The 288,358-nt window shown below is 40.6% G+C and overlaps 1 protein-coding gene across 3 annotated transcripts; it reads right to left on the bottom strand.

The window, feature by feature from the left end:
• Positions 1-58,253: 58,253 nt before the first annotated feature.
• PDGFD (platelet derived growth factor D) lies at positions 58,254-206,008 on the bottom strand. Of its 3 annotated transcripts, none has more exons than XM_005230558.3 (7): positions 205,735-206,008; positions 119,684-119,888; positions 115,385-115,565; positions 90,633-90,692; positions 85,777-85,978; positions 74,150-74,364; positions 58,254-61,774 (listed from the first exon to the last, which is right to left on the bottom strand). In XM_005230558.3, the coding sequence occupies exons 1-7, from the start codon at positions 205,862-205,864 to the stop codon at positions 61,640-61,642; spliced, it is 1,128 nt and encodes a 375-aa protein (XP_005230615.1). In that variant the 5' UTR covers positions 205,865-206,008; the 3' UTR covers positions 58,254-61,639. The 3 variants fall into 3 exon arrangements, with proteins under 3 accessions (XP_005230615.1, XP_027632854.1, XP_027632855.1); XM_027777053.2 differs by having other exon boundaries at positions 119,684-119,870; XM_027777054.2 differs by lacking the exon at positions 90,633-90,692.
• Between the last annotated feature and the right edge of the window lie 82,350 nt (positions 206,009-288,358).

Below are 288,358 nucleotides of genomic sequence, written 5' to 3'. Positions count from 1 at the left end.
TGTGTGGCTTCTGCTCACTACCTGGGTTTTGCAGGTTATTTTTCTGAGGTATTCTCTCCGTAATAACTGTGACCTTTAGGTTTTCCATTAATACTAGTCACCTGAAAGCCTTGTCTTATGATATCAGCAAATCTATGCTGATGTTGGCTCTGAGGTCTATGTCTCTCCCCCAGTCTAAGTGAGCCTGTACAGTAACAAAAAATGGGCTGGAGACCCTCCTCTTCAGTGGGAAAAAAACAATGTTAGAATTATGGCAGAATCTGTACTATCTCTAAGCCCCTTAACAATTAAAAATACCATTTAGGCTAATTAAGTGCTTACTTCTGAGACAGTCTATCACTTTTTCTTATATTCACGTGATGGCTTGACTTCAGGCTGATGGCTGAGGTCAGAAAGCCTGAAGAGATGATACCAGAATGGCTGGCTGGCTCACTCTTCAGTAGGTCTTTCAGGATGACTGAACAACTTGTCAAGTGGATAATGAAACTTTTGAACAGCTCTTGTTATTAGAAAATGTGAGGATAAATTTAAAACTGAGAATGAAAAAATGCCCCTTAACTAACTAGAGCTGCCCCACTTAAATTTCCTCCACACTGGAGGTTGGAAAATGCCCAAAGAGTTAATATAGCTTTTCCAAAGCAGCTTTTGCAGACAACATTTTAACACTTTTTTTCTCATTCATTCTGCTAAGATATTCACCTGGAACTCATTCTTCCAGTGAGTTATACCCCCTGCCCTGCAGATTGTTCAGAACTTTTTTCTCTGCTCATTTTGTATTGTCCCTTTTTGCTGAAATGTGAAAGAGACCTATCAGGAGAAATAATTATTGTAGCTTTTTTCTCTGACTTCAGAACACAATTATTACTCTTTTGTTTTGTTTGGATACTGTGGAAACTGTTAATTGACTTTTAATTAATAGCCAAGCTAGCTACAACTGAATATTCTTTAACTGGCATATATACCTTTAGGATTTACACAGCACCACTAACCCACTTTAAACTGTGCCTGAGCATGCTAAGATTATGCAGAGTTATTTACAGCAAGGAAAGCTAAGAAGGGCAAAAGTTGCAGCCATATGCTTCCTGGGAACTTATCAAACAGAAACAAAGTCTATTAAAAAAATAACAAGGTTATTCCTTTGCCCAGGCTAATCTGTTGTGCTCTGACAGCTCAAAACTTGAAGGTACAAACACAATTTTGCAACAGAGAACTGCCGTAAGCCATGAATCTGCAAAAGTGGAGCTGGCAAAGCAGGGGAGGTGAGCTGGTTGGGCTTAGCTTTAAATGTGCGTTTTTAGACAATTCCTCACCTTCAGTTGCTTATTTAAAAATGTATTTGTAACCATGGAATTTTTGCATGAAAGGACATTACTTCAGGCTTTGAATAATTTGTGTTCCTCTGCCTCTGATCTTTGTGTTGGCTGCTTACAAAGGAAGCCATAATAAATTATCACTGGGCTAATCAGGAAAGAGCAAGAATGCTAATGCTACATTTTGACATTTATAGTCTCTCTTATATATTTCATACTTATATCTAGTGGTCTCAAATAATTTCAAACATTTTAATAGAGAGCACCCACAAAACTGTACCCACAAAGCCATTGTTGAAAAATTTATTGCGTAGAGGAGCTGTCAACCTTTGTTTAGGATACTGGATCCAGCCTTCCAGAAAAAATTGTCTGCATAAGCATGTTCCCTCATGCCCTTTTTCTTCAGAAGCCCTCAGACATGGGTAAAATGTGAACTCTCATACTTTGGCCATGTGATGAACACTCCACCTGTTATTTAATGGGTTTGAGTTGAAGTACCCAACTAGCTTGATAGAAAGAGCTTAGTCAGCTGTCCTTGCTGCCTCTCTGCATGTTCTGACAACATTCCTCTACTCCTCCCAAGCGGCCTGTCACTTTTTCCATATCCTGTAAATTTTCTTCTTTGGTTTGAGGTTTGCCAGAAGCTTCTTGCTCATCCATGCAGGTCCTCTTCCCTCTTTGCTGGATTTCCCATAGGATCCCATAGAGATGCACCTATTGATCTTGGAGGGAGTGATGCTTGAATATTAACCAGCTTTCCAGGACCACCCTACCTGCTAGAGCTCTAACACATGGGCTTTCTTCAAGTAGGTCCTTCAAGAGGCCAAAGTTAGCTCTGCTGAAGTCCAGGGTTGCAATCCTACTCACTGCCCTGCTTCCTCCACGCAGGATCATGAGCTCCACCAACTCATGGTCACTGCAGTCAAAACTGCCCCCAACCTTCACATCCCCAACCAGTCCTTCTTTGTTTGTGAGTACAAGGTCCAGCAGTGCACTGCACCTCATTCCTTTCTCCACCACCTGTGTCAAAAAGTTATCATCAGTGCTCTGCAGGAACCTCCTGGACTGTATGACTTGCCATGTTGTTCTTCCAGCAGATATCAGGATGGTTGAAGTCCCTCATGAAAACCTGGGCCTGTGACTGGCACGCTACCTCCAGTTGTCTGCAGAAGGTCTCATTGACTTTCTCTTCCTGATCAGGTGGCCTTAATAAACACCCACAACAGTGTCACCCATGTTGGCCCATCCCTTAATCCTTACTCATAAGCTCTGGACTCATTCTGCATCCACCCTTAGGCAGAGCTCGATACACATAAAGAGCTCCCTCACAGAAAGAGCAATTCCACCACCTCACCTTGCTGGCCTGTCTTTCCTAAAAAGAACACAGGCATCCATGACAGCCTTCCAGTCATGCGAGCTGTCCCACCATCTCTCTCTAACTGCCATGAGATCACAGCCCTGTGACCACACACAGCTCTGATTCTTCCTGTTCCCCACGCTGGGTGTGTTGGTGTACGGGCATTTCAGAGAGGTAGTTGAGTGCGCAGGTTTCCCAGGAGGGATGCAAGAGGATCCACAATAGCCACACACCCCGCTGAGGTGGCTGGCCTTCTGGTTCTCATCTTGGGAGGCAGCTAAGGAACACGTATCGCTGCTCTGGTTGGCCTGGCTTATCCCCCAGTTAGATGTGATGGTGTGAGTGTGGTCACTGTGGACCCCAGCCCCCAAGTCCTTCAGTTTAAAGCAGACCTTACAAAACCAGCCAGCCTGCTGCCAAAGATTCCCCTGTGTTTCTGGAGAGTTGGATCCCATCCCTCCCTAACAAGCTACAGTCAATATCCTGTTGCCACAGAAGTCAAAGCTCTTATGGCAGCATAAGTCACAAAGCCAGAAGTTGATGTGCATTTTATGGCTACTTCTGGCTGCACCCTTTCCTTTTACTGGTAAAACTGAAGAAAAAGTAACCTGGACACCAAATTTTTCCCTTGCATCCTCAGGGCTTTATAGTCTTCCTTGATTCTGCCCAGGTTCTGGTTTGTGGTGTCATTTATGCCCACATGAAATAAAACCAGAGGATAACAGTCCATGTTCTTGACAAACTGTGGCACCCTCTCAGCAACGTCTTGGACCTTAGCTCCCAGAAGGAGCATATCTCATGTGCTTCTTACCAGAGTCACCCACTACGAGTACTCAAAGTTTGTTTTTACAGTAACCATAACGTGCTGGTAGTGTTGTTCCTCCATTCAGACCTTGCTCATGGGTGTCTACAGCTGCTAAAGCTTGATATCTGTTTCAGTATTAAACTGACAGTGAATGATTATTATGTTTATTTATTATTATTGACATTGTCTTTTAGGGTATGAATTTTGGGTTTTTGGTATGATGATTTCACTGGTACTACTCTCAGTTTAAACTGGTAAGAAAGGAAATTCAGAATGACCCCAAAGTTTTTATGAACCAAGGAGATTTTCTTTGATTTTGGTAGGATGTGCTTATATATTCATAGGCAGCATTTGCTGTGCAGCAATCATCTGGCATTTTGCAGCCTTCACACTACCTGAATACAGAAAATGAGAAAGAAATTTCTGCAACTGAAATAGGTCTCATTACTAAGTTATGCATGAATACTCTCATGTGCACAGTGTGCAGCACCTAGGAGATATGAAAAATTAAGAATGGCATAAAATTAACACAGAGCTTGCTGTTCCTGTATCTCTTTGGATGTAATTTAATGTTTAATACTCCTGAGAATAGACTGTGTCAACTGATCAATGCAAATGAAAACTGTTGACTGGCTAATACCTGCAGTGATGTTTCAAAAGGAGGCTGTAGCTAGAAAGTCTTAAGCATCAGAAGTTAAACTTGCATTCCATTAACACAGACCCTTCTTTATCCTTCACCCAAAGGAAGTCTAATGTGCCTGCAGAAACTAGGAAACATGCTGCTTACAGGCATCTTCTACAACCCAGGTTAAGTCAATAAGGCTTGCTGGAACATCAACCTATGTTGAGCATGCCCCTATATATTCTGTAAACAGTCTCATCCATTATCTCTTATGTGAGATTATAATTTTCTGTACCTGTCCCAATATATCTTTTCTCTACCTTGTATCTGAGAGCCTGGAAGTATCAAATTGGACTTAAAGCAGGAATTTTGGTATCTAAACCTCTTTCGCTGATATGTTGAGAAACGTGTAGAAAGTGACAGCTTTCTCGCCTGAAAATATGTGCATGTTGTTTTGTTTGTACCGCACACTGCTGTTTCCAGAATTTCTGCATCAGTAAACCTTCATAATCAATGTCATCATTATGCAAATTAACTTGAAATCCTTAAAAATGAAGCATATTATTGAACCTTATTTATATTTAAAAAAAAAAAAAAAACAAAAAACAAAAACAACAAAAAAATGCAAGCCACAAACCCCCCCAAAAGAAGGGAAGGTTCAGACTTGACATTAGGAAGCATTTCTTTACAGAGAGTGTGATCAAACACTGGGACAGGCTTCCTAGAGAGGTGATCGGTGCCCCAAGCCTGTCAGTGTTGTCAGTGTTTAGGAGGCATTTGGACAATGCCCTTGGTAACATACTTTAGCTTGTGGCCAGGCAGTTGTGCTAAATGATCGTTGTAGGACCCTTCCAACTGAAATTATTCTATTCTATTCTATTCTATTCTATTCTATTCTATTCTATTCTATTCTATTCTATTCTATTCTATTCTATTCTATTCTATTCTATTCTATTCTACTGTTCTGTCCTGTCCTATTTTTACTTTAACTCTATTCCATTTCATTCTAAAAATGTCATGCAAGGTCAGCTACTGACCCTTTGCCCTGCACTACTGATTTTAAGTTCATCTGAGAGCTCTTGGTGAAACTTCATTTGGAAATTTTCTTGATTAACATTCCATTATTGGTCACTACTACTCTTCTTTATTAGTTTGTCTCTATCAGTTGATGCTGCTCTGAATCTCCAGCTGTTTATTTCTCATTCCACTGTTTTCCGTTTTTCTTCGGTGATCTTTGTAGTCTTAAATTTCACTGATACACATCTTGCAATTTTCCTTTTCTTTCACTATGTTTATTTCATGGATTATTCCTTGCAAAAAAAAAATCACATGACTTTATGGATAAAATATATCTTGGTTGAAGACTGCAGTAAGCCATACTCATTCAAAAAGTCTTCTCAAATATCATGAACTTATATACATCCCATTTTTTAAAAAAAAGCTTCCTTGCTTATAGACCTTTAATAAAAAACCTGCATTCCTTCTTTTTTTATGAGTAGGAGAATGAAGGATAATTTAAAATGTGCTGTAAAGACGGAATAGAATTGGGAGCAGAAAAAATAAAAGAACTTTTGACAGACTATATACTCAAAAGGACAAAAAGTTGAGTACAGTATAGTGTGGTGTAGTGTACTGTGGTATATAACTATCTCATGAATAATCTGTTCTGCTGAAAATGGCATCCAGTAGTTGTTAGCTTTGTCATACATACTGAGATTCCTGCTAAACTGGGTGACCTACCGAGAAGCAGAAATAATTGCTTGATGTGTGTGTCTCCTTCTTTCTACAAGAACATTGTGAAATCATCATAAGCATTTAGATGTCATCTGTGATTGACCTCTCAGAGGAAATGGAAAGCTACTACTACCCTAAGCTCAGTGACCTCATCAGCTGTTTCCTGCAATCTTGTTATACTTCTATATTTGGATGCACGTATAAATCAGGATACAACTCCCTGACCTCATGGGATGGACAGTACCAACAGCAGCACTATATGGTCCTTTGTGAACTTGATTATGTTTTCCAACAGTTGAACACTAAAAAAGGATCTTCAATGCATCTAAGTTTTTTTCAAAGCTACCTTAGCAACATAAGCTACATTAGAAAAACCTCTGGCATGTGTGATTGTTACTGTTAGATGAGTCACTGCAGGACTTAACACAAAGCTGCATCCAAAAAGTCAACCCAACTATTGCCTAACAGCTGCAAAGCAAATGTTGAGGCTAGTTTTGGAAAAAGTTACATGGCAGGAAATCATAAAGAGCTGGTCTGAAGCTGACAGCTGCTGCCTCTGCTTCTGAAACTCTTTCCAAGAATGATTATATTAGGAAGAACAGCAAACATTATATGATAATCTCCCCTTGCCCTGCTCAAATTCCTAGTTTAAGTGATACAAAAGTTGTTTTGGTCAACAGATGCTTAAATAAGAAGCATAGGTTGTGTTAAGTATCATAGACTCAATCAGTGGCAAGATGGCTCTTACAGAAGTTTGTTGTTGAGCCTGAATCGGGTTACTTTGTATGAAATGTAGTTTTGTGTCAAGGCTGATGAATAGTATGTATAGCCTGACAACCATAAAGCACAGGTGGAGGCAGTTTCTGGAAAAGCACTGGTTATAAGGAACTAGTCAAGACCATGGTCAAGACTAGTCAAGATCAAAGACCATGAAGGCATAAGTCAATTCTTAGATTTACATGTCCAGTATCTTTGTGTTGATGTGATTGCAAAACAAGTGCATGATTTGAGGAGTTTGGTGCTAGACAAGCTAGGGCAAATGGGGTTCAGCATCTTCATGATAACCTGGAAAGATGGCTGGATATTTGATTCAGGCAGCAACCTCCCAACTATGTGGCTGCATTGACTTCTCTAGCTATTTGATCTTGGTGAATGCCATGTCTGACTTCATAAGCTGTAAGTCGCATCAAAAACTTTAAGGGAAAGGAGAACCTGACAGTAGCTGCCTTGGTCCTCTCTTAGAAGTCTTGGGCTGAGTGGTGTTCTTGTGGAAAAGAAACTTCTAGAATCATAATGTCACACTGGATAAAGTGCAGAAAAACAAGCACCATTTTATGGTTTGAAAACTCCTGGAAGTGTACCCAAGGCAATGTCTAAAGATCTGAGCATTTTTTATGGATTTCATTATAACATTTGACACAGTGAGCCAACCTGAATTTCAGAGCATCATGGTAAGACTATCCTAGTCAAGAAAACTTTGTTCAGTCGTGAGATAGACAGCTCTGTGGTTATATATATGAAACAGATCTTTTGCAGTATACTAATAACTCAACAGTAATTAAAATTAAAATTCAGTTCATTATGTGAAGATATACAAATTATTGTGGATTGTTTTCTAGTACTAAAATCCAGTTTGAGAGTGCTCAAAATCCTTTCTCTATTTTCTTGTTTTTTGTTACAATTGTTTTGAGTCCGCATTGGCTCTTACACAACACTGACAGCTTTTTTGATGTTTAGCTCAGGAGATAGTTTTGATTATTTCAGCAAGCCACATCAGGCACTCTAATTAAAGCCTGTAAACCACACTGAGTTTTGAAATTCTGTTGCTACCTTTGTTTCAGTCACTACCAGTAAGTAAAATCTGTACATCTAAGGATTTTTTCAAGGAAGGCCTCCTTAGAATAAATATAGATTACTTGCTTGGGAATCAATTGTGTAAGCTTCATACACATTATTGGATAACATATTCCAAAACTTTGCCTCCAGCATAGATATTGACAAGACCTTACCAGTTTATTATATAAGAAGATTTTCATCTGCATTATGTTTATTTATATCATATTGCTAAATATGTCAAGATCCTGCTGTAGTCATAACAAGGTAAAGGCTAGTTTTTGAGATGTCTTCAGGGTCGGCGGAATGTTCTTATATTGCCATTGCCTGTCAATTCATTGACTAAGTTTCCCGCCAGCTTGAAAATAATCAGAAGTGGTTCTCATATTGCAGAAAGGTTGTGGTTACCAAAAAATAATGTTTATATGAATATAATAAAAAAGGTTCCTACAAAAAATATCTTACAAATTTCCTGACTTGGCTGCTCTCTTGGTGTTGCAATGTTACATTTATGATCTTATAGCACCAAAAAGTGTATCAGGTGCTTTCCAAAATGCCTGAGTTCATGGTCTTTCTGATTCCAAGGCAAAAGAAGTTGTTCAGCTATTTAGACCTGAGGATTCAAAATAATTCTGCATTGTTGTAAAAAGAACCAGCTGATGGAATCAAGTGATTGCATATTAATTTAATTTTTCATTTTAAATTTAACTTAGATTTTGTTACTACAAAGATATAAATGCAAAAGTCAAATGTAGTCTCAAATACTCAAGAGATACATTTATTTCTTCAAAGAGTTCCGTCAGAGCATGTAGGCTTAAGTTATGCTTTTTAAACACCAGGGTGTTTGAGACTATTAGAAAGGATCATACAAAACATTTAGCTGACTTGCAGTTCCCAGACTACTTAACGCAGGAACTCCTGTGTTAACCCATTTTCATCCTCATTGTACATATTTTGTGATTAAGGGTGATTGTATTGAGTAAGAGGTAGATTACTTAGTCAAGTGTGTCTGTGATGATCATCATAATTTTCAATAAAGCCTGCACTACTACCCAAAATATGTGCTGCTGATAGTCTTCCTATTTTGCAGTGCTTCAGCATATTCTTGCATATATTTATAACTTTGCCATACATAAAGTCTTCTGCCTTCTTTTATCTGAATATTCACTATATATTAAAAGGCAGAAGATCAAAGAAGCTCCTTCTTAGACAACTTGAGTTCCCTCTTGCAAAGCTTCGATTCATTCTAGTAGGGTTGCCTGAGCTTTTCTACATCATTCATCAGAAGTACAGGAGGGATTCATCTTACCTAGCTGTAGACTTCTCTACTATTAACAGCTATAGCTGAGTTAGTCCCTCTAGTGTGTTCATAATGACTGGAGGGAAATGGTAATCTGTGGTGTGCATCAGCTGGTCCATTCTAGACATCCACTCAGGATGAAATCCATCACAGAAACACTAGAGATGCTAATTTCTTCACTGATTACGAGAAGAGTCTAAGGCCATTACATATCTGAATTCAAGATATTGGCATTTACTCAGATGACTTATTAGTCCCTTGGTATATATTGTCAGCAGAGAATTTGTTCTACTGCTTAGAGTAGAGAAAAGTCATATTCAGTATGAATATGTCCAGCAGACACACAAGCCTCCTACACAGCGTATAACACTGGTCTTTCAGAGTGATAGATGGATTGGGTTTGACTGACAAGGTTGTGAGAAGGACTGTCTGGAAGAGCCGTTAAGGAAAAGATGCAAATGTAATTTTTAGCTATATGTTTGAGAAAACTGTCAGCTAACTATACTATTTGCTTGTCTTTGGATATTGCTTAGTAACTGAAAATAAGGATAACCATATTTTTCAGTGATGTGAGTTTCAATTATCTAGTCTGAAGTATCTAATTAGTATTTAGGTAAAAGCAGCGTGACATTTTGAAATATGCCAAGCACCTAAAGCTCCTTTACCATGCAATGGGACTTGTTAGCCAAAGTCTCTAATAGTCAAACAAAGGAGAGGTTTAAGAAGTAATTTTGGGCACTGAAGACAGAGTCTGGGTGACAAGAATATGTAGCATTTCTAAAACAAATATAGCTATCTGGGATGAGAGAAATTAAGTGGTCATATTTAGAACTGATGCAGGAATCCAGGGCTTTCAGAAAGACTTGGGCAGCTTACTGGCCTTTTGACAATGGAAACTCTTATTCGGCTGTTTTGGCCTGTGTGTGTCTAAAAGCAGAACTAAGAATCCATCAAAGCTGTAACCATGGAACTACAAAGGATACAGTGCCTGTAGTATCCTATTGTAACATACTTCCAAAAAATGTGAATAAATAATATTAACCTGAAGTTCGACAAAAATAAAAATAAGAGCTTACCTGGACTAATACAAAACTTTAAAAAAAGCACATTATTTACATCTGTCTCTCACTTGCATTTTGCAGACCCATTGTCTTGCACAGAATCTAGAATAGAATCTTGTACAGGTCTAGAGTACAGGTTTACTTAATATCTCAATGCATCAGAAACATTGCTATAATAAAGACTGAATCATAAACATGCATTTTATGACCTTTTTTTAAAAGCTTATCTGAAAATTTTTGAATCCCCGTCTGACCAGTGTCCTATTCACAATGAGTACAACGTGCTTTAACATGTCCTCAGGGAGGTATTTATTTATGGTTCGTTAATAGGGGCTGTTTTCCAAAAAGCTATCTGTTATATAATTATAAAGAACACTAAAAAAATGACCTCCCAGTTTCTGTGACGGGGTTCTTCAGTGTTTCTTGATGGCATGAGAACAGATGAAAACATCTGCACAGCCCTAGCTCCTTGCCTAATTAGGCAGTTCTTGCATATTTGCTTTTTCTTAAAACATGCAAAAGTATTTTTAAATTACATTATCTTATATGTAGCCTGTTGGGTGTAGGGGTGAAATGTAAATTATAGTAGTTAGCTGTCTGTCTATCTGCAGACACGTAGCATTTCTCCCTCTTCTGTGTGGCTGTGAGTGGCATGCCGGCTGTTGTCTGGGGACCTCAAGATGTAACTGTGCCTGACATTATTAAGGGGAATAATATACAGCAGGAGCAGCAGCTGAGAGATGAAACTGCTTTCTTTTGACATCTGCATCACATCTGAGAAAAGAAGGAGGCATAACAGTCCTGAGGCTGGGCAGGAGCCTGCTTGGTAGGCTCAGCGAGTAGGGGTGCATCTTTACCCATCTTCATTTGCATGAAGCACTTTGGCAGCTGAAGCATCTGCTGAAGCTTTGCTCTGAATCTGTGCTCAGAATACCTGGGGAGGCCCTTCTCTGTGACTTTGAGCAAGGTGCTAGTTTTCTTTGCCAGCCTGTGAACTAGTAATGTCAATATATAATCATCCAGCCTACTGTGAAAGGGTAGTTCTGTTTGTAACGGGCTTTGAGCTTCTGGAATAAAAGGTACCTAGCAAACAGAAATTATTATGATGGCTCTAAAGTTGAATGGTATGTCAAAACATGTAAGGGAAAGAACCCTGCTGGAGACTGCATAGTGTCTCCAAATAGACATTTCTATTTGTGATTTCCCGGAGTATTTATTGCTTTAAAGTTCCTTGTACAAGTGTGAGGAACAACGAGGTGACCAGACCTTGTGTTATTTCTGCTAGTGGGTGATAGAATTGCCCATGAAGGACAAAGTCTGTCTTTTCTACTTGCTAGTTTTCCTCCAGTTTCACGGTGTAGTTCTTAGTAAGGAAAAATCAACACGAAAACCACCATATTGTGTTTTCCTTTTCAGCTCTTCAATAGAAATACTTATTATTATATTCTTTCCAGATCATCTCATAACATGTACTACATTGCTCCATAGTAAATGTTATTAAATAGCATTGTAAACTATGTTCTGAGTCGTTACTGCTTGAGTAGGAAAGGAGGCATTTTTTCATCCTTTTTATTAAACCTTCATATATAGTGTATAAGGCCTTAAAGGAAGATTAATAGATATTTCAATAAATAAAAAAATATTCTAGACCTCATCAGGTCAACAGTTTGCCCATTATCATAGTACTTACGTACATGATGTACTTAAAACCTTCTGGTACAATTCAGCTTACACCTGTAGCATGCTCTCAACACTATAAATAATTCTAAATCATATATAAATGTAATATTTGAAAGATGTGTGTATTTTAGCATAAGAAAAATAAAGATTTCAGGTTTCTTAAAAGAAAAGAACCATTTGGTTCTTGGTTGTGTGTTCAATATGCTCAGCACCTAACTTGATTTGTAGCTTCTCTTGGTTTATGACAATGTGATATTTCCCTGACAGCTTTCCTTTGACAGTGCCAATACTTGCAATTGCTTGTTCATGTGTGAATACTATTTGATAAGTCTCTATATTCATACGCTGTCATTCTGCAGCAGTAAAATAAACCACTATCTTTTTCAGACATGGGTAGAATCAGATCAGAGCTTTTCTTGTTACAGGAAGATAAAGTAAAATGCTGAAGGATACTATTGCTGTGTTTTTGGAGCACTGTGAACTGAGCTGATGAGGAAGTAATTAAAGACAGGAAAAAACAATCCCACTGCATGAATCTCATACAAATTACAGGAACCAGGAAAGCTTTTCCTATGTAGAAGCCTAATTTAAAGGCTCTGAGGGGAGAGGGGTAAAAAGAGGCTTTATTTGTGAGAAATGCACAAAACAGTGGATTAGTCTGCACAGGCTCCTGGAGCCTGGAAACTGTTTCACCTCTATTGTGTAGCAAGTGTTTTGGGGAGTTAGATCCTCAGGTCCTTCCAGATTTGTTCACAGAATCTCAACAATAAAGAAAAGTCTTATTATGATTGCAAAATGTTAAATATTGCCTATTTATGTTTCCTTCAGGGATTAAAGACCAGCAGTGCACCCTTCCAGACTGAAACAGAAGGCAAAAAGGTGAGACTGACACAGATAAGAAAGAAAGTCTCATTCCCTGCACACTAGAGGTAAATAGAAAGGGATAATGCTCATTATTATGGACTATACATAATTCTTCAACATGATTTTTAGGGACACACATGATTTGCTGTGAGTCAAAGTCAGGCAGCTGCCTCTAAAAATGAATATTGCCAAACCTGTTCCTAGGCACAGGCAGACCCACACCACCAGAGCTTACTGTTGCTGGGAATGTCATGTCTCATACATGGGTTTGCAGTCTCCTCCACAGACACAGGGAGGATTAATGCAGTACTGGCTAACACATTTATGATTTAACTCACGGTATGATTTAACTCAGAGGACTAAGAGAAGGAGCAGGTGGGGACGGAAACGGCTTTCAGCATTTTTCAGTGTAGCTAAGCTGTGTGTAGGCGTTCCCCTCTCCTTAACAGCTTTCACAGGGAAATATCTGTTGCAAAGACACTGCAAGGCTTGCTGCTGCCAGGGTAAAGATAAAGGAAGCTTCAGTGCAATGGGAAGTGCAAAAATTTAGCAGATGCCTCTTCCTTCGCCACAGTTGACTGTGAATTAAACAGAGATGAAAAAGTGTTTGTGGCCACAGGATCTTAATTCACTTGTTAGTAGGGACCCTGATACGCTTTTCATTTGTGCCAGTTTACCCTCACTCATGCTGTTCCTGGATATGGCACAAGGGTTATTTCAAAGGATCTGCCTGGGTACAGCCAACTGACGTTGGAAGCTCTGAGAGGTTGCTCTATAGATCCAAGCTAGTCCAGGTGTCTTGGTCTCAAGGCCAAAGAAAGACCCTGGGCACGTGTAATTCACTGATACATGTGCACCATGTGTGCTAACCTGGTGCATTAATGAGTCAGGTCCCTCCATAACCTTCAGGCTGGAGTAGACTGTCACCCTGGCTCACCCAGCTCCAGGTGGCTTTGGCAATAAGGAGTGCTATCCACAGCTGCATAGCTGGGATCTGCACATGCCTCTTCACACTCTCATTAGGGACTGTTGTTCTTGTCAGTCCTACTGTCAAAATGTGATTATGTAAGAGTAATGAAAGCAAAGGAGAGAACAAAGTTCCTGACCATCTAAGTCAATGAAAGGCTGGTAAGCAAAATTTTTGTGAAAGATGATTTTGAGTGCATTATTTTTGTTAAAGGGGCAATAAGATACAAATTTTTGGAAAGCATTGCTAAGTCAGGCATACATGAGGTGATTCTAGCTGAGGGATACCCATATCGCATTGAAATTACATAGCTGGGGAAGTGCAGCGTGAATGCAGTTGTGACATTGATGGGGCACTGCATGACAGCACTGCACCACGCTGCGAGCATGGAGGTGGGCAACACTGCAGCAGCTACTTTTGTCGCCTCTAGCAGAGCCACAGTGTGGGTAGCAGAGGCAGCCCGCCATGGGAGGAACAGATTACTTCAGGTCACAGCTTCATCAGGGTCTCAGTGTATGGACAGGCCCCATGGCATCTCCAGTTCCAAGATCTGTAAAAGCACAAAGGTATAAAGCAAATTAATGTCTGGAGGTGAGCAGCACTAAGCATTCTTACAGTAATTAGTGGGACGATCTCAATACCAGGGAAACTTGTCACTATTCAGAAACAGCAAGATGGTATTTTTATAATCAGATTTTTTCTTGAATGACCAAATAGCAAAATCTAAGACCCATTAACTCAGTACATCATAAATAAGTACCTATTTATAATCTTAGTCCAACAAGTCACTTTCCTGCTTGTTTTAAAGTTTCCATTCTGCCTGTACATGTGACATTTGGCAAATAAACTTGGTAAGAGAATGTTGTGAAATCAAATTTATTTAACACAGGATACCTTATACATGTTAAACTGTGTTAATTACAAACTATCTGCACTTTACAAGATCATCTACAAGCATGATTTTCCTTTGCAACTTGTGCATTTGGACCCCCATAGATCCCTGATCTGGGGATGATCTGGGAACCTTGTAGTATTGTGGAACAACCCGTTAAGTAAGTCAATATCAAGTCTGGTGATAGTTCATTTAAAGGATGAAGTTCTTCCTGTCTCTTACAGGGGTCCTAGGTCATTAACTTACATTAGATTCTAAATTCACAGATACCTAAAAACAAGTGATGTACTCCTAGAACATTTAAAAAAAAAAAAAAAAAAAGAGGGCTTCTTCTTGATGAAGGTTACATATAGTTAGAAAATTTCTTGCTACTTTTGCTGTAAGCAGGAAGGAAAGCAGGCAGCCGTTGTTCCTTTTTGTCCTGCAAGAGGGGCAGGAGAAATTGTGTGGTAAAAGTGTTTATTGATATAGTCCATGGAGAAAGGACTGACTTGTAGTCTACCACGACCACCAGAAGTAGGCACTCAGTCCATGAAGTCTAACATACCATTGCTATTGTAATTCCTGTTACTGCAGTAACTTCAGAGAATACCTGCCGTACATCAACATGCTGCAGTGCCAGGGTCTGTACTAACACAGGCAAAAGCATGATCCAAAAGTTTTACCATTTAAAAGCAGAATAAAATATTCTTTATGCTAACACTTGCTGATCCGTGCTGACCTAAATTGTAATATGTGAGTGCACCTAAGACAAGCCAATCTCTTCAGCAATGTGAATGCTAGCTGAATCCTATTTTTTCATTTATCTTTGCTGGCTGCTCTTCCAGCTCATGTGGCCATCAGTGAATTGCAAGACCATTTCTGCATGCTGCTGCTGGACCTATGCATTCTCAGTCATTTGCACTTTCTTTCATTTTGTTTGTCTTTTTAATGTGTCCTCCTGATCACTCCCCATTCCTCCCAGAGGGGGGTCATTCTCTCCATTGAAACTGTTTCTTCAGCATCTGGATGTTTCTGGCATCTGAAAATTAGCAAAACAGGAAAGCTTATAAAAATGCCATGTAGTTGCCTCTTACATTATAAGCGATTGCCAGCTCTGAAGGCCTTTTTTCAATATAATCAGTGTTGAGGGAATTTATACTGCATGTAATTAACTAGGTATGTTTTATGGAGGAACTAAGGCTGGGCACTTGAAAAAAGTGCATTAAAAGTGATTCTGCTTCCATTCAAACGGGCACATCCAGCACTCAGAATTGTATTTACCTAGGGAAAGAACAGGTATGTAGAAGGACCTGAAATACCAGTGATGTAAAAATGGAGAAAAATATTTTGAGGTTGGTTAAGAGGTAACATAGCAGTAAACAAAATCAGGTAAACAGAATAGTTTCTGCATACAAAGTATATTGCTTCAAATTAATAGCTTAGTGCAGACACAGCCAACTATGAGCACAGCCATGTATTTGTCTTTGTCATAACTGTACATCGAATAGTAAATTAACTCAAACCCCAAAACAGGCTGGGGATGTAGAAAGCTTGTATCTAAGTCATCAGCACAGGACTGGTGGCGTAGAGCCAGAGTAACACCGTAAGAAGCAAGAGCTGTGATTAAATCAGTTGTCCTTGTTATAAATTCCGAGTCAATTTTCAGTTTTATATGATTTAATAAAAGGGAAGTAAACAGCTCTGGGTGCGTGAGGAGTCCAGGCTCCTCTAACACGCGTTACATTGGACGGCTGTTTTTTTATGTTCCTAAGGTAATACATATTCATCACTACTTCTAAGAAAGGCAGGGTTATTACAATTAGTTTCCGGAATTCGACCCCTTTCACTGGCGCATGCGTATCAGTTCTCGGTGGTCTCTATGGGGGTCTTTGGGCTGAAGGCTCGCAGTCTTCCTCCCAGGCTTTGTCCTCCAGTCGTCCTTCAGTTTCCTTTTCTTCCTTTGGTAATCTCTTGGCTGGATCTCAGAGACTTGTGTAGCATCCCGTGCAATAGTTAACAGTCATTTTGGAACTCCTTTGTTCTTCTGTCCCCTAGATCCAGGTCCCAAAGTTTACCTTTTAAACACTCTATTGACACGTAATGCTGGACCATTGACACGAATTGCTGGACCATTTCTTACATCCTGAGCTGCTGTAGTTCTCAGAGATAGAATAATTTATTACTTTTGGGTGGGTGTCTAAGTAAACAAAGAAATGCAGTGCAGTAAGTGAAGAAGCATTGATACAGCAAAATTATAGCTTGGTCCGATAGTGTTAATTAGAAAAAAGAATTGTAAACTCTCCCAAGTATTAAAAGATACCACAAGAAACAATATTTGATTCCCCTGTTCAGTTTCCCTCTTCAGTTCTGATCATATTCATGTTTATTTACACAGAAGCAGGGATAAGGTCAAGATAGCTCAGATCACAGACCATTTATGTAAGCAGAATCTGGGCATTTAATGGCAGTGAGGAAGAAAATGGCTGGGGAGGAACAATAATACACAAAGACTGTGATTTTCCCAAAGTAGAGCTAGACTTCACCTGTGAAGAGCTGTGCTCTTGACATAGTGTGGTCACCTGCTATCATCTGGGGAATAATTTAACTAGAGGTCAGGTGACAGAGATGAGGATTTGGAATGCTAATAGTTAAATAAATTAATTTTCTCCCTCATCATTTTGGAATGAACTGGAACACCTTCAAAAACCTAACCAGAGTGGGCAAGATCCTGCCTGGATCAAATGCAGTAAGCAAGCTTCAGCTTGCGTGGTTGTTGGGCAATGAACCAAACATGGTACAGGAACCAAGTGCCCCTCCTGTTGTTCAGAAATATTTGAAGTTTTGAGGGTTTGCTCTGGAAAAGAAAAATAAGCTGGGAAATGTAAGGAGCTTTCTCAGCCTAGATCTGGTAACAAGCAAAGAACTGGGCAGGTATGAACAGACTGTTGGCAGTCAGCTAGGTGGGTGGAATTCAGATCCTTTAACTCCAGGTGTCCAAAGCATCTTGTTTCAGGTTATCTTAGTTTCTTTTGGAGTCACTGTAGAGATAGAGATGGAAGACCATTCCAAAGACTACAAATTGCTCCATGGATGTACTTACATTCTTCCACTGACTATAAAGGAGCTCAGACAACCAGCTTTGACTAGACACCCAATTCAGATTCATTAAATTAGCCAAGTCCTGTCTTTAGTAACACAAAGCACGCCAGAAGCTTGCCAGTCAAAGAGGTACCAAAATTTGTCATCAAAATACAAATATGGGCAGAATGGGCTTTTTTGATTGTATGTTGTTTGTAGAAATGATTCCACCCATAGTTACACAGAGACATACCCCAGGGTGAGCCAGGCAGGTAAACAGAAATGTAGTTTGCAAAGTACTGGGAGTGTCCTGTACTTAACCCTGACTAGTCTAAATTGATTCTGTAGGAGATATAACAGGGAAAAAAAAGCAACCCTGAATGTGAGGTAGATCTTGGACTCAACACAGAGAACAATATTAGGCCAGGATGTGCAGTATGCCTGAAGATGAAATGTGGTGTATTCATTCACAGAAAGGTTCCATTTAAAAACCGTACTTTAAGACATGCATTAGCCTCGCCCAGGCAGAACTGTTCAAGCTTGCAAGCCACACACCACTCAAACTCTTCTCAATTGCCTTCATGCTTGCACTCTTCTCACAATGCCAGTTGCTAGGACTTCTGTGCTGGGGCATGCTGCAGAGTCCTCAGGTGTGCCCTTCAGTGAATTGTCCTGCTTTGAATCACAAAAGCTTTCACAAGCCCTAAGCAGGAGAGGTCTCAAAGCACTCAAAGACACAAATGTTTTTTTCACCACTGTTTCCATCACAACCGACAGCACATCCAGGTAGCAGCAGCAAGTCAAAGCACATACCAGTAGCAGAATTTAATTCGGAGTTTATAATGAAGTGAGCGGAGTGTTGACAGCAACTCACCATCCTCAAATTTTGCAGTGTATCCAGCTACATGTAACCTGCCATTTTCATGTATGAGGTGCCTGGCTGAAGTTATGATGATTGTGGATTCCCCTGTGCTCACCAGAAGGTTGGGGTCACAGAGCAGTGGGGCTACACCAGGCTTGCAGCTGTCATCGGGACCTCCAGGATTCCTGTGTGATAGTGGATGCGGAACAGGCTTTTGCTTTGAACGTCAGCTTGTAGTGAGACAGGTCTAACAGCTCAGAAGCAGGTTTCCACAGCCACCTGGAAGCTGATAAGTCCGGACTCCTACAAGCTGGCTGATGCTCAAAATTAGTGAGTCAATGCTGTCTTGAGTGGGAATGGTAAAGCCATTTTGCTCATAGTTTACTAGAGCTGGTGGAAATTGCTGATTTCTAGAAAAGGAGATCTGAAAAATAGATCCTAAATATAAAACCTGTTTTCACATGAGCAACTTTTCCACAAGGGCCCACAGTATACCTTTTTCACATCACATCACAGAAGAGTCTATACATTTGTTTCTCCATTTTAAATTGTGAGCTTCTGATACCTCCTTTATAAAACTCTAAGCTCTATGGATGAAATATGCTAGCTAAGATCCAGGCATGATTATTCTCACTGTTATTCTTTAATCACCCAAGAGGTTTGCTGAAATTACTCTGTAGATTACTTTTGAATGTTTTTGACTTAATTTTCCTGTGTGCACATGTGAATAGGCAGGTGCTAGATGTTGACTACAATATTTGTATGATCACAATTAGCAATTATTGTGCATTATTTGATTCATCCCCCCCTTGAATGTAGAAATCAAAAGCTGAGTGATGAGCACTGGCTGCCATGATCCCAGATGTGGGAAGAGTAAGTGTAGCAAAGATTTACTTAGAAGTCCAACATCTAATTAAATGAGGGTCTGGAGAGAGGAAGAATAAAACAGCTATTGGGGATGAAAATAAAGACAGGGTTTTACAAGTTTGCCCATACTTCAAGGAATAGCTCTAGTTAAAAACATAAAAGGGGTGCTTTGGCTTACAAGTATATGGAATGCTTGTTCAACATAGAGGCATTAAATCTGCAAAAATTAAGCAAATATTCTGGCAGCTTTATCAAGTGTTTTGCTTCCTTTAAAAATGCGTGCTCAGGATTGTACTCAGTTCAGAGACAGGTTTTCAGGCTTTACCAAACGCACAAAATGCAGTAGCTATATTACTTGATTGATGGAGCTGCCATCACTGCCATCACTTCCCCTGGGAGGCTTTTCACAGTCCGGTAGACCTCACTACAAAGAAAATCACACTAAAGCATCAAGTTGAGATTCAGTCTGTTTTCCCCCTTTTTTTCTCTTCGTACCCCTCCAAATTAATGCAAAGTATTCTTACAATTATCAGCACTGTTGCTCTTGCACTTCTGAGACTTAGTTGTCTTTTTCTTGACTTTTGAGCCTTTTGGGTTAAATTAATTTCTAGTGTATTTCCTTTGACAGAATCAATTGGGACCTTAGCTGCTGCAGTGACCACTTATTACTGACAGCCATGAAAACCCTCTACCTTCAGTACAACTTGCTGACTCCTCTGTGTAATGCAAGGAGGTATACAGGCATATAAGGTGGGAATTTTCAGAGACAACGAGTTAAACATGATATGTGTAATAGGAGAGGACTCCTCAGGAATCCCTGCCATTTAAAAGTAGTAGATACCCAGCTGCACTTGACATTCCTAGTCAATGCATCCTCTTTGGCTGCAGGAGTTTGATGCAGTCAACATTTTACCATAAAGGACCTCAAAGGCTATTGCCAATGTGGCTGATAGATGAGGTCTGTACTCTCTCTCCTTTCCCATCCTCTCTGCTGGGGCATACTTGAATAATCTACACCTTGCTTTTTGCCTGTGCTCCCATATTTCCTTCCAGAGAGAAGGAAAGCAGAGGTACATTCCTACTATGATATTGCCTCAAGTTGCTGAGATCTTGGATTGAACCTGCTCCAAGGGATTTACTTGGCTGCATTTTGTGAGGGCAGGAAGGGCACTGGCAATGTTTAGCCTCAAATAGGGTCAGCAACAGGCAATTGAGCCTGTGATGTGAACTCTGAGCAGCTCAGCAGGGACACATCACTGGTGGGTTGGAACAACTGCACAGGCATGTCCATAAGCACCTGATGGGTGTTGCTGTCTGTTTAGGCTCTAAGCTACTGTAAATTAGGCTTTTAAAGTTAGTTAGTAGCTGGGAGGAGGACTTGAGGACTGAAATAGTGCTTAGGCAGTCCAATATGTCTCCAGAGAGACCTGAAACCTGTCTGCCATGGTACGAGTGTGTGGTTTCCCAGAACTGAGCCAAAATTTTCTAGAGCAAAAAGAAATCTGTATCATTTGAGGAAGAAGGAGGATTTACATTGATGCAAGAAGTTGAAATGACCTCTTTTTTTTTTTTTTCTTTTCTTTTTTTAAAGCACTGGAAGACAGTAGCTAAGTAGGTCTTACAAAGAACTTTGTTGGTGGTGTGAAGGTTGCACGAATCTACATGTTACAGGTTTATTCTTGGACCTGAGGGGGGTTTTGTAGCAAAGCAGCACTGTCTGTGGTCTGTGGTGATTCCTGGCTGCTGTAGAACCAGTGGGAAAACGCCAGTGACCCCAGTGGGCGAGCAGCCTCAAATATGGGAACCAGTGAGTGGGATCAGGTCTACTGGTTGTCCTCTCTGCTGATGAATCTCTGGCAGTGCTGAGTTACAGGTACTTTGGAAGAATATGCAAAGTGTAAAATACTCAATTCCTAGGGCAGTGTCTAGTACCCAAGATATTGTCATTGCTTTTTGTCCTTTACCATGGTTTTAGATTCTTTATATATATATATATATATGTGCTTATTTCATTACATGGATTTTTACATGGATTCTTCAGATATAGAAAAGCCATGTTCTCAGCCTTGGAGACAAAACAATTTTACATTTCAGTCTCTTTTTCACTGGGATTCAGGTGATACATTGTGCTCTCTTTGCAGGGGAATACATTTTTTCATGATTGAAACTACCATATGCCTTCTGAGCTAAAGTTTTTTGCCTTCTAAACCCCAATGACTCGTCACCAAAACTCACAGGATACGCAGAGTGCTATGAAGTTTGCTTCTTTCCATTTAGCATTTAGCATGTGAGTTGGAATGGGAAATACAAAGGATGTGGAGACCCAAGCCAGCCTGGCATGGGTGCTGAAATACATGTCAAGTGCATCAGTGCATGCTGACCTGCATCAGGTTTTGCACAGGTCCTGGGAAGTAACGCAGCCTTGGTCCCAGTCACTACCTCCCTCCTAGGGGAATTCAGTGCATGCTTGTGAAACGCCACCGAAGGGATGTCGCTGCCTGGGAGGGTGTGAGAACACAGCGATGGACACAGCTGTTTTCCTCATTCCATGCACAGAATGTTTGCCTTTCTTGTTTACAGCCCAATAAATTGTTTTGTAGTTGGGCCTTTGTTCTGGGCACAGTTCAGCCTTGAGCTGGGTTTGCTTGTTTGTTTCTGTTCCTGCTTCATTTCCTCTGCCTGCCTCCCAGCATGACTAACACTGTCTGTGCTGCTTCCCTTGTCTCCGCAGCTTCCCCTCCGTGCTCTGCCACTGACGTGGGCCACTGTCCTGCTGCAGAGCCACCTGCTCAGCATGGAGCAGCATGAGAAAGTGTACCAGCAGCAACTGAAGGGTGAGCGCTTCCTAAGATCACAGAAAGGTGGATTGGAAAAGGGTTGGAAAAGACCCTTAAGACCATCAAGTCCAATATTAACCTACCACTGCCAAATCCACCACTAAGTCACATCCCTGAGCACCACATCTACTTGTCTTTTAAATACCCCCAGGGACGGTGACTCAACCACTCCCCTGGTTAACAGACCTTTATTTTTAGTTAAGCAAATGAAAACTTTACTAGGCTTTCCTTTTTTCTCTTTCACACTTCTATGAGCAAAGCAAGATGCATGTGTGATGAAGAGAAAGAGATCTTGTTAACTGTGTTGCCTGATGTTATGGTTTAACCCCAGCTAGCAACCAAGCCCCACACAGCTGCTCTCTCTCTGTCACACACACCCACAGACACACACACACACACACACCAGTGGGATGGGGAAGAGAATCAGAAGGGTAAAAGTGTTTCAACTTGTGGGCTGAAATAAAGATGGTTTAATAAGTAAAACAAAAGCCGAACACACAAGCAAAAGAAAACAAGGCATTAATTCACCACCTCCCACGGGCAGGCAGGTGCTCAGCCATCCCCAGGGCAGCAGGGCTCCATCACGGGTAACGGTGACTTGGGAAGATAAAATGCCATCACTCCAAACATCCCCCCTTCCTCCTTCTTCCCCCAGCTTTTGTTGTTGGGCGTGACATCATATAGTATGGAATATTCCCTCCATCAGTCAGCATCAGCTGTCCCAGACATGTCACCTCCCAGCTCCTTGTGCCCCCCCAGCCCACTCGCTGGTGGGATGATGTGAGAGGCAGAAAAGGCCTTGGCTCTGTGCAAGCACTGCTCAGCAATAATGAATATATCCCTGTGTTATCAACACTGTTTCCAGCACAAATCCAAAACATAACCCCATACTGTAAAGAAAATTAACTATCCCAGTCAAAACCAGAACACCTGAGTTAATTTCTGATGGATTAGTATGAGTCTGGGAGATGTAAAGTGGCAGCTGTCTTTATTGGGTCATTCATATTTCTTTGAACCAGATATGTGTTTTTCTTCCTTCACTTCTGGGCCAAGCTTTTTGCTCTACTATAATTGATATGATACATCTTCTTAAATGACAGGTCACTTTGTCATTCCAAGCCCCTTAAGCCTCCTGGTAGCCTGGCTGAGCTCACAGACCTCTGCCACAGCGCTCCAGACTCTGCAGCACCTTTGCTGCCTCTGCAGCTGCTGGCAGTCCCTGAACTTAACTTCTGGTCCATGAGTTTTCACGACTTCTCAGAGAGCGGGGACTCCCCCCTTAGCACAGGAGTGGCTCCATGGAGTAATGGATATCCATCCACTGCAAGTATGGACCTTCTGAGCTGACTGGCTTGAGCAAAAAAGGTTGAACTATTTCCCTTGTTTACTACTGCTTGTATTTCATGTCTTTTGCAAGTTAAAGTGAAAACGAACTTGAAGCAAATTCCACTGCAGTCAGTGAATGGATTCTTGCCAATTTCAGTGGATGCTGGAGGGTGATCCTGAAACCTACAACTCCTCAAGGTATTCACCTTGACCAGCTTTGCACCTCAAGTTATCCCACTGACTTCAGGCAAGTATTTAAAAGCTTTGCTGAATCCATTCTGGGTTCACAGAGGCCATGCTTCAAAGCTTGTGTGGCAGCGGAGTGATGACAGCTCAAAATGCAGGCAAGCAATGAAAAAAGCAAGATTTGTTCCTTAAAAAGAACGAGTCAACAGAATCAAAATAAATCAATATAAATTTGAGAGTGGATTTAAGGCAAATTTTGCCAAGCCTAGTGCATGTTCTGACATGTACAGTTTTTGCCAAAAGAGAACACTTTACCTCTGTTTTGCTTATTGCTCTGATACAAATTAAAATGCTGATAGCAGTATTTTTCACTCTAGGCTGTTCCCTGTATCCTCACAAGGGTGGACAACGTAGGGCTGGTGGAGTGAGCGTTTTCAGGGCCTGGGATGCAAGCTGGGACTCAGAGGACCTGCATCATTTTACAGCTTCATTATGGACATCCTAAGTGGCCTGTGTCAGCTACTGCATCACATTTCCTCATTTATAAAATATGGATAACAGTGCCTCACTGTTTTAAAGAATGCCGTCAAGTTACAGTCTTTTAATGATTATGAGACACCATAGGCATGATAGTTATTGAAAGCACATACATAGATGCATGTAACCTGTTGGAAGACTCAGATTGAGAATTGGTCTTGACAAAAATATATGGGGATAACCTAAATACAGAGAATGGTTTTCTACTGCATTAGACTGTAACAAATCTGATATCACATACATTACCTCGGCACACAGATGCATCTGTGGTGTACAACCTTTGTAGGAAATCACTCTGAATGTACACATCTTCATGACAAACAAGAGAAAGTAGTGCAGGATACTCTCCCTGAACCATCTCAGTCACTACTCATTGGTGCAAAGTGAGCAAGTCAGCATTTCCCCAGACCGACGGCTTTCTGGGAGGCTGAAGCTAGGCCAGGTCGCGGGCAGGGCTGGCAGGTGCAGGCTGCTGCCCGGGACGGCTTTCGGATGGCACCCATCACAGCATGCTCCTGCTGTGCCCCAGCTCTGGGAACCCCTGTGCAGCTATGTCTTGTGTGCAGGATGGTGGGAGGAGGACAGAAGTAATGTTGGCATGCTGGGGATGGGGGAGACACAGAAGGGGGGCATGAAAAGGCTGGCATGTGTGTGGGTCTGGACTGACTGTATCTACTAGCAATACATATTATGTGGAACAGAATCATGAAATAATGTTTTCAACTATGTTAAGTGGTTAAAGTCTACTATTTATTTAAATAAAAGAGGGATCAAACTCTCTGGCTGTCTTTATGCTACTGAATGAAATGGGCCAGGGACTGTTCTTTGACCACAGGACATAGGACATGGCGTGGTTCATCTCCGCATAGCTAAACTCTCTCCCCTGTCAGAACAGGGTGGCCTCATCCATCCATCCATCCATCCATCCATCCATCCATCCATCCATCCATCCATCCATCCATCCACCCATTGAGAAACACTTCCTGGCACTTACCACCTCCAAAATGTGCCTGAACATTGCCAGGCAGGGGACTAGCAGGTCTGAGCCAAAACTGTTCCAGGGAACATGCTTGTGATCAAATCCTGGCTGGCTGCAGAGCAGGGCTTAGGCCTGTGCCTCTTTTTTTTTTTTCAGCAGAAGAGATATATTGGGTAGGTGATTGGTGGGAGTGGTTGCTCCATTCTGTGTTTGTAGCATGCTTCATATAGAAAGGTTGTGGTCACCACATAACTAGTGGCAAATCTTCATATCAGTGTAAAATAATAAGCAAGGAGAAAGATGGCAGGTGCTTGCCCCCTCCATGGTGGTGTTATCTTTACAAACATATTAACTGTCTGAGATGCAAGATGGATGAAATTCAGTCCTATGGTAACAACCAGAGTATAAAAAAATTGTGATGTAAAGGTCCTGCAGTTCCCATTTTTATGCAGCTAAACCCAGAAATTTCATGAAATGGTAGGAGTGATTCCCACTTTTCTATGAGATATACACGTGCTTTATTTCTAGCCTAAGTATCAGGGCACTAAAAGATGACATTTTGTGGAACCAAAGGTATTTCATATCATTTACAGCAAGTTTTATAGCTCCCTCTGAGTCTGGCTTTATTGTACTTGTGATGAGGACACATGACATTAATACCAGAAGGATGTGAAGGCCAGTCGAAATAAATTTTAAACATCCTTAAACTTTCATAACATAAATATCTGCAGCTTCTTTGGCATGTGCAAAATTCATGAAATGACACTGTACTAGATGACGTGGTGTATTTTGCAGCCATGTTAGTTAGCCAGGAATCATGTTTCCACTGCATAGACATGATGTAAAACAAACTCTGACCCAGACACCTTCCAGTTAAGCCAAGATTGTGTAGCCTGCTGACCATATACAATGGATGTCTGATTACCTATTTTACTCCTGTACAGACCTGTTAAAATGTTCTAGCATGGAGGCACAGGTGCTTAAATAGATACTAGAATGCAAATGAAAAGGCTGGGTAACAATTACTTTTGTTTTAAACAATGAGGGCACTGTACTGTAGAGCTCTTTATGTATCCTTCAACAACACAGAAAAGGTACATTTATCCTTATTGATTTAAAATCAACTGCAACTTTAAATTTAAAAATAATATTAAAATTTAAGTATACTTAAAAGCAATGGCTGTTACCCTTCCTGCCCCAACCCTCATATCTTGCTTCTATGAAGTGTGGTTGCCAATTGCAAATTGTATAGTGCATTGCAAGTTCCTAGTACTGGAACATTGCATTGCCCAAGTGTTTTATTCAGTGTCAAACAACATGATAATAATTTACTTAAATTCATGTACATCCAGTAGTTTAATGAGACTATGGTTTAATTTATTCTCTGATTAAATTAAGAAAACTGAGGCGGGGAAAGGAAAAGGGCAGAGGACGTGAGATCTGAACGTAAATGTAACAGCTCCAGTGATGATTTGGGGCTGGAAAGAAAGCACACATCCCCCATTCCATACTCTTTCACAAAGGTAAGTGTAAAGGTTTACCCTAGTGTAAATGTATGTGGTTTATCTAAAAAAGGTAACATCTGGACAATTTATCCTATGGACAACACGAAGTGAGGAAAAATTCTGGCTTGCTCTAATGGTCTTGTTCAGGAAAAAGTAGTTTTTGAGGTCACAAAGAGAACATAAAAAACCTAAATACTTGGAATTAATTAAGAGAAAAGGATAAGAAAATATATAAAAATAACCCCATGTGGATCCCAAGACAATCAAGATAACTGTTCAGCCTTTCCTGGAGAAGAGGAGGAAGAGACATCTCTGCTCCCAGCCCTCCTCCATGCAAAGCTCCCAGGATACTGACACCCCCCAGATAGTGGCTGTCAGCGTTCACACCCAGAACAGCACTGGCAGGGAGAGCATAACACCAAGGAAAAGGAAGACACACTAAGAAGGTTTTTCTGTATAAAATCTTGAACAGATATTGAGGGTTTTCTGTGTTAATTTGGGTTGTTAGCGTACAGTGGTGTTATTAAGCTAATACATGGGATTATTAGCCTGTTAAAACATTAACTCTACTAACTATGTAATTCTTGTCTTCACATGTAAGGTGTTCTCTCCTTTCTGCCCATAGTGAAGTTCTGAACATAGCAGAAGGTAAGAGGATCATCTTCCCATAAGCTGTGTGGAGTAATTTCAGAAATGTTAAGAAAGGTGAAAGAAAAATATGATAGTGACAGGAAAAATTCAAGGCACAGGGCAGAACAGAGGAGATAGCGCTTAATAACTGAGGGTCTTCTTGGAGCTTGTAATAGTTCTTTGCCTAAATATTACAACAGTCTAACTTTGTGTAATTATAGAAACTGCCAGGATCAAAGCATAGGGTAAAAGAACTTCCAATGGAAAAAAAAAAAAAAAAAAAAAAAAAAGAAACAACCCCCCAAAAAAGAAAAAGAACAAGTGAAGTATGTGAAAGTAATGTTCCTTTTTTATGCCTGAGCTATGGACATTTCATTAGCTAAACAAACTCCGAAGACCAAGTGTTTTTTACAGTCATACTGCCTTACCAAGTTGTGATTTCTTGTCTCTGACTTAGATCTAAGTCTTGGACCCGTAACTGTTCAGAATTATTCTTTACATTATAAATAATGTATCTTAGTTTCTAAAAATAGCCTAGCTGTTCTGCAAAGCAACTGAAGTTCCTCAGACCATAGGGAGCCTATCACTTTTTAAATGACCAATTCACACATTGTAATCATTCTTCTTTGCAAAGCTAAGATGCGTTTAATTTCTCTCTGGTAGCATTATGTACTATGATATGAGCTCTGGAGCACAGCATTTAAGTTTAAATAAAAAGCTTTCCTTACTGGATCATTGCAGTAAAGCTTTTTCTGTAACTAAATTATGATTCTGCTAGCAGCTCCCTGTTCTATTTTATTATTACAAAAAGAATAGCTTCCTATTAAAATGAGCTTAAAAGAATATAAAGATATGGTGTACTTAGGAGTTCAGTTACATCAGAATGGATTCACTTTTGCCAACTTGTTCTCAGTTAGTTTGGCTTTTTAGAGGGCTCATGCACAGGTGAAGTTTACAGTCAACTAGGTACTTTGTATCAGTCCTGTAGGTAGAAATGCCATATCACAGGAAACATACTTCCTCTGGAGTAGCATTTTTCCAAAGAAACCCACTTAAACTCGAGAATACATTTTAGGAAATTACTTTCTTCAGATAAGTATTTTCAAATATAGAATTTTTTTTTCTTTCAATCAAGATTTCAGTAAGTAAAAATGGGGTAAGTCTTCAAAAACGCCTAAACCTCATAAAACTTCCAGTGAAGTAATTGATCCACTGTAAATGTGTGGCCTTAGGCAAATCATGTAATGCTTTTTGTGTTAGGTTATGTGGTAAGAAGCTTGTCCCCATGCACTGAGGAACAACTAGGATCAGTGTGGGGGACTTGACTTACACCCCCATTGGATGCTCTCGGGCTATTAAAGGATAGCAACCAGCCCCCCAGAGTCTCATACCCCACCATGAAGGACGCTGAGGCACAAGGATGGGGAGACCCCCAATGACCCCATCACAGACACAACCTCCAGCTCACCCCCATGGGCCAGAGGACAGCCATCATGAGCCAGCAGGGGAGGGTCCCCATCACCCCACAGACTGACAGGTGGTCACTGCCAGCAGTATGGGGACCACTGTGGGAGGGCAGGGGAAGGGTGTTTCAAGATTGCACAGGACTTATCATGGGATGTTCCAGGGAGGATGTGGAAAGGGAGGATGAAGGTGTTTTGGGGAGGGGAGAGATGGAACACAACAGGAGAAAGGGGCAAAAAGGGTCGGTGATGTGCAAGCGGGGGCTGGTCAGTGCACCTGCCTGGCCATGCCCTGGTGTGTGACCAGCGCAGTCTGTCCTGGCCTCTCACTAAACCCCATTTGTAGCCATTTTCCCGGGTGAGGGGCTCTGTCCTGTGTGCAGGGTTATGTGAGGGGGGGACCAGGGCCTGGAGACCCGTGTGTCCATGGTGCCAGAGACTGGAGAGACTGGAGGAACCAGAGGCTCCAGGCTAACTGCCTGAGAGACTGTGGGATCTGGGGGTCCTCTGAGACCCACCTGCACATGCGTGTGTGTGTGTATGGTTCCTCACCAAAGAGACATTGTACCAACAACTGAAGCAGGGTTGCAGCCCTGGGGGCTAGGATGTCCAGGTGCCAGCAGATGGGGAGACTGGGATCCAGGGGAAGCTACTGGGCAGATTGATTGTCTGAGCCCAGCTGCTGGAGGGATCCAGCTTGCATGATTGTGTTGTGTCTTTTGGAGTGCTGTGTTTTTTAACTGTGCTGATCTGTGTGGCGAGGTAGGTATATGTGTGCTTTGTGCATGTGTGCCTTCTACAAATACTGGTTTAGCCTCACTGCTGGCTGGACCTGGGGATATGGAGATGTGGTAGATGTGTCTCTGTTGGGCTGCAGGATTTAGCAACCCCCCTAACATCACGTGTGGCTTCACCTGCCTGTAAATGCTAATAACAAGGCAGCACTCTGCTCCCCTCACATAAAATCAAAGTTTAAATTGAAGAAGTTGTCCTTAAACATTTTTTTACTGAGACGAGAAATCTGGTATTCAGTGGACTCAAACTGGTGTATGGTCTGAGTTGAGATGTGAGGCCCAGCAGCTTAGGTGAATAAGGAAATGCCTGGTTTCCATGCGTGGGAGCACAGAGCCATTCCCAGTGAAGTCACTGGGAACCCCATATAGATAAGGTGCATCTGCAGGAGGTTGTGCTAGCAGTCCTCACCCTGATTTGACTCTAGTCTTTAGTATACAAATCAAAAACCCAAGTCATGGTAATTTCCTTATCTGTGTTTTCTGCTTTGTTTCCTGAGTCAGTGCAAATAATTGTCTTGAGAATGACAGTAATTGCTAGAAAACAAAGCTGAAATCCTAGAGGGTGACACTCGGGTCAAACCCTTTATGCAGCTTTGACATTTATCAAAGGTTTTTTTTCTATCCTGTACCTTAGATGTACAGATGTGACATTTCCTCTGCACCAGACAATAGTGAATGATTCCTGGAACTGAGAACAACAGACTTGCACAATGACCAATTTTCAGTTTCCTTTTTCCTCGAGAGAAGAGGGTCATTTTATATTTCATATTTCTACTTATGTCATGCTGCCTGAATGGCAACAGCATTAATGACATGCAAGATGGATAGCTGTGACAGATTGCTTCAGTGACAGAGAATATGAACAATCTACACAGAGAGAAATAACAAGCAGAGCAGGAACCAGCAGACAGCTGGGTTGCACCTCTGTAGGAAACCTTTGTCCAGCACCAAACAGAAGCTCAAGAAGGTCATTTTATAGACATAGTTTATGCGTTGTTTGGTGCTTGTTCAAAGACCCACCATATCTTTTCCAGTGAGGCCGATTGCAGGAAAAGCTAGCAGGCAGTTACATGTGAGATCTGGCCCATGGATACTGGTTTAATTTAGTAACTGGTGTCTAATGGGCAGTGGAAATTCAGTGATGTGAGAATAAATATTAAAAATAAAGGTCAAATGGTTTCCTGTTTCTCTGGGTCTCACGGTGCTGTGGGTTGTAATGCCCTATATTCACATTCCTCAGATTTCCAGTAGAACACAATGATAATTTCTGCCCCCTACAGTAAGAAAATCCTGATCATACAACATCTCTTTGACATTCCATATTCACAATTATTGCTCTGTATCTCTCCTGAGCACTATTTTTCAAATTTGTAACAATATCCTTAGACATGATGTCTGATTATTCTGTTGTGGTTTACCTCGTTTAATTACAAAGCCTGGAGGAAACCCATGTCTTGAAACCTTTGTTCTTCAGTCTAACTATGAACTAAAGCAGGCTGAAGGGGCTGACTGATATATTCTCCTGAAGACAAATGCAGCAAGGGCCAAGCAGTAATACGTTCAGCTTATTGGTAAGTAGAATATTGCACCTGGGAGAGGCACTTCAGCTTTCTGTGCAGCACAGGAAAAATGGGACTGTCTTTCCTGCCTCAGGAAGAAGCCACATGTTGCTTAGACAAAAAAAGAAATACAAAAGGTGTGGGGGGTGCAGGTCTTTTTATGCATTTGGTGACTTTATCGTATCATATAGTGATGCAATACTGCAGTACTCAGACAGTTATGTGCATAGAGGCAAGGAAATGCTCGGGAGCCAAGTATCCTCATGTAGTCATTACACCTTATAAGATAGACCTTAACATTTACAAGTTAGAGTAATTTATTACCACCCTGCCGATTTTGCTGCAATGTCCTTAAGAATGAATGCTTTGTTGCAAAGTACAGTCCAGCTGCAACCCTTGCCCTGACTTCCCAAGATATGCACATCCCATAGGACTGGCTCACCAAAGCTTTCTCTGTTCTGGCAGCATGATGTCTGTTTTCTCTCCTTGCATCAGCTACTCATCAAGTTTCAGAACAATATACAGATTACAGCATCTAAAGTATGGGCCTTGGGCATTTGCACTCACACAGAATTGTGTTACGTGATAAAGGTTTGGGTTCAAAATGTCACTCAAAAAATGTGATAGGATATGTCACTCTCAGGGTCTTTGGGCACTTTTTTTTCCCTCTTCTTTTTCAAAGGGGAATGTGAACTGAATTTCAGCAGTTTCTTTCGTCGTGATGAATGCTCATATCTACCAGATGTTTGAGAGTTTAGAAGGTTAGAATGTGTTAGCAAAAGTGACCCAAGGTTAATCTCCTGATCCTCATCCTGCAGCAGACTAATGGGCACTAACTGCGCTGAAGCACTGCTGACTGCTGCAACTTGCGCGGGTCTGTGTGCGTGTCTGCAGTTTTTTATGCCCGGTGTGTGCAGTTTGGCCAGGGCATGGTGATTTGTTAATTCTGCAGCTTTGTTAATTTGGGGAGTTTCCATGATGATCTCAGTATTTCAGACTAGGAGGGCTCTCCTTTGTGGCCCCCAGCCAGCCCATCCAGCCACTGCCGCGCTGCCCCCAGCCCCATGGCTTGGCCACCTGCTCCCAGCAGCCAGGGCAGTGCGCACTGCTGGCACAGATGAGGGCCTCTGCTGATGAGCTTGCACTGGCACAACCAAACTCACGGCTGGTTAAAAGAAGGGCAAGCTGAGCAAGTGCAAATTGTGACATTCTTGGGTTTTGCTCATCTTTTATGGAGAGGCAGGGGCTGCTTCACACAAGTGGGCTGACAGGGACGAAGCTTATGTAGTCAGAAAATCTTAGCCCATGGTACTGACATTATCGTGATGGGCACGATCAGATTCATTACTAGACGATGGTATATGACCCTTACAGACAGACAATTAAACAGTGACAGTGATTTAGTGTCTTGGTGTCCAGATGCACAGTGCTCATTGAAATTGATACTTGTTAATACCTGAGCACCTCTGAAGATCTGGGCCAATGTACTCTAATGCTTCATCAGCTCAGCAAGTGGAGCTTTCCCCCTGAAAAACAAGGACAGAGTCTCCCACTGAGTGTCTAATAACGCCTCATTATGCCTGCTGATTTTACATAAAAGGTGCTCAGACCATCTGCAGGTGGACAGCAGCACAAATCTTGCAGGAGCTGCATAGAAAATGTAGTATTGGTTTTCAGCGTGTTGGATGCTGCTGTTTTACATAGACACTGCTTTTGTTTCTCCTTATTACAGCGGTGATAAACGGTCAGGGTTATCAGCAAGTCCTCCTCGAAGGTGTGACTTTGCATCTGTATTTAAAAATCTCTGTTTTCAGTCCTACCCTGAAGTTATCTATCAGCATAAATTTTAATCATTGTTATCTCGAGAGGAAAAGCTATACTCCAATTAATGGCTCAAATAATTGTGCTCAGTATGCAATTTGGCTGACAGTCACAGCTTTTGTTAACTATATGATCGCAGTTGTGGCTTGTACTGGAAAATCATGTTATTACCATTCCAAGATAATCAACATTTCCTCTGCAAATTCATAGTCTGAGCAGGGCAGACTCACATACACCAGTGTAACTCTGTGTAACATACTGCATTGCAGCAAGACAGCTAATAACTGCAGCAAAGCACATTAGCTGTCAAGCAATACACTATGCTGTGGAGAATAGACTGATACTGTGTCATATTTTGTAATCTTGCATACCTTGGGGGATTTTTTAAGAGCTGAGGCATATTTCTAACAAGGATGCTGATATAATGAGCAGTCAAACACATTTCTTCCATTCTGGTTATTTGTAAAATATTATCACTCTGCTGTTTGTAGATGTTGGTGAGACAAATCTCTATCTGTTAGAGTGCAGTGTTTGTCTGATGGCACATCCCATAGGGGACAGAGAATAATGTCACAAGCCTGTTGTAGTAACTATAGCTTGGTTTAAAACAAACACCAGCAGCAAGAGTTACAATACAGCCACAATATTTTGGGACCATAATACCTTTTCTGTGAGGATATTTTCAGTCACACAAACCAGAATTAGGCATTTTTTCCAAGTGAATTTCAGAAGAAGCTTGGCACTTAAGTATCAGTTGTACCTTTGGAATAAACAGCAATTTCACTGGATAGTTGTCATCGTTGCAACGGTTGTCACTGTTTTGCCTCATAATGGAGGATGCAAGCAGCATAGAAAGTATCAGAGCTAGATCTAGTCCTATGAATAAAAACCTGAAGGCTGCTCTACACTTTCCTGTGTCTTTGCAGGTGATTCAGGAACTCCCTGTTAACTTGGCTTCACTTGAGCTGTCCTGGACTTTCCTAGGGGCCAGTGCATAATGAGGGGGCGGCAGGAAGAAAAGTGAAGTCTGATGGATGCTCAAGCACCTGTGCAGACCTATGCACAGTAATCACTGTGCGCAGCACTCTCCAGACTCTGAGTTGATCTGCACCTGCGCCTTTTGCTTTACACCATTTCCTTACCCAGCAATGTGTGCCAGTCCCAAGAAGTGGAGGTTTTCCCTCCCTAGGACTAATATGTTGGTGTCGGCCAAAAAAGTCCTTAGCCTGTCCTTAAAAACCTGTCCTGAACAACTGTCCTTCCACTTTCTACACACAAGCATCCAAATCATCTAGGAATGCACTGCCAGATAAAATGAAAGGCTGAACATTGCTTGACTATATAGCTGTACATGTGCTTGGTATTACTTGGGAGAAAAGTCAGCTAGTTTTCTATATAACTGCATGGAGGAAAATGTTCAAAATACCTTCAGAAATATTAATAGAAGATGCCATTTTTTTAATGGGAAGTGAATCAGGTTGCAGATTTTTGCAGATTTGATTTTATTATGATGGATAGATAAAATAGCTTTTAGAATCACACTGAAAACTTAGAAACTGCTTTTAAAGAGCTCACATAAACTACGCAGTGATACAAGGGAAGAGAATGAGAAAATTTTAGCAGGAACAGTGAGGCCAAGGATTAGTGGATTCACAAGGACATAGATAATAAAACCTCCCTCATTTATTGTACACAAGAATAACTAACTAAGAAAACCTAGAAAGGAGAGCATCTTGTTGTATTATATATACCAATATATTGTTACATTATATATACAAATTATGTGTGTGTATATATATTCAGTGGAAGTGTAGGAAAGAGACAATATCTGCCTGGTGGGCTTCTGAATTTACTGCTGACTCAAGAGGTTATTATCACGGCTGTAAATTTAACCTGACTATAGCTTTTAAACTTTTACCATGAAACAAATGGAAACATCATGCATAGAAAGTTTTATCTCTTTAAAAGTGGGTCTATATGAATGGAAAATGTTAATATTTAACAAAACAAAGAACAACCACAAACCACAAAGCCTTTATTTTACCATTTAATGACCTTGAAGGGGTTTAGCTCAAATTCTCCCCAAGTTTACCTCTTGTCAGAAATAAACATGGTAAACTCCAGGTTCAAAGACAACTTTTTGAGAAAAATTAGGAGTATATGATAATCATTTGCCCAAGTTCATAACCTTAAATGCAGCATGTTTTTTTTCCAAGAAAAGGATTATTTTTGTTTCAGGAATTCAGATTTGACTTTGCATTCATAACTTCTATGAACATAATAATATTTTTTATTAAGGTGTTTCCTTAAATTTATTATTTTTTTCAAGCAGATTTTAGGTTATGGGTCATTTGCATGTGGTTCTTTTCTTCAGCTGTGTGACACTTACAAGCCAACATGATACTTGCTGCATAATGCATGACACAAGCCTTATGAGGAACAGCTGAAGGAACTGGGGTTGTTTAATCTGGATAGGAGGAGACTCCGGGGGGGATCTTACTGGTCTCTACAACTACCTGAAAGGGGGCTGTAGGGAGGTGGGGTCCTATCTCTGTTCCCAGATAACAAGTGACAGGACAAGAAGAAAAGGCCTCAAGTTGCTCCAGGGAAAGTTTAGATTGGATATTATCACTGAAAGGGTGATGAAGCATCGGAACGGGCCTGCCTAGGAAGGTGGTGGAATCACCATTCCTGGCGGTGTTTAAAAAAAGGCATAGATGTGGTGCTTAGGGACATGGTTTATTGGTGGCCTTAGCAGCGCTGGGTTAAGACTTGGACTCAATGATCCCAGAGGTCTTTTCCACCCAAAATGTTTCTATGATTGGTTTGCTACTGAAGAAGACAGAACTTGAAATTAATTCTATGCAAAAAAGACGTGCAAATTATTTATACCTGCCATGAATAAATTGAGCATGATTTCCCCAGTGGTATATCTCAAAGCATGATCAAGGAAAAGTTTAAACTTGCTTTTTATTCTACTGCTGCTATTTGCTTTTTTCCCATGGGGCTTCTGTATCATCTACGAATATCTTGTCTCTAATTCTTTCATTTTGTTAACATGTCAACATGTTAGTCTAAATATATTCTGCTCCATGTTCAGGAAGTTAATCTTCAGGATCCTAATTGCTGACCAGTTCAAAACCTACTGTAAAGTATATTTGTGAGGAAATACTAACATAGCTAAAAAATCTGGAGGTGAACAAACTACTCTTTGTTTAATATTACTGATTTCCTGCAGGGTTGAGCTGTAGAGATCTGTACTCCTTATTTTAGCCTCATAGTGAGCTGTTTGGGTCTTGGGTTTGTTTTTTGCGTTGTTGGGTTTTTTTTGTTTTGCGTTGTTTGGTTTTTTTTTTTCTTTTAATTAATTTTAGGATTTTGGTTTGGAGAGTAAACAATATAGCTTACTTAGGAAACACCACTTTCCCACCAGTAGCCTTGAACATTTTTTCACCAAGCAAACTAACAAATGAAAAATACTGAGATGTTTACCTCCCTTCAAAGCAATTTGGACAAAGAAATGGCATTAAAGAAACATTTTCTGCAGAGGATGACAGGTTTCTGGTCTGGCTAGTTGCTATCAGAGCTTTTTTTACTGTTTGGGGGTCAGTTTGGGCTCAGGCTCAACCAGCTAATGTCTATGTGCAGCATGAAATATCATCCAGGTCTGAGAATAGCCTGGCTCCACCTTCCCTATACCTCACATCAGGTAACTGTAGAGAGCAAATAAGGTCCCCTGCTCTCCAATCTCCTCTCCAGGCTGAAGTCACGCTCACTCTTCCTCTCCTTATATAACAGATACTCCAAGCTGTAAAACAGCTTTGTGGCCATTTGCTGGACTCACTCTGTTATGTCCATGTCTCTTTTACTAAGGAAAACCCTTGTAACAGTAATCCTTAATATCACAGCAGTATTCCCTTCCCTTCCCTTCCCTTCCCTTCCCTTCCCTTCCCTTCCCTTCCTTCCCTTCCCTTCCCTTCCTTCCCTTCCCTTCCCTTCCCTTCCCTTCCCTTCCCTTCCCTTCCCTTCCCTTCCCTTCCCTTCCCTTCCCTTCCTTCCCTTCCCTTCCCTTCCCTTCCCTTCCCTTCCCTTCCCCTTCCCTTCCCTTCCCTTCCCTTCCCTTCCCTTCCCCATAGACTGAGGCCACTTGTGATCTTTGGGAACTGAAATCAGCTGAGAACTTTTATTTTTTGTATTTCCCCTCACTTTCAAGAGTTGCACTCTGCAAAGCTTAGTCGAAAAAATTACACCAATGGGTCACACCTAAACACTGGCTGAAGAAGTGAAGGATTTGTGTGTTCAGCATCAATTGATCTCTGCTGTCATTGGCCTGAACAGTAAGATTTTCAGCAAATTCCAAATAATTAGCATCACTGTTTTACAAAAAAAAAAAAAAAAAAAAAAAGCTCGTAAATATTTTTGGAAATGTTTCTGGCTTTTACTCTTTTGGCCATAGAGAAAGTAAGTATGGTTTTGATTCACTTGGCCATTCTTGTGAATTATTAATTTATTGTATTCTTGTTTACACAGGGCCTTGACAAAGTTCACTTTCTACCTGCTCTGGTTTGAAACTGATGCTGAATAGTCATCCCACAACAGAAACAATGTATGTGCCCTAACTGCTTCTCTAAGTTGCTTTTCTGGGTGCAGGTATAACAAAGCGTCCACAGATTAATTTGTTCCATGCTCAGTAAAAGAGTGTTAATCATGATGAACTAATGTGATTTTAATGGGAATGTCATAAGTACCCCTATGCAAATTTTATTTTAATGTAGCAATTAATTATACAGCGATTTCACAAAATGGAATAGCTTGCGGTACAACATTACAGCTGGTGCACCAAAATATTGCAGACCTGTGCTATTGACGGGATCTGCCTACATAAACCTTGGAAGTAGAGTGGGGGCCCGGCAGCTGGGAGGAGGAATGTACAGACCAAACTTGATTCTTTACTCCTGTTGTCTACATGGACATTTATCCAACTGAAGGAATCAAAAGCAAGTAATTAGAGTATGACTGGTCAATATTTGTGGTGGGGAAACCTAGTTTATAAATCATTCAAGACAAAAATTCCTATTTCACACAAGGAAAAGGACCTCTGCCTCTGCTGACCAGCATGATTTCTTCACACTCACTTATCTCTACTTGCACCTTTTCCCCATTACTTGTAGTATTTCCAAAAGGCACAGATAGAAGAATACATTTACCAAAAAATTTAGAAATCCCCCCTGTAGTACTAATGAACAATTGGCTGTCTTTCCAGACAGCTAGGACAGGAACGAGGGTACCCCTTAGTACCTGCATGAACAGCAGAGAAATATGTGTTTGGAGAGGTGTTTGAGGCTGATAGGCTCATCTGCACACTGCTACTGACACACCTCTGCTGAGGTGGTCTGCTCGCACCTCCCAAACACGTGGGACATCAGCTGTAGCACTGCACTGGCCTTCAAAGAGAAGAGAGAGAGGGCAGAGGGGTCTTAACTCTTTACAACTACTGTTAAACACAGGCGATTGTCCTACACTTGTGCCAAAGTCTCCTTTGTCAAGGTGGAAGGGAAAGGCTGGTGTTCAAGTCACTGGACACGAGCACAAGCAGCAGTCGGGCTCCCGCCTGGACAACTTCTGTCCTGTCAGTAGGAATCTGAGTTGCCTTCTTGCAGGATCCCCACAGTTCTGCTAGTGCTGTGGCTCTTGTTGTGAACTTGGAGAACGTTCTGGGAAGGGAAGGGAAGGGAAGGGAAGGGAAGGGAAGGGAAGGGAAGGGAAGGGAAGGGAAGGGAAGGGAAGGGAAGGGAAGGGAAGGGAAGGGAAGGGAAGGGAAGGGAAGGGAAGGGAAGGGAAGGGAAGGGAAGGGAAGGGAAGGGAAGGGAAGGGAAGGGAAGGGAAGGGAAGGGAAGGGAAGGGAAGGGAAGGGAAGGGAAGGGAAGGGAAGGGAAGGGAAGGGAAGGGAAAGGAGGAGAGACTCAAGAACTCAGGATTAAACCCCCAAAGCCTAAGGAGAAGGAAAGGAAAAAAGCTCCCCTTTTTTCTGGTCAGCAATATGATTGATAAGTACTCTTCCAAAGCAGACCTCTTCTGACAAGATTTTGAAGGGCCAAAGGTGCTGCTGTGCTGCCCAGGATCAGTTGCCGGCTTAAACATATCTTTTCTGGATAGAAGACTCTTCAGCCATCGAGATTGTCCTCGTGAACTTTTAATAGTTCTGCAGCATCCTTTTGGGGCTGTAGGAACCTTAGCTGCATCCGGCAGTCTAGATATGGTTGAAACAGTTTTATTCAAAGGTATAATGTGTTTTGTGTTGCTTTTCAAGTAATTCTGAACATTTTCTTTTTATCTGCTTTTCTGAAGTGCAGGTTCCCACTTACTTACGTATGTTAGGACAAACTCAACAGAATTTGAGGTCTCAGGACAGACACACTACCTTGGTCTCTACTAGCTAGAATTTCCTACACGCTGAAAGTTCATGCTCATATTTTGCTGTTGTTTAGCAAGGAAGTAACATGGGAATAAATAATGAAAACAAACTCACTGCTCATCTGAGTGAGACAGAGTCTTCTAATGAGTTCAAGATGGGTAACATCTTGATGGGTAGATGCAGTGATGCGCAAACCTACCAGTAATAAGTCAAAGATCAGTTCTCAGCCTGGCTAGCTGGAAGCTTCACTTCTGCTCCATTGGTATGAAGGGCTTTTTGGTGCAGATGTATTCATTCAGAAGTTGGCGTTCTCCATTATCCAAGCAAGGGTTGTAATGGTTTGATTGTACTTAATGAAGGATAGGTAGTGTGAGTGATCTGCATATTTCTAGCATCTAATATGTTTGATCAGTCTAGTACATAATTTCATCACTAGTTCACAAAATGTTTATTTCTAGTTTCTGAAAAGGACAAGCTCTTATGACTTTGGATATCCATAAGTAACAGGCTTACCTTAAGGGCAGGCCTTTTTCTCTCACTGTAACTTGTCTCAGCCATGCAGAGCACTGTGGAGAGGGAGAGGAAGGGTATAACAAATATGTCTTCTCTACCACTGATGTCTGATAGAGCCACTGACTTTTTTGCATATTCCCATCCTTCCTGAATACAGATCATCATACCTAAAGTATTAGATTCAGTAACACAAACTGACAGCTGTCTTACTTGGAAATGAGATTGACAGCAGAAATATATTCAGAAGATACCCAGAAGAGACTCCTTTGTAAAGGGTTGGGACTTTGAAGAAGGATATAAAAAATCCTCTCCAATTACTTCACCGGTGTGTGCAGTGTATAGAAAAGGAAATCTCTGCTTGTGATAAACTTCAATAAGTCAGAATGATGGTTTATAGGTAGGTTGCAAACAAACAGGACTGATGTGGGCTTGTGTAAAAACATGGGGTGATATTTCTCCAAGGTGGGTAAGAGTCCTTTGAACTCTAAGACTTTTCTGGCAGGAAAACAAATTGGTATAAGTCAGTCATAACTAAAAATAGGCCAGAATTTAGAAGACATTTTTCTGAACATCTGAAGACTGAAGCTTTGGTAGAGCTTTCCAAAGTTCCTCCACCTAGGGAGAGAGAGCCAACTCTGTTTAAGGTAGTTTGTCAAAGATAATAAGAAGACACTTATAACTTGGCTGAATGTAACAGCAAGAAACTGCACTGAGTGATTTAGGAAGGCTTTTTTTGGTTTATATCCTTACAGACATAATCTTAGTAAGTGCCTTTGGGGCAAGATTTGGCAGCCTATGTGGAAAGATTATGAGGGAATCACTCTTTCATCCAGTCTATTTTACCTTGTTTCTGCCATTTCATTTCCCCTTCTCATCCAAAGTGATACCTGTGATCAGGTTTTGTTGTTCTTGTTTTCAATCAGGATGAACATAGGCATTAAACACCTGAGATAATCCCACAGCTGTTAGCATTTGGATTTTTTTTTTCTTCAGGAAAGCCTTACAGCTATTGAATTGGAATCAAAAATGCATTTGGAAGTCAAACAGGTTCCTGACTGATGCACTAAACGAGACTCCCTTCCCCCAGAGCAACAAGAACTGCATGCCACCCATATAAAACTTGAGCCTTCACTTGTGGCTGTTCCCTGCATAATGTTTTCAGAGCAAATTCACTCTGCAGCATAGATCTCGACTACACATTTATTCCAATTGTTAGATGCATTGTCAGAAGGATAATAGGAATAGTGGGGATGGGGAAGATTTATCTGGCTTGGAAAATCACATTGTGTTCAGACTCCCTGTAGAACTTTTATTGACTGCTGCCAGCAGAGATTAGCACAATGCAAAACTGTTAAATACGCAACCCAGCATTTCCCACTATTTAAATGGTTCAAATAATTAGCAGTTCTCAGCCTCTCCATTTACATCTTTTTTTTCCAGCTGGCAGACTAATTTTTAAAAATACATCTACATGGATTTGTGTGCTACTTTAACACTTTTGAATTCAAAGGCTTCTACTGGGCTATTGATCACTTTGGATAAGCATCTTACCCAGTGCAACATCTTCAGGAGACTACTAAAGGTTTTAAGTTAGAGCCTCTTCAGAAAATTACAAAAGCCATGTTTCACATGTAAATTAATTTATTAATTTATATTAATTCACATAACTGCTGCATCTACAGCAGTTTACATTGTGTGGTAGAATGAATACAATAAATCACTTTCCAGTCCTCTTCCAATATAATTTCTTTCCACTGACAACAGAGAGACCCTGAAGATATTTAGTCTTACCTTGACTTCAGCCCAGAAAAAGTATATAGAAAGGTCTCAATGTTTGCTATCAGGTATGAGAGACAATGTACCCCCTCAGATCGTCTGGTTTGCAGCACAGGATGGAAAGCAGGTGAAGGAAAGATGGGGCTAAATTTCCAAACTCTATTACAGTAGTCACATTATCAGCTTTATATCAGGCTCAAAGGGTTATGCTTCAGGACAGGGATGTTACTGGACTAAACTGCTTCTGTGTGTTCTTGTGTGTTTCATTATGTTGTGTATAAGTAGTCCTTCCTCTGCTTTGGTTTGTACAGTGCAACGTAAGATTTTTCTTCTGCTATCTTCTTCCTGTCTGGCTGAATGATACTCTAGTTTCACAGTAGAATAGCTCAGAATTTTAAAGATATGTGGGAAACGTGGTGGTGGAGAGGAAGGATGTGGTATGTTTACACTGTCTACCTAAGGGCAAGAATTGCTTCAGTGTGGGACCATGAGTTAAAAAAAAAAAAAAAAAAAAAAAAAAAAAAAAAAAGAGAGAGAGTGAAAGAAAGAGGGAGAGAAAGAAATGAGACTAAATAATTCTTAAAAAAAGGAAATACAACTGGGCCTCCTCTGAAAGCCCATCCATCAGCCAATTCAACTTATTTTCCTCCTTTGCATAAGCCCACTTTCCCCAAAAGCATCAGTGTTAGGAGCAAAGAGAACAGCACATACTTTGGCTGCACCATGCAAAGACTTCAAATCCAGCACTAAGTGCACTGGTAATTCATTATTAGCTTTGATTTATGTATTGCGCCCTGCCAGACTCTTTTGACTCAGATACTTCAGTTGAGAGAATTGCCCCCATGAGCTTGAGGGGACCACTTTGCTTAATCTGTTTTGAAACTGCAGGTGACTCCAGGGCGTAAAACAGCAGACATTAATTGGTAGCTGTAAACACCACACAGCTGAAGTCTAACCCTGTAAAAGTTGCTGCCTTCAAATCCTCTGACCTTGGTATCATTGTATGCTCCCAGGGAAAAGGTCTTTACACTGGTAGCTGTGGAAAATCAATCTCAATTCCCTAAAGATGGGAGTGCTGTCACTAAAGGTCACTGAAAGTTAGCAGCTGTTTTTTACTGCTGCAGTTTCAAAGAGAAGTTTTAAAAAGCAAACACTGGTTTGGTGATTGTACGCAGCCACAAGTGTTTGTGTTGCTGTTTAAAATGTGATGTTTAATTTTTGGTATCCCCATCTGAGGAGATCTCTTCTCTTTGTACACTGCTGTCTTTACCTTTCCTAACTTTTTAATGTATTTTGGCTGTCATTCATAGTAGTGCATTCTGTGGTTTCTCATTCCAGAGTCCAGGCAATGAAACTGAGCAGGCCCGATGCTCACATTATTTTGGTCCAATAAAATACTCTGTGAAGATTTAGTCAAACCAAAGATACGAGTTCATGAAAATATCTTCTTTTATTGAATTGAACCAAATCAGACTCAGAAACAGAACAGCCTGGGAAGAAAAAAAAAGGATAAATAAGCACAACTGACAACTAGGTAGTGCATATGTGTACCAGCGTATCTGCATTTGTGCTTCCTGCTGGGTATAATAAGCAGTGATTGAGTTACATCTTCATGTCTTTCTTGATCTCTGGATGACTCATATTTTAGAAAAATAAATAAAAAAACTCACCACCCACAACCAAAGGAAGAAAAAAGGGCACAGGTGTTTAAACACGGAATTAATTATGAAAAATTCCAGCAGTGCCTACATTTTAGCTAAATCCCTATATTTCCTCTGTTTCTTTGGCAACTCTCAAATCTTTTTTCCCTCTGGAATGTGGGCATACTACCAGCTATTTCTCTAATTCATTACGAATTTGAGGTTTTCATAATAAATATTTTCTTTATGTCTTAACTGTTGCAACTCCAGTCTTAACAGTCAAAACTGCTGAAGCATACTGTCAACACAATATCCTGAAAATAAAGATCTATGCTTGTCTTCTGGTTTTCTTTGGCTGTTTAATTTCTCTTTCAAATTCTGAGTTGTACACCAGCAAATTATAGCCCTGCTCAGATAATACTCTCTTCCTCTTCCTCCCAAATCTGTAGTATTACAATTATTAATTTGGGTGACTGATATTTATAATCACTGATTTCAGTCTTCAATGCACAGATTACAGGGTTAAAGGAAAATAGTGGTTAAAATGTAGTAGTGCTCTCCAGGATATTCATAAATCCTTTTTAGTCTGTGTTCGATGACAAACACCTCAAGGAAATGTCATAAGACCCTGCAAATAGTTTTAAATGAGATATTACAGTTTTATGCTGTAATGAGCATTAGCAAATTATTGGTAGCATTAAATGTTTGTCACAACTGAAACACTTAAACAAAAATGTTTGACCAAAATTTTATTCTAGCCATTCTGGCACTGTGCTTTCTCAGATCTACAATAAATTATTTGACTAACAGGGTGGGATGCAGTCTTCTAAATATAGGTTTCAAGCTGTCCCCCCTGTAGGGCCTGGGACTCTGCAGGCCCCATTTCACATCTGCTGGTCCCAGCTGGGTGTCTCGGATACCACAGAGCATGTGAGAAATGTGGGCCTGAACACCAGTGTTCAGGCAACTGAACTCTACTCATTATGTTTTACGGATCAGTTGATCTGTCCTAGGGGAGGGAAGGTAGAAAAAGATGGAAAGGGTACAAATCATTTACCATTTTTATAACTGATCAGTTTTTAAAAGGTTTTGAAATTACTTAACGATCTCCTGAAAATTAAGTCCTCAGTCATTCCTATTTTTCCTATGTACCAGGACTACATGGAAGTCTTAGAGACTCACTTAAATGGTTGGGAGGAATTTCTGGAGTCTTCTGGTCTAACCTTTTGCTCAAAGTAGGACTGTTGCTGACACTATATGATGGCTGCATGGCTTTACTGAGCTGAGTCTAGAAAGCCTCCAAGGATGGAGATCTGACCGCATTTGTGGGCAGCCTGTGCCAGGGCCACACTGCCGTAATAGTGAAACAGATTTTCCTCATCTCCAGGCAGAATGTCTCAAGCCAGGAACTGTGACTGTTGCTCCTTGTTATACCATCTGTGTTACCAAGAAGAGTTTTGCTCTGCTGCTTCTATAAGTCTCCTTCAAGCAGCAGCTGACAACCATTAGATTCTCCCTCAGTCTCCTCTTCACCAGACTAAACAAGGCCATTTTCCTCAGTCTCTCCCTACAGGCCATGAGCTCTAGGTCTCTCACCATCTTGGTAGTCCTCCACTGGACTTTCTCCAGTTTCTCAACGTTTTTCTTGAGCTGGGGGTGCTAAAACTGGACACAGGATTCCTGGTGTTGCCTCATCAGTGGTAAATATGGGGGGACACCACCTTCTCTTCTGCTGATGACAGTCACCCTAAGGTATCTCAGGATGCAGTTTGTGCTATTTGCTCTGAGAGCACATAGTTGGGTGACGTTCATCCTGGTGCCAATAGTAACTCTCTGTCCTTTTAGGTACAGCTGCTATCCAGCCAGTCATTTCTCAGCTTGTACTGGTGGATGGGGTTAGAGATTTACATTTCCCATTTCTGAACTCCACGTGATTTCTGCTGACCCAGTTCTCAGCTTGTCAGGGTCCTTCTGGACTGAGATTAATGCACTTACACAGTCCCTTACTTTTTTCCACCTCCTATTCAGTATCATTCACAGATTTGCTAAGGTTTTACTTTTTCTCTGCATACAGGTCAATGATGAAGACACTAAACAAGACTGCCTTAGTACTGACCTCTGGGTTAGGTGCCATGTTTACAGTCTTACAGAGAATTCACTGCCATATCTGGTTTACATTATTTCCTTTTCAATAGTTTGTTCACATGTATCAGATTACATAAGCACTGTGTACTTTTAACCTCAACAGGCCTCTTAAAAACAAAATAAAGGCAGTTTAGGCATAAGTTCTGGGAATATATGCTTTCCACAGAAAAATGTTCACAGATGGGTAAACTCAGTAACTTTGAAAGAATAGAAAAAAGAATAATTTAAATATAGACTTGTGCTAATTTTTTGCGATTAAATGTTATATTATTTATTAAATTTATGGCTTGTACAGTCTCCAGATAATGCACTAATTTCTAAAGTCACATACTTGGTGTAGGTGTTTAAGGCAAAAGCGGTATTTTACTAGTAAATTCAGCAAAGGAAGACACGAACAGAGAAATATACTTCCAGTCACACACCCCTTTCTCCAGCAGGTATTTCATCCCACCTTAGTGGCACCTTTGACTCTTACAGTAGGATTCATCTCATCTGTTGTTAGAGGTCTACAGTGCATATACTAAGAATCCTGCTAAAACTGATGTAGGGAAATAGGCGTTTTTGAGGCATAAATCTTCTGAGTAAATGTAGAAATCCACTTCTGTTTGCTTGTTTCTCTCCTTTGGTTATGTATGGGACATTCTTATAATTGATATGATTATGGATGCTTATGTCACAGACATCTACACCTGATCAACTGAATCTCACCCTTGTTGACTACAGAGGGATCCTGTGGTTTACACAGATTCTGAACTTCCATGCCTAAATTTAATTTGAATAAATATGTTCCTTCTTTGTGCTCTGCAATGGAATGCAGAAATGGAAACTGTCCTTTACTGATTTCCTTGACTGCAGATCAAGGTGCATCCGTTGCTATCAAACTTCTCATCTAATGCTCTGTAGCGATTTAGAAGATCCATCTTTGCTGTACTCATCTCTGTTTTTCATTTTGGCCATTGTAAGAATGAGAGTGCCTGCAAACATCAGAGCTATCCCTCCTCCTGTACAGCCCTGATGAGAGGACACCTCAGGAGATTATCAAAATGCAACCTAGAAATACATGCAGTGCTGTTATACAAAATATAAAATAGAGAGCTAATAGCAGCTGAAACTGCAGGTGACAAAAAGAACTCTTTGATAGACTCAGAAAGGAAAGGAGTCAGGAGGAATCTTTAGAGGGATGGCAAAACTCAATAAAATGCAGCATCCATATAGAAAATTAAATGAACTTGGCTTCTACTCATCTGGGCAAGGCTGACTCCATCACAGTAAATAAGTCACATAGCTGTCATTTTAGTATTAGAACATAAGCACAGTATTTTAATTTCTTATAATGCTACAGAACTGAATAGAGAGCCTAAATCACTGATATTAACAGGATTTACCTAGATATCTACTGATATTGCATCAAATACACCATATGGGAAGAATAATGGGGCGCATATAAAAACAATACAGTGCAATACCATTAACAGCATTATCTAACTACAGCCTCTTACTTTTTTCACAGGGAGTATGAGCAGAAAAGATATTTCCTGTTACTTGGGATCTCCTAACCTGAAAACTTCCCTTCCGCTTGACATAGAACTTCTTTTGCAATCCCCAGCATTGTTCTTGAGTGGAAGAGCCCTGAGACACTCCTGAGAGCACTCAGAGGCCTTTCTGGGCTATGGAACTGTCACTTTGAACTTCAGTGGGAAAACAGGATCCTTCCCAAGGCAATGCCAGACGCTAGCTAGAAATCAAAATTTGCTTGAAATACAACTATTTTCTGCTATTTCATATTCTGTTTGTTACAGAGAATCCCAAGTCTGGGAGTTGGACACTTGCCCGATTGATCTCAATGGGGATTTGTGCAGTGAGAAAAAGATCATTTATGTAATGTTGTATACGATAAAGTTTCTTAATGAAATCACATCAATAAAACGCACCCTCCTGTGTGCAGTAAATTCCTGTAGGTTCTATGGAGGGCTCTGGCACGAGTTGTTCAGATAGTATTTCTTCTTTGGCAAGCTTTTCAGAGTCCTGCCTCAAAATCCAAAGTGGTAATGTATGCTTTTGGCAACTAATAAGGTGGTTAAGGTTTCTACCTCTTTTAAAGACTGTGGGAAACTCACAGCATATTTCTTCTGACTGCAGAGCTTTAAGAATCATTTGCTGACTGCAGCACAGCATTAGTCAAAGAAAATTTATTGAGATATTGGCACTATTTACAGAGCAGCCAGCAGGGGTGGCAGGTAACATTTAATTACATATTCAAATGCCTATGTGTTTTGCTATGAACACTCAAACAATAAAAATTATCACATCTTATTAATAACACTAATGCCCAGTCTGGCAATTGTTCCTCATGGTAGGTGGTATTGCTCGGATCACAAAGCTGTAATCAAAAGGGTATTAAGGCCAGACTGATCATTTTCTGAACACTTACTTTTTTCAACTTGCTGGATTTTTACAGTTGTTCAAAATCATCTCACTTTGTGCCATTTCACTTCCATGAATTTGAATAATTTCATGCAGTTGCAGCTCTTTTCTGAGGCATTGATTTTTTTTTTGTGTCCCTCTAATTTTCTTCCCTCCTTCCCTCCCTCCTTCCTTCTGTAAACAGTAAACAATAACCTTCAGCTTAGTTAGCTAAAACAATTGATTATTAAAATAAAAAAAAAAGTGATAAAGATTTTACTTCCAAATGCAAGAATATAAAACTGAACACACATAGCACTCTGCTGTCAGGGAACAGAGTGGTACTGTATTCCCTCAGCCAGCTTTTCCTACCAGTTCAAAGAGCTGATTGTGATTTGTTTTCTTTTTGGTTAATTTTCATCCTGATACTTCCAGAATCTAGCTCACAGCATGACTGTGGAAGTGTTAACAACAGTGGAGGTGAAGCAGAAGAAACTAATGTCCACTAGAGTGATATCAAAGATACCAGAACTTAGCATTTTGGATGGAGCACAGACTGTCTTGAGTCAAAGTGACAACATTACCAAACCTCATTACCTTCAAGAAATTAAATTATACACAAGCTTTGCTGAATTTCAGTTATAAACAAGTCTATTTGAGATTCAGAGACTGAAGCTGTAGCCTCTAGACATGCTCAGCTCTGTGAAACCAAACCAGAATGAACAGCACCCAAATTAACCTCTTTTCTATTTTATGATGAATTTTCTTCTCATCTTCCAGCTTTTGGACTCTTCTAACCCTGCAGCACTTCTCTTTTACTTTAAAGCTATATCTTAAACCCAAAATCTTTTTAACTGCAGAACCCTGATGCTTTACATATTCTGTATATTAAAAGCATGTTGCTATTTTTATCTAATTGTGGAACAGTTCTTGCAAGTGGGCTTTCTGGCTAATGTTGTTTACCATCTCAAAATTTGCACAGGTAATATTTTTAAGCTCACCTATGATACTTACGTATAATTAAAAAAAAAGTTTAAAGAAATAAACCATAGCACAAACTGTTTTTAGGGTTTAGAAATTGTCTCTGTTTACTGGATCAAAACAAAATTAATCCAGTTTCTCTACAGTTTGAAAGCAGCACTAAATTCAATGCTATCTTCTCTATCACGCTGCCAGTGCTGCTAAGAAATACAGCACTAGAAATAAGTTGCCACAGTAACTCTTTAATTCCCGCAAGGCTTCTAGCATTTGTTTCTCTGCAATCTAGAATTTCTTTAGCACAGTAAGAAGCACAGAGGAGATTTTTGAGAAGGCAAAACAATAATTTATAACATGCTACTTGACTCATTCCTCAACTAATAAGATCAGTTCTACCCTCTGTGATACCTGAATGTCATGGGGAGTCATTTATCACAGCTTTGGTCTTTCAGGCTTACTGCACCGTGGATTCCCTCAACCTAAAATATCTTCTCAAATTCAAATCACCTATCCTCTCCATGCTATCCCACTGAATTATTTTTTGGGGGGTTGTAGTGATGCATCACACACTCCAGTGGGCCCAACATTAAGTAAATAAAGATATTAGGAGTCTACAGGAATTTAGATTTTCAAAGGTGATTTTCAATATCCACTTTATCTTTTAATGTGACTGGGAATTTGTAATCAGCTAGACTAGATAGCTTCCAGATAAACAAATACATAAATAAATATATGCTTAAAATTTTCTGAAACCAGCATCAGAACTTCTATGTCACATAAAAAAAAAACAAAACAAAAACCAACAAACTTTGTGAGTGCTAGCTTTCTGTCGTTACACTGCAATACCTACAGCTTCCCTGAGTGCTCTGAAGTTTAGCCTTTTTCAGCAGTTTTTATTGGTCTTATTGGCACCCATTGCTCATGAGTGAGCATTGGCCAAGGCCAATGAGTTTTGACCGAGCAAGGTCACTGCAGGGACAGTAGGTGTGATCAGGGCTTGAAGTCCCTTGCTGTACACAGGTTGGAAATGAATCCGTTTAAAATTCAGCTGGTTTTCTTAGACAAATGATTTGGGGTAAGATCTTATCTTCAACCTCTTAGGAAAACCTCTACAGAATATAAATATTTGTGGGGAGGGTATCACAACGGTTTCTAAGTTTCATTATTTTTCCAACTAATATCACACATCAGGAAAGCTGGGAAAACTGAAACACTGATTTGTATTCATTTTTGGATACAGGTACTTAGAATGCTTTTCTAGCTCGTGATGATATCACATTGATGTATATAAATAAATACTCAGCACAAGCTAAAAACTTCGGTTTAGGTGAAGCATGGCTGTTCTGAATTGCACAGAGAGGTTTGCCCTGTCATTTAATCAAAATATCTTTCTTGTATTCAAGTTCTAATGTAAAATAATCAGCAGGACTACAACAGAAAGAATAACTGTTTCTTTGTGGACCAGAATCAGTTAACTTTTGAATCCAATGGGGTAAAAAAAATTATGGAGATGGGAGTGAAATGAAATCATGCTTCTGAACGCTGCCTGATATGGAAGGACCTGAAAAAGTGGAGCAAAACAGTTGTGCTGGATTAGAAATAACAGTTAGAAATATCAAGCTGTGAGTTGAGTGTGTACCCAAACTAAGCTTGGGAGTTGAGATTTTGCTATAGAATGATCTCTAGAAACAATTGTGATGATCCATGCTACAAATGACATGATATATGACATTGCATGCCTGAAAATAATTAATACTCTACAAGCATGATAAATCCATCTGCCGTCCATTCCGAAGGAAAGATGAGCTGGTATAGTTTTCTCTGCATCACTCCATCCATTTCAGCTAAATTCCAAACAATGTTGGGTAGGTTTCCCAGCCACTTGTATATTCTCTTGTAATAATTTTTTTACGGGAGCTTAGTCTTCCTGTTATTAGTTGGAATGTACTTTGTAACTACCCATTGCTTCAGCTTGTCCTAACAGTTTGGAATTCATAGACGGGAAGTTTACATTTTCTGCATTTTTCATTACTTTTTGTTATATTGCATCCTCCCATTCAGTCATCACTGGGAAGTGAACAGAAAGTATTGTTTGCCAATAGACAGGGGAGAGGGCTTTGCAGTGATCTATCATTTATTTTTGGTTTCACCAGATTTTAGCATGAGGCCACGGGTGATGTAATCATCGTAGTCAATATAGGTGAAAAATGCAGTCTTGGAATAGGCAGTGTGAATAAATAGCATTGTATCTCTCATTTTCTTCAATGAGGAAAATTATTTATGTGCAATGCAATAGTGTGCTTGTGCTTAAATTTACCTTACCATTTACAAAGCATTGTAGTATATCTGCATTCTGGTCTTATAAATGCTATATCCACAACATATTTAACATATATATCTGTATTTAATATCAGATTTCAGTTCAAACCTGTGTAACTATAGCATGTTAAACCACTGTGTTAGAAGGAAGAGGTGGTTAAACTTTACATAATCAAGTAGGAACAGTAAATCTAGATGACCTTTCTCCAAACCCCAGGGAGTGGTGTGTTTTGTTACTGGTGACTCCTCAGTCTAATTATTCAACTTTCCGACTACAAATATATCTACTGGCACCAGCCTTCAATCTTCAACAAAAGCAATATTTAAACTATCCCTTCTGTATTACCTTGTATGAGCTGCTCTTTCTGTGTACCACCAGTCCCTACTCCTTGTGGTACTACTTGCTAATTAGCTGTATGTATTAGGAACTGAACCTGGAATGGCTCAGCCATGGCACTTGCACTGAACTGGGCTGTTGGATGATCTTGCCAAAGGATCGCTTGTTCGTCTCTGTTATCCTTTCTTGACCTAGTTTAGATGCTTATGTGTCAGGGAAGATGCCCTGCATGGCCTTGTGTCCCTCCTGTATCTCTTGGGGGATATAAGCTGGGCCAGAGATGTGCACGTAGTCAAAGGAATCCCCTGTTTTATCAGGCATCTCAACATTGTAGGTTTCCAGGCCAAAAACACCACTTAATTTTCCAATGTTAATAACCGATAAGTAAGGCACAATTACAATATCGAACTGAAGTTAAGATTTTTGAGGCCTGAGTAACCTTCTTGCTGCTTTTAGAGGAAAGAAGGTTCATATTAGTAATTCATCCTTTGTGTGTCTTTTCCCATTCTATGAAGTGAAGGCTGATGTTGTATATATCAGATAACTGTTCTGCGTAGGTTGTGGCCCTATGAACCCAACACTAGTTATCACATGAGGTGAAAATGATAGTACTAGAAAGTTTTCAAGGAGTTACAGCTCAAGGTATTGCTCCCTGCAAGTGAAATGAGGTAAGGAGGATGTTCAGGCTTTCTTGCAGTTTACCATTTCCCTAAGATCTTCAGGCTTTGCTAGTATCTTGAGACAGTAAGACTTCTGGGTTCTCCTAACAGATGTCTGAGATCAACAGCAATGCCTAATTCAAAGACCTTGGCAGAGGTATGTGTAACATTTCCTCTTGCCTTATGCACTGAATTTCTCCATCAAAGGCACATTTCTTTGATGTCTTGTAGATTTAAATACCCCAAAGACAAAGTGTGGCTATTAGCAATCTTTCAAGACTTGTGCAGGAGAAGCAAAACTGCAGAATTCATAAAAAAGAAATTCAGCTGAAGAGTTTCAGTGAACTGTAACTAACAACCTTCATTAACCACTCAGCGCTAGTGCACTGAGCAGGCTTCTCAGAATTTCCTGTGTGAGCAATGGAAGCCTGGAGGAGGAAGACTGGAGAAAAATGAGAGGGTCTTTGCCTAGTACTTACATTAAAAGCCTTCAGTGATTTTCAAAGAAAGACAGAAAATTTAGCTGTAATGTAAGGATAATATTTCTCCTTGCCTGCTGATGAATTTTATCTCTATGGCATAGGATTTAAACTTTTTTCCTTTGCTTTTTAACTTGGAGTTAAGTAAAAGTTTATATACATGTATATGAAAAAATATATATGTATAATTTTATTTTTATATATGCACACATGACTGTATTTATACACACACATATATCAGCAAGATGCATTTGATCAGAGGATTGTTCCATTTTGGATTAAATGGAGGAGAAGCAACTGCTTGGTACTAAATGCAGGTAAAGAAATTAGCCAGAAAACTTTTAGAGACTAGAAAAAAATCCCACAACTTCGATGTGATATATTATACACTATTGTATGGCAAATTTCTCAGTTATTCAGTACTGTAACAGGTGCTCTGCACTGAGGAATGTTCATAAAGTCCTTGGCAGTTTTCAAGGACTACCCAGATAATTTGGTTTTCCTGGAGTGTTCGGTCTCCATGAGTTTTCTCCAAGCAAAAGGCCTTAGCATGGCCTTTTTAAATTCCTAGCATTTATTTATAGACATGCTGCACCCACATAATCATATAGCTTACACAGGTTTTACAGAGAGCAAATAACAATATTGTGTGTCAAGTCCTCGCTTTGATAAGCTAATGAAATGCCAGGATGCTGCTTTGGTCAAACCAGTTGCAGAATGTCTACTTGTATGTCACTGAGGGCCAGTGTCACTGGATATCAGACACTGTAATTTAGAGTGTCATAATGCAGTGGAAAAACCAGGAGGTGTCAATGAGTGTTACAATTCACTTAGCAGATGCCTCGCAAACATAATAGGTGGGTTACCAATTTGCCAACTTTTAGCCACTGTTGATTATTCAGTAGGGTCCCACATAAATATACAACATTGTATTTTGGAGTCTGACAACAAATTGTTGTCTTTAAACACATGCCAGGAACAAGAGAATTCCCTCAGCACATATACAAATAATTATAAACATTTTATTCTTTTTTTAAATGCAAACATTTGCATGTCCATCTGCGCTCTGCTTTATGCAAGGAGTACTCTTTGGTCTCTGTTTTTCAGTAAGCACTGTTATGGAGGGCAAAGAACAGCAGTTAAGTATTTGATGAACGTTGCACAGCTTGTTAAAATGCTTGTCAGACAAAAGAACTTACAAACTCAGATAAAAAGCACTTGATGCTGGCCAGAGCTCAGTGCAATCAGCTAGTGATACTAAAATGCAAGGACTACTTTTCATTTGCTTCTTGAATTACCTTTATGTAAAAGGACTTTTTAAGGGATATTTCCATTTTGATGATTAAAATTTCTGACTTAGCCTGCATTGTTCAATCCTGAAGATTTCAGGTATGCAGTAGCTGCATTTCTCAGTAAAACTAATTTGCTTACCTTTCTTGTGAGGATCTTAATTTGGACCCAAGTGTCTTCATTTTAATTGAAAAAAACAATTAGTCTTCTTCATGGAAGCCTACATGGGTTATCTTCATATAATAATCAGTTGTGTAATTGGTGTTCAGATACAATTTAACTGGGAAAACTGCAGCATTTTGCCTATGAGGGGTTATTTGAATACTGAACCTGCAGCTTCCTATAAAGCAATCGATTCCTTGAGGGCACACAAATCCTTGCCTGACCTTTTGGAATAAATTAGCAATGGAATCCAAGGGTTGGTATTTTGATATAAAGGTTGCAATGAATGCCATCTGTCAGGTATCAGAACAGTTTAATGAAGGCCTCTTTTACATCAGGTGCTCTCTGAGTTCAGGAGGATGCTCTGGGGGCTGTACTGCAGCCCAGTCTGTATATGCCAGTAAAACTGGACAATTTTCCTTCCTGTGACTTAATGAGAAAATCTATCTGGAAGCTGCAAAATACTGCAGTCTCCAATCTTTTCACCATGTATGAAAGATTTCCCTCTGATGGCTTGCCAAATGGTATTAGAAGCAGCTGCATCTGGTGGCCTGATGGAGGTGCAGCTGCGGCAGCTCCATGTGCCCACATCCAGCCAGCAGCAGGGCCAAGCATGTGTTCCATAGAAGACACTCATGTGCAGGTGGGACACACACGCATGTGCAGGTGGGTTTCAGAGGACCCCCAGATCCCACAGTCTCTCAGGCAGTTAGTCTGGAGCCTCTGGTTCCTCCAGTCTCTCCAGTCTCTGGCACCATGGACACACGGGTCTCCAGGCCCTGGTCCCCCCCTCACATAACCCTGCACACAGGACAGAGCCCCTCACCCAGGAAAATGGCTACAAATGGGGTTTAGTGAGAGGCCAGGACAGACTGCGCTGGTCACACCCAGGGCATGGCCAGGCAGGTGCACTGACCAGCCCCCGCTTGCACATCACCGACCCTTTTTGCCCCTTTCTCCTGTTGTGTTCCATCTCTCCCCTCCCCAAAACACCTTCATCCTCCCTTTCCACATCCTCCCTGGAACATCCCATGATAAGTCCTGTGCAATCTTGAAACACCCTTCCCCTGCCCTCCCACAGTGGTCCCCATACTGCTGGCAGTGACCACCTGTCAGTCTGTGGGGTGATGGGGACCCTCCCCTGCTGGCTCATGATGGCTGTCCTCTGGCCCATGGGCTTAGGCTCCCCAGGGCAGCCCAGGGTTGAGTGGGCTGGGGGCTCCGCTGGTCTGATGAGGTGACTGGGGGTCCCTCCTGTGCCGGTGTTCCCCTCTGCTCCTTCTTGTTGGAGCACGATTTTAGTCATGTAAACCAACAATTTGTGTCTGTGTTATCAATGAACAAGACATTTACTATGCTTTGGGGGGGGAAATCCTCTTGTAGGGACATTAGGTCCTTCTCCCCACACCACCTAAGATACATGGCTCTGTATGGTCCTTTAAGTATCATACCTCTGATACTGTTGGGTAAGCGTGGGGCTAGGAGCTCAAAATCCTGCCTGCCTTGGCAGGCAGAAGGGCATGGTCACCAAGGACTGGAGAGTCTTCCTTGAGCCACAGCACTCAGTGGATGTCTAAGACTTTGTAAGGCTTTTCTCTGTCTCTTTTTTCCACACAGATTGTCAAAACAAACTAATGCCTCCCCCTTGGTCTACACAAAGTCTAGTAATGCGATGGAGTCTCAGCACTTGGAGAAATTAAAAATCTGGAAATTAAAAAACTGGACCTGGCTGAGCAACCTGCTATAGGTGACCCTGATTTGAGTGGAGGGCTGGACAAGACCATCTCCAGAGGTCCCTTCTCACCTCAGCCAGTCTGTGACTCTTCAATGCATGATAGTTTGTAGTTGTTTGGGTTTTTTTGGGGGGGTGGGGCGGGAATCCTCTTTGTGTGCTAGGTGTAAGTGGAAATACCGTATTACCAAACCAAAAGGATTTGTTTATTCTTTGCTTGGTAACAGGCTATGGTTATGGCAGTGGGTAGAAAGATCCGAAAGAATTTTATTGATACAAAATGTGGTTGTCTGGACCACCTTCACCTTGGAGAGGGTAAACAGATTTCAGAGCGCGATTATCTCAGTGCACCTGCTACTTGAGATGATACTCTCCAAACTCAAACACAGAACAAAAAGGGTAAGATGTCTGCTCTTATTACTTATCTAATAAAATGCAATTAATAAAGGTTAAGGGTTTTTTCTTATGTCATCACCCTTTATATCAAAATATTTGAAAGGTATGCAGTTCTTTTTATCCTGTTCTCTTCATACTAGTTCTGAAACTGATATTCTTCCAACTGAAGCAAAATCCTTTGTCAGCTTGAAATTGGAGCATCTAATACAGTAACTGTTATTACATAACTAGTTCCATTTTTATTAAGGCATGTCTGTGCTACAGCAACTTTCTTTTCTAAAACAATTCAGTTTTGAAATATCATTTTCTCTACCGATAAAAGAATTTCAGTCCAAATCTTAAGTCAAATCAGTTTTAGAAGATAGTCTAAAACCTAGAATACTTCCTTCCTACTATTCATGGCAGAATATTTGCTAGTTTGGAAATCCCATTTCTTGAAGAAGTCTTTGAAAAGAAATGAAAAATTGAATTTGCACTTTAAACACAAGGCAGTTTTTCAAGGCCTATCAATGAATGGCCAAATAAATTATGAATGTTATGTATTTCAGCATATTTGACCAAGACTACCAATAAACAAAGTTAAAGTTCCTTGAATGAGGAACCAGAATACTAATTGCTGCATTTTCATTAGCTGCTGCATTGGAGTCCCTAGGAGAATAAGTAAAAATTGGACATCTGTTGAATTTGCATTACAGCAGTGTGACTGGGCAATGCACTCCAGAGAAGACAAAGGGAAATTTAAAATGAATTTGCAAGGAAGTATTTTTAGAGTTGTTGCAGATCTTAAAATCAGCTAGAAAAAGGTTCTGCGATCTTCAAAAATGGGAAGAAGAATGTTTAAAAATACATTATTTATAGAAAAAGGTGAGTTCCTGAACGACCTCAGGAGTCATATACTTTTTCAGCTGAAGAGACACAGAGCTACTTTTCATGTTACAGATTTAAAAAAGCTTTCAGTCATGTTAGCACAAAGACAAACTGATAATGTTAGCTAGCCAGCTGTTATATAGGTACATAGCAGTGCCAGATGGGAGGGGCTTTATGCTATCCTTGAACACTTAACAATTGCTAAGCTGCTCTCTACAGTGTATTCAATGCGTTTCCGAAAGGCAAAAGATGTCTCCTCCACCCATTAAATACGTCCTTGCTCACTGTAAAGAAGAGAACTGCTTCCTTTGTTAGGAGGTGTCTCTTCTGCCTCTGTATTTTTTTAGGGGAAAAAAAAAAAGAAAAAGAAAAAAGAAATATGAATTCTTTCTCTGAGTTACAAGGACCAAACCCAAGGGGACAAATATGCTCATTTGAACAGCCGACTGTTAGGTCGGTGGCATTACCGTACAGAACAAGGTGCTCATGCATGAGGACAGGCTGCAAAGCTGGGTCCCTGGACTGCACACTATCTATTTTTCCCTTATCAGACAGGGATGTCTAGTGAGTGAAGAATTAATTTGGCATAAATTTCATGTCCTTATTCAGTCCAAGATCCAGTGAAGGCCTAAGGCAGCTTTAGCTTAACACAAAAACCTTAAATTGAAAGTTAGTTATCACAGCTATGAAACTTATGTTCCAGATGGAACACAGTAAAATTTGCTTCTGCCAAAGCTGGGGGAAATGCCTGAACTCACAAAGGTAGATTAAATTTCCCCATCCTGAGAGGTGCTTTAGGTTCCTCCAGCTGCCCTGTGCACAGTAATAGGATGCTTAACTCTGCCCTGGTTCAGGTGAGATGCAGAGCTTCAGCAGGAGCTTGCCTTACCAGTAAGGAGCAGCTTCAGTGAGGACGTCTCTGCTGGAGTCAAGCCAAGACCGTGGGGGCTGAGACCAGCCCAAAGTCTGGGGGAGTGCCCTAATCTGGCTACCAGAAATGCTGGGCTGCTGCCACACTGCTGCTACTTCACAAGGAAGCCGTCAGCTCTTCCAGGTCGGGGGTTCAAACCGAATATCCCAAAACTGCACTTTGGTACTTCCCTGATGCTCGTGGGAATGACTGCTGAAACTCACAAGGACACCTAGCATGGATGGTGCCGGGCTATGGAAGTGTCTTCCAGCAAATCACAGGTTTTAGTTCATCTGAATTCTGAATAATCACTCAGAGTATCTTCTTTCAAAAGCAGTATTTATTTTTTCATGAAGATAAGACACATTACATACTGCATAAAGTAAACAATACTGCTAGGAAAGCTGCATTTAACTGAAATAACAAAAACAAATATATATATATATATATATATATATATATATATTGCACTTGAGAAAGTAGGCTCTATCCCAGAAGAATACAGTAAATAAAAAGTTAGAGAGTGGTTTGAAATTAGGAATCTTTCTGAATTTCCTTTGAAAATATATTTATTTTGAGGGGTTCCAATTCCACCAATAACAATGAACCAGATTAGTTCTTTTAACAGCTTTGCTTTTTAAGTTAAAACAGTATGTAAACAACATAACAATTATTACATAGACAAAAGAAAAAATAAAGGTATGGGAAAACATCTCTGCAACTTCTGCTAATAAATGAAAAGTTTTGCTTGTATTTGTTTTCACCAAGGTCATTGTGGGTTGGGGCTCAAGGTTTTGGGGGAGTTCTTCTTGGTTCACATGTACATTGTCATCCCCACACCACAAATAAAGCCCATCCTTGACTATCCTGCACTGGTCAGCAGCATGCTGTCCGTATGGCAGACAGCAGCATGAAGCTGTGAATGGTTCCATTCATTACTAGGTGTCCCAGGAGTAATACTTTAAATTTTCTGATAAGTTTAGCCTATATTTACAAAAGTAAACCCAATATTAAGCAAGAGGATAATCCCTATTATACCAATGTCTTTTTACTTTACAGCTGATTTTTTCTGCTGGACCCTGACATCCACTGCTGCCTGTATCTAATTCAGTTAGCTAAAGCTAAAGTTCAGTCTTTAAAATGAGTATTCGTACCACCTACCTTTATGTATCTCGCTTAGATGTCCAAATTAATTTCTGATCTTTCTACACAGTCAGAAGAAAGAAAAGCTCCCACACTGGGTGATTTCAACCTGGGGGCTAAGGTACACTTTGGAAGAGCCTCTTTCTCTCAATTGCCTGCAGCAATAACTCAGGCTCCCTGAAAAGGCTGGATCCCCCAAATTAGGAGGCGTAAATACCCCTCCCAACACATGGCTGTTGGGATGGAGAGTAGGCAAGCAGGCAGAGGTGCGTGGGAGACGACAGGTGCTGTGGGTGCCTGGTGCATATTTTCACTTTAGGGGTGGGAATTAAAAGGACCACTCAAAGCACAAAGCCGTATGAAACTGGTGTTTCCTACAACCAATGCTAACTATGAGGCCAAAGGGCTTAGGCATGATTCAGATATAATTCAGTTAGGAGTATACATTCAAGTGCACTGTCTCAAAACTAATCAGTACTGCCAAGGTTTCACATGCAAATTTCTTCCAAAATTAGCTAAAAATTATAGAAGGGCTGGGTCAATCTTGTTATTAAGACAGAGAAAGAATGAAATCTTCTTTAAACAGTCCTGAACTACAAAATTAAACCGGCAATCTTTGGTTCCAGTGCTGTTCTTTTAATGTGAATCGCTTTGAAAAATGATGAATCACTTCCCAGGTCAGCATTCAGGAGCTTTTTTAAACAGACATCTGGGAGCCAGAGAGGAAAAATTAATATAAATAATAAAACCCCCACACTTCTTGAATCTTAAAGGTTATAATACAGGAAAGAAAGTAACACAACATTTCTAAAGGAAGTTTCAGTAAAGTTTTGCTAAAATTACAAAGGAGCACTTATAAAATACTTGAGCTGATAAAAAGGGTAAGTCAGAACATTAGGGCGCTTTTGTAACAAAATCATAGATTGCTAAAGCATACTGGCTTGAAGTGTCTCAATTTTATATTGTAGCACATGCCTGTTTCCACTAATTGTAACACTGCTGTCAAACTACTTCACTCTTCCAGAGACAGAAATAACAAGAGGCAACATAAGATGATGAAGCCTATCCCTGCTATTAAATATAAAACCTCAGCCATTAAATGTGCTGCCCCATTCCCTCTGTTACATTCATGATCAAAAATCCAATTCTTTGCCAGATTTAAATCTGCCTGTATTTTACGCTTTTGGAGCAGCATTTAAAAACCTTTAAAGCTAGTTTGGAGGTTTTTTTTTTTCCCTTTTCCAGATAGAGCACTTTCATAATATTTTAAAAGGCATATGAAGCTATGCTGTAGCTTTTAAAGTGCTTATTTTATTATGAGGTGTTGTTTAATAATATTCTTCTGGAAGTTAATAAATGATGCACATTTTCCATGACAAACAGACATTGCTTAATGAGTTAATATGCCTCAGCAAAATGCAATGAAAAAGAAATTCACTGTCAACAGTTTAACCATCGCAATACACAGAGCTGAAATGAGACAACTAACCTCAGATAACTAAGATTAATGCATACATGACAAAGTTATAATAATCCATATTTAAAACAAACAAACAAACAAACCCCAAACCAAACAACGATAATTAAATCTCAAGCACAGTTTTGTTTCCCAGTAACAAAACTGCAAAACAAATCAATATTTTCAACAAACAAGTGCCCTATCTCCATTGCCTGTGTGGGGAAACATGGAATTCCTCGAACTGCAGCAAGAAGGATACAGGGGAGGGTTGTTTCTCCCTTTTAGTGTAGAGGGGGCTCCTCCCAGGCAATTGTGGGCAGCTCTGGGTAAGGGGCCAAGTATCCAGTCCAGGTAGGTAGAGACCAGAATCAGCTCCAGCCCACAGGAATTTACGAGGGGACCTGGCAGGAGCCCCTCTTGCAGAAACGCCTGGGTGATGGCTCCTGTGGAGTCACCATGGCAAAAGTACCAGCCTCAGCACTCCACTACTGCCAGCAGTGTTCCGGCTTAGGCAAAGCATCTATTAATTTCAGCACATGATTTGTTCCAGTACAAACAGTGAGATTTGGATTTACTGATGTCTTATTTCATGTTGCGATGGATTTTCCTCATCATATCTCACTCTGTTGGGCCAGAATGCTGGAAAGTTCCCTCTCAAAGCGGGGCAAACCATTTTACACTCATATGAGCTCAAATTCTCTCTTCATTTATACCCATAAACCCTTACTGACCATCAGGAGAGCTAAGCAGGTAGAAATGGCAGCAGAATTTGAGAGTTGAGACTGGTGAGTAAGAAACAGAAACACAACACTATTTCACTGCCAGCTACCGCAACTGGTGTTTAATTTCAGTGGCATTGTGTGTCTAAGGACTGTAAGTGAGCTTTGAAAATCGCAGCCCTCAGAATCTAGCTACAGATAACCATAATCCTATATTCTTGGATGCTGATATATAAATCTATGATATACTTGTTTAGCTGCCATGGCACTAATCAGCATAGCTATGTTGAAACACAGCAATCATTTTTGCTAATTGCAAAGGCAGGCTAGTAGCAAAGTTCAAATGATTAGCGAGTAAAGGTCCTCAGAGCAATCCTGCTTAAAAGTAGAAGTCCAGTAAGCTGCAATTAGTGTGTCTTGTTTTTTTTCATTTTTAAATCTATTTTTTATCGGGGTGGTCTTGAACTGCAGATACAATCACAACGCTCATGGTGATCCAGCTGTATATCTACTAAAGCCATGTTGTTCCTGGTTCTGCCTTTTCTTCTGGGATGCCCAGCCTCGGGGACAAATTTCAGCACCTGGGAGGATCAAGAGAAACGTTTCTGATTAGAAAACACTGTTTGAGTTTTGAGGATGAGAGTGTTGGGGCCCTGAAGGCACAAACCAGCTCTTAATGGCCCTGACCAGCATTAATTTGGACACATTTTTGGTTTACTTCCAGCTTTTTCTTACCACTCTGTGACATCCTGCTGTACTGTTTATCCTGGAGCTTTGACAGATTGGATTATTTCCTACATCAGGTATCTTTATATCGTGCAGTTCCCTAACCATGTCCAGAGTTGCTCCTTCGCATATGAATTATCAAGCATGTTTCCTTTGGCTCGTCTTTGCAGTCTCATACATATCTGAATTGCTCTGCGCCTTCTCTCATCTGTATAGTATTTCTGCTCTAAAGAACAAGGAACATTTTTTTATGCAATTTGAAATTTCTGAAGCACATATCATTAGCATTGGTCCAAAAATGAAATGCCTGTGGGAAGCTGAAGATGAATGAAGCTTGTGCAAAATATGTGCCAGATTGCATCGAATTGCTCTGTAATCTGACTTTTGTTGGCTTATCTTAAAAATTTCTGCCTCAATTTAAATAATTTCTTAAGAATTTGCTGTGAATAATGTGAAACAACCAACCGACCAAAATACTTCCTAGGGAAGTACACATCATGTAAGAGCATTCTAAAAAACATTTATCTAGGCAAGATAGCCCTGATAACTTAAAAAAGAGGGTTGTAGGTTATAAAGAAGATGGAAAAGAGACAACGAACACAAGCTGCAACTAAATAAATCCTGTATGGTTATATAGAAGAGAATACTGAGAGTGTTTAAATGCTGGAGCAGGTTGCCCAGACAGGTTTCAAAAGCCTTGAAGACAGGGCAAAGCTCTAAGCAACCTCATCTAACTTCAAAATTCCTCCTGCTTTGAATGGGAAATTGGGCTAGATGCCCCCCAGAGCTGCCTTCCAACCCGTATTCTTATATGAATCTCATTCCCTGAAAAAGGTCTTGTGGATATGTGGAAAACAGCTATAATGTTGCATCGTATCTAATCTGCGATAGTGTAAATATGTAAATCATGGACTGGAAAAAGCTGAGGAGCCTGGTGGTTTGCAGGGGCATGCTTTGCCAGCCCAGTGGTGTAGACTGAGTTGCTGTGTAAGAGCTCATAACCCCACTCCACATAGTGGTGCAGGTTAAGGGGAGGATCTCCTCTTTTCTTTCATTAATTTGCTGTTGATGGGCCTGCAGTAGTTTAACAAAAGAGCTATTACTTTCCAGCTTCTGCCCTGAAGCTCAAATACTAGTTTGGGTTAGGTTCAACAAATGAGTTAAGACTAAGAACACTTTAATTCTTCTACAGCATTTTTCTTCCCAAATCTCACAGCACATTGCACAGGAAGATATGCCTCATTGTCAGACTTGTATAGATGGAGAATCTGAAACTGATTTGCTCAAGGCTTTGCAGCACATTAGTAGAAAAAATGCCAGTGGCTTTATATGGTCCTTTCCCTTTTGAAATCACTTATTGACTGATGGGGAGCAGGACACGGAGAAAGCAAGGCTGCGGCTCCACAGCTGGTGGCAGACAGGTGGGGTGGCTCTGCTCTGTGTGGTCTCAAGCACTTGAGTCCAGAAAACAGGTACTGCTAAGGTACTAGAGCTAACATATTCCACCTCTTGGCCAGTTGTTGGGACTCACTCTAGCTTGCCAAGTAACTGCTAATCAGCTAGATTTGTCTTGCTTGTTCAAAAGATGGAGAGAAATCTGTCCTGTCTAAGACCAGCCAAAACCACTCAAGTGGGATGTAAACATCTTCAGCCTCTCAACCACAGAAACACCCACACTTCTGCCCTGAATAGCAGGCTCCCTAACTAAAAGATCATACTGTTGTTCAATTAATAATCCTCTTTTTTTTTTTTTTACAAAGTACTTCCTGTACTTCCATGTTGTAACACCATACAAGAATTGAGATGGTCTCAGGAAGGAGAGGGAATAAGGGGCTGCATACCAGATCAACAAAATATTAGCAATTTTAACAGAATTAGAAAGTCCCCAAAAGTGTGAATGACTCACCAAAGGTTAACCATGGATGCTGTACAAGGCAGGTGGGGAAGGGCAGGCAGCTGAGCAGCCTTCAGGATGAGACCATATATTCTCTCCCATTAATGCCTGGACATTATGAAGGCCATGGGATGTAACAAAAGTGATAAACACTGAACACAGTCTCTTATTTTGTCCTCCCTTTTGTGTTAAAATTTGTTTAACCTATGTAATACTGAGAGGAAGGACTGTGCCTAAGAAAGGTACAGACATGCTGCTTTAATGTGTTGGGAAGATATAATTACTTTTCCCTGTCAGAAATGCAGAGACATGCAATTTATTTTTTTTTTAAAGCAAGAAAATGATAATGGATTTCAATTGATTTCAAACATTGACCGCCTCAATATTGATGAACCCTAGGACAATTCATTGTACTACACTGTCATCCAAAACACAGAGGAACTGAACCCAGTCAGGTTGCTGCAGTTATTATAGAGCTGAAAATAGACCACATCTTCAAAGAAAACATACTTTTAAAATCAAGTACAGCTGCTGACACTTGAAGCCATAACAAAATTCTTTATTTAATGAAGCCTTTCATCAAAATATAACAAATTCAGATGATTGGCACTTTGCAAGATCATGGGTAGGTACCTTTGCTTTCTTCATTAGAAAGCAAATGAAGGTATGCAATGGGATGACAGCAAAGATGTGGGCTGGATATAAGCTGGTAGACCTCCCAAGAGCTTGGGGATTTTCCGTGTGTTTTACACTAAGAAACATGAGCACAGTATATGGCTTTGCTGATAAGACTAGAAAAATGAATTGGCAGACACTTCCCCAGACAGGACAGGAAAGAAAGCAGTGTTTGAACACAGCTGAAATTATAGAATCATAGAATCGGTTGGAAAAGACCTTTAAGATCACCGAGTCTAACTCTCAACCCAGCACCGACAAGCCCACCAATAAACCCTGTCTCTATACACCACATCTACACATCTTTTAAATACCTCCAGGGACGGTGACTCCACCACCTCCCTGGGCAGCCTGTTCCAGTGCTTGACAACCCTTTTGGTGAAGAAATTTTTCCTAATATCCAGTCTAAACCCCTGGTGCAACTTGAGTCCATTTCCTCTTGTCCTATTGCTTGTTATCTGAGAAAAGGGCCTGACCCCCACCTGCCTACAACCTCTTTTCAGGTAGTTGTAGAGAGCAATAAGGCCCCCCTGAGCCGCCTCCTCTCCAGGCTAAACAACCCCAGTTCCCTCAAGCTGCTCCTCACAGGACTTGTGCCCCAGCCCCTTCCCCAGCCCCGCTGCCCTTCCCTGGACACGCTCCAGCCCCTCGACGTCCCTCCTGCAGCGAGGGGCCCGACACTGAACCCAGGGTTCGAGGTGAGGCCTCACCAGTGCCCGGTACAGGGGGCGGTCACTGCCCTGGCCCTGCTGGCCACACTGTTTCTGACACCAGCCAGGACGCTGCTGGCCCCCTGGCCACCTGGGCACACTGGGGGCTCATGCCCAGCCGGCTGTCAGCCAGCACCCCCAGGCCCTTTCCCACCGGGCAGTTCCCAGCCCCCTGCCCCAGCCTGTAGCGCTGCCTGGGGCTGGTGTGACCCACGGGCAGGGCCCGGCACTGAGCCTGGTTGAACCTCATATACCTGGCCTCAGCCCATCGGCCCAGCCTGCCCAGATCCCTCTGCAGGGCTGCTTTAATAGCCTATCACGGAACTGATATTTAAAGCTTTCTATATTCATCTAATATTTTTAGTTTCAGCTAAATACAAGGGAATTGAAAAGAATGAGGAAGTAAGGCCATTTCTGGTGATCAAGTAGTTGAAAGAAAACCCTTTATTCTCAAAATAGCTGCTCTTTATTCATTTACATGATCTGGTCCTTAAAGGTGAGAAAGTACTGAACTAACAAAAAGCGTTCGAAAAATTATGTTCAGGACACTTTACTGCTTTTTTTTTGATGGGATCAGTAGCTGTAAGAAAATATGGATGAGTCAGGTCTGAAATACTCAATAGGTTTGTTTTGTGTGGGCAAAAAAGAATAACCTTGCCATTTCAAATTAAAGAACCAATGTCTGTCATTACTAATAAAAATGTGGGCCTTATCTGTTCAGATCATTGGCTCACAAAGAGTATATAACTACATCCATATCTCCTTCATCAAACATTGAGTGAATTATGGTCATAGAAATATTAAAGCAATTAAAAAAAATCAAGACAGAGGACTTGGTTTCTGAGCTGGAATTGGTGTTTATAGGTAACACAAAAAGGGGTATCAGGACTTTGCAGCATTTCTTGTGCAGACAGCTCCATAGGAGCACACCAATACACTAGATGGCATTTTACTTTGTAGATATGCCTGGGCATCTGAGAGGTTTCAAGCTGAGGTGACTGTGGCCACTGCATAGTTTTCCTTGGGGGCAGAGGTGAAAGAAACATAAAGAAAATGCTTACACGCATTTCCCTGCCAGGAATCTTGCTTATTGACCGTGCACTGAATTTGGATGACTGTTTCTAAAGGACTCTTTAAATGAGAGAGCAAAGCCACCACAAAAACTGGTATCTGGAAGCTGAAGCCAGAAAAATTCAAACTGGAATTAGGGCACATTTGTTTTAAGCCAGGCTGACTCATGGGCTGGACAGCCTTCCAAGGAACTGTGGAGTTTCCAGCCTGTTTGAGGACATCAGAAAATGGCTGTCTTTCCAGAAGCTATGCGGTACAAGTTTGGGTTTGCTTTGGAAGCAGCTGGGTGCTCTCCAGTGGCCTATGGCACACAGGTCAGAGCTAACAGCCCAATGGCCCCTCTAATCCCAGCAGATCTGTAAGAGCACTTCATGATCAGGGGCTGAGGAAAGCAGAGTGGTGATGACTGCTGGGGAAAGGACCCAGCCGGAGATAACGTGTCCACCCTGACCCATACTTGGCATTTCTACAGTAGAAGCAGCAACAAAGAGGTGACTCCAGAGAACGATTCACCCCAAACACCCACCTCTGGTGGGACTAACTCTGATAAATAGGTAAGGAGCCCAAAGGATGGACTCACAGCTTTAGATGTGTAGAGCAAGTGAACCACTCCCTCCAGCATTTGCTGATGGTCCTAGCCATGTATCATTTACCTTTGAAGCCAGGCAACATTTAGTCATGTCAGTTCACGATGGCTGATTCCTGTTTTAATACCAAGCAGAGCAGTAGGAAATGCACTCAACACTTCTTAATAGTAATAGTAATAATAGTAATAGTATTAGTAATAGTAATAGTAATAATAATAATAATAATCTTAAAAGGCATATCTAGTTGCTCATGGCTATTTTTTACTTATTATATTTTATTTTATTTATTAGGAAGAACAGTAATGTTCTTTGTTAAATTCTTGACCAACAGTTTAAACACCAATAGAAGTCTGAAGCCTCACTCAAAAACTGGCTCTTTTTTGTTCTGATTAGCTTAAGAAGACCACAGATAATGACATGACTATGGCTTATCAAGTATCTGGTTAGCTTCATATTCCAGTGGCAGAGGATGGAGAGCAACTCTGGATGTTATTTTATATAGTGAAATTTGTACTTTGCAGAATTTATTTTAAAATCCTGCTATGCAGCATTATCTAATCTCCTTCTGCTCATCTAAAAATACCATCATTCTAGCATGCAAACCAAATTATATTTGTCTGAGATTCATGAAAGAGGAAGCATAAAAAGTGCAAAACATTCAACACAGATCCAAGCTGTGATACAGATGAAAAATCTTACTCTGCAATTTTTGAAAGTTATTTAATCCAAAGGTCACACACAGTTTAGCTGGGCCCTGAGTATAAGAAACCAAGCATTATGGGAATTTGGTACGTAATTTAGCACAAGGACCTTTATTCTAGTAGGAACATAGCCTAAAATAACAACACAGATCCAAAGCTCTATTCTTTCTTACCAAAGATAATTATAGGATATCAGGAACAAGTAAAAGGAGTTCATTTGCTGATCAGTGGTAGCATTTAAACTAAGGGATTATTAAATGTAGATGGGATTATTGATTCTATTTTTTTTTTCATTTGTATGAATAAGAAACACCTAGTTTTAACACAGCAAACATGGGAAAAAAATTAACTGGCTTAAATTCAGGTATCTGAAACAGTTGCTAAAGCTATGATGTTTTTGACATATGTGACATCAACAAGACCCTCACTTGGTGATCTTGTCATGCATTATTGGCTCCAGCTATTGCTTTTTCACTGACCAGATACAAGTGTTCCCCTTCCCAAATTGCTTCTCTGCTCAGACATGTATCACAGGATGTCTCACTTTCTTAACTTCCAGATGTCATTCCAAGAACTTTCATTTTCATCTAGTAAAAAATTAACCTTTTTCTCTCACTGCAGTTCTGTGCCCTCTCTGCACATCCTGTGACCTAGCAGTCATTTCTGACTCATTCTGTTTCCTTGTATTTGTATCCCAAATAAATCCCATTGCTGCTTCTTGTATAATATTTCTATGCATTAACTCTTTTGTCAGGTTAATTCTGTGCCTTTATTACCATAACAACCTTTTACCTCCTTTATGCATGTACTATCAACTCCAGGACAATCAACCGTCAGACCATATTCCTTGCACACTGGTCTGATGATGATAGCTCTTTTTAATCCCTTAGCAAATTTCCTTTGTTATATCAGCAGCATTTGTACAATTTTTGTCCAGTTGTCTTATGTTTCCCTGTGTAAAGACATGGTGACAATTACCTACTCTTTCAAGTGCCTCCTTAAGTTTTGCTTCTAATTTCTCTGAAAAAATAAGCAAGAAAAAATAATAAAAAAGCCCTCACAACAACAAATTGTATTAGTTACATTTCTCAACTCCATTTCAACACCTCTGTTTTGTAAAGTCCCATGTCACCTCTTTATTTTCTCCCCTGTTCTTTTCTCCCTAATAATATTCCCTACTGTCTTGTTTTCCCTTTACAATGTTGGGTCCAGTTAAAGCTGTTTCTGTGCCCCAGTAATTTGTATGAAGACTTAGTATTGTGTAGGTGGTTTGAGGTGCCTGCTACCTCTCTCAGGGCAGCAAGAGATTATGAAGTAGCCACATTAACACTAATCTAAACCTTGTTGTTGAAAATTAATTGCATGTATGTCCTGTGAAGGCACCAGACAATCTCCAGTCTATATGAAACTTGAATGGAGGTATAATGCTTCAAAAAGGGGGTGGGAGTTGGTGAAAAGAATCATCATATACACAGTGAAAAATGCATCAGACTTTACAGGAGAGACAAGTAAGTGGGTAAAAGATACAATCAGCTTTCACCACTTGGCTTTTTTTCTTTACATGCCTTTTAGCTGTGTTGCTCAGCACTGTGTAGAGGTTTATACACTCTGACAAATTCTGGTTGCTACCTTAAGAGCATTTATTCCTCACGGAAACTCATTTCACATCTCATCAGTTACAGCAATGAGACGGGGAAACCGATTTCTTGTTTCTCTGAGGCATGTGCATGCTGGGCAGATCACACAGCCACAGCCCAAGCTGAACTGGGTCCTGGCCTGAGATCCCCCACAACTCCTCTGGGCTGGGTGATCTCCAGATTTAAAGCCCCCACTCCTTAAAGTGCAGCTCCAGACGTTTCCAAAGAAATGCACTGCAATGGAAAACATGCTTTCATTTCAGCTGCCCTATAGCAAGTCAGCAGCAGATGTGAGCATTTGATTAAGGTGTGCTGCACCCATTTCCACATACTGCTTTTTCTTTCCCTTGCACAGAGCCTTGTGACATAACTCAGTATCACTTATGGTAGACTGTGCCTGAGAGATGTTTTGAGACACTGCCAGCTCTTAGACTAGTTTGCAGGGTTTGTGACACTATGTGTGGTAAGTCATGAGTATTTGTCCATGAGCTCTGGTTTCCAGCAAACCCAGAAGCCATGGAAAACCACAGAGCATCACAAGACTCCTGCAAAAAAAAAAAAAAACCAAACCACAAAACAACCCACCCATAAAACTATCTGTTTACTCAAGTCATGAACCCGTTTACTTCTGGAAACTGCTGAGTATTTTGGTAAAGTTATGGCAGATTTCCAGGTTATATATTCCAGGTTATAAAAAAGACCCAAGATCTCATTATTAGCATTTCCCAGAAATGCTAATAAAGAAAAATATACCCCTTACTGTGGCATTCTTATTTTCTCATTTTCCCTGCTGTTATATTACTTCTTAAAATTGGACATGATAGGAAAGAGCTGTACAGTGTGCCCAGGGAACTGGAGCAGCACTCATAGCTTGGGGAAATTAAAGGCTACACGTGATATCTATTAGCCCTGCGATACTCGGAGGGAGCACTCAGTGATGGGTACAGTGTGAGGCTTTGAATAGGAACTAAAGGGGAACTAAAAAATGTTAAGAGCATAAGGAGACGATAACCTTGAAGCTTCTCTGGACTAGAAGACTCTCTCTCAACAAACACTGGGCATTAGTGTCCCCACAGCTGCCGTCACAGAGCTACTCCGGCACTGCAAGGCACTGACTACAAAGCAAAAAGGGAACCTGTCGCTCCTGGAAAATTTGCCCACCTTTCTCACCCAGAAATACTGGGTAGCTCAGAAATGCCAGACAACTTTTAAGTGATTTCAAATCGCATTTTTACTGTTGAAAACAACCATATCTACGTGCAGGACAAATTGTTCTGGCGGGTCCGGGAGCTCAGCAGATGAACCTCCATGACAGCGGTCAGCAAAATCAGCCCAGCAAGAGAAGCGGTCTGGGGTCTGCAGGATTCAGTTTCAGCTGCTACAAATACCTTCTTTGCTCCACTACCTTATACTTCCATCTGGTGCCTTTTGCAAGTAAATCAAAGTAATTGAGACTTGTGTTTGAATCTGGCCTACATTCTTCTGCAGCAGAAGGCAGAGTTTTTTAACTATACTGACAGCACTGCAGATTTCATAAAGTGTGAAGCCCTCTCCTTAGTTATGCAAATAAAGCTTTTTTGTTTAAGGTTAGTGGGTTTCAAATTGGCTTCAAAAAAAGTAAACCAGCTCCACGGTTGTAAAACTGTCATGTTGAGAGGTGTGTCCTCAGTGCCTTTACTGCCAGGCATTTAAATAATATTAGAGATAAGTGTCGAAGGGGAATAAAGAATAAAACTGATTAGCTGTGCGTGGCTAATAATAATAAGAAAGTGGAAAATATTTTGGAGTAAAATTAATGGACATATCTTTATTATGTCATACATAAATTTATCTGCATGACTTCCACTCATGTTAATGGGAGCCACTTGGTTAAATTTCTGCTCAGTGAGCTGCTAATTCGTCCCTAAGGGATTAAGTTTAAATTTAGACTTACAAAAACCATTTAATGTTAAAGCTGAAACACTGTCTTGAATTCATATGGTTTTCAGAGAACAAAGGAGTAGTGAAATAAATTAGCAGTGATGTATTAGTGTGACGTGATTAAATTGGGGCAGTCATAAGTCATGAGTGACATCCTGGTTCTGGCCATTACCTGCTTAGCGTAGTATTCTGGTGTCCCAGCACCAGATGCTCCCAAACATCTCATAAAAGTAAGTGCTTGATAACATGTTTATATTCAGCAATTTTTTTTCTAGCTACTGTCAGTATTTGGCTTAAGCTCTGAAGCAGATGTGACCCAGCATTCTTCAGTTTATATGTTACTTTGTGGTCTCCCAGAATCCTTCTGAATTATGCACCACTCATATTTAAGGGTTTAAATTCTATACAGATTTGCTGTGCAAAAAAAAAATAAAATTCCTTTTTGTAATTTTAAATTAGTTCACTTTCAATCTCTCTCTTGTTCTTTTCTTAAATAAAAGGTTATTTAGGAAGACCAAATTTTCCTGTAGGTACTATTCACTATTTTCTGTCTTTCACTGTGTCCTCTCTTATTCCCAGTTTTTTTTCCTAAATGAAATTATCCAAAACTTTTGAGCAACTTTCCTTAGAAATGCTTTTTGTATCTTCTCCTGTATCACTCTTGATGTATGTTTTCTGCTTCTATATATATTTTCTACCCCTGCCTGTATCCTTCTAAGCACCAACAGTCAAAACCAGTATAAGTACCCCGCCAATTTATTCAGGCCATAATATTTGCTGTTATTACCTGTTCACCTCTATTCCTGCAGAAGACTGTCACTTACCTTTTTCCTATCACCACTGCATTAAACAACTGTTTTCCTGTGGCTCTTCACAGTGATTCAATATGCAACCTTTAGTCCAACTTCCACCACTCATTTCTCCCTCCTCTCCTCACACACCCAGTGCTATATGAATAAATAGTTGAGACTACTCATCCCAATTGACTGCTGCTTTTCTAAAATGCATTTGTAAGTAGTTACGTAGGCCTCCCGAAATCCCTCACAGCCCTCTCTGCTGTTAAAAGTATGTTACCTCCTGTGCTAGCTGTCATTTTTGCGACTTCTCTGTTCACCTCCCTTCAGATTGATCATACATGAAATAACACTTAATCCGTGTGCTGGGGGCACCCACAGATAGCCACTTCCTATGCAGAAAATTGCTCAACTCTTCCACCTCTTTGCTTTTTATCTCTTAACCAGCTTCTAATCCATGCCTGATCTTGTCTGGTTGACTGTTTGCTCTCTGAAGGAGGTGTCAGGTCTTTTAGCATTCTTGTACGATGCTGTGGTGCTGTATAAATATTTATTCATACATGAGGCATTCTGAGTTCATTTTATCAGCTCATAGTCATCTAAGTGTTTTATACCTATTAATTTTTTTCCAATTAACTTTTCTACCACTGAGATAAAGCTTTCCGCTCTGTAATTACCAGGGTCATCCCCTGCATCTTGTTTAAAATTAGATAAAATATTAACTATTATCTAGTCCTAGCTGATGTGGAGTATGCTGTACTTGGTGAGAAAAAATCTCTTACCTTGGATAAGAGTAACCACACTGTTCACAGCCAGGCAAAGGTCTGACCTTCAACGGCCTTCTGCTATTGCAGCCCTAGCCAAGTTAATGCCTTTATGGCATGAGTCCACATCACATCCACATTTAAAGTCCATAAAGTTAATTTTCACTTGAGACTTAAGCCAAGTGGTAAACCAGGCTCTTATGATCCTGATATGTGTCAGGTACTAAGTCAGCACGGCACACAGCTACCTACTTTCAGACAATTGAAAGCAAGTAATGCCAAGTAACCTTCCTAGATATGTTCACTTTAGTGAACGATTTCCATGTGTGGTTCTGAAAATACTGATTTGGAGGAAAGAATATAAAATGCTCTTTCCTTGGTTTTTTCCTTCTTTAAATGTGTTCTGAATGGATTAAAAATAAATATAATGGATTTTGTTCTTATGCAAAAATTTTGCCTTCCTAAACAAGTGCCGAGTGGGAAAAAAGCTAAGGCCAAAAGACTCAGCTGCTTCCTACAGGTAATAAATCTAGAAGGGGAGAGACTTTACAAGTGACTTAATTGTCATTTTCAAGAATGGTTATAAGTTTAAAAGATATAGCACAAAAGAAGAGGAAGTACAGTCAGATATCTCAAGGAACACATGTCTCTGTGTTACTAAAAAAACGTATTTCCAGTGGTGTATACTTTCATGTTATATCAGTCCTTCACTGGGCAAAATTCAGTTCAATCTAAGCCTCATTCTTGCAACAATGTTCTCTAGGATGCTGTGGTAGCATCCACATAGACAGAAAATAACAAGCAAAACTTATCTCCAAGTTCTTCTAAATTAATTTACCCACAAATACCTGTTAACACCCCTTTCTAACACACATATAACCTCCTTCCACTCTGCTCATTCACCACTTCTAAATGCAAATAATTGGGCAATGCTGTGGCATTAAAGTGTTAATATTAAATTTATTTAAAATCAGGTCTTCCTGCGGGATGACTGCACGGGTGTGTGTCTCTCTATGGCTTACTGCAGTGCAAGCTATGAAGGCTTCTCCTTGAACCAAGCTGGTACCTAGCATAGACAGCAAAAGCAATGCCATTATCTAAGTCTAGGCTCCACTCTAAGGCTACCCGAACCTGTCTGGAAGCCTAAGCAGATCCTTCACCTCAAGAAGAGTCGTGGCAACAGCAGGCATTCACTTAAAACACTCTGGTCTCTCTCAAATGATAGTATCTTTGCCTATGACATTTCACTGCGGTCAATGATTTTTGCCCATTGATTTTTGCCCTGCAGATGGAACATGATAATATAACATGATATTGATAATATCACATGATAAAGCATAATGATAATGATATAGCATGATCCATATAACATGAGAATCAACATAAGCAGCACACATGGCTGTGAGAAAAGCCTTCAGAATCCACGTAAGGAATAAATACCCAAAACAGTACCAAAGAAAAGAAAGAGTGAAAATACCTCATGATATTTTTTCACTGTTTTTCCTGACATGCATGTGCAGGATTTCCAGTTTGAAGTCCCACAGCCACAGTTTCCTCCACAGCGCTGGACAAGGAGGCAGCGGGGGAAGAAAACTACATTTGTCAGCTTCAGTTCCTCCCTTAAATTGACAGAGTAGTTTCTTGGAGTGCAGCTGTAACGTTTCACATCATCATTCAACCTGTCCAGGTCAACTGCAATGCAAAAGAAGTTTCATTAGTAAGGTCTGAGTGGGGCATTTCTCTGGTTTATACTACTCCCCAGGCAGTCAATAACACGAAGTGATGTGATACTGGTTGGAAAATATGTGAAGCATAGAAGTGATTTCTGAACAGATAAACATAAACCTGCCAATTTTCAATCATTACTGGTGGCCATCCTGGCTCTCATCCTGCTCCCACTGACTCCCACTGTAGAGCTCACACTGACTATAAACATGAAAGGAAAGCTTGCCGTAAAATATTGGCCTGAAAGCTGAAGACTGGTTACTTTATTTGCTTTGTCACTGATATGTTGGACCCTTGGGTAAGAGATTCCACCTCTGCTGCTCTCTTTCTTCCTCTGCTTATACCTGGCTTAGATGATGAGCTCTTTTTTGTTATTATGGGCATAACTCCTTTTGCCTAACTGCAGGCATACAAAAGGCAAACCCTTTAAACAAGGCTCTTCCTGCGGGTCAGTCGAGAAACATCTTTGGAGAGTGAATCATCCCTTCCTCACAAGGGCATTTCAAGGCAGGTGCCATGACTTGCTTTCTCAAGCTGCCTGTCTGTATTGCTTATGGATAGAGTCTAGAAAACTCTATTTTAGATAGATAAATCAATCTAAGCAATATTAATTTCAGCTGGTAAATGCTACTATAATAGGCATACAAATAAATACAATTTAAACTAAGAAGATCGATTGAATGCCAGTAGTTGGTTGATGTTTAAATGCCTGGTATCTCTGTGAGGTATAACATGTAAGCATGTAGTAAAGCCAACCATAAAAATAACTTACAGACTATCAACTGTGAGTTTAAGTGCTGTTTCTAGATTTATCTTGTTAAAAGCTAAAAAAAACCCAAAACACCCCTTCCATAAATGCATTTTCCACAATTGTAATACAGATAAAAGTAGCAAATTTGATGAGTTTTATTTTGATAGAAGTTTTCTGATTTCTTTTCCCCTCCTTTTCTGCTTTCTTCTTTTCCTTAGGATTCTGTCCACCAGCTATGTGTTTAAAAGCTCAATAATTCATTCAGGACTGGAGGACATGTGAACTTGTGTTGAGTTCCCACCCCAAACAGTATTTGCTAACAGAAACATCAATAGGAAAACAGGAACGGCTCAGATGAGAACTGAGATAACAGCGTAGTGTTTATGAACATAATCAGATTTTCATGGGCATGTTGGATAGCTCAAACATCTCTGGTCCTGAGTGTTCCTATGCTTGTACTTTATTATAAACATGTGAAAATCTCCAACAGAGACACTTCATACCTTCTGTGACTCAGTCCTTGTCAACATGACAAAGTAGATTGTGGAAAAAGCTGTGATTTGTAAATATCATGCACCTTCACATTCTGGCCTGGAGATATTCACAAGGCAGATATGCAAGAGGCAAGGGTACGTAAATGTCACCAGTGCTATTATAGAAAATCATAGCAGCTTCACTTTTCTGGCAAGGTGTTATCTCAGTCAATGGGAATTTAGCAGATAAATTGTGATTTTATAGCAATTGTGATACATCTCACCATGAAGACTCAGTGGTTCTCTCCAGAGAGCTAGCATGTCTCCACAAGAGGTATAGATCATCCTCCTGATAGAAGCACAAAATCAATGGGACTGCTGGTATATATATTCATGCACTGGGAGGAAAATACACTCTGGATGTCCACAGACAGGACTTAGAAGTCCAGAGAGTATCGATTTCTTTGTTTTAACAGATGATATTTTCTTCCCTGCTGTCATCCTCCAAAGCCACCCCTTCTCATTGCAGGCTCTCAGACTAATTCTTCTCACAGGGAAGTGTTTCCCACTCCTCTGAATGTTCTCATCAGGACCTTTTCCATCAGCTATCCTTACCATAGAGCAAAGAACTTTCTGGCTACTATTTATTTCAGCTGGTTGATGCAAAGTAAAAATTAACCAAAAGAAGAAGGCAGAAAATATTCTGTCTTCATGATTAATGAGATTTCTTGAGGGGAAAGCCTGGATCATCCACACTCTGGCACTGCGACAAACCAGGGGAATGTATACTGATATAAGCAGGCTCCTATCAGGACAGGCTGGATGCGGAATAGGATGGCATTTGCTGATGGTGCATCTCTAGACAGAGTTAGAAGAAAATGCTTAAAAGCTTAATTCAGCCTTAATTCCGCTGAGGCAGCACAGGAAATGAGTCTTCCAGTAACAAACTGGTCATTAAAGAGGGCCTGGATCCAGGTCACATGAACTGACATCTGTGTCCAGGAGAAGATGTCTGGGGGACTGAACAAAATTTGCTCTATCACAGATGAAATTTCCCCTCAGGCTCAACAGTCCTCCTTCCTGCATTGAGCTGATACCTATTATCACTGCTTCCTTATCAACACAGGAATGAGTCTTTGTAACGAGACTGGCAGAGAGGGAAAGCACCAGTATTTAAAGGACCAGAGTGGGGGGGCTTTCCTGCAGAGAGCGTATTATATCCATCAGAGTTACACATATTAGCTTCAGTACTTAAGCTGCTCAATTTAAATGGCAAGGGGTGACCTGGATGAGGGCTTTCACTGGAGGGAAGGCTTTGCTCACTAGCCTTCAAAAGCCTAGTTTTAATGTCTTTCAGAAGTATTTGCAGGGTCTTTTAGGCTGTAGCTGAGTCAGTACTGTCAAGAGCTGTTGACTTGCTTGAAGCATAGGAAGGAATAACCAGATATTAGAATATATTTTTTTTTCTGTGTACTACGAAGGAATCAGCTGTTTTCAGTGAGGGCTCAAAACTTTCTTTGGATGCATTCTTCAAGAATTCTAAAATTAACCAGTAGCAAAATACATTTTATTTAGTGTATTTTCCTATGATGAACTACATTTGAAAAACCTATGGGAAACTTCCCAATAGAAAATTGCATGAATAGTTCTTTGTGTCATACTCAAGGCATTCTGATCCTCACATTAGCAGTTTTTGGGACCCCAAATCCCAGAGTTATCAACAAAGATGTGAATTCTTTTCACTTCTCCACATCTCAAGTATCAGAGTCCAGGTTGAAATGGACAAATACAGTAGCAGAAAAGCCTTACTTTAGTGATGTTGAAATCATGAAAATAACTATCTTCAAGCAGATAAGGAAAGACTAAATAAAGGGTTTAAGAGATACACAAGTCATCCCCCATGAAAGTTCATTTGGAGGTAAACACCAACACTCTTCCTGCTCTACAGAAGTCCCGTGCTTGGTGGGATAAGGTGAGTGTGCAATGTCTTCTGTGAACAGCATATACTGTACTCTGGTAGCATCACACGAACACCCAAGGACAGTTCCCATTGCCTAATTAGCTTTTGACCATGGTTTGCAGCCCCCTAACAAAAGAACACATTTTGCTCTGAACAGCTCGCTCTGCTGAAACCTTCGATATGTATTTTTCCCTGTCTTGGGATTGTTTTACTGTCTGGAGCCAGTCCATTTCCTCATCAATATAACAATGAGATTTTACAGTACAGTCAGTTTCATGCATCACTTCACCGCTGTGACTAAAATGTGACCGAGCCTTGGTGTGATTGGTGTGAAATCCTGCTGCTTTACTTATCAAGGACTGAAACCACTGGAGTCCTTAATTTAAAACGAGAACTAAAAGGTTCTGTGGGCTGGATGCAAATAACTTCGAAGTATTATTACAGAATGTCTGCATCAGAGATTCAATTTAAAGGCAAGGCAGACATAAAAAGATGCACTTGAGCTGTTAGCTGGATACTTGGGGTACAGTGTTTGCCCCTCCTCCCTCTTAAATCCTATGCTTAAATCCATCCTCATTTTACATAGCACTACGGCATGTGCTTACCTTGAAACATTGATCTTAATCTGAGGTAAGCACTGAAATCAGGGACTGCAGCTAATACTGTGTTTTATTCAGAAGGGACAGCCTTAAAGATTGGAGAGAAAACCTTGTGCTGCTGGTCACTGATGAATTTTAAAAAGACAGGTGGTCTGTTAGGGTTTCTTTAACACTTTTATCTGTTCCAAATTCATACATGCGCCTAACATTGTCATATCTGAATATTTTACAACTTTTTTCATGCTTCTGTTACAGACAGGTGGCAGCCACCTTGCCATGGAATTCCTATACCGCATGTCAAGACCTACAAGGGAGGCAAGATGGATTCAGGCAGGTGCAGGTCAGTCAGCCTAACCTCAGCCCATGGTAAAATTAAGAGGTAAATCCTCCTGGAAGCAAAGTCCAGGCACATGAGAGACAAGAGGGTGACTGGGAACAGCCAGAATAGATTCACCAAGGACAAATCACGATGGACCAACCTGAGAGTCTGCTATGATGAGACAACTTGTCTTGTTAAATGAGATGAAAGCAGCAGACACATCTGCTAATGTTTGAGAGTGATCCATAGCATCCTTGCAGCCAAGCTGCTGATATATAATGGGATAGGACTTCAAATTTGATAGGTAACTGGGAGGTCGAAGAGGCTTGAGCAAAACGGTTGGCAACTCCAAGTACAACTCGTGGCTGGTTACTAGCTGTGTTCCCCAGGGAGTAACACTGGAGTCAGTACTGCTAAAAGGTCTTCACTAGTGATCTGAACAATGGAATAATGTGAACACTCAGCAAGTTTGCCAGTGACATCACATTGGGGAAATCTGTCCACATGCTGCAGGGCTGCGTTTCAGAATGACTTCAGCAGGTTAGGGAAATGTGCTGGCAAGAACCTCATAAGGTTCACTCATGATAAATGAAAATTCCTGTGTCTGACATGGAATAACTCTATGCATCAGTCCAGACTAGGGACAAACTGTGGCACACATCTGGCATACTGTGTCCAGTTTTGAGCCCCCTCCAGCAGAAGAGAAGGATGAACAACATAGGAGTTCAGTGAAGGGTGACCATGATGCTTAAGGTGCTGGTCCAAAACAGCCACAAGCAAGGCTGAGGGAACCAGGCTTCTTTAGTCTGGCAAAAAAGACTAAAGAGGGTTTTAATAATAATCTCCAGCTTTCTAAAAGAGGCTACAGGAAGGATGGAGCCAGTCTCTTCCTGGATGTGCACAACAAGAACAGAAGGGGCAAAATCACAAGTTGCAGCAAGGGACATTTTATTGAGCTCTAAAAAAATTAATCACCATGAGGGTGGTCAAACACTGTGACAAGTGATCCAAAAGCTTGTGGAATCGCTCCAGTTGGAAATATTCAAAATTTAACTACAGAAGGCCCTAAGTAACCTGATTTGACTTTGAGGTTAGTTCTGCACTGTGCAGAGGTTTGGATGAGATGATCCACAGAGCACTTTTGTAAACAAAATTATGCTATTAATCTATGATTGATACTAAACTGCCACAATGCCTATATGTCTGCTCTCCTTCCTGAAAGGTTGTTCACAGCACTATCCATATGGCCAGAAAAGGTTTAAAATACTGATTGTGGTCTACGAAGGCAACATGGATGTGTGGAACCAGATTTCAGCGTGACACTCAGCACCAGACTATGTTGACAACACGTCATACAGGTCATGTTAAGAATCATCTTGTGTGTACACAGACTATAAGGCTTAGATCTGCAAAGATGTTAAAATGCTCCACTAACATAAAGCCAGGGCTGTGTCAGGCAGAAGTACTGTACAAGAAGTCAAAGACATTCTGAGTAGTGCTGTAGCTGACTGAAGCTATGGTATGGTTGAAATTGAGCTGGAAAATGCAGTCCCATACATATGATGAAGTCACATCTTCCACTGGTTAAATCATCTAAATGCACTGACAGTGATGAAATTATTCTTTTCCATACTGAATGTTGACCAAACCCTGTGGCCTTCAGTCTGCAACACATATGGCTGACAGTTTTCACTGTTCCACTGCACACGTTTAGGGATACCACAATAAACATTTTATTACATATACCTTGAAAACTTTGGGATCTGTCCAAGTGTTTCTCGTGGGAGCTGGGGGAAAGATGCTGCACTACAGAATCACAATGACAAAATGAACCTCCTCAACAGAGCAACTATTATTTTAGAGGAATGGAGATCAGAATTTCAATGGGATTGTAACTGTCCGCCTGAAACAAAGTTCACAATATATAGACCTATTATACACTGGCAAAGCAATTATCAGCTGTAGTATGGGTCAAGTACCAAAAGCAGGCCAAACTATCAGTGTCGTAAATAGACATAGCTTCATTGAAATCAATGACATTGAACAGCTTATTCCAGTGATAAACAATATGCTGCAAGTTTCGCAAGCATTCTAAAAACTGGTTTAATAAGAAAAGCTTTCACTGCAGTGACTGACAGTCACGTCATGTAAAGCATGAGAGAAAATCTCATTTGTCAAGAAGGGGAAGAGTAGGGATGAAGATCTGAATTAGACTGAAATGAATGAATGTTTGTAGTTTGCATGCAACAGACAATGTGGCTCTCAACTTTAGAAGGATGGAAGAAATCTCCTGGTTTTTAGGTAGGGAATACTTTAAATTAGCAGCTAATTGAGAAGGTTTTCCATCTACTTGGAATATTCACATCTGCCGTGAATGAGCGGGCATTCAGCATTTGTGATGACTGCACTCCCTGGCTGATGCACTGAAACTTGCTGGCAGCCATCCCAGAATCTTTCAAGGAAGAGTACATGGATGTTTGCAGTAATTTATTGGCCACTGTTTGCAACTCCCTGAGAAATTACATTCCTGAGTTAAAATTTTAACTTCTCGCTAGACCATTGTAAGTAGTGACAATTAAAAACTATTGTTAAGGACTTGGAGAAACCTGCCTGATATTGGGAACCTGTTTGGCAATGGACAGCAGAAACAGCCCATGAAGACTTGTGGTCTCATCTTGCTACTCCCCTTCTAGAGAGCAGTGCGGCTATGCCAGCAATGTTTATTTATTTAACTTGTAAAGCTGTCATTGCAGACAGATGTTACTGCAAGAATGTTCCACCTGATTAATTTCCTCTGATAGCCAAAGGCTTCTTGCATACTATTTCCAAAAATGAAAATGAGCTCAGAGGCATATGTAGTCTTGTTAGTTACCAGAGTGTGTCTATCTACATGTGTTCCTGCTTCCTAGGTTTATTTGGGGGGGAGGGGGGCGACCCCAAACCAAATCAAACCCCAACCGCCCCCCCCCAAACAAACATTCTTCTAAAAATGACCCCTTTCTCTATGTACTATCCCATAAACATCTGGATCTACTTCTATGATGAGAAACTGAACTTTCTCTTTCTCCTTTCTTTCTCCATTTGTACACAAGCCATTTCACAAGCAGAGGTCTTTCTGAAATTATAAAGCCTTCTTCAATGGCGTGTAAAACTTCAGAGTGAACAACAACAGATAAATGCAAACAATCATGTGGGAAAAGTTAAATAATGCTTAATTGATGGTTGGAACTGTTTACAACAGTATCTCTGAGCACTTCTAATATTATCAAACAGGTACACTGATGCTTTCAAAAATTTAAACTATAGGATGAAAAGATTTCCTTCAAACACATCTGAATGCTTCTTACGACGCTCTAACAGAATCGAAACCTATTTGTTTGGAAGTTTAACACAATTGTAGTGTATGGCTGTTTTCTTTTTTATATCTACTTGTATTCTTGCTTTAATTCAGTATTAAATACTTTAATTCAGTATTAAATAAACCAATAGCTAGTGATATCCTTTTAGAGATGCTTTATATTTGTAATAGCCAAATTACTGTGACACTGAGGTCAGGTACAACATATTACAGTAATGCAAAAGGAATTATTTTAAAGGGTACACTTTATTTGGCATGACCTGCTTTTTTCCTAAGTCTAGGATGAGCTTAAGGCTGAATATTCATACTTTCAGAGTTTCTAAAATGTAGCGATGGCTAGTAAACCTTTCTGAGTATGTTTAAAACTGCTGCAAAGGTTATTTGAAACATCTACTTGTCATAATTTCACACAGGAGGTGTATACTGTAGTTTATAGCTTATACAAGCTCTCATTTAAGAATTTTGAAAGTGTGAATGTGTGTCTTCCCCCTTCTTTTCTGTCCATTTCTGCCAGTCTGGGTTTCACTGTGATTCCATAGTTAACTTTGACTACAGTGGTTAGCAGCAAACCTCACTGAACATATGCAGAATTAAATTTCAAACTTCATGTGGTTATTGCTGAGACATACTTGATACCAATATCTCACTTCAGTAGTGGAAATAGAATGAAATGCATTTAACTCAACAGAGTTGCATCAGTGTTGCACAGGTGTGAGATCAGATTTTGTAGATGGAATGGAGTTATCATACATATAGATTTAATCAGCAATCTTTAAGGTTCTTGCAGGAGGTATGTAGGGAGGAACTGATCTGTGTATGTGTATATCAATGTGTACAAACACATGATGGGAGGGAGTAAAGAAAAGAGTAAGCCTTTGAAAAGACAGGAAGTACTGGATTCAAATTGTAACATAGGATAACTTATTTAAATGTAACACCCCCGCCGCCCCCCCCAACAAAATCAAACGCGTCAACTTTATTTTGGGTTGGGTTTTTTTGGGTTTGTTTTTTTTTTTTTCCAGAAAGTGGTCAGACACAGGTTGTCCAGAGAGACTATGTAGTCCCCATCCTTGGAGATACTTGAAACCTGACTAGACATGGTCCTGAGCAATCTGCTACTGGTGACCTTGCCTTGAGCAGGGGGGCTGGACTAGATAAACTGCTGATGTGCCTTCCCATTTCATCTATTCTGTGATTCTGTGAATTTCAGTTATGCTAAAATACTGTACTTCCTGTTTTCTTGACCCTGATTCTTTGTAGATTATTGATTGAAAAATCAAGAAAACATACCATTTAAATATAATTTATCACAGATCAGTGTTGTCAGAATTGGTATTCAGCAATGCCGCCTCTTAAGCTCGATTTTGTGGCAAAATTTGGTATGAGCAGAGAGTTGGATATGAGTGAAATCATTACTGATTCATTTATACCATTTATATGTCATGTTCTGAAAATGCTGTGAAAGATAGGCAGAGATTACATCAAATTGTTCTTATCTGCCTCAGGGCTGTTCTAACTAAGGAGAAAAAATAAAACCCAAGCTGGAAGCAGAAACAGATAGATATCTGTAATAAATGATGATATAATCTACTGCTCTTTTTGCTGCAAGGTTATCCCAGTGCCTATAAACATTCCTCAGAGATCTACAGTGTCTCTGTTTAAAAGCTTCCAAGCATTTCTAATTTAAGGACTTGTTAAAGCTATTCCCTACTCCTGACATCATGCAAGAACAAGCCTTTAATCTTGTCTGAAGTTTATAACTAAATAAAAATTCTTAACTGAATTTTTTTAAGGATTTGATTGTGGTAAGGTACTTCTGTCCAGAGTGTTGCTAACAGTCAGGGAATTTGCCTTTTAGCTTGAAGACAAAAGACATAACTGCTATAAAACTTTTCTTATCCCTGTAATCAAAACACCACCAACAAAAAAAACTATTAAAATCAATCAAGTGTTAAAATAATAACTGGAGAACTCTATGGTTTTTACAGTGTTTTGTTATGCAAGAAGCTGAATTACTTTTATACTAAATGGAGAAACCTTTGCACATTGGAATTTTCTGAGCACTGGTAGACCAGACTGATACCTACAGCCTACATGATCAGCATGAACAGAGCAGCAAATTTTATATATACGTGGTCATTTAAATATATAGGGTACTAGGCCAAATACAAACTGAGAATCTGGAGAGCAGAACCAGTATAGGATCCCAGTTTCTAATCAGCTTCTCTTAAAATCAAAACAGACCCTTTCTTTCTTTTGTATACACGTCTATTGATGCCAAACCCAGCCTGGGAATAAGGGACACACAGATCATGTTTCACAGACCCCTAAATGAGATCAAACTGATCTCAGATGTGAAGTAGTGGCAATTAGGTGATGTTTTTCACAAAACATGGGCTGTTCTAAAATTTCTAACATGCCAAAAGGGAACAACATAAAGGGGTTCAGTTTTCAGTGAATGGGTGCTGAGGCTTTACCGCAGATTCCTTTGAAATGCTGAGCCCAAAACCAGAGACAGCCAACATCTCTTGGAAAGTATATGCCAAAATGGCTGTGCATCTACTAATACATTGCACAAAGGTCAACAGCCATGAGACAGCCCACATCCCTACCATTTATCTCTCACCCTACAAGACAAGGTGGCCACATGCAGACTACCCACCCGCAACGGCAGCTGGCCTCTGCAACTCCTGGTTCATGCCCAGCAATGACCTGGGAGAATGACACTTGGCCTAGGCGAAAACTAAGCAGAGACCAGACGGACAATTTAGCAATATGGTGACTGAATTTCAGGGCCTGGGAACACCCTTTGACACTGTTTTCCCTCATACAGGTGCAGCCTATATATCCCTGTTAAGGTCAAAGCCTCATCATTTAATAGCAAGTAGGTTACGGACATAGAATTACAATCTTCTCTCCCTGCTTAGCACATGCTTAACGTAGGGGGGGTGAGATTTGAGATGCAAATAAGTGCTAGACTGCACAGAATCAGAACTGTGATTTGGGCATTATAATTTTAAAGTTATAAAGAAGAATGCATATGAATACATATAATTGGAAAAGGAAGACTGTTAACAAGAGAACTCAAAATATTTCACTCCAGATCTTCTGTGAAAACTACAGCAACTATCATCCTGGAGAACCCTAACAGACAGAACCCCCTAAATCCGCACTTACATATAAAGGCAATTTCAACAGGCCCTTCAGTGCATGGTTACCCCAGAGCATGACTGTCTTTTCTAAATAGTGTTTCTTTATCATTTATCATTATGAGTTTGTACTGCTAGCTTAACATCTCTTTGCTTTACCATTTGGTGGATGATTTGAACTAACAGAAGGAAACAAAAAACACAACCCAGAAATGTGTGCTTTGCTCAATTACAGACAAAGATGTTAAACCATAATAATGTTTCCCGCCAACATAATGAAAAACTGTGAGTTGTTCACATCCTAAAAAAAATCAGCTGCACATACAGGTGTCTGCACCAGATGCTTCCCTAAGCACAATGTGATAAAAGTGATTATTCCTCACTCAACAGAGAACAATCCCTAAGCAGGGTATTTAAAGGAGGATGATATTGCAGGTAATTAGGAGCCCCATGCTTTACACATAAAGCAATGTTTAAGAGGGTGAAGCTGAGAACCATCTGTCCTTTACACATGGGCCTATGTTTTATTTGTGAATTCATCTTAATGATGGGCAGTTTTCAGTCTGATTTTGCAGGCAAGATCCTACTCAGTCAGAAAATGATTAAGCATTAAATGACTTAGCCCTGGTTTTAATAGGTGGTACTTTGCCCACTGACTCCAGCAGGAATATGGGCACCAGAATCTAATAGCTGACCACTGGACATTCCTATGAGGAGTGAAGAAATATCCTACGCTTGCCCCAAAGTATGTACACAGTGTTTTTTCCTACCTTTGGACTTCCTGTCATGGTAGCTCCTGCCCCGATAATGGTGGCCACTGTCTGTGTACAAATTCTCAAGATCTTCTTGCCAGGAGTCGGGGTTAAAGTGTTTGAGCAGATCTTCCACCGTGTCAAATGCAGCAATGGTCTGATCCAGTGCTTCTGCCGTGAGCGTAGGGTCAGTCACTGATGGAGAGGGATAGGATACCCCCTAAGAGTGACATACATCTCAGTGTACTTGGAACAAATTACAGCACCACTTAAAACAATTGAAAGCAGTTACTGAGAAACTTGGCTCATTATTGACTGAAACAGTTGCCTTGGGCCATCTTTTGAAGTCCTTAGCTGGTCCAGGCTTTGTTATACCTGTGTTTTCTTTTTGCAAGAAGAAGACACCAAGGAATTCCTAAGGAAATCCCAGAGGAGACACAGGGAGTGGAAGCACTGCCACTGCTGGACTGTCAACATGCACACCCACCCCTAAAAGGGGATGATGGTTTGCACATCTACAAATACGTAACGGAAATGTCTTTTGAAACCACTGTGATGGCCATGACCACAGAATGGAGGTGCCTTGTAGTGCTGGGGTGGTGCCTGTGGTGCCTTCACTGCTCTGCCAGCTCTGTTGGCAAATCCGTAATAGGCAGTTCAGAAACCACAGCAGAGAAAGACAAAGGCAACAAGTCCATCAGACTGTCTTTCTTTCCCTGGTCAAGCTGGACAACAAATTTGGCTTGCTTAAAGACTTGAAAAGATGGCTCTTTATTCCCAAGAATACCAACACCAGTGAATGCCAATTCTCCCACCCTTTTATCAAAAATAACAAGTTACTAAGCAAATGACGTAACATGGGATATTTGAAACTCAGCAATGTAACAATGAATATTTGGATTACCAACACAGTGATATCCTCACAATTATATCATAATAGCAAATGGAATACTATTTTGCACCAAAATAGCCAAGTACCATTCTCTGAGCATATTTGGTTCCCACTGAACTTGCAGCACAACTTTCTTTTGACAGATTGCAGCAATTTAATTTTTACTGGAAAGGATGTTAAACATTTTTAATAATAATTATTTAAAATCACAATATTCACTACCCTGTATCACTTTTTCTCTCGTCTGAGGACAAAGCCAAACAGTATGTATAAAGTATGTGCAAGAAAACCAGGTTTGTTACTTTCTGAAGGACTACAATCAAAATACCTGATTTTGTCCAACAAGAAGCTTAATACAGCACAAGAGTTGTTTGGATTTTGGTCTTGTAAATTAAAACACTGTGGAAAAACCCCTAGAAACCCTATTCTCTCATGAAAACCCAGCTCTGAAGTAATGTAGCAGAAATATGCCACTTAAAATTAATGGCTCCCCTAATAATTTTTTTGCCTCATCTCCCATGTAAGTGCATATATTAAACTATTAATTTTTGTGATTAACTTCACTCAGTTGGGTAGCAATGAAAAGGTCAACTAATTTGAGTAAAGTTACTCACTTGTTTGCAGGATTGTGTCCTTCAGTGCTTACTAAATAGTTTTGAAGTATACATGTCTTTTAAATAAAACATTTGTCTTTACCAGTAAGTTATATCACAAAAGTTACAGTCCTTGATATTTTACTGCATATATTTGCTGAAAGTATGGAGAATCCAAATCATTTAAAACAAGAAAAAGAAATAGAAAACATTCCAATAGCGAGGTCAAGAAAGCCTAGCTGTGCTTTACTACTTATCACCAACAGCACAAGAAGTTTCAGAGGGCCCACTTGTGACTGCAATGCCTCTACAATGCAGTGCGAAATAAGACACAGTGCAGATGGCTGTAAAAATTCATGACCCACTAAAAGGAAAGGCACACATCAAACCGCCTCTTCTGACTTCTAAGTGGCTTGGAATAGAGACCATCAGAGAAACAGGAGCCCTAGGAATTGAAAAGCTCACACCAGCAAAGTGAACACAGTGTTGTTATCTACAACAATGCTGCAGGAGAGACTGCACTGTGGGCGGGCATCATGCAGTGTGCTAATGCAGTCTTTGAGGTTACAAAAGAAAAATGCACCCATATGCTATTTGCCTACTGAGGAGAGCTCAGTGCAGCTCATGGCTCATCTGTGACTGCAGCCCAACAGGGAAACATCAGTCCCTGACTGCCTCTCAAAAGTAAGGGAGATGGTCCAAGGATGCTGAAGAAACAGCAGCATAAAAAACAGGCCATACGTGTGCGGCTTAGAGGATGCAAGAGGTTTTTTTCACGTGCTCAACTGTGCATTTCATTACAGATCTGCAGGTCAGGCTGTGAATTTGCAGGGCAGCAGGGATTCCCCATTTCTTTTCATATAAAAGCTCCTACTCAAGAGATTTGTGCAACCTCATTCGCACACAGAATAAAGCTTAACTTTTTCTCAGTGACAGCCAATTCAAGAGGAATTATTTCAACAGCTCAGATAACCTACTGGCAGCGACATCATGTGACAGGCCCAAAAGCAACTTCAAAGCTGCCAACCCAACAGCCTCCCCTTTGTCCTGCCAAGAACGAGGCGCTAGCTTTAGAAGAGCTTGTGCTGTCATAATCTGGCTTCTGAGATCACATCCAAAGAGAGGGCAAGAGGAAGAGTGAAAAGCAAGAAGTAATGAAGACCAAAGATTTTCCACATTAAGTACCTCTTCTACATTTCTTAGAAGCACTCGATGCGTTTTTAATTTCACGGGACACAAAGCTGTCGGGTTTTGTCAGTGCTCTTACCCTTAATTTCTGTTCCCTCATTCTTTTCTATTTTAAACCTGTATTGTGAAGTTGACGGGCAGTTCAATGTACATCACAGTTGTTTGTCATAACATTACTTTACAAATAATGGAAGCTAACCCAATAAGGAGTCAGTTTGTTTCCTTTTTTTCTGGGTTTGCTGTGTTGGTTTAAAGGCAGAGGTACTAATTTTAGCTTTCTGAGAAAAAAAAAAAAAAAACAAAACAAACCCCAACAAAATATAACTCTGTGATATGACCTCAGACAAGGAAGAAAGAATTTGCGCACTCTCAAATTTTCATTCTGAGAGCTGTAATGTATCCAGATCCTAAAATGAGTCTTTGTGTTGCCTGTGTGTTTGAGAGGCAAAACTTAGTTCTGCCATGCTGAGTATCAGCAGAATACTGTGTCATGTCAGCAATGGACAGGTCTGAGTTTGTTCTTCTGTCCCTCAGGATCACAGCAGAGTTCCTGAACCTTTCTCTCCTGAAGAACTTGGATGTCTTCCAGCGTTTTCCTTGGTGTCTTTGGGAAAAATTAATCAACCTCTCTACTTACTTTCCTTAAGGATAAGAAAGGGCTAGTGGGTGCAATGCGTGCCCAGTGGAAGAAGGTATATTTTATTACATTGGGCATGGCATGGGAAAACTAGTGAAACCAGGGTTCTGCTTCTGGTTTAGCTGTAAGTTTCCATGTGACCTTGGGCATCAGCTTGCTACCTATGATATTTGCACTGAACTTCCCTACCCATAACATATTAACAACAACTTTTCTGAAACAAAGAGATGTGAAAGATAAATACACTTTTTTTTTTTTTTTCCCAATATGAAAAGAATACTGGATTATTGTTTGGCATATCGTGTGTTTTATGATGTTAAGGAGAATAACTAACATGGCATTTACCATATACTTCATCTTATTTTCATAGTTTCCTGATGAGGGAGCCCCAGGCTTACATTTTCAAACGTCCGCCTACCATGTTGTTATAACAAAATATTCTATCACATAGGTGTTTTTTTCCAACCCCATATTAGAATGAAAAATGAGTTTATGTCTTTCAGTAAAACAGTGTTTTAGCATCTCCTGCTTGGCACATCCAGCAGATCTGAGCCCTGCTGACATTACTACTCAGAACTTTCAGCACAATTAGTTCATGGCTATCAATGCATCATATCATGAAGGGCAAGTGTCATTTGCAAACTCAAGGGTAAACATGAGTGAAATTGGCTTAACCTCTTCTAATTTTGGCAATACAGAATTTTCTCTCTACTCACTGCCTGGCTTGGACAATAGTCAGGAGAATTTACCCATATTTTATTTACTCTTCCTCCACTGGCACGTCCTGGAAGCTACTGTAACAAAGGCGCTACCACTAAGCCCCCTTTGATGAATGCTCCAAACACTGGTCTCAAGTCTGCTTTAAGCACTTATCCTCATCTCATGTATTTTAAAAGGAGATTACAAGAGCTGTGACATGGTGCTGACCAGCCAACAGAGCACACAGAAGAGGAATGCCCATGATACAAAGTCTGATACTACATTGCTGTTACACAGAATTTAACTTTACTTGGGAAATTAAAGAGGGGGCATGTTTTTGGCTGTGACACAAACATAATGAAGAGATAAATAAAATTTTATACTGGATTACTTGTTTTCTTCCCCCCCCTCCCCCCGCCCCCAAGTTGCATTTCAGTGCTGAAAATGGAGACTTCAGATACAATATTTTACTAAAAACACTTAAGAACCCTCAGTATTGACAATGAAAAGTTAGATCCATTTTCCTGCCAGCCTGTTTTAAGTGTAGTCTTCTATTTAGGCCAAGACATTTTACAATTGAATATTTTAAGTAGTTTATATCTTGTTTTTTCATTTTGGCACGATGAGTTTGAAAGCAAGAAATGCTTCCCAATGGCTGTCTCATATGGTTACAACAGCTGATGGCCTATTCTGAATCTTTTCTTAAAAACATACTGGTTGACTCCAGTATGAGTTGGATAAACACTTATTGCATCCTCTGCCAAAGATGAATACATGGCTCCTCTGTGTGGGTGCCATTTTAGTGAGTTGGATTCAAGCCATCCTATCAATCCATCCATGGGCAAAATAGTAACAAATTACTTACTGAGACAGAGCTTGTGACTGACTCCCAGTTGGTTTCTGAGGCTGCATGCTGGAAATCATCCTAAGGGGAAAAACCCACAGGGAAAATCACCATTAAGGCAATGTCCTAAATTAACTGCAGAACCTAAAAAGTGTCTCAGCCCTCAACAACTGTCACCTTTTCCAGCCCTCTTTAATGCAAAAGGCCCTTGCCATGTGTCATTCCTAAGTAATGCTGCTTCCATTCAGTCTCCTCACTTTTCATTGTCTATAAAGTAGTTCCTTGTGAGCTTGTTACAGCAAGAATAGGTATTATTATTATCAGTAGGAGTACTACTAGTAGTAATATGATAAATATATGCTGCTTTGCATAGCAGGACCTAATCTGGTCAAGGCTGTTACATTTATCTTCCAACATATATATTAAACACCACCTTTGTATGTCTACCATCAGAGCATTAATGCTGTTCCCCAAACTGATACATTCTGGAATGAATATGGACATGCTAATACCCTGGTAATACTTAGCTAAGGTGACAAGTAGGGTAATCTAATATATTTGAAATGTAGTCCTAACACAACTATACTGCTTTTGGTGCTTGGGCTGAACAGAACTTGCTCATCTGTGCTGAGCGCTGACAGGCACTATGCCCTTTTCAAGAAAAACCAGGCACAGTATATTCAGATTAGAAGTGTAATCACACAAAACCTCTGGGCATTTATGATCACTTTGAGCACAGGGATGGGATTTATCTCATCTACCTTTGGACACCTCAAAAGCAAACATCTAAGGTAGTCACCCTTGTTTCCATTTACAGTCAACTAAAACTAGCAATTTTAGGGTGCAAATCATCGGATCTATTTTAGAAGCTTAGTTTGGGATGACACTGCATGTTAAAAATGTTGGGGTTTTTTTCTCTGCATTGTCTATAAAGGGAGCCTGGCAGGACTAGCTTAGATACAAATACCAAAATTGTAGATATTGACATGTGGTCATCTGAGTCCCAATCCACTTGTCTGACCAGTGATGAGCAATCATTACTTAAATAATGAAGAAGCCACTTCTTTAGACTTTTGGCAGTTTTACTCATTTCCAGCTGGAATAATTAAACCATGAAAAATGGAAAAAGGGAAGCATTACAGAACGGTTATTAAACACACACATGCAGTGAATAGCTAATGATCAGCACAAATAGGTAGGTAAGGAAAGTGGACTGAAGTGAAAGCATACCAAGATGTTCATTTCTAATAACAGAATTTATAATGAAAGGATTTAAAGAAGACGGATCAATGCCTGGGATCACCATTTTACACTGACTCAGTATCTGCTATGCATCTTTTAAGTTGGAAACTGAAAAGGAAAATGGAAGGGTAGGTGCTCAGCTTCTGTGTTCTTGACTCAGTGCTGCATTGGACTACGCACATGTGCCTATATTCAATTATTTCTTAGGAACAGAAAAGAGAAAAATTGGACATATAATCTGCTAATTCATCAATAAAATTATCTTTCAGACAAGAAGGAATACAGCTGTTTTCAGATCCACACTCAACATACATAGTATTTTAATGTTTTTCATTTGCTATAGAAAAATACTGAAATGTCTCAGAAGTCAAAAGATTTTTGATTCAATATTGTTACTGTTTCTTGTCCCTTAAAATGTTCCCTTCTCTCAAATCTGAGGCAGCAAAACTAGTACTTCAGTACTTTAGTAAAAGGTAAGAAACCCCATCATGCTATAGGGTCACTAAGTGACTACTGAAGCTGCAGGGCTATTAATATGTTACTAATTAAAGTGGTCATTTGGTCATTTTCTTCTAGGAATGCAGAAGCAAAACATTATTGGTGGTGAAATTTTTAATGCTTTTTTTTTTTTTTGCAAACAGTAAAGAGATCTGCAAATGCTATGATCAGGTCATAAATAATTCAGGAGCAATGGGCTACCTTGGCCACATTCTCTACATATTTGGTTGCCTAGTTCTTGACAAGCCATGGTTTAAAGTACATAAAAATGGATTTTAAAGGCTCATGGATCCTCTGGTAATGGTTGCCAGTTGCAAAACTTGGAAATCATTTCCTCTCTGTCATTAGCTTCCATTTAGCACTTCCAGAAAAAAAGTGCCATTGAGTTTTGAGGCATTATTTTAAAACAGGAACAATCTGCCTCATTGAATGTCTGGATAAGACCACAGACAAGGAATAATTTTTTTGTTTGAAGTGACGGTCCCCTTGTGTTATCTAATTGTAGATACCAAAACTGTTTCTTTAGTCGATGATTCTTTGAGATGGTTGATGCCAGGAAACCCCTCCAAAACCCTGAGATAGACATGCATACCACCTGCTTCTTGGATCTCAAACCTGATGACTACACATTTTGACTCTGTGATTATATTTCATCTGCATAAACTATTCACAACTATATGGCTTTGTTCCACCATCACTCAAGGCAGCTGTAGTCATTCTTGGCTTCTTGGAGCTTTCAACCTCTACAGTTTGGAGATTATTATTATCTATGGCTTCTGCTTGCAGCTATTTCAAGTAATAATATCGAAGTGGTTCTCATCACTACAAAATCCTCTACTCCTTCCTCACCATTGTCCCTAGGAGAACATGAAGGACAAATCTATTTTAAATGCTATCTATCCAATTCATACTACCTTGTTTATGTGAATTTGCATACGATCACTTGCCTATTGTTTTCTTCATTACTTAAAATGACATTAGAACCTTTAGTTAAAACATTTGAAAAATTTCATCTTTTTTAACTGAATACTGGAAAAACAGGGTGGTAATAACTTGGCTACGTCACCCTGACAACAGTGCTTTTATTTTCGTATATGTGTCATGGTAACATAACAACATTACATGAGACTTCAGCAAAGCAGTGCATTAACTGTTCCACAAGCTGCAAAAATACAGGCAAAACAACAGGGTAACCAATCACCTTCTGATAGCAGTTACTTTTATTGAAGAAAAAATGACTTCCATACCTCAACTTCGAAAATTACACCTCAGCAAGACAAATCCTGAGTCAGTCCTTTGAGTTAAATACGTATGGACATTGACATATTGTTCCTGGCTCTGTTACAGACAAAGATAAGCTACTATTTCCTTCACAGACTGACTCTGTCTACAGCCTGTGTCCCGCCACTGATCTCCAGCAAGTGAAAAGGAGTCACAGGGAATACTCTTTGTTTCACCTAGGGCTTTCACAAGTGGAGATCTGGAGGCAAATCACTGCTGTCAAGGGTACATGAGACTGCAGAGCCCGATAGCACTGGTTGCTGAGGAAGATGGCTTGCAGCTTGAGGGTCAATGACCTGCAGCAGCACAGGCTCTGCTGGGCTCAAGCCACAGGGTTTGGCAGAGTCAGTAGGAACAGGGAGGCATCAGGAAGCCACCAGGGATGAGGCTGGGAAGCTCACTAGTTTGAGAAGCATGTTGTCCGTGACTCACTTTGCTGTACCACAAATATGGCAAAACACGAGTCCTCTTGGCCATGCTGAATTACTGCCTGGTCTTCAAATTAAAAGCAAGAAGCAGTTTCTAACATTTCTCTGACTCTTTAATTTTTTACATACTTTGCCACTGTAGGCCAGCCTTTTGTCACCTCGGTGCTTGACATTGATGAGGCATGATGCCTGGGATAGGCAACGACTGCCACAGGATGGGCGCAACCCACTGCCAGCTCTCTCCAGTGAAAAGAAACAGCTCCATACCTCTATAAACTCCTCTCTAAACTGTCTCCTAATCCACAGGTCTCTGGGTTGATTGGATTAGGTAAAAGATTGTTTGCTGCCAGAACAACTATAAACTATGGCTAATAAAAGCTGAGGTGATGCTTTCAGCTTCAGGGAGGAAGTGGGAAAAGTTCACAGGTTCAGAAGAGCCCAGACAGCATCCTAGACTGATATTTAGGACCTACCGGTTTAATAAAGTCTCCTGAAGGAGAAACCTTCTCTACTGTGAATTTGTCATGCCAGTAGAAACTAAGTGAGTGGGGAAAGGTAAAAATGCAGGCATGTTCCTCGGGCAAGTAACATGAGAAAGAAAGAAACAAAGGAAAAATTAACACAGAACAGCTGAATGTGTGGGGCTTTGTCTGCAGTCACCTCATCTGTGGTATTTAGAGACCACAGTGTAAACTATGAAGCCGTTTCTAGAAACTTGCAGAACAGGGCTAAGGGATTTACTGAGGCACAAAGCAGATTCTGCAAAACCAAATCAGAGGTTAAATGAGGCATGTCCAAAGAGGTGCAGCACAGAAACAAAAAGAAGTCAGGATCTCTCGTTGGAACGTAAGAATTAGGGACTAGGACAGTGGAAGATCTCTAAGGGAAACCTAGGATAAATCACAACTTGAAGAAAAAGAGATGACATCATCCTAATATTTACATTAATAAAGGGTAATTCAATGGTAGCTATTTTTGAAGAACAGTCAACATGCATCTATTGCATGCTTATCTGTTTGCAGACAGGTAGCTGATAAGCAGATAAACTTCTACCTAGTAATAAAACTAAAATAATCTCAAAATAAGGTCTTTCCTTTTTTCCCTGTCAACAAGCAATAGCACCAATATTGTCTCTGATCATTGAATTTATAGCTATTGCCTTTTATATACAAAATGACAGGTATTTCAAGCAAATAAACCCCAAATTCAGAACACACTGTGTAACAGCAACAGCATTAGGTAAGAGGCAAAAGAAAAGTCACAGCTCCATTAAAAAAAATACTGTGATAAATGAGTACTCAAGTTTGTATACTTCCACTGATTAACTGTAATTTCTCATGTAGCATTTTAGTTACACTCCAATTTATATTCCTAAAGATGAAAAAAAGCACAGTGATCTTTTTCATTTTAACATACTTTTAATATATCAGATTGCTAGGTTTCATTCTCATAAGAGAATGATAATTATTACTACTTCTAAGGATGCTGTAAGATACCTATTTTTGTACAGCAGGCTACTCACCAGGGAGTCAGTGGCTACATTCTTCTTACCTACAGTAATGGCCGAACCACTGATCTCTTCAGTTCTGGTGACCAGGCTTTAAAATAAAAGACGATGAATTTGGAAAGCATGCAACAATGAATATTTGTAATCTGGAATTCATGCCTTGCAATGAAACACTAAATGGAGGCCAGTGTTTCAAGAAGGTTAGAGGTCATTTAACCTTGACTCTCCAGATAATAACCTGTAGTCAGCTGCAGAAGGCCATTACCAATGTCAACGAGCTCTTTTATCTAGCATTTAATAAAACCAGGTGGCTGTAAACTGAAGGTAGTAATATTCAAACTGGAAGTACAAGCAAATTTTACCACTGATGGCAACTATTTCTGGAACAGATAGGAAATGGAAAAATAACTTTAATCATATTGAATTTTCTTTTCTCTATTTTTGGTGTAGTCCCATAAAGGCAGGACATCCATGACACCACTATTTTAAAGTCAGTAACAAAAGGCCAGACAGCCACCAAAGCGTCTGATCCCAAATGTGACAGTATGATGCTTGCCCTTTAAAAAAAGATTTTAATTGAATTTCTGAAGCCCAGTTGCCACTACATATCAGTAGCTACAACCTTATCAGTTATGACTAAGTTAACAGTAGTGCAAAATGACATATAAAATCACTCTTGATTTGTTCTGACACATTTACTACCTATAACTGAGCGGGAAGCACAAAATACTTAAAATTTCAAAAGTTTAAGGCTATAATAATGATTTAGGTTAACTGCAGTTTGATATGTCGACTTAGGAAAAGCTGAAGTAAAACTGAAGCAGAAAAATATATTTAATATGAGCTGTGTTTGGTCAATATTTCTCTTCATCCTTCACCTACTTCTGGAATTAGGCATTGCTGGGTGCATATTATAAGATTGCCCAAGACTGACATTTAAAGGATCTCTCTAAAAGGTCAGAGAACACTTGCTCAAAAGAGACAACAGCTATGCCTCTGAAAAATCAGATGTCACCTAACAGTACACTGCCCATGAGCACCCCATCTATAGCATATACCCACAAGATGGTGCACAACTTCACGCCGTGCTGTGCAAATTGTTCATTAACTTTAATTTTTCTATTTATCACAGAGGCCTGAACTTATATCTCCACGTACAAAGGATTTCAGTTGCTAATAGCTACTCTGGTGCATATCACAGTTAAGCAAAGGTAAATAAAATACAAGTAAACTAGCATTCATTGCAAATACTCTGCAATCCCTCCTTTGCCATTTTCACCTGAATGGCAAATTTTACTTCTCTGATTAAACACTGGGACACAAAACTTGGAAGGCTCTTCCAAGTCGTTACTTCCAAAACCCTCAGACTGGTTGGCTGTTTCCAAGCTAAATTTATCTTTATTGCACTTATGTAATTGCCAGCTTTGTCCTTTTCTTCCTCTCCTGAGTTTGCTTCCTGCAGTACTTCTGAGGAGATGTTATATCTCCTCTCAGCATCCGTTTTATTATGCTAAGCAAGCCAAGCTGTCTTGGCCTTCAGTAAGAAGTGTCCTCTTTTCCCCCCGACTGTCCTGTAGCGGTTCCCTGAACACAGTCCAAAAAAGATGCAATTGTTCTGTACTGTGCGGAACAAAACTGTACAAAGTATTCCAGAAAAGATGCAACTACAGCCTTGTTGGTCCTATGCCTAGGTACACCCAGAAATTTTCTTCTCCCCTCTTTCCTAACCAGTGAGATGCCATTCAACAGCAAATGTTTTTGTTACTAATCTCTACGTAAGTGACCTCTTTGCTCTTTTTGGGCTGTTGGATTTCACTGCAAATCAATTCTGGTGCTCAAGGTCACCCACTTCTCATCTCCGATAATCCAATTTTACCATTCATGCCCAATGCACTTCAGCTCTGTGTGTGCTGGAAAAGCCATTAAAATGCCACCCTGAAACGTTCTGCTCTGGTCCCTAAAAAATCCTGAAAATAAAACTGATCATAAGACTGACCCTTTAGAAACTCCCATTAACAAGCTCTCCCTGGCTGAATACTCCTTCTTGCATTAGAGCACACTGTCACCCCTTCGACTGCCTTGTGGTTCTTTTATTAATTGCCATATTCTCCAGTGTAAGTGATTGTTTCCTGCATGGCACTGGGTGAGATGCTCCTCTGAAATCCAATTAGATTTGCTATACAGCATTTCCTACCTCTCCAGACTATCCTCCAGTCTCACATAAGCTCCTTGGATAAAGAGCCATGGAGTTTTTTTCTAGTTTCCTCTATCTTTAACCACCTTCTCTGCTGACAAATGCCCCGTGAGCTTTCCAGGTCAGACTAATGAGCGTGCAGTTGCCCCAGCCAATCTCCTGCCATTGGGGTTACAGACTGTCACTGCATTCGCCATTTCCATGTGAGCGCTGGCTCATCTTATTGCTATCCAGGGACGTAAGCCAGGGGCATTAAGCTATGACCGCAGCTGCCCCCTGCTCCCTTTTTATTATTATTGTATAGAAATGGAGATTTGCTTTCAGCTGTGACTCTTCATGTCTCATGGGCTGCAGTGCCCATCTCTTGGCAGTGACAGTGGAGGGTGCTGAAGGCAATTGGGCTCCTTGTCCCCCTTGTTTCAGTGTCTAAGCACACCTGGGCCATGGTACCACCCCATTTCACAGAGCTTGCTGGTCCCCCTGTGATGCCCCATGCTGGCTCTGCCAGGGCAATGGGGAGGGGACATCAAGAAGGATCCTGGTCAGTGCAGTGCTGCATATCAGAATGGTGATGGGGAACTGCCAAGTAGAAAGGAGCTTGGGAGGAATTACCCCAGCAGCAAAAATCTCGCTCCCAGGCCACAGTCCAGTGCCTTTGAGAGGACTTTGGTGAACTTCTGCCATGGTGACTGACAGGTTTTTGGAAGCAGCATCTCTGGTAATAGGTGAATCTGCCCTGAGCAAAACAGAGAAAGCTGACATGACACTTGCCCAGCAGTGTCCAGGTGGGCCAAAAAGTCCTTCAGAGTTAACAGAAGGCAGTGACAGCTGGTTATTTCAGGTCCTCCTTCTTGGTGTGACTTATACCAAATGGGAATGTACTGAGAGGCCCCAGTACTAGGGGTAGAAGGAAAAATATTAATGAAGTAAAACTTCCCAGGAGCTCGCTGTTAATTTTCTGTCTTCTTTCCACTTGGGTTTCTACCTGTGTTTTATAGATTTAACCACACTCTATAAGTGGAAAATAATCATTAACAAATACAGCCTAATTTCATTTATTATTCCAAGTTTTCCATTGTTCTACTAGGAGGTTCTGCTAAGTGCTCTGACAGGAATGCTCACATTTTCAGATATGATTTGGGAGAAACCTGGGAGGAATAATAATAGTAATAATTATGAAAAACTCTAATGGAGCTAAGCAAATTTAATTTCAAAGCTGAGGACACAATGTAGAAAGGTACTGGTAAGCGACATTAGCTGTCCTAGCAGCAATCCTAGCCTATTGATTTTTTGTGAAGGATCCATTTGTTTTTGAGCTCTCTCCCAGAGGATGCCATTTAATTCTGCAGTAAGCATGCAGCAGGAGCATGTGTTACATTTCACAGATAATGCAAAGCAAAACAATTTGTTCACCCTCCTGCTCTGACTCGAAGGCATTGCATTTTCTAGGACAACAAAAAAGGAGTGCTATAGAAACTTTCTAAGATGATGACAATATTAACAAAAATAGCAAGAATACATAATCTCCGAAGAATAGAAGAATCACTTTCTTCTAGCTTTTCCAGATTTTTCATGGGATCAAAAGCAGCTGATTTATTGCATACAGCATGGGATACTGCTTATTGGGAATTTTTTTTGAGTTTCATCAAACAGCTTGAGTAAAAAAAACCACAACCCATTCAGACTGGACTTTCAGCTCTGATCTATTCCTAAAAAATGCCACTGCTGTTAAAGCTAAATACAAGTACCTTAGAAACAGTCACCCTTCTCATTTCTTTTACGTATTCAATGACCTTAAAGGTCTTTTCCAGCCTAAATGACTCTATGAGTCTATGATTATTCTGAAAAATACCAATTATAAGGAACACTATGAATGAAGACTAGAGAAAAAGAAAACATCTTACATTTGCCACATTTTTGCAAACAATCTGACTAAACCATGTTATCAGTTTTGGGATCGGCTTACCAAAAGCCAGCCTGGTAAATCATTCTAAACACCAAACTGAGACCATGATCTCAGGACCATGAACGTGTGTACTGGGTCAGAACAGTGTGTGAACATATTTTATTTAAATTCGGACTAAATACAAGAATGATGGTTGTAGAATTATAATAGGCTAAATATTTTTCAAGTAATGAAAATCAAGAGGAACAGTTTATTTCACTTTTATACTAATGACCTGGAAAATGTCACAGCAGTTGAAGCTGAAAAAAAATAATTTAAAGTTGGGAAAAAAAAAAAAAAAAGAAGTTGTAAACACCATTTAATACAAAGAAATATGCTGGAACTACCAGCGGTCAGAAGCAGAGGCAGGAAAGAAAAATAAGTTTTCATTCAGAAGAATGTAAATGGAGAAAAAGGTACAAGCTATAAAGTCTTTGATGGCACACATGGACTTAGAAAGGAACTTGTGCCGAGAGCCCGGGCTGAGCAAAGAAGAAAAACATGCAACTAAACTGCAATGTGACATTGTGGCACAGCATGCAGGGTACTTATGCCTGCAGAGATCTCCCAGGGTGGGGGAAGTTTCTCTCCCCATGCCAAGGAGATACCACACCACAAATCACCACCTCCAAGGGGGCCACAAGCAGAGGTGGGGCTTCTCCTCACTGGTGCAGGTGTGTGAACATTTTCATGTCTTCACCACCTTCCCACAGATGCAGGCCAGTGTTGGGCTCAGAAAAGAGCATGTGTGTCTGTGGGTGCAAGTGGCTTCCCTGAAAACTGAAGAGAGGTGTTCTCCAGACAAAAGGCACAGTCACTTAGTTTCAACCTACTTGGGTGTGATGCCAGTATCAATAAAAATTGATCCAGCATCTATGAAGACACCAAGGTGGCACCAAATCCATGCCATGCTGGCCTTGCAGTACCTGTCTGAGCAGGCAGGTTTTTATGCTGTCCACCTCTGTCAACAACACAGGCTTATGGGGAGAAAACACCAGGAGAGCGCTCTTGCACCCTCTGACAGAAAGTCTTTGCTCTGTGGTTCAAAAACTCTGAGTCTTTCCTGAACACCAGACAGCATTTTTCACGTTCCAAATGTAGTCTGTTGAGTTTTTCCTGCCGGTTTTAATACAGTGCTCCTGGACACCCTGTCCACCTTTGTTCAGGATTCCAAACCCTCCTGGACAGCCACTGCACCACCAGAAGACCAGCAGCCATGCAACCCCCAAGATTTCAGCTGCTGGTATTCCACGTGTTTTCTCTGCTTTTAATCTGTTTCTTAATACACCTGGAAAATTTACCTGAACCAGCACTGAGCAAGCAATGCCAGCACACAAAGTTGCTGCTAAGGTGGGGGAGCAAAGTGTTTACTTTCACATATTTCTGATGGAGACAAATTACATATATAGGAAGCACAGTGTCCTATTTTCTGCTGCCTTATATTATCTGCCCTGACTGCTCTTTTTTTTTTATTTTTCCCTTCAGAGCTTAGTAATACCATTTTTTCTGTACAAACTCATGCATATGCAGAAACGGGGTGGAAAGCCTGAATAAAAATATGACTGATATATCCAGGCTCTTCACTAACCATGAGCATAAGGTAAGTACGTAAGACCTTGCGTTCATCATGCCTGCCTAGAGGACAGGCAGCTCAGAGCTAATATGGACATGTAGTACAATGCACATTTTGAAATAAGGATCTCGTTTCCAGTCAGGTGCAAAAGTTTCACCTCATCTGTAAGAACAGAAATTGCTTTCTGTTTAGTTTAGGTGGCCATACCTACACATAATTCCCAATTTCTGTCCACTTCTAGTGAAAGTAAAGTTTTCAGCAGCCCATTTCCATCACCAGTAGCCCCTTCAGCACGCAACAAAACCCATAAAAAGCAGTCAGACTACCTGTCCTCATAGTGTCCAGGTTCTTCCAAGACTTTTTTTGTTTCAAATTTATAGGCCAGACCTTGTTGTGAGATTATTTTTTGTGGCCTAAAGGTAGTTGTTTAACCCTGCCTTACAGCAGTTGAAAAACTAACCTCATTCTTTCTAGGCCATTTTCCAAAGTTTAAGGGTTTGTCTGTTCTTTTCATATTTTTTTTTTCTAAAATGTAAGATTCTCTTTTAAAATTACCCATCATTCTGCAAACATTGAATGCCAGGGCTCACAGATGCCCTTAACTCTGTCACTCATGGCGCTGTCAAGCTGTGACGAGAAAATGAAAGACAAGACCAGCCTCCACTTAAGAACTTTTGGGCTACATCTATAGTAGTAAATAAAAAAAGGTAGCTATTGATTAGAAATTACTTATGTCCTCAGACATACCTACTACCCTGCAAAACAGAGTGGCCACAACAAACTGCATATTGGAAACAGCCTGAGGCCTGTGCTGGCCCCAAACGAGCCAGGCTAAAAATGTGGGAGTGCAAACAACCTTGTGCCTATGCTTTGGGTCACATCTAGCTTGTTTAATAGTCTAATAGTCTGAAAACTGAGATACACAGACTTCTTTATTAGAGAGTCTGATTCTGTGAAGGCTTGTGTTTATGCTTCGTTATATGACTGATGGTTGGACAACAAGAGTGCCTAGAATCAAGAATGTGTAATGAGACAACATGGTGCCTGATGTTCCCAGTCTGAGGGAAATTTTCATTACAGAGTATTTTTTACCACAAATATTGTTTAAAATAAAGCATTTTTAGATGTGCCAGGATTAGAAGTATTATTAAATAAAAAGGCTTCTACAGCTTATGAAAAGAAGGGGACCTGGAAAATAAGTTTTGTCTGCCACAAAACACAAATCTGTACAATTAAAACATTTCTCCAAACAAAAACTATTAAAGTGAAAAAAAAAAACCCACCTTGTTATCAAGGGTCACAGAAAAACTGGATGTTATTTGATTCTGCTGAAAATCATCTGACAGCAAGATACACAAATTCCACAATCTAAAAATTATTTTTAGCTTCCAGTGCTGCAGATGAGTTGCAAAATCTGACCCTATGTAGTTAAAAGCTCAGACCTTCTCTAATTAAGCACTGACTGGTCATCAAACTGACAACTGAGGAAAACAGAACTGCATTTTTCTTGGTAATGCAAGAGATCGGAAATGTGATAGAACTTTTTTTTGGCATGGCATGTACGTTCAAAAGCAGTTCAGCATGGCGAGAAATGTGTGGGTTGAAAACCAGAAAGGGGGTTGTAGGCAAAGGATTGTGTTAACAATGCAGGCACTGGGTTTGAGGAGGTGTTCAGTTCAGTAGCACAAAGCTCAGCACCAGGCAGGGGCTTATTTTATGTAACAGTATCGTTTAGCCAAATATTTTCTGGTAAGATTTATCCTATCAAGTCTAAAGTGACAAGAACCCTGCAACTAATACAAGATGTGTGTGTGAATATGCATGTGTAAGGGAAAAAGAGAAACACTCTGCGATGTTTCTGCCATCTGTGTTGTTATGAAGGCATGCATGGCCTTTATCGAGTGCTCAAAGAAAAACAGATATAGATATATGTATAGAAAATATAGATCAGATTTATACAGCATTGTGACTTTCTTTAGAGATGTGATATATAGCATGACGGTTATTAAAGCTAGAAGCGATGTGCTGAGTGCCAACCTGTAAGCACACCAGCTTCTCCAGCGCGGGGGAAGGACTTTCTCTGATGATCTGTGCCTGGAACTGCAGAGTCAGAATAAGCCTAAGAATTGTTAAAAGTAAGTGCAGAGACACTAAGAGCTTCAGTTATGATGTTCCTCCTAAGGAGAAGGAGATGGATGAGGATAGCTACCAGCCTTTTCCCACGCACCAAACCAAGTGACTTCGCATGGTCTGAAGATGATTTTTCCTGTTTCACCTTCCAGGCTTGGAATCTGGGATTGCTGTTCTCCATTTTGTAATCATACAACTTCTTAAACTAGAGAGGACCTCAGGTAAGTCTGGCAGGCCCAGAAAAAACAAGCATCCAAATAAATGAGCATAGCAGACAACCCTCTTGTTCATCAGTCTCAGCAAGGCCATGCATCTCGCCCTGCTGGCACCATGTCCCAGACTGCAGGAAGAAACAACACAGCGTGCCTCTGTAGTGTGTTTTAGAAGTCAATCCTGTGACATCTTACAAAGGCTTATTGTGCCTGTCTTTGAGGTGGGAAGACCTGAGACTGCGAGAAATTGTCAGGGCAAGTAGTGGTGAAGCCTGCCTCATTGCCGCAGCTGTGAGGCCAGCACCCTCCCTGAGGCTATGATGCCGGATCCAAACCTGCAGGCAATGCAATCGGGCACAGCTGTCTTCGCTGAGGACATGGAAAAAATCACAAACACTATGGCAACCCAGCAAGGGGAAAGTTCACCCTGGAAAAATGCAACCTAATATGTTCCTAAATGACATGCTGAGCAGAAGGAGGAACCTAGGAAACCTGGGAGCTCAAAGACGGACTGAGCTGACAGAGGAAAACACATCAAAAGACACATTTCCAGTGTTAGGGCAGCCAAGCTGGCCACTGCCATATAGACCTGCCTAAGCAGGGTACTGTGGCAGGTGACATGCCACCCAAAACACAGCCTTAGTGATGCTTGAACCCCCAGATTCAGCTCCCATCACTACCACAGTGACACTGTAAAAAGCTGGAAAAATCTGGGGGACTTTTCAAAAGAACATTAAAAACTCTGAGGGGATTGGATAGCCTGAATTTTTGTGAAAGATTAAAAGCCAAGTACAGGCATCCTTGCTTGACTAAGCAATGACTAAGCAATAAGCAAAGAAGTGTGAAAACTCTGCAAATATCTGTAGGAGATAGACACCCATGACACAAAGAACAGACTTCTTCATCATAAATTAGGAAGGAATATAATTGCAGGCAATGGTATGGCATTAAAAAAAGGAAAATTTAAACTGATTATCAAAGAAAAAATGTCTTTGCAACAGTGATTTATTAGTCTATGGTTTAATCTCCCATGAGGTATGTTCCTATGTTTGTTATATATAAAAATTATGCTAGATGAACAACCGATGAATTTTAAATACAGAAAAATCTTGCCCTTAGAGAAAAATGGGCTGAATGACCTCACGTCTTTAAATTATGAGATTCTAGGTATCGCTGCATTACACGTTACTGCACACACACACACCCTAACCCTACAACCCCTCCAAATTTAGACTCAGAAATCTTAAAACAATCAGTATCATTTGACCCAGGGCTCTAAGTATTTTCCAGCAGTTACAGCTGTTGCAACAAATAAGGCAAAGATTTGTTCTGTAAGCAAGTAAACACACATTATACACAACGCATTGTTTCCCCTGGCTTGCCAGGAACGACAAAACCACACTGAAGAGTGCTAAGGCTGAAAGAGACCCTGCAACCCAAACTTAGGCTAGGACAGTGCAAGATCAGGACTGTGCTGCCAGGCTGTGTAAGATACTGTTGACACATTGTCGAAAAAATAGTATTGGTGGAATACAAAACACGAAGTTGAGCCTAGGAGCCCAGCGCTCCACAAAAATGTGAAGACATGCAATTCTTGTTTTGATTCAGAGGACAACTTGCAACCAACACTTGCTGTGATGGGTTTTCACAAGTTCCTCAGTGCAGGCTGGAGGTCTAGCATGCTTCAATTCACCAGCCACTTCCTCTGGAAAGCTGTCAGAAGAAAATCCTGAAAGCAGACTGGTTTCCTACTCTTCTCCAACACAGTTGGCACACACTAAAGTTAAGCTGCGCCTTCAGCTTTTGCAGAAAATCTAGAGCAGAGGCTGCTCAACAGGAACAGAACCTGGGAAGAACCAGCCGTTTCCTCTTCCCTTGTGGACAGGGTGGTGGGAGGGACCAGCCTTGCCACAGTGCAGCACCAGGTGTTAACACCTCTTTGCAGCAATGTAGTACAGCCTTAGTGCCTAATTAACTGTTTTACGGATACATGTTATCTCTGTTGTCCTTACAAACTGTCATCCTTAACTACATTTCCATAAAACACCCTCCAGAGTTACCAAGCCAAAATAAAAGGTAGGTTCTTCATACATTATCATCATTTCACATGCTAACATTCTTCAGCTGTTGCTGAAGTGGAATTAAAGGACAGAGTATGGATTTACAAAGACAGCATTATGTCCTCAAGTCAACAATCTAAACTAGTCCCACTTTTCAACCAAACAGCTAATGTGATGGACAAGTTAATGAGTGCTGTTCAAAAAGTTTGACAGTGTAAATTCACCTTATGTTCATACACACTGATGTGTGGTTTAGGGTAAACTAAGGCGAGAATGGTTGGATTTAACCTTCCTTTTTAGTGTAAACACAGAGAGGTCCACACATCTACCAGCAGCACTGACGGGGTGTTTGTGGCATGTCCACTTCACTACTGTATTTCCCATTTGTCTTTCTGCTGCCCTCTTAACGGTCAACTCTAAGCAGACAAATGAGCTACAAGGTCTCCATGTCTTCTAACAGGAGCTGTACTAAGGCTGCCACTGGTCTGTCCCTACTGCAGTGTCGAGATACCATGTCTGGGCTATTGATATTTTCTATTGGTTACACATGGGAAGCAATGTCAGGGAACAGGATGGCCATTGCTCTCTCCCAGGTTAGGCTCATTATGGCACAGAAAATGTACCCTTTCCTTTCATGCATTACAATTTTCAGTGCTGGAACCACCCTAACTTTCTCCTACCTTTATATATTTGATGTTAACTAAGAATATTGCTTTATGGGTAACCTGAAAAAGCTGTCCAACATACATGGTAAGTAGCATTAGTGATTTTAAGACTGGCAAACTCTAAAAAAGCTGGAAATAATGAATCCTTTTTAAAACAAACTGATTTGCCTAGGGTAGTTTTAATACAAAAATATCTTTAATATTCTCCATCAATTTTTTAACTACCACTCATTCACAAGACTTCCAGACTGTTAGGAATCATTGATTTATTTCTCTAATTATCAATGGTTACTTAAGATTTTTACAGCAAGTTTGGGGATGGCTTTCATTTCCTACTTGTCTAATAGCACAGTTTTGCCAGTGGCCAATAATTCATGAACTCTGGCTCACTGGAAGTCTACTTGTAGTGTACTCTGTATTTTATTTAACGAAAAACAGAGAAAAGATTAGCTTTCATATAGAATTCTTTTATGTATCCAGCTATGTTAGCACTAGAAACTGGTTATGAACTGGGAAGCAGCATGGGCATTCAAGATAGAGGGACAAACAACTCACCATGAATCCTCACACATGCCCTTACTTAGCCAAGTACAGTGGCAAGATCATGGCCAGTTGCTATCAGAATGGGGTCCTCTTCATTCATATAACTAGAAAACCAAGTCAGTATTCTGTCAGTATTACATGCTTCCCAAACCCAGCAATATTTCTGTGGCCCTTATCCACTATTCTTACTCGCTAGGTAGCTGTTTGATCTCATTACTAATACAGTTGCACGCTTCTTGGAATCTGCATCTTCCAGTTTGTTTCTGATGTGTTTTGCAAGAAATCATGTTGATGCTGAATAAGGCTTTTGAGCTTCTACAAGGAGAAAATTACGATTTTCTTTTCTTTTTTTTTTTTTTTGTCTAACATGGGTAACCCTCTTGTACTGCACACAATGGTCTTTTTTTTTATTATTATTTTTTTCTTTGTATTTCTAACTTACCTTGGAAAAGTAGGAATTTCCTGTGGGTCATTGACATCCTCAGGAACTCTTAAAACAGGTAAGTACAGGAAATGCAGTCCTTCAAAATCTAAAACTGTCCTACATGAACAATGCCTCTAAGTTTTTGTTAGAGTCAACTATTTGGGACAGGATACTAGATTTGAAAATAACAAATGAAAATGACACTTGTGTTTGTATAATCCTTTGAAGACATAAAGTGCTACATTTTCTTGTCCTTGGCCACCACCAGGAGTCTGGTGAATTCTCAGAGACTGCGTAACACACTACTGGATTAAAGATGTAGCATTTTCAAAAGGAACTGGACATCAACAGGATTGCTGTTACGTTAAGACAGATTGATGACAATGTCCTGTGAAGGAGCCACACTTTAACTAAGCTGTCAACAAATCAGGGACAGAGGAGAGCAAATAGCCACTTCTCCACCATGCTGTTCAAACAGCAAAACTGCCAGGCACACATGCTTGCAGCTGGGAAAACATAGACACTAAAGTCTATTTTCCTTTTTGATTAAAACAATTGTTCTATCAGTTGAAGTCTGACAGCTTCCAGCAGCTTCTGTGTGCTTACTGGGTCCCACTGCTTCTGGTTTTGGTAGCTCCCTTGCCAGAAGGTCTGTATTTCCCTGGCCATAACTCAATTTCTTACCCACGTCCCTCGCTGAATCTTTTCACTTTTTTGAAACATCCCCAAACCCAGTCCTATTCTCCTCAAGCTCACAGTCAGAGAATTTACCAAAAGAGGCTCATGTAGTGAAATGGCCCTACTTTTGCTCCGCTTTCTACCCGATCCACACCTGCCCTCCCTCCTCTCCTAAATGCAGTCTTTCCTATGTCAAGTCCACTGCCTGTTTAAAACCTCCAATTCATTTGCCTCCTTTCCTTCCTAACCATGCCGCCACAACTCCACTTGTTTCCACAAATCCCTTCTTCTTTTCATTGCCTTGTTAAAAATGTTTCCTTAATTGGCATTCAACCTTCTTCAGTCCAACTGAAACTGTTTTCATGTTACTATGAACATGAAATGTTGACACATGGACATCGGATATATAGAGAGGGAAGGCTTCTTCCTCACCTTTCGTGATGTGTTTGCTAAATTTGATATTGTCAGTCACAACCTCTCTGTCCTTTGGCTTTTTTATTTTTCCTTTCAGCTTTCAAGAATCTTTGCTTGTTGGGGACTTCTGCCTCTCTGACCATTTTGTTTTGGCATTTCTGCTGCCTTCTGCCTTCTCTCTCTCTGCGGACTTGCCTCTTCCCCTGTGTGTGCTTGCCTCACCCACAATTACTTTTATTACTGAACTTGGACTAAACTATCCCCTCTGGTCTTCGCTGCTGCCATGTTTCATTGCCATAGCTGGGTGATCCTATAACAGTCCTTCCCTCTAGTACTTGTAGCATCCTCTGATGCCAAGCTGGTAGGTGATTCCTCTTCTCCCTGAAACCTACTTTTTTTTACCATTCTCTTATCAGTGTCACCTCTGACTTACAAACGGCTTTAGAAATTAGGTCACAAGACAGGGAGAATCCTAATGAAACTTAAAATTCAGTCACATAGGAGAAGGATTTGGACTAATCTTTGTGCCTAAGACAACAAGAGTAAACGTGGAAGGGGCATCAGACCTTCAGAAGAGACCTTCAGAAGAGAAGGATCACAGTCTAGTGAAAACTGGGAGGAGATGTAGTCTGGGACAACTGACTGCAGAGTGTTGGGCCAGGTCAGGTCATAGCTTTCGCTGCAGCCCCCAGGCTCCCTCTCACTCATACGTGGCATTCAGCTGGTGGGTCTCAGACCTGAAAACCTGCAAGCTTTTCCACCTGAGGAGATGAGATGGGCAAGACTTAGGAGTTAGGTGGTATATGTTTGGGATTTTGTAAGGTGTGATAGGACACTGGAAGGAGAAATAGCTCTTGGTTAGATGCAAATGTTGGAAAGAATCTTTTGGTTAGGAACTTCGGCTACCCCTGAGGCAGCCAATGCTGCCTGTGAAACTGCTTGTTCCAGACGTGCCTTCTCAACCCAAGTATGCCATTTCCTTATCACCAACCTATCTGACACCCAGTTTTGCTTCTTTTGTATCCTTCACCATCTTTTCCTCTGCTCTGAGTTCTGGGACAACTGCGATGTCCCTGCCTACCGTACTGCTTGGCTTGTCTACCACGCCACCTTCCTTTCTTCATCAAACCCTACTGAAGGACAGGTTAGATCCTGCGAGATGAATCAAGCAGCAGACTGAAGCTTGCTGGATTCTCAGGAACCTTCATTAAATGGAAAGCATTCCTCCTCCCCATATAAAATTACTCTGAGATGCTCCATGTCTCAAGATACAATGAGGCACAATCTCTCTTTCTAACACGCTGTCATTTTATGTTGCTTTTTAGAACATTCCAAACACCTTCCAAAGTAAAAAAAAAAAAAAAAAAATTAAAAAAATTGTGCACAGATAATCTCTTAAATCCTCTGTTTATGTAAAGTTGGGAAGGAATGTTAAAGATCTTGAGCAATTTTTATCTAATTAGAAAGGACTTAATAACTTCTCTCCTGAAAGATGAGCCTCTGGCTGATAATTTTATGAGGATTGTATGCCTTGAGCAAACCCACAGAAAATAGTTTTCTGCCGGAATTTAAGAAAATAGAAGTTTCATTGTTATGAGTTTTGCACATGGGTTGTATTTATAAAAAATCTTTGCTGTCTAGCATAGACAGGCAATCAAAACTGAAATCAGAGGAAAAGTGAAAGAAGAACAACTGATAAAGCTTCCATGTCTAAATTCTTGCTTCTTCATTGTGAGATCTATTTCATGTACAACAACTTCACTAACCAAGACATCCCCCCACCCCACCCCGATTCCTCTCCTTTTGTACCCCCAGCAACTTACTGGGATTCCATCTGTGGATTATCTAAAACCGGAGAAGGTATTCATGCATCATTATCATGCCTGTTGTCACATGTGATATATTATATGGGTTTTCAGGCAGAATATTTTGTCTTGAAGACAGAAATGAAATGTCTATTCTGTAAAAGAAGTGACAAGCTAAAAGAGAAGCACAGCAGCAAAGACTCATCCAGCTTCCAGGCTGGATTCAGGTCTGTGGCCAATGATAAAGAATTAATCATTTTCTGTGGTATTTATGAATTTGTATTCATGCTGATGGCTGTATCAATTTCCGATCATGTTCACTCTTACAAGGGAGTTTATTTCCTGACTTATTTAAAAATCCTGCAGCCTGGTGCTGCAGTACTTGTGCAAACAAAACTGGCAAAATACAGGGAGCCTGTCGCGTAATTCAGAGTGACTGTGAGTACAAGGATCGGGATCAGGCTCTTATTCTGCCCATTTTCATTTTCCAATTGTGCTTTGAATTTCTTGTGTTTTCTTGTGAGCTTAATAGGCAAATATCAAGGAGTTTAAGTTATTTCAGTATTTGAACCAACTTTGACTGGTCAATACTTTTTGCATGGGAAAGTAATTTAATTTTATTAGACTGACTGTGATGTCTTACCCCACTTTGTGACCAATGTTCTGTTTTTGATCATAAGAGTGGTAGCGTATAGCCTGGTTGTTTAGCAGAAAGCTAATTCTCTATAGAATTTCCACATGATTGATCAAAACCCAAAGTTCCTCCCACTCCATTCCATTAATTTCTTTATGGCTCCTTCACTCAAAAAAATGTCATTTCAAACAAGCAAAAATTACTCATGATCTAACACACTGATACGCATAGTGGCACATAAGTTTATCCTGGGACAAATGCACTTATGTTGTCCTTTTTAGCACCGCATGTCCACCATTGTTGGTTTGCAACTCCCAAATAAGCTAAGATTGCTCTTAATGCCATGTGATGTTTCCTAGTCACGCACTGTATTAGAAAGAAATGAAAGGTAAAAGCACATATATATGTGTATACATGTAAAAAGATTTATATTTTTTAAAGCTTACATCCTTGTATAAATGCATGTTTGCACATATACATACATGTATGTTCCTAGCTTTTTTGTAGCCCTTTTTTCCACTAATGACTTTAGTCAAAGTTCCAAAATAAGGATTTCATTTAGGATTAACGGAACAATTAGTAAGGCAATAACAATTTACTGTTATAATTGTATAACAGGTATGTGCCTTTTCTAATAAACTTAAAATAATGTTTTTAATGAGTAAATGGAATCCAACACTTTCTAGTTGTCTCATTAAAATGAAACTAGATGCAGGGTTGGGAATTTTAATTCAAAACATTCACCTTTATTGCTGGAACATGTTCCTGAATGAGTTCCTAGATTATTTTAGTAAATGTCCATGCTAATGTACTTGTAAAACATGGGGTCCAATCTTGTTAACATTCCCTTCCAGAATTAGGACATTGGAAGAATTTCACTTCAGAAGAAAAAAGATTGTATAAAATGACATCAGTCAAGCGAAGATTATTTCCATATGTAACAGTGTAACTTCATTTGCATTCCTACATCTCAAAATAATGGATGCAGTATTTTCAGTAATTATAAATACTTACTTGCTACACGCAAGATCCCTCGGTTGTGGTAATTGCACTGCAAGCGGTGGTGGAATAAAATTTTACATTTGTGGCAATGTGGAATATTCACATCACCTACTTTCAAGTGTGCAACCCAGGGGGCCTTTCTCATGACAGTGCCTACCTCCCTTCCAGCAACGGTGTAAGTAACCTAAGATTACTCATCTTCCTCTGTGTCACATTTCTATAGTGTTTGTTGTGAAACGCTGTGTCCTTAGAGTAAGAAATTATGTAACATGTGAGAAAAAAAGACTGGAACACCTCAGTGCTTTCTATACTGCAAATTAATGTTTCTAAGGCAACTCAATCAAGAAAAAAAAAATGTTTGAGAAATAAGCACTTTAAGTGATAATGGCAGGGAGGAATTTCAAACAAATTTGCAGTTAAGTGAGGCTCATGCCTAATAGTTGTCCAGGGCTTGCTCCAGACCATTTTTGTTCCAGGTCTGTGAAGCTTGAAGGAAAAGACAATTTTTAAAGAGGTTCAAGGGAGATATTTCTCTGTGTGGATACCCAGGCTAAGCCAACAAACTGCACAGCTACAACTGGGGGCTTTGAATGTGAAGTGTCTGTAGACACGAGCCACCGGCTGCACGTACTAACGTACTTCTGCACTGTTACAGACAGCACAGTGTAGGAATGAGTTTTTCCAGCCATGTTAGGACACTTTTGACTCTTACTCAACTTGGGATAAGCAGTGGGGTACACTCAACACATAAGCTCCTCGAGTCTGGTCCACCCTGGAGCTCCCAACCCAGGGAGTCCTACGGCTTCATGGGCAAAGAGTGGATCAGGGACAGGCAACAGGCAGCACATTGGATCTACCCCTTTCTCCAAACCACCCTCATGGCTCTGCCTCCAGTGTTACTAGTCCTTCAGACCCACAGAGGGGAGGGCAGAGGCCAAGGGGCCAAGAGGCAGAAGACACGGAGAGAAGGAAGAAGAAGGTGGAGGAAAGCCAGCCTTGGCAAGCAAAAGATAAATGCTGTATTTAGATGGTCTGACTTTATTTTATAGATTTGCTCCCTGGCCCATTGTCCCTTATCTTATATTGGGACAGTTAATTACTCCCATCCATCCATATGGCTTTCAACCTCATCCTGCTAAAGATCACCCTTGTGGCTTTTTCAGTCTAATTTTCCAGAGCCACTTTGAATTCTAATCCCACCGTCCTGAGTGACTGAGTCCCTTCATTTGACATGGGTTGCTTACTTTGCCTTGTTTTACAAGGGCAAACGTGACTTTCGTGGATACAAGTCTAATTTATATCTTCTCTAGCAAAATAAACCCTTTTTGTTTCTCTAAATGGTACTGAAATGTGAAGTTAATGCAAAAACACAAGTACATGAAAATAATGAAGTATGTTTCTCATAAGCTTTGCGAAGTCTCATTTGTGCCTCATGCAGAGTGCTGAACTAAGTAAAAACTTGATCTGCATCAAATGAAGTGATCTTAACTGACTTCCTTGAAGATTCATAAATAAGAAGGCCAGAGAGCAAGGCTGTTTGGCTGCATGTGTAACCGGGAGAAATTCATGCAGCCATCCTGGCACCACACTCAGGAGATGCAGCTGATCAATAAACTTAAGCAAACTCTCCAAACTGCTTGTTTCAATTTTCTCTGCAAAATTATCAGTCTTATATACAAAAAAACCCCCACTGCCATGCAGATTTAAACTCCACATATAAGAAAAAACAAGGGACTTAAAAGATTTGCACATATCTTGTGCACCACTTTCCAATAAAGTCCCCAAAATAGCCTTGTACTGGACAAGGTTACAAAGCAAAGAAAAAAATCAATGTAAAGGTCTTTCTTTTCATCTGATACAAAATACCATATGTTTTTGCATGCTTCATTAATGCTCCCTGGTTTGCCACCTAGAAACGCACAATGAGTTCAACCTTCAGGGGTCAGCAGTGCTCAGCATATCTATGAACTGAGCTCTAAGTGACTGTGGGGACTGTCGAATAAGGGCAGACTGCTGAATATTAATCCTGCAGTTTTAGGTTGGATGGTTTAGAATCTGAAGACCAGCTAACTACGTATCATCCTCCATCTCACAAATGCCACTAATCACCTGTACAGTTCTCTTCTCTCAGAAATAAAACAGCATTCCATTCAGAGGGTGTACCGGGAGAGTATTCTTTTGAATAGATTTGTTAGACACTAAAATTCTCTGTTTACTCGTAGTTTTGAAGTTAGATAAATACAGTAGTCCTTTTTGAGCTTCTAGTGCAGAGTCTCCTGTGTCTTATGAGTGATAACATTCATTTTTGGAAAGTCTAATACTATCAGACTAGCTGTATGTGGTCTGGAATAAAGCTTGCTAAATGCAGCAGAGTTTTTGTGGCTGCACTGAAACACAAGCAGTGTAAAGAGAGACTGCTTCACTGTCTCATTTTTATGCCCAGTGGTCTCATAGACTGTTCTGCCTACATTTTAGTTTTAGTAGATTACCTTCAAATCAGAGTAAACTCAGGATTTACTCACAGTGCAATGCCTTACTCCACTAGAAGCCTAGCAATTTAAATGCAAGGGAGCACAGTCTTTATAGCTTTAGAGTTGCCTTGACAATGTGCTGTTTATGGACTCTTTTTAGCATACATAGGCATATAAGCATGCAAAGCCGAGAGGTTGAAGTGTAATGACTCAAACAGTGGATGTCTCCTGTTATAGCATTAACGTTATTCGTATTCCAGGCTTTCTTATTCTTGTTAAATAACAGTGGATTGAATAAAAAGGGAATAAGAATTGTGACGGATATAAAAACATAATTATGACAGTATAATAAATTAATGCTTACCATTTCCTGAGTGTTTGCAAAGTCTGCCTCTTTCGAGCTACACTGCACCAAAAGCATTATAATATTAATCAGGACAATACAAAGGAATAGATATTTTTATCAAAATCTACTTAGAGCAATGAGCATCCCTGCTCCCTAAAGACAAAACCAAAATAAAAAAAGAGGAGGTTTTCATCTCATTGAAACAGTACATGATACACTGCTAATGCCACTGCATATACAAAGATGCATGTTTATACGCGGTTGAAAATACAGCCTGAGCCTTAGCATACTGTCTTGCACGTAGAATTTTATTGCATGTAGAACAAACTACTCTGCATCTAACTCAGAATCACAGCCATAACCCCCTAAGGTATTTTTATTTGACCTCAAATGAACATAAAAAAGGAGTTCATAGAGCAGCCATTTTTTTGCTCTTTGTGCTGCATCTGTCAAGGCACTGGCAGTGCAGCCTCAGTGTAGAAAGTGATAGTGCTTCTGAAACATGTTATTAGTGTAAATCTTGGCCAGGACTTGACTTTATTTTATATTTAATGACAGGATGCCAAAAATACTTTGTTTTAATGTAGTTGTTGGAATGAAAATACTTCCAGTCAATTAGTGTTTTGATCCAATGCAGTTAGCTACGCCATTCAGCTTCAAGTACTGATGCTCTTTTACACTACAGTCTGTCTCTCACCCATGATACAGATAAGTGACTTACCACCAGGGAGTAACAAATCTTGAATCCAGGTTTAGCCACAAAGTAGTCATCAGATTTGAAGGTAATTTTTATCTGATTTGTTCTTGATGTTATCCTTGGAGGTACTTCCTTGTGTCCACACCACCGTCCTCGTATAACTGTACTGGTCTCTGATACATCTTCCACTTCCACAAAGTCATACCTGAGAACCAGTTTGAAGGATTAGTTTTGATAACTCTGGTTTCAGAAGATGCTTGCAAACAGACAGGAGCACAGCTGGAAACACAAAGACAACTGTCCCCTGTTTTCTACTGCAAAACATCAGACTAAATATTGCAAATGGTGGACATGCTCACGTAGCACAAAATACACTAAGCTGCAAGTTACTGCCTGAGTGCTCAAATGGCTGATTTTTGGGCTTCTGGAACATGACAGACAGTATTTGCCACCGCGTTAAAATATTAATGAGAGGCACTTGCATGTGTTTAGTACACAGTAAGCACAGGCATTACATTTCATGTGGTGGATAAATAATTTAGAGATCTGATATAATATTATTTAAGGCAGGCTGCCCAAGCTGAGCAGCTGCAAGCACTTGTGCACTTTCTGGTGGGCCCCCAACTCCCTGCAGCAGCAGCCCCCGGCTCCTGCCTGCCATGCCTGTTGGAGGGCTGGATACAGGCTGCTGCCGTGACAGGAGCAAAGGAAGGTGCTGGAAGGACACAGAGCAGTGCATGCTGCTGAAAGGTGCTTTTTAGGACCTTCTTTGTAGGTGTCACGGTGCCTCTGCTAGCTGGTTTGGAAAGACTCATTTCAAGCTTTCAAGCAGAAAAGGGCAGGCTGGCACTCTGTGTGCTGCAGCAGGGAGTCCTCTGCTGTTTGTGTGGGTGCCGTCACCAGGGGAAAAACAACAGCACATCTTCCCCTCTGCAAGGTCACACCTTGGCCAGGCACCCGTGCCACAGTCGTGGTACCCTGAGCCTAAAGAGGGCTCTGCCAGGAGCAGCAGGCACTGAACCCCAGGCATGAGGGGACACAATGAGAGCACTCACTGCCGCAGCCTGTGTATTTGCTTGCTTGGGTCATATATCGAGTTCAGTTATTGAGCTGAAGAATAAGGAGGGCAGAGAATGAAGTCATGGTCTCACAATGTCTATGAGAAAACCAGTTCTTCGATATCTGTGGAGCCAGAATTAGGCCCCACACATTGTGGCCAGTGAGGGAGAGGTGAAGACAAGAGGGGCAGGTTAAGTGCAGGCAGCGAGAGATGAGGCGAGCTGCCATCTTTATGGTAAAGTTAAGCCTTAAAACTTTGGAGGTCTTTACCAGGAAAGTTTTTTATTATCAAAGCGCATGCTCCCTCCAAAAATGGAGTTTAAGACTGTTAACCAGTTCTTACCAGCAATGTGTTTGTTGCTCCCTACCCCTGGGTCTGTGAGCCAAGCACCCATCTCCCTGCCCAGTTGTGGGAGCTGAATAGCTCTGTAAATAACAGTCCTGCTTTTCTTTTTCTGCTGAGATCCCATGTAAAAAAAATACCCGCAAGTACTATGCGGCTTGAGAACATCAGCACTGCTGCTTTTATATTCACCCACCTCAAATTGCAGAGAACAGAAAATAACAGACTCGCCATAACAAAATCACTTAAATCTGCCCAAGCTCTGCTGAAACATATGTTTTTTGTAGCATGACAAAGTTTAGTTTCAGACAGAGGTAAACTTTGTGTCAAGCTCCCTCCACTGTCCTCTGCTCCCCCTCCCTCATGGTGATGGACATGGTACCCGGGCAGTGCTCTGCACTGCCCGCCTGAGCATCCACCACTACCCACGGCCAGCACAGCAGCCAGAGAATGCTTATTCTAACTTGAGGGGTTACAGAGTTTTCAGCACAGGATCATAGACTCATTTAGGTTGGGAAAGACCTTTAAGGTCACTGAGTCCATAAGATAACTTTGTAGGCTTTGGTGAAAATTGTCCTGACTGACCTCCCCACTCTTTGAGGCCAGGAGCCAGACTAGCTGCTAGCAAAAATGGGGAAAATCCATGGGCTTTCAGGGTTTATTTATATTTTCAATAGCAAAGGATTTGCTGCAATAGTCACAGAAGTAGGTGCAATCTCAGTTGTTTCGCTGCATCTAAGAAGCCTCAGAGGCTGGGTAATTTAATTGCTTTTCAGAATCATCTCTTATCAAGTGCCTGTGGAAATGCTAAGAGCACTTCTAGAAAATTCCGTAAAACCTTGAATATTTCTCCTCCTCCTAAAACAGCTCTGCTAAAGTGTAACTTTTCATTCCTCAGCCTGAATGCATTTCAATCAGTTCAGTCTTAATAGTATGCAAATTACAATAATTAGCATTAATGAAAAACTGAAAGCAAACACTAGGAAGTTTCTGTAAAAAAATAGTTTAAGGTGAAAAGCAAGTACAAAAGGAAGGTAAGGTGCAGAGGTCCTGAATTACTTGTCCAATATGCACAGCATTCAAGCACATGTTCAGCTCTCAGCATTAATTTAAATTAAAACGTGCCTGCCTGTCTCTCTAAAGGAGCACTGCAGGGATTGTCAGGGACTGGAGTTGTAGAAAGGACCTAGTTTTGAAAAACATAGTGAGCATTAGCAAAAAATCTAACTATGAACATAGTACTTAACAGGCTTAAAGCCATCACAAGCTGTCTGCCTGAGAAACTCCTCACTCTGGAAGTAGTACTATGCAAATACAGGTCTTCCAGGAACACCAGGGAAAGCTTTATTGCAATAAACGATGTGATATTTTTCCAGCTTCTATAGACACTTCTCTCCGCATCCTAAATTAGCTGCTCTGGGAGAAGCAGGCAGACTGTCTTCCAAGAGGGTCCCCAAACCCATAGCGCCACTAACAGCTTGACTTCCCCTCACCATGCCACAGTCTTCAATGGCCCTTGACAGAGAATACTTCATCTTTTTTTCCACAGTAAATTAGACTTCTGTTTCAAAGTTGCAATGCTTTAAGGTCAGCCACAGTTTATCCACTATGTAAATATTAACAGGCCGCTTCTGTATGCATTAGGCTCTCAATCTGGGAAAGCGTTTGCGGTGCTAGGAGGTAACTGTCCTTACCGACTGCTGCTGCTGCTGATCTTGGACCAACAGTACCAGAGCAGAGCAGCAGCTGCCAAGACCATCAAGGCACAGGGAAGGAGAGCCAGTTTCTGCCTGCACTCTTTTATTACTAAATGGAAAACAAACCTGCAGAAATGGTTCTCCCTATTGGTAACTTAGAAAATTAACAAAGCAAAACAAGAAAAAAAGAAAAAATCCACCCTGTGAAACGGCACAGAGCTGCCAAACCCTATAAATGCAAATTGATTGACAAAGAAGATAAGATAAGCAGAGGCTGGGTGTGCAGAAATCCTAACAACCCAGTTCTCTGCATAGATAAAGTGTAAGTAATAACATGATCAGGCAGACAGCTGGTAGCTGAGACTTGCGCGTTTTATGTAAGTAGTATCACAGCAATCTGCCTTTCGGAGTACAGAGGAATCCTGAGCCTGCTCTCTCCCACAGAACAGATAGCTGAATCAAAGAAATATAAACCAAAAACTCCATGGATTTGCACCGTTTTAGTGAGTGCTGGCAAGATTCACCCCTTTGCTCTGCTAATGCAAAGCAGTTTATCCATCTGGGTTAATCAACCAGATCAACTGAGATTATGGTCACTTTTGCTTAAAAAGGGAAATCAAAGCAACCGGGATATAGTAGAGTATACTTTATTAGATATATCAGTATGCAGTGTACACTGATGTTTGTGGACCTATATTTGAAGGTTTTAAAAGAAACTGTACCAGTGAGGAGTAACAATAAAGAGAAACAAATAAATTGAAGAACATAGTTCTACTTTTCAATGTATTTTTATCTGTCCCTCACACTCCAATATAAACACATACCTACTCACTCACACCTCCCAGAGCCTTCTACCTACTGTAAAAGAGGGCTTTTGCCTGGCTGAAACATGACAGAGGGAGCAGAGGACAGAATTCTTTTAAAGCAGTACCTGCCTTGTTAGGTAGCTGGATTTGAGCATACAAGTGCCTTATGCTTAAAATGTTATAGAAATACTAAAACCTGCCAAAAATGCTCCAAGTCCAGGACAGCTCAGCTTATTTATAAGTTCAAAGACAAGTTTGGGTTGGAAGGGACCCCTGGAGGTCTGTTTTCCAAGCAGAGCTATCCTAGACCCAGTCAGAGACACCCAAGCTTTGGTTCGCAGTCTCAGGCCAGCGGCCACATCCTTGAGCTCAAAGGTGGCACTACGGAGCCCTTTGCAAGCTTTCACTAACCACTCACCTGCAGATATCATTTTCAGGCTCCTCCAGTCCAAACTGATTATCAAAAGCCAGCTGGATCCTGGTGTTCTCCGGCGAGTGGAGCCGCCACGTCAGCAGGAGGTTCCTGGGGTAACTGCTGGGGAAGCGAGGACTGTGGATGCAGCCGTTCCCTGCCACGCTGATGGTCTCTTCTTTTCGGTACAAGTCTGTGAGGTGATTGCTCTCTGTTAGTAGTCACAACTTGTAGAAATTAGTATGTTGTTCCAGTTACAGGAAGGCAAAAAACACAACAGTTTATAACACAGAACAAATAATTTGCATTTAAAGTCTAAAAAAAGTTGGGTCTAGGAAAAGTTAATATTGAATAGGAAGTACAGTGTATTTCCTCTTAATTCAACCCCCCATAAACACTAAGAACAACAGTTCGCAACCACATAGACTCTTTTATTTTATGATAAATATATTATTACTTTTACATTGATATCAATTATATAATTTAATTCTCGCCATTTTGGTTTTAAAACAGATTTTAAACTTCAACAAAAGCTGCAAGCTTGAGAACAATGAAGTGAGACAGAGCAATGTAAAAAGGTAAACAGCCCTGCTTCCCAAATCTGGTGCTCTGGGGAGAAATGACCTCGGGACAAAAGCAGCACTAAGAGGCTGCAGGAAAGTGCATACAAGTGAGTCTGTTTATTGTGCTTAAGTGTTTCCTCCCAGAAGCATGTGTTAGGCCACATTTTGATTTTATTTATATGGTGTGAATCATTTGCTGTCAATGGATCATTAACACAAATAGCTGCTCCATGCTTACACCAATGTAACTGAAGTCAGAAACTGTCCCACTAACCCCCTTATTGAGTAACTTCCAGACAAACAGCCAAGCCTCTACTTAATTAAAATTCCACAACTTCTGCCTGAGCAAATAACTCAATTGTTCCTGAAGTTTACTTATACTGAGGTAAAGCCTCAGCTGCTGTAAATCCCTGACTCCAAGGACAACAGGAACTGTGGCAAGACCCAGCTCTTTAAAAGTCAAAACATCTTCCCAGTTGCACCATGCACTGGCATTGTCCAGCTGTAACTGACACTGGAATTTGGCTCCCAGCATCAAAGAATTGCAAACAACTAATTTGTTTGTGCATTGACAACTTCAGTGTGGTGAAATATGGAGGATTAGAAGGCTCTAATTCAATACGTAGATCACGGCAGGATTCAGTTCCCAGTTAGGACTCAGATCTGAACCTCCACCTGTAAGACAACTATCTGTGTTCCCCAAATAGTGCATGGGGATCTAGGACTCTGTTCAGTTACTCACAGAGAGATTTCTAACGCCATTTAAGACATAGCATGGTTTCCTGCCTGGCCTCCATGAGGACAGGGAGGTCCAGCAGCATACCCAGGAGCTCCCAGCAGAAGTCCCCGTGGAAGCTGTGCTGTCTCATGGAGCCATCTCTGTGCATAGGCGAGCTGAGCACCTTCTCAGCACAGCCGGTGGGAGCTACACGTGAACAGGTCCTGAGGCAGTCACCAACTGCACTGGCCGAATTTCTGCTTACTGCAGGAACTTGGACACTTGCTTTCAGGCCAACACCTAAACACCAGCATCTAAATCTTAAACTGAACAACACCCCCAGTACTCTGCTGAATGTCAGGCCAACCTCCAGTTCCACTATAAGCAACAGAAATATAAAACTGCCTTCTGAATTTGGCTGCTGAGGAAGAGCAAATGGGGGGAGGAAATTTCTCTCACCAAGCGACTCTATGAATGTTGGAAATACAAAACCAAAGTAAGCAACCAGCCACAGCCATCTGTCACACGCAGTAATAAAATTTTTCTCTCTTAAAATAAAATCTAATGTTTGACTGAAGCTTTCCAAGCTCCTTATAAAAATGAAATATATTTGTTTCATAAATGCTCATGGAAAACGGGAACCAAGAGAAATGGTACAAACTTCATGGTAAGTACATCTATTTTTCAGGTTGCTTTTCACTGGTTCCTGGCTTCTTGCGTACAGCTGTAAGGAAAGCGTAGTTGTGTGTCAACAGCTCATTGTACCCTTCTGGCAGGGTAATAATTCTAGCTTCCAAACAACCTGAAACTTGGAAGATAAAGATAGCTCCAAAGATCTAATTGTGACATCTTTCTAAAATGCTTTCATTCAAAATGAAATGTTCTCACACCCTGAGCCACCCTTTCTAAGCAAACATAGCCCTGACTCCATAGCTCACCAAGGGCAGAACTAGCCAGTTTTGTTTTGTTATATTTTGTTTTGCTATGTTTTGACAAAACAATTTGCATTAGGAAGTGACAATTCAGTGAAAATACAAGCCACCCACCTATCAGTTTTGCTGCAATTTTCATCAGGAACATCTACACTCAGGTCTCTTTTCTATTTTATTTTATTTTCCCCATTAATAAATAAATAAATAAATAATAAGTAAGTAAATAAATAAATAAACCTCGGGTTTTTTTCCCTTAATCTGGAACAAAACAAAATGTCCTGCCAACACTCCTGAGTTTGTACTGAAATGCTGAGGACTTTTGGACCCTGAGAACACCCAGCAAACCCACGAGGACAAGATATTTCACAGCACTTTGTCCAAAATGCCCAAGAAAAGGGATAAAAATAAACCAGTTTCTGATGAAAGCAAATTCTGAATTTTTGAATGAAAGAACCATTCCCTAAGTCAGAACAAAATTTCCCACAGTAAAACATGGCAGAACTCATCCCATATCTAAGAGTACTTTGCTCTTTCTTGGACAGCAAGCTGTCACCCATCATTTCCCCACCATCAGCACGCATTTCACTGTGTGGTTCAGTGTGGTTCGTGCCTCTAAGTGAAAGGTTCCCTTTTCCCAGCCAGTCCCAGTACAAGCTTTATTCTGGAGTTGTCAGCTGCTGAGATTAGAGCGCTAGGGACAGTACCTTTTAAATGTACTCATATGTATACCCCCAAACAAAAATTCTGTGCACTTAACTCAGCACACCAGATAAGAAAGTATGTTACCAGCATTCTTGTACCCCAAGAAGACAGGCTCTGTCACAGCTTTCCATTCAATTTAGATTTGGAATCCCACAGACCGAGATGCTCTGCCAGCAAGTCACTCACAGCTGACCAAGATCAGTGCTGAAATGTAATGGCTAGTGCAGCTCTGCAGCACCCAAGTTGAACAGGTAAGTGGAGAAATAAAGCTACACATGTTAAAAAGCTTAAAAAGCGAAGCACAGTGTCTTGTGATGTATATCATGGTAAATGCAGTAATTATAAAGTCCTTATGGAGGAAAGACTGGAGAGAGAATGCTCAGTATAGTAAAACAGAGGATATAAAAATATTAAAACATGAAGATATGCCTTTTCCACACATGAAAAAAGTATGTTTGTCACAAATGGCCATAAATACTGTTCCTGTAACTCACATGGGATGAAATGAAAAGCCACTCTGAGCCTTCACCTGATGCTGGAGTAGGCTCTTCAGGAGTTCTAAAACAGCTTGATTCCCTCTTACCTCTCTCCCAGCGCACTGAATTACAACCTGAAGCGGTGTAGTCAGGACTGGAACCAAAAGCACTGGAGTTTTCTAAAGGGATTTTCAGTGGGATTTTTCAGAGTTAACTGGTTTAGACAGACACAGGAACACAGTCAACACAAACCCAGTCTGAGAAACAGCTTGAGGAGATGTGAGCAACTCCTGTGCTTCTTGTAGCAACTGAGATGTGAGACTAAAATGACAAACCCTTTCCAAGCAAACAAACATTGTGTCCATCAGATACACTGGGGGAACTCGTGGAAACCAGATGCTGGCCATGGGGAAAATCAGCAAAAAAAGACACTTGAGAAAAGATGGAGGCAAAGGAAAAGGCAGTGCCTCTTTCAAGGCACCGAACTGTTCCATGTTGCGATGCAATACAAGGCAGTATTACACAGTGTCCTGAATGTCACATACTAACTGTATTCCATAATGTTTTATGGGAGCAAATAAAAGACGACAGTGGGTAATACACTGCCTGCCACATTTACTAAAAAGCATATAAAATCATTTCACAATGAATAAAAGTAGGTGTTAAGTCATAAGGCAAAAAGGCCATTTAAGCAATACATAGAAGGAGGATATTCTAGATGGCAGGAGCTACAAAGACATACTTGCACTGGGGGAGGGAAACGATCTCATAAGGAAGATGAGTGGGAAGGAGGCTGGGAGACATCCTTTGCAGTAAGGCAATTCCCTGCAGAGAGTCTGAACTGACTGGGAAGCAGCTTGCTCTATATTTTATTCATCTGAACTAATCTCTCTTTTCTTTTCCGCTTAATTCTTTCCCAACCACTAATTTTAAACACAATCGTACACATGATAGTCCAGCTGTCCAAGTTAGAGGAGCTCCCATCTAAGTGGTCAAAGCAGCTGCATTTTCAGAAGTGCTTGCCTCCCTGCACGGAGGGCAGCTGGGTGTCAAACTGGGAACTGGAAACTTCAGCTCAATATTCAGAAAAATGTGCTTGTCTCCTGACTTTCTCCACCATGGATGCCCAGCAAAACCAATGTTTCTCCTTCCCAGTTAGAGCCTGTTCTCCCAATTCATGCTGCATGAGCAGCAACATTCAGAAACACGGATTTCATCCTGCATTTGCTCTGGATGCCTGCATTTACTTGCAAACTTGAGCAGTGTATCAACACACTCTTGTTAAAGCTACTCCCACTCATGACCTACTAAGAAAGAAGTTTGCCTTTATTATCAGCATTCAACAGACAATGAATTCCTTCACTAAAATAAAATTTTAAAACAAAACAAAAGGTAATTACTGCTTGCTAATAGCTAATCTGACACCTGTTCTTGGCTATCGATTGAGCAAAGACAGTCTCAAAGTGAAAATTCCTGCAGAAAGAAGAATTCAGAGAATGACCCTGTCTAAGGATCTAACCAATAATATGGAAAATTTAGTTTCACTTATTCTAAGTTTTCTGGAATTCTATCCTCGCTTCCTAAGGTGTTGTCCAGTGTGCAAGTTTGCTTTCGTCTTTCTTCCACTTGTACAAGTGGTTGGCCAGCCTCAACAACTTTGATACAGTGGTGGACACTGAAAAGCTACCATACGTTGACATATTTTATGACAAGAAATATACCCTTTTAAATCCCATGGACCATAACCTGATGAGGTCATCCTCTGCTACAGCTGAAGAGAGAGCTGTTGAAAACCATGTCAAGTTCATTTTACCACTCATGAAACTATTTGTTACTTCAGGGAAGGTCCTCATGAGTTTGCATGTGGGAGTTTTCCAGATATAACCCTCCTCCCCCACTGCTGCTCTTTGAAACAAATACAGTGGTCAATGGTTTGCCACCAGTTTTTAAACAAATGAGATAACCTTCAGGGAGAATAATAGCTCTTCATTTCCCTCAGTTGAAAATTAGCCTGATCTAACTAGCTGAATCCACAGAGTGAGGAGCAAAGAACAGTAAAACATCTTTGAATCCAGGCCACAAATCAGTTCATCTCAGGGACAGGCATGCCAAGCAAGCTGTATTTATGGCTGCCTGCTCAGATATTTATCAGCTTTTTTTTATTTCTCCACCCTCCTGCAGTAAGGGGAAACTTTTATTTGTTATCCATAAGGTTCTGTGTAAATCAGAGGAAAAGATGACAGAGTTCACGGTTGAAATAGCATATTCCATACCTGGTCACAACTTGTTGGGAAGATGTAAAACTGTGAGGTCATTTACCTTGTTAAAAATGAGGTGTTTTTTTTTTTTTTAGTGAACATAAACAGTAAAATGAATCCTAGTCAGTGAACACATTATCATATTTCTGCTCTCTAATGAAGAAAATAATACTATGTGGTAGTACATGTCTTAGACATCTCTGTTCTTTTAAGGATAGGAACCTAAAACACCTAGGTCAGCTCTGCTCCCACCACGATTCACCAGGTGTTCTCCAAGAAGGCAGACCAAGGGACGGAAAGGGTTGGGATCACCAGCAATGAAACAGGAATAGCACAGCCCTGGTCAGGCTAAAAATTGTAAATTGTCTCTTGTGAAGGCACTAAGCCGAGAAAACAGTCATTCTGCTACAAGGATGCATATGTAAGAGTGTATCGGGCCAGTGGATCCAGTCCAAAGCATTACTTCAGGTTGATTTCAGCTTTATACAACTTCAGCAGTCCCGCTTCTTTCAAGGAGACTACAAACTAAATTATAGTTAAGCTCATACTTAAGGACTTTGCTGGATCAAGACCCAAATAAGAGAGCAGCATTTTAAACGCCACCCTATGTGTTACTTGTCACCCAGCCACCAAGCAATTAAGAAGTGGACATAAATCCCACTGGAATTGACAAACAACTCTCTGTTTAGTTGGCTTGCCACTGAACTTCAAAGGAGTATCTCTAGGTGCTTGCTCACCTTCTCCTTCTCTGATCTACAGGCCTTTTCTTTTTATATAGGAGCAGGAAAGATACTTCAGGCATCATCAGAGTTCAAATCCAAAGCATGACCCATTCTGTCAGTGAGACAATATCAAAAGATGTGTGTATGTTTAGTCAAACTGAGACCTCACATGTACTCACTCAGCTCCTCCTGAGTCTCTGAGCCATGTGGAGATCTTTGCTAGAAGAATATTTTTTATATCTGTATCGGATATACGAAAGCAAAGCAAAACTGAATACCAGTACAGAAAGTATTATAGTATGAAAAAAACCCAGCCATCTAAAATTCAGTTGAGAGCCACCATCCATTTTATAACAGAACAGTTAATAGTCTGCCTGTGCTTCTGTGAAGAGCAACTCCACAAGTCTTGCATTACATAGTCAATATATGGTTGAACAGGACCTCAACGAAGACCACTCATTAAGTGGGCAATTGATAAGGAAGTCCAGGCTTATAATTCATAGAGACAGGCTGTTACAATGCTTCTCACTATAATAACCATTATTTTATTTGTATTTACTATTATTTGAGCTGTGGAACAGTTACCATCATAACTGCATTTTGAATGTGGTACTAAAGAACAAGTCCCAAAATGAAGAACAGGATGGACTGCATTTTGGTGGGATGAAAGCTATCACCTTTGTCCCCTTTGGTGGATACTTGCTCAGACTTCCACAGATGAATATTGAGAAAAAAAAAATCCTTTATTTTTAAGGTAGTATCAAACTCTATGATGATTGTTTTGTTATTTGCCTTCTTGACAGACATTTTGTTCTATATGAAAGAACATGCTGAATGTCTTATATTAAAGCAGAAGTGTCTATAGATAAGCAACATATGTTAGGCCAACATATAAAACACTTTGTTAACTGCTAGTTGTTTCATGGGTGGTAGTGTTGCAATGCATCTCTCTGTTGGACTCTTAAACTAACACCAAACTGAGTGTATTTTTCTCTTGGGATTCCATAATTAAGTATGAAAAAGGGAAGTCTGCATATCAACAATGTGTAGCTGTAATGCTGTGGAGTAAGACTAACGCAAATAACCCCGTGATCAGAATGAAAAGACATAAAACCTTGAGAAACCCTGAGAAAATAATAAAGAGGGAAATGACTCTCCTGGTGCTGCAAAGAGCTTAAGGAAAACCTGGTAATTGAAGCAGACGTTTGCAGTGAGCACCAGCACCTCAAGAAGAGGGTGGGTACATATCAAACTTGTGTAGTGCCTCGGACAAGATGGTGCCAATTATAAACACAATCGGTACTAAACATGAATATCAACACCAGACTTTGGCTCATATTGTTTTGCAAAGAATTAGTGCATCGTGGACTTAGGCACTCCCAATTTTCCTGTTTGGGCAGTGGCTTCAAGTAAGCAGACCTTTGTGGGAAGTTGCCTTCAAACCCTCCTGGTACAATGAAAATATATTCATTTTTATTTTCCCCTTCATTATTTTTCATGTTTTTATGACCAAGCATGGACTTCTTGCCTCAGAAGTCTGGCATGGCTCAAGTCTTAAAAGATAATTTCTTTTAAGATACTGTTTTAGAAACTGTTTCAGTCAAGCACTCCTAAGACTAACAAGATGTGGAATTTCCTTAAAGAAAGAAAACTGTTGATAAAAGGAGAAAGAAAATCCAGTCAAAGGGGGAAAGGCTTCTCATGTTAAATATACTGTAGCAAATAGACAAGCAATTACTGAGTGGAAGATCGTACATTAGGCAGTAAAAAGAGAAGCTGTTTCAAAAGACAAATCAAGACAATTTTCTTTTGTAGCGTGGGTTTCCTTACCCTCTATGTCAGTACTGAATATCTGAAATCTCTGGAAAGGAGTGAAAGGTCGCTTCTTATAATGGAGAGTCTGGCAATAGTATTCAAGCAGACATCATTTCCTTGGACTGAGTTTGCCATGGGCATGCTTTTAGTCTCCTAGGGTCTGTATATCAACTGACTGCGCAAAGATAAAAGCTTGTGGGGATACTTCAGTGCCTTTAAGGAAGGTGTGTTAAAGATCCAAGTACCTTAACGTTACCTAAGTCTTTTTTTTTTTTTTTTTTTAAAGTCAGATGTCACTGTATTAAAATTTGATTGATCATAGCAACTTTCCTTTTTCTGTAGTAGCCTAACAGCTAAATCCCTTCCAAGGAAATAGGAGCCTGTGCTGTGATTCTTCTATTTGCTTGAAAGAATTCAGACCACTTCTGTCTCCCCTCAAGGGATGGATGGGTTCTGGATGCTGCTTCAAAGATGGGTTGTCCATTTTCCAAGAAATGGTTATAGGCAAAATGCAGAAGCAGTTCCTGGAGCAGAGACCAGAACCCAAGACTTAGCCACAAAGTAAAGATCCCGAGGCTTTTCTGCTTTCTACTCCAAGGCACACTGCCCTGGGTTTCTGACAGTTTAGACCAGATCACACAACAGCTCCCTTTTTGTCCTCATGCCTCAGTTTTCTTCTGCTCAAAACCACAGCACTGGGGCAAAGAGGGTAATAGACACGGAAGTCTTTTCCCAGCGTGGAGACAGAGCACAAACAGGGACACAGGGATGGCTTTCCATCATTTAGATAAAACCCCCCAGTCTGGAAAGCGATTTAAGTCATGCATACTGGAATTACTGAGTACTTTAAGTGCAGAGGACCTTTCCTGTAAATGCTTAGGATTTTCTCTGGAGGTTTGGCATCAGAACACTGCAGAACTGTCATGTGAATAGATACTGCAATTTAACAAAGTTTCCAGGCACATTCATAAAATTCTTGGCTGTGGTCTTCTTTTATTGTTATGATCTTGCACCAAAGGATCATCTAGAGATTTCCTTAGTCCTGCTCGTTCACTGCCAATATATAGGGACCAGTGGCTGGGATGATGATGATGGTGTACATCCAGCACAGCCCACAAGCTCAGGAGCTGCTGTGCCTCATGCAGTAACAATCTCTCACACCAGCACAGCCGCATCCTGATCACTGTAAGCTGAAACCAAAATTGGAAATGGAGTTGGCTCCAAAGGCTTGATTTACACATCCCAGCTTCCCAAGTCCTTTCTGGAAGAACAGCTGTTTGGCTAATTACCAAGAGGAAGTGATTGGAAACATTCTTTCTAGGCTGTGTGGGGGTGTTTGACAAAAAAAGAACAGCCTAAGAAGTTGTGGAGCTAAGCCAACATTCAGGCTCAACTTGCACTGCTGTCCCATGCTGTCCCTGCTGCAGCTGTCCCACCTGCACTCAGACCCAGCAGCACGGGGCTTCATGTGCGACTGGCTGGTTGCAGCTCTGCAGGGAGGGTAAGGATGTCAAGTAATGAGAATCACATAATTTTTAGTTCTGATTGAGGAATTTGCCAGCCATTTAGGGATACTTACTGCATGAGTCGAGCCATCTAGTGCAAAATGTTGTCCTCTTACTGTTTTCTCATTGTAGTGCCCGACACTAGAGGAGCAATGTAAAGTGTAATGTAATGCAATTAAAAAAAAAAAAAAAGTAAAAAAACCCTAACAGTGTAAAGACATACACAGGTAAAGGTAATTCTGAGGTCAGAAGACAACTGTGGTCCAGTTCTCTGTTTAACAGTGGATGTTTCCTTGGTTTTGCTCCCTGTCTACGTGAACCTGACATGTTCATCGCCAGTTTTGTGGTGGTTGGAGATGTGTGTTGTGCGCTATGGCAAAGTGAGAGATAACTTCTTCTCTGAAAAGTTTACAGTTTACAAGATAAAGGATAGAAGAACTAGAAATTCCAGAGGAACATTATTTATATTGTTCAGCAAAGCAGTGATGGGAAAAAGAACTAAATATCTTTCCAGATTTCTATTCCAGAGCCCTCATTGGGCAAAGCCCCTAGAAAACCAGGTTTTATTCTTTACCCAGAAGCTCCCTAAATGGGATGGGGAAAATACAAAGAAGAATTTAAAAATCAAAATCAAAATCAGTAGGTTACTTTCTCCTTTTTTGGCAAATAGGTCACAATACAATGAAGATGTGCATGGAAGTTTTCTTCCTGAGAGAAAGGTTTTCTGTTCATTTGAAAAACATAATCAGAGGAGGACTGGGGCTTTCTACTGCACATGTTCCCAGACATTTTGTAATATGTTTCCCTACTCTTAGGTTTGTTAAGTTAGAGCCACGACGGATGCTGCATGAGCAGATGAAAACACGCTGAAAACTGTCTGGAGGAAACGATATTCAGGACTCTGCTAAGACTCCATGGGGATCAGACATAATGTATCTTTATGTTCTGAACAGAGCTGAGTATACTGTTGGCAAATCAAGAAGTAATTAAATAATCCTTCACTTTCATGGGCCTTCGATGAAGTCTCACTTTTAAACAGAAAACTGCAATCCCCTGCGTAATCACACTGGAAGCAAAGCCAAACTTCAATGTTGTCCTTTGACTGTGGATTCAGTAAAACATTTGACAGAAGAATCGAGCAGTTGCAATGATAAATTCAGCCAGCTTTGGCTGCAGATCTCACCAGCAAGAACACGAAGCAGCACATTTCACTCCACCAGCTTTGAGAAGACATGTGAGATGATGTAACACTAACCAGCACACACCATCAGCAACCCCTCACCTTAAAGCTTGCAGAGAGACATGGTGAACCAGCCAAACTCAGTTTGCCCCTACCTTGCTGGAAGTCTAATGCTGTGGAGGAATGCCTGTAGATGTCAGGGCAGAGGATTTAAGAGAGAAATCTCAGGCTGTGCCTTGCTCCTCTTAACCTAGACAGTTCAACAAATCAGCAGAAAAAGCACACAACAGCAGTATGCACGTAGCTGGACACCAGATGGGACTTGGATGCTTGGCTTGGGCGTGACCAGAGCAGGTCCCTGGGAGCATGCAGGACCCAGCATGTAGAGACCACCACCAGGCCACCAGGCTTCGCAGCCTGTGGGTAGCCCTAGGGTGAGAAGGTCTACCCACCATCTGCGTTGGCTGGCAAGTCAAAGGGGACTATTTCACCGCTGTCTCACCCCAGCTCTGTGCTGGTATTGATGTTGCGCATCTCGATGAACGTCGCATGCTGAGGTCCTGTCCAGTAGAAAGGTACAGCTGCTTGTTGACTGTTTAACACAGCTCTAGCAGCTGTTTGGCTGGAGAGGAGCCCAATAAGAGGATTATGTGACTGAGATAAAAAGGGTGAGAAAGTCCAATAAACACAGTACTCTCACATCATTTCATTCTGTGAACACCCTGTTTCAGAAATATTGAACAGAGATAGGGACATACTGCACCATTTCCTAGGAAAACTTTTTTCCATACTAATGCTTGAAATGCAGAAGGCTGCCTTGGCACTCCTTGGACTACCCAGACGAGTGACTTTTCCTCAGTTAGCTTTGCATATTTTTTCATAGCATCTAGGATGCCAGTCGAGTAAGGCAAAAGGATTAGCATCAGTCTATTTCTAGTCATAAAAAAACCAGAATATATGGTATCAGAGTTTTTTTATTAGCTTCAGCAACCTGAAGCTAGATGTTACCAGGTATGGCACCAAGAAAAGAAAAATTCACGACAGTACTGCCTAATACAATGCTTTGGTCTGTTTCTAGGAAAAAAAATGAGGAATAATAAATGTTCCTTCATTGCATTTAGAGCTCAGAAAGTAAGTTACGAGTCATTTCACTCTTGCCAGTTTGAACCCTTGTCCAAAAGCAGAAAAATGTTAAAGTTCACGTGTTTGACATAAGAAAAAAAAGCAAAAACATTAGCTTGGCAGAACAGATATGAAAACAGGATTAAGGAGAAATTTGGGGTTGAAAACTGCATTTTTCTGGTTTCTATTTCCTGGAAAGAATTCCAGGGACCGTTACACACTTACACAGACACACACACACAGACACACACACAGACACACACACAGACACCACCACCACCACCCCCACACTCACACCCCGTTTGCACTTCCAACATGCTTCAGTCATTCCTGCTGAGTTTATCTCAGTGTTTTCCATGGAAAGCATGGTAGAATAGTCCATCAAAGGAAACCATTTTAAACCTTTTTTGATTTAGAGACTTCAGAAGTCCTACTTTACAGCAGGTGCCCCAGAGTATTCAGTAAGATGGAATGGCAACAACCATTTTTGGGTTCCCTAGACTGAAATTTTCTGGTTTTTTTTATAGCTTAGGTTGTAATTGAGAAAATACCACAACTACGACCTTAAATATCTGCTAGTATAAACTATAATTGAATAACTGACATCTTTGTGAAAGAACAGCTGCACTGTATGTTACTAAAATCAGTTGTGAGTAGTTTAAGTAGCGTAAGTAGCACTGCTCACCTACCAGTTGCTGGCCTCTGTATTGATTTATTTGATTTAAAATGGTTTTGGGGTTTTTTTTCCTTGGTTTTTTTTTTTTTTTCATTCTCAGGGTGCTCCTTGTCTCACAACACCTCCATCTTTCTCAGACCTTCACTTCTGATTTGTTACTAAAACAAACTTCCTACACAGTAAACCTCATGAGCTGCAATGAACACTGATTTGCTCCATACTCAGCCACTTGTTCTCTCTGCTCACAGTTGAAGCTGGGCAGCTGCAAGGATGGGTGAGATGCTGGACTTGGCTAGGGTGGTAGGGCAGGGGAGCCGACACCAGCTCAGGAAAGCTGCAGGAGCACTGGGGAAATCACACAAGGCATTTCACCCCACCTCCTTCCCACACACCAGATTTGCCAACCCAGTCCTTGCCCGTACAGCGCACAAGACATGGGGCAGCATTTGGGAGCCATTGCCCTCACTGCGCTCCCCAAGGGCATCAAGGGCTACGGGTAGGATGGTCATGCTATGGCACAGGCTGACTGCATCCACACTCCCTCTCTGAATTACAGGTCTGTACGTACTTTTCCAATCCACACTAACATGAGCAAACACTAAGATTTGTGCAGCAAATATTTGGGAAGAACGTGGCAGTCCTCCCTCCTTCCATCCCTGCCCAGGTGCAGCAGGGTCAGTGCTGTCATGTACTGGCAGAAGGTGTTTGCATTCCCAAAAAGCAAGAGGAAAACCTGAAATCCCAGCAGACCTGCATGTCACAGCCTGCCAAGGGTTTGTCTGATACACAGCTGCAAGTTAAAGGCCGTGAGTCTTCCTGATTCATTCACTTTAATTAAGGGACTGGTAATCCCCCATCTGCCAATTCAAGTCTACCCATATACACATTTACTTGGTTATTTCATACATAAAGCTTTAAATAAATTGCCTTTCTGTTTTGTTCCTACTTTTTAATGGATGCAGAGAACCATCCTTTCAAGAAAGAAACAAATGCTCCACTAAACCCATCTCAATGGACAATTTGTTTCTTCAGTGCAGCATTGAAGTAATAAAGAAAGAATAAACATAAAATTCTCCTAAGAAATAAAATGAAAACACCTTTAAAAACACTTGTCTGAGGCATATTAGGATGCTAATAAACTCAGATCAGACATTTACAGATGAAGCTCACTCACCAAAGCCATTTCCTTAAAGCAGTAAGACAACCTGCAATCAGATCACTCCCTTGTGTAAATCAGCAGCATCCTTACAGTGATCACAGCTACTTACACCAGCTGAGATCTGAACAGGGCAACACACGAAAAGGGGAAAAGAAAACTCTAAGAGCAGGATGCAGAATCTGAGAAGGAGCAGGACCAGTATTCAAAGTACTCCTTGAATTTCCCCTGAAATCACTATGAGCTGATTTAGTTCAATTTCACCTGAGCCCAGTATATGCACTGCATTAGGTATTTTTACTGGTCCTGGACTCTCTCACTTATCAATTAGAGCTGAAGAAATAATGGATGATTTTCATTCACAGGTTGAGTTGGGGGGAAGAATATTCTTATTTGTATCAATAAGAGATGAGCTGTTTGACCCAAAGGAAAACATTATTAAATGATTGGGTTTTTTTGGTCATTTCTGAGTTATCTTCTGGACGTAAAAATAACGGCTGAATTCAGCCAAATTTGTGAATTTCATTCATTGTTTTTCATATTTTTCGTAGAGTTATAATATTCTGGTGTCAGTAAGGCACCCTTCAAAGTCTTACCCACGTGCACTGGGGACTCTCATATGACTTGAGAACATCAACCGGTACAAATCTGTATTGTTCAGATGACTGAAATGGAGCTGGTCTGATTTATGGTCCTGGAGCTGGGGCTGAGCAGCAAGTGAAGCCAGCTGCTATTCAGCTTGCAGGAGCAAGACCTCTGGAGCTCCCTGCCATTACCAGAGAGCAAAGAAAAACACTGAGCCCTTTACCAGAATGCAACGATCAATGCCTTCACCCAGACAACGTAATTTCTGTTGTGTTTTTTCCTCTCCTGGTCATGCCTTTGAACAAAAGTTCCACTACTGCACACAGAGGTAGAACGCAGATGTTAAAGTAAGAGTCTGATATTAAAATGCATAGTTTACCCTTTGTAAAATTACTCAGATGTTGTATCATTTTTGAATTCTTAAAAATAATGTAATCCCTTTAACATTGTGTAACTTACATAAACACATAGATAGTTGCATGCCCTTGATTCAAAATTCACCTAAAATATTGTCAATAGTGGATTCCTGGGCATGGTATTTGACATTGTTGTGTTGGGGTTTATTTCTCTCCTCCTTGAATCATCTGAAATATTTCTATATGGCCATAAAAAGACTAATTTTGAGAAGCATGTCCTGAAAGAAATGCCAGCTAGTCATTAAAAGCCTATGAATCAATTAGATATGTGCTGAGTTCTTCACATTCTGCAAATACAGGTTGCTGTTTATGTCAAGATGGAGAATTATCAGTCTTTTTGTAATATAACAATTAGTCAAGAAATCCAAGGGCAGAAGGAGTCAACTCAAAAAAAAAAAAAAAAAAAAAATTTTGGATAAGCTAGTTCCAAAAAAGAACACTGGCAACAGCACTTTGTTAAAAGGAATATTAACGAACAAGAAGTCAAGCAAACTGCAGGCTTGAAACAAGATAAACAATGAAAAGAGAAATGTAAAAATTGGGGATTTATTTTCTTAGTTGAGAATGTACAGCACAGATGTAGGGTTTCATTTTCTTCAACCCCCAAAAGACAAGAACTCACAAGCTGGACCAACTATTAAAGAGGAAAAAAATTTACAGATAATTACTTTCTATTAGAACATAATGCACAGCTGATTATGAGGAAGCCTGTAGACTGTATCTTCTCTCAGAAACTGAAGGAGCAAGAGGCAAAGACTTTCAAAGTGTTTGACGTCACCGTAAGTATCTACAGTTAGTGGAAGGACATTAAAGGTAGTATTACTCCCCAAATTCAACAGTGGCAGGTAAGAGAAGGGAGTTTTCCTGGCTGCTGGAAAAGACAAGAGACATATTAGAGCTATAAATTATTAGCATCATTGTAGTAGCAGCAATATTGTTAATACACAGTAACTTCCAGCAGACTAAGACCAAGGCTCTGTTATGGCAGGTGTTGACAAATACGGGAAACAGACCGCAGTCCTAGGAGGCTACATACTGAATAGATATCACCAAGGGAACCTAAATTATCTTGGGATTCAGGAAAATTTTACAGTTTAGAGGGACTGGACACTGGATTGCTTTATCAGGAGAATCAATACATTTGTTATTACTCATTCTTTGTATGCCAAATTGTGGATAAATCCAAAAATACCACTTGGGCATCCTATCTGTACTGCAATTCTGGCAGAACTGTACTTCTGAAGTCTACCAGCACACTCCGTAAGACCTCTGCCTCTCTTCTTAGGTGTCTGGGAGCACCAGATACCTCCGCAGGGCTTTACCTTCCATGTTCTGCCACAGCCCACATCCAGGAGGTCCCAAAACCAGACTGACTGGGCACAAATTACTCCTGTATCTCTGGCTGTGAGAGTTAGTAGGTATTTTCTGGCAGATTTACAACAGCTTTTCATCAGGCATGCCATGGAACACTGCATACTTTGATAGAAGTCAAAATGTTGATAGTCTGAATTTCTGTGCACGAGGGATTACATATTCACAGCCATTTTTTGAAAATCTGCATACACAGTTAAGACACTTCTGCATGCATGTCTCTGGTGATTTTTTTTTCCTCCTAAATGAGTATGTCTATGATTAAATTATAGTAGTTTTCTACATAGCTTTCTTAATGTTTAGACCGACTGATAGAAGAATATGTTTTACTCCCATTACTTGAAAAAGCTCTCTTCCTGAAAGTAAATAGTGATTAAAGAAACCATAAACATTGCTTCATTCAGAATTAAAGCTACTTCAGCTACCTCTTTCGTAAAAACTACAGAAAGAAGTGAGGCAGACAGGGTGCTGTTACTGCAGAGAATCTGCTCACAACAAGTATTTTTAAAGTGCCTTTGTATTTTCAGGAAATAATACAATTATCAGAATAGGCCTGGATCTCAATATGTTTTATTATCCCCCTCACTGCCATTGCCAGCATGAATAAAAGAAAGGAAGCACACAGAAACTGAAAAAACTCAAACCACAATCAAGTTGCAATTAGTTATCATGAAAGGCACCCTTGTTTTAATATCCTTTATTCTAGATCCTACTTGTCATTATAAAGGGAATGGATTATTACAGAAGACACCCAGAGGCTAAAGCACATTCCAAATGAAAAATAGAAATCTGGAGAGAAAAGCCCCCACTGTTCTTGCCAAGCAGAATTAGGGGAGGATGGCATTTGTGGATGTTCATGTAGCCTCTCATTTAGGATGTGATCTTATTCTCCTTGAAGCTGCATTAATTCCATCAGTAACAGGACTGGGCTCCAAGTTTTCATTCATGCTGGATTTTATGTCTGTGCTTCTTTTCTCCCCATCCCTTTTTCATGGTTGAGAAAGATGTAAACCATATAAACAGATGGGTTTTTGCTACACTAGTTAACATGTTGATCAATCACATCATCTGCTGTGCGAGCCATCCTTTCCTTCCCTCCCCTCCTTCTACAGACACACAAAGAAAACCACCAGACTGTTTGTGTATCATTGGTCACAAACACATAAAGGTCTACACAAGGTTTTTATATGTAACTTAACCATAGACGCACAATGCTCAGAAAAAAACAACCCTGGTGCTGTTTTCTGCTATGCCTTGTACAATCTAGGGCATATGTGCCCACAGCTTCTTGGAAGTCTTCCTCCAGGGTTGGCAAAGGAGCATGCCACAACTGCCTGGGGACACCTTCAGTGACGAGATGTCTCTTCATAACGTCTGTTGCTCTTAAAATGTATTATGGCAGCAACTTGTAGTCCTCGGGATTCAAGGCGTTTCCTGAGCTAGGCACCATATGGTTATGCAAAACCCTTCTGCAAAAGCTGCTGTGATGACAACAGGCAGGATAGGAAAAGAAGTGGAGAAGGAACACAAAACCCAGACAACTGCAACAAGGATAAGTGATAGCAGAATACGTAAAAAGCAACAATCACTGCACGTTCACGTTCATTACTGATTATATGTCTAGTGTTTGCCAGTAGAAAAATGCTATGTGGTCTGCGGGTAGAAAAGGAAGTTTGGAAAAGGTAATTTTTTTTCATTAGAGTAGCTGAATTGGCTTAAAAAATCAAAATGCCTTTGGGCACAAAGTATTTTCATCGGTCTTCTCTTCTGTCCCATCCGTGAGGTTTAGAAGTGGATGTTTTGAGGCTTCACTGCTTCTTATGAGGGACTTGGCAGTGCAGGAAGGACAGATGAAATACACTTTCCAGACTACTGGGACCAGAACTGGTCTCCTTCAAATGAACACCTTGAGGAAAACCAAGAAGTGTCAAAACAGTCTGGGTTTAAACAATGGGCTTCCTTCCTGCATGTAAATGAGATGTCAGGGCTGGACCCCATTTTTAAAGGAAATTCATAAATAGAATCATACCTACTTTACTCTGAGCACTTCTTAGCCGTAATTAGCACACATAGATTGCAAAGCTCTTCTAGCAGCTGTGATGCTGCTGTTCTGTAAAGATGCTTAGGAAAGACGCGACACTGTTCCCTGCCTTAAAAGCTGCTGTCTAATAAAAGCAGACATTAATTCCAAATTGCATTCAGAGTGCATGAGGGAGCAAAATCAATGTTTGGCCACACAGATCAAGGAAAGCAACTTCCTGGCAAAGTAACTGTTTTTAAGAGTCTTAGGTGCCCAGTTCAAATGCTACTGAAGTCAATGCAAAACATCCCTTGGGGTTTTGATAGAATCAAAAAACAATGTAGAAAACCCCAACCAAACAGAAAAAAAAAACCCAAACAAAAAAACCCAAAAAACCAAACCAAACCCAAAATCTTGTCCATGAAGCACATTTAAAATGCAAGCAATATAGACCTCATATTCTTTGGACCCAGTGTTTTAGTGCGAGAATCAGGCAAAGGTGCACAAAATCCCTTCAGCTGGCATACATATTAGTGAGAGAATTTTGCCAACCATCAAGATTTGAAATGAAATATCAGTTCTGTTTAATGTTGTCTGAAGGAGCTGTAGCATCTAATATTTAAACATCAAAGGAGAACATATCCCAACAAAACTATTAATCTTTAATGGCAGAAGAAAGCTAGTATTTTCAATACACAGACAGACTGAAGATTTCTCTGCATTATCTTACTATTGTTCCATAATCGGTGTTCATTTAGAGGTAGCAGCACATGCTTAAAATGAAAAAAATAAAATAAAATAAAATAAAATAAAATAAAATAAAATAAAATAAAATAAAATTCCAGCAGTGGCAACAGTATGGATGCAACAGACTTTTGACTTTGATTCCTTTGAAAGAAAAAGACTAAAAGTGGGGCTGTGTTTATGGCAAAATCAGTGCAAAAGTAGTGGAGAAAGGGAGGGAGAAAAAATGCTAAAGCTTTTCTTATAAAGTTACATCTAAACTTGAACATAAAGATTCAATTGTTATTTATAACTCTGTGTTTTCAATAGACATTTTGATCTAACCCATAAAGGAGCAAACAACTCCAGCATCAATTATCGATCAGTTGTATTTCAATTTATTTTCCATTTTTATGGAGAGTTTACCACTAGAAAGCGGTTGCTAAAAACCTATATTAATCTCTGAAATGCCTCTTTAAAAACTTCTGACATTTTCTTTTTAAAAAAAACCCATACATAAAATATAGGCAAAGAAACAAAAGAAAAGGGAACCAGAGGACAGAACTCATTATCAGAAATTACTCATGCTGTGTAAGCATTATGCACAATCTAAGAGCAAGGACTCACTACTCCTCAGGATGCAATGTTTTATACAATACTTCATTCCTGCTAGGAAAAAAACATAGGCAATGCTATTTTGGTCTTCCTAACTCCATGACCAAAATATGAAAAATGTATGTGTAGCATTGTCTTAACATGTATTTGCATTCTGTGACCGGATTCAAATGATTCAGAGCATTTTTCTGATAACAGTCATGCTCTTCTGCAACATTTTTTATGAACTTTCTATGCCTGGATATTGCAATTATATTAGAGTAAGAGACTGGGGATCCAGGATCTCAAGATCCAAACCCAATGCACTCTCTCACATGGTTTGCTTCAGCAAAGCCTTTGCACAACACCAAATTTCCAGAAATAAAAGTTAACAATTGTGATTAAAAATTATTTTTGTGACAATTAACCAACTGTACGGAGTACTAAGATAAACAATTTCCCAAAACTAAATGGTTTCTGTGGAGAACAATCTGGCAGCAAACAAAACTTAGAGCAGTATTAAGTTGTTTACCTGTGTTTTATATGCATCACTGATGTGAAAGATGGTGAAGAATACTGTGAAAAGGAAACTGTAAAATGGATGGAGAGAAAATAAGTTACTGTTTATGTCTCCTAGTTGTTCTTAAAGGTGCTAACGCACACTACGGTAATAACTAGACAGGTCTCGAGGCGATGCAGGACTACCCTCATTCGGAAAGTTACTGAAGAGTTGTTTTCTGAGCAGTTTTGAGATAACAGGCAGCAGTTAGCTACCTAATACAGAAATTAACCAATAACTGAATCACACCAAACCCAAATCATTGCCTAAATCCATGATCAGTATCCAGGTCATACTCACAATATCATTAATAAAAAAAAAAAAAAGGTATAAAAAGGAAAAATGTGGACAAGGGATAGATCTTGATATGTATCCAGGAATCAACAAATAAATTTTTGTCAGACAAACAGTTCACAGATGATAAAGCCAGAAGGGAGCATCATGAACATCCATTATAACTTGCAGCAGGATACAGGCTATAGCCCAAAGCCAAAATGTATTAGGTTAGAAACAACGGTTCTGTGAACAGCAGAACAAATGAAGATTGGTTTCCTACTGTCTCTCTCTTGCTTGCTCAACTTCTGAGCTGAATTATACTGAGAAACTCTGTTACCTCTGCCTTTCTCCTTACAAACTTTACCCCACACTATTCTGCAGCGTCCCATAGATTACTTCAGCAAACAGGTCCCAAAGATGTTATGGCTGCAGAATTTAACTAACCTGTTCAAGATCATGCAGTAATACAGTGGCAGAATGGGTACAATAACCTAACATGAACAGCAAGCACCTGACCTTCAGCCAGGGCAAAAGCTCAGGGTGAGCATTTCCCCAGGACATTCCCACTCTCAGTTTCAGACTGAGTCCTTAAGGAGGGATCAAGATCCGTGGGAATCAGATGACATGAAAATTGCTTTTTCTAAACCTTAAATGTGAGGATCAGAAATCAGGAGATAAATGATAACATGTTTGTAAGTATATATACATGTGTATATACAGATATATTTGTGGTAACCAATACCTATGTATGGGAAAGAGGTATGGCACTTTGGCTACTTACAGGGAAATATTAATAACTAAACACAGAGGTATCCCCCAGCTTGACTTGGGCAGCAATATAGAGTATCTGTTAATGAATCAGATTTCTTTTAGATGCCTCTAGGGATAACGAGCAAAACTAATTAAAATGCCATCAAAAAGTAATGGCATTCTTTCTCTACTAAATTCAGACATTAATTTAATTCTTCAAATGCTCTGTCAAATCTGCACTCTGAGAAGGACTAGTAGCTCTTGTTGGCCGAATAGGATGTCACCAGACCTCAGGGACTGTACATGATGTTTAAACTAGCAATCTTTCAAATCAGCAAAATTATGAATGGAAAGGACTGCAGAGAATAGAGTTCTCAGCTGCATTAATTTCTAACCCTGCCTTTTCCCAGAAATTAGTTAATCTAGCAAAGTGGTCAGCGTCTTTCCTTCAGCTTAATCCAGGGTGACAGCACATTTATGTGTTTGACAGATACAATGATCATTACTTGTTACGATTCATTACGGATCCCACCCCCATTTCCCACACCCTGCTTTGAAAGTACACACATACTGAAAAAGCAGAAAAACAGATAAACAATTATATCAATTTATTCAACTCTGAATCCTAAGGTTTGGAAGGAGCATGTTTGTCAAAGCTCATTCAGTTGATGGAAAAGGTTGACAAGTATGAAAGAAAGAGTAGCTAACACAATGTTGTATAATCTTTCTGTCACAGGCAGTTTTAATGGAAAAAAAATGGAACATACATTTTGAAAAATGGAAGGGTCAAATTAACATAAAAAGGCAATTGCAGTACTAGGTAAAGAAAGGAGGGTTAGAATGAATAATCTAGGTACCAGTTTTGGTGGCAATACTGTAAAGGTTTATGCAATCTAGAAAACATCTTAAAACAGCAGTAGTAGGAGCAGATATGCAATAAAAGAGGCCCATTACTATAAGGGGAGCAAGCTTTCTGGGTTTTTTTGTTTGTTTAGTTGTTTTTTTCCAAACCCTCCATTTTAAATAAATAAAGAAAAAATTGCTGATTGCCAATTCAGAAGATGGATATGTACAGTTCAAAAATAGGGGAGGTAGTTTTCTGTCACCCTATAAAAGAAGAATTCCAGGAACCTTGCAGGATATTTCAGTTGCAGCAGCACTTTGGCTTCATAATGTGAGTTGGAGAAAACTGCTATGGGACGCAGCAGCTACTCTTTGAGATTCTGAGACATTCAGATCACACGTACTCATGAATATAGCACAGAAAATATTTTTATTTTAAATCGATATTTTCCTAAATTTCTATTCAATAAGCAGCATTTTTGACCTTGAGAGGCATCTATGCATAGGGCTTCGTCTACCCTCAGGCAGAGACTGAGGTGAAGGGAGTTCCTGTCATTTGCAAAAGGGATTTGAAGTTCCTCAGCAGCACTTGGTGCAAACCCTCACATCTCTGAAGTTACATACGGACCTAAATGCCTGGAAGAAGACAAGCATCACTACATTATCTCTGTTTTCTAACAAGCATGTTGTGTGCATTTGGTTGTTAAAAATAATGGGCTACATTGTAATTGAAATTTGTGCCCTGGGCAAGGGCTGTGTGTAGCTCTGCCAGCCCTGTAATGGACCAAGGGACAAAGGCACCGTGCCACTCACAACTCATCTCGCTTGCTCTGGGTCCCGAGGTCCAGAGCCCAGGTCAGGATGCTAATCTGACAAAGCTGTCTTGGTGGAAGTATGCTGTCCTGCACACCCATGTCCACACACACACAAAGCAAACAAGACTGAAGTGGAACTGAACGGTATGTTGGCTGCAGGTCAGGCAGCTCTGATATACTGTAGTCAGAAAGAAAAGAGTAGCTTTGAAAAAGTTATTCAGAGTTACAGCACAAGAAAAAGATTTTCCATGGTAAGAAATATGCCGGAGAAGGGGATTCAGTTTTTGATTTCAGGAACAAATATGACCTTTACAGAAGCCTTGCTCTGTTCCAAAGGTAGAACTCTAATAAAATTGACTTCAAGTTTTATTACTCATGTAAGTTCTTTAGAGGTGCCTTAAAACCAAACATATGACAATCGTTTATTTTAAAAGGCCATGCTCATGGCTTTCAGGGGTGAGAGTCTGAAATTCCTTGTTTGCCTGCTTTCCCTTGTTCAAGAATAAGTTGCAGGGCCAACAGTGTGCCAAGCTCCTTACCAATGTGACCGCCACAAACCTTGTACAAGTGCCACATTTCTGAGGACTGAAAAGATTGATATTCTGCAATACTAAACAGGAAGAAAATGGAGTAAATCACCAAACCTGACCTTGTCACAATGCCCACATACTTCTCTGCATACTTCCTCATGCAACCCAACAGCAGCCATTAAGAAACTGTCTCTACCTTGCAGTGAGGCATCAAAGCTTTGCTGAATACTCCAGACCGGAGATAATTTCGATTAATAGCTGACAAATGCTGGGCTTCACTGTATCCAGTGAGATCAGGTATCTATGACAAAAGATGTATTGATATGGAGAAAATGAAATGGGATTTACTAGGGTCCTGTTACCATATTTCTGGCCTATAGTATTGGCAGCGTTCTCTCACTCCAGTTGCTGTATTTGTTACACCATGCATAAGCTGTAACAATTCTCTCTGGATAATAGAATACAGAGTTTCACAGCCATCTGTACAGCTGAAATGCAGCCTAAGCTGTCATCTCTACCTGTTACGTGGACTTCTGTACCATTCATATCCATCCTGAAACCTCCTGCAGACATCATTTTCCAGGCCCACGCCTTTGACCTATGTGTCACTTACTGACCCGCTCTGCTCTGTCATATCAAATGTAAGGACTTTCAAAACCTGTATGATTTATTACGGTTCACTCATAACTTCTTACGTGCTATCAAACTGTCGATGACTACAGTGGTAAATTATGACCTATGATCTGCAGTCCATGACCACCATAGTTAGCCTGCTACCTAACTTTCAAAGATGCATCTTCCTATCAGCCCCTGAGGAACTCATTCATGCTTCTTCACTCCCTCCTGCATATAAAACCTCTGGAAATTTACAATGGCCAAGTCAGTTCAGCTGCTGGTTATTATGCTAACTTGTTTTAGAATCACAGAATCACACAGTGGTTTGGATTGGAAGAGACCTTTAAAGATCATCCAGTCCAACCCCCCTGCCATTGGCAGCGATGTATCTCATTAGATCAGGTTGCTCAAAGCACCATCCAACCTGACTTTCAACATTTCCAATGATGGGGCATCCACAACTTCTCTGGGCAATCTGTCCCAGTATCTCACCACCCTCATTGTAGGAAATTTCTTCCTTACATCTAATCTGAACCTCCCCTCTTTCCATTTAAAACCATTACACCTTGATCTGTTACTACCAACCCCGGTAAAAAGTCTCTCTCCATCTTTTTTATAAGCCTCCTTTATATATTGAAAGGTCACAATGAGGTTTCCCCAGAGTCTTCTCTTCTCCAGGCTGAACAACGCCAACTCTCAGCCTTTTCTCATAGGAGAGGTGCTCCAGCCCCATGACCATTTTTGTGGCCCTCCTCTGGACCTTCTCCAACAGGTCCATGCCTTTCTTCTACTGGGGACCCCAGAGCTGAGCGCAGCACTCCAGGTGGGGTCTCACAAGTGGGCAGAATCACCTCCCTCAACCTGCTGGTCACACTTCTTTTGATGCAGTCCGGGATACAGTTGACTTTCTGGCCTGTGAGCACACACTGTTGGCTCATGTCCAATTTTTCATCCATCACTACCCCCATGTTCTTCTCCACAGGGCTGTTCTCAACAGTCTGTAAATTTAGCTTGCCATTGCATGTGTTGGATGCCATCTTGTCAGGATAACCTCCTCTTCTTTTTCATGCACATAGGACCCAGGACAAAGAAGACACCCAACTGTATTGATCGCAGAAGATAAGACTGTTTTTTCTTCGGGAAATGTGATGTAAACAAATTCAGGACTAGGATGTGAACATGCTGAAGAGGGTCACGTCTTTGGTTTTTAGCTGCCTGAAAATAAGGCATCTTACTAAACCTGTCACACAGGCTCCATCTACATTCAGCGGATTCAGAATTAATTAAGATGTTTATCTGCTGTCAGGAGCTACTGAATTATCTCATTTTTGGATGCCCATCATTTGGTATGGTAATACCCACCCTGGAGTAGGAGGCAGCAAGTGAGGGCTTGGGACTGTTCATTTCTCCAGCTCCTGTCTGAGAACTTTGGGGATCACACACCCTGGTCCACTGAGGACCTGCTCACACCCGGCCAAGGTCCAACAACCTGCAGGAATTTCCTAATTTCATTCCCCCTTGCCATACCTGGCAACCAAGACTTGACCAAGACTTTGACAGCATCTGATCTCATCAAGAGGGCTGAGGATCTTGGGGACAACTGCCACAAGTTTTAACCAGCTACTGGCATTTAACATCACCTCTGTAACTATAGCAAGTTGGATTTAAGGAAAAATGGATCAGCCTCCTGGTCTGCCTGCCTTGCTGTCAATACGCTGCCCTCACTGGAGTAATGGGGGCTTCTCATACATGGCTTGAAGTGGTTTGTACTACATTTTAGTGAGAGGCAGAGAGCTAAATTGGCTCGGGAGTACTTTGGTTCCTCCTAACTGAGGCGTGGGCGTGGGGTGGGATTTAAAAAAAATATTCACTATTCTTTTTCTTCTGGACAAGACTGCATGTTTCATCTTTTTTCTTCCTGTCAGCTCACTCAAAATCAGAGACACAGCGCTCATGTGCCTCCCACAAGCTGGACATCAGCTGTTACAGGCTGCAACTTGACAACACTGGCAACTCTTCCAATTTTGTAGGAATGCATTGTTTCTGCCTCCTTTTCAAAAACCTGAAGGTACGACTGCTTGCTCTCACCTTTTAGAACAAGCTTGAATTTTGCAGGTATTTCTTTCTCCTTGTTCCTCACCCAAACCCTTCCCAAGCTAGTACAGCTTAAGAGGAACAAAGAGGTAAAACACAGTAGGATTTGATTTATGTTTTTTTCCCCTCTATAACCATTTGGTGCTGCTGTGGGGCCACAACCAAGCTTGCCCCTTTGTCCCTTGTTTAATAAGGATAAATGCGACTGCCAGGGCACCGTCACGTGATCATCCTTTATGTAAGAAAAAACGCCATCTGCATACATTTCAATTTCATGAGACAAAGTGCCTAGTTCATTTAAAATCTCTCCAGAGGTGTGTATCAGTTACCTCACCCTCAAACATCCAGTAGATAAAATCGCTAGGCACTTCACAGCTCAGAAACAAACCTAAATGGGGGGCACACAAAAAAGAGGACCCCCGCTGTTAATGGCCACTGCTGGCTGCGTTTAACCACAGGAGTGTGATTTCCAACTTCATGCCACCAGTTCTGGGTATTCTGAGTACTATGACCCATGAGTCAGGAATCTGAGAGGAGTGAACCAGAGACCCCAAAAGCCGTAGCAACCAGTGATGCATGGGTGCACGCTCCAGTTCACATGCCTAAGGCAGCAAGGCTCCACATCACCCACTACTTTGAGATGGAGGGGTACAGCGTACGGCTCCCTTCTAAGCAGTCCATTCCTATTAGGTCTGCTGGTCAATTTGGTGTCTCTCTTACACAGATCGGTGATCCCCTACACCACTGAGTCAGCAGCGATATTATGGAAAGCACATGCAGGCCTGTGTTCCCCATGGAAGCCATGGTGCCACTCCAGGGAAAGTCTTCTTCAGCCTCAACCAGGAGGTGCTCTGCACGGCAGCACTTGCAGGAGATCCAGGGAGCATCCACTGAACATGGACAAACACACAGCTTTTCTCTCAGACAAGCATTAAGAGGGGCACATAAAAAAGCACTTTCTTATCAGAATTTCAGCCCCTCAACCCCAGCACCAAACATCCCCTGACAAATTTCAAGTCCCCATCAAAATACAGAGGAATAATAGCTACTGGAAAAAAAAAAAGTCACCACATTTATCAAGATCAGAAAACAAACATTTTCTTCCCCTGTTTTATTCCCAGAAATGCCTGAAATTTTCTGGTCACCATTTTCCCAAAGAAAATAATTAAAAGAACATGGCTTAGGGAAGATATCCATCTTGGAAAAACTCATCCCAAGCTGTCAGTGTAGTCATTAATCTAAAAAAAAAGGAAAAGGAAAAAAAGAAAGAAAAAAAGGAAAAAAAAAGGAAGAAATGAAGTCTTTGGAAGAGATATTATTCCTATGGATGCTTGATAGGACTGTGAATGGGACTGAGCAGATCTGATCCTTCCTCCCAAAACACGTTTCACCACAAGCTCGGTGGTGTGCCAGCCCAGCCCCAGAGCCCTGGAGTGCGCTGAGCAGCAGCTGCCACTGCTCCTCCCCAGAGGCATGGTGGTCAGCCCATGAGCTCTCACTCCAGGCACGGGATTAAAAGGATAAATTCCAGGCCATGGTAGTTAATCAAGTCTAGCTTTAAAGGCAGATGGATATGATTAATAATCCTATAGATTATTTTTTTTTTAAGAGCACTATAAATGTTTCTCAAGGAGCTTCCCTAATCCATCTCTATCGTGGACCCCTCTGCTTTGGTGTGACAAGGTTTTATCAGCACTCCTCCAGAAAAAGTGCAGAACTATGTCATGGCTCATCTCCAGTAATACAGTCAGACCCTGAAGATGCACAATAAAGCCCTTAACTCATATCTCACAGTAGACTGTTTTTTCCCCTCAACCCTCCTTGCTCCCTTTCACCCTTCTCTCTATCCATAAACACATACGACTTTGAGAGCATTTCCACAGACTTATGAGTGTAATCTTATACAAAACATATAAATTATTTTTTCAGGTGTAATGAATATAATCTCACAAAATACATTGCCTGATCTTTGTTTTTAAAAAATAAGACCCACACGAAATGCTCATCACATTACGACACTCAGTTTTCTCTGATAGAAATTGATTAAAATGTGCACACATCCACACAAAGAGGTGAACACAGATATTCTCAGAGAAGATATCTTTAACTAAAACCTGCCTTCATATTTTGCTTCCTGCAAAGATATACTTCTAAAGGCTATAGGCAGAACAATCTGCATTACTAATACACTTCCGTCTCAACTTACTCTATGTTTTTGAAACTCCTGAGTCACTGATGCCTTTGCCCTAGGTGGTCAATCATTTAAGAAGACAATATTTTGCCTTTTTAGAGCATGATATATCACAAGAAGTGTTGAAGAAAGAACTTCACTTGAAAGCCCTTGATGAAACATTCTTCTGAAAAAAACAAAAATCAATAAAATCTTTGAAGTGTTGTTCTGAAGTACAACTGGTCTCATTTTCTGATGTGCCAGCATAAAACTGACTTCTGAGCAATTTTTACAGAAATAAATAAGTAGGAATTGTCTGATTTGAAATGGAGGCCATGATAAAATCAATAGAAAACTTATACCATCTTTTAGAGAAATGCTTCGAGAGGCTAAAAAAAATTAAAACATGCAGTAAACATTTAAAAAAGATAATGATGAAACAAACTGATTAAATTCAGTGAGGTATGTGTTCAACATCTACCTGGAATTTTGGATGGGAGAAAGGAGGCTTTGAGCTCCTAGTTCCCAGGTTCTGCCAGTTTTCTTGGAGAGCTGAAGGGGTCTGCTGGTAGTGCCTCCAGCCTTCTCTGCAGTCCCACCGATGCTAGTGTGGCTCAGGAAGATCATACGCATCCCGCAGGAGAGGGCACACCCAAGCCCACAGCAGTCTGCTGCAGCAGACACAGAAGTCTGTGCTTAATTAATTTCAGTTTTTAATAGCATGCATCATTATCCTTTATTGTACTCACACGCAGCAGGGTCCACGCTCATGCTGCATTCATCAATTTGTACAAAAGGCAAAAAGCTTTAGCTTCCAGCCTTGCAAATGCACTCTGTGTACCTGCCACAAACTGGAGTGCTATGGTATCTACAGAATTGTATAGTCCCAATTAATCCTAATCAATGATTAATAATCACAAAGCCCATGCAGACTACTAGAGTAATTTGGAACCTCCAAGTGATAATACTGCCTAATAGGGCTGCAAAAGACTTTTGTTACCCTTTCTTAAATAAAAACTGCAAAGTTACAACATGCAATGAAAGCTCACCATTTCTCCTCATGTGTTCAGCAACATCTTCCCCTGTTTCCAGAGCTATCACGGCACTTACGAGGTACTCGTAAGGATAAAATTAATGTTTTAGCTGCTTCAAATATCACCACATTTTCATGCTGCATTAGTAAGAAGTGTTTGTGACATATTTTTCGATGCGTGTCACCGTCTTAATATGTTTTCACACAGTTTTTTTTTTTTTTAATACCCTAATTTTTTATGTGTTAAAGTGTCTTTTTGACATTGCCACTCAAAAGGCATTCCTTGGAGGAAAAGTTAGAAGCAATTAGAAGAAAAGACTGTTGTGCCCTTTTTTCCTGGCATCCATCAAGAGGAGAACAAAATACTCAGACCACTTCCAAGGGGGTATGGCTAATGTTCACAACACTCCTGAGAAGTACAGAGCGCTGCCCTGTCCTTGTTGCACAGCTCCCGCCCCTGAAGCTGCCTGCTGAAGAGTTGCTTCCACTCCCCCTTTTATGTTCCACATCTTGTTCCATTTTGAAACATAATTCAGCATCACTCCCACACTGCAATGCTCAGTACAACCTCAGAATTAAATTATTTGCAGTACACACACATGCTGGCAGCACTGATGTGCCCATGCCACACCAGGCATCTGACAAAACACAAAACGTCCCTCATTCAAACCAGACTCATGGCACTCTGACCTTCAGGCAGACATTAATGTCAGGAACTATTAACTTCGGTAAGTTCATTATGAATGTTCTTCTTGGAAATACTCTCATTTGTAAACTTGTGTTGTATAATGTTATGCTCGGTATTATATGATTTTCATAATGGTGTGGAATCAGACTTTGAACAACATTACAAAACCAGAACAGGCATCTTTGTATTTCCTTAATTTTGAGACAAGTAATTGCAAACGATAGAGAAGAAATGGCTAGGCAATCACTGCAAACAGAAGCAGATACAGCCTCTCTTCAACTGTTGCTGACTCATGTCAACAGATCACTGCTTGAGAAAAAATGAGACCACATCCCACTTTTCCATGAGCTACAGGATTTCATGTAGCCAGACAAAAGGATAGGAATTATGCCAGTATTAACATGAAGTCTCAATGTTTTAAATTACAAACATCATAATTTCATGACTACTGAAATAGGACAAGGCTAATTTGTAAAACGGAAGTATCCAAGCAGGCAGCCACGGACTAGCAAGATCTGCAGGGTCACGCAGGTGACTTTCAACGCCTTCTAAATGATCTTTAAATGCCTTTTAAAATCTTCTGCAATATTAGAGGGTCCTGGCATGGTTAATGGGCAACAGCTGTTCTGAAGTAATGTGAAAGACCTCTCAACATCCCTGTTACAGCTTGTTCATAATAACAGGCTCCAGACTACAGTAACAGTTTTTTGCCTCAGAGCAGTTCCTAAAATATTCAAAATAATCAGTGTGATTACTCTCCAGCTATATATATATCTGTGGGTGATATATGGGATCTCAGTGTCTTTCACCCTTTTTATACTCCTGCAGGGAAAAAAACTGCTTGATGTCTTCATCAATATTTTGCAGGCCACTAATACATGCTATGAAATGCAGCCTCGAGTGAGAGAGGAATAAATGAACTTTCTGAGCCACTGGCAATTAGTTTTGAAAGATCATGTGGATTTACTGAGCTCCTGAAGAAATAGATAAAGGAAAATGTGGCCTCTGTCTTTCAAAAAATATGTAATAGTTACCCGAAAAGCAAAGTGTGACTCTGGCCCTTCCAAAGGCAGGCCGGCCGAGCCCCTAGTCCTCTACTTTACCCACAGGGTGAACATACCACTTTGATGCTGAAGGAGCATCAAAGAAGAGAAAATTGCTAAACTATCCATAGGACAGTGACCAAACCGTCACATGGAAGAACAGCAGCTTTCTGTATCACACCTGCTTTCAGGAAAAAGAACCTGAAAGTTCATTTGAAATGTCGAAAACCACATCCAAGGGGGCAATACTATCTCCCCAGGCAAAGTGCTCCATATGAAATGCCTGAATTTGTTTTTAACCCATTTAATCATTTACAAAGAAAGACTCTCCACAGCATACCTAACCAGAGTTTTACCTTATCAAGTGACAGAAACCAGCAAAACTGTCACTGTGAACCATATGTTAGACATAGCCGGCAGTTCCTCTGCTTATAAATCTAATGCTGGCTTTTATGAGCCCTTGCTGAAGTCACAGTGATGAGGTTGTTACTTCATAACTGAATAACACAGTTTTATGGCTTGTAAATTCCATGCTCAATGGTTTGACGTGGATTTGTGGAGAACAGAGGGAGGCAGAATGTCTGTAGAGGAAGATTGCTGCAGAAATTTGCCATCCCCACTGCCCAGAGGCAGCTCTACATTCTCTCTTACTAGAGGCTGAGTCTGCAGCTTCAGAAGGCACTAGAGATTTGGAAAATATTTCACGATGCTTGACAAAAACGGTGAAACGCATTTTACCTGTTTTCCACACTGGTTTAAGAGTAGGAAGAGAGCATTCAGAGGCTGCACTGATGATGTTTAGTTCATCAAATAACATTCTGCTCTCCAAAGTTATTTCAGTAGACCTGAAGTTGCTGCAGGTCAGATCTGAGCCTCTGGAATTTCCTGGGTTGTAAAAGCACTCTGTTCCACAGAGTTTATGTTCAAAATAGGAAACAAGGATCCTGGAAAAAATACTAGCAGAGAAACTCAAATTATTTTAAAAAAACTTAAAGCGCTTTATTGCAAAAGATAAAGGAGAGAAGGAGAAACTGCAATAGAGCATTGCAGCATAGCAGTGCATGAACTTGAATGAAGTGTTACAGCAGAAGAGAGAGAAAAATTCATAGAGAAATACAGCAAAGACAACTACAAAAGTATAAAAGATTAAACTGTATTTCTATGCTACAAGCTAACCCCCAGGGTATTGCAGGGCATACATATTCTCAGATAGTGTGCCTAAACAAGAGTCTGGAGAAAGCTATTTCTGTCAATTAAAGGCAGATTTTTCTGTCACCAGTGCTGAAGTGGCCATTTCATTCCCTGCCAAAACTACAGAATGCTTTGAAATAAAAAGGTTTCTTTTTATGATGATGACTCTAAACCAGTTACAGCTGTCTAACAAAACAGATGTGGGATAGCAGAAGTGGAGGAAAGTTCACTGGATCAACTCTAAAGAAAATAATTGTGAGACAATACACTATTCTGGAACCCTAAGTCAGTGCAGAAATGCTAAGAGCTTTAATGTGGACTCCCCCTTCCTTCCCAACAGCATGATCCACTGTTGAATTGTATTTGCTTGCTCCTGGAAGGCACCGATGCCACGCGTGCTGCTGTGATGATCAGAATTTTAATGCTGCCCAATCACAAGAGGAAACAAACACTGTGATCCTTATCATGAGAGTGTCCTGACCTTCTCTCCCATAATTTTCCTTACCTTTTTCATTTCTTGCAGCCAAACTGAATACCTGCAAACAAAGAAAAGCAGTCTTCCTTTTCCATTTTCCATTATCTTGTTGGGTATACCTCACATAGACTATAGAATGCTTAATCACCATGTAATCAGAGTATTTATTCACAGTCAACACTCCAGTCACTAGAGCTCAAGGGAACATATTTGAGCTATTGTTAAATTCGCTATCTCACTACTGATATCTGGGTAGCTATCATAACACATAGCACAGTATAGCACGCTGAATACTGCAGCTGCTTGGAAGTTACTACAGGTAGTAGTAATCTCAGCAGCATTTGCACTGCGGGGCCCTCTTTTTTCACGTTAGTTGTAAGCATCACAAGTTCAGAAATGAAGAAGTGAGGAAAATGAAATAAAAGGAAGAGAAGAGGGATGAAAACCAACATGAATCAGCTGAAGGAAGAAAACAAAAACAGGCTCACCACCTTCATCCCCTAAGTTATTCAGTGATTATTAAGTAGTGTTAATTACCAAATTACCATGTAAAACAAACTTTTTGGCCTAGATCTGCTGAAATTGAGGTCAAGGAGTAAAAAAAAATAATGAATGGGATGAGGCTATCAGCTATGAGACACTTCCTGTGGCTTAAAACTGCACAAAAATGTATGACAAACGCCAGCAATTTGGGAAAGTCAGTCAGCAATTTTGACTAAAGCTTAGGACTCTGAAAGAAGCTAAATTTGCAGTTGTGTAATGGACTCTTACACATCTGCTGAAGTTCCCTCACAGGAAAGCAAGAGAGCATATGCTTGGTTTTGGGTGAGAGAAGGATATAGTCCTGATTAGTAGGATGGATGCACAGGGGTGCTCAGGTATGATGCACAAGCACCACCTAACATTCCTATTTATTTCTTCAAGATAAGGACATTTCCAAGTAATTAGTGCTGGGAAATTGCCCACATTTGAAAAGTCATATCAGGCATCATGTACACAACAGCAACAGAAAGATCAGCAAAAGGACAACACGACTTACAAAAGAAACTTTGAACTCTCTTACTGGTCAGCCTTGGTTAACTTAAACTATTATTAGAGCAACCCAAAATTCTGGATCAGAGATCTTCATGCAAGGGAATGTACATAGACAGGTCGAGCCATCAATCAGTTCCCTCTCCTCCTATATACACAGCTTACAGAAACACTCCTACCAATGCATTTTCAATATTTCACGCACTTAATCTTCATTTTCACCCAGATGGTTTGCTCGGCCAGATAACTCATATGATAAATATATTATGAATATATTTATATGAATATGAATTACTAGAATATATTATAAAATATCTGGAAGACTTGAACAATAATGATAGTGAAAAAGTTGTTTAAGTTATACCCCAAAACTTGCATAAAGCCCGAAAATTGTGTAAACCTATAGTAAACTGACCCCTCTTCTCTCATTCCAGTGGATTACTGCATGTCAGAGGTCTCATACAACCTAAGTAGAGATATGAAATAAAAACAAGCCCAAAAGCCAAAGTCTATCAAAAAAGACTGAGTTTACAAAAGAAATACTGCTATAAATACCCATGAAAAGCATTCCTGGCAAGTACTCACCAGAGGGAGTGCCACAGATCTAGAAAGAGATAATAAAGATGAATGCTGAAACTTAATTTTCTAAGAGATATCAGATTTTTAGTCTCTGTAGCCTCTAGAGATAGAAAATTAATTCGAACATGTAAAAGGACTGTGATCAACAGCTTGGATAGTCATAAAAATGCTCTGGGGGAAAGGGATGATATTGAAGAACATGAACATTTAGCATTGTACTACGGTCTGCACAGCTTCTTATCAATAAAAAAATTACTTACCTGAACATATCCTGGGGCAAATATTGTCCCCAGTTTCACCAAGGCCACTCAACTGAGGTCTCTGAGTTCAGACAGATGCAGAGAAAGGCAGAATTGTATTATTTATTGTAACCCATCATTTATGAACCATTATAACAGCATCCACTTGCAATAAAAGACACATATGGAAATATCTAAATAGGCTGTTACTGGTTAACTTTTTATATAAAATTATCTTTCCCTTTTGGAGAAATTAGTCTTTTTCAAACTAATGCAGCATATTCGTGGGTGACGATCTATGTCCTCAGAGAACAGTAACATTAGATATAATTATGAGCCATCTTAATTAATTAAAGCTGTTTTTCTACCCACTTAAGTTTTTAATCTATTGCTGCACTAGCCAACTGAGATTTGACACACTGGCAGTAAGGAACTGATTACATCACCACCATCACTTTCTGAAAAAGCTAGGAGCCAAACACTGGCTCATCCTCGGGAAAGAATGCAGCTCTAGGAAACAAAGTGGAACTAAACCTGGTAAAAGCAGTATTACATGTGAGACCTGAGGCAGTTCTGAACTGATGTCTCTTCCCAATACCAAGTTTCAGGAAGACATATGGCCATACTGGTACAGGTAACAGGCCAGAGTAAGATCAATGTCACAAGCATGCAGTAAAGTCAAAAAAAGCAACCTAACCTCCCTGCAAAGTGAGGGAACAAGATTATTATTTTCATTATGTCCTTAATTTTGGTGTACCTTTAAAAAGGCTTTTCAGAAGGAATGGTGCTTGCATACTCCACATTCAAAGCCATATTTTCTCCAAATGATGTGTAAAATTTTGGCTACGAGTAACTATACTGTGGCTTTGCTACTGTAGGTGCCCCTGCACAGAATTATAGCATACTATTTAGTGGATCAGAGGAGTGTTCATGCAATGGCACCCCCAAAAGCAGAGCAGGTCACACTTCAAACCGCCTGGACCAAGACTTACAGGGAATGGTGATGTGAACTTTCATTCAAGAAAGAAAAAAAAAAAAGAATAAATAAAAGCTACCACCAGCACTATTCACAGGTAAGCTTTAAAACTCCTTTGTTTGAGAGTTTTCCAGTTATGACCAGCTTTGCTGGATCTGATATTCATCAACAAGAAAGGACTGATCAGGGATGTGAAAGCTGGGGGCAGCCTTGGCTGCAGGACCATGAAATGGTGGAGGTCAGGTTCCTGAGAGGACAGAACAAGGCACACAGGAGGATCGCAGCCCTGGTCATCAGGAGAACAGACTTTGGCCTGTTTGAGGATCTGCTTGGAAGAACTGCATGGGAGCATCCTGGAGCTAAGAGGAGTCCAAGAGCTGGATGGTTTTCAAGGATCACCTCCTCCAAGCTCAAGATTAGCCCATCCCTAAAAGCAGGAAGTCAAGCACAGGTGGCATGCAGCCTTCATGGATGAGTAAGGACCTGCTGACCGAATTCAAACACAAAAGGAAGTGTCCAAGAGATGGAAGCAGGGACACGGGAAATGTAGAAACAGTCTGAGCATGCAGGGAAGGGGTTGGGAAAACCAAAGACCATCTGGAGTTTAATCTGGTAAGGGATGTGACAGACAACGAGAGGTTCCATGAATAGATCCTCAGCGCAAGGAAGACTGGGGAAAATGCAAGCCTGCTGCTGAATGGGAATGGGGACCAGCTGACAAATGACATGGAAACAACTGAGGTATTCACTGCATTTTGTACTGACAAACTCATGAAGTACAGACAAGATAACTGGACAGTGAATTGGACTGAAAACTGTCAGGCTCACAGGGTTGTGGGTCAGTGGCATGAAAACCAGCCGGAAGTCCGGTTACTAGTGGTGCACCCCTTAAGTTGGTTCTGGGGCCTACGAAATACTGTTTACCATCCTCATTAATTACCTGGATGATGGGACAGAGTGCACCCTCAGCAAGTTCATAGATGATACAAAATTGGCAGGACTGGCTGATACACCAGATGGATATGCTACCATTCAGAGGGAACTCAAGAAGATGGAGAAGCAGGCTGACAAGGACCTCATGAAGTTCAGCTAAAGGAAATGACAAGTCCTGCACCTGGGAAGGAATAAAACCAAGTCCCAAGCCCTAGCACAGGCTGGGATCAAACAGCTGGAAAACAGCTCTGCAGACAAGGACCTTGGGGTCCTGGTGAACACCAAGTTGAACATAAGCCAGCAATATGCCCCTGTGGCAAAGGCAGCCAACAGCCTCCTGGGTTGCATTAGGCAGAGCATTGCTAACAGGTGGAGGGAGGTGATCCTTACCCTCTGCTCAGCTCTGATGAGGCCACAACTGGAGTGCTGCACAGTTCTGGGCTCATTAGTACAAGGGAGGCATGGACATACTAGAGTAAGTCTAGCAAAGGGGCCACAAAGATGGTTAAGGTTTTGAAGCATATGTCATATGAGGAAAGGCTGAGAGCTGGGACTGTTCAGCCTGGAGAAGAGAAGGCTCTGGGGGATTTTATCAATGTATACAAATACCTGATGGGGGTAAAAAGAACATAGAGCCAGTCTTCTCAACAGTGTACAGTTAAAAAAAAAGAAGTAATGGGCACAAAATGAAATGCGTGGATTTTCATTTAAACATCATAAAAAACATTTTTTACTCTTAGGGATGGTCAAATGCTGCAAAGCATTGCCCACAAGATTCAGGAATTTTATCCTTAGAGATACTCAAAATGCAACTGGATATGGACCTGGGCAACCCGCTGTAGTTGACCCTGATTTAAACAGGGAGTTTGGAGCAGATGGTCTTCGGAGGTGCCTTCTAACCTCAACTATTCCGTGATTCTGTGACTCTCTTTTTCCTAGTATCCTGATACTTGGCTTTCTACAGCATGAATATACATGGCATTTTAAGAGCACAACAGCTAAAAATGCATATATGCTTGCATATACACAGCAGTCTATGCAAGCAGTGCAGCAGATACCTTTACAGGCATGCAACACTTCGCATTTCTGACTGCGTGGAAGCTGTACCACAACTTCTGTTCTTTGGCTGAGAGAGAGAATCGACCCAACTCCCTACATAGCAGAAAAGCATTTATCCCTTATTCATCATTCTCAATCAAAGGAAAAAAAAAAAAAAGAATGATGTGCATGTTGCATGGATCAGGAATGTTGGGAAGCTAAGTGCCAGCAAGCAAACCACATCTGTACTCCTGGTATATCATTTTACGCTGTTCATGGCTGGAATGTGCTAAAGCAGCATGGCCTAACTGGCAGATGTTGAGTCAAACCCAGTGCCTCCATTCAGCCTGCTGCCTTTTCCCCAGGCAGCACAAAGAATGGCTGGCCGAGCAGCCAAACGCCTCCTCCTGCACCACCTCACAGGCCTCTGGGCTCTGCTGTCTGGCTCTGAGGGAGCGGATGGGAAGAGGCTGCTATTTCTGAGGGAGAAAGGGAAGGAATAATCTTTGGTTGCCAATGGTGTGAGAAGCCTACCTGGGGAGGGAAAAGGTGGGAGTGCGGTGCTGCTGCCCCGGAGTGGAAAGGAAGGCAGGTGCTTGTGTAGGGAGGGTGAAGATAGAGAGATCGTGGTAGAAGAGCAGATGGTGTTTAAGGTGGAGGGATGGGAGAAGCCCTCTCTGAGGTAACACAGAATGGATCCAGCTGTCAAAATCACTTTGCACAGCTGCATCTCCACAAATCCCTCTTAACGGCATTAGCAATGAAATGCCTCGTTTCTAATATCGCAGTCCTACACTGCCTAAACCCCACCTTCCCCCTCCAGGTGCGAGTACGCTGCCTCCCTGCCCAGGTGTGATGCCCAGCTCCGCTGGTATGTGCACAGCTGCAGCCACCCTGCAGTGTAATCACGCATGCAGGGAGACTGCACAGACAGGGCTACCAATCTGGCCAGCCTCTTCCAAACCTGCATGTTCCCTCCTTACATACTCTTTGACATATGATAGCATTTAAGCACCACCAGTGCTTTAACTGAATCCTGTAAATAGGAAGAATCCTATAAACAGGGAGGCAGGGCATTACCTTTTTGTCTACTAACACACAGGCTAGTAACTTTTACTTGCTGTCTCCTGTCCTCTCAAGTCAATTTTCCAGGTGAATTTTACTTTACTATGTTCTTTATCCATGCAAAATTCTAATGTAATTTTCCCAGATACATGCAGATATGCCTATATGCATAGACATATGCAATATTAGACAGAAGAGACAAGCATCAGAATTTATATTAAAATGTAGTTAGTAACTTGACTGACCCAAAAGAGAATGTGTTGGACACTGACAATCACAGGAAAATGTACCTGATGCACAGATTCTATGCACTGCATATATGTACATAAACTACTGTGCTAGCCTTACTACTCACTGACAGGGTAGTACTCTGGCTGAATGCATAATATTGCTTCCAAAACAAAGGCAAACTCCAGGTCCTAAATCCAGTTTGCTTATAAGACAGACTCACAAAGCTAATTCCCCACCGAGTCTGGAGTGAGGTGCCCATCTGCTCTTCTCAGCTGAAGATATATTTCCACAATGATAAACAGCTGCTTGAAAAACTTTAAGAGACAGTAACTTAACAATATAAATGAAGAGAAGCTATATCAGAAAATACATTTCAAAACCTGTGCATTTCTGATAACAAACAAAAAGTCCTGCCTAAGATGCAAACAGCCTCTCCAGCTAGTGGCCCCATATTTAGCACCCCTAATCCCCTAGGATCCACAGTCCAGGGAATATTTTCTATCCCGCAGGGAAATTGTTCATCTCTAAAAGCTGCAAGATGCTAGACAGATGGGGTATTAAGGCCACACAGTAAAGACATTGAGGTTTTTTGTGGCTATCTGTCTTGTTTGGCAGGACAACTGGTATGGCAGCCAGGGTGATGTGGCCTCAGCTGTCAGGAAGGGGAGAGTCCATGCAGGAGGCGTCTGGAAACAGCTGGGAAACCTCCCCACACTTTCTACCCCATGATAAGCCAGCAATAAAACAATACTTTGTAAACCAAGTAAGTACCCGGACTTACTGTGGACTTTACTTCCAGTGACCCCTGCAGCGCTGTGCAGTGATGGGAAAGTGTCACTGTTCATCTTACATGGGGAACGGGCCGCACATCTAATGGATGGAAATGAAATTAAAAGCTGCAACCCTGGCTCCATAGTAATCCAAGAAGTTTTACCGCTAATGTCACTGAAGCCAAATTTCACTCGTATCTTCTGATTCCCGTACATTGCTTTCAGCCTCCTTTTTGATATGAATTTGCTTTAGGTATTTTTAGGGCATGGGAAGAGCTGTTCCACAGGATTCCTCTTAGCAGTGCCCATCTCTTTGTTACAAACACGCTCACTACATACCAGGGAAACAAAGACCAATTCTGCTCTTTTGGATTCAGGAGTCCTAAGGTGGATGTACAGAAAGGTAAGACAGAAAAATAATATGAAATTTAAAATAATAACTTGCAAAAATTGGTTAACTGCTTTTGCTTGTATTTAAACTGGCAATGTATATGGGTAGCAATGCAACTTTCTCCATGATATCCTCCAAACACACTATCTCCTGGATCCACTGCAATCAATTCTAGGAGCACAAAGACAATTCAATGCCTCTAAGCATTCAGGTTGAGGCCTCTGAGGTAAGACACATGGTAATGTCACCATCACTATGCCTTGAGCGTGATGCAGCACCATGCCCGCTAACTTCAGTCTTACAACATTTTCATTACTTTTTTTCTGTCCTACCACTAACTTCTGCTAGAAGTCCTCTCGCATGGCTGACCCTTTGACCTCATCTTTGGCCCCTCTCAAAATCTGCTCACAGCTTTCTGTTCCCTGACCTCGATCCCATCATGTTAACAATTCTGCTTTCATGTTTCCATATAGCACAGTCCCAGTCACAGCACAACCCCAAGCCCTCCTTTAGCCCCACGGACCCCCATGCCAGCCCACTGGCACTTTGATCCTTCCTGGAGCTGTTAGCTGGTTTAGCACAACTTCACTTGAGCAAACATCCACAGAAAGGCCGTGGGACTATTGCTTGAATAAAGGCTTGGCAAAAAGCCCCACATTTGGCTCACTGAAGTCATACACCTCTGGAGGAAAGCAGTTCATGATTCAGGCAAGGTGCCAAGACATGAAACCTGATAAGTGGATAAAAAGTATTTCTTGAATTAGTGCCACAGAGGGACACTGACTTCTCTCACCATAAACATCAGCACACACTCTCTCTTTATTCCAAATGCAAAACACAAACAAACAAACTCATCAACCAAACCCAACTGGACCCAACCCAAGCAAACACATGGTAAGTCAGAAACTGTTCTCAAAGACACCTCTGCCCCTAAAGGTACCATCGTGCCTTTGAGCACAACAAGCCACATCATATCATCATCAGCTGATTAATTTCAGGTCATCACAGTGTTTTAATTTAAGAGGGTGGTAAGGAACAATCCTTACAGAAGGCAGCCCCATTCCGTCCCTGGCCAGTGCTCAGGGTAGGACCATCACTCATCCCCCCCTGGGAAAAGCAGCAGCGCTCACCACCACCTTTTGTTGTGGGTAGAGGAGTAAAGCAACTCAGTCTGGATGATGCAAGGATGCACATGGCAGTGATGGCTTGATCTGGTCAGCCTGGATTCAGCATCATACACCATCAAATACAGTGGGCATGCTACAGGCTATTTAAAAGCCACAATGAGGAGACAACATGTTCTTCATTGATAGATGGCTCTAAACAAGCTCATGCATAAAATTAGAAGCAATCTGTAGAATTGTAATTTCCATTCTCCCATGGAATTGAAAGGTGGATGATTATTACAGCAGCAATTGCTAGGGCTGCTATATCAAAAGGTCAATGTGCAATTTCATTACCTCCACCCCTCAATACATACACACATAAGAAAGACCAAACCATTCACATTTCAAGAGCTTGTAACTCCTCCAGACATGTCATGTAATATACCAATCAGAGCTCAGAAGCACTCACTTGCCACAGTAAAACCAGAAGGTCTGTTTGTAAGTGTATTTGAAGTTGAGGAGGTCTAATAAAACCTGGGTACATTTTCATGTCAACTTGTTTCAAACACTTCAGCAAAACAGCTTTCATTTTTTCTTATTAAGAAATTTTGCACCCTATTAACCTTCTCTCTATTGTATCAGGAACACGAACACAGCAGTATTATTTTCCTGCACAGGAACCACAGACCAGTCCTGTGACCAGGGACTGATCCTCCTCTTCGATCCTTTCAGTCTCAGCACATTTGCAGAATGTAGCCAACTTACAAACTTAATTCCTACAGGATTAAAGTGTGCATTGCTACCAGCAGTAAAAGGTGAACCACCTTACTGCAGCATGAACTTCAAGCTGGCATTGTCTCTTTAACATTGCAAAAGCTTCTCAAATAAAAGCTGCAATATCTATTGGTTTGAGAACACTTTTAAAATTGCTAAATGTTGTGTGATTATTGTTGGAGAAAACGGAATTATTTTCTTTCACATAACACCTTCATCTTCTAAAAAATATCAATGAGGAATGATATACTAGTTCAATATGATGCTAAGCTACAATGTCCCACAAGGATATCAGTGAAATTTTGGGTGATGAAAACTGTAATATTGAACATTATATGAGTATGAAGAAAAAAATGAGGGAGTCTTCAGTGCATTAAAAGCAATTACCAACTAAACTAAGATCAATGACGTGAGAAACTAAAACACAGGAATGCTTTTGCTTGCTTGAACTGCTTCATCTGCTCTCAAGCTTCAAACAGAAACCTAACCTAGAGCTTCTGAATGTCATGACCCCCTACTGTAATTTGCTTAGTTCACACCAAAACCTTGCAGATAAATGCATCAGTTAAGTTACTTTGATGGCATAAAACCAGTCTGGACCTATTGCAAGGCATTATGTTACACAGTAACAATACACCATAGGTCAGGCACTGAGATTATCTCAACTTTAAATGTACATTTGCTCTTGACACCAAACACTTAATTTTTAAGGATTGTTTTAGTTAGATCATTATACAAAACTACAGGAAAATAATTTTCACTTTTTATTTGGAAGATCTGACATCAGACAAAGCATGGAAACCTGGTAAAGAGCCTAATTTAGTGGATTCAGAAGATATTTTGGCAGGAAAAAGTAGGAACAGGCCAGAAAATACTTGCTTCAACTGAAGCTTCCCACCAGCCAAGCTGGATAACATTTGCTATTAATTTAATCCTAAGAAACTTACCCCTAATGAGGTTTTCTAAAGCACTGGGTGAGGGGGTCTGAGGGTCTCAGAATTTTGGCTCACCCTGCCTTCATACCAGCAGTGCCCCATATTACCAATGGAGAAGACAAAAATCATCCTGCTCCAGAGGAAAGAAAACATGCTAGTGGGTGGATAAGACTGGCCTCTTAAAAAATGACCTGTGGATATTGAGAAAAAAATCACAACTTTCAGAGTATGTTGATCTATACAAAATCTCTTTTAGTAAATTAAGAATGAGAAAAAAAAAAAAAGAGAAAATCCCAACCCAGGGATATGACTGCCTCCAAGCTTATTGCTGTACACCCCTGATAGACTCAACTTCTTCAACTGACAAAATCCCACCATCTCCAAATCCACCAAAAGCTGAATATCAATTTATTTATTTAATGCATTTTATATTCCTATATGTTCAGGAACACACTCCATATAGAGCAATAACTGAACAAGAACACTCTGACTTTAAATGTCAGTCCCCATAGATTTTTGTAAGGACATATCCATGGTACTCCTGTGCCCAGCACCACCATAGTACTGCAAAATCTTTTAACACATGTATCTTCACAAAACTCCTGTACGGGAGTATTATTGCAACAGAAGATTCAGGTCTGTGCTACAAAAGGGATGTTACCACATCAGATAGCATTCTTTCGTACTAATGAGAGAAGACAACCCTCCAACAGTCCCCAAAATACCCGTCATTATTAATATTGTAAAGAGAATTGGTCAATAAGGATTGTAATGGAAATTGTAGGGGAAGCAGGGGTTTAAAATGTTCATTTAGAATGACAGAATCACAGAATGGTTTGGGTTGGAAGGGACCTTAAAGATCATCTAGTTCCAACTCCCCTGCCACGGGCAGGGACACCTCCCACCAGACCAGGTTGCTCACAGCCCCATCCAGCCTGGCCTTGAGCACTGCCAGGGATGGGGCAGCCACAGCTGCTCTGGGCAGCCTGTGCCAGTGCCTCACCGCCCTCACGGTAAAAAATTTCTCCCTCATATCTAATCTAAACCTATCCTCTTTCAGTTTAAAGCCATTCCCCCTTGTCCTATCACTATGTGCCTTGGTAAAAAGTCCCTCTCCAGCTTTCCTGTAGGCTCCCTTTACGTACTGTCAAGCTGATCTAAGGTCTCCCTGGAGCCTTCTCTTCTCCAGGCTGAACATCCCCAACTCTCTCAGTCTGGCTTTATAGGAGAGGTGCTCCAGCCTCTGATCATCTTTGTGGCCCTCCTCTGGACTCACTCCAACAGGTCCATGTCCTTCTTTTGTTGGGGACCCCAGAGCTGAACGCAGTACTCCAGGTGGGGTCTCACGAGAGCAGAGCAGAGGAACAGAATCACCTCCCTTGACCTGCTGGCCACACTTCTTTTGATGCAGCCCAGGATTCGGTTGTCTTTCTGGGCTGCAAGCACACATTGTCTGGTCATGTTGAGCTTCACATCCACCAGCACCCCAAGTCCTTCTCCTCAGGGCCACTCTCACCCATTCTCCGCCCAGCCTGTATTTGTGCTTGGGATTGCCCTGACTCAAGTGCAGGACCTTGCACTTCGCTTTGTTGAACTTCAGGAGGTTTGCACAGGCCCACCTCAAGCCTGTCAAGGTTCCTCTGGATGGCATCCCTTCCCTCCAGCATGATGACCACGGCACACAGTTTGATGTTGTTGGCAAACTTGCTGAGGGTGCCTTCAATCACAGCATCCACATTGCCAAAAAAGATGTTAAACAGAGCCAGTCCTAACACTGACCCCTGAGGAATGCCACTCATCACTGGTCTCCGCTTGGACATCAAGTCATTGACTGCAACTCTTCGAGTTCAACCATCCAGCCCATGTGTTTTCCAAGCAGCCATCAGACTCTTCCACTCTTCTTATTCAGACCAAATATTTACCACCTTCAAACCTCCTGTAGGTTTTATTTGCCATCCGCATAGGCCTTAACAGCAAACTATTATTACAGAACTAGTGCTGGCCTGATGCCCCCATTATTATCAGTTTAAGACAAGAAAGAAGAACTCATGTCAGGAATTCAAGCCTCCTGAAGTTCTGATGAGGAAGGAGAAAGAACTCAGGAAATTACTACAGAACCATATTTTGATTTCCAGTCTATGTCTGGCATCTTTTGCCTTATGACTGAACCTACACTATGACAGAACAAAAAGGGCTCACTTCAGTTACAGTCTACTGCCTAAATGCTGAATGAGTCAGGAACTTTGCCCGAAGTGTCAAAAACTATGGCAAAAGCTAGCTCGCTAGAAAACAAAAAAAGAAAAAAAAAAGTACACATTTGAATAGCATGGTTATATGTTAAGGATCAAATAACAACATATTGTGGTTGAAGTCTGGCATGTGTTTGGGAATGTAAAACAGAACACTCTTGCAGAGGAGACATTGGCAGTCTCAGTTACAACACACAAGTTATTTCCACTATAATATAATGCAGATATTTCAAACATTTAGAATTTTTGTACAATCACAATGCTTTTGCAAATCCACTGCATTAGTGCACGAAACCTACAGGGGTAAGGGACAAGTTGGGGCAAGCAGAGAGGAGATTCATCCACCATGGCACAGGGGGATGCCTCTGCCTGGGGCTGTGACACAGTTCTAGCACACATTTTTACATGCAGCTGTAGAATTTCAGACTCCAATAAAAGAGTTCATTTTTACTACCCTATGTCTAATACAGTTTTGCCTTCAAATGAAGATCAATGTATATTTACAATATTTACCTCCTCTTTTTTTTCATGATAAAAACAAGTTAAGGTTATTTTTCCTAGTAAGTGGGAAATGTTTCTTTTTATAAAATGTCATGTAAATAAACCGCCTTCTAAATGTGTAAATTCCATAAATTAGATACTAAGTACCCAGGGCTTTTGCTTCAGAATAACAATTTTGCACAGTAGGTGCAGTTTCTTCTTGAGCACAGGTAACCATTAAACTTTTACTACAGAAATAGTAAGGCAGTTACTTATTAATATTTCCTATGTAAAAATTGGAGAAAAATTCTTGAAGCAAACAAAACTTAATGATAACATCTCTCCCTATCCCTATTAACAGACTAAATTACAAATAAAACCATTTAAGCATTTAATTCCTTAAACAATTAAAATCTTACCAGGGTTCAAAAAAAGGAAAGAAAACTGAATATATTTAACATTAGGTCAGTTATCACTTGATGAAATGCAAAGGAAACCTGTTTATCTATCTCTGGAACCAGCAGCTCTTAAGTATGACTATGCTTTGTTTTCTCTCTGTGCAAGGAAGTATCTAAATCATTGCTCTGCACCACCCACACAGCCACACTCTCATGCCCTTGCCAGAGAACCAGTGCTCAACCTTAGTCCTGTGAAATCAAGCTGAAGCTTCTCTTGCTGTCACCGGTGAGCACCATAAATACCCAATGGATGTTTCACACCACCTAATGGAGATACCACCTCTAAGACTCGATTAACCACCTTACAAAGTTGAGTAGCTCTTTCCATCAGCTGTGGAGAAAGATGACCAAAGCTTTTGCTAGATTAAATGCTTAATTGTAAAATCTCCAGGGCCAAATGGATCCCAGTCTGACCAGGAGAGAGATCTGGCACCCATCCCAAGAGAACCCCAAAGCACAAGCAGCCCTGGCCAGCAGAAGTCCCAGGACAGGCACTGGGCCACCCTTTCATGGGGAACGGACCAGCTCTACCGAAGCATTTACAGCTCTGATTTCTTAGAAACACAGATGGTTCAGCAACAACTCCATAATTACTTAAGGGAAGTCATGGAGGGAGGTGGGATACAACAAAAAATAAAAAGGGTGTGCATGGTCATCAAAAGTGACCCTTACACCTCAAGTGAATTTCACCCTTCCCTGCTTATCCAAAATCATTTTACTGTGTCTCCTCTCTGCAATCTCTTCCCTCTCCAAACTGCCAATGTGAAAGATGTCTGAAGAACAGACTGTGACTCACCTGATCTGCTCTGCCACCGACACCAGTATTTTGGTACTGTATGTAATGGACATCAGTGGCACCAATACAATCCTGCAGTATCTCTGTTGTTTCCTCCAAATGAACTTAATTCACGCGATGTCAGTGAGGCCACTCCCTTACAGTAGGAGTTGTTCATATGAATACAGGTCACTTAATTGACCCCAGATGCAAAAGACTAGCCCATAAGACTAGCACAGCTATTCTAGCTGTCTCAGGCTGTGAGAGCCCTATGATCAGGTTATTAGATGACTGGAAAGTGCCTTGCATCAGTACCAACTTTCTTATATCTGAATATATACACGTTTAGCTCAATATATTTAAGCAAAAAGAAAAACCAAAGACACACTATTTGCTCCAACTATTCACCGAGATGTGAAGAGTCTCTCACTTCATGAATGTAATGAAAAATAAATATGAGTCGTAACATATACTCGTCTGAGAACAAGCCATGGTTGTTCATATAGCTTTTGAATGGTCTGGCAGTCCCTTCTGCCTATGGACAGGGTGTAATTGCTGCCTCTCAGCTGGAGCGAACCTCCAGCCTCGTGCCTGACCTTGTGGTCACCCTCACTTTCATCTTTTATATTGCCTTAGCAGACAAGGCAGCTTTATAAAATCTGTGCCTAACGCATTTTGGAAAAGTATTACAACTCGATACTGTTTTGCTCTCAACAGGCTTCTCACAACGCTGGCCACTTCTATAGGTTCACTCACTGCAGCTATCTGGTATCATCCAGGGACTGAAATGTGCAAGAGGTATGCTGCTCATAAAAAAATCCCCAAAAGCCTTCTTCAGGCCAAAGGAAATTCACCCTCTGCCGTTGAGCTGAGCTCTCCTCATTCTTGGACTCACTGGGCTTGAGTCTGGAGGCAGAGATTGGCTCCATGTGTCAGAGGAGAAGCTGCCAGCCCCAGTGAGGTTCAGGTCTGGCACACACCCCTGGAGAGACCTCAGCAGCAGGCATGACAGCTAGGACGTATGATAGGGGTGGAAGGGTTGGACCTTCCAGAGAAACTGGGATGAGAAAGCTGGCATTTCTGCAGGTGAACAAGATCTGACACAGATATTTTGGCTGCTGTTTGCTCATAGGTTTGGAAACAGAAAGATCACCAATAAAGTTTCTCAACAAGAAAAGCCACAATGAAATCAACAGAGCAGTAGAGATGAATGCAAGCTCTTGAAAAGATCTAGGATTTCTAAGTAACAAATTCCACAACAAGGCAAAGCTAACACTTAGTTGGTTGCTGATGCTTGCTGATCAGAAAGATTGAACTGACTTGTTTGTGTCATGCAAGTACTCCTGACCCAAAACTCCCCCTGAGGGGAAGGGACCACTCCTGCCCTCTCTTCCCGCTTTGAGTCCAAGATCGGTAGCAGCTTGAACCCACACAGGGAATTCTCTCTTCTCTATCCTCCAAAGAAGCAGAAAATAAATACATGTTACTTCACCCAAGGTGGGGTTCATCCAAGTATAGTGATCCAAAACAGAGGTATCTCTGTCACCTCAAGGATCTTCTGTAGCCAGCAAAGACAGGCTGCCCTGGAAAGTTCATCCCCTATGTATCTTAGACAGGGATGCACTTGCTTTTAAATAAAAAAAGTTGGATGACATAAATTCCCACTATTGTACCATTTTCCATGTATCCTCCTCCCTACAGAAGTTCAAGACAATTGCAAAATGCAAAACAGCTGCCAAAACGAAGGTAAAATAAAAATGGTCTGCATCAGTTCAGGGCAATCCCTGCCTTCAGCTGAGGTCAGGAATTCCTGTAGCAGCGAATGGGGGCTCACACGCTGAATTTCATGGTGGGGCCTGTGGTGGGGATGTGACAAGGCTACTGAAGAACGACAGGCCTGTGTTGTTCCTGTGTCAGGGGCTTGCTCTCCTTGCCCTCTCCAGCGTGTTTGTGGCACTCCTATGCTGACAGGAGAGCATACGCAGACTGTGTCAGGGATGAGAATCAGCTGCTGTAACTTGCTGCATTCAGGGCTAGAAGGCAGCTGGCTTCAGCTCTTTTGTATCAAGCAAAGTGATGGAGATGAGAGCCAGAGGGCAAATGCAGTACTTCAGGAGCTCCTTATAGCCTCACTTGCCTGCTCCCTTGATCCTCATTAAATGTTTGCTCAATCCATCACATTTATTCAACTATTGTTTCCCCAGCTCAGCTGTTTTGCAGGGACTCTGACAACACAACCATTCCTGACCAACATCTGGGATCCCCAGCAATGTATTGCTGAAGAAAGAATGCCACAGAGTTCAAAACAAAGGAGAAAGAAATGGCAGATGACATGGGGACATCCAGACTGTAGACCGCAAGACAGAGAAACTCTTTTCCCTGCCCACAAGCAAAGAAGAAAGGCTAAAAAGCTACCTTGAATGAGCACTACCCTGCAGACTGCTTTGTAGAATACATACAGTTTCAGATTAGTTTTCATGCGCCATATGAAAATGTGAGCTGGAGTTGCTACAGAATCCCTGAAACAGAACAATTTTAAATCCTCATAAAGGTTGGCTGAAATTATTTGTGGATATTGCAAATACTGCAGGACATGGTAGTGTGGACATACATAGGGCAGACAGCCAAGAACACACAGTTTCTATCTGTTGCCCTCATAATCACATCCTAGGAAAGTCTCAAATGAAGACTAGATCTAAATAAAAAATACTTGACTAAAAAAACCATATAAATCACTGTCAGCTATATGGATACTTAGGGATATTGTGCCTCTGCACAAGCTTCAGCTGTCTGTGGCCTAAGAACTAGAAAACAGTAGACCTTGGCTCTCAGGATGCCTCTTGGCCAACTACAGGGGAGTAAGGATCAATTAAGAAAAGACCAAATAGAATCTAAGCACTGTTTGTTTAAATTATGCTATTGCATTTGAATGCATCTGTCTCTAATAAACCTATTTAAAGGCAAATTGAAAACAATTATATCTATTAAAACATAAAATATTAATACAGTTTTACTTACACTGAATAATTGAAAGGTACATGCTTGTTGTCAAAGTTTTAAAATGAGTCAGACACCTGAAGTGGTTTATTAGTAACAAGTTAAATGGAAGACAGTGGTTAAGCACCTAGAATAAGTAGTGCTAAAACAGATTTTGACAGCATTAGTCTCTTCTGCAAATACAGATAATGTATCTTTCCTGACAGTTTATTTAAATATTTTTGGTTCACTGAATAATTTATTCCAAGTTGAAACCAACTAAGAGTTGGGGGTAAAAAAAACAACAAACCAAAAAGCTTCAGAGACAGCTTGCTTTCTAATTTCATCTTGTGAATGGGTGAGCACAGGGTGACAGGATGAGCACTGAAGTTCTAAAACCCTGAATGCAGTTATCAGAAATAAACAGAACAAGTCATTAATTACAAAGCTCTTTTGCTTAATTAATTACTTGGGTTTAAATGACAAAACTTGCAGGAAAAAATATCAAATGGCAAAATGTATTCCACATGTATAAGTTAGTTATGACTCTAACAACATTTTAGGAATGCTGCTTTTTAACATTTTTCAGTAAATCCGATGTTTTGTCCTTATGCAAATTGTGACTTCAACAAGTAGGGAAAGATGAATTACTCTTTTTTGCTTGTCTGTTTCATTAAAACATATAGATGAAGGATTTGAGTGAACTTGGTGTTTCTGGGTTGCAAAAGAGATGCTAACTGTAAGTTGCCACGACAGCTTGTAAAAGTGGAGGGCTTTGCTCACAAAGCAAAACTGCTGCTGGGGAAGGTGCCTTCTATGAAGAGAAGGGAACGGCAGCACAACCCTGCAGCCTCTCTCTAGTCCTTGAGCAGGGATTGCTAGATGCAGAGACCACAGACCAAGCTGCATTTGACCAACAGAGTCCTGGCAAGGGACAGAGGCCACAGCTCTGCACTGCAAATACACAAGGAGCAGGTTTAGCTATTGTGAAGTGTAAGCCAAGAGTCAGCTGTGTAGACCTTGTGCTCAATGCATGAGTGTAGTACTCCTGACATCAAAGCCCTACCTTTGCCACCAACTTGAACTGCAGCAAAGTCACAGGCTTTCTATGACCTGCACACTGGCCAGGAGACTTTCTACCTTCATTTTTCTTTCTGAATTGATGGGAGCTATGTTTCCCTACCTTCCTTGCAGCCATGCAAGAAAAGCAATTGAGTTGAGGCTGGGGGGGCACATCTTGACTACAGAAAATGTCATACACTTAAATGAAGTTGACTGAAAAGCTAGTACTAAAATCAACAGGGAAAGGCGGTGGGAGGAGGCATTCAAGACTGCTTCATGCTCTCAGAATCACAGAATCAAATCTGTAAATACTCACTACGACTAAGAAAAAAATCACCCTGCCTAGGTAAAAAAAAAGAAAATAAGGAAAGTCAGTGTGAAGAAGAGATCTGTGTACTGTAATATTTGCTTTCTGTTAAATTTCTTCAAGCTGTATATTTAAAATATCACAGGGCCTTTATTACTCTGAGAAGACAAATTTATGCTGCTTAATTTGTATCCAGCAGAAAAAAAAAAAAAAGAAAAAAAAATCACCTGACACTCGGTTAAGCAGTCATTTTTTTAGTTCTGCTGTATTACTGCACAAGAGAGATAAAATACCATCACTGGGGAAGCTTTACATGCTGTGATGTAGCTAACAGCCTCCTGGGTGCATCTCCTTGAACAGAGCCACATTTGACTCACTGCACCAGCTTTCTCTGAATGTTGTGCTGGAAATGAAGGGCTGGCAGACTCCCTGTCTGGAGTGCCTGGCCACCAGCTGCAGCAATTCAATGTCTGGAGATACTCTAAACAGTTTTCTTCAAAAATGCCACCTCATAAAAACTTCAGTATATAAATGAAGTTTGGTCATATCAATCATTGCTTGGACAGAAGAAAAAGACTGCTGTTATGACAGACAGAAAGTCTGCCTGCATTGCATGGTTTGGCACTAGAAAATCACGACCCCTTTCCATACCGTAGGGAAAGAAACAGCAGCAAGAGTTACTGCTGTCAGTGGTGAGGCACGAATGCTGAAACAATGCTGGTGTGCTTTATTTCCTTTAGCATAAAAAGGAAATTATTCAGGGCCTTACCTGTATAAACAACCTTCTGTACTTCAATGTTTCATGCCAAAAAAAGTAAAATGATGTTTTACGCCACAGCACGTGACTACAGCGAGACTGCTGTTCCTGAGATACTGGAGTGGTGCCCATGCACCCCATGCACTCAGGTGCCCACCTTGGTTTCAGTGGTCAGGAGTAGGATGAGTGGCTCACCACATCCCCCCAGCTCCCGCTGCAGAGAGCCGGTCACAGCCCCCAAACTGGGCACCCTGGGCGGTCACAGCCCCTCCCCGCCTCCCTACACTGCCTCCACAGGGGACCGGCACTCAGCAGCGCGGGGTACCCAGTACAGTCTCACTCACTGCTCCTGTGAGCTTGAACATCACAGTGGCTGTAGCACTAGCCACATGTTGCCGGAGGTCTGAACTCATGTAACCTTAAATAATTCCCAGGTCCTCAGTGAGGAAACAGAAGCTGCTGAAGCATCTTGGCTTCCCAAGGCAAAGCAGGAGTTAGCTGTTTTGTTTATCATGTTTGCTTCTTCCAGGGTGGCCCTGGGTGTCTTGAGCACATTATAGACGCAAACAACATTCCTGGGCCTTTGCTGCTATTTCTGGTGGGTGTGGAGCTATCCCTTGCCAACACCCGAGCTGCTCCTCCCAGCTGGAAGCTTGACAAAGCAATTATGTCCCGAGGCCAAGCGCTATCCCACAGCAAGATCATCAATTACCTCATTAAGAATCATCATCTTAAGGCAGAATTTAGTCTTTAGGGTAGGGAAAAAGTTACTGGGGGAGATGCCATGAGATAGCACCATGGATAATCAGTGCACCATAAAAAAAAAACAGTACAAAGCAAGACAAGCTGTAGCAAAGCAGTCCTACAGAACAGGTATTCCACATCTAGGATTTATAGAAATGTTAGGAGTTCAACAGGAATTACTCTAAAAAGCCACAGGATTTATTAGACCGTACTAAACCTTCTATTAGCATTTTGACCTATCACATATAAAATACAACAGGTATGCAGCTTTTTAGTGTAGAGCATGTTCCAAACACAACACATATTTCCCCCTTATTTTCTATTAAAAGTTACGCGAGTTTTCAGCAGGCGTTTTATGCCTAGAGAATTTTTTTTCAGATCCTCATCTGTTAGCCCAGTGGTGGTCCAAAAACACTCGAAAGGTCTCACAATGACATTTTTCCCTCCACTGTTAGATCCTTTCAAAAGGTGAAAAATTCTCCACAAATAGCTGGCTAGCTGCCCAGCCCAGTAAAGAGATGAAGCACCTGCCACTTCCCCTCCTATTTCTGTAAGGAAAAGAGAAAAAGGAAATCTATCCTGAAAAGCACCAGCTGAGCTGCATAGCCATGCTATTGTCTATAGCTGCTGTGGGAAGGCATGGGGGAAGGTCTCCAATGAAAAATCCAGAGGAATCAGGAAAAATGTCATCCTAAGACAAACAGGAACTCTGCCTAAAAAATGAACAAGGGAAGACCTTGAAAATTTGTGTTTAAGTGCTCTTGAGTGATTTGGAGCAATGCTGGCAAACCTAGGAAGACACTGTCCTGCAGAGATGGTGCTGTTGCCCTTGCAAGGTCCCTCTCTTGCTGGAGGGACCCTCTTACCACACAAGGACCTGCACCAGCTCTATGGGATGCACCAAAGTCACAGTGGGTTTAACAAAGAATGCAGCCTCTTCCCCGCTTCTTTCTCCTGTGGAGGTTAAGGGAAAGAAACCGATCCAGCATTAAAACACAGTACCACACAGACCCACACACACCCACACACCCATCCCATAATCTGGTACTAAAGAGAAACCACAGAAACCATTCAGATCTCAATGGATACTAATCCTCACCTTGTATACTACCATTACCCAACATAAAAAGTACACGTGGTTGTGTATTAAAGATAGTTTATATGTGACTTTAGTTTTCTCTTTTTTAATTTGCAGAAGTAGGTTTAGAGGGGTTGATTGAAACTAACTGAAATAACTGTCTGATGGTTTTAAGAATTCAGTGCTTTTCAGATCCTAGGCTGAAAAAGGTACGGCATGTTTCAACACACAGGTTGTGGGGAAGGTCAGACACTTCACTAAACACAATCTCTTTCCAGAAAGTCATCAAAAGTGCCACTGAGAGCTTTTCTGCCAAAAGAAAGCAGGCCGGGAAATGGTTGGGTGGAGTCAAAATGAAAGGGATATTCCTTTATTTTCCTATAGGCAGGGACTCTCAAATAGAGAGCCCAGTCACTCCAATCATGTGCTGTTTGGCTCTCGAGAAGCGGAAAGGATGGTCACCACGTGCACAAGCACAACGAGGCACCCTGAGCCCTGGTCTCTGACATCTCATACCTCTGCTCAGGGATAGGACAGAAATCACATCACAGTAAAGAAAATTGATATTGTGGAATACAGCAACACATTTACAGACAGCAAAATCAAACAGTTTCTATATAGCATGTAATTAATTACCTCATGATGCTCATTGTAACAGGATACGGAAAAGTCTAACAGTTTACATGAGTTCAAAACAGGATTAGACATTTGTAAAGGATGGGTTCATCACAAGCTGGCTAATACTTTTTGGACACAAAATACGGCTCAGCAAGTCTCTGTAGTATTGATTACTGAAAGTTGGAAGAGTGTAGCAGAGAACATCTCTCCATTTCCTCTAATTTTTATATTTTTTGGTTCTACACTTGTGTTACTGCAGTTTTTGCACAACTCCAAGTAACCTCTCTGCACGCAAGAGACTACAGCAGGAAAGCCAGGAACTACTTTGTATTAGGCACTGACTCCCTTTATGGCCCTGGGAAAGGCATTTGGCTTCTGTTCTCTTTCTGCAGTCACCAACTCGCAAGCAGTTTGAGGTCAACTAATTAGCAAATGTTATATATGTTTCAAACATGAAATAAAATCATAGAATCATAAAATAGTTTAGGTCAGAAAAGACCTTTAAGATAATCATATCCAGCGGTTAACCTAGTGCTGCCAAGTCCACCACTAAACCATGTCCCTAAATGCCACATTTACACAACTCTTAAATACCTCCAGGGAGGGTGACTCAACCACTTCCCTGGGCAGCCTGTTGCTCAACAACCCCTTTGGTGAAGAAATTTTCCCTAATTTCTAATCTAAACTTCCTTGGTGCAACCTGGGACTGTTTTCTCTTGTCCTATCACTTGCTACCTGGGAAAGGAGACCTACCACCACCTCCCTACAGCCTCTTTTCAGGTAGTTGTAGAGAGCAATAAGGTCTCCCCTCAGCCTCCTTTCCGCCAGGCTGAACACCCCCAGTTCCCTCAGCTGCTCCTCGTCAGACTTGTGCTCCAGACCCTTCACCAGCTCCGTTGCCCTTCCCTGGACATGCTGCAGCACCTCTACATCCATCTTGCAGTGAGGGGCCCAAAACTGAACACAGTATTTGAGGTGCAACCCCACCAGTGCTGAATACGGAAGAAGACCACTCCCCTTGTCCTGCTGGCCACACTGTTTCTGATACAAGCTATTGGCTTGTATTGGCCTTCTTGGCCACCTGGGCACACTGCTGGCTCATGTTCAGCCAGCTGTCAACCAATATCCCCAGGTCATTTTCTGCCTGGCAGCTTTCCAGCCACTCTTCCCCAAGCCTGTTGTGTTTTGTGGGGCTGTTGTGACCCAAGTGCAGTGCAGGACCCGGGCCTGTTGAACTTCACACAGCTGGCCTCGGCCCATCAGTCCAGCCTGTCCAGATCCCTCTGCAGAGCCTTCCTGCCCTCCAGCAGATCAACACTGCCACCCAGCCTGGTGTCATCTGCAAACTTACTGAGGTGAGGGTACACTTTGACCCCCTCACCCAGATCACTGGCAAAGATATTAAAGAGGACTGGCCCCAGTACTGAGCCCTGGGGAACACCACTTGGGACCAGCCACCAGCTGGATGTAGCTCCCTTCACCACCACTCTTTGGGCACAGCCTTCCAGCCAGTATTTCACTCAGTAGAGTAGGCCCATCCAAGTCATGAGCAGCCAGTTTCTCCAGGAGAATGCTGTGGGAAACGGTGTCAAAGGATTTACTAAAGTCTAGGTAGACAACGTCCACAGCCTTTCCCTCATCCATTAAGCGGGCCATCTTGTCATGGGAGGAGATCAAGTTCATCAAGCAGGACCTGCCTTTCATAAACCCGTGCTGGCTGGGCCTGATCACCTGGTTGTCCTATATGTGCCATCTGGTGGATCTGCTGGATATCGTCTGGATATGGAGATGATCTGCTCCATAACCTTCTGTGGCACTGAGGTCAGACTGACAGGCCTGTAGGGCCCTGTAGATCCTCCTTCCAGCCCTGCTTGTAAATGGGCATCCCATTTGCAAAGTTCCTGTCAACTGGGACCTCCCCAGTTAGCCAGGACTGATGATAGATGACGGAAAGTGTTTTGGTGAGCAAATCTGCCAGCTCCGCCAGTACCCTTGCGTGGATCCCATCCGGCCCCATAGCCTTGTGTGTGTCTGAGTGGCGCAGCAGGTGGCTGACCCTTTCCCCTTGGATTATGGGGGCTTCTTTCTGCTCCCTGCCCCTGTCTTCCAGCTCAGGGGATGGGTACTGTCTCACTATTAGAAGTCTGAGGCAAAGACATTAAGTACCTCAGCCTTTTCCTCATCCTTTGTCACTATGTTTCCTCCCACATCCAAGAAAGGATGGAGATCCTCCTTAGCCCTCCTTTGTTTGCTAATGTATTTATAGAAACATTTTTTATTCTCTTCCATGGCAGTAGCCAGATTAAATTCTAGCTGGGCCTTGGCCATTCTCATTTTCTCCCTGTGTAACCTCACAATATCCTTGCAGTCCTCCTGAATTGCCAAGGCGGTCCCAAGGTCAGAAAGTCTCTTTTTTCCCCTGAGTTCCAGCCAAAGCTCTCTCTTCAGCCAGGCCAGTCTTCTTCCCTGCATGATTGTCTGTCAGCACATGGGGATGGCCTGCTCCTGAGCTTTTAAGATTTCCTTCTTGAAGAATGACCATCCCTCCTGGACCCCTTTGCCCTTCAGGACAGCCTCCCAAGGGACTCTGTCAACCAGTCTCCTAATTAGGCCGAAGTCTGCCCTCTGGAAGTCCAAGGTGGCACTTCTACTGACCCCCCTTCCTTACTGCTCTAAGAATAAAAAATTCAACCAAGTTGTGATTACTATGGCCAAGACAGCCTACAACCATCATATCATGCACCAGTCCTTCTCTGTTTGCAAACAACAGTTCCAGCAGGGCCCCTTCCCTAGCTAGCTCACTCAGCAGCTATGCCAGGAAGTTCTCTCACACACACTTGAGTAACCTCCTACAGTGTTTGCTCTCTTCTGTATTTTAATTCCAGTGGACACCGGCTAAATTTAAGTCCCCCATGAGAACAAGGGCTAGCAACTGTGAGACTTCTTCTAGTTCCTTTCAGGATATTTTATCTGCCTCTTCATCCTGGTTGGGCGGTCTGTAACAGACTCCCACTGTGATACCTGCCTTGTTGGCCCTCTCCCTGATACCTACCCATAAACACTCAACTCTGTCATCACCATAATTAAGCCTCTAGACTATCAAAACATTCCCTAACATACAGGGCTATCTCAGCACCTCTCCTTCCTTGTCTGTCCCTTCTAAAGAGTTTGTAGCCATCAACTGCAGCAGTCCAGTTGGGTGAGGCATCCCATCATGTTTCTGTTATGGCAACTATAGCCTGGTTTTCCTGCTGCACGATGGCTTCCAGCTCCTCCTGTTTGTTGCCCACACTGTGTGCACTGATGTGGATGCACTTCAGTTGGGCTATCAGTCCCACCACCTTTTTGAGGGGGAGAAGCCTCAGTTCCTTCATGGCCATTCTCAGTTGCTACCATGGTTTCTAACGCATCAGTAATCTTGGATGCGTTTGGATCTCCATCCCCTACCTCTTCCTCCAATGCACCTCGCTAACACACCATCTCTCAAACATCTGCATGCTGCCCCCGTGCTTATCTCTAGCGAGTTTTATTCCTTTCCCCTTTCAAATCTTCAAATCTAGTTTAAAGCTCTTTCAATGAACCTTGCTAACTCCTGCACAAAGATGCTGTATGTCATATGCTACATATCATCAATCTCATTTAACAAACCTAAAAGATAAATATTATTAAAAAAGCTATTTCTTTAAGAACCTGTAAAAAGAAGTAGCTGTTACAGTTTCTAGCACAGCAAGCTGTCATTAAAAAAATATATCTCTGTATTAAAATACCATATTAACACAGTATAGCCTTGAGGGTGAGATGGAATAACTGATGACATAGCCAATCCTACTCAGCTTCAGAGTCACAGTATTAAGTTTACATAGATAAAAGCTAGGTGTCACAAACTTCTAGAGATGAAGTATTACATATGCAGTATCTTCCAGACAGATCTCATCTCACAGACTGAAAAATGTGGTCATGACTATAACATGGGCTGCAGCAATGGCAGCTTGTGGAAACTACTGTATTATCTTTAAAGTACCTAAACTGGATAGCTGTAACAGTAGAAGTGCAGCAGCATAAAGGTAAGGTTGAACTACCAAAGCATTTACACAGGTCCTTGGGGAAGTTTACAGTCCTATTCTGAGCTCTATACTTATGCTGGTGGTAATGCATAATCAAGGCAGTCCAAAATTACATCGGGTATATGCAAATGCAATCCTTGCAGTCAAGGAGAAATGGGTGTACTAGCTGGCATAAACAACCTGAAGCTACCTACCCAGTCTAAATTAAATTTCTGGGTTTTCTCTATAGTCACAAAGGTGGGAATGACCAAGCACAGACCAAAAGCTAATGCTGTGTGTGTAAGAATCAATATTCAGTTCTGGACACCAGATTTTCTGGGCATCAGATGTGAACTACATTTGTACCTCCATCCTTCATTCAGGTTGTCTGCTGTTTTAATTGAATAAAGTAATAAAACTATCACTGTGCTATGCGAAAAGCCTTAATGTGGCCGCCAACAGGGCAAATTAAGAGACAAAAGGAGCAGTCATTTATCACATGGTTTATTGCTGAGAAAAACAGTGTGCTCAAGCTATTATCACTATTATGCTACAAGTTATAACAGGAAATCAATAAGTAGAAGACAGAGAAATGTTCACATTCATCCCCTCGGCACTAAAATCTCCCCTCCTTTATGCAAAAGGAAAGAAGAGAATTGAACGGCTGCAGTGTCACTGAATGATGTCAAAAGGCACGTCTATTACTCACAGCACAAGTGTTGCCACAGCAGCCATTTAGTGAACTTCGAGTATTTCAAACCAAACCTACCTTCAGTGAATTTCCTAGCACACAATATCAGACTGTAGGAAATACACTGTAAAAGCAAATCCTCTGTCCAGCAGAGATCCCCCCAGCCCTGATGCTGACCGGACCTGGAATCTCAAGCTGCTGACAAACAGGTCTAACATATATCTCCCATGCAACTGCATGTAAAGGAGATCCCCTCTGCTCCTGCTCTGTTCCTGACACTACTTTTCTCTCACAAAGCCCACCTGCGGCACAAGCTGTTTCTCCCTCTGCAGCTCATTGCCTCCTGACCTCTGGGACCTTCTGCTGAATGTTGTCACTTGTTATTATCATTAGTACTCGCAAAGAAATATACCTGTACTACAGAATGGTAGTAGACCAGCAACTAAGATAGGCACCTCTAAATGAAAGGTCAGTACATTTTCCTAGGGGAAAAAAAAGATATTAAGAACAAATTTTATGCAACTGTGTTGCATCCATTGACATTGCAGCATAGCTCTTGTGAGGATGTGAAGGGAAGAGAAATAAAAGCGGTGAGGTCACTCATGATCGCATGTACTTGAGTCCCTTCATTCCACTGTGCAACCTCTGCTAGCACTCACATTAAACCACTTTTACTGCCATGATCTTCTCTGGCCTGGGCTGTGCAAGAGTTAAGGCATCAGAGTTACTTCTGCTGAATTACAAGGAAAGACAAATCTAATGTGAGCTATTAAAATCATTTGTGGGGAGAAGTGGATTCTCAGTAAATATTTTGGATCTCTATTTCTTTTTCATTTCTCATGCATCCTCTTCTCTCTGTCCTTTCACAGACTTTTCTATCATATACTAAATATATTATCATCCCTAATAATATCTCTATAATAATATTATCTAATAATAGTAATAAATCTTTATCTAATAATAAATATATTAGCAAGGCACAAACAGAAATTGGCAGCTTACGGTAGCTTTCAGCTTTTCCATGTGTCCTCCATCTTGGACGTTTTTGGTCTCAGTTGTGCAACATTTAGCAAGTGCTACAAGCTCTTCAGAGAAACATATGACGTTGCATATTAATTTACACAGAGCCAGAAATTAAGTCAAAAAAGTAATGTAAACTAATATATTCTCCCTAGAGACTAGGGAAAATTACATAGAAAAGGAAAAGAAGGAAGAAGACAGGTCACAGATCAAGGAAATGCCCTAACCAAAGCTTTTCATTGAATGGAAATTAAGAAACAGCTAGTGTACTCTGAAATGCTAATAGTTAGGGGGATGCAGACTTATTTTGTGCAAAAACAGTCCCACAGGACAGTCAGAACGTTAGCCAAAAAATCAGGAAAGCAGAGGGGATTAGTATCACCTTGCTTTATCATCACTCTGATGTGAGGTAAAGCCTTCTCAGGATGAGCCTGTCACTGTTCGTTGCCTACGGACAGAACCCAGATAACCAGCTTCACATACACACTGCTTAAATCATTGAGTGAGATGAATCCAAAGGTGTTACCAACTCTACTCCATTTCAGCAGGACATTCTTCAACAAGGACAAAAAACCCCAACCAAAACAGCTGTAAGGCAGCTTCAAGGAACATCTGTGCGTGTATGTGCCTTTGAACCCTCTGTAAGTCTGTTATACCGAATCTCCCTGTAAACAAGATGATATCACTTTCTATTTTTCTTTCTTTTTGGCACACTATTTCATCAGCATTTCTCCTGTAAACACTGACAACACATCCTAGCATTTTCTAGCATAATATTTAACATTGCACACAGAGGTATCTCTGCCAAGGTTTCACTGTGTCACTGGCATGTTAGGCAATACTGGAAATACTATCCTGCCAGAAAGCCTGCGATCACCAGAGTCTACTCTTCTTTCCCTGCCCCCCCCCCCCCCGCCCCCAAAACAAACTATTTGATATTCATTCCTTCCAGAATCTGCAGAAGTCTCAAGCTTTCTGGATTATTATCTTGATCTTTGAAAACTTCATTAAAACAAGTAATAGATTAATATTCAATTAATATTACATAGATTAATTTCTAGTTAAGTTCACAATGTCCTTTTTCCATAATGACATCCTATACTCTATCATAACCCCAAGCTTCTGTTAAGCAAGAGCTAACGGCTCACAAAGTGGTTAGATGTGGGAATATCCATGACTCATGAAGCCACACCAAATCTAGATGACCATGCTGGAGCGAGAGGTCCTATGCGGGTACTCCCCAAGCTTAGAGAGCTCTGTGCATGACAAGAGACAAAACCCCCACATCAACAAAATAAAACCCAAGACTTTACACATAAAGTCATGTCCTCCCGAGCCCATGGCTTAAACAACTGTCGATCCGCTGCTGTCCCCCAGCAATCCAGGTTTCTGGGGCCTGATAGGCATGAATTATAAGGGTCCACATTTTCAAAGTTTTATGTGGGACTTTTTTCAGCATTAAGGGGGACAGAGGTGCAGGAATCGGAAGAAACACAACACACCCTAGCAGATGAAAGATAGGAAATACATACCCTCTTTTACCAGCTTGAAAATAGCTAATTCCACAGTTCTCCCAAATGGAAAGGAACAGACCCAGCAAAGTGGTGGGACAAGAAATTTTGTTCATAACAACTACCTCCACTGAGGGGTCCAAAATACAAACTGAAGTATGTACTTTTGGCAAAGGAGCTGTGTTAGGACAATGCTTCTTACCAGTAGATCATATGCTGCTCTGAGTCTGGAAGTCATCCTGGGATACACCTCACATGGTACAGCAGGGCTAACTGACTTCATGTCATACCTTATTTTAAAGTTTAGTAATAAAGTGCAAAGTTATCTTGAAAAATCTGAATTCTAGTAAGTCTCATAGATGACAAAACTGTATAAAACTGACATAAAGAACAAGTTTGTCTTATTGCCTTAAGAAGCTGGGAGTAATTTTTCACACTAGAGCAAATTCACATTGAAAATTTTCTTAGCCAGTACACATCTTCTGTTCCCATTGCCACTACTGCAAATATTTATATCTGAGGCACAGCAAGCTGCTACTGTTCAGACAAGTCTAGACAAATTGACTGAAAATGAGATCAAATTAAACTATAAACCAGTGGCATAACTTAACAATGGATTCTAGCAAGTCTAAGTGTTTAAAAATAGGATTTTTAAGTCATGAAACAAAAATCTGCTCTAAACTTAATCAGAAACGTGGCACTGCAATGAAGTAATCATTTAGTGAAATATCATAGTCTGCTTAATGAAGAATGGCAGAATAAATCTAGTGGTTTCTTCTGATTTAAAACTTGCTTACAAGTTCTGCAGGAACTCCTCTTGCAGAGTAATAAGCCTGAGATAAATAAACCTGCATTTATAACAATATTATAAGTCCACCACAATGCCATTATTTGAAAGGCCACTGTCAGCATTACAGCTCTTAACACATCAGGCCATTCCTTTGTAGCATCCTACTTCTGCTGAAATCATTCAAGCTACAGTGGCATGAAACAAGAGAAAGGTCTTGGAGACCTCAGAGATGAAAGAGATGGTGAGAGCAGTCTTCCAACAAAACATCTACATGGTGATCAGCAACCACAATGGGAATAATGATAACACACAGATGTAGTATAAATAGCCTTCAGTGTAAGAGAAAGATTCCTCAAAGTCTTTACACCCTAAAAAGTATTCATGCTTCTTTTATTGTACTGTTTATGATAGCTTTATTTGATCTTAAACCATAATGAACCTCTCAATAAAAAAAAAAAAAAAAGCAAACAAAAAACCAACAACCAAAACCAAAAACACAGCCAAAGATTAATCACACTGAATATACTAGGTTATTCTGAAGAAATGCAAATATTGGTCATGTTTCACCTTGCAGTGACAGGAAACTTTTGCCGAGAGTCTCCTTAGTTCTAGTTGGTGGCACGTAGCAGCACACTCTGTGATCTCCCAAGTATGAAAATTTGACAGTGCATCTTGGAAGCAGATTTTCACCTTTAGGCAACTGCTTCACATAACCTTTATTTCATCAAAGGTTCACCATCTTCATGACCTTAACATCAGACCTCTGTTTACAATGTACATGCATGGACACGAAGAAGCTTAATACTATTGAAGTCAATAGGATGGAAGTACATGCTTGAGTGTTGTCTTAGTTCAAGGCCAAAAAGTAAGGCTCTTAAGAAGAGATGTGGGTCACTCTGATGGAGAATTCTGCTAAGTATTTAATATCCAGTAAATCATGAGAGTCAAATGCTCTTGCCCACTTTCTTCCACAAGCCAACACAACACCCAAGAGATGCAAAGCTTTAGAGCTCTGACACTTAGCCATCTCAATGGGGTTTATATGCCTGATACTTCATTAGCACCTCAACGGGTTGTATATGCCTGATATTTCAAGAGTATCAACATTAGCTCTGCTTTCTGCAAAGAAGCATGGCAAACAAGACAGAGCTAGTCCTATATATAGATGTGATACTGGCCTTTAAACAGTTTCCACATTAATTCTTTACTCATATATTTTTCATCAAACAGTATGTTTAAGCATGTGAAACTTGCACATCATGAGCTATAATTTAATATTTACACTATGCTCAATGCATGCACAGTAATATTCAATATACAAAGGGATCTTATACGGAGTCAGCATATTTAGAGGCAAACAGAGCTTTAGAGCTGGTTTACTGTGTGAACATACCAAGTCTACATGTCTGCTTGTCAATTCCCACTACTGGATTTTTAACCTTTGAGCTAACTGGAACCAATATGAGATAGGAAGAGAGGTTGCCAGATATAGTATTTCTACAAGTTAAGAAAGAACAGGAGGCCAGCTAGAAAAAAGGACTTTGTTAACAATCACACCACTCAGAAAAAGGCTGCAGAATGGGAGCACCCTTATCAGGCATCTGGGAATCCATACTGGCTGTCACCATAAAGACTGAAAACCCTTAAGAAACCAATCTTTGTTGGTTCACTGCTCACAAAACAACTTGTTACTCAGAAAAACATTTTAATAACTTAGCACCTAAAACCTAATTTATCTGTCCTCTCTATTAATTTTCCACCACTCCCAATATGCTGCACTGCTTATACAGCAGTATAGTGTTCATGTACTACAACTGGAGACCAGCATGCTAGTCCTGCATTGCAGAAGGGAACAGGAAACAAAACAACTTGGAACATCTTCCTATTAGCAAGGGTCAGTTTATCAATATGTAATGTGATAACTTTCTATAAATACACCAAGGAGTTAATTCCAAAGAAAGAGAACCACCCTAGCTAGAGGACAGACTTCATCTGGGAGCAGACATAAACCTGGCCCAGCCAAATTATGGCCAGAATTATAGGAAGGTTGCTAAGCAGCTTTGGTACAGCCCCCCCAGTAGTAGTAGCAGTAGAACAGGATATACTATTTTGAAGATGGAGACCACTTGACCACTATACAGGGACTTGGACCAAGGCAGCCTTTCCAGCTGCAGTGTGAGCTAAAAAAGGACAGAGGGGAAGCACCAGCATGTATTTTACATTGAATAAAATATATGAATAATAGCAAAGTATTTCATAGGAAGCATGAAGAGCAGTATATTATGTGAGGAATACTGCTTAGCAGGAAGACAGATACAGGTCTGTCAACGGGCAAAAATTCAGGCCTCAGAAAAATGCTGAATCAGCAAATACAGCATACCAAAAAAAAAAAAAAAAAAAAAAGAAAGGCATGAGAAGTGAAAGACAAACTGTGGGCAGTGTGAAGCACTACTTACCCGTACTGAAGGCTAGAAAGGGGAATGAGCTGCACAGCAAAATGAAGGACAAAAATAGTTTTGTGAAAAAATGGGAGAGGACAATCAAGCTGGGAAGACTCCAGTCATAAGGCAAAAAAAGCCCCTGACAGTGCACTATAACTTTGAGTAGAGAGACCACAGGCTTGCAAAATGTAAAGGACTCTGAACAGTCCTCTCCCAGGATTAAAGATGTTTACGTTTGTAGCTCTATCTGAGCCATAATTCTCAGCATTTTTTAAGATCAAGCCAGTAAGGAGGGGAAGAAAGCAAACTAACAGTTGGGAACTTCTCGAAGACATCAAATGAAAAGATGGAGAGATGCAGGAACAGGAATGAGGACCTTAGCTTAATTTTTAATGCCTGTTAAAAGCCTTCAGGTGCACACTTAAGATTAAGGTATGAAATGCTATTTCATATACCTTCAGCTCCTTCCTTCTAAACCAGCCTTTCCCCCAAATGGACTGCTATTCAGACAAAGAGAGGACTGATGCTGAGATCCTTTGGTTCAGATCACATCCAAGCAAGATTTTTCAGTGTGCCAACAGATAACCGTCTGAGGAAAGGACAAAGAGCCACTGCTTGTCCAAATCATTATCCCCAAAATATGCTGCACATCTGCCTTTGCTTCTCTGTCTAATCTAAGCTCAATAACAAGAGCCAAGAAGGAACTCTTGTTATTGTTGATTTGTATGTCTTGGTAGGAACTACTGGAACAGGCCAAATCAGTCAGTCAGTCTGATATTTTTCTTCTGATAGTACTTGTGCTAAGTTTCTCAGATGGCAACTTAAAACTACAATAGGCATAAGTGACTTTGTAATATTAGATAACAAAAGAAAACATCTTTTTGATTATAGATTTTTAAAACTCTTTGGGTTCATAGACCTATAAATATTCAGTCAATTTAGTGGTGGTTTCTATTTCATTTCATTCAGGGCCAAGTTCTGCACATTGGAAGCAATGGTAGCAATGTCATTATCTTCCAGGGCATATGGTCAAATCCAGAAGTGTCTTAGCATTGCTCAAAACTTATTAAACCATTCATCTCACATTAGATGCAATCAAATACTCTTTAGAAATATTCTGAATCCAGCCTTCTACCACTTGAACTTTCACAAGTGAATTTATTGTGTAAATAAATCCTTACAAGACCTCTACAGAAACACAATTTTTCAGTTAAATTGGGTTCCATCTTCTATTCCCAAAGAGGGTCAAAGAAAGAATCCCATCTTAGCTCTTCTGTACTGTAATTTATACACCCTCTCACTTCTGCTTTTCTATTCAATAGCTCTTACGTCTCTTTTTTTGTGCAGTTTGTTTACCCAAATAAAAGATGCCTCACAGCTGTAAGAGAAAGAATCAAGACTTAAAGTCCCCTCTGGACATCTCTGTATTTCTTTGGCTTTTTGGTGTTTCAGAATCTAAAGCTTTTCAGGTTTAACTTTGAAAAGACAACCGATTAATAATTATACCACATAAGTTGCAAGTCATTTGTGAAGACAAAAGTCCAAGCCTGCAAATACTTTTTTTTAACACCAGTAGTTGGAAGGGAATAATATAAAGGACTGGGCTGGGATCTTTTCTTGGAAAGGATGAAATGGGGGATCCTAAGCTACAGTGTTTTATTTGTGCTCTAAATGCAGTACATGTGAACCAGAAACAGTATTTGGATGTCCAGAAAATACTCGGTTTCTAGTTGCAGTCATTTTGGATACAGAGCCATTGCAAAATGCTAAACAAACCTTACAGACTCATGGTGTTTCTACCCAAAATGTGATTTAACTCTCTACTTCTCCTATGCAGTCTGTCATCTATGATATGTGTTATGCATATATTCTACTTTCAGATGGGAATTACACATTAACTACCTTTACTGGCAAGTTTAGATGTACACACCTTATGTCCATTCTTAATGGCACAGAATCTCTCCAGACTCTTGCTTTCATTAACTTCTTTTGGCTATTATAATTTTCAAGAAGAGACATTCCTTTTCTTTTTCAAGAAAAGAAGTTCCCTACTTCCTATGACTCTGACTTTCTCCTTTCATGTGTTTAAATTCTACTCTCTGAAATACTCATAACTCTCTGAGAAATAAAAAATATGACTGGATGGGGATTTCTGAAAGCTCTCAATACTCCATTCCCATTGAAGTCACTGATAGCTTTATTCCACACTCCACTGGGATGAGAGCTCAGGCAATGCTGAGGCCTGATTTCATGTTGCAGTGCTTCCACAAAAGGACTTCTAGGTATACACAAAATCTATTTTTTATACTTAAGCACTCAATAACATCACCACTGTGAATTTGCTCTATGCCTATATCCCCATTTGTGAGCTTCCCTAATAACTACTGAACCTGTTGGCTAAATTGAGGATAAAAGCCTCAAAGGTATTTGATTTCTGTTATTTTTCTGAAGACAGGCAGGAAAACGGAGAGTATTAATGCCTCCCTGGGAGCAGGGAAGCAGCATGAGCCTCCTCCTCATTGTTCAGCAGGCAATCCAGAGGGAGAACGTTACTGTATGCCTTAACACTGGGGAAAGTTTCCAATGCAGCTCACATTTCACGGCACAGCCTACCAATGAGGTATAAAGCCTTAAGAGATCAGGTTGCATTACTTCTGCTGTCCAAAGAATTACATTTTATTTGAATTCAAGATATTAAATGAAGTTTAGGCCTTAACACAGAAAGATTATAGACAGTTTATATCTGCATTTAGGTAAGTTTAAGCAAGAAAATACATTTTTAAATACATTCTAAACACATGTTATTTATTTTTTCTTTGATTTTATATCTGCTGATCACCTAGGGAAAACAGTGTTTTACAACGTAGATAGCCACCAAGTATCTCCTGTTATACAGTCTGAGGTGCAGGAACACATGTAAGTCAATGACTACATGCGCTACAGCTGCAGGTCCAGGGAGATCTGCAGGCGCAGGTGTCTCAGCCAGCATTATGCCTGAGTGGGTTTGGTCAGGATGAGGGAAGAGAGGGAAAGGGGAAAGACGCTTCAGATGAGCAGGGAGACAAACACAACTGCAAAGATTCAGAAGGTAGACAGCTAATGGGCTCAAAAAGTGTAGATTCATTTTTGCAGTTACATGTTCATACAACCAGCCCCCACCCAAAGGTTTCCTCCTAGGAACAGCACCGCAACAGAATTACTGATGTTCTTTGCAGTTTGGGAGTCGGCATTCAACCAACCAACCCATTTTCCCTCCAGTACTTACACTTTGCAGCAACCTCTGGCTCAACTTTGATGACTGTGTACCTTCAACCAGGCGTCGCTGAGAGCTGCTTCCTTACAAACAGTGATTTCAGACCCGGCCAGAAACCTCTGACCAATTCATTCTCCATGAGTCAGAACCTAGTGCCATTATGAGGTCTACAACAGCTGGCAGGGTGACACATATGAATCTCAGTTGACCTCTGCACATATAAAAAACTGCTAACACAAGATATTGCGCAAATATATGCCGGTCGATCGAAGTCTATTTAATAACTGCCTGTGATCCTGAAAAAAAGGGGAAGCCAAATGCAATCCTAAACCTGCTCTTATTCTAATAGTAGTGTCAACCCTTCACATTTTATCCCCAAAGCAGTGGTACTGAACATTGTTCTTGAAACTCACATTCCCAGTGACAGGCTGATATCACTTACTAGTCAGAAGTAACTTGTATAATGCCATTGTTCATGGCTCTATAAAAAACTTTAATCTTTTCCTAAAGATGCAGCACTTTAAAGAAATCCAGAAGACCCAACTTACATTTCTGAGAGAGTGATGAAAACTGGAGTATTTTTAGGCACTTCTCTGAGCTTGCTGTGCTAGTGACCTACTTGCCCTAGATTTGCTCTGTATTGAGTGCAAAAATAAGGCACATGCAGAAGGTAATTCATCTCACCTGAAGACAGGTATATAAGACAAATGGGATGAACAGTTCTCTGCAGGTGCCTTTCTTTCCTCCTCAATTATAAAAGAAGATTTAACAAGATGCCCCATTTTTCAAACCACTATATTTGGTAAAATAAACTTTTTTTTCTCTACCAGTTATGTTTCTGCCTCATTTAAACACACAGTAAGTCAGACTGAATCTAAATGTAAATGTATAAGAATCCCTTAAGCACAAGGCAAACGTACATATCTACGTACTTACATATATACACACACACTTTTCAAAGGCCTGCAGCCAGGACCTGAGATAAAGTGACTTTATGATATATTTTATAACCTAATGTGGAATTGGGAAGATTAATTGATTGACATCCAAGATTTCAAGCTACTAGCAAGAAACCTAGCTTTTTATCTTTAATTTTAATCTGAGTTTTCATTTTTACTTTTCAGGTTTGTTTGTTTTAAAAGAATATTTAAAGACACAACCATTCAGAACATACTTGTCTGCAATTAAATATAACAGCACAAGGGCAAATAATTCTTTCTGCTCCCTAGGAAGACGAGCTATGTCTAGTAACATTTAAAGCTCCTTTGTCTCACCATACATTTACTGCACATCCTGAACGTCATGATTTTTTAAGATGTCTGAGAACATATTCATAATAATGAAAATTATTGTTTTGACTGTGATGTGCATCAAGCTGTATTTGGACAGAAATTAGAATTCAATTAAAATTTGCATATCCCAGCATTTAAAATAGCTCTTATTTATATAACATTACCTTAATTGTGTTGAAAGCATCAGAAAAAGAAGTAGCATAACATGTTTTGCATTCAAGTTTGACATAGCAAGTAAAGGAAATGTTGCCTTTTAATGAACACCCATTGCTCCTGTGCACACACACAACAGCAGCCACATTTCTGAAATTATTCATGGTCCCTAAAATAAAATGAAATGAAAATGTAAACCTTTTTGAAAGCAGCAGTGCAGGTATGTTCCTATTTGTATTTCAAATGTTTTTCTCTGCAATGCTGACTTCATACACTTGTAGTTAATTTTTACTTACGGACTGAAAGAGAAAATAATTCTGTTTGTGTTCTGTTCAGTTTTTGGTTTTTTTATAAGCCCAGATTGATTTCTCAATTTTGAGTGAACTGAAAAAAAACGAAAAAAGAGTATTTCCTCTGCACTTGCCAGGTAAATTGAAACCAGGAATAACAAAAGCAAAATTTCTGTACAGCAAGTCTCAGAAGTTGAAAAAAATGCCAACATCAGCATTCAGTCTACTGTAAATATAGAATATACAGGTATTTAATGAACTACATCCCACTGTGGTATGGTTGCAAAACTTGAGCTGACCTCAAAACATAAAAATAGTTCTTGAATTCCACGCATAATTAAGAAAGCAGTATTTCAAGTAGTAGAATTTGACAGATCTCAATGAAACAGCATTTTTCAGTTATCCAATACCATGTGTTATATCTTGCAAGGTATTACATTTTGCTCACTTCAAATCTTCAAATAAGGTGTCATGATTTCAAATGGGTTTCTTTTTCAAATGAGAAAGTTGTTTGATTAATAATGTTTTTACTACACAATCAAGTCCTATATTTAAGAAAAAATATATTTATATTTAATCATAAAAGAAAACTTTGCAGATTTTATGAGGATTTGTGCAGAATAGTCTCTAGGGCACAGCAGTCCCAGCAGCATGCAGTAGTTTGCAATGCAATAGATGTAAGCAATATAAAAAGTAAGAAGACCTTCACAATACTATTAATTTCATCAAGATCATATTCTTCAAAACAACATATATTAGAAAGATTTTCATCGAAATATAAAACATTATTATAGCTAGGAACAACACATTTATTAGCATAGTATAAAAGTTTTATGTCCAGACAGCTCCAAAACTGTAGAAGCAAAAAAGCGTGACCTGCTTTTCTATGCCTATCAGAACAATAAAAAGTCCTGTATAGAGCTTATACGGAAAGTTGCAGAGCCTGTTAACAAAACTGTAGCATTTGGACACCTGAATTTGGAGTTAAGTCCTAGATACTCAGAGATGAGCATCAGCTTAGATGCCATGCATAATACCAGGGAGAGTGGAACTAAACAGATTTACTACACTTTGCACTTATGGGTAAGAAATCCTAACTATAAGTGACATATGTTGGAACATTCTCACTGGCTGATAGTCATTTGTTCCATATCAGGGGTTCTTCCCAAAACAGAGTTATAGAAATATAGAAGAGGGTTATTCTGAAATTATTCTGGCAGGAAGAGCCAAAGGAACATAACACAAATGTTACAGCACAGAGGCTGCATATTATCTTTAGAATGCTCTAAGGAAGCAGATATTTACAGTAGAATCAAGTAGTACTGCATAGCGTTTGATTACCTTTCCATAGATAGGCTAGCTGCTACACACACAGGTACATGCACACACAGAATCACACAGACCAGGAACCACCATTTCTTTCTTAGAAAAACAGGCTGTGGCAAGAAGGTTACAGAACATGGTTAAGGTCTCAAACCTAAATTCTTAAGAGTGCTGGAAACCAGAAGTCTCTTCAAAGATGCCCTAAGACCTCCACTTACACCCCCATCAGTGGCAGCATGAATGCAAGTCTGAACCACCTTTGCAGCAGAGGATTTCTCCACAGACAGAGCAATTGAAGGTGTCTGAGGTGCATGAGTTACATTTCAGTTTAGAAGTTGCCAGTATAGTCACAAGGAGAGACAGTAACCACTAGAGGATAATACAGCCTATAAAAGAATAACTCATAATTTTCATACTCAAAATAGATGGTATCAGCTGCTGCACCGGTGTTGACTGAGTGATCCTGATGGATTTATGAGACACAATGCTAGAACTGTTTCCTCTCAAGATTCCTCAAACATATGTTTTTTGCATACAGGACGGTCTCTAGCCACCAGATCTGGAGGAAAGCGCACATGAGGATGCTGCCTCTCATGTTTTCTGTAATATTCCTTCCTCCTCTGCCAACCACAACGGAGAAAAACCGTAACTGTTTTATAAATAGTTTAACCAGTTCTATTCCATCTCTTCTCTACTTAAAGTCAAATATGAATCTGTAGAGTATTACTGTAAGAATACCAGTTAACAACAGACATGGACCTCAATCAAACCTCAGCAGCGCTAACAGCTTCAGTACAGTTTGATTCTCAGCAGGTATCTAAAAACTCTCAGATTAACTATTAAGTGTATGTGGAAATTAGGTGCTAATTAAGTTATCTGAATACCTGAACTTTTGCAACACAAAAGCTGTAAAATAAATTAGCATTTTATTTACCAGTCATTAGTAAGAGGTGAACAGCAGCTGAAACCACACTACGTTAATAAAATGACAATTACGGTAAATCGCTCTTACACAAATTGAGCACAATCACATAATATTTAAAACTGCATTATTCTCTCTCTTGGGAGCAAGGTGAAGACAGGACCTATACCCAGTGTCCATCCTCCGTGGGAAGACAAAATGGCACACACTGACACAAAATGACACAAAAAATACATATGCCTCACATGAAGTGCATGTGGACTGTCTCTCCCATGCGGCTCAGTAAGGAATACAGAGACTGAGCACATCATCTGTTTCTCTTAGCAAAAGCTGCAGTCCCATGTGGAGGAACAGAAAAAAGTCAAATCTGGCAATATATCAGATTGTTTACTGGTGCAAGGCTAAGCTGTGACTTCAGTTCTTCAGGCAGGAGGGAGCCCCCGTCCAGCACACCCTGAAACAAGGGGATGCCCTTCCATTTCATCAGCCAGACATGGAGTAGGTACTTCAGCACAGAGTAAGGACTATTAACACACTATCCAACTTGCTCCAGCTTCTCTGCCTTAGTCATTATTTACGACAACACCCCTTCTATTGCCCTGTGTTTGTACACCCACCGGGAAGATTAACTGGGAAACCCGAGACAGAGTGCAACTCCTTTCCCCACCTTCCTTCTGACACTCAGTACATGCCTGCTAATGCACATGCTCAACTTGCATAATTTTACCCTTTAGCCCTGTTATGTCTGGCCCTACAATGAATCTAACAAAAAGAAAGATAAAATTTTTAGTTCTGTTTTTATTTTGTACATTTAACAATGTTGTGTAGTCAATTTCACTTTGTACCTCATGTGAATTTGGATTTCATTTTAAAAATATGCTTCAGGTTAATCCCACGTTTAGTCTTTTTTTTTTTATTTTATTTTTTTTATTTGTCCTGGCAAGAATGGAAATGAATAGAAATGAAAATGTCTCTGTTGCTAAAATCGTTTTTATCTTCCTTTCTTTCTGGTTGCTTTCCTTTGCCTTATTCTAAGAGCAAACATTTAGCAAAAGTTTTTGAGGGCAGTGCATTTTTTTTTCAATATAGAAATGTGGGGATTTGACAGATACCAGAATTCTTCAGTTTCCAGTATTGTCAGTCTATTCTCAACTTTGTTTTTCTAGGCCTCAGATGTCAGCATCGAGAAGTCACATTTTACTAACTTTTTAACAGAAATGGTGCATATGTGGGGGAAGAAAACAGACATTCCATGTGAAACCATTCAGCAACCATTATGGGTATGAACTCTATTAGTATCCACCATAAGCAAACACAGTGGATTTTGGATGTGGCATGTAGATTTCTTATAGAATATCAGCTAAATTCCTAGTAGGAGCTCCCTGGGTTTCTTCTGGTCACCTCTTTCAGCAGGCCCACTCCTGCTCTCTGAAAAACTGTGCCAGCTGCTGCAGCATGGGTAGGAACCTCTGCCAAAAAAATTTACAGAACTGCCTGGATTCACGTGCTGGCATCAGATACTGTATTTTATCCGGTAATTTGAAGAAATTTTAAACTGGCAAAAACATCAAGCCAACAAAATAATAATACAGTGAAATTCATGCTGATTTGTCTCTTTAAGAATAGGCTTTGCTTTAGCCACCTTAAATATAAAATAAAAATTAAAAAATGACAATACTGATTTATAATAAAAAAGCAAAGGAAATACTTGTCTTCTACCCATAAAAACTGCAGAGAAGCAGAAGCCACATTAGGTGACCAGGCTGGCTATCCTCTCTAGAAAGAAACAAGGCAGCTTTGGGTATTTCTGTTCTGGTTTGGCCAATCACCTTTGAAAGTCTTTTTGAAAATGAAATGATAGAAATTCATTGTCAAAACTATGATAATATGTACTTCAGTTTGCAATCACTTTTCAAAAGCATACATGGAAATATATCCTGTCTGTCTTCTGATAAGAAAAACAGGTGACACTTTTTTCCTCAGTCAGTATTTTGACTAATGGCTTGCCTAAGGTAAGCTGAAAAGCAATCTGCCTGACAAGGCTTGATTTTAGATCCTGCAAGAGTTGGTGATGGCACAAAACACAGCAGTAGCATCAGGCATTGTTATAAGGCTGCAGGCAGAAATCCTGAGACAACATCCTTGTACAAAAATAAAAGGCAGCACCTGCAAGCCTTGAAAAATATCCTGCATGTATTGCTAAAAAAGACTTTAAACCCATTCTTCAAAAAAATAAACTGGCCTGACATATCAAGTCATTATGATTTCTTCTTCATGGCCTTCCTCTGTTTCCTTATGCACTAGATGAAATCAAACCCAAGGAATGTGCAAAGAAACAAAACAAGTATAATAGTTTTCCCTGTTTTGTTCTGGTGTTTCTTTGGAGGGAAGACTGCTATTTAACTCCCATGCCGCAAGTTATCAGACAATATGTGAGAGCCAAGATATTTGACTTTTATGCAGGACATCGCACTTGTTTTTTATGATGCTCTTGTTCCCCAAAAGTGGTTATTCACATGCCCTGTTATTTTACCTCAGTATGTCACCCAGCTCTGAGCCTGCAAAAACAGTGGCAATTCTGAGCAGGAAAGTACACAGGAGGTGGGACAGCACAGGCAACAAGGCCACAGAATTTTTAAGGATGGCTGCACCCTGGTAAGGATCTCCAGTCTTTGCCCACATGTAACGACTGCTCTGGATAGCACTTCTGCCTCTTCTGCCAGGGCTCGACCTCTACCGTGAAACAAAAGGTATTGCCATATAGTGTTACTGCCCACAGAAGAATGTCATCAAATGCATGAGCACTGCCCAGCAGAAGCCTAGTACATGTGCTGTGACCAGTTAGGGAACTGGGGAAAGAGCAGGCTGAACAGCCATGTTGATCCACTTCTCATCCTTTTCCACTTGCCACTGTGGGAATGATGGAGGTCCAGAATGAGTCCTCAGATGTGCACCAGAGTATGGCATGAGGTTCCTCTGTGGTGCAAACAAGTTTATTTTCTGGAGATGCTTGTTTCTGTGTTGTCATGTGGCCAAGGGAATTACTTGGTTCTTTAAGTCTGTTGGGAGGCAGGTTGTAAGTACGGAGATGGGGATGTAACATGAAAACCTGGCTCTGCCATGCAGGTCCAAGGACAGTCCTAAGACAACCTGCTGCAATGGTGGGATTGTCACTGTGTCCATTTCTCAGACAGCACTCAAGACACCCTGAGTGTACTGCACAGTAAACATGGTGTGCACCGTCAGAGAACTGACTTCGGAGGTAGACACATCTGCACATGCTAATTACGTAAAAGCAGATCATATATACTAGGACCAGACAGATGACTACTATACGATGCAAGAATTTTATCTCTTGCTCAAAATAAGAGGTTAACTTTGGCTCCCGCTTTCTAAGATCTAATGAGTGATGGGAATTGGTGAGAAATGCGTATCATGTCATTAAGGTCTCTTGGGTGACAAGTGTTAAAAATGAAACCAAGCCTACCTAGGCAAAGAATTGTTCTCTGCCATTATGAGGATGGAAGGAGCAAAGAATATATTTCCTCTTGTCACAACTACATAGCCATCCTACCAGAACAACAATGATACACACAGGCATAGGGGTTTGGTAGCCCCAGGTCACACCATAAGGTCAGCAATAAAGCAAACCAGCACCCCCTGTGCTGACTTCCAAATATTCAGCAACCTAACAGTAACATGAAGGGTGGCTTACAACAGCAAGGGAACAGACATACAACCTGGTCCAGGAAAAGAAACAGTACCATAACTTTGGGGCTTTCTATCGATTTCAAAGCAGCACATTCTCTGCAGGCTTCTTGATGAGGTCTTAAACACTTTCACTGACATGTGGATGTGTTAGCAAAATCATTCCTATCAGTGTTTATCCCTGCTGAGACATTGTGATTAAGAAGCTGTGTTGGTCCATTTCCACAAAGAATCTCAAGGCATTATTACCACCTACTTGCTGTTTTCATGCAACACTACTGTCACTGTTTGCTAAAGAAAAGGATTTATCTTTCAGGCAAATTCCTGGTTCAAAAATTAAGGGCAAAAGGGTACATAAAGGGTTTCCAAATTCCACAGTACTTCTGGTAATCAACATTCTGTGTACCTATTTTTATTCCTTCTCTCTCACCAGTCTGGGTCTCTGTTTTATTCTCAATACACTTTTACTGTGAGTCACATCAGATTAGAAATACATTCAACTATGAGAAAAATCTTCTACAATTGCTCCAAGAAGAAACAGTAACAAAAGCCCACGCATATTAGACTTGGAGCCTCTTTAAAACTAAAAACCAAACAGAAAAACAATGTAAGACAGAAATACTGACAGGTTTCCTTAAGGTCTTATTTAGAAATGTACTGCAGCTGAAGTTTCTTGCAGGATATCCTGTGGATGACACACGAGATTGTCAGTATAGGAGAAAAAGCAGCCAGATACATGAACTCACAAGGCTTTGTTCTGTACTTCAGCTACACAATATGTAACTACATCAGTTACCCCTTCATCTCTCTCAGTGCAAAGGATTTGGGTTTTCTTCCAGTGTATGGACACTAATTGAATATCTTAACTGAGTATTGTAAAGCTTACCTACATGAGCCCCTTTCTGCAAGAAAGACATCAAGGTGCTGGAGTACTTCCAAAGAGTAATGAAGCTGGTGAAAAATCCAGAGAACAAGTCTTAGGAGGAGCAGCTGAAGGAACTGGGTTTGTTTAGCTTGGAGGCAAGGAGGCTCATGGAAGACCTTACTGCTCTCTAGAACCTCCTGAAAGGAGGTTGTAGCGAGGTGGAGGTCAGTCTCTTTTCCCAAGTAACAAGCAATAGGAAAAGAGGAAACAGCCTCAGCTTGCACCAGGGGAAGTTTAGATTGGGTATTAGAGAAAAATTTATTCACTGAAGTTTGCCAAGCATTGGAACAGGCTGCCCCGGGGAAGCAGCTGAGTCACCCACCATCCCAGGAGGTATTTAAAAGATGTGTAGATGTGGTGCTCAGGGACATGGTTTAGTGGTGGACTTGGCAATGTTAGGTTTACAGTTGGACTTGATGATCTTGAAGGTCTTTTCCAACCTGTGATTCCGTGATCCTAATAACAAACTCATCACTGAACTCCTAAGGATCTACTTTTATCCTAGATTAATTCACCTAAACTGTGAGCCAGACCCTGCTGCAGGAAGACCTGATGGAAGTTTTGTCATCGATTTCAGTTCAATGAAGGTCAAGACAGCTATTTTTCATGTTTTTCATGGACCTAGTGTTTAATAAATACTTTGACAGAGTCTAACATCATCAAGTCCCAATGCACAGCAGGGCTAAAATACATTGGCAGGAAGTTTGTACAGAAGGTAAAAAGTACATTCTCCTGCACCATCTCCAAATGTGCAGAGCTCTCACTGCCAAAGCAGAAATATGGGATGTTGGCCTTCACGGCACGGGACACAGATCAAAAGGGAAGCATGAAACTGAAGATTAATCAAGTACAATGGGAAGCTCAAGATCATGTAGGATTTATTCACTACCAAAAACATTAGAGTCAAACCCAAACTCCCTAAAGAAAATCTAGCCAATTTGACACTATAAACAGGACATTGCCTTAGCTCTGTAAACAGGATTGGGTTGAAACAAACTGCCAAGTGATCTAACACAATCCAGTATTTTAGCCAAGAGATCTTCACCAGAAGCAGTGATTAAGTGGTCTCTTTTATCCAAAATGTGATATAATGAAATCAGCCTCATAAATATAATAGCAGCATTTTTAGAGGCAATTCTTGAATACAACTTGACTCAACTAATTAAAAGAAGCACTACTAAATTTTCCTGCATTAGTGGGCAAATTCTTACTAATGAGAATGCCAACACAGAGCCCTCATGGTATTTCTTAGGACTCATTTAATATCCTAGTGTCAAACCCCTGCAGGTCCAGAAAAGCCAGAGCAGGCAGGGGCAGAAACCCCTTCTGTAGGGTTGGGAACATACTATGAACATTGAGAGCTAGCTCAAAACTTCTCAGCTGCTTAGGCAAAATTGAATGTTCCTACACAAGGAATGGAGGAGGAAGGCAAGGAGAAGGGACACAGCGGGGCTAAGATACATCAGAGAACGAGAATACATGTAATTGCTACTGCTGTACATGGAAAAGGGTTAGAGTGGGAAAGAGGGAGAGCAGGACAGAAGAGACAAGGAAGGTGACCACTGCTGCTGAGGCAGGGTAGGTACCATGGCCACCCCTCTGTCAGCTGCAGTAGGTGCCATTACAGAATGGCTGAGGTTGGAAGGGACCTCTGGAGGTCATAATTATTGCTCTGGAGCCAAAAAGGAACTGGTCATTTTGAAGCCTTTTGGACTCTGGTATCGCAGGCCGCTGCCTACTTTTCTTGTGTTCAGAGCCAGTCCTATGAGGTATTTTATTTGCTGTTAAAAGAGCTCACTCTGTAATTTGCTGCAGATATATTTTAATGTAAGCAAGACTATCCATGTAAAAAAGACTGGAGCATAAAACATAAAAAATTCTGCTGCATCTTTTGTATATATAGTATTATTAGAGGTATGAAACGAAAGCCATTCCCTGCCCTTCTAATTTACTGTTCTCCAAAGGAGTTTCTTGCTGTATAAATAATACACATTTTGCAGATCTGTTCCTTTTATGTAATATTTACACCCAGCCTAAGAAGGAGTGCCAGAAATATAATGTTGTGAATTTGTATATTATTTTTTGAAAGAATCTGTGCCTTCAATAATTCTTTGTCCTATATGTTCCTTTTTACTTAATATAAATTATAACAGCATGTAAATTACTTCCAGAACTTCCACTCACAACCAGGAATACTGACAAACATTTTTAAACATAACTGTTCCTTTCAACCCAAAACACTATAAAGCTAATGACATCATGTAACCAGTATCTTAACTACCTCAAATGGTTAGGCTCAAATATTTGCCTAACACTTCATTCTTCAACTAGGAATTTGAAAAGTTAAATTAAAACTTGGGGCTTTTTTTTTAGTATTCTAAAAAAACAATGCTTGGGGTACAATATTTTTATGATTTTAATGCTGATTTGGTACCAATTATATGAAGTACACATTTTCTCATTTCCCTGTGCCTCTGTCCTCTGATTCATGTTTTAAATATGTACACATATATATCCTAGATAATATGTAAAAGATATATATTTATTCTGCATATGAATATACATAATATTAATGCCTATGATAAATATGCATCATATTTTTCATTAATTTAACAAAATATTTGACAAATACATTTCACAAAAACACAGTGACAAAGGATGAGGAAAAGGCTGAGGTACTCAATGCCTTCTTTGTCTCAGACTGTAATAGTAAGACCAGTTGCTCTCTGGGTGCCCTGTCCCCCGAGCTGGAAGACAGGGGCAGGGAGCAGAAAGAAGCCCCCATAATCCAAGGGGAAAGGGTCAGCCACCTGCTGCGCCACTCAGACACACACAAGGCTATGGGGCCGGATGGGATCCACGCAAGGGTACTGGCGGAGCTGGCAGATTTGCTCACCAAAACACTTTCCGTCATCTATCATCAGTCCTGGCTAACTGGGGAGGTCCCAGTTGACAGGAACTTTGCAAATGGGATGCCCATTTACAAGCAGGGCTGGAAGGAGGATCTACAGGGCCCTACAGGCCTGTCAGTCTGACCTCAGTGCCACAGAAGGTTATGGAGCAGATCATCTCCATATCCAGACGATATCCAGCAGATCCACCAGATGGCACATATAGGACAACCAGGTGATCAGGCCCAGCCAGCACGGGTTTATGAAAGGCAGGTCCTGCTTGATGAACTTGATCTCCTCCCATGACAAGATGGCCCGCTTAATGGATGAGGGAAAGGCTGTGGACGTTGTCTACCTAGACTTTAGTAAATCCTTTGACACCGTTTCCCACAGCATTCTCCTGGAGAAACTGGCTGCTCATGACTTGGATGGGCCTACTCTACTGAGTGAAATACTGGCTGGAAGGCTGTGCCCAAAGAGTGGTGGTGAAGGGAGCTACATCCAGCTGGTGGCTGGTCCCAAGTGGTGTTCCCCAGGGCTCAGTACTGGGGCCAGTCCTCTTTAATATCTTTGCCAGTGATCTGGGTGAGGGGGTCAAAGTGTACCCTCACCTCAGTAAGTTTGCAGATGACACCAGGCTGGGTGGCAGTGTTGATCTGCTGGAGGGCAGGAAGGCTCTGCAGAGGGATCTGGACAGGCTGGACTGATGGGCCGAGGCCAGCTGTGTGAAGTTCAACAGGCCCGGGTCCTGCACTGCACTTGGGTCACAACAGCCCCACAAAACACAACAGGCTTGGGGAAGAGTGGCTGGAAAGCTGCCAGGCAGAAAATGACCTGGGGATATTGGTTGACAGCTGGCTGAACATGAGCCAGCAGTGTGCCCAGGTGGCCAAGAAGGCCAATACAAGCCAATAGCTTGTATCAGAAACAGCGTGGCCAGCAGGACAAGGGGAGTGGTCTTCTTCCGTATTCAGCACTGGTGGGGTTGCACCTCAAATACTGTGTTCAGTTTTGGGCCCCTCACTGCAAGATGGATGTAGAGGTGCTGCAGCATGTCCAGGGAAGGGCAACGGAGCTGGTGAAGGGTCTGGAGCACAAGTCTGACGAGGAGCAGCTGAGGGAACTGGGGGTGTTCAGCCTGGCGGAAAGGAGGCTGAGGGGAGACCTTATTGCTCTCTACAACTACCTGAAAAGAGGCTGTAGGGAGGTGGTGGTAGGTCTCCTTTCCCAGGTAGCAAGTGATAGGACAAGAGAAAACAGTCCCAGGTTGCACCAAGGAAGTTTAGATTAGAAATTAGGGAAAATTTCTTCACCAAAGGGGTTGTTGAGCAACAGGCTGGCCAGGGAAGTGGTTGAGTCACCCTCCCTGGCGGTACTTAAGACATGTAGATGTGTTGCTTAGGGACATGGTTTAGTGGTGGACTTGGCAGTGCTGGGTTAGCAGTTGGACACAATGATCTTAAAGGTCTTTTCCAACTGAAACAATTCTAAATTTTGCAAATACTTGTACTCTTGCTTCATTGTAAGGTATAATTAGTTTTACTTTACATCATCTCACTTACATCTAAGCTATTTGAGGTTTGCTACCACAGAATCCTGTAGAACTTGGCCCATGACTTTAATGGTATTATGAAGATCCTCAAAGTTAAAGATATGAAGAATATTATTGCATTAATGATCCTCTGTGAGTTTTGTATTTATGCCTGTTCCTGAGTGCTTTATAAAATGCAACATCTCTGTGGGATCACAGTGAAAAAAAAAAAAAATCAGAATTTTCAGCAGTGCTCCATTTCTAAGAGTCAGAGCAATACAATTATCAAGTTTTCTCTGCAAGCCTTTTAAGATTTAGCTGGCTTAATTAAGTTTCATATAAATATATTTTAAAAAACCCAAACCAACATGTATTGAAAGACTGGCTGGAGAGTTTGTACTGACTTCCCCTATATGATATACATCTACCCAATAAAACATGTTTCAAAGCTCCTTTGGAGAATTCCTCCATGCTGCCTGCTGCTGAGTCAGGTTTGGAATTCTCACTCAATACCCTTTAATACTTCAGTCCAAACAGTTAATTATACTGATAAGAGACATCATCAAAGTTAAACAACAGTAGAGCAAAGTGCATTACCACAGGTAAATTACTAAGTTGTTTTTTTAATCTGATGAAGCCTGAAATACACATATTTTTTTACAAAACCTACAAAAAAATCAGGAAAATAAAGCTTACAAAAGCAAATTTATTTTAGCTGTTTTCCAGTTGACATAATTTTGTTACCAAAGTCCTTTAAGAACGCATGTATATAAGCCTATTATAAAAGAATTCAATTAATAATCCAAAAACTGAGGTTCCTATACCACTAGTAAATACAGGAGTCATTTCAAAGTGGTATGACAAAAACTCAAAATAATTATGCCTTCTCCCAAGAGCAGACATTTAACATCTATTTGGTGAGAGGATGCTACCCAAATTATCAAATGCTTTTCACTGTGCTTAAGTACAGTGAAGCACAAGGAAGGGGAGGGTAGAGTTAATGGCATACATCTCTTTGGACACACCATCAAAAGCCAAATTCTGTTGCCATTTCCCTAGAATGCCAACATGCAATTTTTCTTTGTATTTTCATGTGCACAAGCAAACCAAGATTTGGAAATCCTGATTTTTTTGATTCATAATGAAAACTGCAAGAGCCCAGAATCTTATCTTAAGTCATCTGATATTATGTTTTCAAATTCACATCAGCAGATACTGATTCCATGGCTTTCGGTTGTTTACATACTGAAATTATCTGACACTATGCTGTTCTCTGTCTTTTCTTTAAACTTTGGGGTTTAAACTTTAAAATATGCATAGTGATGCTTAATCTGAGTATACAGACTAGACATATTTTCCTAGGTGGAGCATTCATACAAATATTTATTCAATAACAGATAAGAACGAGCAATTGATGTTTCAGTTAGACACCATACAGTAAAAAATATTACTTAGCATTTTCCATATCCACTTTTAATCTCCAAGTACACATAAACAACCAAAATAGCAGAAACAAAGTATCAGACTTCTTGTAATTAGGCAGTATTATCTGCATACTGCAAATTTGGAAAGTGAGGCAAAGAGAACAATGGAAGCATCTGGAAGTCCTCTCTATTATTCTGAAGAACTTCAGAGGACTTAACAGGTAACGGCATTAATAAACACTTTAAGTAAGTACCACTACACGTGCTATAAATGTGGCTGGCATCTCCAGGACACTTAAAAAAATTGATTAGTGCTACACTGGACAGCTGAGTCATCAACGCCTGTCCTTCCACCAGGACAAGAGGATGCCTTGTAAGCAGGTTATTTATATTCTTAATATCTTCAGCAGGAAGTACAGTCTGGTTAGGTTTGGTAGTCATTGAATGGCACTTTTTTTTAATGTGCTACCCTTTATCTATAGATTTCTTCTCAGAGCAACCTCGGTCTTAAGTAAGAGTGATTACAAATAGTCCAACCTCTTTTTGCCAAAAAGAAGAAAGACAATCTTGAATCACGCACAGTGCAAAGGTTTGTTTTGGCCAGAAGCAAGACCAAGCCTCTGTATTAAAGCTCTGTGTATGCAGTATCACTAGTTCACCCTGCTTGCAGGTAACAGAAAACTGGAATCCAAAGGATTATTTTCTTTTTTTAATAAAATGTGCAGGTGGTCTTGGATTTGCCAAGATATAACATTTTCTTGAAGAGCTGAACAGACCTTGCTTCGTCTTCAGTATCTCTCTTAACTCCACAACATAATAATCATGATCAACAACCCAGGGCATAATATTAAATTGTTTTTTGTCCCTGCTGTGCATTTTGAGAGAGACTGTTGGAACATACTATCCTCAGTGCATTGTGTCTTCTTAGATCCTGTTCCATACTGTCATGTCTGCAAACATTTACAAAGCAAAAAATACTGTCTCACTCAGCAATGCTATTCCATATCAGCCCTTCACACCAAAACAAGAAACAAACACCACTGAAAATTATAAAAGACAGAAATACTTCTACTGGCCTACAGCCAACTATGGTCTAACACTTTGCTTGTAAGCTAATCACATGCTTACAACATTTGGAATCTAGCTCATAACCTCTGGCTGCACAAATACAGACTATTAGCCAACAAACTCAAGCAACAGTTTGATTCATTTAAGTAAAATCAGAGTGATCAGCAGCTGATCTATTGTGGATGCTGTGACCTGATGCCCAGCTCCACTGGCCATATGAGAACACACCTTCCTTTGCAGAGAAAAAAGCAAGAAAATTCCCAAGCACAAGGACAGCAAGGCTGCAGCACGCTACGTATCTGCATGTGGTCTTCCTCAAACTGTGCTACCTCCTCAGTGCATGGGTAACATCCACTGAAGGACTGCAGAGGTGTCTGGCTTCAGCATGGGTGTGTTTTACTACGTCTGTAGGCTGTAGGTCTAACTAGCATATGGCCCAAGGAGGGCCAAAGGTAGCATTTAATTTCACATAGATCTGCTTCTTTCAAACAGCCCCAGTACCAGTCCCCCCGACACCTAGAACGTCCAGCCACTACAAGCTGTGGAAGATATTTAAAGATACAAAGCTTAATCACAACATCAAATGATCACAACTAGGAAAAGAGCAATTAACTAATCATTTCACATAGGCTTATTCTCTTCATCACCTCAAGAAGCAATTTCACCACAGGAAGTCTTCTGTGGAGTAAAACACCCGTCACACTGCCAGTAAGCGGAAAACATTATAAATATTAGGGGTTACTGATTTTTTTCATTGACTCTACAGAGAAGATCAGCATAGAACACATTTTGAAGTTCTAAGTAAATCACTGCAGTTTTCCATGGAAAAGCTTGTTTGGAGTTTGACTTGGAAGGAAGCTTGCTTAGCTTAGTTCAGAGATGGTCTCAGTTTTTCTATGAAGTTTAAGATGGCAGGCTAACAAGTCATGAAGTTTGATAAAATACATAATAGTTTTAAAGAATGAAACAGAAATAATGGATGTATGCTTTTATTACAACCACATACATATTTTTTTATTAGACTAAATTTGACTTCTGAGGCAGAAGAAACTGCAGTTCTGTCTTGTTTCCAAAGTCACTATCTCAGTTCTAGGAAAAAGCATCTTTACCTTCTCTATGCCTTCTTTCAGTGTCTAGGAAAGGCATACAAAAGATTATTAAGTTCAATATGGCTCCAAATTGAAACAAAAACGTCTTCCTAAATGAAATGTATACCCATTACACACACTGTATACATGCTGAAAAATAAACACTGGCAAATACGGAGTACAATCTTGGAAAAGGCTCAAGTGACTGGGTTTTTGAAAAGAGTTTATAAAATGTATAAATTCTGGCAACTGGAAGACGTTAACTTGCAAGACTGAACTTAAGTAACTCTTCATTTTCAGGGAGAGGATCTTGCATTTTGCTCTGCACGAAGGTATCCTGCCATGTGCAAAAGTGGGTCCTCCCTCATGGGAAGTCGCAACACGACAGGCTGCTCCCCAACCAGAGGCTCATAGCCCCTCCCAAACCAAAAAGACCTGGTTTTCTTTATCTTTAATCACAAACAAATGGATTCCAAATGTGAATTTCAGTGGTGCTGTTTTTATAAAGCCTCCATATTCATTCATCGAGAGGCCACAGCACATGCCCACGCTGACCGCACACTTGAGACGCTTGTGTCCCTTGACAGCACCTCGGCTGTCGGGTTGTCTGTCAGCGGCTCACAGCAGGAAACGCACGGGTCAGGGAGACCGAACCCCCCTTCCTAACAGGCAGGCAGCGTCCAAACGGCTGCGGCCACCCTCCTTGGCGCTCACCATCACCGCACTGCCTACTCCTGCCAACCATGCGGCGGGCACAAGGGACGAAGCTAGTCCTCACGGGGCACAGCCCAGCAGACCCAGGCGAACACTCAGCTCCAGGCCCAAACCCTCCCGCCAAGGCAAGCCCTCCACCAGGAGGCTGGCACTCCGAGAGCCATCGCAGGAGCCGAAAGCGGCGACAGACCGCATGGAGGCCGGGAGAGGAGCCGCGCTCCCGCCAAGCACCCCTGAGGTGACGGCGGCGCCGCCCCTGCCGCGCCCTGAGGCCGCCGCGCACCTTCCCTCGCCCAGCACACACCGCCCCAGCGGGGACAGCGCACCGGCGCCGCGCAGGCCGGGGGCCGCCACGAACTCGCGTCAAAGGCTCAGAGAGGAGACGGGGCCCACGGGTGCCGACGGTCGCCGGGCGGGGCGACCCCTCCACGGCAGCAGGGACCGGGCACACCGCGCCGGCCGGGTCGAGGTGCCGCCCGCAGCCCGGAGGGCGCCCCCGGCTGCCCGGAAACCTCCTCGAGGTTGCCCGGAGAAGTTTGGGACCGCCTGGAGGAGCAGCCGCCAGGCAGAGCCGCCCCCTCAGCCCACACCCTCCACCTGGCCACACGCTCCCGGGCCGACCCCCGCCGGCCTCCCAGGGACGGGACCCCCGCCCGGACAGGCACCCCCACCGGCTCCGGGGACGCGGCCGCCGCTCCCGGGGAAGGGGCCACGGCAGCTCCTGGGGCGCGCTCGGGGCTTCCTCTGCAAACGCAGCCCTTGGGAATAAAGAGGACTGAGGGACACTTACCATCTCGCCTGATATTCGAGGACCGCAAGGCTTTTATAGATCCGCTCTGGGCAGGGGCAGTGGTGCCCTGACGGCTGCAAAAGTTCGCACAGACGACAGCGTAGAGGAGGAGGAGGATGAGCAGTTGCATTGGGATCCGCTGTGAATGGGACCGTGTCTCTGCAAAGAAACCCGGCTCTCCCCACCGAGGGTGCTTCCCTCTGGCGTGTTCTCTCCCCCTTCCCGGACTTTTTGGTTGTTGTTGCGGATTGCTTCTGTGTTTGGGGGAGTTGTAGGGGGGGGGGGGGGGGGGGGGGGGGCGGCTAAGGGGGGTTGTGGGTGGTAAAGAAAAAAAGGCACAAAAAACCCCCACCAAACCCAAAACAAAACCCCCACACAGCACCCCAACAGCAAGCACAGCTGCCGAGTTACTCCCCGAGTTGCCCCCAAACTTCCTGCATGCTGAACTTTCTGCTGCGCTTCTGGCGCCGGCCCGACTCGGTAAAGGTGAGAAACCCCCGGGACGGGACGGCCGCCCCCTCCCCTCGGCCGGCAGCGCCGTGACCCACGTCGCAGGCGGGGGTGCTGCTGCCGCCGCGCTCCCCTGCGGCCGCTGCGGAGCAGCTCCGCGCCCCGCTGCTGGGCTGCGCCGCGCCGCTCCCCTCCGCTCCGCACGAGCCGCCGCTGGGGTCTGGAGCGGCGGGAGCGCCCCGCGCTCCGCGGCGGGGGCCGGGGGAGAGGCGGCCCGGGGGAAGGGGGCGGCCCGGGGCAGGGAGGCGGGCGGGCGCGGTGCCCGGGCCCTCCCTGGGCTGTACCGGCCGCGCCGGCTCCAGCCCCGGCAGAGAGTGGCAGGAGGGGTGGTGCGGGGGAGGCTGGCCCCGGTGTGGAGTGAACCTGCCCTGCCGGGACCAGCGGGGGGGTCCGGTGGGAGCCGTGTGCCAGGGGCTGTCCGCCAGCAGAGGCCACGCACCCAAGTGTCCCGTCACCCTCGGGCCCGCGGTGGCCACGTAAAGCTCATCCCTTGGGCTGGAGTGACTCAAATCACTGAGTTGCACTAGGGCGGGTGCAGAGATTAGTGGAGTAACTGGTGAAAACAAAGTGGAGAAAACCCACAGCTGTCCATGGGAGAAATGCATGGGCTCTTCTGTCATGCCAAGCACTGTCCAAAGCTTTTCAGAAAAAGTTAATTCCTACTAATTTAGACCCTCATTAAATCGGGTCTGGTATTAAAAGATTGTATTACTGCCTGGAAGAGTTTAGGTCTCAACCAAAGGTATGTGAGGATTGTGATCGGATTGCTGTTTTAATACTCCTTCCTTCCATTAGCTGCAATGAAAATAATCCAGTGAAGACACAGAAAAAACAATCCGGTTCTAACAGTTCTCTAATAAATCCTAACCTACTCAGTTTATTTCTTAAAACATTTAACGTAGTCTTAGCCAGTCTAACAAATTGTAATACGCTGCCAGACCTTTAACAACATGAAACACCCCAGTAGTAGAAGAAGAATGTTGATACAGTGCTGTATCAGGAATATTGGATGAGTCCTGCTACACTCAGAAGACTGCCTCTGGCTGTATGAAACATTTTCTCCAAGAGCATGTTAGGATGACAATGGGACTGAAACATCTTGTATGTCTTAAGGAACCGGTAGGGTGCAATTCTGTTATGCATAATTCATGGTTCTTTATCCCTTTCATGTTCCCCAAAACTGACAGTGAACCTAATCCTGCTCCCATGTGGTAGATAATGGAAAGGCTCCAACAGTGCTTCATTTGCGAGCAGATGTGCCTATATTCTAGGTGCCCATTTCAGAGGGGAAACGGGGAAGGTGGCCAATCCAATTGTCCTAATGGAAGAGGAAAGTCAAGTAGAGGACATAGAGCAAATGAAGGTAGGGGGAGCCGTGAAGATGTCTTCTGTTCATCCAGTCAATGTGTCTTCCTCATTGCAATTACATTTCAAAGAATTGGCAGAAAACATCAATAAGATCTCAGCTATCTAGCTCTCTCCTGAGTACCTTTTAAGATAAAAGGAGGTGGTCAATACCCTGACCTTTACCACAACCCCTTGGTGAAGTCTTTCCTTCCTCAGTGTCCTCAGGCTGTTGTTCTCTTTTAGATTCAGAGTGCTAGAACCCATAATTGTTCCCCTTGGGGGTGTGCAGTGGCCTGTTTAAGATGATGGAGAAGGAAGGACAGATTATCTTCCAACCAGAAGGAAGACAAAAGGTATTTTGACAGTATCTGAGCAATTACATAATCCAGCCAAGAAAGGGCACTGTTTCCAAGGATGCTTCTCTTTCTGTACATGGCTTCACTGGTAGAAGTTTTCTCATATAAAATTCATACATCTTCCCTAGTGCTGTGTCTGGAGCTAGAGTCATGTGGTGTCTTTCTGGCCCCATGCCTCCCTGGCTGCACAGGTTCAGCTTTGACACAAGGGTGGAACAAGGTTTTGCCTAAAACACTCCACAGTTCTTTGGCTGATGTGCTCCCTGGCTTGATACAGAGTGTAAGTTTAAACTTCTTCAAGCTGACCAGGGCACGGAACTGAGGTTTTCTCAGAACTTTTTGTTTTTCTTTTCAAAAGAGTACATGACGCATAGGATGTAATTCCTGTTTCTGCAACAGAGGTACTCATTGCTTAGAGAACTCAAGCAAAACAGCATGAGGCCTCATAAATTAGACAGTAATGAAAACAAGCAGGTGGATTCCACCATCAATGGCTCTGATATATATCAAGAGGAACTGTGTATAATTCCTATCATACTTTCACGGTACATTTCTGTTTCTCCTTGTACAAGGCATGAGATGCTGCCATCTTTGTTCTAAAACCCAAAATATTTTTGTAGCAGAAGGGATGAGTCTTTTTTCTGAGGTCAGAAAAAAGCCAGAGAATATTACTGTGGGGTTCCAAACAGAGGCTTAGCTCTATCAATTATCAGATATTTATTTTAGCCCCAGTATCAAAAAAATCCCAGATTTTCCCTTTTGATATAAAGTTATACAGAAAGATTTTTGGATAGAGCAGCAAGACAGGCATGCATTGGTAGACCTTTGCAGAAAAGGCCTGCATTTCAATGACAGTTGCTACAGATTATCAATTCACTTTAAAAAGCACTAAAGCCACTATAAAGCAAAATAGTATCTTTATAATAAGGTGTCATAGAACCATATGTCATAAGGTGAGAAGTTTGGATTGTGCTCAGTTTTATGAGCATATCACTGGATCTTCACTTTGTGGAGAACGTTCCAGTACAATGGCTAATCTGTATTCTAAGGATTTGAGATAATTTAAAGCATCAGTTGATTTCTATATGAAGACCTATAGCAAATCATGATTACTGCATAAAAGGACATACTGATATATAAATGTGATGACCTAGGTAATTACAAATCTGTCAGGCTGACTGAGATCCTGATAAAATAACAGTTGATATGAGACTCAATTAATACAACTTAAAAAAACAACAATATAATTAATGCTAATCAGCCTGGAAAACCTTATCATGCTAACTTGGAAATCTGGTTGACAAACAAAATAGCATCCAATTACAGCTTTCAGAAGGCACTGAACTTGGTACCACACAATTTAAATCATATGGAATGAAAGTCATGCATACTAAATGTTTTCAAAACTTGTTAAATGACAGGTTTAAAAAGGTTTACTAAAAACAGAAACATTATTAACTGGATTCTGTGTGAGAGAATGCCGCTTAGGCTAATTTTTGTTTCTGCACTAATTTGCGTTTCCGACAATGACCTGGGAAAAATGCAGTCATTACTCATGACATCTTCAGATGACAAAAACCTTGGAGGAGTAATAGGCTGATCTAGAGTAATGGTGTTATATGAAGATAGACATGTAGGTACTGGACAGAACTGTGAAGCTGCGCCCTGGCATAGCTTACGCTTTAAAATAGCCAATGGCAGCACTACCCAGTGTCTGTAGCATCCACCTCACCTAATTTTAGTCTTCTGAAAGTGCATGGTGTAAGACAGTCACATAGGTTCTCATTGTTCATGGAGAGAATTGGATACCCATCAGAGGGCACTCTAGCCCAGCGGTTTTAGGTGGTTGTGCTGGGTTGGGATAAATTGTTTTCTGGAAGGTCCAGTTTCTCTCTGTGGACAATGGAGAGATCATAGGCAACAAATACATTTATAGTTACTGCATAAGGTAGGTAGGCCTAGAAAGCACTGATGCAGGAGAATTTATGGGGGTGGATTATCAAGGAAATCAATGGGCTGGAGCCCCCTTTATTACCATTTGTTGACTGGGAGATGCTCCTGCGTCATACAGCTTGTCCATGGAACACAGATGTGCAGTGTGTCCACCCCTTAGAACATTGGAAATATGGTGATTAAGTAGCAAAACCCAAGATTTTTGTGTGCTATCACTGGGATACTTGGGATATTTATTTAAAGAGGGGAACATCAATTACAGCAGGGGCATTATGCTTTCTTCTGTTATTATTAGACTGCTGCATCAATTTCCTGTGAATGTAGTTTTAAAAAGGACCATAATAAAGTGAAAAACACTGAGAGGAAAACCACAGGATCAGTTAGAGGTTGAGAAACATGCCATTCGGGGAAAAGCTTAAAAATCATGGACCATTTAGCTTGTCAAGGAGAAAATCAGAGGGGTCACAGCTACCTCCCAGCAGTAGGATATTGATTCCAGAAGGCTATTCTGCCTAGCAGACAATGACATATCAAGGTGAAAATTGGAGTTAGACAAATCATGATTAGAAGTAAAAGGCATACTTTCCAGTCTGGAAAGCTATAGAAGTATCCAAGTTGTATATTCTTCATCACTGAAAATTTGAAAGGCAAGATTTGATGTTTTCCTAAAACCACTCAAGTGGTTTCAAGCTGTACTTAGGACTTGTGGGGTCTATTGATCACTTCTAAAAGGTCTGTAAAGGTGACAGAGAAAAGCATGTTCATATGTACCGTACTACAAGCCACAGTGTACCTTTAGGGATTAATTTCAGGGTAGCACCATGATTTCTGTTATACAGAAGGGAAAGCAGGTGGTGGCAATGACTCCATCCCCCAGTTCATAATCTGTGTATGATTTGAGAATGAGCAGAGATGCTTAGAGTAGGATGGAGAAACATCTCACAACTGCTAAAATGTGTGTCTTAAGTAAATTAATATAACCATGATGGCAGATGAAAAGAATGAAAGTTAAAGGTATACCAAAGCCATTATATGTCTGGAATTAGAATATAGGGGCAGACTCCTGTGTTGTAACAAAAATCACTATATCCCACAGGCACCAAGACACCAAGAAGAGAAGTGCAGCACAGTGATCCATGGCCCAGATTTACTCTCTGAGCTACAGGCAGCAGTTCAATAACATAAAATCACTGGTGAAACTGATACTTTAGGTATTGAGATTATCAAACACAAGCCCAAGCACTGCTGCCTGAAATCGCTACAAGCTTGGCATTGATTCATGGGAACTCATGTTAAAACACTCTGAACATTAGATCTGGGGTACAGACCTGCAACTGGTGCTGCTGTTTGTCCTCCTCAAGCAGCCAGCTGTGTGTGCTCACTCGTCTGGCCCGTTCTTGAGAACAGCTGTAGGCAGCTTTGTTTTATCCAGTCTTTTGGTTTTCCCTCTTGTTTCTGCACTGTTACAGGGTGCTGTGCCCTTCTCCCTTTCAATGTACACCTCCTTCTCTTCCCAACACTTAAATGTCTTTTCCCAGGTCTATGTAACTTTTGGCTAGATCTCCCCTGCAAGTGTTAGATACCAGTATTGCACCAGTGAGGCACGCATGAGGAGGGAAAGAAAATGATGTATCAAGCTGAGCACACAAATTTATTACAGTTTCTCAAACTGCTATATCACTCAGATTTTCCCACTGGTACCTAGTGATGGGTAAACCACATCGAAAAAGTATGTTGCCCTCCTGCGGTTAAGTAGGATTTTTTTCCCTCATTGATTTTAGTAGAACCAGCATTTAGATTTAAATTCAGGTTTAAAAATAATGGGCTATGCTTTCTCGTAAGTTTTTCTTAATAAGAAAATAATACCTTCAAAAAGACTGCATTTCTTCTGTATCCTAGTTCCCAGGTTCATAGATTTAAAAGATAGAAGAGTCCTTTCTGACCTGATATAGTTTGACTCCTTGCATAAATAAGCCAAAATGTCTTGCCGTCTGACCTCCTGCTTTGATTTCTCAAGAGTTAGCATGGTATCTTTTAGGAAAAAGATCAAAATGTTATTTTAAAATAGGAGGAAACTAGATTTTACAATATCTTGAGACAGAGAATACACCACCACCACCACCACACACACCACCCCCCCTATCCATCAATGTTAAGTAATTACAGTGATTAACGACAATTTTTAAAGATTTGGGTGGGGGTGGGTGGGGTGTCCCTCTGGATCTTGTACTGTGTATGAACGGTAACCGTTTATCAGGATCTTCTGCTTGGTCTTTCAAAATATTTGGATAGAAGTAATCTGAACCTCCTTCTCTGGATTTTGCAAAACAGCTGCTCACAAGCCACAGTAACTTCTACCTAAACACTCTTGTTATTTCTGTGATCAGTTCCTTTGTACCTGTCAAAATGAGGTCAGATTTTGTTTGCCTTGGATACAACATACTTGAGTTAGAAAACTGTCACCTAGAATTTTAGAGCAATTCTAGGAATATTTTATTACTGGTAGCCTGAGATCTCTAGGATCAGAGATTTCAGACTGAAATTTATGATGATAATTCATGCTTTCTGTCTGCACATTGTAGATATTACCTAAGAAATAAAGCATCCCATTTTATTAAGACAGAGAACTGTATGGTGTAGGTTCCTCTGTGTGTAATCCTGCTCAGACATTCCCTCTGGACTACTCTGTGTTCTCTCGTCTGGGACAGGAAGAATTTACCTTCTCTTGACTTCACCATTTTCCTCCTCCAGCACATTTTCAGCATGGGAACACTCTCAAATTCTGTAAATTATTATATTGTGAACGAATTAGAATATACCATCTGAGCAATGTTGTAAAGACCGGAATGCACCTTGATGCTGAACCCTCACAGCAGTAACTTGTGTCCTGGCACCACAAAGATGGCACATGAACTTCTTGTCATCTTTTGCAGTTTGTGCTCAGTTGAGAAAATATGTAAGAGATTAAATGTCTTCCTTTGTTGATTAAAGATTCCCCCTCAGTTTCCTGAGAGTTAAAGTTCTGAGCAGCCATCATAGTTGTGTGTTCTATATAAAGCCCTCTATTCAGCCATCTAGATCATTAAAAGTTTATTGTAATATTGTCAGGATTTTACAAAGGGCTGAACCTTCTAACTATGTAAAATTTGTCATTGTCCTCTTAAGTTACATCTTTCTTTTCACCCTTTGTCTTCAGTTTTACAGAATACCACTTTAACTCATCTGGTCGACAGTGTTTCAAAACTGCTGAGCCATTACTCCAGGCTTTTGTTTTCCTTTTTTTTTTTTCTTTCCTTTTCTTCATGGGTAATTTTATACCTCTCTGAGGTCTGGGTGCACATGTGCAATTGAGATACTTACTAAATCCAATTGTCCAAAAACCTCAGCCTTGTTTTTTTCTTTTCTTCTTTCCCACTGAAGAATTTTCCAACACCATTTTATGAATAGGGAGTTTTCTGGCTTGCAGTATGAAATGTACAACACACAATGGAGAATCCTTTTTCCATTGCTGATTATCTTAGTACTGTGTGTGGTTTTGCGCTTGGAAAGCAAACTTGTCATACTTCCTCTTTGACATGCCTATATTTCACAGATACACTAAAATGAAGCCTCTTCAGTCATTTCAAAAAACATAAGTGGGCACCATAAAATAGACAAATCCAGGACAAAAGGGTCAGAAATGCAAAACTTTGAGGCTCAAAACTCTTCCTCCTGGAGCTTGTGTCATAGAATCACACAGTGGTTTGGTTTGGAGGTCACCTGCAAGGATCACCTAGTACAACCCCCCTGCCATAGTCAGGGACATCTTTCACTAGATCAGGTTGCTCAACATCCCATCCAACATGACCTTGAACATTTCCAGTGACAAGGCATCCACAGCTTCTCTGGACAACCTGTTCTAGTGTCTCACCTTACATCCTTACATCAGTTTTTTTTTTTCCTTACATTAGTCCAAGCCTCCCCTCTTTCATTTAAAACCATTGCCCCCTTGTCCTGTCACTACAGGCCCTGGTACAAAGTCCTTCTCCGTCTTTGTTATGAACCCCCTTTATATATTGAAAGGCTGCAGTAAGGTCTCCCCAATACCTTCACTTCTCCAGGCTGAACAATCCCAACTCTCTCATTCTGTCTTCACAGGAGAGGTGTTCAAGCCCTCTGACCCCTTTTGTGGCCCTCCTCTGGACGCACACCAACAGGTCCATGTCTTTCTTCTACTGGTGACCCCAGAGCTGGATGTAGTACTCCAGGTGGAGTCTCATGAGAGTGGAGTAGAGGGGCAGAATCCCCTCCCTCAGCATGCTGGCCACACTTCTTTTGATACAACACAGGATACGGTTGGTTTTCTGGGCTGTGAGTGTACGTGTATGTTGCTGACTCGCTTCCATTTTCTCATCCACTGGTATCCCTAAGTCCTTCTTGGCAGGGCTGCTTTCAATCCATTCATCCTTCCAGTCTGTACTGATACTGGGAGTTGCCCTGACCCAGCTGCAGGACCTTGCACTTGACCTTGTGTACTTAAAATGTACTCTGTGCTACAGTTCATTTTTTTAAGGGAAGGTAATTTTATGTCATACCAAAAATAGAACCTGTATACAATAGACTACAATATATAAGCAACCAGATTTTCAAAGGGAGTTGATTTGTAGGTATTGGAGAAAGCACATTAAGCATATTGATTTTTTTTTTGGTTTAAATATATGTGGTTTTTAAATCATCTCATTAAGATAAAATTATTCAATCTGCTTTAGATGGCAATGTGTGAGAGTCTTCAGCTTGTCTTAGGGGCAGTAGTGAGAATTATTTATCTCTGGTTTCAAATTAGTGGGAATACGTTCAGGCTGCCCAACTCTTTCTTCAGATCACGTTGTCATACAGAGGAGTTAAGTTCACAGTTTTATGCACACAACATGTTAACATAAACTAGTTAACCACCTGGCATTGGTTAAGCAGAATTTATGCTGATACTGTGCTAATGACCTTGCACTATCATTAGACCAAATCAGTCTCCTGGGGGAGAACCCAACAAAGCATACTAACTCAATGCATTCCTAGGAGGTAGCGTGCACAGTAAAATACATTTTGTCATTTATCTAGCTCCATTTTCATTCAGAAGTACTTTCTAAATTAAATACCGAAGCCTCCCCAGAGGCCTCTGGAATGGCAGAATGAGATGAAAACATGCACGGAAAAAAGACAAACAAAAGACAGATTTGTGCAAATCTACAATCATTGTGGGCATTTTAAAGTACTGATGTGCTGTATTAACAAGTGTAGGAGTAATCTGCTTTGAATGTAGACTTAGAAAATAAAACTTAGAAGGGTAAACACAACTTAGAAGGCTAAATCTGATAAGACCCCATAGGCTCCCTTTACAGTCTGAGACAAACAGGTGCCACCAGAGGGTACTTAATCCAGCATGCCATTTTCATAATTATTTTAGGAAGCACTGAGCTCCCCTTGCCCTTTCCCCCCTTTCCAGTGGCTTTCTCTTTCCCTAGTAACTGCAAGACAGCTCTGGGTGATTAGCACAGACATAGATGTCTAACTTAAGGAAACATAAGTTAGGGCAGATGAATTTCAGCTTGAACAATCACAGCAATCAAGAGTTAGAAAATTTCAGAAATAAAATGCTTTGTGAATCTTACATCAGCCTCCCTTTACATATATAGGACATATGCTTTAATTATTAGGTGTGCAAACTACTTTTTTCAGAGAATTCAGTACACATAATGGAAGAGATGAATCATGATTTTGCAGTAAAAGGGAGATAGTCTGTAGAACCTTTACTTCTTTTGTCACAGAGTTGAAAGTTATGAAGTGTGTGGGGCAGGTTGCGGATGGAAAAGAAAGCAGAATCCCTAAGGCAGTTGAGTGCTCTGAAAGGGTTTCTACACCCGCCTGTTTGTGTTGCCACATGGATGACGTAATCCAGATTTCTCACAGCTGGTCTCTCGTGCTATGTTTCTCATTTTCTGCATGCCCAGCGGGAGACAGTAGGGTCTGACAAATAAGTGCAGAGCACGCATAATTATATTTCAAGTTAACAGAAGTTATTTCTTGAATATGTGTAGTGCTATATAATGCCAAGCATTATAAATCTTAGTATCTAAAACTAGTGGAAACTATTTACCTTAATCTTTCTGCACCCCAGTCCCATTTGAGAAAGAGGATGTTGATGTACTTCACTATATACTGTAGCACCCAAATCAAATACCTGGTACTGCCAAATATCTGCCAAATTAAATCCTGCGTCTAACCAAAGATATGTCTGTAACATAGACAAAATTTGGCAACTTTTTAATATAATTCATGTGTTTTAGATGTCTGTCTAAGAATAAGCTGATTTGCATCCTGGAAGTACCTGTTTCTTTTTCAGTGACACTAAGGGAAGCCCAAAGGGACTAATTCAGGTGTAGACATCAGGGCTGCAGGTATCTGAAGGCAGGGCAGTTGAATAATCCTGCCTTCTGTGATGACCTCCATTTTGGGCACTGAATGATGCAGAGACTGTAATAAAAAGTACACTTTGATAATTTTATTTGTTAGTCGGCTTCGTAATAGATATGCATGAGGGATCAAATTAAGGTTGCACAGAATGCCTTTTGAAAGCTTGGCATGGCAATCTTAATAGCAGTATAATAGTTATTCTCTGGGAATGAAAAGATATCAGCCTGAGGCAGACACTTGGAATGCTGCATTTCAGTTCAAAGTTTGAAAAAAGAGTCTTATAGTAGGAAAGGAGGGCAAATTAATAATAGGTGGTTTTACTAACTATCCCTGAGAAACTCCATCCTTTCTTGGTTCTGTGGCAGGCAACAGAGCTTGCATGGCAGCCCTGTAAGCCTGTGCATGTCTCAGCTCTAGTCCTTTGTTCAGCATTCTTCTGGAGTTAGTAATGACATGGCATTTATAAAAGTTTTTACAAAAAAGGCCCAATCATCAGGACTTTCTCTGGAAGCTAGCTAGGTGTTTGTTAACATTCACACTGTACAGATAGGGAAAACATTGGTTCAAATTATTTGTCCAATGTCACATCACACAGAATTATCAGGTAACAAATGGCAGTCCAAGTCAGTGTTTAACTCATTAGGCTAAAATGTCTAGCATTTTTTTTTCTCAGGTTCTTCCTGGAAAAGCTGCACTATACCATTGCATGTAGGGCAATGACTTTGCATGTTCATGTTACAGACTTGCATAAACGGAAAAGGACCTTGACTAAGCACTTTAAACTGTTTGTGCGATGTTGTCACTTAAAATATCTCAGGGATTGCAATGTATGGCAGAAGGTGATTGTACCTCTCGATTCACGGTTCTTCAGACGCAGTTTACATTAAACATACAAGGCATGTTTCATGTGTCCTCCTGGTGTCTTAGGGTTATTGTATGAACAACAAGAGGTCTTTCAGTCTCCGAAACAGGATTAGCTACCATTGCCTTTCCTTCCTAACTTCCTTTCATCTGCAATTTGCTTGCTTAGAAGCTTCCCTGGATGGTGGAAGTCATCAGCATCAGGCATTAGAGGTTCTGCTGTAGGCTCACTTTGGCTGTATCACAATGAAAACTTTCATTAAGCAAGGGTAGATCATATGAACTTCTTATTAGCTGCTACAAACCCACTGAACACCATATGAGAATTTGGTGACTTTCCTGGATAGGGCTTTAACATCTAACATATTTGGAATGGGCTTTAAAAACATGAATTCTAAGCCTGACTTGATATAGTTTACTGCAGGACACCAGAAAACTGATTTAGACCTGTATTTCCAAAACTGCCTACTAATTTTGGAAACCTAATTTTCAGAAGAGTGCATCAGCAGCAGCCACAGTAGATATCCAGACATTACAATTGTATGTCTATTGCAGTTGCAAATTTACTTGAGAAGAGAGAGAAGAAATGGGCCATGAACTTTTTTAGTAATTCCATTAACACTGACCAATTCAGCACATAATTAGGCATATTTGCATTACTAATGCTCCCCAGCCTCAGTTTAAATAAGGGCTGTGGGACTACTTATTGTCTTAGAAAGATATTTTGGAGAGATCTGCTGTTTGTATGGCTGTAATGGCAACTGCCCTATATCAGAAGTCAGTGGAGATGGCAACGAATTGTATTTAGCAGTCTGACATCTGAATTTACTCTATGCGAATCTGCATGGCTGAAAAGTGATATGCCACACAGTGCCTGCTATACAGACAGCTGTTTTAGACTGAGCACATTGTGGTGTTGGTACAAATCTAAGACATCAGACAAAACCTCCAATAAACAAACCTACAAATATTTGCCTATAAAGGAAATATCCTTGCTTAAAACTTCAGGACAACAGAATCTGCTGCTCTGGTCTTCAGTCAGTTGTCGGAGTAAACTAATCTGGAACAAAATCAGCTGAGTCACTGAGATCCAAAAAGAACAATCTGTAGAGGGCGAAATGGTCAGGCTCTTTCTTGGATAAAACAGGATAAAAGAGGTTTACTGCAGATCTTACAAAAGCTTTCAAACAATGTTTTCTGATCATACCCCACAGTTTTAAAAGAGAAGGAATTTATTAAGTAATTGAAAACAGTTGTGTTTGTGTAGGATTCCATATTGGAAGTTGTGCACTTATCTTGACTGTATTCTTACAGCTGACACTTTTACCTATCCACATACTACTGGTTATTTACTGCTTGTTAGAGTAACTTGCTGTGCGCATCTACCTGCATGCGCGCACGCACACACACACACACCGTCTTCTAGCATATTTGCAGAAGAGAGAGACCTATTTTATGTTCATCATCTGATCTAGTCAGTGATTAAAAGGAATTCAGCTCCAGTAGCCTAGTTCTGTGACTGTGAGGTAGGTAGCCAGTCTATGATTTACAGTATGATCCTTTTTGTATTATATTTTCTTAGTGTTTTCATAAACAAAATAAGAATAACTCTACAGAAGGAGTAGTAATACATTCTTCTAAAATATGTTGTGTAAGGTGCAAAAGAAAAAGCAAATGAAGCGTAAGGGACAATTTTTGTTTGCCTGACAATTCTATTCTAAGTCTGTTACACTTTAAATAGTGTAAACAGAAATTTAGATGAAAAATGAGAAGCATTGCTTTTATATTAGATATTTGAGAAGCGCAAAGAAAAAATTGAATACAAGGAAGATGCACTTTCTTAACTTGGAATTCAGTCAATATTTGCAGTGGAAGGAGCTATGGTTTAAAAGACTGAATCAGCAATGTTAAGTTTGTTATTCATAAAAGTTGAACAGTAGATGATTTTAATAGCTTTACTTCCTGTCAGTTGATGTGTATTTTCAGATACAGTCTCAATGTGATTGCCAGCCATCAGCTGTAGTCCAAGTAAGTAATTATTGGCTGTAGCCCAAGTAACCAATTATTAACGTATCTTGAACTACTGTGTGCAGCATTTATGGGTTACTTTACCTTCACCCTGAGTTTTAAGATATCCAAGGTGATAATTTTTCCCTTCCAGAGGGAGTGATCTAAACGGCCTTGGGCTTTTTTACAACCAGAACTGATTTATGAACAGGAATTTACTTGTAGTTTTTTGTTAGTCTTCATTAAACATTATTAATTTAAAAAATGAAAATCCATCATGTTAGACATGCCTGGTTTGGTAAGAATATCTCACAGTTTGAGCAGATTAAACACTTGGTAGCTTACACCAATATGTATCTTTTCAGGAGTATTGAACCTCAAGTGACAACCTGTTGCAGGATGATATGCCTCAATAAGTTCCACACCCACTGAATTACGGTCATAGGTACAGTCTGTAACCAATAATTTGAGACCCTCTGTTAGTCATACAGAGCAGTCAAACATAGTCAAATCACAGCACATTTCTGCCATCCTTTGATTTATAATTAACATTGCCTTCATTTTCCTCCTACCTCCCCAAATTCACATTTTCTTCCTTTTTTTGTAACTATTCTCAAACTTTTTTATCCACATCTTAGGCTTTTTGAAGGCAAGTGTATTGGCCTATGCTGTAGTAATCTTCTGTAATTGATTTGGGATGTCTGCCAGTCTCTTCTATTATTCTGTGCTGACATCTTTATATGACTGGCTTTTATCCAAATGCTGTCATCTTTTGCATTCTTTTTATTAATTTCCTCTTTTTGTGCTGAGAGACCGTATTCCTAGCCTTTGTGTTGCCCCTTCATCCCTCACGTTTGCAGTATAAAAGGTACAAAGGACAAAATTTCCAAATATTGAGATCTCCATGCTTGGCCTTTCTGATATTTTCTCTGCTCTTTTTGGTTAAGGCAGTTGCTGTATCCCATTCATCTACTTAACAAGATAACATTTAGAGGTTTGATTCATTATATTCCCGTTTAGTACTTTGGTGAACTTTTTTTTTAGTGCCTTAATTTTTTATTGCTATTTTACTTTGTATTTTCCGCTATTTGATTCATTAAAAAAAAAGTATGAGATTCAGAATCAGAAAACTGTGTCATAAAACTTGCTCATGAAGCATCTCCTCTGTGAGCACCCCACCTTCCCAGATGCCCTTGCATAATAGGTAGGAAGCTGTGCAAGTGGAATTGAACAATAATGAAGACAATGGTGGTTCATCTACCTCAGAAGTGTTGCCAAGGGTAGGTAGGACTGCAGTCTGTGTCAAAACTGCTTCCATAAAGAAAAAAACCCTGGGTCATTGTCATGGGAGACTCCCTTCTGAAGGAAACAGGAGGTCCAATGTGCACACCAGACCCACATCTTAGGGAAGATCCTGAGGCCTGGATTAAAGATGTGAAGAGAAAGCTTCCTACCCTGGTACAGCTCTCAGCTTATTATCCATTATTAATTTTTCAGGTAGACAGCAATGAAGTTGCAGCAAGAAGTCTAAAGGAAATCATGAGAGACTTCAGCGCCTTGGGATGCCTGGTTAAGGGATCAGGAGCACAAGTAGTGTTCTACTCCGTCCTTCCAGTTACAGGAAATGATGAGGTAAGAAAGAGGAAGAGCCAGCAGAATTTTGGGTTTTTTTGATCATGGGTCAGTCTACATAACACCAGGCTTGGTGCTGGCAACAGATGAGGTACCCCTGTCCCAAAGGTGGAAAAGGATCTTTGCACAGAAGTTAGCAGGACTCATTGAAAGAGCCTTAAACAGAAGTGTCTGTGAGATAACTTCCTGACACAGCTTCTGAGTGAGCCAGCTACGGAAGGCATCTTGCTGGAACTATTGTATGTCAACAGATAAGGACTGGTGGGTTATGTGATGGCTGGAGGTGGTCTTGGACATAGCAACCACAAAATGGTAGAATTTTTGATTCTCAGAGAAGGAAGGGGGGTCAGCAGAGCAGCCACCTTGGACTTCCAGAGGGCAGACTTCGGCCTAATTAGGAGACTGGTTGACAGAGTCCCTTGGGAGGCTGTCCTGAAGGGCAAAGGGGTCCAGGAGGGATGGTCATTCTTCAAGAAGGAAATCTTAAAAGCTCAGGAGCAGGCCATCCCCATGTGCTGACAGACAATCATGCAGGGAAGAAGACTGGCCTGGCTGAAGAGAGAGCTTTGGCTGGAACTCAGGGGAAAAAAGAGACTTTCTGACCTTGGGACCGCCTTGGCAATTCAGGAGGACTGCAAGGATATTGTGAGGTTACACAGGGAGAAAATGAGAATGGCCAAGGCCCAGCTAGAATTTAATCTGGCTACTGCCATGGAAGAGAATAAAAAATGTTTCTATAAATACATTAGCAAACAAAGGAGGGCTAAGGAGGATCTCCATCCTTTATTGGATGTGGGAGGAAACATAGTGACAAAGGATGAGGAAAAGGCTGAGGTACTTAATGTCTTTGCCTCAGACTTCTAATAGTGAGACAGTACCCATCCCCTGAGCTGGAAGACAGGGGCAGGGAGCAGAAAGAAGCCCCCATAATCCAAGGGGAAAGGGTCAGCCACCTGCTGCGCCACTCAGACACACACAAGGCTATGGGGCCAGATGGGATCCACGCAAGGGTACTGGCGGAGCTGGCAGATTTGCTCACCAAAACACTTTCCGTCATCTATCATCAGTCCTGGCTAACTGGGGAGGTCCCAGTTGACAGGCACTTTGCAAATGGGATACCCATTTACAAGCAGGGCTGGAAGGAGGATCTACAGGGCCCTACAGGCCTGTCAGTCTGACCTCAGTGCCACAGAAGGTTATGGAGCAGATCATCTTGAGTGCCACCAGACGGCACATATAGGACAACCAGGTGATCAGGCCCAGCCAGCATGGGTTTATGAAAGGCAGGTCCTGCTTGATGAACTTGATCTCCTCCCATGACAAGATGGCCCGCTTAATGGATGAGGGAAAGGCTGTGGACGTTGTCTACCTAGACTTTAGTAAATCCTTTGACACCGTTTCCCACAGCATTCTCCTGGAGAAACTGGCTGCTCATGACTTGGATGGGCCTACTCTACTGAGTGAAATACTGGCTGGAAGGCTGTGCCCAAAGAGTGGTGGTGAAGGGAGCTACATCCAGCTGGTGGCTGGTCCCAAGTGGTGTTCCCCAGGGCTCAGTACTGGGGCCAGTCCTCTTTAATATCTTTGCCAGTGATCTGGGTGAGGGGGTCAAAGTGTACCCTCACCTCAGTAAGTTTGCAGATGACACCAGGCTGGGTGGCAGTGTTGATCTGCTGGAGGGCAGGAAGGCTCTGCAGAGGGATCTGGACAGGCTGGACTGATGGGCCGAGGCCAGCTGTGTGAAGTTCAACAGGCCCGGGTCCTGCACTGCACTTGGGTCACAACAGCCCCACAAAACACAACAGGCTTGGGGAAAAGTGGCTGGAAAGCTGCCAGGCAGAAAATGACCTTGGGGTGCTCATTGATGGCCAGCAGTGTGCCCAGGTGGCCAAGGAGGCCAACAGCATCCTGGCTTGTATCCAAAACAGTGTGACCAGCAGTACTAGGGAAAAGATTGTCCACCTGTACTTGGCAGTGATGGGGTCATACCTCAAATACTGTGTTCAGTTTTGGGCCCCTCACTGCAAGATGGATGTAGAGGTGCTGGAGCATGTCCAGAGAAGGGCAACGGAGCTGTTAAGTGATATAGAGAAGAAGTCTTACAAAGGGCAGCTGAAGGAACTGGGGTGTAGCCTGGTGAGGAGACTCAGGGGAGATCTTATCACTCACTACCTGAAAGGAGGTTGTATTGAGGTGGGTGTTGGTCTCTTCTGCCAAGTAACCAGTGATAGGACAAGAGGAAAGGGACTCAAGCTGCACCAGGGGAGATTTAGATTTAGACATTAGGAAACATTCCTTCACCAAAAGGGTTGTCACTCATTGGAACTGGCTGCCCAGGGAAGTGGTTGAGTCACCATCCCTGGAGGTATTTAAAAGTCATGTAGACGTGGTTTATTGGTGGACTTGACAGTGCTAGGTTAACTGTTGGAGTTGATAATCTTGAAGGTCTTTTCCACCTTAAATGATTCTATAGTGCTATGATTGTATGATTCTATGATTTCTGTAAAACATGCTGTGAAAGAGATGAATTCATAATAAACTTTAATGTAATTGAAAAGCAACTTGTTTTTTTATTGAGGATTGTTGTTTTCATTTGCATTATAAGGCTCTGAATATATATAAATTCTTTTAGATTAAAAGAGAAAAGCTATCCATAGATAACTGAACAATACTTTTTTGTGGTTATATACATTGTCTTCATGTGGTCCAGCTCTATTTTTTATGTGCCATCTGATGCAAAATGAGTTTTGGTCTGTAAAACATAGGCAAGAACTAGTTCTTTGGTATCTTGCTATAAATCACTAGTAGTAATCTACAGATGAAGAAATATAAAATTCCATTTAATTGTGGACCAAGACAAAATCATATATAACTGAAATCCGCAATATATATTGTGTTAGTATTTAATCTGCCTCCCAACCAAACCACAATTATTTTTTTCTCATTTCAGTGGTCTGTCTATCAGGCCATTAATTTTTGGATAGTAGAGCAGCCATATTCAGCACAGTTTATTACCATTCCCTTAGCCAAAAGTGTGTGACTATTTCACAGTCAGTTGAACTAACATGATTAGTAATAGTCTTCTATGTCTGGTTAACATTGATCAATTATTTGCTAAAGAACAGGGCCTTGCAAACTTCATTTTTATGGATCTATTATCTGATCAGCCAGATGCCAATCACCAACTTAATGAAGACCTCCTGTATCCAGTTCAGGAGATCATAAGTGATTCATCTTTTATTACTCTAAGAGCTAATCTTTTTGCCCTAATGCCCTAATGTTTTTTTAAATTAGAAGTACTGGAGAACATACATACAGAAGTTGGAGATCTGGTTTACCAACTATAAGCATTATTATCTGGATGCTTTAAAGATGACAACATCTGGATGTATTTCAGAAGCATTAGATTTCTTCTTGGATCATCATGCAAATATTTATATTTACAGATAATATATTGTAACTGTCTTTTTTATTAGGACTAAAATAATAATGAATTATCATGCCTTTAGTGTATTTTATGTAACTTACCATGTGAAACTGGCGCAATTACAATCAGTACTTATAGTCCTCATCTAAAATAGCATCTGAGCCACTTCAGAATATGTTCATCTCCATAATACCTTTTTTAGGCATTATTAATTATAACCTGCCATTGTTTTACAGAAGGAGAACTAGAAAACATCAGCTCTGTATACAGTTTGTTGGAAGCAGATTCACCAATTGACCATGATATTCACAAGGAGTGATGCAAGGGCCAGGTAAGCCAGCTGCTGCACACAGCAGGAAAATCTCTAGTACCTTCTGCATTGTAAAGTGCATACAAATGCACTGTTATGTGCAGTGACAGCAGATCCACCCCAGCAGCATGTGTCTGGCCATTTTCATATTTCTCCCCTGCCTTTGCAGTGACATCACAGGACTAATATCGTGCATGCAAGAGTGAACAACATTCTTCTTAGAAGGGACTGATTTACCATTTAAAAGGGAAAGTGGGGGTTTTAGTCAGTACTCATTGTGGTTGCTTACGAGGACAACGTAGATACCTGGAACCAGGTCTCCAGACTGTATGAGCATATGGCATTGCTGTGACCAGGCAGGCAACTCAGGTTCATTATAGACACATCACTAAGACTAGGTAACTTGACTTGTATCAAAAAGGGAGTATGTGGTAAAGTAAGAATTAAATTCTCTATTTCCATATCCCACAGTAATACTGTAGCTGTTAGGCCTTCTGTCCCATAACCAGCAAATTATACTTGCCCGTTATGCTATGCCAGTTAGTGTTCACAAAATTCTTAGGAGACAGGAGATGATTATCCTGTATATGCAAGTATTAGCCTTGAACCCAAAGGCTGCAGTGTTTTAACTAATGCCGATCATAGATCTGAATTTTCTGTTCAACTTGAAATTCAAGACATAGCACTGCAGCTGATCAAATCTTTGCAAGGTCTATCCAAATGACTCAGTAGGCTATTTTGCCATCTTGTCCTATAATTAACTATAGCAAGTTGTAATTAACAAGGGTGCTTTAAATCCTTGATTTAATGTTCTTTTAAAATAGATGCAAGGTAAATGGAACTCTGGACAATCTGTCTGGCTTTCTCTTCTCTAGCATTTCAAAGGCACCTAGAAACTTGGCTTCTAAGTACTACTAAGCAGATTTAGACCCAAAGGGCATGAGATACATAAAAATTAGACTGGCTGTAAGAGAAAATGGAAAGGGCAGATTGGCAGCATTACATCAAAGAAGACAGTCTGTTCAGCATAAAAGAGGAATAGAATATGATACCAGGTTGGACTATCTCTTAGAACTCTTAGAGTTCAGATGACATTAATAAGCTACTTTCTCTCTCATGCTTGTAGTATTATTATGTACAGGAGACGAATATAATGCTCTTGTGTATAATTTATTCTGTCCTCAACCTGTAGATGCCTAATCTCATGCTCTGGGGAGAATTTTCAGAGTTTGACTCCAAATTTACGGGACTATCAGAGATGCCAGAGCAAGCACAGCTGCAGACATGTGAACAATAAAGCTGATATTAAAAAAAAATAGATGGGAAAGTGAACTACCAGTATAACTTATTGCCACAAAATATGCTGAATGTAAGAATTCAGGAGCAAACAGAAAGCACTGGTTGATTCATAAGTAATGAGAATATCTGGCTGGGTTTAAAACATAATTTAAACCAAACCCAATCCAAAACAAAAATTAATTTGAATTACTCAGAGTATATCCCCACAGAATTATGTGAACGAGAGAATAGCACTATGCTAAATTATTTCATGGCTGTAGTAGAAGAGTGAGGCAGTATCATCAGGAGGTGGTGCTCATTGTGTAAGTGAGAGGTAAGGACTATTGTGGCATGAAATAAATCTTTCATACTTCATAGCAGCAAGTATTAAAAATACAGCCTTTTATGCCTGGAGCTTTAGACAAAACCTAATCCCAATCATACTGTGATTCTTTCCTGTGGTAATTTCTAGTATGTATAATTGTGAAATATTCTGTGTCAAAAATATTATTACTCTTCTTTTACTGGTTGGGAAATATGAAGCAAGCTCAAATTAATTACATAATGGAAAATGGTGCCTAGCAGTCTAGTAATCAGACTGGCAGTTACGAGATCTGCAGTGTGTTCCAGTTTTAGTTACAGTGAATTGATACCTGGGCTTGGGACTTCGGGATTACTTTTACTTCTGCCCTTATTTATGTTTGAATTGAGCAAATAGTGAAACAGTTTGAACTGGAGCAAAAAATATTAAATGTATTAGCATGCTTCCATATCCAGAAAAAAAGCCATTAATAAATACCAAAGTGGAAAGTTCTCCTATCATGACAATTTCTTAAAAATTATGACCTATAGCGTGGCCAGTACAATTAGGGAAGTGATTGTACCCCCTGTACTTGGCACTGGTGAGGCTGTACCTTGAATACTGGGTTTAGTTTTGGGCCCCTCACTAGAGAAAGACATTGAGGTGCTGGAGTATGTCCAAAGAAGGGCAACAGAGCTGATGAAGAGAGTCACAGGGAACTGGGGTTGTTTAGCCTGGAGGGAAGGAGGCTCAGGGAGGGACCTTATTGCTCTCTGTAACTACCTGAAAGGAGGTTGTAGCAAGGTGGGGGCTGTTCTCCCAAGTAACAAGCGATAGGACAAGAGGAAATGCCTTAAGTTGTGCCAGAGCAGGTTTAGATTGGCTGTTAAGGAAAATCTCTTCACTGAAAGGGTTGTCAAGCATTGGAACAGGCTGCCCAGGGAAGTGGTTGAGTCACCATCCCTGGAGGTATTTAAAAGTCCTATAGGTGTGGTGCTTAGGGACGTGGTTTAGTAGTGGACTTGTCAGTGCTGGGCTAATGGTTGGACTCAATGGTCTTAAAGGTCTTTCCAACCTAAATGATTCTATAATTCTATGATTCTATAATTCTATGATTCTTGACTAACAAATCACAGAGGTAGTGTTATCTACCAGGAAGTAGTCAAAGTATTATCATCAGGCTAGCACAGAAAGAGTCTGTCATTGCAAGCTCTGTAAGACCCACTGAGCGTGAATGTTATTTCTTTCTCACAGCATAGCTTCTATAGCATTTTCCATCAAGAAATTTGCTGTGCAGTTAGTTTTCTATGTAAGATTTAAAAGGTTGATGAATTTGGCCCTTTTTTTGAGTCAAAGATGGTTGATTTTGTTCATTAATCAATTTATTGGTATTAGTATGCAAAACTGAAGTGAGAATTCTTTGCAGATAGGGTTGGTGCCTGCAAAAATACGGCAAAAGGACTGCAGAAGGTCAGTTAAACAGAACTCCTGCCCTGAAACAGGATAAAAAACTTAGAGGTTGGAACGAGTCTTTTAGAAAATATTTCTGAAGTAGCTCAGATTTAGTATCAAACGAGATATATAATGAAATGTAGAACAGTGAAAGAAACTAAAAATGAATTGCTGTTCATGCAGTAGAGGTTCCTTAGTCCCTCCTTTTATACAGTTTGCCATGACTGGTTTGTTTTGGGTTGGGTTTTTTTGTTTTTTTTTTTTTTTTTTTAAATAACTTTGCCACATTTAGCAAAACCATCACTGTCCCAGTCTCAGGTAGTATATAAGCAAGTATCAAAATTTAAGTACACATATAGTGGGGGGGGCAGATTTTCAAAGGTATTTGGGCACTGAATTCTTAGCCTTGTGTGCTCTAGTACTGTTCCTAATAAAGTCACATTCATCTATCAAGCACTTGCTATCTTAAGATAGGAATCTACTTTGCAACGTTGTTTATTAAATTCTCAGGGCCCTGTGAGAATTCTCAGGGCAGGCTTCAGAACAGCCACTGTAAAGGCTGGTACATGCAAGTTCAAATGTGCTAGGTGGATGATAAGGCACATCAGTAGAAAGGCTGTGTCAAGTATCTAGCAAACTCAAGTTCTAGTCCTCTACATTCAACATTTCATTACAAAGGTGCCTGTATATGATATAAAGCCCCAACAATGTGCAATTTAACAATATTTCTTGTGCTTACCCTGAGATTCAGTAAATGGATGGACTCCTAGAAGTCAAGACAAATGGTGTATAAATAGTTGCAATCCCAGTTTTTAAGGCATAAGTGGGATTTATCCAAAGCTCGTCTTTCTTCTAGAGTTTATTGCAACTTGTTAGCTGTGGGGTTATTTTTCAGTCTTTTGCCCAATGATTTGGTAGTCTTTATTGTTAGAGAATATGGAGCTTTCTTTGCTTTATGGATGACAGCAGGAAGACACTGCCGAAGGTTAGAGGTGGCAAAATTCATTTTATCTGCATCAAAATAGAAATAGGAAAGATACTAAAATCTGGTTCTATTTGTAGCATTATAACAGATAGTACAAATTACCTCAGTTACAAAGTGTCTTATCACTGAATGCTAAATGGCATTCATACTAGTATAAATTCAACAATAAGCATGAAACAATTTTATAGTACAAATTCTGAAACTTTCTGCATAGGCAAAGAAAAGTCAAATGTAGTTTGTAGAAGGAATCCATACATATTCCTCAGCTCACATATAGCTCCTAGACTGTAGTAGCTTGCACCCCATTAAGTGATATCCAGGTCACCTTGGTTTTCTCACTATGTATCCACTGAAGTGAGGCAGAAATTCTGCAACACTGGCAAGCCATACAGTCGTGAAGGATTATATGTAAAGGTCCTTCTTCATCTTTCCTACTTCTCCAGATATACTCTTTGGACTAATAAAAAGCATTTTCATTATTTACAGGCTTTTCCATGCCCATATTCTCAGGTGGCTGTGGTTATGCTACTGCTGGGTGCTTTTCTGTGGCACTTTGCTACAACATACCTCAAATATGGTGAAACTAATGAGGCCCTGAATCTGAAAAGTGTCTTCAGCCTTATTTTAAATCCTGAGGCATCCATCTTCAAACTTAATCTCCTTACAAGCCTATGTTTAGGTACACACTTAATTATTTTGCTGAATGGGAATGTTGATAAACCACAGTGGCATAACAGAGGGAAACCTTACTAAAAGATTTTAATAGTGCTTTGTCTGCATTTCAACTTCTCAGGATATTGTAACACCAGTGGTGTAAACCAACATTAAAAAAACAAAACAAAACATAAAACTATTGAGGGAAAAAAATATAATTTTGAGTAATCTCTACTAAGACAGATGTTAAAAAGATATGTATTTCCTCTTCTTCAGATATACATGGCGATGTTATGTGAAATGAGAGTATGAATTTTAACATTCACCAAGACAACCTATAATGCCACAGTGAATTTTTTCGTCGTAGTTTGTAAAGCTATTGGTATTTCATGTTACCATAAGTATGCAAAGCCATTTACACAGCAGCATGTAAAATCGCATGTTTCAGTGAACTTTCAAACTATTTTTCAAACTTTACCATTGTTTGTTCGTAGAGATTGGACCAAGTGATTTGTCAGTTCATTTTAGTTGTTTTTGTCAGTTTCTCATTCACTGGATTTAAGATGCTGAGTATTAAATGAGGATCATCAGAATTCATGAATGATGCTGAATGTTTTTCTACCTGTCTTGTTTAAGCATCAACAAATAGCACTAACCTAAACCAAAGTGGCAGACAATAGATTTGCTAGAGGTTGCTGCAATTGGATGTAAATTATAAAAGGTTGAACTAATATAACTGTGTTAAAGAATATGAAGGTTTTAAAAATGTGGGTTTAGTGCTATAACAAACAACAACAAAAAAGCTGCAGTGACTAAAAATTGATTATTTACAAACAGCTAAGCAAACTCCAAATTCCTCTAAAAATCTACCAGCTTCTCTTTTAGATGTGCCAAGTGTATCTCTCTGCTCTTTTTCTTTTTAGTCTTTCTATATATTTTTTAAAAAATTTTCTATGTGGTAAAAAACAATAACTTTCATTTTTTTCATGGTTGATTGATGCTACTCTTAAGATCCAAGCTTTTGGGCTGCCTCACTGCTGTTAGAAATCCATCCCGGTTGTCATTTTTTATGAATTGCATCAGGTTAGTATTGTACTTCATGCACAGGTTTTGGCCTCTGCTTTCAAGGAGTTCTGATGGAAAATGGGAGTTCTAAGAGAATAACCCAATTATTTTTCAGGTGGAACTGATAAATGGGAATATTAATGCTCAATCTTTGAAAGACTGAGATGCCTCCCCATGGCTGGGTGGAATTTAGACATTCAAGTGCAGAAATGCTGACCCTAATCCCATCCCTATTAACAGTAAGTTTTGGAAGATGCTTTGTGTTCTTGTCCTGGGCAAGACCAGACATGTCTTTGTTGGCAACATGGAGAGTAGTAACGAGCGCACCCTCAGAAAATTTGCTGGCGCTACCAAGCTGTGTAGTGCGGTTGATACACTGGAGGGATGGGATGCCATCCAGAGGCACCTTAACAGGCTTGAGAGGCGAGGCTGAACAAACCTCCTGAAGTTCAACAAGGCCAAGTGCAAGGTCCTGCACTTGAGTCAGGGCAATCCCAAACACAAATACAGGCTGGGCAGAGAATGGGCGAGAGTGGTCCTGAGGAGAAGGACTTGGGGTGCTGGTGGATGTGAAGCTCAACATGACCAGACAATGTGTGCTTGCAGCCCAGAAAGACAACCAAATCCTGGGCTGCATCAAAAGAAGTGTGGCCAGCAGGTCAAGGGAGGTGATTCTGTTCCTCTGCTCTGCTCTCGTGAGACCCCACCTGGAGTACTGCATTCAGCTCTGGGGTCCCCAACAAAAGAAGGACATGGACCTGTTGGAGTGAGTCCAGAGGAGGGCCACAAAGATGATCAGAGGCTGGAGCACCTCTCCTATGAAGCCAGGCTGAGAGTTGTTGTTGTTCAACCTGGAGAAGAGAAGGCTCCAGGGAGACCTTACAGCAGCCTTCCAGTACCTAAAGGTGGGTTGAAAAGAAAAGAAAGCTGGAGAGGGAGTTATTACCAGGGCCTGTAGTGACAGGACAAGGGGGTAATACTTTTAAGTTGAAAGAGGGTAGATTTAGATCAGATATGAGGAAGAAATTCTTTACTGTGAGAGTGGTGAGGCAGTGGAACTAGTTGCCCAGAGCAGCTGTGGCTGCCCCATCCCTGGCAGTGCTCAAGGCCAGGCTGGATGGGGCTTTGAGCAACCTGGTGTAGTGGAAGGTGTCCCTGCCCATGGCAGAGGGGTTGGAACTGTACTCTTTAAGGTCCCTTCCAACCCAAACTATTCTATGATTCTCTGGGGAGGAACATTCTATTTGATTCTTTAGCTCCCAAAGCTGCAATTTGCCCCACTGACAGATTAATCATTGGAGCATATCTTCTATACGCCTGAAGAGTTGTGATGCTCACCTTCGCTCTCAGCTGACCTGCTCTTCACAGCTAAGCAGCAAAGAAATGGCAGTGACACAGAAGGTGCTCTGGATGTTACACTGATTTTTTTAATTATTTGGAGCATATGTGGTATGATTCAGTTATCTAAATATATGCAATATTAGAGATGTTCTAGAGTATCCATTGGTGATGAATGATACCACTCAGAACCTGCAGAAGAGCTGTGCCCTTCTGTAGTACCATCTGAAGGCCTAGCAGGATACCAAGGGCATTTCAAATGGCACCAGATACATACCTCTAGGAAATGGAATACATGCCTAGTGCTTCACTAAGACACCACAGCACAGATTCTGAGGCAAAACATCCAGTCATTTTTAAACACTTTCAAATCACCAAGTTACTTTCTTTAATCAGGTTTACCCTCATAATAAAAATTACCTCCCACCCCCCCCAAAAAATTCTTGTCACAATAACCACTTAAATTACTTCCTAGCAAATCACTGGGACTTACATTGTGTTTATTGATACACACTGAGCTTTAAGTTTTTTGTTTTTTAAATAGCAATATTTTCATATGGAATCACATAGTTATATTTATTTTGGATTTTATTTTTGTTATTACTAGCTGCATAACTTGTTGGAAATACCTGTCAGATGATCTTAGTATTTAAAAGGCACTGGTTTGGGGTACTTTGGGTACACATTCCTGAAAATCCAAAGGATAAATAAACCAATCCTCCTATATCCAGTGAACTAATTGCTCCTTTTGATCACTGTGATCTATGTTTCATAGCAAACATCCTCTTTAAATCAAAATTTACATTGATTTAAGAGGAGCAAGACATGGTTTATCTGCTCTTAAGAATGTCTAAACAGTTGTATTTACTGGAAAACACACATAAATTTCAGGAGAAGAATTCACATCCAAAAAAGAAAGAAAAAAGCCTTCCTTTGGCTGTAACACCACCCATTACTGGATCATACCCTGGCTAGACTGGATTCCACAGAGCAGGTGGAAAAAAGAATATTTGAAAGGTAAACATTTAATCATTGCCTCTGAGAGCTGACAGCCTTTTGAAAAGCATAATTAACAATGCAATGGTTGTCTTTGTACCATTAGCTTTGTGATCCAGTGTACAAAAGAAGCAGAGAAAAGATATGCAGGGTGGAACAAAAGGCACAAAGTTCACCATGTAGCAGTTTGAAGTTAAAAAATGGAAAAGTCAGACATCAGAAAAATATCCTTAAACTATAGGGAATTGTACAGTTTCCTCAGGAAAGCAACATTATTTCAAATGCAGTGTGGAATCTGGTTGAGTGGACTTTCTGTTGGATTATTTGATATTAAGAAGAAATGTTAGGCTCATAAATGAAACCTGGGAATAACACATAACCAAATGGTAACAAAAGGTTTTCTGAACAGCTGGAGCCTACCAGTGTTCTTTTACATGGTTGTTTTTTGTTTGTTTGTTTTTCCATAGTTTTTGATAACTGTATTAGAGAATTGACTCCTTATATGGGATCTTTTTTACTATATGATCTTTCTAAGCCTTAATGGTAAGAAAGAGTGGGTCAGGTAATAAAAATCAGTTACATATAAAAATAAGTTTTGCACTGAAATAGGTGGAGCTATGTTAGTTTATGTCAACTGGTTCTAGATCTAGGAAGCCAGTATTGCATATAGGAAAAAAGGCTGTGATTTGGCAAAACTTAAGCCTGCAAGTAAATGGAATCACTGAAACATAATACTGCAATGCATGTAACACTGAAAGCCCTTGGATGTCCTGAAGCATTAAGCACACAGATTTAATCATGTGCGTGATTGCTTTGTGAAATCAGAAAGAGAGCCATGGTGATGGTCTAGCACTGTAGATGTTACGTACCTTAAATCTCATAAGCAAAAGAGCTGAAGTGTTGTTACAGGTACTAATAGCAGCAGGGAAAAATGTAGTCATTTGTCTTTGTGTAGTAAATACATTACCATTGGTGTCCTGATTTATTTTTTAGTGCCAAATTGTTCATTATTCATGACCTGCATAGAATCGTCAAGGGGTAAAATAAATGTTTATGCTAGATACATGTTATGTAGTGATATAGCTCTGTGATTAAAACTAATCAATGCTTTTCCAAATGGCAATTCCAGTGAAATTCTAAAGGGCAAAGAAAAACTTAGGCATAATACATCTGTTAAATTAGCCCAACTATCAAAATCCCACAGGATAAACATTTTCTCAGGAGAAATACATCATACAACACAAGAGTTAATGGAATAATTATGGAATTATGAAATTGTACCAAAATATTTAAAGCTACAAAGATAAAGTAAATAGGTGGAACAACTCTTAAATCAGATCAGCTGGGGGAGATGCTGCAGTGTTAGTTCTGGGACTGTTGTGTTCAAACTGAGCTATCAGGAAGACGATTATTTATGTCTATGATACTCTGAAAAAATCAGGAATAATGGGAGATTAAGCTCTCAGTTACTGTTTAGATAAGTCATTACACTAAGACCAATGACAATCCTTCAAATGTAGTTCTTCAGAAAAAACTGTATCTTGCCATCTGATGAGAAGGTGAAAATACAGATGCTTGAGTTGAGAGCAGAAGCAACCAAACCCCACTAATGATAGCTTCTCTGTTATGCCCAAGGTATTTCTGACTTGGAGTATACCTAGACAGTTAACATTGTGTAAAGAAATATTCTTAGATATTAAAATTCTGGCACAAAGACTCATACCAATGTGAAAGCATTTCTCAAACAGGTGATGGAAATGGGTAGAGAGCTTCATGCTGTTGTGAGAAGACTTTGCACTTTGACCACAGGGATGTAGAAGTAAAGGACTGTGAATACCTTGCCACTTTGTAGAACCTGTGTATGCAGTAAAATTATATTTTTGTTGCTAAAATTAATTTTAATCAATATATATTCTAAACTCCTCTCCATAAACATTAGTTCAGACAGTTGTCCCCATGTCTGAAGCTGAGTTTATATATATATTTTAAAGCTCTAATCATGACAAAGGCAATATCAACTACAAAACAGCTTGCATAACAGGAATGTAACTTCTGTTTCAGTTAGACCATCCTTGTACAGAAATACCTACTCACAACTGAAATATATGAAGCAAGAGTCCATTACATCCATTTGACCCAACAGCGAGTTATTTCCCTTCAAGCATCAATTCAAGTTTAGATTTAATTTTGTCTTGCTTGAGCTTCCAGTCATTTGGTTTCTCTACATTTTTTTCAGATTCTGAATATTGTCATTTTCAAATTAGTTCATTCTTTTTATTTATTTATTTATTTATTTACATCAATAGACTGAGTTTCTTCTTTTACTACAATGCAGGTTTTCATAACCATTCTTGTGACCTCTGATACCTTTCAATTTTCCAGCATATGTTTTTAAATGAAGACCTTAGTGGCCTTTCACAAGTAGTCCTGTCATATCCAGATAGAGGGAAAATCATCTTCTTATTTACTACTGTCTTGCTTAAAGAGACAAAGTTTACATTTGCCCAGTTAGCTGCTGCAGCTCTGTTTTGGGATTACACATTCAGTTGATAACTGATTTTTTTCCAAAGACATTTCATCTACCTGATGATAAGGAAGATACCTTTTTATAATAATTCCACTGAATAATAACTATTCCAATATGATAAATACTCTTTGCTTCCAGATTTTTATTATTTGTTTTAAAGCAACAGGATACCAGGTTAACAACGCCCAAACCAAAGTAATCCCCAATGAAAACAGTTCAAGGAAGGGAGAAATATACTTTTAAAGAAACATCTGGAATGAGATGACAATGCATATGTCTCTGACTTTAGACTAGTGGCCAGAGCATCTTCCTCACTCTTACAAATTACAGGCACAGCATTTAAAGCAAGCTGTATGCAGTCATAATACTGATCAATCCTTCCCATGTTATCCAGGAATGACTAATTTCTTATCTCCTCTAATGTATCTATGTGGAAACCCTTTCAACTGCTTGGATCATTGCAGCCCAATGTGTGTCTCCATAGGGAACATCCAAATGAAGGCTTGCAAAGTCCTCCCTCCATTAGCATTTGACAGCCACTTCTGCCACAAAATTCTCAGGTGGATGCTTTTGTACTGAAGTCAAAGTATTGAAGGATTCACTGTGCCTTCCACTAAGAGCTCTTCTTTTTACAGCATGCATTTGTTCTCCAGACAGTATATTCATAAATGACGTGGGAGAGAGAGTGAGGTCTGAGGTGATAAAATCTGCTGATGATATGAAGTTATTAAAAATGAAAAAGACAGGAGTTCACTATGAAGAAATACATAGGGAACTTATAAGACTGAGTGACTGCGCAATGAAATGTAAGATGAAATTCATTGTAGATAAATGTCAAGCGATGCATCTGAGGAGAAAGACGTTCAGCTTCCTGTATAAAATGATGGGATCTGAGGTGACCATTAATGCTGCATGAGTGATACTTGAGGTTGCGAGAGACAGATCAATGGGAAAATGTGCTCAGTACCTTCCAGATGGCAAAATTAACAACAACCAAACGAAAATTCCCAACAGATCAAATCCTGGGACTTATTAGGAAATTATTTGAGAACAAAACAGAAAATGAAACTGTCAGTGTATAAATTCATGGGTCACCCACATTACTGAATCCACAGAGCATCCAAAGCATCCTGTCTGCACCATAAAATTTCCCTTTGTGCAGAAAACAGAACTCCAAGGAAACCAAAATACATCCTTACAGAGGGTTGGCTTGAAAATGAATCATGCTAAGAACCTTGATCTGGAAACACCACTGTGTAAAGTAATAGAGCTTTTGTTACAGTTCTCTAGCAAAAAGATTCTGAAGCACATACCTTTTTGCACAGGAATACTTAGCAAAATCCTAGATTAGATATGTGGATTCCCATACAAAAGAGAAACAAAGTTTATGGGAATGAGTGATATTTTTATTTACCTAGCTTGTGTGTATATACATATGTCTATATATATCTAAAAGCAGGCAAGCTTTCAGAGGAACAAGCATTTCTAGGAGAAACACAGTAAGTACCAAGCTAAATTTCAGCTAGGAACAATTTGTACAGATATAATTTATATACCAGAGAAAAAAACAGAGTGTTTGAAAGGAAAGGTTGGTTGGCATCCGTGGGGCAGAGGGAAGAAGAAACAGGAAAATATTTAAGGTCTGTGAACCAAAGTCTCTATTCAGTCTGTGGTTCCCATTGTTATGAATTTTAGTTGCCAGGTTCATATCTTCCATGTATGTTGTAGATCTCCATTGAAGATCCATAGTCAGATAGAGTGATTGGTCAAAAAGAAAGGGAACTGCAAAAGCCTATATCTGATCAGGAACCTACCTATGGAAAGCCAGAATAAGGTTTTCCCCCTTCTAAAGAGAGGAGTTTGTTTTATAGTATACTGCTCTGCAAGGACTTAGGAAACTTTCCCCACACTGAAGAAAGGGACTTAAAATCTTTAAACATCTCCTGAAGTGCCTCACTGAAATTTGTCTCACAAAACACGTCTGAAGAATGGCTCAACATACTTTTACTCAATGATTATGAGATTATTGTACCCATCCAGCATGTGTAAAACACTTCCAGCTTCAGTTTATTCCTCTATGTGAGGGAATTGTAGCAGTGGCTTACCTATGTAGATTGGAAGTATTCCTGAATGGAGCACCTGATCAGCTACTTTAGTGAAGCTGCTTCACTTTGAGATAGGTAAGTTCAGGGCAGGACCTGGAATGTCCATAGGTTTTGCCTAGTGGTTACAAAGCTCAGATATCACAAGAAGGACCAGAGCTTTGTTTTGTTACTGAAAGAGTTATTACAGCATGAACAGTCACCCAGGTCTTTGTGGTAGGTACAGCTCTAACCTTTCCCTTACAGATTCTGAAGATTTTTTTTAACCTTGTGTGAAACACTATTGCTTAGGATATTCAAGATTAAATCCCTTCCAGCCATGGCAGTAGTAAAATTTCCGTCTTCTGAGAGGAGGCTCAGAATGGTGTACAATTTGTGTACAGCATTATGTACAATTTTGTACTAGAATTTCTAAATGGGTCTCCAGATAGGGATCTGGTCATATCCCATATGCTCAAAGACAGAGCATGCAGTAAACATACTGAATAACAGTTTGCTCTGGAGAAACAGAAATGAGAGTCACAGGAAAGTCGGCTTTCCTCTTCCAGACTTCATAACCATAAAGCTGATTTCTACAAAACATGTGAATAAAATATTGTTGAAATTAGTGAACATACAAAAAAGAGGACACATTTTTTATAGTTTTACTTACTTAACCAAAGTTGTTGAGTGGAGAATTCCAATTAGTCAGAACGTTGCAGTCACTTCATGGAAGCATAGTTATTCATGGTGCCAGGTAACAAAGAAGCAGAAGCAACAACAGGATTAATTCCTTAGTGGAAACTGGGACACTGGAATACACCACTGGGTGTTGATCAGATATTTATTTTAGTATATAGTAGTGCCCTTTCAGGACACTACTTACATTAAAACCAGGAGAAAAACTTTTAGAATAATTATTCCAGTGGCACTGATAAATTGCTAGAGAAGAAGAAATGATATTTGGATGATACTTATTAATGCAATGAACTAGCATTGTGCTGTATTGTTTTTCCCCTTACTGAGTTAGAACCTTCTGGCATGAAAGAGTAAGAAACTGAATGGAAGAGAATTTAAGTATCCCGAAAGGGTTTATTAATAGACAGAAAATACAGTCTATCTGATTGCCTATGTACTTCTGGTTTACAGTGATGTGCCAGCTCACTAGGGAATAGGGTGGAATAGTGGATAACAGGGACCTAGATACTAGGAGAGTAGAAATAATTATTTCAGTTGCTAGAAGCTTTTCATGGACTGTCTGACATTGTCCTACAAAGAACGAAATGCATCTGAGGGGCAAGAGTATGAAAAAGGAATAACCCTAATTTCTTCCTTTGTTTATATATTACCTGTCTTCACACTTTTCTTTCTCACTTGATGTTTATCTCTGTTTCCCTTTTCTCTGTCCCCTCCTATCATTTTTGGTGTCTTCAGTCTCCATAATGGTCTACTATCAAATATATCTGTCAACATCCTCTCATAAGCCTGCATGAAATGAGTTGCAAGTGAATGGCCACAAAGTGTTTGTAATGATGATGAAGACGACTATTTGGTACTACTGATGTTGTATATTAATTAAATAGTAAGATCTTAATTGGAAATGTTGGGAATTGGCTTACCCTAAGACAGAAAGCTTTAGCATCTGATGGGTTTCACATACCTTTTCTACTTCCTACCACATGGTGGTTTTCCTGAAGGGAAGGAAAAACTATGAGGAGTGAGAGGACAAGAAATTTTTGTGATCCGTGTCAAGCTGCACCCAAGAAGGTGCAGTAAAAAAGTGGACTTCTCTAAAGTGGGAGTGATACTATTTCCCACTCACCATCTCTTAATGTCTCTTGTCTTTAGCTTAAAAGCTGTTTGGGATAAGATTTCCTTTTGCTAGAGGCTACAGATCATGGCTACTAGCCTGGTGTTCCTGTGCAAGGGACAGATGCCAGGCAGCAGGGAAGCAGGCTCTGCAGGGACCACTCTGCCAGGATACATGGGAAAGGTAGAAACAGTTAAGACCCGCACCATGCACAGTAACATACTTTGTGCCATGTAAAGGGAAGAAAGGATCCTGAAGATGCTTTGTGCCTGAGGAATAACATGTTATACATACAGGGGAAAAAACCTCTGTGTTTGTTTGACATGCGTAAGACAATCTAAGAAACTTGGATTTGGGTAATCTAAATGGTGGTTTGAATTGAGATCATAGAAAAAAAAAGTCAATTTTTCTGGGATCAAAGGTACTAGTTAAAAAACACTGATGCACACCTTACATTTTCTGGTGAATCTCTGTGTGTGGAATCTGGCTTCAAAAACATGGAATAGGTTCCTGGAAAGTTCTTTTAAGGCAAGGGCATGATAAAGGGAGAACAGGTTTGGGGTTTTATTTGTTTTTTTTATTATTATTTTATTTGGCAAGTCTGAGAAGCAATCCATTGCTTATTTTTGTTGACCTTTGCATTCACCTTGCTGCTGTGTGAAAGCACATTTTTTCAGAATAAAGCAGAGAGGAAATCTGTTCATATTAAAATTCTGACATATTCCCTTCCTGCCCAAATTTTATCCTAACAAAGGTTTTGCATCATTGTACAAGAACCCATGGGAGCTATAAAGATGGTGTTGATGTATTTTTACTGTTTAGGACTCAGAGTCGTGTTCAGGCAGAAGACAAAATTATAAATTATAAAAAGAAAAAAGAAAAAAGAAAAGGGTTTTGGGGCTAATGTTTATATGTATTATCCAATAAATGTCTCATGCAGACTTCATAAATAGCCCTGGTGACACCCAGAACTTCCCCTACTTGTGTGTTTTAAACATTAGTCTACAGGATCAAGGCTTTGGGAAGTGGAAAAGTTCATGCAGTAAGGGAACAAGTCTTGCTCCATAACCACCAGGCTATGATGCTAAAGATGCATCCTTTCTCCCTAGGACGGGTTACATTAGACCTATGTTACAGTGAATGGAGAGAAACAGGAACATTTAATGTTGTTATTCATCTTAATTGAAGGGGTCATCTGCTGTAGAAGTACTGATCACTCTCCACTGACTTAACTGTCTACATATCTATAGAGACAGATGTCTATAAATGTATAAATGTAATTGCCTGTGTGGTGAAAGGAGAAAAATACCAGTCCCTAAAGATTTTGTTGGTACACAAATGTTACAGAAATACAGTACAAGATCAGTGATAAATACTGCGTCAGGAGACCTGCAAACCCAGGCCTTAAGATTCTCAGGCTGGGCACCCCAAATTTGCAGATACTTTTAACTTTCTTTGCCTAAAGATGCCATCTAACCCTGAGACTAAAAATAGTAATGGCTGTTATTATATTACTATAGCTATTATGCAACTGTGAAGTTGTATAATTTTGAAAAACATCACAGAAAGACCAGTGAAGAAAATAAGTACATTAGATTTGGATCAGGACAAAAGTGCTATGTGAAATAACATAAATAACTTGTAGGGCTGTGTAATAAATAACGTTTTGTCATTGTTCTTTAACTGACTACAGTCCATCTTGTGCAGTTTTCAGGATTTACTAAAAGACAGGAATTCTGTAGAAAGTGATTCAACACCCATTCATATAATTATAACTCGTGGGATGAAATGCTCTACTGAGCAGAATACAGGGTCATCGCTAGTGCTAAAGTACAAAAGAAAACCAGCATTTCTAAGAGAGAGTTCATCCCACCCTGACACATTTCCAAACCACTTCAGATGACTGCAACCACCCAAGCACAGAGTCTCTCATGATACCTGTCAGCAGCATACTTAAAACCAAATTTAGAAGTCTAAATGCAGGAAAGCACTTCAAAAGTCTAAACGTTTATGTAGAACCGTATCACAGACTCCCTGAGACATCCACATAGAGCTGCCATGTATGACACAGGACCTATGGGAGGTCTCTGAAGTGGCCTTTGGGGATCAGGACAGATACCTTAAGACAACTGCAGTGCACTGCAGACCTCACTTCCAGCACATGAATTAATCTGCACAGAGAGTGTTCAGTTCCTAACCAACACCAGTGCCATTTGGGAGGCCTCCATAGTGCCCGAGACCCCCGGGCAGAGCTGAGCCGAGCTGAGCCGCACGGTGCCGTTTACACCAGCCCTGCCCGGCCCCGGCGCAGCGGGTACAGGCCAGGGGAGGCTCCTGGCAGCGCCTGAGGTGACATTGCGGGGTCTGTTCCCAGGCACCTGGGCCCTGCTCTGTGCGGCCGGCTGTGAGCTGACTGTCCGTGCATGGGGACAGCCGCCTTCTAGGTGCTTATTGAAGTAAGCATTTAGTGTATTTTCCCCAGGTCCCTTGTCCTATCTGCCAGTTTCACGTGTATCCATACGACACCAGGCTGTAAGACAGCCCAAGTGGCCCTAGGCCAGTCTGTTAAACACTGAATTGCTCCCGGGTGTTGAGACTTCCCCTTTGTCTGTGTGCACCCTCATGCTGAGCTCCACCTCGCCCTGCCCCGGCCCTGGCAGCAAGGCTGAGGCCCAGGGCACGTGGGGTGGGACAGGACGGTGAGGGGCTCTGAGGTGGCCACAGCCCTGGGTCAGGAGGCTGTCCCCGTGCAGACAGGAGTGACAGCCAGCTCTGCGTGTCGGCCATTTTCCCCATGGGCCTGAGTTGTGGGGTTTGTCCATCCCACTGCATTTAACATGGCTGAAGAGCTACAGCCCGTTTTTCCCCGAGCAGCCCAGGGCTGGGCCTTCCATCAGCCCTGGCTCACGCGGTGATGTGGTGGCCATGTCACAGGGGGCTGGTGTCAGGGCATCCCAGGACAGGCACGGAAAGGGCTGCGCGGTGAGGCAGCTGGAGGCGAGCAGGCGGGTGAGCCAGGGCTGAGGTGGGAGGGCAGCGAGGCGGGCAGGGAGCGGAGCGCAGGGCTGCTGGGCCTGGGCCAGGATGCAGGGATTGCCCGTGGAACAAGAGATAGCAGCTGCCTCTCCTTTGTCTTCCAGAGCAGGAAGCTCACACAAGGACAGAACCTTATTACTATGGTGCACTCCACTTCTCAGCCACACAGCCAGAGAGATTTGACACTGTACAAGGATACAGACCCCAATTTAAAGCATCAACATTCTGGCAGAGCCCTGAGCAGAGTTTGCCTGTGGGGAGTGAGGGTGACTGCTCCTTTGTTTGCAATCTTGCCTTTTACAGCCACAGTCCCAGACAGGGACAGGAGCAGACTGTGGCCCCATACTGTCTTTCCACAACCACTCAGCCAGAGATTTCTACAGCTTTCGACAGAGGCACTGACGTAAAGAGAAGAAAGCGCACACACACACAGACTGCACTATGCCATTGTCCCGCATTGTTCCCACAGCACGGACGAGGGGAGGTCTGTGCCACCCGCCCTCTCTGAAACTGACCTTGAAACAACAGCTTTTGGATTCATGACCCGGCTGGTTCTTCTGCTTTTTGTGGCCTTTTGATTTCTGGGCCTTTTTCTTATTGCCCTTACTACGCTGAATGTCTAGATCTTTACATATGTGTATAGATAAAATATTGATGTCTTTATATGCAGGTGTATAGAAAGTGTCCCTGTATCTTCCTTACAGGAAGGAAGCGGGCAGCCAACCAGAGGCTGCTCTGAGATCATGTGGGTATGACACTTTCAAAACATGGAATCCACCCAAACACAGAGCAGCATGAAAACACGTGGGGTGTGAGCCTGGAGCCATGTCCTTGGGTCAGTGGGGTGAGGCAGGAGGCAGAGGTCAGCCTGTGGTACGTGGGCTTCATGCCACCATCACCACGAGGTCCTTCATTGTCAAGTGCACAGTTGGGGTACCCGGTGCTCTGTCTCTGAGAATTATCACCTAAGACCATCAAAGGAAAGCATTTCACTCTCTTAACTGTTTTCTCCTAGAAAGCATCCACTAGCCATGGAATTCCCTATAAATTCATGTAAAGATGCATATTTTTCCTGTTTGGAATTTAGTAATTGAAATGTTTTCATTTATTGCATCAAACCCAGGGCAGAAATTGCTATGCAACCAGATAATACAATGCAACCAATATACAGGAATAGAATATTGTCTAGATGAGACTCAGAACCTTTCATTCCTTGGCAATTTAATACGTATGGTGTTTTCTTTCCTTGCTCTCTGCTCTGATTTTTCAAGCCACACCTCTTCTCCCAGAAGTGTCAATGCATATCAAAGAAATGCATGAAAGTCATATTTTGCAAAGCCATGTGTGACATCCTCGTGTTACTCAGAAAGTGTTGAGAAAAGGTATGGGTTTAACATAGAAAGGGTATTATAAAAGGATCTGTCATGATAAATGTTAGTCATGTTGCAACACATACCGCTTAGAGTTGTTGAAGTAATGCTAGGACGGGTGCAGTGTAGGGCTCAGTGGATGAGGCTGGACTATGCTAAATGAAAAGCTGCCTTGCCCCAGCGTGTCACCCAAGGACAAGGAGAGTGCAAAGGAGAGAGTTTTGAATTCAATTGAAACCGAGTTCTTCCTCAGAGTTAAAACCCGATTCAAATCCCATACAGTTCAGGGTTAGGGTACCTCTCATGAGTGACGATTGACTGACCAGTGATGCATAAAGTACCAAAACCAGTCAAATCATATTTTGGCTCAACTCAGTTACTTTTTAAAAACCATGAAATCGGGTCACCTATTCACATCAGGAATGCCTGATCACTCAGTTTCAATTATCCGGTATGGTCTGTAAAGTTGGTATCTTGTATTTCTGTGGTACCAAGCTGGGGTTTGAGTCCTGTGTGACATCTGAACATATTTCCCCTTAATGCCAGTCAGTATTTTCATATTTTAGTATGCTACTTGTACTAAATGCCTCAACAGCTTTGCAGGTATTCCTCACAGGCCATGGAGTGTTTGTGAGTGAAATGATAAACTCTGAAGTTGGGTGAGTTTTTATGCAAAACTGCATTTTTTATGACCCAGCGTGGTGCAAATGCTCATTTTCTTTGGCTGTGCTAGAGACCTTGAATGTGTGTTGCATTATGCATCTGTTAGAAGTAGTGGTAAACCAGCACAGAACGGACCAAGCAGTCGTTAGAGGTGAGACTTGCCTCATCTCTTTTCAATACATACAATGGAAATTTCTCATCTTCTGAAGTAGGCTTCCTTTCTAGCCAGTGAGAGAAACAGATTCTTTCAGAGATCATTCATTTCACCTGCTTCAGACATTGATTTAGGATGAAATCAATCTCTTAGAAGGGCTTTTCTTTCTTTACTGACTATGAAGTGAATCTTGAGCATCACTTGGCTACAAGCATGGAAGGGAGAAGTTCAGTGAAATTAATCCCATCCTAGCAGAATGTGAGTGATATAAGGGGCCCTATGTCATACATGCTTATGCCATCTTCAGTTATTCTGTGTTTCTGTCACAGTTCAGACTAGCATTTTGCCTGTTTTACGTTGAACCAGAGCTGATCTTAATGAAAGCCATTGGCCAATGCAAACCATTTTAACTCCATTAAAAGAAATGGCTGCTCAGAATTTGCTATGATCACTCTGTGTATGCGGTGTTGAAAAAGTGATGCAGAGTATCTGCTGCAGCGTGATCTTTCTGCAGGCTGCTATGTGGATATCTACTCCACCATGGTCCTCTATAGCCTGCAAGCAAATCTCTCAGCTCCAGCAGCTGGAACACTTCCTATGCCTCCTTCTTCTCTGACCCTGCTCTTCATGCAGTTGTTCCTCACACTTTTTCTACTCACACCACCATGCAGTGTTTTGCCCTTTCTGGGACTCGTTTTCCCAGAGGTGCCACCATCCTGTCTGAGGTCTCAACTGTGCCCTGCAGTAGGTCTGTTGGGATGGGCTGGCACCAGCTCTCTGTGGCACTGGGCAGCCTGGGCCTCTCCTCACAGAAGCCCCTGCACCCCCCACCCCCCACCCCTGCTGCCCACACCTTGTTATGTAAAACACACACAGTATTGGCAGTCTCTTTTCAGGTGCAGGGGGAGATGTAATTAGGGAAAGAGAGGAAATATCATCATTTACCTGCTCCTGACTGCTGCTCTTCAAATCAGATGAAGTCTCAGGTGGGAGAGTTTCTTCCCTAAGAGCAACTGAGCATGGTCAGGGGGTTGTGCTCAGTTGGCACAAGCTGAGGGAGCTCTGGGAAGGTGTTTTTCCTCTTCAGGCAATATAGCAGTGACGGAGAGCTTGCAGAAGGGACAAGCATTAAGCATGGAGCTAGACCTCAGACATGATGGGAAGGAAGACATAATCTCTGTGCGTTTGGAAAATGACCAACTGTGTCGGTTGTTGCAAGTGAGGAAACTGCTGAGCTGAGAGAAGCCTGGAGGAGAGGATGTTATTGATGAGAGGTAAGGGTTGTTTATATCCCCTCTATTTTTGTAGTGTTTTATCAAGTCACTGAGTTTTGCTGTTCTAAAAGATGTGTTGTAGTAAGGCCTGGCTTTTAAGGTCTGAAGCCCTTTAGACTTCGTGCTTACAGAAAGATGAGGGACTTCTTTCTCTCAAAGCTTTGGTGATGATGACGATGTAGTTCCCCTTTGCAATATTTCTTTGTTTGCCAGTATTAGTTAATAGGGATCTTCACAGGGGTTTTACCCCAGAGCAGGAGGCACTCCAATAGAGAGCAGTTCAGGGACATGAGGTCCAGATGGAGCAAACCCCTTGCTTTCTGGTGTTCACAGCTGTGTAACGTGCCTGTGATAACTCTGAAAGTTAGTGACATGACAAAATAAAATTAGGGAACTCCTTGGTATGTTTTAAGTGTCACTCCTGAACTAATTTAGCTTTTGAAGAGAAGGCAAAGAGTCAGTACTGTGGTGTCTCAGTGGAAATTAGGTACCAGTCATTTTGTGTGCCTGGAAGCATGTGATTGATTTTATGATTTGCTGTGCTAGACAAGTACTGGTGTTGTCAAATGTCCCATACCTTAATGTGACATAGCTGAAGTTCCTGCCCTGAGGAGGACATTCTCTATGTGTTGCTGGGCATTCAGCAAGTGATCTGCAGCCAGGTGAGACCAGACTTCCCTGTGGGCTTTCTCCTAGGCTGAGGAAGCAGGATGCTTCCAACTAAGGATGAGCCTGTGATTTCCTTTACTTTCCACACCTGTGGCACAAAGGTATTGCCTGAACTACCATTTGCTGAGGAAATGAATGAGGTTTAGTCAGCTTTAGCAGGCATCTGCTTCTCAAAAACATGACCTAGTCTCAAATACTTTTGTCTCTCTGGCCACAGGGTTTAAAATAACTTCATCTTAGGATGTAGTAAATCTTAACAAAGGAATTATTTGGAAAGTCTTCCTATAAAAATGTTCAAATCTAGGCATACTCAGTGTTTAGGTCGAGAACACAGCACAAATGAGAGCACTTGGTGTCCACCACAGGAAGAACTTTTTGCTATTTGAAGCAAGCAAGTATTCTTTAGTCACATCATGGTACTGCTCTTTAGCGAGCCTTTTTCTTTACTCCTAGCCAGAAAAAGAAGCTTGAGGAGTGCAGAGAGGGTGTGTTGTTTCCAGGAAACCCTGTCTTGTATCTCATGAACACAAAGAAGCTGTTGCAGACAAAGGGTGTTCAAGGCACGTATCCAGTCTGCAGTTGGTATAGGCTGGCAGCAGCTTGTAAGAAATCCCTCAGGCTTTAGTCTAAGGGCCTTTGCTTTTGGGGCTAGGTGAGACAGAACCACAGATTATAAAAATAAGCTATTTTTCTTGGTTTTTTGTAGCCACCTGTCTGGTTAACAAAAACTTCTGCATACCTACACACAGTGGTTATTGGGACAGTGTATAGGCCTAATGAAACCAGAGGTAATGTCACCTAGAGAAAGTAGTGAAGATGTGGCTTAAGAGACATCTTCAACCAGAACGTGTTTGCTGTGTCAGTTGGACTTCATTATAAAAGTGAGATAATTAATAGGAAAGTTGGTTACATGACTTTAAGAGCATTATCTCCCTTCACTATGCTAAAAATACTTTATGTTTGAGGCACAAGTTAAGGACCAGTTCAGATGTTTCCTTGCTGTACAGCTTTTGGTACACTGATAATGAGTAAGATTTTTCAAAAGATAACAGGAAGATAGTTTCAATTGAAAATATGTGAAATTTAGGCATCTTTGTTTCTTTTGAAAAATCAACTTATGCAGCTTTTTGCTTCTTCAAAACCTTTACTGTCATGGGATTATTTTATTACTGTCATTTGAGAAAAAGAATAGAGAAGAATGCAAGTTCTTGGGAGATGTACAGGAAAATTTTCTGCTTTGGATGTTTTTACCATTAGGTGGCACCTTTAAAAATTAGGCTAGAGAGCCACAATGCTTTGTGGTCTAGTTATGAATGTATACTATTATTAACATCCTTCACCACGGTCAATGTGCCCTTGTGTGCTTCATCTGTGTGCACACCTACTATGTTGATTTCAGTCTTAGCAGTGACTCGGCATGTAAAGAATCCCTAGGAAAGTTAGCTGGCAAAATCAAAACTGGAAGTGTGGCTGTGCTTGGGTTGACATAATGGCAACTTCATCACAGATTAATTTTAAAATTAGACACTCATTTTGTGGAGAAGGTAGGTTCCCAATTTTTTTATTTTATTATCTCTCTGAATGACTGTGTGGTGCTCAAGGGCAGTGTCTTTTTCATTTTTTTTCCTTTTTTTTGTAACTGTAGAGTACCATATACTACTGGTATATTCTTTACAAAAGTGAAGCACAGGTTCAAGCAACTGCGAAGGAGATTGACTAGCAAATCTAAACTGATCACAGAATAAGCTGTGAATAAGAAAAAATTATGGCAGCAGTCATTGAGGGAAGTACTTTAGCAAGACAGCAAAATTCTTAAGTTACTATACCACCATATCTTCTAACACAGTCAAACAAGAGCTTAGAGGATCTGGGAGTGCTGTTTATAAATATATTGGGGAGGAGAAGGAATCAAACTGCTTTTGGTTCAAAGATGGTCCTCAAATACAAAAAGGGTTTTCTGATGTTTGTAATAGGAGGGACACATCTGGTGACCTCAGTTTCTCTTCAGGCTTTGGGAAGACCTGGGAAGTAATTAATCTGGTTCTATCTTTAGAGTCTGAAACTTTCATAGGGCAAGGGCCTGTCTTTATATTCAAGTGGGACACAGCTCTGATTTTGATTCTTCATTGGATTGAACATCAACACCATATGCATTTCAATTGCCAGGAGTAGTTCTGAATATAGTCAAACTAGGTAGTAATTACAGCAATTGCAAGTCCTGGGTGGGATAACAGCCATGGCACAACTGTTAACTTGTGCCAGAGCTATGAAAATCAGGTTAACCACCTTCCTTTTCCCACTGTTGGAAAGGCCTTGGAGTTGTAATGCTTCCTGGAAGGAGAAGTTTCTGGCATCACCATATCCATCTGCTTCTCCACATCCAAAGCAGTGAGTCTGGCTCTCCAGGTTTCTGTCCTTGACTGTCTCCACTTCATTCCTTCTCTTTCATTCTCCTTTCCTTGCTACTCTGACCTTTGTTTGGCTCTGATCTTTCATCTTTGGGGAAAATACGAAAATGAATTTAGTTGCTGCCAAGAAGCTTTGAGCCAATAGTGGCAAAGAGGAAAAGCTTCAGGCTGTACAGTGTGGCACATGCCTGAAGCTGCCTGCTGTTTGATTTCAGTAGAAACACAATTTCAAGTATTTGTCAAGTGATGAGTTCCACAGAACGGTTCTGATTCAGGCAACTGGCTGGTAGTGCAGCAGTTGCCCAGTCTTAGGGGGCCACACAAACAAACCTCCAGGCTTTCAAGATGCAGGGCAGCAATTTAGGACAATTTCTCCTTTCTCCAAATATGTTCCTGTAAAGAGAGAGCACAATTTCTCCTTTGGTGTGATGTAGTGGTGCAAGAGAACCTTCACTGAGGCCGGGAGTGAGCTGCAGAGCTTGTGTTTACTTATAGCTAATCTGTTCTTATCGATGCACAGTTAACACAACTCATACACAAGCATGTCATGTACATGCACACATGTGTATAGCATTCATACACAGTTAGACTAGATTTACTTACAAATTATCTTCTTTCAGATGGATTAGGCCATTTGTCTAATAAACTTGGAAAAATGCAACACAGTAGAAAAACTTGTTTTTAATAAATAAAACACAACATTGTTATACTTGGAAATTTTTTATAATGAAAGTGGAAACAGACTCAAGTATGAAGTATTCAGATATGTTTACAATATAGTAATCTGAATCCACCTCTTAAAAGGCTGCAGTAAGTCAAGTTCAAGCTGTCTAATTGACATTTAATGTGTCTTACTGATATCTCATTGCTTGAGCTTTACAGTAAAACTGAATTGAATTATAGGCTCAGACTTTCTCTGTGACCTATTTGATGCTTTAGCACTCCAAATATGTGTGTCTTGGGTTGTGTTGTTCCCCTGCCCTGCCTTTCCCCCCAAATTTGTTATGACTTCATTTGATGCAGAGCTAATGTAGTGGTAAACTGGTAATGTGCCTGTAGTGATATGGCATTCTTGTCTCTCTCCTGCTCTAAAACAATGACTTATAATTCCTCATCTGAACAACCTTGTAAAGAATTTTAAAATGGGTGTTTAATTCCATTAACATAAACAAACTATGTTTCTTTTTCTTTGTTGCTGGCAGCAGGGGTTTAAATTATTGTTTACTAACTCATTAAAAAAAAAACCAAACACACCAAAAAAACAAGAAACAGCCTTCAGTTGCATCCGTTTAGTCCAGAGAAGTTAAATAGAGGGGAGATGTGATACTTTTAAATATGGAAAACATTGCAGAAAAAAGGTTGGGAATAAATGGTTCACAGTGGACTTGGGCAGAAGAAAATGAATGAGCAGAAACAGCAATATGAGAGATTTAATTCAGGAAACAGAAAATATTTTTAAGGGGGCTGGGGGGGGAAGTTGAACACTGAAATAGATTGCTTGAGGAAACTGAAATCTCCATCGCTGGGATTTTTAAACACAGGGTAAAGAAATATTGGTCAGGAGTGATTTAGGCAGAAGTGATTGTACCCAGGGACAGAAGGATGGATTACATGACCTCCCTTTGGGAGTTATGTCATTATATGTCCATATATTGAGGGCCCTGGAGGAGTCCAGGAATCCTGTAAGTACGGAGAGTGAGTGTTCCTAGTGATAGCCTTATCAGTATAGTTGCAGTTTGTATTAATGGTGCATTTACTTTGAAAGGTATCTACAGAAGTCTCAGAGAATTTCTGGTATTATATAAACATTTTGGAAAGGGAGTACTATGATTTGCACAAGAGACTAATTAGAACATTTTGGCCAAAAAGTTGGAAGATCTTATGCTCTTTTGTATATGTTTATAAAAGCTATGCTCATTCTCTGTCTTTCTGTAAGAATTTAAGTGATGAGGCTCTTCAAGCATTTCAAAAGCACTTTAGGTGTGATATGAAGCTTGTTGATAACAGCAGAAAATTTTCTATTACTTCTTAATAGCCTTCATGTCAGGCTTTTGGTATGCTGTACATAGAGTGACTCTTATTTTCATGCTAGGAATAAATACCCAGCATGACAAAAACTGCTTTTTCCTTGGTCAAAGGAAGGTTTTTTCCAATTCCACGGTCAGCTGCATGTGTCCAACACCATGTTCCTGGGCTGCGATTAGAAAAGCTGTGATATATCTGTTGAGTCAGATCTGTCTGCTTTAGTGACTGCAAGAGTCTTTGATTATTTATGCCCGTTAAAAGAGATCTTATGAAAAGACAAGCTGTGTTGTCAAAAGTCTGTTAACCCCACAGAAAAGCATCAAACCCCCTTGTTTATTTACATGCATTAATTTGATGTTGCATTTTGGTAATGATTTTACCCAGACATATTTCAGAGAACATCTGCGTCTGCCTAACATAGTTAAGTCTCTTAAAAAGCACAAAAAGGATTTTAGAAACTGGACTGCCATTGAATCTATTAACACTTGTTATATTGAGACCCTAAGATGTCAAGATGAGGAGTTTGCAAACATATAAGTGATTTTTGAAAACTTTGTTTTTTAAGATTGCTACATAAAGGAACATTCCTTATCTCTCTCTTTCCTACTCGTCCTTCCCCATCCTTTCCCCCAGTTATATGGGTCTTTCTCTTTCCCCTCTTCTTTTCTTTCCTACCCTACCCCTTCTCCCCAGAAAACACAGCTATTTGCTGAATTTTATAAACTTGAAACACCTGCTCTATCTTCATTATTAGAAAAAAGCACAAGAAGTAGAAATTACAGTAAGATGGAATACCAGTGTGCAGCTATAACATCAATGTAACCCAATGGTTCTTGGGCAGGATATTGGAGAACTATGAGAATAATTATTATTGAAGGAGGTATAAACATCAAGAATTTGAAGGCGGATGGCTGCAGACTTGGTCTAGCACTTGTAATGCTCCTCTGCAGTCCAGTGCAATTGCTGTTATCTCTTTAGGTTCCTTGTTGGTATCTTCTCCATGAAAAGCAGAAAAATTTGACAAAATTACATACTTCCAATTAGCAGTCTTTCCCAAAGCCACATTTGTCTCATACGTCTTGGCTCTGATAGTGAGCAGGTAAGCGATGATGCTTTGAACTTGGCTGGCTGTTCTTCAGCAAAATCCAGGGCTGTCTGCAGGAAGGAAACCCCAGGGTGAAAACTGCCTGTTGGTTGCTGGGGGCATGGCCCTTAGTGCTGGTGGTTGCAAATTGAGGGTTTCAGAGCTCCTTCCCTGAGGGAGCCCTGTGTGGCAAGAGCTCTGAATATCTGTCTCCCTGTGCTTGCTCGAGTGAAGCTGAACACCCTATGCTCACTGTTAAATTCCAATTACTAACAGGTTGCAGGAGTTAAGCAGGAGATGACAGGATGTTACTCATGGTTTCAAAACAGTGACAAGGAGACACCTTCAGTGTGTATCAGTGATGCAGGGAAAAGGCAAGAACCAGAGGCTGCAAGTGAAAGCCAGCCTCATTTAAAGGTTTGTGTTTCTGACCACAAAAGCGATGAGTGGCTGGGACAGATTGCCATGTCGAGTGGGGGGTTCTTAATCTTTCTGGATATTAGAAGTCTGAACATTTTCTTGGTGAATGTGTTTCTTTTGGTAAAATAATTTGAGGAAGAATTATAGGAAGCATTCTAGAGGAGATTGGATTAGGTGATCATATAATTTGTTCCAGCTTTAACTCCATTCACATGTAATGAGTGCTCATTTACTGCATGCCTCTCCAGTCTGCTTGTCACATGCTTCTGATAAACATCTAATGACTTTTTGTAAATTAGAGTATTTTATGTGTTGTGCCCATACATCAAATGTGGACCCAGCTGCTTCTGCAGAAGTCCCAATAGGTGAGGTGGGTGAGTAAATGGAGGTGTCTGGGCTTGAAGCAGCTGTGTGTCTCCTTTAGTCAGTTTGCTGGAATCACCAAAAATAAATGCTTTAGGCATTCTAAACCATCTCAAACACAGTATAAGGGTCAGGATTTCTTTCTTCATTGGGGGTGGGGTGGATTGGGGTGGGTGGAAGAGGGTACTAATGCTTATATTTCAGTAAAAGCTACTCTTGCAGTTACAAGTGTACTTTTAATAGTTAACTTTAAATTTCCTGAACATACTGTACATAGAGTAATGCTTGACAAACAAGTGATACTATTCTTTATGCCATCGGTTTATGGAGTTGCACTGTAAACTGTTACCAGCTCACCACATTGGTCTTTATTCTAGACAGATTATACCTAGATTGTGGGATTTCCCCCCCCTTTTTATATCCCATTTTGCAAGAGTTTTTTTGGCATTCTTTTCCTAAAATTTTTGGTAGCATTTGAAATCTAGGAGCAAGAATAGCATTTGAATCATTTTTAATGGGGAACAGATAGTCAAATGATTTATCATTGTTGCAGTCACACTGAAGGTAAAGTCTTCCAACAGTTATACCAGCTAGAGTGAAATAAACTTAAATAATCCTTTGATACATATCAGAACTATATTCAGCTTCTAAATACTGGGAATACTGTACTTCAATATCTAACAGAGCATGTGTTAAAGGGGCCAGTTGGATTGACAAAACTAGCAACAATATTAAACCACAGCCAGTTGTCTTCCCTCATAGATTTCTTCTTAGCCTTATAATATCTTAGACATCCAGATGTAACTGAATGTTTTAAATGTGGGTTTTTTTCACTGAAGTCTACCATATGATGTAGGATGCTTTTAAAACAGATATTCTTTGAATGATTCAGTCAGCTCCAGTTACTGATAAGAAATGGCTGAAATTTCTGCTTGCTTTGTGGAAAATATTTCTGCACGTACCAAGAAACAGAAGATGTTTCTGCCTACAAAGTAGTCTTATTTGTCTCTTACAAAAGATAAAAACAATACTTTGGCACCTGCTCAGTGTTGAGGTTTTATTTTATTTTATTGGTGGGGTTTTTTTCAAATTCTTTTCATTGTTTCGGGCACCTGGCAAAGATTCACTAGAACTGTTTAGCAGCAATATAATGTAGCCACAACAACTGGGCAGCTACTGCAAAGGACCAGTTCCCAATATTCATGTGTATTCTTTTAATGTCCCTTTTCTAGGACATTTGCAGAAACAATGACTTGTGGTTTTACTTGGAAGGGGAGGCAAAGAGCAGTGTGCCGTTGTCGTGTCCTGCACACAGACCAAAAGGGGTCTCTGAAGGCCTGGTCTGTTTTCTCAGGTGTCCTTACTGCATGGTGAGGAAAGATGTGCTCTCCACAGATTAGCTGAACCAGAAAGTGTAATCTACCCTCTTTTATCTCACTTTTATTTTACAGGCTTGTGGTGGTTTGGTGTTGGTTGAAAGCCAGGTGCCCACCAAAGCTGCTCTATCACTCACCTCCTCAACTGGATAGGGAAACAAAAATATAACAAAAAATTCATTTGTTATAGGGTCAAGATAAGGACAGGGAGATTACTCACCAATTGCTGTCACAGGCAAAACAGACTTAGCTTGGGAAAAGAAGTTTAATGTATTACCAATCAAATTGGAGTACAATAATGAGAAATAACACGAAAACTTAAATGCACCTTCCCCTTCCCCTTTCCTTCTTCCTGGGCTTAACTTCACTGCCAATTTCTCTACCTCCTCCCCTCACAAGCAGTGCAGGGGGGTGGGGAATGAGGGTTGAGGTCAGTTCATCACAAGTTTCTGCTGCTCCTTCCTCCTCACAGGGAGGACTCCTTGTACTCTGCCCCTGCTCCAGCATGGGGTCCCTCCCATGGGAGACAGTTTTGTGTGAACTTCTTCAAAGTGAGTCCTTCCTGGGAGCTACAGTCTTCATAAACTGCTCCAGCATGGGTCCCTTCCATGCGGTCACAAGTCCTTCCAGCAAACCTTCTCCAGCCTGGGCTCCTATCTCCATGGGGCCACAGGTTCTTCCAGGAGCTTGCTTGCAGAATGGACTTTCTATGGGGTCACAGCCTTCTTCAGGCTTCCACCTGTTCCAGCATGGGGTCCTCCATGGGCTGCAGATAGATATCTGCTCTACCATTACTGCCATGGGCTGCAGGAGGACAGTCTGCCTCATCATGGTTTTCACCGTGGGCTGCAGGAGAAACTGTGCTCCAGTACCTGGAGTACCTCCTTCTCCTTCTTCACTGACCTTAGTGTCTGCAGAGTGTTTCTCTCACATATTCTCACTTCTCTCTCCAGCTGCAATTTGTTGCACAGTTGTGCCCATCTGTCTTTTCCCCTCCTTCCCTTTCTTAAATGTTATCTCAGAGGCACTACCACCATTGCTGATGGGCTCAGCCAGTGGCAGGTCCATCTTGGAGCTGGCTGGCATTGGCTTCCTCGGACACAGGGGAAGCTTCTGGCAGCTTCTGAAACAAGCCACCCCTGTAGCCCCCACTATGAAAACCCTGCCACATGAACCCAATACAAGGTGTTATTATAACCCCATCTTGTATCTCTCTTTCTCTGAGATAACCTACTCATCCTTTCTTCTTCATGAGTTTCTGGGACTTTTGATCTATTTACTATTCTTGTATTTTGCCTTTCCTTACTCGTAGGAACTGAGAGGTGGCAGCAGGGACAGATGCTTCTTTCTACCTTGCTGTTCGCTGCCATGTCAATATGGAAAGTGCTTGCAGGGGCTTTTGAACTGATGTTTCTTGTATCTTTTCTGAAACATAAAGAGGTTTATTATGCTTCTGCATAAATCAGGCCATCTCATAAAATTACAGAGAATTTTGAGAAGTTAAATACCGAGTTACCTCTCAACATGCTACTCAGTAAAAACAGGACGTGTTTTCACAAAGAACTTTGTGTAATGACTGGACCACTGTGAAAACCATGATCTGCTAAGGGATAAACCATGACCTGAAAGTTTTTGGAAGAATATTGTGTATAAGATATTAATCTCCATAACAATCAATTACCTATTCGCTATCTGTTTTGTTACTTTGCTACAGTGATACAGCTAAGCTCAAATAGCAGTAGCAGGAAACATACAGGTGCTTCTGTTCTGTGTAGGTCTGCAAAGTTCAACAAATTGAATGTCAGATACAGGCTGCAGGAGATCACTGAATTATTTTTCAGTATTTTTCCAAATGTCTCAGAAAGAGGCTGCTAATGTTTTGCAGGCCCTTTAGAGAATTCACCTGTGTGGTCTAGGTAGCTTCTGTGGTGCCATGAAAGAAGTCCGGTTTTATGGGGTCCCAGTGGTGCACGGGACAGATGACATCCCCTTATTTCCTGTTGCTGTCACTTGCTGCAGAGTAGCAGTGCTGACAGGTTACTGTAAATATAAGCAGAGAGTCGTTAGTAAGTCTATTTGATTTTTCTTTTTCTTATACTGCATACAGCATGGCTGGGTATCCTGAACTCTTTTGCACGTTGTGGATGATTCCAGTCAGTCTTGCAGATGGGCTAGAATGTAAAGGCCCATTTCAAAGGATGAGGTGTAGCTGAAGCAGGAATGATTGCAATTGAGAAAGGGGGTTTCAGTGCCTATGACTTGATGTGGGATGCTGTGACCTGGAGGCTGTTTTTTCACTGCCTGTTGGTAAATATGCCTGCTGAGGTCACCAAGGACACAAACAGGTATTAACACAAAGAGAGGGCAGGAGACCAGAACTGTTTCCTCTGTTGAAAGCAAGGGCGCATTTACCTTTATCTCTGCAGAGGATTACATTTTCTAATATTCTTGCTGTATACTGCTGTAATTGCTGAGGGCACATGCATTCCCCTTGCTGCACTGTTAGACGGTAGAACCTCCCTGAGCGTCATGTTTGCACTAGAGAGATTTTCCCCCTGGTGGCTAACACTCAGGTTACAGAGTCTGAACATCGGGCTTCACCATCTAAGTCTACCAGGCTCCACTTCATGATCTGGGCTTTTCTTATTCTGCTAAAGTGGGCCTCCCTTTGTCCACGTCTATTGCCTGGCAGATACACAGCAGATGCCTCTTACAAGGTGCCGTTGTGATGGGTCACTGCTATTAACATTTGCTTCTCTGCCCCATCTTTGACCTTATGATACTGTGCATTTTTAAATCTGTAATCGTGTCAAAAGACTGATGTCATTGCAGGGCAAAACAGTGGAAAGAATGGTGTCACAGTGAAAGCTTTTATTCCAGTATAAATATCTAAAATAACACAGGCACTCCCAAGCCTTGACAACACATTTCTCTTTACATGTGTGTTTCCTTTTTTTTTTTAATGTGCTCTGTTCCCAAATTCCCACTTCTGTCATGGAAGTGTTAGAATTGGGTGAGCTATGTGTTAGCCTCTTGAAAATCTCACACAGATTTTAATGGCTCATTAGTGTAAAAGTGTTTCTGGACTGATGGGACATAAACATGATTCATATTAAAAAATAATATATTGCTCTGAGTTCACTTGCTAACTCCCTCTGGCTAAAAGGGCAAAGTGCAGCCATTAAAATGTAGAAATCAAGAAAATACAGACAAGTGCATCTGACCTGAGTGATATGCAGGCAAACTTTCATCACTGAAGGAGGTCAAATTGTTTTGCAGGTGTAAGTGAGTGCACCTCTATGGGATTAAATAGAGCTGCTCAGATTTACAGCAGACAAGAATCTATACCCAAATGTTTTAACAGCTTGGTATACAGTTGGGGGAATATAAATCTACTGTCCATCATTTAGTTTTATCGAACATTTGAACCATCCACATGTTTTCTGATGTCTCCAGCTCACACTGCAAACCCAAGGGAAAAGACTTGGAAGTAATAAGGACATTGAAATCTAGTCTAAAAATGAAATGCTGGAGATGGGGTTTGCTTTGAACTGTTTGCTCTGGCTGTTTCTTCTGTGACCAGATAATCCCCTGTGTATATCTGACTCAAAAGTCCTTTTGGCAGAGGTATGGCTATAAGTGCTTTGAAGACTAGGCTGTGTTTAACCACTGATAACTGTCACTGACTATCCACCAAAAGTTGGTGTAAAACAGTGTGCTTGGCATTGCTGTCTGCTGAGAGCTGGCTGAGTAACCTGATTACTTGTCTAATGCATTTTTCTGTCTCTTCTATTAATTCTGTCAGTGTTTGACTCCAGAACCCGCATAGTAACATTTGCTCTGGCACTTTGGAGGAGGTATTCATACTTTTGGCACCTCCTTTGACATTTTGAGGCAACTGGGGAAAAGAGGCCTGCAGGGCCGAACTGTAAGTGCCTCTGAAGTGGGAACAGGCTCATGTTATCACTGTGCTAGGAAGATATACTTAAGAATATTACTGTCTTGCAGGTACTGGTAGCATTAATTTAATTTCAGTAGTAATTCATTCAGAAGTAATTAACTTAATTTTTGGCTAATCAATATGCTTCAGTTTCAAAATTATTCGTTTGGGATTCTACCTGCATTTGGGCCAATGGACTTGATTAAATAGTTCTTCCCTGATTTCTAGTGCAGTGATTCATTCAGGAAGTGTTTTGCCCAAATTGATAAGTATCTTAAAATGAAATCATTCTGTCCAGTCATGTTGAAGGCTCAACAGTTCTCTTGTTCTACCACTTTCAGTGAAGCTACATGTATGTACATACCCTCTTTAATAGCTGAGGCAGTATGCCTTTGTTGTGACTATTTTATTTACATTGAATAATTGTCCATTAAAAAATTATTTCTAATTGACAGTACTGCCCTTTTATGTACTTAAATTGTCTGTTTTGTTTTTTCTTTTCCACTAGTCTTGCACTGCACATTTCAAGTATCTTATCTGTAGCTTTGTTTCACGTTTCTTCCACAAGGTGGATCATAGATGTAAACATTAAGTTAGTGGTGGGCTAAGAACTTCTCATTTATTTCTAAATAGTGATCTTACTGATGTGTTGGAAGCAGGTTTGAAACATGAAATGCATTTAACTGATGCAAAAAGTCTTCCTGAATTCCTAGCCACTCTGAAATAATTTTTTTTTCCATCTTGTACATTTCAAGAGCTTTTAGGGATCAGTAATGACAAAGGTGGCAATTAAATAACTTTTCCTTTAATAAAAATAAGAGGACATTATCGGGAAAAACTTTTCTTGAAGTTGCAGTAGGATGCAGGATGACACATGGAGGGAGTGAAAGGAGGAGGCAGTGCATTTATCTGACCAAATACATATTTCTTATACAGATGTTTACACTTAAGTTGGCTGTTGAACCTCCTTTTGTAGTCAGTGGAGAGAAACAGAAACCTCTGAGATTTAGCTTGTCTCATCCTAAAGTAGACTGCTAAAATAGATCAGATGAACTGCACCCTAAAAAATGCTCGTTTTTGTGTGTTTACAGGGAGAGCCTTTAGAGCTTCACAGCAGACATCTTCTGAGGTGTTCCACCTCATGAGTCTTGATTTACCTGGCTTAGGTTTAGAGCAGTGGCTGTGATGCAGTGAAGCTGTTTTGTTCCAAATACATCCAAGTGGATGTGGCATTAGAGAGGGTCTCCCTTGCACTGAGCTGATGCCATGAGGCTGATTTATGGCTGTATGGGGGGGTGATGCTGCATCCTATAGTGTTAATGCAACCTTAGTGACAGCTCTTGATCAGGTAGCTCAGGTAGGTACCTGAAATTAAGTGGCATAAATCCCAGTTCTAGGTGGTCAGTGTGTCTGTTGGTCTCTCCCATTTTCATGAAGAATACTGAGAAGTCTTGATTTTGTGCTCTGACATGGAAAAAAAAACCAACCAAACAAACGTTTGGACTAGTTAGATGAGCAAGTCATGGGAAAAACCGCAAAGGATCAGGAGACAACTGGCTAGGTCTGAGTTCTGTTAAATGAATTTTCAGTTTTAATTACTTGAGGGGATACCCAAAAGTAAGAATAATGTTAGTCTGTTGGAATGTTCCTTTAATTTCAAACAGGTATTCTCTTAGTACCATGGCATAGTGATTTTTTTAATAGCTGCCATTATCAATTTAATACGCATGCTGTGCCCATATCTGTTTGTGACAAAGTAGCCTGTTCTTGGAACAGCTTAATTATCTGTTTCCTTTTTTTTCCTTCTTTTTGCTATCTTCCCCTTTGCTATCAGTCCCTGCACATGTTTTTGTTTTTTGGGTTTTGTTTTGGTGTTTTTTTTTAATACTGAATGCATATATGTTCTAAAGTCTACTGATTGTTTTCTGGAAACATGACAAATAAAGATGGTTTCCAAATGGAATTTCCAAATACATTAATGTAATTATGGTATTGTGCCTACATTTACTTCCTGAACACTTGTGTTCCCTCCAAAATGTGAGTTGTGTAGATAAAGAGAGCTTATAGTAGATAGCTGAAATTAAATTTTTCTCTCAGAAGTTCAGACTCAACTAAGAAAATGTAGTTCTAAACAGAATGGTGGATGCATGCTGCAGTTGACTCCTATGGTGTTAGCCTAGGAGATCAAGCTGACTGCACTGTGTAATTAACACTTTGCAAGGAATGCACTGGATGGTATCACTTAATAGGAGGAACTTGTGCTAACCATCATTATCAACACTACATGCTTTTTCAATTTCAGACTGTGGTTAACTGATCTGACATTAAATCCTTCTTTATTTTTGCCCCATACTGCAGAGATGAATTGTTTTGTGGCCAGAGATCAAGAGAATGTGGATCTACAAGTCAAATCTGTCTACCCACCTTTTAAGTGCCTTTTTGCTTACTACATTATATAGGAATGAAGCTGGGTTAATTGTCATTGATAATATACAACTGTGGGCTGGCTTCAGGGGTGGTGGGTTGGCCGATGTAGATAAGGTGCAGCTGTGGCTGGTTCTGTTAAGGGGCTGAGAGCCAATGAAGGGAGAGCAGCCCAGGAAGAAGCAAGAGAAGAGAAAGTGTGCCTTGGGTGAGGTGAGGAGAAGGCAGCAGAGGGACGGGTACGAAGACTGTGTTGGTATGAGATGGTAAAGCACCTTGTTGCAGCTTGATTGAAGAGTACTGCAGCACTACATGGCAGAGTAAATTAAACTGACCTGCTACTGTAAGCTTCTTTTTCAGTATAAATCCCTCCTTTTATCTTTTTATTGTCTTTATCACAGTTTTAACAGTGAATTCTGCTCACTCAGTTATTCCTGTCTGCTCAGATTCACCAGTTCTAGGATCCTTCATGCCAGACAATATCTGCTTTGCTAGGATCAGAATAATTTAGCAGCTTTAAAAATGCTACTGTCATTTATTCTAGGAGTCAGCTGTCTTAGAAAGACCAGGAAAGGCCAAAGTAGTTTGCATTTATTGGCAAACTATCGCTTGTGTTAGTACTGACTTTTAATTTCACTGCCAAGATGAGAAAGTAAAAGTTATTTTGGAAACTTCAGTCAATAGAGATTGTTGAAGAAGTTTTCCTTATTTAGAAAAGAATAAACAAAATGTTAATAGTGGAATTCCATATTAATAAAAAAACCCAAGGCTAATGCTTTAAAAGGCTGGAATTCATAAGCTGGAACAATGACAGGCTGTAAATAATATCCTCAAAACACTTTGGGGACAAAGTTGCTCACTACATGCATATATTTGCCTAATTGAAATATACTGCTTCAAGAACAAAGGAACAAGATGCTGGTGTAAAAAGTGAATCAAGAGTAGCTACCCCAGGAAAAATAGAAGGTCTGTCTCTAATTCAGAAAGGTGATAGATCCAAACATATATACAGAAAGATCCAGTCTGCATGTCTTGTGCTTTGCCAAGGAGGTTTGGGAAAATAACCCTGCCTCTGCTTGGGAAGGAGAACTTATGATTAGATCTACTGCAGAGTTTTCCAATGACAAATGTCACCAGGCCAAATCAATATGATTCTCAGATTTGTGCACCCATATTCCTTTGCAATTATTGCAAGAAAGGCAAGGAAATAAAAACTAGTATTATGTTGAGAAGTCTGGAGTCTTTTTAAAGAAATGATGGGAAAGTCAAAATTTGGTGACTAAATGAATACACCATGCATCTAGAAAGAGAAGCAGCAGGAAGATAAAGATGGTTTCTGCTGTACAGTGGAAATAGTGTAGAGCGGAAGGGAATGAAATACTGATGCCCGTTGATTTTAATAGGATTATATCTGACTTGCACTTCAAGAAATAATGAGTTTCAACCCTGCCCCACCTGTTCATATCATTCATTTTACTGTATTTCGTGAAGAGGACTGGGTTATTTGGAAGTATATCAGTTAAAACTGTCAGAAAGTATAAAAGTTTCGAAGTTCTGAAACATGATGTCTAGTTTGAGTTTAAACAATCTCAACATATCAAAATAAGCTGTGATGTGGCAGATAAGCCTCGCTACTTTTGCAGCTTTTGCCAGACATTCTTTTAGACCATATACTGGTGCATGACAATTTTTTACATAAGTGTGATGGAGGGACATTAGTTCTGCTTGTAAGTGCTCAGGATGGGTATAAATGACCTTAAGTTTTTTGCAGATGTAATACAAATCAATTGAAGTAAGAGTTCTAAAGAGTTTTTGACTTATTTTTTACTTTATTTTTTTTTCCTTTTGACTGCAGAGGTGATTAATAAAACTTTTTAAAAAGTATTTGTAGCAGCACAGATTACAGGTGAAGATGCTGGATTTTATAATGGCTTTGGTGATCTACATTTCCATAACTGCATTATCTTTGAAAAACCATTTGTTTTGGATGATCAAAAGTTCCGCTGGTGTTGAAGTAGTCTGGAATTAATACAAGAAAAACAATCTAGTAAGCAAAAAAGATTTGACCAATATTTGAATATAGTAACATGCTGAAGTTTGTTTAAGGTTTTAGAAATCCTGACCTATCATAATTTTGATTTCCTTTGTAGTAGTGATTGTGCTTTTAGGAGGAGGGACATCGAATAATTGCTCTGCCATATTTAAATATCTCAGACGTCAGTAGCTGTCTTTCACCTCACCCTGCATCAAGGTTGCGTTGTAGGTAGGAGAGAGATATTTTATTCCCTGCTAAAAGAACAAAAGGTTTTAAGCTCTTTGGTAAACCCCTGTAATGAACAACGATTTAAAAATTTTCAGTATTGTCAAGTCTTATGATTTTTACATATTATTGGGAGTTTTAGTCATCACAAGATTTAGTATTCGCTTTGGCATCTGACCTCTAGGAATCAGGGACTTGTATGAAAATCTCGGCTTGTACTGAGGGAAGATTTTTGCAGGGGTGTGTGTGTGGTGTATGGAATTGTGTGTTTAAAGTGTGATCCCTTCCAGCTCCATGGAGATCAAGAGGTAATTTAAAGCAACTTCTTCACTGCTATTTTATGACATTCTGTCACAAGAGAAGGAATAGAAAGCAAAGTAAAGCTTGATAATTTAAGAATAAATGCTGACTTTCAACATACTCAGTCAGAAAATAACTGTTCTTTTCACTCTCTCTGCCTTCACTGTGGGATCTGCCTGCTGGATGGCAAAGATATCTTCTAGAGGAGATAAAAATAACGCCATAGGAAAAGTGTAGTCTTGATGTCTGAGATCCTCACTTACATCAAGGAAGCTCACCCTGGATGGAAATGAGTAACATGAGATCCTCCGACACCAGAAAGGCAGTCTTCCACTTTCTGGAGGATAAGGAAAAGGCACTGACCGGAACAGACAGATCTATGCTGACTGTGACTAGTAGTACTGTAGGATAGTTTCTTACATAAAAAGTCAATTTATGCATGTGATATTGTTTCAGTAATGTTGTACTTCACCAGGATGAACAAGTGTTACTTCCAGCAACTTTGTTTTCCTGCAGAACTGTTGGCAGCAGAAAGGAGCACTATGTCATCTCAGTGACATTTTTATAATCATTAATGTTTCAACTTGAAATTCTCAATAGCTGCAGAGAGGCTCAGTTGCTGAAATAAATGTGTCCGCAATACTGATTAGAAACTGAAAGGATTAGCTTGATGTCTCTGATGTTATTGCTTGCTGAAATGAAAAGGAAAAAGTGTTCAAAGGCCCAGTCGTAATGTACCTGAGTTCCCCAGACCTATCAAAGGGTTAGCATCAATAACCAAGTAATGGCTGCTTTATAGTTTGAATTTTCTGACCCGATGTTTTCAGAAGGCTAATAAAAAGCCACACTGCTGAGAGGAAATCTTAGGTTGGGATTGTAAAAATAAAATAGTAATGATAAAGCAATTTGTGTTGGTCTAAGTGTGGAAGTTAAACCTGTAACTATGCCTCTTTTGAAGAACAAGCTGGAAAAAAAAAGCTCCGTGTTTGCATGTGCATAGCTAAGCATGCTACAAAGAGAGGTTTGTATAGGAATGAAATTTTTTAAAAATGCTTTTTGGTAAACATCTGCTTTACATGGAAAATGTCCCCTTTCACTCTACAGAAGGGCATGAATCACTATCAAAGTCTAGGCTGTTCAAAACAGGCATTTTAAAGATGCTGCCCACAATGTCATTTTGGGTGCAAATTAGAGCTCTCATAACAGTGTTATGTTAAAATTCATGTAGGCTACATCTTAAGCTTTAGTCCTGAAGATACTTGTTCAACTACTTAATTTTTATGTGGGCAACAAACTTCGTGAAATTGGAAACTGAATTTAGAAAATACTCCATTTATGAAGAGGAGAGTTTGGACCTGTAAGAATGTGTTAACTTACCCGCTGGAGTCACTGGAATCAGTGGAATTATAACCTTTAAAATCAGCTTCTTTGTGGTGATATACTGGTATGTTACCCATGGCTATAGCTGCTTCACTTTAAATACAACATTGTTAAAATTAACTTGATTTTTGTACCTGCTTCAAGTTTCCGCAATATTGACAATAAATCTTAGGGAAGGGAAACAAATTATATTGGTAATACAGCATCTTTAATAATTTTTTATTTTCTCACTTTAATTTTTGGGCAATAATTGCATAGAAGTATAAAGAACATCTGATAGAAAGGGGATTTTCTCTCTCGAACATATAAACACTTTCCTTCCCTTTTTGTCTGAAGCTTGAAAAATCTTTCCATCTAGAAAATAGAGCACAGGAAACCAGTTGATTACATTATGCACTTTTCCCTGAAATCAAGTTTCTGCAGCTCTGTCAGATAATACCATCAGAACCTCTGGAGCTTGTACTTAGCTTTTCAGATTATAAAAGATCATATTGGGACTGCTTTGGATCTCACTGGTCTCAGAGAAGCTATACCAGAAGCTGAATGATCAGAAATCATTTCTTCGGCTATAAAAATGTGAGTTGTAAAGACTGTGGTGTCTCTGAGTTATTATCCCCCCTTCTACACTCAGAAAACAGGTCACATACTGCCTGCTGTACCCTTTTCCCCCTGTATTTGTGGTGACATCTGACAGACTTATTTTCCCTTCATAAATGTAGTCCATGGGATACTCAAATGCACTTATTCAGGTAATAGTCTGACAGGACGAATAATGTGAAAAGAGTAATGGGAAGAGAAATGCTTTAACCCTTCCCTTCACAAAGTGGATTGTTTCCTCTCTTGTTGAATAATTTTCCTATATGTACTGGTCACATTTATCCAGTTGTGTACTCTTGTGCCTATTATGGTGGAACTGAGAAATATTATGTGTCTTTGCAGCACTGGCATTGGTGGTGCAGTGCAATGTCTTCTGCTAGTCCAAGTTCTATGCCGCCTTTCTAGGTGACTTCTCTCAAATACTGCAGAGTTAACACTCTCCATAGTCCTTGCAGATCTCGGGATTACTTTTCCAGGTTTTACTTTGCCATTATGTGAGTTGCCAAGTTTTCTTCATTTTTTTTTTTTTTTTTGTTCTCCTGGCTTGTAATCTCAGTACAGCAGGGAAACTTCAGTTAGATTTATACACTTCATAGAGACAGAGGCTTGTATTCCATTTTTTCTGACCCCATGAAAGAAATAAACCCCCTTAGTCATAATGAAAGATTACAGAACACAAGTGTTCTTTCTTAAAGTTGTGCTGTGTATGATTTAGTCACAGTTAATGTGTTAGATATATTCCAGTGTATTTATGTGCCTTTTGTCAGCTCTGTTAAGTAAACAAGGTGCCCTGTTATCTGGTAGCCAAGGTCATCCTGTATTGAGTGACAAAATAAACTCAGACATTAAATCTGCTGGAAACATTGGATAGTTCACTATGAGAATCACAAGATCTGTCACAACGGGCTAAATTTCTGGTTTGATTTGAATTCAACAGTTAGATCTAATCATAGTGGCAGAGCATATAAAATGAAAACTCTGTAAGATGGTCACTGTAAAGTACTTGAAAATACTTTCTCCTGAACATTTATTGTTCAGGCTACAACTCTCTGAATAAAACCTTCCCTTATTTTTTTTTCCCTCTAATGATTAATTCATAAATCAATGCCCCTACTCTACCCCATGCAGAGGATTTGAAAATAGCTGTTGGGTGAACTTCTGGCATGAAAAAAATGGGTCTGCTATGTTAGTTTGCATAGGCAGAAAGGCATGCTGAGAAGCTATATCTAAGCTATATGACCAGTGGTATTTTTCAGCTGTGCTGTGACACCCACAAAGGGATTGTTTCTCCACAAGTCCAGCTGAATTCAGCTATCTCTCACCTCCACTACCTTGGCCATCTTCAGCCACATCTTTTTTTAGAAATATGTGCCCCTCTCCATCCAAGATGAAAAACATGGCAGAACAGTGACAAGCGGTTTAAAACTGAAAGTTCAAAGGCTATGTATTCAACTGTCAGAAAAGTGTGTTTTATCGGTAAAGTCATTGCTCACATGACTTGCTTCACTGTGAAATTCTAATAGAGAAAAGACACAGTTGATTTTTACACAGGTTGATGTTTTTACCAACTTTGAACTTGTCTAGCTGTGGCATTGGAAAGACTGTCTTGGTTTTCCTTTGCTTTGTTTTCCTAAAAATTTGGACAAAGCACTTTCCAAATGCTTTGTTTTCCAGATGTTTTGTCAAAAAAAAAAATAGTTCTGCTCCCCTCCAGTTTTTTGACAACAAAGGCCAAAATTTATTTCCCTCCTTTCTCTATGTGATCACCTAGGATCTGGATGCTTCACAATGCCTGTTCTTTCTGTTGCCCTTCTGAGTTACAGTCATACTGCTATTCCTGTGTTATTTTAGATGGAGAGCTGAGATAAGATGACCTCGGTGTTGTACAGCAGATCTTGAAAAGGAACTGGGATTCCCCAGCAACACCGAGGTGAGGGCTCTTGGGGAAGGGAGCTGCTTCTCTCCTGAGGGAGCCAGAGCTTCCCTTGCCAGAGCTTTACCTTGGGACCCCAAAATCAAGGCATAAATGCGGTGGGGTTCAAACTTTCCACTTCAAACTCATGAGCCTGAAATCCTGCCTGCGCATCTTTTGCATCATTTGTGTTTATTGAGTTTAGCTTTGGAACAATTTATAGGTGAGGGATGCCTGATATAGAAAACAGGCAGTTTTTTATTCTGCAGCAGTGAGTGTAAATTGATAAAACAGATGTGGAAAACAGGTTTTTCTCCATTCTTCCCACCCTTTCAGTAGGTCACTTGGTTATCAAAGGCTAGTAGACCTGCTGTCTTTCCTTACAGCCAATATGGTAGGCATAACTCCCTTGGAAAGGAGGTTTGGAAGAAATAAAATAAAAATATTTGTTTTCAGTAGTAACACAGCATTAAGGTATAGTACCTAGTCATGCATCTGCTCTTGCTGTTTTGCCTGCAGACCACAGGTTGTTCTCAGTGTGCGTGTTGAAAAAGGTGTGACTTTTGCCTAAGGCAATTGTTTCTAGCCTCTGCTTATAAGCAATACGCTGCATGTAAGAGCTCCCAATTCTGCTGTAGCTGTAGGAGGTTACAGCTGAAGCTGATAGGGAGAGCAAAACATGATGGTAGTGTGTCTGGTGTTGTTACATCAGGGTCAAAGTAATGCAAGGACTACTCATCTAAGTCATTCATATGGACCCATACGCCATTATGTCTAACAGCTGATGGCTTCATTGTCCCTTTCATTTTTAATGCCACTATTCTACTATAGGAATGTATAGGTGTTGTACCTACAGCGATGGAAGTACAAAGACATGTACTGGTAATACTAAATAAGCAAGCCAGAAAATTATTTGAAGCACTGGGACCCTGATTAGCTGTACTGCTTCATTGTTTGCTCTTTCCGTGGCCCAGTTTTGTACTATTTCTACTGCTTTGCTCCTACATAAATATAGAAGGCTGGCCGTAAACAATGTTCATATGAGTTGGTTAGAGGCACTGTCTTCAAGATCTGAACCAGTGCCTGGATCTTTTCAGCTGGGCACTAGATATGGACAGAGAGATTAAGTGTTTTACTGTATCTCAGTCTGGGGCAGAGCAGAGCTGGATGCTGGTCTCTGACCTCTGAGAGCAGCACACCAACTAGCAGCCTACTCTTTTGTTTCCACCCTCTGCTTAAGCATCGTGAAAGGTCATCACATTATGCACTGTCTGTTTACTCATTCATAGTAACAGCAATAATAATACCAGTGCAATGTAATTAGTATCAGAGGAACCTAGTTTTGTTTATTTTTCTAAATTTCTTATAGGCACAACCATGCTTTCCTCTGTCTTTGGAAGAAAATGTGGTACTGCATGTCCTGCTGTAATTTAAACAATAATAAAGAGAGTTGTATTTTGAACATTTGGAAGCATTTGCAAAGATGCATCTTTAAAGAAAGCATTGCAGGCAAGTGTTACTCTACATGGACAGTACCTCAGTCAGTTGAGTAACTCCTTGATTTTTTTATACTGCTCTGTTTACATGAAAAATCAGCCTGTGCTACTGGTGTCTTTCCAGAAAATTCAGTGTAGTGGCAAGGACAATGGCTGAAAGGAGACATTTAAAGACCTGGTTTCCTATCTTTACAGGTATATGGTGATGAGTTCCTACATAGTACCAGCTAGTGCATAAAGGTGAAAAACTCCCAAGTACTGAGTACAAACATATTTCTTTTCAATACATATTTATTGTCACAGTTGAGAAAACCAAACAAAGATATTTCATGTGAATCTGAGGTAGGGTACATAATTCCTACACATGTTCATGTGCAAAGCAAGAAAATGGATCACCTTCTCTATCAAAATTGTGCTTTCCATTGGTCAAGGCTGAAAATAAATTTTCAGTCTATTTGTAAATCAGTTTGTTAGGGTTTACATTAAGTATATCTTGCTTAAGTCTTTCCTTTCATTAGTTTATCTATCTGGCCAACCTAGTCAAGCCTTTGGACTTCCAGGGATAGCTGCACGACTCCTTGGTTCCTCAGTGTTATCTTTGTTCATCTTCTACCACATGTCTGGCCTCAAATCTATAAATCAAAAGACTCCTGCAACAAACTTATATGTTCCATCTTTGTTTCTCCAGTATTTCTTACCCTGGCTCCTTATGACATAATTTTATTTTTTTCTCTTTTTTTTTCTTTCTTTCTTTCTTTCTTTCTTTCTTTTCTTTTCTTTTTTCTTCTCCTGTGGGAACTAGGTAACATTCTTTCACTTTGCTGTCAAAAATCTCATTCTGTTCTTATCCTTGAGTTCATAAATAAGTCTAATTTTTCTTCCAGAGAGAAAACAGAAGTTGTTACTACATATGCTACAACTTTTCTCAACATTTGTTGCTTTCTGATCATGCTGATAATCTCTGGGATTATAAAGCTGCATACATCTTTTTATAACACCTGTTTTTAAGGGACCAGAACACAAAGGTACAAGTGTTGGCCATCATCCTCCCATCTCTATGTGAGAACATCCTGTCACAGTAGCTCTAAGGTAGAAAAAGAGAAAATATTCAGTGAGACATTTTCAGATCACTCATTACAACCTTGGGAACTTTTTTTACCCACTGTAAAAACATGTTGTATCAGGAATGATTCTGTTCTATCCCAACAAGCCACTACAGTTAACTGGGTTAACAGATACAACCCTTTAATTTCTTAAAGTGTGAATGTGTGTGTCCTGTACACACTTTTAAAGAGTGAAAAATACCTGGTGAATAACTTGGTTAGTAGGAATCTGGCTGTGGGTTGACAGTGTGTGAGCAGAGAGAATACAAATCTTTCCCATAAACTATCTGTGGATTATTATTCCTTCTACTTATGTGATGGCCACTTCAGATGTCCTGATGTAGAGGTATTATTAAGAATAGAGTGTTACAAGTAATATTCTGAGTATAGGAAACTAAAAAAATCTTGGCTTCCTGCAGATGTGTATCCCATGACCAATTGATTTTGGTGTCTAAGAAAATGTGAGATCCAAGTGAAGCTTTCCCCCAGTTAGTATGCTGGGGGAAAGGAGAGAGAGAAGGAGGAAGTTTGCCCCCCTTACATTCTCCAGCATCTATCACATCTTCAGCTCGTGCAGCACCATAGTGTTTACTTGGGATGTTTATAGGCTCTCTCTCCTCTGCTTATTCTTCTGCTTGATCACTCCTACAAGTATTGTATGTACAGATATTTTTAAGATGTCCATCTTTCCATGAAATATGGTTGAAACTAGTCAGTGGAATGGAAAAAGTGTTGGGGTGAAAAGGGAGAAACACAAATGCAGACAATGCAGTTGCATAAGCATGGTCCCCCCAGAGGGACTTACCTGCCATGGCAGTCAGGGTTACAGCACCGAAGATGCAGGGGCCTGGATTCAAGAATGCAATTCATACGAAGCTGAAATACAGTGAATGGGGACAGGTGGATGCCAAAGAATGGGGCTTGCAAAAGCAGGGAATGGCTAAACCATCAAATAGGGAGTGCCAAAGAAAAGGCTATCCAATAAACCACCTTTCTCCTGGATTTCCATGCCACTACAGCTGGAAGCATGAGTGTGAAAAGTCATCTTGTTTTGCGTGCAGTAGGGGAGAGCAAGTTGCTGCTGTTTTTTGCAGAAGAGCATTGCAGTTGGAGCATTCTCTGGCAATCAATATGTAGGCTTGATTCCTGCATTTCCTCCTACTTCACAGCAGAGAATCAAGCTAAAGCATTGTGCTGAGGTGGAAAGAATCCTAGGCTAACTTTGGAACCATGTACCTACATCATTCAGCTGGGAAGCTGTCTCTTACACTCTAAGCAAAGGATCTGTCAGTTTGGTTGATGTCAGCTGTTGCCTGTCTTTGGTAGCAGAATTTCAAGCACCTTCAGAAAGCCTGGTTTCCTGATAAGCCATATACAAATAAGCAGTATTGTAGGAGACATGGGAAAAGTTGTCAAGCTCTCTTGCACATAAGCCCTTAATACCTGCACTTTGGACAACTTGGTGCTTCTTTTGGTTTTGTGCTAGTTTTCTGCAAAACATTTGATCTAGTGAATGAGACTGAAGGAAGAAAAAAGGTGACTATTCTTAGTCTCTCTAAAGAACAAAAATTATATCAAGCAAGTTTTCAATTATAAGAAAAAAAAAGATATCTAAGTCTTCATCTGTGAAACTGAACAGATTCCAAACCAAACATATTGGCAAAAGAGTTAAAAAACCCTAAATATTAGAAATCGCACTGAAATTATTAAATTAGCTGAAATCGTGCATCTTTTAAGAGTGCAATTGCTGATAAAAATCTAACCTTTGTAAGTGTCCTGCCTTTTCTTACACTATTTCTCCTCAATGCTCCATTTTATTTTTCTTACTGACTACTGTAGCTCTAATGGGATATAGTGAGATAGTTTCTGGGGTTACACAATTCTGCTGCAAAGAGCACCTACTATAAGAAGAACTTGCAGCCAGCTGAAGCCACTGCCCCTTAAAGTTAAAGCCTACATATGCAGTTAGATTTCTGTAATTATTTCACTCATGAAGACTATACATCAAGAAATATTGTCCAAAACCACAGATTCAAAAGCAGAGTCAGGAGTACAACCCATGTCTCCGAGATCTAAATGCCATTTACTAATTGGAGTGTGAGCCAAAATTCAATCTGCTACCTATCAGGTTTAGTTAACCTAGTTGGTAGTTACAGTTAAACATAAGACAGTTAAAATATTTTTGGTATAACTCTGTGAAGGACTGTACAAGCATTGAGTACTGCACAACAAAGGTTTAGCCACCCCTAAGAGTACATGCAATACTGTAGATGTTAAGCACAGATAGTACATACTAGCATATTACATATTACGTTACTCAAGGAAATAATATCTGGCTATTGTCAAGACCATGGAACTCTTCATAATTCTGCTTTCAGGCAGAAGAATAATATCAGTGTTAAAAACATTAAGACAGCATTTACTTTAGTTTTGACAAGTATTGCTCCTGAAAAAGCTTGGTGTTTATAAGATGGCATCTTCATATGACTTCCATGAAACCTGAACCATTTATTCTGTCAGATCTATAGAACTAGTGTAGAATGTCTTTGATGTGGGATCTTAAGGCTATTTAAAGGGGAATGGTTTTGCTATCCCAGTCTAATCTTTGAATTATTAGTGTCTATTGTAATGGGGTTTGCTGAGAACAGCACAATTCTTAGTAGACCACTGAAACCATCGACTCATTTTTGAAGTTTCATATCCAGCTTTCAAGTGGTCATAGCTTAACCATGTTCCTATCTTGGCTGAGTTTGAACTGGCCATTGAAAACAAAAAGTTCTTAGTCACCCAGCTATAAATTCCTAGGAAAGACATGATGCTTCACACTCTATTGCATGATAAATTGATCTTGAAAAAATCCCTACCTTCAACTTTATAAAAAGGTATACACGGATTCACAGACACAACTGAAGAGCTGGAAGACTTAACAGGTAGGATGAGGGTGGATCAACAGGGCGACAAAATGTGCATTTTATCATGTTGTCTTTCCACTCCCAGCAGTCTTTCAACAGTTTGCTAGAGTATTCAAGTGAGTTCAAATCTGTTTAGCACATTATACATACAATTCAGATTGTTTCCATGTGGCTGTTATCATTTTGCATTTTAGAGTTATTGCTGTCATCTTTGAACTTCATCAAACAAATAATGAAAACAAAAAGCTGCTGGCACTGTCTCACGTGTGCTGGTACTGCATCCAGGCCTATTTGCAAACCTGGTGTTGAGGTATCTAAAACCAATCAGTAGTGAATCTTCTCTACAAGGCTGTTTTGTGCCATATCATATTGATATAGTGCATAAAATTGTTAGTGATGGTGTCTGTTGTATTTTTAGAGCCTTACGCATTTTCAATGAGAGGTTCATTCCTTGAATAATTCTACACCTAAGTAATTGTGTGATTTCTGCAAACATGATCATGAGTCACTTTGATTCAGAGTCCATCTGAAGAAGTGGAAACTAGGCTTATAGCAGTGTCAGGAAGGGGAACAACAGAATGGATATAATCAGATTATCAGTTTCCCCTTAATATTTTTATTGGCTGCCTGATCATTCAGAAAGCTAGAAGATTAATTTGCCAGTGTGACCATCTTTGCAGCAAAAAACTCTGCCCTAACATGCATGCTATTTCCTAATAGAGCCTCATACAAACAGATTTTTGATTTCTTATTGATAACAATTCCAGGGCATATGGGAACAGCACATGCTAACTGTAGGCAATAAATAAGTAAATACAATTTTATTTTATTTCTCTGGGATTCTTCAGAAGCCAAGTTAATTGAGATTCAGAGATGATTCTTGCTGTATATTACATTCATTTTTCATACTAAAGTAGTTCTCCTTTGTACATACCCATGGGTAATGCAGTCTGGAAGGATAACATGATGAAGTTTAATATCATCTGCATGTGAGTGTTGACTAAAGGAGAGGCATACAAAGAAAAGATAGATTTAAAATAATTTCTTTCCCATTTTGAAAACAAAGTAATAGCGGGTGATTCTTTGTGGGTTATTAGTAACTGGGTGATGAAATGTTATGTTCAGCAGTATGTAAAATAAGATTGGATTGGAAAGTGTGAGGTTTGCAGTACTGAACCTGTACTATGAAGTGCTCAGAAATGGCACTTCATCTCTCAAGTGCTGAAGTGAATCAGGTATAACTCCACTGAAATCAACTGAGCAAAGTCAGAGTATTTTAGGGGAAAACTGGAAGTATGTTATTAATGTACGGGTTTCACACTGATTCAGAAGAACAGGTTGCATTTCTGTTCTTCATATTCCTTTGAGTCCATAATAAATCTGCCAGGGATGTCAGATGGGGGTTGTACAGAGACAATGGGGAGAACAAGGCCTTAGTGTATTGAATAAACTTACTATTTATTTTGTTCCTTAAAATTGGACAGATTTAACCTGAAATAGAGATTTAAAAGCTGCGTGGTCTGAAGTTTTGTAGTCTCATTCTGTCGTTATTGCAAACAGAGAAGTACATCCAGGGGATGGGTGTTTCAGTTTCTCAGCTATCTTCTGCTCAAATGGGATGGACCACCTCCATCCAGTGAGTTCCTGTGGCTATGTCTGCATACTGGAAGTGTTCCCATTTTCTCAGGCCTAGTGCTTTCTCTGGCTGTCCCCTAGCACCATATGAGGTGATAAACATGTGCAAGCCATGCTCTGTGTCCCAGATCCATGATGAAGGATCCAGGAACTGCAGCTCACCTCAAGTCCTTGATGTGGCTTGTCAGGCTACTAGGGTCACTCAGCAGTTCAGTCCATGTGTAACTTATATTCCCGCCACTGACTGTCAGCAGCATGTTGATGACTAGCTTTGCCAGGGTGCTTGACTTTATACAGATGGGGAACATTAATCTCACTTTGCTTTGACCATCTAAAAGTTAAAAGATTTTATGTAGGTGCATGTATGCATCATAAGTCTGGATGTGTGATATCAGAGCAGTGAAATGTGATCTGTATTTGAAGAAGTATCCCTGTTTAGGAAGTGTTTAAGCACATTTTAGGTTAGCTTTATCTGCCGAAGTGTTAAGCCTGTACTCATTGAAATGAGGAAGGACTGCATGATTTGGCATACAAGTAACAGTTTGGTAACGTTTCACTATAATATTTCAGCTGCAGTAAACAACAATGCCATGGCTTCATGACTCTAGAGAGTAATCCTGAAAGCAAAATTTCCCCTGCTGCTTCAGAGCTGTTAAATAACTATTCTTACATAATTTGCTAAGGCAAGACCTAAAGTGTTTTCTCAAGCACCTCCAACTCAGGCATTGCATAGTAAGACAATATAGAGGATCAATAATACAATCTTAACCTTCCTTTGTAGTCAGTGCTGAACATTTGAGGGTTTCAGAGGAGATCCTGTGTGTTTGGAGGCTTTCTTCGGGTGAGTAAAAGGAAATGGTAGTAGTACAGTAGTCTCTGGACTCTCATGTTCTGGAGTGTATATTAGCACATACAACTGTACCTAAGGCACCTCTGTTCATTTTCTGTGTTTCAGTGAATACCTAGTTTAAACTAGATTCAATCCAGAGATCAGAGGCCAGGTCCTGACTTGTGCCATGGAAGACGGGGTAAGGACTACTAGGCGTTGGTTCAAGCACTATCCCAAGGCTATCAGTCTGTGCAATTTAGCATGGACTCCTTGTAGTCCAGGCCTTTGATTAGTAGGAATCTTCCAGACAGAGGCCGGGAATAGTCTTGGAGTCAGCAGGGGCCAGGGATCACCTTCAATAAGCAGATGTGGCCACGCCATTTTAGGGAGTGAAGAGTAATGCCACACGTGCACAATCGTCCCATCTCAAGGGAGCCTTCAAAAGGAAGTTTGATGTTGTGTTTCAGCCACCAACAGGTAGGCTTTTGGGTCACATTTTCTTTAAGCAAGATATCTAAAGGCCACTCATGCCTGTGTCCTACATGCTGGACTACGTAATCTGCAGCTTTCCCTAGAGACCAATATGTAGCCCTTTATAAAGTCATTACAGCAATGTGTTTATAGGCATAGGTAACTGATGGCATCATTGCCTTTCTGCATTGATGTGTGATTGTACCAATAAAACAGACAACAGATATTGAAAGGAGTGATCTGTGCAAGAAGCAAAACTGAGTCTGCAATTATTCTAAATCAGAAACATTTACAGAAATGGGAGATCTGGTTTTAAAATTCTTGTTTAAAGTAGGTATTTTTCCAGCATGGTATTTCTATTGCACAATATGAACTACATTTAGTAGTTTATTGTTTACTTATAAATGGTTATAAGATACTGAAAACTTGTTAGAGTTACTCCCTATAAATTTTAAGGCAATATATTCTGTAAATTATTAGTAAACTTGGAACTGATATTAATAACTTACCCTATTTACATCAAGAATGTGGTTTGCTAGAAAGTATTAGTTCATCCATGCAGCAGTATAAGGTGTTGATATTTTAGCTCATGCCCATAGTATTATTCCAGTTAAATGAGTAACATTGAGATGCTGAAAGAATAAATCACCCTCTATCAAATAAAAACTATCAAATCCTAAAGATACAACAGTAAATAGCTCACTAGTGCTCAAAAATAGGGTAGTTAACTGCAAAGCTGAAATGACATCTCTGAAAGAAAATGGGCGGGTTTTTTAACTTTGCAGAAGCTGATGCTGATATTGATAACCCATTCTAAGGGATGATTTAATGGGATTTAGCTAATATCATAAAACATTTCTGTATCACATGAAAAAATAGTCTAATCCATATACACACAAAAGAAAGGATGGGAAGGAGGAAAACACTAAAACAAAGCAATGTTTTGTATTTCTTTTGTCAGCCTTCTTTTTAGATGGTTTCTTCCCCTGTAATGCCAAGGAACAGAAGTATCTGTGTTCCTTTTATTTCGTAGTTTTTTTCATTCTGAGATGATTCTTAATGGTATGAATCCAGGGGTCATAAGACTTGTTTTCTTCACAGACCTTTGGCACAAAGGCCGGAGATTTAAATCTGCTCTTGACTTGCTTTTTCAGATAAAGTTCAAGTTTGCCATCTTTATTTTCAAAACCCTGGTCAGCTCTACCAAATCAACACTTCTTAACTTACATCCTTTCTCTTACCTTCAGGTACCTGAAAACTGTTTTTTTCAATCTAACCTAGTTCTGTAGGCCCCCGCTCTGAGCTGTGGACAGGTATCTCCAGAATACGATTTACTCCACCGTCAATGTTTCTAATAATAAATGACTCTCAGAAGGTGTTTTCCCCCTCCCATCCCCTCCATCCACCACAGATTCTACCAGAAGCCTCTTGGTTCATATACAAGAACCTCATAGTTTTTAGGGTGGCCTAGTACACCAGGCAGCCTTGGCTGCCAGCTAGGGGTGCAGGTCTACTGTAACTTTGTTGGCACACCTGCAAGCCCTGTGCAAAGAGCTCCATCACCTTAAGGTGTCTTAGATGACTGTAGCTGCCTCCTGTGGTCACTGACTTGCGCCATAGATCTCAGCTGGTTATAATGGGAGCTGTTTAGCTCACACTGCCTCAGTCGCTATATCTTTATCTGGCACTGACTGTCACCCAAACAGCTCTTGTTGGCCTAGGTAATATATGAAAATAAATATATCCTTTCAGAAACAATTTGTATATCATCAAGGTGTCATTCCTTTGGTTATAGTCATAGTTAATATCTCTGGATGACAGAGGGTGTTTGGTCTTGCAACTGATCTTGGTTAACCTTTATAAATAATTTTGCTGTTAACAAAATTGGTACAGAAACACTGAGATCATTTTTGGTGATCACATAAAGGTAATAATCACGGTGAATATAAAATATGTGTGGATAGAATTGTTGGAAGACTGGAGCAATTAAAATTGGAAGAAATGTAATAAAACAAGGGGAAAGTACAACAGAAATGTAGGACTAGAAGGTATTCTTGGGGGGGGAATGTAGTTCATTCTCTCCTCTAAGAAAGATGGACCTTGACACATGCTCATTTAGCTCGTTCTTAAACAACTTCTCCCTTTCCTCCTTACAGTTTATTCCAGTATTTCACTATCTTTGCCAAGGGAAAAATGCCTTTTAAATCCTCCTTGAGGTTTTCTTGATATATTTTCAACTCTGTGTCTGTTGTGCTACCTGTCATTAACATGAAAGACAGATTATTCCCTTCTCTGTTTTGCAGCAATCCTTTGTGACCAGGTACCTCCTTGATCTTCTCTTTAGGCCAAACAATTTAATTTTTTTCAGTCTTCCTGGTTTCGTAGAGTTTTCCTGTCCTTTCATCATTATTGTCATTCTCCCTTGAACTTTATTAATTTGAAATGTTTTGCTCAAAACTTGTCCCAGCGTTGCAGCTGCCTCAGCATGAAAGGAATGCTTCGTGTCATGTGGAGTGTTGTCCTTTCTGCGTGTCCCGGGGGGATGTTACTTTTTTCATAAGTGTGGCACTGTTGACTCGTGTCCAGCTGTCATCTGTTGTAACCTCAGACCCTTCTCTGAAGATGCATTTCCTAACCAGTTGTTCTTTATTCTGTATTTAGGTGGATTATTCCTGCACAAGTGTAGATCTTGGCCCTTAGCCCCCTTTGAATTTCGTTTAATGTTTCTACTCCATGTGTCCACTTTGTCAAAACTACTTCAAATTCTTATCCTGTCCTCTGTTATACTTGCAGTCACTCCCACTTTCACATTTCTTGCAAATTTTATAAGCATAAATTCTATTCCATAATTTATACCTTGAAGGAAAACATAAACCCAGAATCAGGTAAAACTTCATGCTAGACACTCTTCTATTTGATCACTTTTAACTATTTTCAAGAAATTGTTAAAAAACCCCAGACTATGATATTTTAATGTAGATCATATGTGTATAACTTGATTGTGAAAGGATTGTTTGAGCTACCTGGAGTCAAAATGTGTAAACAACAGATAGCTCATGCCTAGACATGAACATACTATCTCTGTATTCTTGCCTGTAGAAGACAATTAGACTGATTTAAAACAAGGTGTTCTTATGTGATGGCCATTTTTTCATCTCTTTTTCTAGCCATTTACCAATATCTAGATTAATTATTTATTACGTAATTTGTTCGAATTTAAAGTCATCAGTGTATAGTTCACCATCTTTATTTTGTTCCTTATTTTAAAATCAGCACTATATTCAGTCTGTCTTTCACATTCCTAGTACTTTGCTGCATTTTCCCTTTGTCAGTTCTTAGAGGTAATGATGAAGAGCTCTGAGATTGCTTCAGCCATTTTGTTAGGTGTTCTAGAATTAATTTTATCAGATGCAATGAATTTGGGTTTAATTCAAAATTTTAGTAGAAGCTGGGTGCTGGCTGGGGTTAGTGGATCTCAGAAAATGATACCAGGATGAGTCTGTATTCCTAATTGAAGGCACTATAAAAATGCAATTGTGCATCTAGAACATAGCAATTCAGGTTTGATTCTGGTTTTGCAGCAGCAAGGAAGTGTTAAAGCTGTGGCTACCCTCAAATCTTACGATGCAATTCTCTTCATTCATAGGACCATGCCCAGGAAAGAGTTACTGGTGTGATCAGGGGAATGGAACATCTGTCTAACAGGAGTGCATGGGTCACCGTGATTATAGCTAATACTTATATTGTTAGGACTAATAATGCTAGGACAGATGCTTTTGATTATCCAGAGGTGGAAATTTATGAATTTTGCCATTGTGATTGCTTGAGCCTACAGTTCATAAGACTGACAACCCTGGCTGAGCCAACAAGTTGTAGAAAGTCCATCTCCATGCCACTAGGGGGAAAAAAAAAAAAAGAAGAAAGAGAATGAGGGAGAGAGTGGAATACTCTTTGAAGTCTGTTCGCCTTATAAGCAGCCAAGATAATTAATGTAAGTGATGTGCAGCACATTTATCTACATTATAAGACATGGGTGGTCAAGGAGAAGAGATTGTGTATTGCTCTGTATTACATAAACTGCCAAGCAGATTAATGATTCTTGGAAAAATAATGATCAGAAAAATGATAAAGATTTTTATTTCCTATAAAGACAGATACAGACAGCTTAACCTGCTACAACAGCACTGCCAAACAGACAGGAACATCTGTTTGTGCTGATTTGACAGGCAATGGTTTTAAAGACACCAGGTGCCAGGATTATGTACCACTAAAAGATGTGCTTTTTTAGCCCTAAGTTCCATGCTGGCAAACGTCCAGAGGAATCAAATTGAAAGACAAATTTCCTATGACATAAGTGGCGTGCATTTGTTTAAACTGAAGATGTGAGATGTTCCAGGGCTGCTATGACAGCATTCTGTTTCCCTAATTATGGACTAAAGTTTTCTCTCCTGAGTAGCTCAACATTGTTGTTAAAAGGAACTTACCCTCACAGTGATGAGAGTTGTCATGTTACATTAATAAATCTCTGAATAAAGAATAGCCTGTCAAAATTTAGAAAAGATGGGTAAATAGTCTAAATAGTAATTTAATTTTGTGTAGTATATCTTGACAAAATATTTTCCAAGAATAAGATTATATTCTTGCTAATGTGTAGAACACGTAGGTACAGTATTAGTTTAACTGGTTTTGGATCAGGAATTAAAATTCACAGTGCTCATGGCTAGTGAGGTACAGTTGGGATATACTGTATATTCATGACTAGCATTGGAAGACGACAGTTCCTAGTTTGTCTGTGTTGTTCCAGTTCCCCTCACTTTCTTTTGCTGTGATGTAGCTGTGAGCTATTCAACCAGATTCTCTAGAAAGTAATACAGAGAAGCATTCGTGCTTGGGGTCAGCCCTTGTTTTCAACCTGTCTCTGCTAAAGAGATATCTGGAGGACACTTTGAAGCACCAATTGTCTCTGTATCAGCAAGTTTTTCTCAAATTAGCAGGTCTTTAGTGGAGTTCTACCTAATTGATTAACTGGTTAGGATAAATTATTTATAAGAAAAGATTAAAATAACTTTATACATATTGCTTGGTTAAATTACAATTACTCTGCCTTTAATAACGATCTACAAGTATTATTTGAGGAGCATATGTTCCTAGGAAGGAGATGAATTGTTCACTGTTATCCAGGGACCTATAACTAGAAATACAGCTGCAAGAATGATACAAAGCCAATCATCAAGATGATATTTGCAATCCCTTTAGTCACTTAAAATTAAGATTCATGCAAAACCAATTTCCTTGACAAGCAAGTTCATAGAATATTCACATCAGAGCATTCCCATACATAGACCGTATCATTTGTGTGCCTGGATACTCTCCTTGTATTGGCAACAGCTAAAAATCAGTTTAAAAAAATCTTTTTTTTGTTCAGAATTCAAAAGCATCCATTGCGCAGACAGAAGCAATAGCAAGCGGCTAGGCATTACAGAGCAAGTAGCCAGCTGTGAGTAGATGATACTGAAAGCAGTAATCGATGAACACATAGGGAAGGGTCACCAGAAAACGCTAGAATTAGCCTAAGGAAGCTCCATCTTCAGCCAAGGGTGGGGGGAAAACACAGCCAGCCAGACTAGTCCAGGAGGCAGAAACTAAAATGCTCAGAATTGCTCTCAATTGGGTAACCTGTTTTGTTTCTCCCTAGATTCTGTTAGCCAGTGGCATTGTCCCCAGCTACAGTTAGACTTTATGAACACCCCACCCTACCGTCCGAAACAGGCACAGTAAAACCATTCATTGTGCAACTGTACAAAGACAGAATGCTCTCAAACACTGCAGTCATGGACTAACTTATCCACTGGGAACATTTGTCAAGATTCATTCAAATATGACTGCTGTTTAAGTTTACCTTTTGTTTTGTGGTTCTGTTGTGCAGGAATTTTTTTTGTTTGTTGTTGTTAACTGAATGGATTGATTCTATGTTTTTGATAAGTGATGCTAGGATATTCAAGCCATTTTGAATAGGTGGGATTTGCTATATGGCATCCTGGTAAAGTCTTAGGCCAGTGCATTGCAGACTTTTTCCAAGCCTGCTTTACTGCTGAAGTACAGGAGAAATAATTTTTTTTCCCCACCTTTTCATTCTTTTCTTCTTTTAGTGGTGTCTCAGCTGTGAATGAGTAGAGGTGGAGTGCTTCAGTCCAACTAGCAAAGGTTCCTCTGGGTGGTGATGGACATTCAGAAGCAGCACTGAGCATTGTGTCCTACGGACTTTCCAGGGTGATTAGAGGTGAACATAGGCCAAGGAGATGATATAATGAAAATGGAGGAGAGAAGAGTCAGAGCACAGTCAGCCCTGTGATTCTTGCAAGAGCATTTATTTGCCCTTGTACATTCAGATTATTTCTAGTGACAAACAGCTTCTATTCACCTGTATGCCCTACCTCATCTGAAAGAGTTTTGATATATGTAGGTGTGTGCCTCGATATCTGTAGATGCAGATACATATATGCTCCTCACCGACAACTTACGTCATAGACCAAGAAGCCCTTTAGTAATATTTCTGATTCACAACTGCTTCAGAAAGATTTAATCACATGTTCCTCTTTGAGACATATAAGTTCTCTGAAAAGGGCCAGAAGGATTAAAATGAGGGTGAATTGCTAGACCCCTTTCCTATTAAAGAGCCTGACATTGTACTGTGGAGTGATCATTGCTGCCAGACCCAAGGATAACAGCTTGGAACCCCATCCAAATCTAATAGAATTAATAAGATGCAAGATTTTGTATCCTTACGTGAAAACTAGATTTTCACTGTTAATAGATTTTCACTGTTTGTCATAGGCAGATACTTCAGTGTAAAATGCCAGAGGATGCAAGACAGTTACTTTGATGCAGTTTCTTGAATTGTAAGTACCCTGAATTTTACACTGTGATAAATAGCTAATATGAGTTTGAGTGTGTTTTACAGTGAGGTGGGAGGTTTGTGGAGACATAACCATTGTCTTTTTTTAGACATTTCTGACAGATGAAAGGAGCCTTAATAAGAATGCAGAAAAAGAATTTATACGCACTTCAAAGCTCCTTTATACTGCCAAAGTGGCGATTAGTGGCTTTTGTGCAAATGGCAATCAGACCCATGTGGTTTTGAACAGTTTTTTGATGTGTGGAGAACATCTTAGTAGAATTATACTGTGTGGAATGGTTTCTCATAGCTACAACTTCATTAGTTTTTGTATGGTTAAATATGGAAAATGGGGGTGGTGTTGTTAATTGTACTTTTATCTACTTTTCCCATTGGTGGTCAAGTGAAAAAAAATTTGGGGAGGAAGGGAAATTATTTCCTTTGGTTAATGTGCTGGTTTTGGCTGGGATAAAGTTTCTTCATAGTAGCTAGTATGGATTATGTTTTGCATTTGTGCTGATAACAATGTTGATAACACAGGGATATATCTGTTATTGCTGAGCAGTGCTTACACAGAGCCAAAGGCCTTTTCTGACTCTCACACAACCCCACCAGCAAGCAGGCTAGGGGTGCACAAGGAGTTGGGAGGGGGCACAGCTGGGACAGCTGACCCCAACTGACCAAAGGGATATCCCATACCATATGATGTCATATTCAGCAATAAAAGCTGGGGGAAGGAGAAGGAATGGGGGATGTTTGGAGTTATGGTGCTGTTTTTTCCAAGTAAGTGTTATGCATGATGGAGCTATGCTTTCCTAGGGGTGGCTGAACACCTGCTTGACGATAGAAAGTGGTGAATGAATTCCCTGTTTTGCTTTGCTTGTGAGTGTGGCTTTTGCTTTACCTATTAAACTGTCTTTATTTCAACCCATGAGTTTTCTTACCTTTACTCTTCCAGTTCTCTCCCACATCCCACCAGGGGAAGTGAGTGGCTGTGTGGGGTTTAGTTGTTGGCTGGGGTTAAACCATGACAATTTTTTTTAAAAAAACAAAACTTTGGAGGTAAAATATCAAACAGTACATTATTTGGCTTTCAGCCTGATCAGTTTCTGTACAGCTCTGTCAACTTTACAAAACATGTTGTCCAAAAGAGTGGGTAAGTCAGCTGCTCCTAAAGTTTGCTTGTTTGCTTTGTCCTGCTGTGGCTGGTGTCTGCTTTCTGACACTTGCCTTGAAAGTTCTTTAGGGCAGTGAAGTGATCTCATTATTTTTTGAATTAGGGAGAACTCAGTATTTCAGTGAGATTTTTGAGGTGATATAGTAAGAAAATACTGATGACTACAGTATTATGATTACTGAAACAATAACCATTTTTGGTGATGTTCCAGGTATAATTCAAAACTAAGGTTCAAGTTAAAAATTATACTGGAAACAAAAGTCACGGTTTGGCTCAGAAGGAGTCAACTTGAAGGCTTGTTAGGCTACATGAGACCGAGTAGTCATTTGTTATTCTAGGGTAAATGAGATAGGAGGTTGTAATTACTGATGATTTAACTGTTGCTTTTCAGCCTTCTATAGTTTCATCTGGCTAAACCAGGCTTCTCCTAATGCATTAAATACACAGAATAGGTCATATATTTGGGCCAACTTAACTGTGAGATACAGGGAGCAAAGTGCATGTTTGCTCTGACTAGGATTGGCAGTTAAGGTAAATTTTCGGTGACATTTCTCTGCCTGTGAAGGATTAGAGGACCTCACGCTATTTGCTAGAAGCCTTAGAAACTCCACCACAATGCTTCAGCACTGAAAAAGATGTTTTTGCTCATGCTGTTACTTAAACACCTGGTCATGGCTCCAGATCCCAACTGCTGTGTCACCACAGAAGAGTGCTCTGGCTCCAAAGAGCTCTATGTCATAGCATTGTAATAGACAGTCAAAGTGTAAGAGTGCAAGGAAGCTGTAAAATTTCCCAATGATTGTCAGCAGATGCCTAGGCATTGTCAAGTATTTTCATGCAAGACTATGAAGAATAAGTAAGTAGCTTTGATGATCACAGGAAACTTTCTAAAATGGATGGCAGACATGGAGAAGGCATGAAAATGCTTATCTGAAAATGTAGTGAGAAAGAGTCTTGGAGCATCTGGAAAATGAACACTTTGATGCAAGAGAGAGAGTGTTACAAAGACCAGCCACATGGAGGAAAAAGAACATGCAAGATTTGCGCAAAGGTATAGGTATCTTGCCTTCCTTGAGGACTAAGATTTTCATAGGCTTTGGGCAAAGCAAAGAATGCCATAGGTGGAAAGGGAAAGGCTGTCCCAGCAATGATACAGAGTTCATGGCTAGCCCTACTAAGGCTAGCCATATGCTATCCCAGCTGTTGTGTGTAAGCACCAGCATAATTTTGAAAATCAGTCCTGCCAAGATAGAACCACAATCTAAGACTCAATTCCTTATTTTCTGTGCTGTGCTGCTGTTGTCTTTCCACTGTCTCCTCTTTCTCTCCTGCCACCATCCTCCAAAAAAGGGGCTTTGTATGCGTTTAGGAAGCAGTTTTCTTTACAGTGGCAAATTCCAAGGGACTGAGCTGAAAACCCTGAGGTACACAAAGACTTCTTTTCCTCATTTCCCCTCCTTCCAGGTTTGCACTGTTTTTCCCATCATGAAGTTGTGGCCTATGTCTGAGACTCCAGCAGGGACATGCACTGCAATGCAAATAGTACAAGACTAATTACTTTAGTCATTACCAATAGGGACTTGGGAGTCCTAGATGGGATTAGGTGTGTACAAGATTCAGCCTGAAAGTTATTTTAACTGTTCTTTCTTCCACCATGCTGCACTTGCAGTATTGTCAGAAACCCTATGTCAAACCAGCCTGGAGGGAATTTTTATATCTGAGTTCTCATCCCTTTAAGACTATGATTTAAAATAGGAGCTTAGATGCAGACTGAACAATTGCAAACCTACTGAGCACTGCTGTAAACTAAAATTACTATGTAGATATAGATAGATAGGTAGATGGATAGATAAAAAGGCTTCTGAATAGCTGCTAGACTTCTGCTTTTTCCCATGACAGACTATTGCAAGTGATTGTGTTGATTTACATTGCATACAAATTGCCCAGGACTTTGGCAGTACATACTTGAATTATTTACTATCAGTTGTAGAATCGTTGCTTTAAGTGGACAGCCTGCATGCAGAACCATATTTTAAAACATTTAGTAGCAATAACAAAATTATATTAAAAGCAAGAGGAGGGAAAAAAATAGAAAATACTGATTAATACAAAGGCAAATCTTAAATAGAAGGCTTTTTTAGCTGTGAGACTGTTATGAAGGTAATTTTCCGGAGCATTAAAATTAAATTGTTTTACTTTTGCAAATAAAAACTTTAGGTGGATCAGACTTTAAGGAAAGTTACCTTGACAGAATAATTATATAAAAAGGCAGGGGAGGGGAGAGAAAATGTATAGATTTTACCTTGGAGTCACCTAAATGACAAAATAATCATTGCAGGGTGTAGTCTGTTTAGTAATGATCTTTTCCTTTTTTTAATAATAGCTGCATAATTTCAACACAGAAATTTTCAGATATCTCTGAATATAAATAACATTTTTCCTTGAAAGTGTAAAAAAAATAAAACCACAGTTGCATAGCTGCATTTCAAATATATGAAATAATTCATACAATAATTTAATTATGGCGAGCTTTTAAAAATCACCTAACTAACTAGATTAATCCCGTGGCTCCTTTTAGTTTTCAATCTGTCTGGTTCTTCTAAAGGTGGACTGCACCACACATTGCTGCCCAGGCTAGAGGTGCCTGAGCATCAGACTGAGCTAGTCTGGCTAACTGAAAGCAGTCTAGCCAAGGAAGCATATGGCTGCATCCAGACTGATTAATGCAAGGGAAAAGCCTTGCACAGAGAACTGTGCTGCAATGAGCTGTTTGCGTACAGTCCTTCATTCAGAATTGTTTTGGTATCTCTGCACACTCTCTGTCCTAAAAGACAATGGCTTGGCATCACTTACCAGACTCTCCCCATGCCTTTGAAATATTTAATAATACATTTGCCATGAAGCTCTCTTGCTGCTTTCTCATCTGAAGAAGCAGTTTGGTTATGTTGCACTAGTTTTGTTTCTAAGTGTGGGAGTCTGCGTGTTTGCCTGAAGGTGCTGCAAGGAAGATAGGTAACAGTTTGTCTAATGCTGTTTTGACTGTAGCAAATTTAGAAAAAGAGAACCCAAAAAGGAAGATGCAAATTGACACAAAGTTAACAATGTCAGCTAAGTGCTGGGAATGCAAAACGCTGAGCCAAGTTTCACACAGAATTATGAATCCAGTTCTGTGATCCATATTTAACTCATTTAAGTTCAATAGGAAACTGTATCTTTGGAGTCATTAATTTCTACCCTTACACACGCTGTTGCGTGTATACGTGTACACACAAAAATTCTAAATTATTGTTATATTATTTACATTTTTAAAAATACAGTAGAAAATTCACAGAATGCTTATCGAAAGTGAGGGGCAAGAAGATGTCAAATCCAAATTTCTTGTTTACTGACATCCTTGGAAGTATAACGGAAATTATCTTTCTATAATAGTTTACAATTACTGAGCAACCTGGGGAGTTCAAGTAGAAAATCAATTTCCAGCTCTTCTGGATGGATGCAGAAAATTCTACTGGCCACCCCAAATAGCTCTGCATACTAAAATATATCTTAACTTTAAAGGTTATAAATTAAATTTATTAAAAAAAATAAATATAGTTACCCCATAATTTAAACATTGACCTTATTATTTGGAAGCAGGCCATATTCTGAGCACTTGTTAAAGAACAATATAAAAGGTAAGTGCACTCTAACACATTACCAGATGTCATACATATCTGTACAGCCCTGCATGCAGGAAATCAAGCAGCCAGAAAATTACCAAAGTTTTTAAGAAATAAATGAAAGTCTCATGTTTATTTGAAATTTCTGCTTAAAAGTCCTTGATTCCTTAAAGTCCTTTATTCATTTGAGGGATGGAGACCTATTCCTGGGACCAGATTGACCTTCTAAGGTTTTATCTTCTGGTGCAGCAGTTCTTGAGAGAATATGAAGGCAGAAGCTATAGTTCTCTTTCCAAATGGCATGTGGAAAACAATCCTTTTATGTTACTGTGCTGACAGAATTGAGCTATGTGCAATCCCATTTGCTCACAGCTATGCTTACGTGACTTTGTCTTGAATCAGGGAAGATACTTCCTACAGTAACTTTTAAAGAGACTGCTCTTTATTTTTTCAGGGTTTAATGTGCATTTCTAGTACTGGTACAATTTTGGGGTTTTTCCCTCTGCTGTCATTTATGCTTAGCAATCAAAATACAACCCCTGACTGAAAATTTTCTCAGGCTCTTGAAATGAATGTACAAAGTAGCCCTATGGGTGGTGGTATTCCTAAGTTGCAGGCAATGATGGTATAGCAAGAAACTGCTACAGACAGTTGCATCGTATGAACACAGCCCGGTATTATTGTATTACCTTAGCAGAATATTCAAGACATCTCTAAGTTATGCACTGTTTGATACTGTTGAAGTGGCCAGCTCTCATACTGTATGTGTTTCAGCTCTACTTTCATTCCACAAATGAGGAAAAGGAAGTAAAACCCAAGCCCTTGTTGGACGGACCGTCTCCTAAATAAAAGGCAGTGATCTTTCTATGTGATGGATATTCTTGGAAGGGCATTCTGTGATTTTAAACTATTCTTTCACAGCTGCAGCTTCTGTAGAAAAAAATCACTTGAGACATGGAAGTTCCAGACAATATGAAGTCAAAGTGAATTTAAAATGTTATTAAAAAAATGCAAAAGCTGTGTAAGTGTTGGAGGAAAATGCCAGATCAGTGCTACTGTAGGCTGTACACCTCAGCTTTGTCCCCTGTATAGCCCCAGACCAGGACTGCAAGTGCGCTCAGTAAATAGATGCTAGAAAATGAAAGTTTAATATTAGTAAGACTGTACCTGACAGTTCAAAGAAGTTTCTAAGAACAGAAGACCCTAACCTCTAGGAGGCTGAGATGGTGGAGATTGTCTATTGTGATTACTCAGAACTGAGACGTGCAGAACCTGAAGCGATCATCCTTGAAAGAAAAAGTAAAATTGCGAAGTGGTCAAGATATAGAACAACTTGTGAAACCGACTGTCAAGATAATGACTAATAAAAGACTTGTTTGAAACCAGTAGATTAGGTAATGCTTTGTAGAGACTATAAATGTAGAGCTAAAAATCCTGTAACCTTGTCACTCTCTG

The sequence above is a fragment of the Falco peregrinus genome, chromosome 4, assembly GCF_023634155.1.
Source record: "Falco peregrinus isolate bFalPer1 chromosome 4, bFalPer1.pri, whole genome shotgun sequence".
Lineage (NCBI taxonomy): Eukaryota > Metazoa > Chordata > Aves > Falconiformes > Falconidae > Falco > Falco peregrinus.
Note: the sequence above shows the minus strand (reverse complement) of the source record. Positions and strands in the feature narration are given on the sequence as shown.

What these genes read in the sequence shown, in the direction of transcription:
- PDGFD (XM_005230558.3), bottom strand. Translation starts at nt 205,864, where the DNA reads ATGCAACTGCTCATCCTCCTCCTCCTCTACGCTGTCGTCTGTGCGAAC. An exon ending in AGATTTGTTACTCCCTGGTG is followed by an intron (nt 90,693 to 115,384) that starts GTAAGTCACTTA and finishes TTTTCCCCTTAG; the next exon opens with GATGATTTCCAGCATGCAGC. An exon ending in CAGTCACAAGCTCTGTCTCA is followed by an intron (nt 85,979 to 90,632) that starts GTAAGTAATTTG and finishes TGTCACTCTTAG; the next exon opens with GGGGTATCCTATCCCTCTCC.